Raw genomic sequence first — 288,358 nt, 5'->3', positions numbered from 1 at the left:
TGCCAAAAGTGCCAAATGGATGATCCATCTCAGCCTCCTCCTCACATTCCCACCATCACAGAAGCCAGTTTTCAGTCAATTTGATTCACTCCACAGGATAGCAAGGTGCAGCTTGGCATACTGGATACAGAAAAGGCAATGGGCCCTAATTACATCCTGGCTGTAGTGCTGAAGACTTATTCTCCAGAATTGGCCAAGTTTCTCAAGTTTCTAGCCATGCTGTTCCAGTATAGCTACAACACTGGCATCTAAGCAACAAAGTGAACAATTGCCCAGGTATGTCCGCCCACAAAAAGCAGGACAGATTAAGCCGGCCTATGACCACCTTATCAATCATCAGCAAAGTGATGGAAGGGGTCATCGACTATGCTTTCAAGCAGCACTTACTCATCAATAATCTGCTCACTGATGCCTGTTTGGGTTCTGTCAGTGCCACTTGCCTTCAGACCTCATTCCAGACTTGTTCCAAACATAGATCTAAGAACTGAATTCAAGAGGTGAGGTTAGAGTGACATCCTTTGACATCAAAGCAGCATTTGACCGAGTGTGGCATCAAGGAGCCCTAGCAAAACTGAAGTCAATGGAAATCAGGGGGAACACTCTCCACTGGTTGGAGTCATACCCAGCACAAAGGAAGATGCGATGGTTGTTGTAGGCCCATCATCTCAGCCACAGGACATCGCTGCAAGGGTTCGTCAGGAGAATGTCCCTGGCCCAACCATCTTCAGCTGATTCATCAATGACTTTCCCTTCTTCACAAGGTCAGAAGTGGGGTTTATTCATTGATGATTGCACAGTATTCAGTTCCATTCACAACTCTTCCCATAATACAGTAGTCCGTGCCCGCATGCAGCAAGCTTTGGACAACATTCAGGCTTCTGATGATAAGTGGTGAGTAATGGGGATCAGGTAGCATAGTGGTTTTGTGGCTGGACTAGTAATCCAGAATCCTGGATTAATGATCTGGAGCATGAGTTCAAATCCCACCACAGTAACTGGGGAATTCAAATTCAGTTAATTAGATAAATATGGAATTAAAGAAAGGCTTGTATTAGTATTGGAGTCATTAGTCAGATGATAATGACTCATCTGATTCATTAATGTTATTTAGGAAGGAAACCTGGCATCCTTACCTGGTCTGGCCTACATGTGACTCCAGACACACATAATGTGGTTGTCTGAAATGGCATAGCAAACCACTGCGTTGTATTGGAGTGGCAATAAATGGCATCCCTGCTAGCAATGCCCACATCCCTGAATGAATAATAAAAAAGTAACACTCATGCCTCACAAGTGCCAGGCATTCACCATCAGGGAATGACAAGAGAGAGTTTAATCACCTCCTCTTGACATTCACTGGCAGTAACATTGTCAAATCCCCTACTATCACTGGTTTGGGGGTCACCATTGACCAGAAACTTAACTGGACCAGCCAGATAAATATTGTGGTTACAAGAGGAGGTCAGAGACTGAGTATTCTGCAGCGAATGACTCACCTCCTGACTCCCCAAAGCCTTTCCATCATCTACAAGGGACAAGTCAGAAGTGCGATGGAATACTCTCCACTTGCCTGGAAGAGTGCAGCTGCAATGATACTCAGGAAGCTCAACACCATCCAGGACAAAGCATCCGCTTGATTGGCACTCCATCCACCACCTTCAACATTCAGTCTGTCGACCCCCAACACACCATGGCTACCGTGAGTACCATCTACAAGATGAATTGTAGCTTCGTGACAAAGCTTCTTTGGCAGCACCTCTCAAACCTGTAACCTCTACCACCTGGAAGTACAAGGGCAGCAGGTGCATGGAAACACCACCACCTGCAAGTTCCCCTCCAAGCCACACAGCATCCTAATTTAGAAATATATCACCATTCCTTCACCATCGCTACGTCAAAATCCTGGAATTCTCTACCATACAACATTATGGGAGTACTTCACCAGAAGGACTACAGCAGTTTTAGGGGGCAGCTCACCACCGCCTTCTTTTTTAATAGTGTAGTAATGTTTTTTTTAGGCAATCAAGGTTCCTAATGTAAATAATCTAATTTTGGAGTATTTTAAGGGAGTAAAAACAGAGTGAAAATAAACAAAGAGTGATATCACAGGAAAACCGTAAGTTCATTCGTTGGTAAGTAACTGCTAATTTGAATTACCTATTCTAAGTTGATTTCAGATTAAAGATGAATAGGAGAAATATTTTACAGATTAAAAACTAAAGACCAGTCGGAAATTTAAAAAACAAATTAAAATCTAATTAAATAAAATAGAGATGCAGGGCCAGGTGACGTGTTGTACCTGCATGATGTGGGAGCTGGTGGACCCCATTGTGGTTCCTGATGAACACATCTGTAGCAAGTGTTGGCTGCTTGAGGAACTCCAGCTCAGAGTTGATGAGCTGGAGTCTGAGCTTCGGACACTGTGACACATCAGGGAGGGAGAGAGTTACCTGGACGCTGTGTTTCTGGAGACAGTCACACTCCTTAGATTAACTACCTTGAATTCAGCCAGTGGTCAGGGACAGGAGGGTGTGACTATGAGTGAGGTAGGTAGAGGGATCCAGGAGATAGTGTTACAGGAGACTCAGCCCTTGTCCTCGTCCAACAGGTTTGAGATTCTTGCTCCCTGTGTGGATGAGAGCAGGGACTGTAGGGAGGATGAGCAAACTGACCATAGCACCGTGGTACAGGGAGCCATTCAAGTGGGGGGAGAAAAGAGAAATGTAGTCATAATGGGGGATAGTATAGTTAGGGGCATGGACACTGTTCTCTGTGGCCAGGATCAAGAGTCCAGAAGGCTGTGTTACCTACCTGGTGCCAGAGTTCAGGATATCACATCTGGGCTGCAGAGGAAATTGGAGTGGGAGGGGAAAAATCCAGCTGTCATGGTCCACATAGGTACCAACGATATAGGTTGAACAAGGATAAAGGTTCTGCTATGGGAATATGAGCAACTAGGGGCTAAGTTAAAAAGCAGAACCAAAAATGTAATATTCTCCAGATTACTACCTGAGCCCTGAGCTAATTGGCACAGGGTCAATAAGATTAAAGAGGTAAATGCATGGCTCAAAGATTGGTGTGGGAGCAATGGGTTCAAATTCATGGGGCATTGGCACCAGTACTGGAGAAGGTGAGAGATGTTCTGATGGGATAGGCTCCACCTGAATCATGCTGGGACCCAGAGTCCTGATGAATCGCATAACTAGGGCTGTAGATAGGGCTTTAAACTAAATAGTTGGGGGGTGGAGGTGGGGGGACGGTTCAGTTGCATGGAAAATGGGGAAGTCAAAGTTAAAGGAGAAGATAGGAGTGCAGGTTAGTGATGAGGCTGATTGTTATCAGAAATAAAAGGTAGGAACAGGACATGTGAATGTCATATTGCACCAAGGAATTGTACAAGGGTAGGGAAATTTGAAAATAGAACAAACTTAAAGGCTTTGTATTTGAATGCACAAAGCATGCAGAATAAAATTAATGAGTTAACAGCACAAATAGAGACGAATGGATATGATTTAGTGGTGATGACTGAGACGTGGTTGCAGGGAAACCAGGTTTGGGAATTGAATATCCAAGGGTACTCAGTATTTCGGAAGGATGGGCAGGAAGGAAAAGGAGGTGGTGCAGCATTATTAGTAAAGGAAGAGATCAGTGCTGCAGTAAGAAATGATATAGGCACTGGAGATCAAGACGTAGAATCAATCTAGGTGGAAATAAGAAATAGTAAGGAAAATAAGTCCCTGGTGGGAGTAATCTATAGGTCCCCAAACAGTAGTTCCGCAGTGGGGCACAGTATAAACCAGGAAATACTGGGGGCTTGTAAGAAAGGTGGCAATAAACATAGGTGATTTTAATATGCATATAGACTGGATTAATCAAATTGGCAAGGGTAGCCTCGAGGGTGATTTCATTGAATGTATAGAGATTGTCTTTTGGAGCAATATGTTGTGGAACCAACCAGGGAGCAGGCTATTCTAGATTTGGTATTCTGTAATGAGGTGGGATTAATTAATGATCTCATAGTTAAGGATACTCTAGGGAAGAGTGATCATAGCATGCTAGAATTTCAAATTCAGTTTGAGGGCGAGAAACTGGAGGCCCACACTAGCGTTCAGGAGTTTAAACAAAGGTAATACATAGGCATGAGGACAGATTTGGCCCTAATGGACTGGGCAGGAAGACTAAAAGATAGGACAGTTGATTAGCAGTGGCAGATCTTTAAGGAGATATTCAATTCCTTCCAGAGGAAGAAAGATTGTAAGAGGAAGAAAAACATCCATGGCTAAGCAAGGAAGTTAAGGATGACATAAAGACAAAAAGTAAGGCAGACAATATTGCAAAGGCTGGTGGCAGGCTGGAAGGTTGGGAAACTTTTAAAGATCAACAAAGGGTTACTAAAAAAGTAATAAAAAGAGCAAATATAAATTATGAAAGAAAACTCGCACGAAATATGAAAATGGATAGCAAAAGCTTCTGTAAGTATATAAAAGGGAAGAGAGTAGCTAAAGTGAATGTTGGTCCTTTGGAGGATGTGACTGGGGAGTTAATAGTGGGGAACAAAGATATGGTGGAGACAACTAAATCAGTATTTTGCCTCAGTTTTCACGGTGGAGGACACTAGTACCATCCCAATAGTAACAAGTACTGCAGGGTTTATAGAAAGGGAGCAACTTAGAACAATCATCATCACCAGGGAAAAAGTACTGAGCAAACTATTGGGATTGAAAGCAGACAAGGCCCCAGGGCCTGATAGCCTACAAGCTAGGGTCTTAAAGGAGATAGTGGATCCATTGGTTATAATATTCCAAAATTCCCTGGGAAAGTTTCCAGTGGATTGGAAAAATGCTAATATAATGCCCTTATTCAAAAAGGGAAGGAGGCAGAAGGTAGGAAACTATTGACCAGTTAGTTTACCATCTGTTGTTGGGAAATTGTTAGAATCCGTTATTAAGGAAGTAATAACAGGACATTTAGAAAGTCAAAATGCAATCCATCAGAGTCAGCATGGTTTTGTGAAGGGTAAATTGTGTTTGACTAATTTGCTAGAGTTCTTCGAAGATGTAACAAGCAAAGTGGATAATGGGGATCCTGTAGATGTAGTATATCTGGACTTCCAGAAGGCATTTGATAAGGTGCCGCACAAAAGGTTAATACACAAGGTAAGATCACATGGGGTTGGGGCAATTTATTATCTTGGATAGAGGATTGGCTAACCACCAGAATACAGAGAGTCGGGATAAATGGGTCCTTTTCTGGTTGACAAGATGTGACTAGTGGGGTGCCACAGGGTTCGGTCCTCGGGCCCCAACTATTTACAATCTATATTAATGACTCGGATGCAGGGATAGAAGGTACTATAGTCAAATTTGCAGATGACACTAAAATAGATGGGATAGTAAGTTGCAATAAAGAAATAGGAAATTTACAAATGGATATGGATAGGTTAGGTGAATGGGCCAAAATTTGGCAGATGGAGTTTAACGTGGATAAGTGTGAGGTTATCCATTTTGGTTGGAAGAATAGAAAGGCAAATTATTATCTAACTGGAGAGAAACTTCAGAGTGCTTCGGTGCAGAGGGATCTAGGTGTCCTCGTGCATGAATCGCAGAAAACTAGTATGCAGATGCAGCAGGTAATAAGGAAAGTAAATGGAATTTTGGCATTTATTGCTAAAGGAATAGAGTATAAAAGTAGGGAAGTGTTGCTGCAACTGTACAAGGCATTAGTGAGACCGCACCTGGAGTATTGCGTACAGTTTTGGTGTCCTTATTTGAAGAGGGATGTAGTTGCATTGGATGCAGTTCAGAGGAGGTTCACTAGATTGATTCCAGAGATGAGGGGTTTGTCTTATGAAGAGAGATTAAGCAGTTTAGGCCTTTACACTCTAGAGTTTACACGAATGAGAGGAGATCTAATTGAGGTATATAAGATGATTAAGGGGATTGACAAAGTAGACATAGAGAGGATGTTTCCTCTGGTGGGGCAATCTAGAATGAGAGGTCATAGTTTTAGGATAAGGGGTAGCAGATTTAAAACAGAGATGAGGAGAAATTACTTCTCTCAAAGGGTCGTGAGTCTGTGGAATTCACTACCCCAGAGTGCAATGGATGCCGGGACATTGAGTAAATTTAAGGAGGTGATAGACAGATTTTTAATTAGTAATGGGTTGAAGGGTTATGGAGAATGGGCAGGAAAGTGGAGTTGAGGCTGAGATGAGGCTGAGATGAGATCAGCCATGATCGTATTGAATGGCGGAGCCGGCACGAGGGGCTGAATTGCCTTTTCCTGCACCTAGTTCTTATGTTCTTAAGGGCAATTAGGGGTGGGCAACAAATACCGGCCTTCCCAATGAACCCCACATCCCTTGAATGAATTAAGAAGTAAAACATTGCAGAATTGTAAAATAATCTTAACCACTGCATACAACATCCACATATCAATGAAAAACAAAATGGAGAATGCCAATAGAATAAATAATGAAGTGCATGAAAGTATACTCTAATAATATATAATTAGATTTTTAGTGGGTTTTTATTTGCAACCATTGCATGATATCATTTTAGAATTCTCTGTATATTTTGACAGAGAATATAACCTGAAATGATGTGTTCTGTCTTTAACACTCAAAATTTTTTTAATGAAAAAGAATTAATTTGAATCATAATTTTATAGCCTATAGAAATCAGTCAAAACTTCTTTGAGATATCCATGGTTCTACCTGCTGATATTTGAAGTGCTATAAATCAGACTTTTTAATACATGAATGGAGAAATAACAATGAGAATAAAAAATGAGAATAAAAAAACTTCATTTTCAAAGATATGGTGTCATGTTGGTATAATAACATCAAAAAGCATCTGATTTTCTTATAAAACATGCAAAAGTGCTTGTTCAAAAATGATTAAGCTAAAAGTGTTACAAATAGATTAAACTCTCCGCTCGCATGATGATAAATGTCTCGCCTCATGAGGCTGACCTTGTGACTTCCTCACATTACTGGCAATAGCATTATTAATTTACTTTTTGCTTAATTTAAACTTTGAAAATAATACCTTGTACATTCTAAAAGTCTAAAGTAATGGTTACAAAAGTTAAATAATACAAACTGACTGCCGACTCCAGGCAAGCCATCATGTTGCTGATTACGTCTATTGTCACTTATCGCACATATTAGTAAAAATGGGTTATCTGTCAAATGACAGCATGACAAATTGAAATGAGGTGTGCAAAATTATTTGCTATGAAACGTAAACTGAGAACCATGCTGTATTCAACTAATAGTCGAAGATGTTTTGATATGCTCCAGTATCTCACTCGTGCTTACTTTTTATTGTTTTTGAAGACTGACAAACCTTAAGTACATAATTAAAGACCAGGGGGTATATTTTCTCTCATTGGGCAAAATAGTGGTGTTGCTGGTGGGAAATTATGCTGAGATAGCATTATTATTTGACCCAATTTTTCCTTTGTGGGTATAACATTTCTTGTATATACAAATTAGACTATTAACCTTTATAAAGAGTGTCATAGAAATATTTCCAGCTTAGTAGTGTGAAAAACTACATCTCAGAATGATGAAGCCAGGACAATAGTTGTAAGTTCCTCCCCACTAGTATTATTGCTGAGTCTCTGAATGATGCATCATCATTTACAAAGAAACAACTTATTTAGGAATGTGTCAAAAATTCTTTTTGTCATACCAAAATATTTTAAGGATTATAGGAATACGTTAATGATTAACCCTTTGTAACTAACACAATTTAATTCATTAAATGGTTCAAAATTAATGACAGACACTAATTCATTAAAAAAAACCTAATGTTAGTTCAGATACTGACAATACTGTGGGAATGATTTCCCTTAATTACTACATTTAAGGGCTTCTCAACTTAAGTTTTGCTTAAATAATTGAACTGCAGTCCTTTACCAATTATCTAAAGCTTATTGCCATACAATTATCCTTGACCAGCATTAACACCTTCACCCATAGCATGTTCTCTTTTGTCCACTCCGAGATGTTCTCAGGACTGGAGTGAGGTTTAGTGACGTTTAGTAAGAGATATGAGATAGAGACAGCATGCTGTTGAAACAACAATTGATACTTCTTTATTCCTTTTACTTTCATTTTCCAGCCACTCTTCTGGAGTGTGTAGAAGCCTCAAGTGAACAAGTGAACAAAATGCACAATGCAATTTTCAAAACACTACAGCCCTCCCTTAGTAAATGGGAGACAATGGTTTGTTTCCAAAAATGTAAACAATAAACTTAAACATAAATAGTTCACTTTGTAATATCGTCCCTTAAGTATGGTGGGCATTTTCTCTCATTAGTAAGATATTATCTGACATCAGGTGACTCATTTGACTCATGTTCTTCATCTGAGATGTCAATGTCAGAATCATATTCAATGCATGCAAGTGGTGTTTTTAGTACTTTGAAGAATGACTCGTTTCATATGATGATTTAGCAGTGATCACTGATCCTTTTGTGTTGGCCACAACAAAAGGGATTGTCATAAGGGATTGTTTGCTTTCCAACATGACCATCACGTTTCACAAGTACTTTAGCTCCTGGCTTTAGTGATGTAGCTCTAAATTTCATGTTTCACTCTGTTTCATTCGATCTTACTCTTTTCAATCGCATTCGCGTACATGTTGATCATTAGTTCCGTGGGGTAGCTCAGGCAGACGTGTACACATAGAATGTGCGGCTGGAGGTTTTCCAGTAGTCAAGTGAGGAGTCGCTCTGTAATTATGAAGAAAGTGACACAACTCTTGCTTCCATGACTTGCTCTCAGCTGTAGCTATATGTATCACATTTTTCAACGTTCAGTTAAATCTTTCGATTTACCATTAGCTCTTGAGTAACAGGGTGTGATTTTCCTATGAGTGAACCCTAGGTAGTTTGCAAATTTACTGAACTCATCGCTGTTGAATGGGAGTCCATTGTCACTTCTTACTGTTTGAGGGATTCCAAACAAGGCGAAGATCTGGTCAAGCTTTGGGATGACTACTTTCTGCTTTTTTGGCATAACTAATTCCACATTGGGAATCTGCTGTAGTCGTCAGTGACAACAAGCAGGTGTTCACCTGTGGGCAAATCTGGGAAGTCAATGCTAACTTCAATCCATGAACCTGGTGGTCGTTCTTTCATCTTGAGAGGATCATGAAGATTTGATATTGTTGTTGCTTGACATGGCAAACATTGTTTGATTTTGTGCTGTCCCATGCAGTCAATTACTGGGAACCATACCTCTTCGCTAAGGATTTGTTTGCTTTTGCCAATTCCCTGGTGTCCTTCATGTGTTATATCAACAACACATTTGCTCCATGAGTGTGGAATGACAATACAATTGCTATGCAATACAAGATCATACATGGTTGTAACAGTGAGCTCATATTGAACATTGTGAAAACCTTGTAGTGTGTGAGCGATTTCATTTGTAGATGCTTTCTCGATCGCCTCTTTTCAGCTTCGTGATTTCATAGCCTTCATACATAATTGCAAAGCCTCATCTTGTTTGTTGCTGCTTTGATGTCAGATAGTTATAGCGACTTTGGCACCGCTTATAGGTTTACATAGTTAAGATGTTGTACAGCAACTTTCTCCTCATGACTAGTAGGATCAACTGTTGGCAGCAGATGTCACAAAAGGTAGTCCGCTGGGTTTAGCCTGCCTGGCTGATACTCAACTTTGAACTCATATTCTTATAGTTTGAGTATCCAACGTTCTTTTTGAGTGGGTGGTTTGCTATTTGGATTGTTGAACAAGCTCACTTGTGATCTATGATTAATTATTACATTAAACTCGCTTCCATAGAAATGGAGATGAAAGTGTAAGGTTCCCCATGTGATTGAGAGCGTTTCTCTCTCTGTTTGTAAAGAACATTGCTCTACAGACATTAGTGATCTGCTTGCCATCGCAATGATTTATGGGTTACCTGTCCTGTCCTTCTGTGCGAGAACTGCACCTAAGCCAACCAGCCTTGCATCCACAACTAGCTGGGTGGTTTTCTCAGGGTCAAAATAGGCATTTGTGCAACTTTCTGACAAATGTCATTTGATCTCATGTACCGGCTGTTTGTGTGATTTAGTCCGTTCCCACTTGATGGTCTCTTTTGTCAGATCGCATAGGGGGCCAGATAGCATAGCGTGGTCAGGAATGAAACGACTGCAGTACGTGATGAATCCTAGCAGACTCTGGACTTTTTGCATGTTTGTAAGATCTGCAACATTTGCAATGGCTTCAACTTTCCATGGATCAGGTGATACTCCTTCACCATTGAGCTCATGACTGAAGAATTGAATTGTGCTTTCAGTGAACAAGCACTTGCCTTTGTTCAAGCTGAGGTTACATTCTCTGAGACTTTATAGGCATGTATGGAGGCGTGCTTTGAGTTCCTTTCAGTGCAGCCGTAGATGAGAATGGCATCACTAATGTTCAGTGTGCCTTCAAGTCCTTGAAGTGCAGATTGAATCAAGTGCTGAAATAACTCAACTGCTGAAATGACTCCAAAGTTAAGCATCTTTTATCAGAAACGTCTGATGTGAGTCGAGAATACAGTAAGATATCGTGATTCTTCTGCAAGCTCGATTTGATGGTAGTCTGCACTGAGGTGAAGTTTAGCAAGGTGTTTAGTACCATTCACTTTCTCTATGATATCAATGATTGTCAGTGTCAAGTGTCTCTCTTGTATGGCTTAGTTTGGTGATCGCCTATCAACGCAGGTTTTAATCTGGTTCTCATTCTTGGGTTTCTTGACAACTTGTATGGGGGATACCCAAGGAGTAGGCTTATCCCCAACTTTCTCAATAATGTTAAGGTCAAGTAGACGTTGAAGTTCCTCCTCCATCTGCTTCCTGACATGAAATGGTATTCGCCACCGTTGATGCGCAACAGGAACACATAAGGGTTGACATGCAGCTTGCATGTAACACCTCTAAGTTTTCTGATACCAGTGAAGCAATCAGTATACAGTTCAAGAATCCTGTTATGCATAGGAATCATGTATGTGACTGCAATCATGTGCAAATCTGTTGCTGTGAGGAAACTGATAAGTGTGTCACATTCTCCAGATATGACTTAGAATACAGCGTTCATTCTTGTGCCTTTGAATAAGACTGGCGTTGGAAAAATTCTGAGGATTTTCAGTGTTTGTCACTGTTGTAAGGGAATATTTTTGTATTCCCTACTTTGCAGAGAATGGGACAATCCTGAAGTTGGTTGAATGTTTTGTCTCGCATAACATTGACAGATGATCGTGTGTCTATGACAGTATCTACATTCGAGCAGCCAATAGTCACTGTCACACATGGCTGTTTATTGCGTCTGTGAGAAAGGGCAAAATTGTGTTTGGGGTCATCCACCTCTACGTTAGCTACTTTCTCTCACCCTTTTGCAGTTGTATGCACATGTGACACCCTTCTGTTGTTATTGGTCTTAGTAGTTGATTTTGCTGATGAGTGACAAACACTAGCAAAGTGGTTGGGTGTTCCACAGGCTTTACACTGTTTACCAGTAGCAGGACACTCTGTCCAGTGTGGGTTAGCACTACCACAGGGGAAACATTCTTTGGACAGGTTGCAACTCTGCTTGTGAGACAGCTGCTGTTGCTTTGCAGGTGGTTTTCTGGCATGTGAGGCATGAACAGTATTCCCAGCAGCCTCAACTGCAGTAGCTCTGGACTCTGACAGTCATAGTGATCTCGCTAACTCCAATAGCTGTCAGCTGTCTGCCTTTGTTGAGTGCTTTTTGGGGTAGTTGACAAGAGAGACAGCCTTCGATTATTGATGTTTTGTTTCCCATTCAACATGCTCAATATCACCGAAATCTCATTTGGGTTGCTTGTTGTTTCAATCATGTGCAATATTGATCAGTTGTCTCATTTGCTTCTGGCTTGGTGTGTTAGAATATAATAGTTTTGTATATGGTATTTATCTTGGGCCATTATACGAGTCAGTATTCCAATGCTGGTCAGAACTAACTTTCATCTCTGCCAGTGGCAAACTATGAAATTGCAGAGAGCAACAAAACTTCATATTCTGCAACTTGTTGAAATTTATGTGAGTCCCTTTTAAAAAGAAAGGAATCCCCATGGTAAATTTATCAAATTAGATCATAGGCTTTCAGTTGTGGTAGTCATTGTAATCATTGAGGTGGCTCCATGCAACTGATCCTATTTGCATTCAAAAACAGAGCCATAAAAATCAGAGAGGATGCCTCTTCTCAATGCAGTGAAATGAGAAATTGTTCAGCTACAATCAAGAGGAAGAAGTTAGTTATGCAGTCATATAACCTTTGATTAGCTTTGTACTTATTATTTTAGCATATTTAACCTCTTTGTTGGGTAGAAACAAACTACAAATGCATTTGACTGCCTTTGCTATATCTTGGGAGGTGGATGTCACTGGCAAAACTGACATTTATTGCTCATTCCTAGTCACCCTGAGAAGGTGTTGGTGGGCCTCCTTCTTGAACCATTGCAGGCTGTGTGGTGAAGGTAGTCCCACAATACTATTAGGTTGGGAGTTCAAGGATTTTGTTCCAGTGACAATGAAGGAACATCAATATGTGTCCAAGTCAGGATGGTGTGTGACTTGGAAGAGAACTTGGAGGTAATAGTGTTCCCATTTGCCAACAGCCCATGTCCTTCTAGGTGATGCAGATTACAGAGTTGAGAGGTGCTATCAAAGAAGATTTGGTGAGTTGCTCCAGTGAATCCTGAAGATAGTACCCATTGCAGCCATGGTAAGTCAGTGGCGGGGGGAGTGGCGGGGTGGGGGGGGGGGGGTGGTGGACATTGAGGCTGCTGGATAACATGCTGATCAAGTGGATTTCTTTGTCCTAGATGGTTTTGAGGTTCTTGAGTGCTGTTGCAGCTGCACTTATCCAGGCAAGTGGGGAGTATGCCATTTCAGTCCTGACTTGTGACTTGTAGTTGATGGAGAGGCTTTGGGGGTGAATGAGTGAGTCACTTGCCACAGAATACCCAGCCTCTTGCAGCCACTTTATATCGTCTTTGCAGCCAGAAGAAAATCTGCTAGCAGTAGCCAGTTTTATCCTTGTATGCATAGGTGACCCAAGAAAAAGGAATAAAATAATATTTCATGAGCCAGCATGTTTCATTGTTTTTGCTTAAAAGAAAGAAAAGGGGATTGAAGTTCAATCCTCCTTCAAGGTACAGCTCCTTCTGGATGATGTTCTGTATCTTAAGAGAAATAGCTTAAGGATAACACAAAATTTAATCCATAACACTACCAAGGTAAGAAAGGGATGGAATAACATGCCTTAGCTGTCAATTCAGTTTCTTATGTAAAATGAGTAAAAGAACTGAAGAAGGTACATCAATAATGTGAAAGGAAATAAAAAAATAAATTATATACAAGAGACAAACTAATCAGCAAATAGTAAGCACCAAGCATTGGTTTGTCTAAGAAGCCCTGCTAATGTGTCTCATGGATCAAGCACTAATTTAGGAATGAAAGCTTAAAACATGGCAAGCTTTTTTGCAGTCCATAGAGTATCTTACTAACATACCAGGTATCTGAAGCCCATTTGTAGCATTCAAACCAGCTTCTCAAATATTGTTCAATGTGCCTGGTTATAACCCTGCTGTGCAGGAATGCAAGAATTTAATATGAGAATCATTAGTCATGTCCTCAGCTCTTTGCCTTTAGCCATTATCCCCTGTGAACCCAAAAAGTCGGGGAGCATTTATTTTCACAAGTAAGGTTGTCAGTTGGTAAATTATTCAAAATAGTCATTAAGAACATCAGAAATATCCTGCTTGGTACTTCACCAAATATTGGATTCTCTAGTCTTTTTTAGAGTAAGATAAATAAACCATTTGTATATCAGAGAAATATGCTTGATGACAATATTTGCAGTTATTACACTGAATAACAATTCCAAAAACACAGGGACTATCTGTGATTTCATTGGAATAAATCTTTTCAATATAGAATGCAGTTCAGTATATGTAACTTCCATGTAGCTCAGTATATGTAACTTAAAGGAGCTATTGAAAAAGCACATCAGACTAGGACTAAAGGAAGAGCTGTTTCAAACAGTCGGCATAGACATGATGGGCCAAATGGCCTCCTTCTGTGCTGTATTATTATATGATTCAGTATAGGTAACTGAAATATTATTCATTATAGGTAAATTAAATGCTAGTTCAGTATATGATACTTAAAATATTCAATCAATGGGACTCGGGGGTGGAGTATTTGCAGATGAGGGGAGACGGGTTTGTGTGCTTGCAGGGAGTTAAGTCTCCTAAAAGTGACGTTAGGTTGGGATCCTGGCATCATTCTGCCCTCTTCTGGTTTCACTGGGGTTTGAAGGTGAGAGGGGAATCCCAGTGCAGCTGTCAGATAAGACATTTAACTATTTTCCTAAGCAATTAAGTTTTAACCAATGAGTCTGGATTTAACAGGTGATTTTTTGGAAAGAACTTCACCTGTCTTGCACTTCACTCACCTTGATCTGCATTTTCATGCTGCCAGCCTTCACCACAGAATGGGAGTAGCTTATGCAGTTCTGTTGAAGGACCAACAGCAGCAGCACCAGTAGCAGCAGGAGCTGGATAAATTCAGATTTTTAAATAAAATCAAGGAAAACAATATAATTCATCGCCAAGGCAGGAAAGAAGCAAGGATAAGCCAAGAAGTAATGAAAAAGTGATGACAAGCTCAGGTTTTGAAGAGGGAAGGAATACTGAAGGAGGTGAGAAGTTTGATAGCTTTAAGGTTATGAAAATGAAGCAGATTACAATTAGCCTTGATTTTAAGACAGTAAATGCAGGAAGAGGGAAAATATATTAGAATCGTAGAATATATTGTACATTATTAAGAAATGGAACCAGCACGTACAAAAAGGGAAGGATATATTTGTATTCCATTCAGTTCTCAAAAACATCCACTCAGAATTTAACTTGTTGCACCAGCTGTCTTCTCCTCAGCCACATACCACTCCACAGGGCAGACAGAATGGACACAGAGATCCAGCTGGAAGGAGGCGACACCCCCAAAACAGGGTCCACAGGCAGAGGATCAGCTTTCTTGACAGGTCCGAACATCAGTGCCAACACCAGGAGGCTCAGGTTTTCATGGCAGGGTGATGATGACATTTACAGCCTCCTGGAACAAGACCTCCTTCCCAGTGGGCCAGGTGGGCATGCATTGCCATTGGCCATCAAGGCGCCTGTTACTGGAGGGCCATCCCCTGCTCCTCCCTAGGGTCGCTGCCTCTCCCTGAGGTTGTGTGCAGTCTTCTTTTGCAATGAGAGAAAGCAAACAGTTATAAGTGTTGATAATAGCTTGTGTGGATAGTAGGTGGGGATCTCAGGAATTCATGTGAATCAGGGTCCCATTGTGTCAGGAGGACCCCAGTTGGATTTATCTGAGGCCCGAGTTGGGGGTCACTGCCATGACTTTCCCACCAGGCTGAAGCAGGTCTTCAGAAAGAATCCTCTTTCAGGCCCCACAAGGAAATTCACAACCTAGGCTGTTCAAACCTCACCTTCCCCTTTGTCCCTTCCAAAACCTGCTTTCTGAACACATCTGAACAATGGGCACTATGTCAAGGTATTTTAGAGATACCTACACTAATCAAACTGTACCCCAGTTAAGGAGTCAAGTATCTGAAGGGAAGGAAGAAACAAAAAACTCTTCGATTATTAAGATTAAATATGAAGATAAAAAAAACTGTTCTCACTTTCTAAGAATTAGGTTCAGATGTCTGTGATCCTTAAGACTCTATTGAATTCATCCCTATTTAAGCCAATTAGTTTTTTAAGTATCCAGAAAATAGTTTAAAAACAATAGGTCACTCATTTCTACATTCTTACCGTCCAACTCACAATTCCTTCCTTAAGTATGTTGAAAAAATTATGCTGGATATATTCAGATTTTTAAATAAAATTGGCAGCTTTTTTTTTTAAACTGAAAAACTTAGTTGAGGAGTCAAGGCAAACAATATAATTCATCGCTCAGGCAAGAAAGAAGCAAGGATAAGCCAAGAAGAAATGAAAAAGTGATGACAAGCTTAGGTTTTGAAGAGAGAAGGAATACTGAAGGAGATGAGAAGTTTGATAGCGAAAAGGTTATGAAAATGAAGCAGGGTACAATTAGCCTTGATTTTAACACAGTAAATGTGGGAAAATATATCAGAATTGTAGAATATGTTGTACATTATTAAGAAATGGAACCAGCAGCATACAAAAAGGGAAGGATATATTTGTATTCCATTCAGTTCTCAAAAACATCCACTCAGAATTTAACTTGCCGCTTACAATATGAACTATTTGGTATATTTAAACTGTAAATAATCCATTCATTGCTGACAATTTGGGAGAATGGTTTAAAACTCAGTTACTTGATCGATAGGGTTTATATTTTTGCAGCTAGATCCTTGAAATGCTGCCAGTAATAGATTTTTTTTTTGCCATTTGTCCTTTTTCCACAGTATGCATGCCAATGTAGATCAAATGTAATTTAAAACCATTATCCCACGCATAGTGGCATCCTCTTGATTTACATTCAACTGCTTCAGTTTAAAATTGTAATCATTCCTGATGAGGCCACGAGTAAATCTCCAAAGGTGAAAAACATTTGGCTGCTTATAAAATATTTAAAGATTAGTGCAGATAGAATATTCCACCCAAAATTAGTTTAGGATATGACTGCAATATTTGGGGGCAGGATGTAATAGCTCCTCAAGAGGCTAGCATAAGTGGCTGATATAAATCTCCTGTAAAATGAAGTACTAGGTATGTATTAGTTTGGCATGTGGCTTGACACTATTTCCCTTATTGCAAACTCTGCCGGTCCGTTTACATGTTACACCCTAAAGGAGTAATACTTACAATACAACCAGAAGGTTCTTATGATCAGCTTCCATTTTAACTGGGGCTCTCAACACACATGCAGCTCTATGTCTCTCAGCCTCTATTCATAGTTGCTAGCTTTGCAAAGTAGCTGGCGCTGATAGAATGAGTTGGAGAAGGAGACAAAAAGAATGGGATTGTGTCTACGAACAACTAAATTACTAACATACATGTAAACATATTTGCTACCACAAAGAGTGGTTGTGAAAGAGTGTTTTGCTAATAGAGTGCTAAAGTCAATAATTTGGTGCAAGTGGGAATTTGGTGCAGAGGAGAATGCGGTGCTGCTTTTCTTTTTTCTTTTACCTCTAGTAGCTGGTGCATGTTTTTCTTTTATCTCTAAGGTGGGAAACTGTAACTTGTTATTGCTATGCTTTCCAAAATCAGTAACTGAAACTAGATAATCCAATCAAATAATTAACCTAAAATAATTGATTCAACTAATTAACTAACCAAATAAATAAATATATAAGTTTAGATAGACATGGCAGGGCAGGTGGTGTGCTGTAACTGCAGCATATGGGCGTTTGTGGACAATATTTCTAACACATACAACCATATCTGTGGTAAGTGTCTGCAACACAAGGAACTTCAGTTCAGAGTGGCTGAGCTGGAGTCTGAGACTGAAGTCTGTGGGGCATCAGAGAAGGGGAGAGTTATCTTGATAGTTTGTTCCAGGAGGCAGTCATACTCCTTAGGTTAAGTAGAACTTTAGATATGGACAAAGGTCAGGGTCAGGAGGGTGTGACTGCGAGTCAGCCGAGTATGGGGATCCAGGATTCAATGATGGAGGAGCCTTAGCCCTTGCCTTTGACCAACAGGTATGAGGTACTTGCTACCTGTGTGGATGAGAACAAGGACTGCATGGTGGATGGGCAAACTGACATTAGCACCATAGTGCAGGAGGCCATTCAAGTGGAGAGAGTGAAAAAGAATGTGGTTGTGATAGGGGACAGTATAGTCAAGGGAATAGCTTCATTCTCTGCAGCTGCAACCGGGAGTTCCGTAGGTTGTGTTGCCTGCCCAGTGCCAGGGTTAAAGGCATTTGCTCACATCAGTATAAGAATGTAGAGTGGGAGGGGGAGGATCCAGTTATCATGTTCCACGTTGGAACCAGCAACATAGGTGGAGCTAGGAATGATGTTCTTCTGAGAGAGTTTGAAGTGTTAGGGTCCAAATTATAAAGCAGAACCTCAAAAGTAATAATCTCTGGATTGTCACCTGAGCCACATGCCACTGGGCATAGGGATAAACAGATTAGAAGTTTAAATGTGTGGCTGAAAGATTAGTGTGGGAGGCAGGGGTTTCACTTCATGGGGCACTGGCACCAGCACTGAGGAAAAAGGGAGCTGTTCCATTGGGTCGGAATCCACTTAAACCAGGCTGGGATCAGGTCCTGAAGAACCAAATAACTAGACAAAGCATTAAACTAATAAAATAGGAGTGGGAGGATTCAACAAGGTTCAAAGCAATGTTTTGGGTAAAATAAGCAGAGGATCTCAGGGAGGGACAGTGAGAGTAACAAAGGAAATCAGGCATTAGTGAGTAAAGTAACATCAGTGAAAATGAGAAAAAAAATCAAAGCTAAAAGTACTATATCTGAATATGTGAAGCATTCACAGCAAATTACATCAATTAATAGCATAAATAGAAATTAATAGGTTTGGTTTAATAGCTATTACGGTGATATGGTTGCAAAGTGACTAAGGTTGGGAAATAAATATCACAGGACTCTGAACCTTTCGAAGAGGTAGGCAAAATGGAAAAGGAGGAAGGGTAACCATGACAAGAATGGATGTGATAAAGACAGTAGAGAGAAAGGATCTAAGCTCCGAAAATCAAGAAGTAGAATCCGTTTGAGTGGAGCTAAGAAACAGCAAGGGGAGTTGTTCATAGATTCCCTAACAGTAATTGTAATGTCAGGCAGAGTATAAATCAGGAAATCAGAGGTGCATTTAACAAGGGTAATACTGTAATCATGGATTCTTTTATCTTCATACAGACTGTGCAAATCAAATTTGCAGTAATAGTGTGGAAGATGAGTTCATGGAATGCATAGAAGATGGTTCTCTAGACCAGTATGTTAAGGAACCAATCAGGGAACAGGCTATTTTGGATCCAGTATTGTGCAATGAGAAAAGGTTAATTAATAACCTTGTTGTAAAGGGGCTCTAGGGAAGGGTGACCATAATATGATAGTATTTTATATTGAGTTTGAAAGTGATTTAGTTAAGTCCAAACAAAAGTCTTAAATCTAAACAAAGCAAACAATGGTAGGCATGAGGGACGAGTTGGCTAAGGTAGATTGGGAAACTATATGAAAAGATATGGTGGTAGACAAGCAATAGGTGGCATTTAAAGAATGAATACATATTTTGTAACAATTATGCATTCCTTTAAGGCACAAAAACCTGACAGGAAAAGTGCTACAACCATGGCTAACAAGAGGAGTTAAAGAAAATATCAGTGAGATGGACTGCAGAAGTTCAATGAGGTGGCTCACCATAACCTTCTCAAGGACAATTAGGGATAGACATCAAATGCTGCCCTTGCCAGCGATGCCCATATCTCATGAAAGTCTAAAAAAAAATCAAAGGAATAAACTTATATTGTTACCAAAAAGAGTACTAAGCATGAGAATTAGAAGGATTTTAGAATTCAACAAAGGAGGACCAAGAAATTGCTAAGGAAAGAGCAAAGAGAATATGAGAGTAGACTAGCAAGAGATATTAAAACGGATTGTAAACCTTTTCCATAGGTGTGTGAATAGGAAGAGATTAGTGAATGAAAACATTGCCCGTTAGAGGCAGAGACAGGTAAAATTATAATGGGGAATAAAGAAACAGCAGAGACATTAAACAAATACTTTGTTTAATATTCATGGCAGAGGACACAAATAACATTCTACAAATAATGGGGCAGCAAGGGTCAATTGAGAATGAAGAACTTATAGAAATCAGTATAAGTAAAGAAATATTACTGGAGAAATTAATGGGACGAAGTGGCGACAAATCCCCTGGACCTGATAAGCTGCAGCCTAGGGTTTTAAAAAAGGTAGCTGCAGAGATATTGGATGCATTTGTTTTGATCTTCTAGAATTTCTTAGGTTCTAAAATAGTTCCCAAGGATTGGAAACTAGCAAATATAATCCCGTTATTTAAGAAAGGTGGATGAGAGAAAACCAGGAACAAACAGCCAGTTAGCCTAATATCAACAGTAGGCAAAATGATAGAATATTTTATTAGAGACATTGGGCTGGATTTTGTGTAGGAGGCAGGGCTCCTGACGCTGGCCGCCTCTGCATTTTCTCCCCCCACCCCGCCAAGTGATCCTCCGGTCTTTTTGTGTCAAAGTTTTAGAGGGGGGAATCCTGTCCCTTTAAAGGGACAGGGATTCTGCTACCAAGAACTGCCGGCCAATTAGATGGCCGGCAACTCAACAGTATCGGCAGCGTCACCGTGAGCAATGGCCACTGCTGGTACTGCAGGGGCCTCAGGCCCCAGCCCAGCAGTGGAAACGTGGACAGGATGTCGGTGAGGCGGGGTCGCCAGTGCCAGTCCGGAAGGCCCCGACGAGGGGTGAGTTAGGGGTGGTCTTGCGGTCCATGGGATGGAGGGTCCCAGGCAGTGAACTGGTTTTCAGTGGGGGTCCTCCATGGGCCACAAATTGCCCATGGAGGAGGTATACGCCCCCACCAAGCCTGCAGGGAGGGCGCCTCATTTTATAAGGCATCTTCCACGTACTGCAGAGGCCCCCCTACCCCTGCACCTCCACTGGTAAGATCCCAGTGGCGGCGGGAAGAGGCTCCTAACTGGCCGTTAATAGGCCACTTAATAGCCTCAATTGGCCTGTGGGCAGGAAGGTCGTTGTCAGCCTATCCTATCCTTGGGAAGATCGCTGGGCAACGGAGAGGCAACGGGCTTACCATCTCGCCCTCCGCCCACCACGCCCCCCCACTACCCATCACGAAGCTCCATGCCCCCCACGCCTACAATCCTGCCTTGAGGGAGCCCGTAAAATCCAGCCCATTGTAACAGGGCACTTAGAAAATCATAAAATGATTAAGTCGAGTCAACATGGATTTATGAAAGGGACATTGTGTTTGGCATATCTGTTAGAGTTTTTTCTCAAAGGACCAAATTGCCGACTCCAGCTCCTATTTCTTACATTTTAATATTTAACTGATGACATTTAAGTGAAATTGCTGCACTTTATCGATCACTAGTTATCTAGCAGCCATGTTCATACTTAGTGATTTTCTACCTTTTGCCATGAACTTCAAAAAATAAGAACATTGCCATCAGTACTTCGCTCACACTGCTGAATATTTAAAGCTTTAATAATGGGCTATGGGTGATGCCAGTTACCCCAAGAAGGTTGTGATAGACCTTCACCTTGAACCTCTGCAGGCCTTATGGAGATGTTGCACCAACAAAGGAATTGGAAAGTCATCAAACAACTAATTTGAAAGAACCAGAGCACAAGTTTCAATGATCATTGTCATGGGAGTAAGGGCGAAAAGACTTCAGTATTCATTGGTTTCACTAATCGAGGATGAAATCTTAATGTTATGCTGATGCTTTCTCAAGCTGGGTTATCAGTATATTAGGACTGAGATGTTATGACTGCCATCAGGTGAGTATTAATCTAGAGTCAATTGTAGGACATATCTTTATGATATCAGGAAAAAAACACAATAGAAATGCAAATTTTATTCATCCACAATAAATCTGTCAGGTAGCGTAATCCATTTAGTTATGATAATTATTTCTTGATTTCAAACACAAATTAATAAATGGAGAACCTTTTTAAGCCCAGAACAGATCTATAACACATGGTCTTCTTCAAGCTGCCTACCTGTTGTACTAAATCAAAGACAGAAGAATTAAGTGAAAATCCTAGTTAACTATAAATCGAATTCCCTTGTTACATGGTGGCCAACCAATTGAGAAAACAGACTGTCATTTATTTTAGTAAAATCAATGATTTGAACTTAAATTAGAAAGCTTGACTTTGAACGGAAAAGACAATGCTTCCTATCTCGGCATTGCGAGTGAGCAAACACAGCAGTGTAGTATAACTGAGATACAAAAAGGATCATTTATAAGACATACTGTCATTGCCATGATGGACAAATAGAGCTTCAATATGAAATGAAAAAATGCTGCATGATTCAGAGCTTAATTCTAAAACACTCCAGTAATAAAGGAACCATAATAAATAATAGATAATCATAATCCGGTGTGACTGAGGGAAGAGTGTGAGTTTAAAACTGAGCCCAGGGCAATCATATGCCCTTTTTCAGATAATTAATTTAAGTATTATGTTCAAGTTTAATCAACCATTGGAGCTACTAGAACACAGTGGGATTTATTTTGATGAACGGGTAAAAATAGAAGGTAAATGTGTGCAGTGCTAAAATAGCATGCCTATTTGTAAAATAAAAGCAAAATACTATGCATGCTGGAAATCTAAAATAAATACAGAAAATACTGGAAATACTCAGCAGCTCAGGTAGTATCTGTGAAAAAAAAAACAGTGAAATTTAATGCAGCCTTCAGTAGTGGTCTGGGAAGTGGGGGGCGAAAAATTGGAAGGGAGGGCAAAGGAGGTGGCGTTCCTGTTGTCTTCCAGCTGCAATGGTCTGTGGCCATTGGTGGGAAAGCTCGTGGATGGCTCTCCCACCCAGAAGCCAAATGAGGCCCTTAAGTGGGCAATTAAGGACCAATTAAGGGCCTCTTCCCACCACTGCTGGCATTTTACCAGCGGTGGGTGAGCCCTGTGTCACTTGGGAGACTGCCTGGTAACCCCTGGCAGCCTCCCTGCAGGTCCTGATCGAGCACTCTGTGGGCATGGAAGGTCCCCTGGTGGCAATGGCTGCTCCCATGGCAATATGCCCCCCTGCCCTAAGAAACCACCATCCCCACTCCGATTGGCCAGCAGCTCTTGCAAGCAAGTTCCTGTTTTTTAAAGGGACAGGTGCCTTGGTGCCAGACAGTTAATTGCAGAAAAATGCGACGGGGGTCTCCCAAATGTCCAAGGCGGTGTTGCCTCCCGCATTCTGGAGCCCCGCCGTGCCAACAAAATTCAGCCCAGAGTTAACATTTCAGGTTAATGATCCTTCAGCAGAACTGGGAAATGTTAGAAATATAAAGTGAAAAGGGCGAGGATGGGAAAAAGAACAAAAGGGAAGGTCCATGATAGGGTGGAAGACAGGAGAGATTAAGTGACAAAACAGCTGGTGGTGCAAGGCCAAGGGGAGTGGTAATGGGACCAGTAAAGAGACAATAGATATGACTGATGGAGTTCTGAACAGCAGAAAGATGAACACCTGCTGTCCAAAACCAAAAACAAGAATTAAACCAAAGCATGCAAAGAAAATGGAAAGAAAGTGGGGGCAGAGGTTATGATCTGAAATTGTAAAACTCAATGTTGAGTCCAGAAGGCTATAAAATGCCTAATTGAAAATGAGGTGCCGTTCCTCGAGCTTAAATTGAGCTTTTTTGAAACACTGCAGAAGGCCAAGGACAAAGAAGTCAGAGTGACAGCAAGGTGGAGAATTAAAATGACAGGTGACTGGAAGCTCAGGGTCATGCTTGAGGACTAAACGGAGGTATAACATTGGCTGTCTCAATTTCTCTGCTCCGCTCACTCACTCTACCTGTCTAGTACCAGAGAAATTAATAGGATTTAAAATAGATAATTCCCCTGGACCTGATGATCTACATCCCAGAGTGTTGAAAGAGGTGGCTGTAGAGATAGTAGATGCATTGGTGGTCATCTTTCAAAATTCTATAGACTCTGGAATGGTTCCTGCAGATTGGAAGGTGGCAAATGTAACCCCACTATTTAAGAAAGGAGGGAGAGAGAAAACAGGGAATTACAGACCTGTTAGCCTAACATCAGTCATAGGGAAAATGCTAGAATCTACAATAAAGGATGTGGTAACAGGACACGTAGAAAATAATGATAGGAATCGGCAGAGTCAACATGGATTTATCAAAAGGAAATCATGTTTAACAAACCTGTTGGAGTTTTTTGAGGATGTAACTAACAGAATAGATAAGGGGGAACTGGTGGATGTGATATACTTAGATTTTCAGAAAACTTTTGGTAAGATCCCACGCAAGAGGTTAGGAAACAAAATTAGAGCACATGGGGGATTGGGGGGGAATATACTGGCGTGGATTGAGATCTGCTTAACAGACAGAAAACAGAGAGTAGGACGGCACAGTGGTGAGCACCGCAGCCTCACAGCTCCAGCGACCCTGGTTCAATTCTGGGTACTGCCTGTGCGGAGTTTACAAGTACTCCCTGTGATCGCGTGGGTGCTCCGGTTTCCTCCCACAGCCAAAGACTTGCAGGTTGATAGGTAAATTGGCCATTATAAATTGCCTCTAGTATAGGTAGGTGGTAGGGGAGTATAGGGACAGGTGGGGATGTGGTAGGAATATGGGATTAGTGTAGGATTAGTATAAATGGGTGGTTGATGGTCGGCACAGACTCGGTGGGCTGAAGGGCCTGTTTCAGTGCTGTATCTCTAAATAAAAAAGTAAATTTAAAAAATGGGTCATTTTCAGATTGGCAGGCTGTGACTAATGGAGTATCGTCCGGATCAGTGCTTGGGCCACAACTATTCACAATCTATATCAATGATTTGGATGTGGGGATTAAATGTAATATTTCCAAGTTTGCAGATGACACAAAACTAGGTGGAAGTGTGAGTCGTCAGGAGGATGCAAAGACACTTCAAGGGGATTTGGAGAGGCTAAACATGGGTACCAAAATTTGGCAGATGGAATACAATGAGGAGAAATGTGAGGTTATCCACTTTAGTTAAAAAAAAACAGAAATACAGAGTATTTCTTAAATGGTGAGAGGCTGGGAAATGTTGAATTTCAAAGGGACTTGGTTGTCCTTGTTCATGAGTCACTGAAAGCTAACATGCAGGTACAGTAAGCAATTAAGAATGCAAATGGTATGTTGGCCTTAATTACAAGAGGATTTGAGTATAGGAGTAAAGATGTCTTACTGCAATTATATAGAGCCTTGGCGAGATCGTACCTGGAGTATTGTGCGCAGTGTTGGCCTCCTAACCTAAGGAAAGATATACTTGCCATAGAGTGGGTGCAGCAAAGGTTCACCAAACTAATTCCTGGGACGGAGGGATTGTCCTATGAGGAAAGATTACACAGACTGGGCCTTTATTCTCTGGAGTTTAGAAGAATGAGAGGTGATCTCATTCAAACATACAAAATTCTTACAGGGCTTGGCAGGGTTGATGCAGGAAGGATGTATCCCCTGACTGGGGAGTCCAAAATAAGGGGTAGGCCATTTGGGACTGAGATGAGGAGGAATTTCTTCACTCAGAGGGTGGTGAATCTTTGGAATTCTCTGCCCCAGAGGGCTGTGGCGGCTCAGTCATTGAGTATGTTCAAGACCGAGATCGATAGATTTCTACATATTAAAAACATCAAGAGTTATGGGGATAGTACAAGAAAATGGCAATGAAGTAGAAGATCAGCCATGATCTCATTGAATGGCAGAGTGGGCATGAAGGGCTGAATGGCCTACTCCAGCTCCTATTTCTTATGTTCTTGTGTTCTCCCTCTGAACTTGCTGCATTCTGTTCTTTTAGGTCCATTCCTAACATTGTCATCAAACCTGCTGAGAAGGGTGGTGCTGTTGTTGTCTGGCAAACAGACCTCTATCTTGCAGGGGCCGAATGCCAACCCTTCCGCACTTCCTCTTATCTGCCGTTGGACAATGACTGCATCACCGAACATCAAGTTATAATCTCCAAAACTCCTTTGGAGATCTTCCCTCCTTGTCCTCCAAACACATAGACCCCAATCCCAGATAGCCTGTTTCTACCTCCTTCCTAAGATCTACAATCAGGACTGCCCGGGTAGGCCCATCATATCAGTCTATTCCTGCCCCACGGAATTGATTTCTTCCTATCTCAACTCTCTTTTTCCCCCTTGTCCAGTTTCTTCCCACCTATATCTGTGACTCTTCCAATGCCCTATGTCATTTTAACAGTTTCCAATGTCCTGGCCCTAACTTTCTCCTCTTCACCATGAATGCCCAATCTCTCTACATCTCCAACCCCCCACCAGGGCAGTCTGCGGGCTCTCTGCTTTTTCCTTAAACAAAGGCCTAAACAGTCTTCATCCATCACTTTCCTTCTCCGCCTGGCTGAACTAGTTCTCACATTGGACAACTTCTCCTGTAACACCACTTACTTCTTTCAAATAAAAGGATTGCTGTGGGTACCCGGATGGTCGAAGCTATGCTGCCTTTTTGTGGGATATGTGGAACATTCCTTGTTTCAGTCCTACTCAGGTCCCCATCTCTTTTTCTGGCACATTGATGATTGTATCAATGCTGTTTTCCTGCTGTCGCCCTAAATTGGAAAGTTGCATCAATTTTGCTTCCAATTTCCACCCTTCTTTTACCTTCACATGGTCCATCTCTGGCTCTTCCCTTCCCTTCCTCAACTCCTCTGTCTGCATTTCTGCACTAGGCTATCAACGAACATTCACTATAAGCTTACTGGCTCCCAAAGCTACCTCGACTATACCTCCTCATACCATGCTTTCTGTAAGCACTCCCTTACAATCTCCCAGTTTCTGTGTCTCCGTCGCATCTGTTCCAATGATGCAACCTTCCATACAAGCCCTTCGGATATGTTTTCCTTTTTCCTCAACCAAGGACTCCGCCCACACACCACCCCCTCCCAACCAGCCCCCACCTGCTATGGTTGACAGAGCCCTGAACCGTGTTCATCCCATTTCCCACACTTCTGCTCTCACCCCTTCCCCTCCTTCTGGAACCATGATAGGGATCCCCGTGTCCTCACCTCCACCCCACCAGCCTTCGTATTCAACGATCATCCTTCGTCATTTCCGCTACCTCCAGGAGGTTGTGGCGTAGTGGTAATGTCACTGGACTAGTAACTAGCTCACTAGTAACACTGGACTAGCTCAGGCTAGTGCTCTGGGGACATGGGTTCGACTCCCAACATGGCAGATGGTGAAATTTGATAAATCTGGAATTAAAAAGCTATTCTAATGGTGACCATGAAAGCATTGTCGATTGTTGTAAAAACCCATCTGGTTCACTAACATCCTTTAGGGAAGGTCCTTACATGATCTGGCCTACATGTGATTCCAGACCCAGACTCTTAACTGCCCTTTGAAATGGCCTAGCAAGTCTCTCAGTTCAAGGGCAATTAGGGATGGGCAAAAAATGCTGGCCTTGCCATCGATGCCCACATCCCACAAACGAATAAAAAAAAGCATGATGCTACCACCACGCACAGCTTTCCCTCCCCTCCCCTCCCCTTTCAGCATTCTGAAGGGACCATTCCCTGCGTGACACCCCGATACACTCCTCAATAAGCCCAACACCCACTCCCCTTCCCACAGCACCTTTCCATGCAAACACAGGATATGCAACACCTGTCCTTTCACCTCCTCTCTCCTTACCGTCCAAGGCCCCAGATGCTCCTTCCAGGTGTAACGTGTACTTCTTTCAATTTAGTATACTGTACTAGCTGCTCATAATGTAGTCTGCTTTACACTGGGGAGATGAAATGCAGTGTGGGTGACCACTTTGCAGAACAACTCCATTCATTCTTCAAGCATGATCCTGAGCTTCCAGTCGCCTGCATTTTAATTCTCCACCTTGCTCCCACTCTGACCTCTCTCTCTCCTCGGTTTTCTGCAGTATTCCAAAGAAGCTCAACGTAAGCTCGGGAAACAGAACCTCATCTTTCAATCAGGCACTTCACAGCCTTCCAGACTCAAAACTGAGTTCAACAATTTCAGACCGTTAACTCTGGCCCCATTTTGTTTCCATTTTGGATTTACTCTTGTTTTTGTCCTGTTTTTGCTTTAGGATGTTAGCTGTTCCTCTTTCTGCCATTCACACCTCCTTTCAACACATCATTTGTGTCTTTACTTGTCCCATTACCACTCCCTTTGGCCTTGTACCACTAACTGTTTTGTCATTAAATCTCTCCTGCCCTCCTCCCTATCAAGGAGCTTCCCTTATGTTCTTTGTCCCACCCTCTTTCTTTCACTTGTTTAAAATTTATGACATTTCTAACTTTTCCCACTTCTGATAAAAGATCACCAACCTGAAATGTTAACTCTGTTTCTCTCGCCACAGATGCTGCCTGACTGCAGTGTATTTCCAGCATTTTCTGTCTTTATGCCTGTTTATAAGCCTGGTTTTAGTCCACTATTTTGGATTACCATGATTTAATCATGCCTAGCAGTGCCAAAAAAAAGATTCCTGCTGTTTTAGCACTCAAGCACTGCTTAGAAGCAATTTTCATGGTGCTGTATATAGCTCCCATACATTCACTTCTACTGAAGATGTGGAGCGCGCTAACTGACATACATTGGGGAGTTTCAGATGAGTCATCGACCAAGGGAAAGAGCGCACAGTACTTGGATGCAGCATTGGAAGTCCTGACGGAGGAGGACTTGTATCCATAGGAGGAGAATGGAGCCCATCTCGCCATCCTGTCCCTCTGTCTTGCAGCAACTGGTGCTGCCCTGTCTGGCCTCATGTCCTTCGCACATTCCTCCTATAGACCAATGGGGATTTCTAACAAGATGACCATGACCAAGCACTCCCTTTCTCCTGGTGACTCCTCTAAGGTGTCCAATAAATTGAGTAGCACAGCACACGCTTTTTAAGTGAAATCCACAGAAAATTTCCTGAATAAATGTTGATCAAGTATTGGTTGAAGTCTTGACAAACAGTCCCAGAAAATCTCCTGGTGTGTCTCAAAAGTTTTCTTCATACGTCCAGCAGCAAGTGAACAGTAAAAGCTGAGCATGGCTTTGAATAGCACTCAAAATCTTCATCAAAGACTTGTTTATTCCTGTTCAACTGGTCACTGTTAAGAAAGGTCAGTAATTGAAGTGTAAGCCATCAAAATGCCTTGCAGCCTCTTTGCTGAGTGTTAGCAGGCATTTTACTTGTCAATCAGACGCTTAAAGACCATCCTGCAAGCTGTTCCTAGCCCATGCTTCAACTCTTTTACCAGGATGACATTTTGCACTAAACACAGGCTAAACAAAGGCCCCATCTTGGTCAACTCAGCGGCTCTTTAGTGCTTAAAGTATTGGGGAAAATTGCCTCTAGCGACTATACAATAGTTAGGATTTTAACCTCTGTCACACAGAAAGAATAGCGAGTGGAAGAAGTTAAACTTTGAAAATTTGAAAAATTTGCTGCCATCGGAACTCCCTTTACTGCTCCTCCAGACCCTGCAATGAGTCCATGAGCCTCTGTAACCCCCCCCTCCCCCCCTCCCATTCCACTTACACTGAAACCCCCTTCCTAACCCAATCACTTTCAGAGCCCTCCTCACACCAACTGCTGAGGACTGTTGGGCATTTGATAGAGGGATGAGAAATGAAGGGCAGATTTTAATGGGATCCAGACTGAGATTGACACTTTCTGTTGTTTTGTTTGCTTCTTAACCAGCTGTCAGATGAAAAGCAGGATTGAAATAGAGAACCAGAATCTGAGGCAGATTCTTGTATATTATTTGCCCTGTGGTCATGTTAAAGCCTAGATTTCTGGCAGAGATTGGAGTGAAGCATTTGAATTATGGCGTTGCAGTTTTTAGCTCAGAAGCACAGTCATATTTAGTTTGCTTTAATTGAGGCATCTGGTGGACCTTATGAGCATTGTTTGGAGAATATTGGAGCTTGGAGCTCAAAGGGAAAACATTACTAAGGCCAGGTGTAAAGCCAGAACTGTGAGTTGGAATGGACAGCAGAATATGAAAGAGGCACGGTCTGGGATAGCGAGCAATCATAGCAAGAGCCAGATTATAGTTTGGCAGGTGAGGATCAAGGTAGAGAAGAATTTCTTGGCATGAAGGGGTCTGACTCAGCCCAAGCAGAGAAGAGGGCTGATATCTGGTGACCCTTATGTAGTCAGCCCTTTGTTGTTTGAATTTTTACTTACAGTACAGCTCAATTCTCTGGTTCAATGTGTCACTAATTCTTTTCGCTCCAAATCTCTTGCTCCCACTGCTGATCAGTAAATGAATGAGAATTGTCTGTGAATTCATCTTATCATTTTTAATGCCTCCTTAAAACAGCTGAATTCCTTTTTTATTTCAAAAGTATGATGTAACATTTGCATATCCGTCAATAAACTGGAAGGAATTTGTCTCTAGGCAAATCAATTGCAAAGTACATGACTCACAGACTTGTTGACAATAATATGACACAGGCAATGTGATAGGCAAAGAAGAAGGTGTGTGTGTATGTAGATATTACACATAGCTTATAGATGACTGCCATTTTCTGTAAGAAAAAATGTAATAATGAATGGAGCATTTGCATAATATTAGTCTGAAATACCTACATTCACAAAATTCCACAATGTGAACACCTCTATTGTTATCATGTACTCTAAGTTCTTTGTTCATCTTTTCATCAAGTGCAATATTCCGCCAAGTGTAACTGTAGGATTTTAGTAGTAGTATCAGTGGAGGAGTCCTATTCAAAGAGGAATAGGTATTTTTGGGAGAGGAGTGGTGAAGAGTTTAGCAATAAGTTGTTAAAATCAATGAGTCATTGGGGATTTTTATTATTTTCATGGGATGTGAGCATCACTGGCTAGGCCAGCATTTGTTGCCCATCCCTAATTATCCTTGAGAAAATGGTGGTGAGCCATGTTCTTGAACCACTGCAAGCCATCTGGTGTAGGTACACCCAAAGTACTGTTAGGGAGGGAGTTACAAGTTTTTGACACAGCATCAGTGAAGGAATGACAGTATAGTTCCATGTCGGGATGGTGTGTGGCTTGGAGGATACTTGCATGTGGCGGTGTTCCCGTGCCTCTGCGGACCTAATCCTTCCAGGTTGTCGAGGTCGCAGGTTTGGAAGATGCTGTCGAAGAAGCCTTGGTGAATTGCTGCAGTTCATCTTGTATATGGTACACATTGCTGTACAGATTCTCTATTGGTACTTGCTAAATTAAAACTTTCACTTTTATTTTCTGTATTTAATATTATCTATCATTGGTTTTCAAATGATCAAGGACAGAAAAAAAAGATAAATTAGTGTGATGTAACACCCTCTTCTTGGCCACCAGAGTTATTTTATCATGGCTTATTTAGAGGAATGGCAAACATTGGTGAAAATATTTTCATCACCACAACTGGTACTTCACTGTGAATGTTGCAGCTATGCAATAATTATCACATCTTAATTTGGCATTATTGGTAGCATTGTAGTTCTATGACTTGCTATCTATCAATGCTTATTTTTGCAAACTTACCAATCAACATAATGAAATTAACTTCAGACCTGATACCTCAGTAGGGACTAGTTGGAGATAGGTACACCAAGGAAACTGCAGTGTTACTTTGAATTAATTTCCTGGGTGTTATATGATACATTGACTTTGAGGATAGGTTAGAGTTTGACGATATTGATTGATCCTGCTGATCTTCACTGACGAAACTCACATGTGAATAATGGCTATCTGGACGAGGTATCGGGGGGGAAACTGGTGGTTCTGGAGTCAATACGTGAACAAGGAGGCAACATCTTCAGGCGAGGAAGGGAAGTGAAAAGTTGTGAGAAAATCATTACATCCAGCTCCTTTAAATACAGAAATTAATTGACTTAAGTAATGCAAATAGAGATCTCCAGCAGTTGACAAAAAGGGGTGCCGGTTATTTACCTCGCCAATTGATGAAGTGCAGTGCATTTTATATTAACAAGAAATAGGGACATTGCAAAATCAATTATCAATTTTATAATTTAGACATACTTACCATACCCAAAGCTGTTTGAAGGCCTATATATGTTATAAAATAGGTTTAAATGCCATAAAACTGACTTTATTCTTTGAACTATAGGAACAATTTAACCAAAATGACCATGACAAGATTTTTTTTTAAATACAACTAAGCGAGTGAAATATGCAAGTGACAAAGCATTCTGTGATTCCATATGTCCTTTTTTTATAATTGACTTTCAAAATTCATAGGATACAACTTTTGTAGATATACCATTTTAAAAGACATTTCAACAGATTAATGGAAAAAGTGTTCTGCCAACATTTAATTGGATGTAAAAAATGTAAGTATTATAATATAACATTTAAATAAGTAACATCAGCTGTCATCACTGGACACTACAATGCACTGAAAAATCTGAAAAAACCCGTTATTAAAAGCAGTTGAAGTCTTATTTAATAAAATGTGTCACAAGCAAAATGATTTCTGTTACATTGAGTCTCGAACATTTAAAAATGTGCCCCGGTTGTATTGTATGTCATTTGTCCCACGTTTACAATAATACATTATTAATCATTGATCTCATAAGTCAATTAACTTGGCACAGGAACACAACTTTAACTATTATCTAAGACTCAGCATATTGGCTATGCAATTCATTTTACTAAGTGTAATACTGGGAGTATTATTAAAAAGGTATTGACCTGTTTCCTGTATTGGCACTTCATCCACACCACGGTATTCTGAACACTACAAATCTAATAAGTTTTTAATACACACTCTTTGCTTGGTTCAGCAAATGAAAATCCCATTTGGTTTCAAAAAAGTCTTTTGTGAATGAAATGTGTATTTTAGCAAAGTGGAAAATGGAAGTTTGGACACTTGAAACTCCTGAGTGTTATAACATTTCAATTAAGGAATAATCAGAGAGGTTGTATAATATTAAAGTTTAATTTTCTTAGAGCAATTAAGAAATAAAAGGTAAAAATTAATTTTAAATGAAGTGATGAGAAATGGCTGCATATGGAAACTAGATATATGGGCCAGAATTTTACCAGTCCCGGGGTGACAGGCTGGGAGGCAGGTGAGCCGGGAAAATAGAGGGGCGCCGCTTCGGGACAGCTCCACAACTCAGTCCCGCCACCAGGGAGGTTTCTCAGCCACAGGACGGGCTGCAGCTCAGCTGCCTGCCAAACAGAGGTGGGCAGCCAATTCAAATAAATAAAGGCCAAATTAAGGGTGATTTTCCCATGCTGCCGGCATTTTGCCAATGGTAGAGCGTCTGCGCATTGCATGGGGAGGCTGCCAGCTGCATGAAGGCAGTCTCCCTGCAGCTTCCTGTGGGGGGCCATAAGAGCCGGAAGCTCCATGGCCCAGCGAGAGGGCCACCGGCAGCAAAGGCTACCTCTGTGCCGCCAACGCTGCCGCTAGATGGATTTCCTTTCCATTCGCTCGGATATGCCTGTTTGGCTCATCAAAGAAATAAAGTTGTGCTCACTCCTCAGAGGGTGCCTCCATTTTGAGGCACCCTTGTGTCCTCCAAGCTGCCTCAGCAGCGACCACCTCTCTTGGTGGCACTGCTGAGGCTCCAGAGCTGCTGGCCCTCTGATTGGATTGGGAACAGCGAAGGCGAGCCTGCCCTCCTGAATTGGCCATCTCCTCACATGCAGGTTCTTAATTACCTTTTCCTGGTAATATCACGGGCGATGTCCCACCTCACGCCCATGCGGATCTCTGACCCAGAAACCACCCTGACGACAGGACTTCCACCATTTTTGTAATATTTTGACCACGATTTCTACCCAATTTATGTGCTTTTTTTTTACAGTTCTTAGGTTACAGGGAATTTATGTAGAACACATTAGTAAACAAATAAGTATTGATAACATAATCATATTTATTCCAAGGTTAAACCATTGAAGAGAAACAAGATACCACCAACTCCTCAAATAATCTTCATACCCTTTACTTATTAAGAGTAATCATCAGCTGCCATGTAATTAGAGGAAAGACTTCATCACAAATGTCAGTGTTAATTGTACTCCTCCAAAATACAAAGGACTGAAAAACTTAAGTGAGGTCAGGCTGATTCTAAGGATAATTCAGTAAGTATACTTTAAGTGAAATGTTCATAAAAGTATATTTAAGAAAGCATGTCTCCACTTTGAAAGGTTCAAGGACCTAGCTCAGAACAAATCAAATATAGCTGTCTGTCAGCTGTTGTAGCAATATTTTGTGTGCAAGTGCATTGCCACCAAATACAAGACTTAATTCTAATGTAAGTTTCCAAACTTCATTAGCAAGCAGTTGCTGAGGTATACATCCATCACCCATTGTACGCAACCACTTATATTCTTAGAGAAAAGCAATTTTGAACTGTAGGGCATAAATGACTGTTGGAAATGTTAATTCACTCATACCAAACTCCTCTCTGCTATTTCAAAAAAAGCAGGTTAATGTCTCTGTTTAGACAGAAGAGAAAAAAAAATGACATTTGTGGATTAAGCATTTGTATGATAACATTAAAAGCTGGGGCCTCAACTTTTAACAATTTATATAAATGACTTGGATGAAGGGACCGAAGGTATGGTTGCAAAGTTTGCTGATAACACAAAGATAGGTAGGAAAGTAAGTTGTGTAGAGGACAAAAGGAGGCTACAAAGGGATATAGACATGTTAAGTGAGTGGGAAAAGACATGGCAAATGGAGTATAGTGTGAGAAAATGTGAAATAGTCCATTTTGGCAGGAATAATAAAAAAGAAGCATATTATCTGAGATGCAGAGGGATCTGGGTGTCCTAGTGCATGAATCGCAAAAGGTTAGTATGCAGGTACAGCACATAATTAGGAAAGCTAATAGAATATTATCATTTATTGCAAGGGGAATTGAATGCAAAAGTAAAGAGGTTATGCTTCAGCTATACAGGACATTGGTGAGACCACATCTGGAGTACTGTGTACATTATTGGTCTCCTTATTTAAGGAAGGATACAAATGCATTGGAAGTAGTTCAGAAAATGTTTACTAGACTAATACCTGGAATGGGGGGGGGGGGGGGGGGGGGGGGGGGTTGTCTTATGTGGAAAGTTTGGACAGTCTTGGCTTGTATCCACTGGAGTTTAGAAGAGTAAGAGGCGACTTGATTGAAACATATAAGATTCTGAGGGGTCTTGATAGGGTGGATGTGGAAAGGATGTTTCCCCTTGTGGGGGAATCTAGAACTAAGGGTCACTGTTTAAAAATAAGGGGTAACCCATTTAAGACAGAGATGAGGAGAAAATGTTTTGTGAGTCTTTGGAATTCTCTTCCTCAAAAGGCGGTGAAAGCAGAGTCTTTGAATATTTTTGAGGCAGAGGTAGATAGATTCTTGATAAGCGTGGGGGTGAAAGGTAATTGGGGGTAGGCGGGAATGTGGAGTTGAGGTTACAATCAGATCATCCATGATCTTGTTGAATGGCGGAGCAGGCTCGAGGAGCCGAGTGGCTTACTCCTGCTTCTAATTCGCATGTATGTATGTTCGTAATTTCTATCTATGCCTGTAGAAGACTGACCATTCATCAACCTGGAAACAAAATACTATTATATTGTTTAAAATAAAAAAGCAGTTATAGTCCAAAAAATTTATTGTACTAAAATACCCTCACACTATATTATGGCTTACTTTCTTTAAATATATTTTTCAAAATCTCAATACTTTGAATTTCAAGTAATAATTTAACAGTAGTGTACTTTGAAGATAAATAGAAACATATAGTGAAGCATGTGATTTCAAAACACACACACACAGTTACTCACATGTATGCATATAGTATTGCAGGAAGCATACCTTTTCTGGTAGAATATTGCAAGCCACTTTAAAAAAAAAATTGGAAATTTCCGTCATCAAAACAATTTTATTATGAGCTTAAGATGCTGAAAAGCAGCTACTCTATGTTGAATTATCATCAAAATAAACAGAGCTATATTATTGGGTCATCACGCTTAAAGCCGAGTACTTTATGTAACTCTGGGGGACTGGCTTTGAAATATTTTAATGTCATAATTATTTTCTAACACACTAGTCAATCTCCATGGGGAGTTAAGACCAAGCGTAGTCTTCAGGCCATCTAGGATTAGAGGGCAAGGGACAATTGGACCAGGGTGCACCGATGTAATTCAGTCACCATTTTAAAGTCATAAATTCAGTCCTATTTTCAATATAAATGTTTTGACTTTATGTTATTATTTATAGTTAAATGCAAAAATATGCACCATGGGAAGCAGAGGAGTTTCTGTTCAGTACAGGCTGAGGAGGTAGGATACACAAAATTGAAGTACTGCAGTGTCACCACTGGCAAAAGGATGTAATTACAACAAGACAAGTTTACATAAATAGTTTCCATTATACATATTAACATGGTAATTTATAACATGAAAATGTGTCCCAAATGTATGATAAATACATGACAACAGGAAGTAATATTTTCTGGCCTTGAATTGCACACAATTGTAAGAGTTGGAATATGACCAAAACTATCATCAACAGAGTAGCAGTGGAAGCCTAAGTAGAGGTTCACTTCACATAATGTATTGACCTTTCTATAACAAACAGTTCCATACCTTTATCGTCATCAGAATACCTATTTGTCTTCGGCATTGGCTATAATTTATCATATCGCTACCATTTCAGTAAAGCTACAAGTGAACCACAGATATGTATTTGGTGGCTAAAAATTGGCAGATTAGCTGTTTCTGATTGCCTTAAAGCTCCTTTTGCCTTAAATTATTTCTAACTACTTGGGATTAGAATGCCTTGCCTTTCAGTTACTCATCGCCCCATCGCATCACATCCTTTGCTTTACAACCTCGTTGAAAGCTATCCATTCAATCTCCTTCTAATGCTGGAAACCTAATAATGTGTGCACTATAACAAGAACTGAATTTCAGTTTGCACTCGACCATACATTCTTATTCAAGAGAAGAATTTTTATTGGCAAAGGTGTTCTACCACATAGATTGGTTTGGTATTGCTGAGGCTTATATAGCCATACTACGCTTTATTGGAAAATGCTGTGACATGATAATTCGAGAATGGATTGAATCTGCAAGAGCTAGGAATGCAATAAAACATTTGTTTAGCTGGTACAGCACCAATATGAACAAAGATGTTGGAATGCACATTGTACCTACTTGTGAGGAAGCAAGAAAGCATAGTATGGAGATGTAAAGGATATTCTGTAAACAAAATACACTATCCCAAAATACAGCTTCATACAGGCAATATTTCAGTGCTTCTATATTAATATCAGGGAGTTAAATAACTGTATCAAGGATCACAAGTTGATTTAGATTTTTTTTTCAGCAGCCACTCTGCCAGAGGTAATGAAGGTGGGATTGCATAGGTTACCTTCTGTGCACTGACATCATCCAAGTTTTCATAGAAGACAATTTCCCTTTAGTTGTCAAATTATATTAATAAGATTATGGCTGGAATTTTACGCCCCCCCCCCAAAGAGTGGGATGGTGGTGGGAGGGGGAGGGTGGCGGTTGGGGGGGTGGGGTGCATAAAATGGAATGGGAGGCTCGAGGGGCCCTTCCCGACCCACCATTTTACGTGAGACGGTGGTGGCGAAAACCGGTCCACCCATCCCAGGCGAATAAAGGCCGGTTAACAGCCACTTGAGGGCCTCCGCCCACCGCCACGGGGATTTTACCATTGGCAGGCAGGTGGCCCAGGCCTGAGAAAAGCCACCTGCTAAATGGAGGTGGCTTTCCGACTGCCTTGTGGGGGGGGGGGAATGTCCTCATGATCAGGCACCCTGTGCCCGATGGCGGGCCACTCCCGATGCCCCAGCCACCCCTAACACCCAATATGGCCCCCCTCCCCTCAATCAATCCCCTTGCCTCACCGAGGCCCAACTGATCACCCCCAGTGAGGCCCAAAACTTACCTTTTCCTGGGGCCATCTTTTCTCTTCAGTCGGGTTGCAGTCCCAACAGTGGCCACCGCTCCTGGTGGTGCTGCTGGGACTAAGAGCTGCCAGCCCATTAGGTGGGTCTTTCTGCCTTAATGAGGTGACAGTCCTGCCTCAGACCAATTAAAGGCCTGGGGACTGTAAAGTCTGGACTGGCTCCCCAGGCCAGGCAGTGGCGGGATTGCCACCGACTTTTCGGTCGGTGGATGGCTCCATCTGATGAGGGTAAAATTCCAGCCTATGGCTGAATTGTCAGAAAATCATATCACTTTAACAATTTCCTCAGATGACTGATGACTGAACAACAAGAGCAAACAAAGCATGGCTTTTATCTGATGTCTAGCTTTTCTGGGGTCTGAAGTGCTATAAATAGTCGACATGTGTTACTGAATTGGTCCACAAAGAACAGGTAGATTTGTGTTAATTTAAGGTATTGGAAATATATAATCTGTTACTTGTTTGTTAAATAGCCGAAAGCCATTGCATCTGATAATTAGTCTGCACAACCCCCGAAGTATTTGAACCATGAAGTCTGAATGGCTTACTGGAGGTTTGACATTGATTATCCTTTGAGGCATAAGTTGACGAACCTCCTAAAAAATCCCACTAACTTGATCAAAGAAAGATACAATCAGATGCTTTGATCTGCTCATAAGACAGCAAAATGATACTTAAGATATTAAAAGTGTGATTTAGGTATCTGAAGGAACTTTGCAATATGTCTCAGAATTTGTACCTATTACTCATGGCTTGTTGTGTTCTCCACAGCATTGCTATGTACAATAAGGATTCCATAGTCTTTTCTGAATCTGAAACGCATGATTTCAAAAATATATTTCTCTGCTTGCATTGTGGTATGTCAGTGGGAGTCAGGATTACACACTAGAAACTCAGGATTTGTAAGCAAGACGGTCCACGATGTGTTCACCATGCGTTTTAGTGTCAGCTGAAGAAGATGGAACAAATTAATCCAAACATTTTTAATCCATGTCTCCTCTCCAGAATTGATTGAGCTAACAGCAATCTGTCGTATTCATCATCCTACTCCTGCTGTCTGTGATTATTATTTTATGGTCCCAATCTGTCATGATTAACCTTTATCATGATCCCTATGTGCACAGATATGTGTAACCACACCACCACATACATATCACTGTCAGGGTAGCAGGGATAAATAAGACAGAAAATGTGTTATCTGTGTCAAAAATAGAACTTCAGTCAACAAGTTGTGGCTCAATTACTTTTTTTTTCTTTAGTGCTTGATTTCTTGTTGTTGAGAGGAAGCTGTTGAAAATATCCCTGGATAGGGTTCAGACTCTGAATGATTCAAGCTGGCCACCAATTGTTCTAAAAATAAAGGTTGATTAGGCTGTGAAACTGTTTCTCCAAATGAGGTGGACTGTTGATTATTTAATATTGCTTTGAATTGGCCAGATAAGTACTGTTGCATCATATAGGCTTCTCAGCAGTACTGTCAAGTTGGTGAGAATCGATGACCTCTGACATGACGTTGTTTACCTCATCGTGCAGTTCACAATCTGAAGGTTTACCTATTCTATGTGACCTGAGAATCAGTAGCTTGATGAATACCCTAAAAATCAGTCCCCAGAACATGTACCACCTGGAGCCTGATAGGATAAATAAAGTCAAAGTTGAAGCTGTTATGATTTCTTGACTTTACGCTTGAGCCCAGATTTCTTTTCTTGTGATTTTGGGCAGGCTGGCGCAGGCAATGGTGGAAAGAATGCTTACCCAATTTTCTGCCATCATTTCCATGCTAAAATTGGTAAACATTTTTAAATGAAGTGATAATGACATGGTGATTACACACATCCCATTGTACATAATTAAGAATTTATGTCTGGGGTAATCATGGGGTGGATTTTCAGCCCCTGCCAGGGCCAGGTTTGGAGCCAGGCAAGGCCAAAAATCAGCCCTGCCAGCTAGCATGCTGGTCCCCCAGCTCCATCCCACCTCCAGGTCATTTATGTGGAGGTGGGATCATGGCTGGTCAGGCTACCCAGCCATACACGGCGGGTTTTCCAGTTGGCCTCCTGCATCGATGGGGGCCAGTTTAGGTACCTGAAAGTGGACACCCTGTGGCAGACTTGGGGCAGGCCTAGAAACACCTCCCTGCCTGCCTGGGTGCAAGAGGGCGCCCTATAGAGGCATTTCCCCCTGCCCCCCCAGCCCGCCTCGCCCCACAGTGGTGGCCTGACTGCTGAATCTACATTTTAATTAAAGATGCAGAAAGTTTGGAGAGACGGCAGCTCTATGTTGGAGTATCCTCTCTGTTATTTACCTTCCATTACAGCCTGCTGTTTCTCTCAATTTGGAAGGCCTCTGATTGACCCTCCAGCTTCGAGAGCTCATCCACCACCCTTAATTGGACAGAAATCCTGTCTCCATGCCCCTGTGAAAATCCTAGTGAGTGACTGCTTCCTCTGGGGGTGCGTTTGGGACCTGGAACCAATCTTTGCTTCTGTTTCCCGCCCTGGAGGGAAAATCCTATCCCACGTCTGTATAGAACACACATTCAGAAGTCAAAACATTGGGGGAATGAGAGTAGCAAATTTTAAGATCATAACTGAGATGTTTTAAAGCTTTGCAGAAACCTTAATTTTCTTCCTTCCAATTTCTTTTAATCATTTGCCTTTCTGCTATTTGTTGTGCAACTGCTTTTGGATGGGGTGGCGCAACAGTCTCAGAACAAATGGCAGAAAGGCAGATGATTCAGACAATATACTGAATCTTTTTTCCCATTAGGATTCATTTCTACCTTTGATCCTTGTTAAAAAAGAGGGTGATGAACAGAAGGCGAGGCAGCACTGGAGACACATGGCTTCACCCCATCAGTACTCTCACACTGATAGGCTGAGGTGCTTCCATCTTCATTTGCCCAAGGAGGATATGGAGGACATCCTCGTCCGGGCTGCAAGGCACATTCGTGTCATATCCATACAAGAGAGCACCTCTTGACTTTTAGATCTGCCGATTGCAATAGTGGCATATATCAGTGCTTTCTACATTGCTCCCAGTTATTCCAACAGATAAAAAAAGCAACTTTCCAACCTTGCAATGAACAATGTTGGCATGCACAATAAATTTAAGCCAGCCATCATTTTATTGCAATTTTTTTGATGGTCAGCAGCCTACATTGTGTGGGAAACAGTAACTCACTTATGATTTTCACAAAATTGGCCCAATTAATGGCCAGAGGGAAGGCTCACCGTCCAATTAAGGAAGGCAGTGGGCTGTTGAAACAAGAGGGTCAATAGGAGGCCATCCAGCTTGAAAGCAGCAGCTGGATGCCATGGCAGGTAAGTGAGAGAGGTATGTGATATGTGGTTCAAGCGGTAGCTCACCATCAGCTTCTCAAAAGCAATTAGGGATGTGCGACAAATGCTAGCGACACTCAAATCACGCAAACAAATAAAAAAAATTAAAAATAGATTCAGCAACCTAGCCACCATCGTAGGGGGGAGCCCCTCCACAGGGCAGCCTGCAGCTGCTGCTGAACCCAGGCAGGTGGGAGCGGCTTCTAAGCCTGCCTGGTGCACTGGCCTCCAAGTCTGTTGCCTCCAGGCAGCTAAACTGTCCCCCACTGCCAGCAGGGACCTGAAGGCTGACTAGAAAATCCCAGTCGGCCTCAGAGAACTGTGCTTAAGTGTTCATTAGCTAGGTAAATTGGCTACCCATCGATTTTGGGTGGGCAACCCTGGCAGCCTCCCATCTCGCCTCTGGGAAAATGGCCTGGGGGTGAGATAGAGCTCGGGAACTGGCACACAGGCAGGTGGCACAAGATTCGACACCCACCCACCTCTGCTCACGCCCCCAGCAGGGGCTAAAAATCCAGCCCCTTGTGCGGCTGTAACTGCAGCTTGGCCATTATGTCCTTTCAGCCACTACTGCAAGCATTGAAGGAGATTGGCTGGTGGGTCTACATGTGCTCTGAGAGATAGCATGACTTTCTGTGCTCATTTCTGCCATTTCACTGCTTTTGCATGCCTCATGTTCTGCAGAAAAGCAAACCCGCTACCACTTAAATCAGTGAAGCCCTGTGTGATCTTTGTCTGTTTGTCAGCTAGGAGTTTGGATGGTCGTCTGCAATCTAACAGGTCAGATCTCTGTGACAGCAGTCTGAACATCCGTAGGAAAAATACAGACTGGTGTTATGACCTCTACTGCCACACAGATATCTTTAGGTTGTTGCTTGGGAATGAAAGAATTATTAATGACACACGATACAGAGATGGCAGAGCTGAATGCAGAGGCACCAGGTTCTTCTTTCTCTCCTTTGTGCCTTTGGCTACATCCAGAGGAAATAAGGACAAAGAGAGTGCAGAATCTTGCAAACAGTTTCTCCCTCTCTACTCTGTCCAGAACCCTCATGATTTTGAACACCTCCACCAAGTCTCCTCTTAATCTTCTCCTCTTTAAGGAGAACAGCCCCAGCTTCTCCAATCTATTCACATAACTGAAGTTCCTCATCCCTGGAACCATTTAACCAGAGGACTATGATTTAAGGTGATTGGCAGGAGAAGCAACGGCGACACGAGGAGAAACCTTTTTACACAGTAAGTGGTTAGGATCTGGAATGCACTGCCTGAGAGTGTGGTGGAGACAGTTTCACTCGAGAATTGGATAATTATCTGAAGAGAAAACAATTGCAGGACTATGGGGAAAAGTTCGGACTAGCTAAATTGTTCTGGCAGAGAGCTGGTACAGACACAATAGGCTGAATAGCCTCCTTCTGTACTGTAACTATTCTATAATTATATTATTCTATGAAATGGCTTAACAAGTGTTCAAAGTTCACTTTCAGTAGGAGTCATGTGAAGATTTCATGATGTAGTTAGCAAGGTAATGTAAGGCATTATAGAATAAGAAGAAGGTGAAACAGAATGCCATGACAAGCTGTCAGCCCGACTTACCTGCTTGCTACAGGTTCTATGATCTACCTGCCTAGGTTTTCAGGGCCTTTCTCCTCATAGGATATGAGAAGTTGAGATTTTTGGCATCCGCTGTCTATAGCATTGCTTGCTCTGTTATTATGGCCTGCTTTGTCTTTGAAAAAGAATGCCAAGTGTTAGTTCTAACTTTCAGTACCATAAGAGGCTATAGAACTCAGGTGTTAGCAAATAACCAATAATGGCTATGATGACAGGTTCATGCACCATGTAATTAAAGTTCATGCAAGCTTTCAGTTTGGAAATTGCATAAAAGACTGTGAGGAAAGGAACATTTCCAGGTGAAAGCTTGGCGTATAATGGGGCTTTTCAGCATTGATGATAAACAATTTACTCACTTTAATGCAGAGTGAAGGAGGTAACTAAGTGGCTGACATGCTTTGTACAGTGTATTCTTGTAAGATGCTGCTATTTCCTTGAACTTACCAATCCTGGTAAGGTCAATAAGTTTTTTGGCCTTATGTTGGGATGGAATTCACAAGATTACAAGATGCTTACAGATGGGGAAAGATATTTGATCCAACTTAATACATGCATCTTAGAATAAAGCACTGTCTGAGCACTCTGTGCTCCTGAAATTCTGGTCTCTTGCACATATCCAATTTTCATCACTCCACCATTGACAGCTGTAATTTCAGTTGCCTAGGTCCTAAGCTCTGGAATTCCCTCTTTAATCTTTTCCCCATCCCTGCCTCTCTTTCCTGATTTAAGATGCCCCTTAAAGCCTGCCTTTTGACCAAGCTGTCCTAATATCTCCTTCTATGGCTCAGTGTCAATTTTTTTTGACAGCACTCTTGTGAAGTGTCTTGGGACATTTTACTACATTAAAAGGTCTATTTAAATGCAAGGTTACTTTTTACCAGTTTGAACTGTGTCCTACTTTTGCTGTTCAATTTAAAGGAGTATTCCAGATTAACCTTTTCCATTGCATTTACTACTTTATATACCCATATAAAATCAACCCTCCAATATCTTCTTTCCCGAATCACTGCGGCACAGTGGCGCAGTGGTTAGCACCGCAGCCTCACAGCTCCAGGGACCCGGGTTCGATTCCGGGTACTGCCTGTGTGGAGTTTGCAAGTTCTCCCTGTGTCTGCGTGGGTTTTCTTCGGGTGCTCCGGTTTCCTCCCACACGCCAAAAGACTTGCAGGTTGATAGGTAAATTGGCCATTATAAATTGTCACTAGTATAGGTAGGTGGTAGGGAAATATAGGGACAGGTGGGGATGTTTGGTAGGAATATGGGATTAGTGTAGGATTAGTATAAATGGGTGGTTGATGTTCGGCACAGACTCGGTGGGCCGAAGGGCCTGTTTCAGTGCTGTATCTCTATTCTATTCTAAAAGTCCCAGTCTCTCCAATCTTTTCTCACAAATCAGACTGTTAACACTAGGGATCAGCCTTCATTGTTCTTCACACTGCCTCCAGCACTTGAATGTCTCCTTTATTTCAGAACTGGACATCATACTCAGAATGTGGTCTGACAAAAGCATTGTACAGTTTGATCACAACTTCCTCTGTCTTGTATTCTCCTGTTTGTTTTTGTGATATCATTCAAAGATCCATTGGCTTTGTTGCTTGCTGCTCTGTAGTAGCGAGACATGTTGAGCATTGGGACTTTAAGATTACTAGGTCTCTTTCAATTTCATCCTCAACTATCTCAACACCATTCACAAAATATACAAGTTGCTATTTCTCCTTCGTGCGTACAATACTTTACACTTGTCTGAATTAAATTTAATTTGTAATTCTCTTTCTCTCATTGGGCATTCTGGGCTTCGTCCTTTGATTCCACTGTCCAACCTAGTTTTCATTGAGTTTCATAATCCAGTTCATCAATGCAAATTATAAACAGTAATGGTCCCAACACTGAGCCATGGCAACCCAGTCAGTTCTTCCTCCTATACCCTGACAATAACACTATAACCTGGACCTATTTTTTGTTATTATTCTTCAGCCAGTTTCTGATTATTATCCAAATTTTTCCCTGAATCCCCATAGCTTTCAGTTTAACGTGAAACTTTAACAAATACCTTTTTAGAAGTCTGAGTCCACAGTGCCACAGGGTTTACTACACTTAACTTGGGTTGTAAAATAAAAAGAAAAATACTTGTGTTTATATAACGCTTTTCATGACTCCTGGATTCTCAAAGCATTTTACAGCCAATGAAGTACTTTTTGAACTGCATTCACTATTGTAATATAGGAAACACACCAGTTAATTTGCGCAGATCAAACTCCCACAAACAGCAATGTGATAATGACCAGAAAATCTGTTTTTGTGATGTTGATTGGCCAGGATACAGGGGATAACTCCCTGCTCTTCTTCAAAATAGTGCCATGGGATCTTTTACATCCACCTGAGCAGGCAGATGGGCCTTTGCTTTAACAGCTCATCTGATGTGCGACACCTCTGACAGTGCAGCACTCCCTCAATACTGCACTGAAGTGTCAACCTTGACTTTTGTGTTCAAGCCCTGGGACTGAATTTTTGTTTTGGGGTCAGAACCCCAACATTGGATGAAGTTCCAAGTCCTAATAGGAGGCCCTCCAACAATGATACAGCGGCAGCCCCACCGTCTGAGGTGGGAGCTGCCAATGCCTAGAAGAGAGAAGGAGGGCACCTCAAGATCAAGGAGCTCTCTGAAGAGAAGGTAAAACATTTTAATTTAAAAAGGCCACAGCTGCCAGGCCATTATCATGGAGCGGCAACCCCTCCACTGGATGGCATGTTACTACAGCTGTGGCCTGATAGCCACTGCGGGTCCCTAGCAGGGTGGACTTTTAGCCCCCTCTACCCTGGTTTGCCGGCTCCAGCCCCTGGCTCCAGGGGCCCGCAAGCTGACTGGAAAATTAATTTAATTGGCCAACTGCTTATGGGTGGGTATTCATCACCGCCCCCCCCCCCCATCCCACCCGACCCCACTCCACCCCACAGTGGGGATGAAGGCAGGAACATGCTGGCAACCTGCTCTCCAAAGCCGATTTTCAGCTCTCCCTGCCTTTGACAAAAAGTAGGATTTGAACCCACCACCCTATGAGTCAGGGTGAGAGTACTACCAACTGAGCCACGGCTGATACTTAACTAACTATTGAGGTTAATCTGGCAGCATCTTTTCTGTCTAAAGCCATGAGTACTTGTTCTCGCCTGCCCAGGCCACCTCATGTCATTGCTGAAGTGCTGCTCTTTTGTAGGGCCTGCTAATCTTTGGTCCAAACAATGTTGTCTTTGTCTAACTTTAGGAAAACAATTTCTCCATCTCTTCCTTGCCCTTCTGGAGCTGTCAATGAAATTTTTTGGTGTCAACAGTTGGCGTTTTGCTGTACAACAATTTTTCTGTGCTGGCACTTAAAGCTGCTGCAGGTCTTTTAATCTTGCTCCAAATCAGAGGTAGTACCACTGCCAGGAGTTTGTGAGAATTATTAGAATTAGGCTGAGCCCAAAAACCTCACTTCAGACAGGATCCATTACTCCACTTGGGATTTTGCCTGAGTGAAATTTCTAAGCCATAGTGTATTTGTTGGAATGCTCAGTCTTTTATCATGCTTCCTGTGTTGTTAAAGATGGGAACGGCTTTCTACAATCCCCAGTTTCTCTTCCTTAGCATCTGACCTCTATTCCAGTCATCTTCTGCATCCACATTAAATCGTTCTCAGCAAGATGAGAGGGGAGGGGATGGTATCCCCTGAAGAGTTGAAGCAGACAGTTATACTTCAACCATCCTACCTCAGCATTTTCATTGAGGACTCACTATTATTGAAACTATGTTTGTCTCTATAATTAAATTATTGGAGACTGTGTGAGCTACTGTCTTTGTTGTATGAAAATAGTATTGTAGAACACCAAGAATCATATTCATATTGTGGCTTTTAACTTGCATGAAGAATGAATTAGGTTGGGATTATGCTGGTGGCCCTGTAGAAGTTAAACAATTGAAGTCAAATTCTGAATATTTGACCTATTCAGGCATAATGCTATCTTGCTTCATGGCCCCGACTTTTTATCAGTTGGGCATTACGTGGAATAGCATTAATTGCATAAAGGTTTGATATAATGTTAGCATAAAACTTTGGGCTAAAAATTGGTTTGCATTCAGGCACGGGAATTATGCTTCATAACCTGCCCACGCCAGTTCCGGTGGAGGTAGGCAGCATGCAAATTTGATGCTGCCAACTCATTTACCGGATAGTAGTGTAAGGCTGAGTATCATCCGCGCTGCTGGTTGCCGCTATGCTCAGTAGGGAGCTGATCAGTGTTCACTGATAGCACGTGGTGTAGCCTGCCTTCTGTTCTTAAAGGGAGTCTGTCCATCTTAAATGGAAGTTGCATATGAATTACAGGAGGCTTCTGCTGAATAATATTGCTTCAATTCTAAACAAGGAAATTGGAACAACAGGGCAGACAGAAGGTCACGGATGCAGCTTTGGTGGTGGAATTGGGAAAGTAGGTGAGATGCCATGATCCCATGGGGGCCAGCAGACCCTCAAGGACTCAAAAGAATTTGGAGTAGGTGGCCAGGGTGGTCAATTTTTGGCATCTGGACCTGAGGACCTGACAGAAATGCCACAAGAAGTTTAATGACCTGAAAAGAATGGCCAAGGTCAGTGAATGCATCTTCACATGACATCTCCAACTATAAGCCTCTTGCACTGCTCAGTGCAACCCACACTGCTCAATGCAATGCACCCCCATCACTCATCCATCAGCAGCCCTGGCACTCAGAGCTCATACATAACATCCAGATACTCCAGCTCAGCCTCACACACCTACCAAATCTGCCAGCCTTACACTAATCTCTTGATACCTTCACAAATCTCCAGTTATTCAGCTTTGGCAAGCACATCACTCAGTGCAATACATTGACATTCTTCCCTTTCTCTTGTAGGACAAGGTGGCACACAATAGAAAGCAGCAGAGCAGAACTGGCAAGGGTCAAGGATGTCTCCATCTCCTGAGCCCTATGGAGGAGATGGTTTTCTACATCATGAAGCCAGCTGCGACAGAGCCTGTGGCATCCAGCATCGCTAAGAACATTGAGGATGACGGTATGTTCCTGCCTTATTCCCCTACTCAAGAACCGCGCTAGGGAACTGGAGCTGGAGCTGGATGAACTTCGGATCATTCAGGAGGCGGAGGGGGTTATTGAGAGGAGTTATAGGGAGGTAGTCACACCTCAGGTAAAAGAAGTAGGTAGATGGGTTACCGTCAGGGGAAGGAGAGGGAACCAGCAGGCAGTGCAGGGATCCCCTGTGGCCGTTTCCCTCAACAACAGGTATACCGTTTTGGATATTGTAGCGGGGGACGACTTACCAAGGGTAAGCAATGGGGTACAGGTATCTGGCACAGAGTCTGTCCCTGTTGCTCAGAAGGGAAAGGGGAAGAGGAGCAGAGCATTAGTCATTGGGGACTCCATAGTTAGGGGAACAGATAGGAGGTTCTGTGGGAACGAGAGAGACTCACGGTTGGTGTGTTGCCTCCCAGGTGCCAGGGTTCGTGATGTCTCGGATCGTGTTTTTGGGATCCTTAAGGGGGAGGGGGAGCAGCCCCAAGTCGTGGTCCACATAGGCACCAACGACATAGGTAGGAAGAGAGATGGGGATTTAAGGCAGAAATTCAGGGAGCTAGGGTGGAAGCTTAGAGCGAGAACAAACAGAGTTGTTATCTCTGGGTTGTTGCCCGTGCCACGTGCCAGCGAAGCGAGGAATAGGGAGAGAGAGGAGTTGAACACGTGGCTGCAGGGATGGTGCAGGAGGGAGGGTTTTGGTTTCCTGGATAATTGGGGCTCTTTCTGGGGTAGGTGGGACCTCTACAAACAGGATGGTCTTCACCTGAACCATGGGGGTACCAATATCCTGGGGGGGAGATTTGCTAGTGCTCTTCGGGGGGGGGGTTTAAACTAATTCAGCAGGGGAATGGGAACCTAAATTGTAGTTCCAGTGTACAGGATGTTGAGAGTAGTGAGGTCAGGGATAAGGTGACAAGGACGCAAGAGGGCACTGGCAAGCGAGAACTTGGTTTAAAGTGTGTCTACTTCAATGCCAGGAGCATCCGGAATAAGGTGGGTGAGCTTGCAGCATGGGTTGGTACCTGGGATCTCGATGTTGTGGCCATTTCGGAGACATGGGTAGAGCAGGGGCAGGAATGGATGTTGCAGGTTCCGGGATTTAGATGTTTCAGTAAGAACAGAGAAGATGGTAAAAGAGGGGGGGGGTGTGGCTTTGTTAATCAAGGAGGGTATTACAGCGGCAGAAAGGACGTTTGAGGACTCGTCTACTGAGGTAGTATGGGCCGAGGTTAGAAACAGGAGAGGAGAGGTCACCCTGTTGGGAGTTTTCTATAGACCTCCGAATAGTTCCAGAGATGTAGAGGAAAGGATAGCGAAGATGATTCTCGACAGGAGCGAGAGTAACAGGGTAGTTGTTATGGGGGACTTTAACTTTCCAAATATTGACTGGAAATACTATAGTTCGAGTACTTTAGATGGGTCAGTTTTTGTCCAGTGTGTGCAGGAGGGTTTTCTGACATAGTAAGTAGACAGGCCAACCAGGGGCGATGCCACATTGGATTTGGTACTGGGTAATGAACCCAGCCAGATGTTAGATTTAGATGTAGGTGAGCACTTTGGTGATAGTGATCACAATTCGGTTAGGTTTACCTTAGCGATGGGCAGGGACAGGTATATACCGCAGGGCAAGAATTATAGCTGGGGGAAAGGAAATTATGATGCGATTAGGCAAGATTTAGGATGTGTAGGATGGGGAAGGAAACTGCAGGGGATGGGCACAATAGAAATGTGGAGCTTATTCAAGGAGCAGCTACTGCGTGTCCTTCATAAGTATGTACCTGTCAGGCAGGGAGGAAGTTGTCGAGCGAGGGAGCCGTGGTTTACTAAAGAAGTTGAAGCGCTTGTCAAGAGGAAGAAGAAGGCTTATGTTAGGATGAGACGTGAAGGCTCAGTTAGGGCGCTTGAGAGTTACAAGCTAGCCAGGAAAGATCTAAAGGGAGAGCTAAGAAGAGCGAGGAAAGGACACGAGAAGTCATTGGCGGATAGGATCAAGGAAAACCCTAAGGCTTTCTATAGGTATATCAGGAATAAAAGAATGACTAGAGTTAGATTAGGGCCAATCAAGGATAGTAGTGGGAAGTTGTGTGTGGAATCAGAGGAGATAGGGGAAGCGTTAAATGAATATTTTTCGTCAGTATTTACAGTAGAGAAAGAAAATGTTGTCGAGGAGAATACTGAGATTCAGACTACTAGGCTAGATGGGATTGAGGTTCACAAGGAGGAGGTGTTAGCAATTTTGGAAAGTGTGAAAATAGATAAGTCCCCTGGGCCAGATGGGATTTATCCTCGGATTCTCTGGGCAGCCAGGGAGGAGATTGCAGAGCCTTTGTCCTTGATCTTTATGTCGTCATTGTCGACAAGAATAGTGCCGGAAGACTGGAGGATAGCAAATGTTGTCCCCTTGTTCAAGAAGGGGAGTAGAGACAGCCCTGGTAATTAGAGACCTGTGAGCCTTACTTCGGTTGTGGGTAAAATGTTGGAAAAGGTTATAAGAGACAGGATTTATAATCATCTTGAAAAGAATAAGTTCATTAGCGATAGTCAGCACGGTTTTGTGAAGGGTAGGTCGTGCCTCACAAACCTTATTGAGTTTTTCGAGAAGGTGACCAAACAGGTGGATGAGGGTAAAGCCGTGGATGTGGTGTATATGGATTTCAGTAAGGCGTTTGATAAGGTTCCCCACGGTAGGCTATTGCAGATAATGCAGAAGTATGGGATTGAAGGTGATTTAGAGCTTTGGATCAGAAATTGGCTAGCTGAAAGAAGACAGAGGGTGGTGGTTGACGGCAAATGTTCATCCTGGAGTTTAGTTACTAGTGGTGTACCGCAAGGATCTGTTTTGGGGCCACTGCTGTTTGTCATTTTTATAAATGACCTGGATGAGGGTGTAGAAGGGTGGGTTAGTAAATTTGCGGATGACACGAAGGTCGGTGGAGTTGTGGATAGTGCCGAAGGATGTTGTAGGTTACAGAGGGACATAGATAGGCTGCAGAGCTGGGCTGAGAGATGGCAAATGGAGTTTAATGCGGAAAAGTATGAGGTGATTCACTTTGGAAGGAGTAGCAGGAATGCAGAGTACTGGGCTAATGGGAAGATTCTTGGTATTGTAGATGAACAGAGAGATCTTGGTGTCCAGGTACATAAATCCCTGAAAGTTGCTACCCAGATTAATAGGGCTGTTAAGAAGGCATATGGTGTGTTAGTTTTTATTAGTAGGGGGATCGAGTTTCGGAGCCACGAGGTCATGCTGCAGCTGTACAAAACTCTGGTGCGGCCGCACCTGGAGTATTGCGTGCAGTTCTGGTCACCACATTATAGGAAGGATGTGGAAGCTTTGGAAAGGGTGCAGAGGAGATTTACTAGGATGTTGCCTGGTATGGAGGGAAGGTCTTACAAGGAAAGGCTGAGGGACTTGAGGTTGTTTTCATTAGAGAGAAGGAGGAGGAGAGGTGACTTAATAGAGACATATAAGATAATCAGAGGGTTAGATAGGGTGGATAGTGAGAGTCTATTTCCCCGGATGGTGATGGCAAACACGAGGGGACATAGCTTTAAGTTGAGGGGTGATAGATATAGGACAGATGTGAGAGGTAGTTTCTTTACTCAGAGAGTAGTAGGGACGTGGAACGCCCTGCCTGCAACAGTAGTGGACTCGCCAACTTTAAGGGCATTTAAGTGGTCATTGGATAGACGTATGGATGAAAATGGAATAGTGTAGGTCAGATGGTTTCACAGGTCGGCGCAACATCGAGGGCCGAAGGGCCTGTACTGCGCTGTAATGTTCTATGTTCTATGTTCAATTTCCAGCTCACCCTCCCCCTGCTATCTAGCATGATGAGCAAGCTGCTGATGGTGTGACCATGGACATCCTGCTTTCCACCACCCCCCACTTCCCTCATCCCAACCTTCTTTTTCTGATTTCCTGTTTTCAGACAGCCAAAAACTGCCACCTGCACAGTCACAGCAGCCCCAAGAGAAGCAGAGAGAGCAGCAGCACAGCAACGAAGATGCCTCGTCATTTGATCTGACTATCAAAGCCGTCAGCTCATACATTGGCACTGCGCATACCTTAAAGACTATTACTGAGTTGGGATCAGCACGTGGTAATCACCAGGCAAGAGTAGACTGCAACCAGGCCAAGGGGGGAGGGCAGTTTCTTTGCCAGATCACTGGAGGGTGAGGTCACGGATTAATTCTGATGCAGAGGACTCAGTTGAGTGCTTTGATGGGGCAGCATACAGGAGAGCACTGATTGGCTTGCACAGCGAGATGCTGGGTGCATTGGCTATCCTGCCAGACACCCTCCTGACACTGTCAAGGAGCATGGAGAAGTCCTGCTTCAAGTTGGCAGACAGCATCATGCAGATCTTGCCTCCTCTATAGCCTCTGCTCCACCTACCTGTTGTGCTGCAGTCCCAGAGACACTGCAACTGCAGCCCCCATACCTGTGCAGCCTTTGTGTAGACAGATCACCTACTTCTCTGCACCTCCCTCTCTCTCGGTGAGGATGTATGAGCATTCCTTTCCTCATCCAGCAACAAACCCAAAAACAGAGACTTTGCAATTGCAGAAGTGCTTCAAAATCAACTTATATGCAAGTTAGATGCCTGGCTCTTTATGTAACGTTAGTGCAGGCCCCCTCTTGCCACTGCACACTTGATCTTTTGTTCATGATGTGCAAATTCGTTGAATGAACCAGGGTGGTTAAAATTTGGAGAATTGTCATCACATCATCCGGTTGGACTGCGTGGTATCATCATAGGAGGAATTCAGTTGCTTCCGGTGCTCACAGAGGAATTCTCAAGATGGTATGCCATGTGGGCCAAGTGATGGATCCAAATTTTATACCCATTGTATGTAGGATGCATTGTAATATTTGCTTCCTGCTCCTAGGCCTATTATCTCATTTTCTTAAGATATTTGGGCAAGGCTAAAAAAATGTTGCTATATGGCTCAGGACCTCACTATAATAACCTTCGCTCTGATTCTCATTCCCACTGACTATGGCTCCACTCAACAAATTCAGCCTTCATGAATTTGTCTTATTGGGGTAGAGTTTCCACTTTGACTGCAATAGTCGACTCTGGTACAAATTGAGCCCGTTTAAAAATTGTTCTTTTCCCCAAGTTTCCACTCAAACTCATTGTATATCTTTGAATGCAAACACTGCATTGATACAGTGCAATCAAAATGTAAATTGAAAAAAAAAATATTTTGGTTTAAAAAATATTCTTTGATATATATTTAAGGGTGATAACCTGGTGCAATTTTATTAATACAGCTAAAAATGAGTTTAGCATAAAAAATATTCATTTTGAATTACACTGTCAATTCACCACCTGTGAGTAACCCAAAGTTAAATTACTGAAAATAACATACATAAAAAAGCAAAACTATATATAAAAATACACATAAATATACATTTTTTAAAAGTTAGATTGGGGATATTAGTCAATTCCTTTCTAATTAAAAAAATCAATCAAAACCTTTTGAAACATACCTATAAGTGTCCTTGAGCCCAAATGTTCTAGCTTAATTTTTGGAAACTTCTTGAAAGCCTGCAAATGGGCACAATTACTGGAAACTCCCAATATTGATTGATTCATTGTGGGGGTGTGGCTAGTTTTGTGGGTGGGGCCTACCTCTAAGGCAATGTTTTTAAAACTACTGGAAAAGATCGCGGAAACTCAAGTTGCACTGAATGCAAGTTGTACTTAAAATTTCATAATCCTTTGCACGGGTTACATATGAACATACAAATTAGGAGCAGGAGCAGGCCGCGCCCCTTGAGCCTGCTCCACCATTCAATAAGATCCTGGCTGGTCTGATTGTAACCTCAACTCCATATTCTTGCATGCTCCCGATAACCTTTCACCCCCTTGCTTATCAAGAATCTATCTGCTTCTGCCTTAAAAATATTTCAACACTCTGCTTCCACTGCCTTTTGAGGAAAAGAGTTCCAAACACACACGACCCTCTGACGGATAAAAAATTCTCTTCATCTCTGTCTTAATGGGTGACCCCTAATTTTTAAATAGTGAGCCCGAGTTCTAGATTCTCCCACAAAAGGAAACATTGGCCAGAATTTTACGCCGCCCCAGTGAGCCGGATGGTGGCGGTGTGAGGGGGGGGGGGGGGGGCGGGGGAGGGGTGGAGTAAAATGGAGCGGGAGACTGCGGGTGGCTTTCCCGACCCGCTCCTGCCTCTGCCCCACTTTAGGTGGGGCGGGGACGCAGAAAACAGGCTGCCGCTGCAGGCCAGTCAAGGCCCTTAAGTAGTCAATTAACAGCCACTTAAGGGCCTTCACCCGGCTCTATGGGGATTTTACTCATGGCAAGCAGGCATCCTGGAACCGGGAAAGGTCACCCGGTGAAAGTTAGTGGCCTCTCAGAGCCCCGGGTGGGGATCCTGACAATCGGGCATAGGGTGCAGTCCCCACTTCCTCAACCACTCCCAGGACTGAAGATGCCCCCCTTCCCTCCAAATGACCACCCTTGCCTTGCTGGGGCATGACTGATTGCACCCCGCAAGGCAACCCCCAAACTTACTTGCAGTCCTGGCTCCATGTCCTCGGCTGGGCTGCAGCCCCAGCAGTGGCCACCGCTCCTGGTGGCATTAATGAGACGGGTCTTCCTCCCTCAAGTGGGTGAAGTCCCGCCTCAGAACATTTAAAGCCTGAGGACCCGTAAAATACGGGATAGATCCCCAAGCTAGGCAGAAGCGGGTTTGCCACTGAATTTTACGTCGATGGCCAGCTCCCGCCTGCCTGATGTAAAATCCAGCCCATCCTTTCCACATCCACCCTGTCAAGACCCCTCAGGATCTTATATGTTTCAATCAAGTCGCCTTTTACTCTTCTAAACTTCAGCGGATACAAACCTAGCCTGTCCGACCTTTCCTTATAAGACAACCCATCCATTCCAGGTATTAGTCTAGTAAACCGTCTCTGATCTGCTTCCAACGCCTTTACATCCTTCCTTAAATAAGAAGACCAATTTTGTGCACAGTACTCCAGATATGGTATCACCAATGCCCTGTACAGCTGAAGCATAACCTCCCTACTTTTGTATTCAATTCTCCTCGCAATACAAATACCATTATCGAACGAACTGCGCCAATAAATACAGCACAATTGAGTGCCCATTATATCCTATACATGTCTTTAAGAGGAATTGTTTTAAAATTGAGAAGCAAAATAATGCAGATGCTGGAATTCTGAAATAAAAGCACAAGTTGCTGGAAATATTCAGCAGGGCTGGTAGGTAGCATCTGTGGAGTGAGAAGTAGAATTAATGGGTTGGCAGCAGGGGTGCCGCCACTGGGGCCGAAAGCAGGGGTGGGGGGGAGGGTTGACCCTGCTTTGTTGGGCAATGGGTTCTGAGGTCACATTTTGCTGGCGGCAGCCAATTAAGTGGCTGCCGCTGGGGCTACCTTCCATATTAAGGATGGTGACCTGTCCCCAAGAGCCGTCAGTCCATAGCTGCCAAACCTGTTGATATTTCCAGCATTTTCTGTTTTAAAATGGACTTCAGTTAGCCGTATTTATTTTTAAAAGAGGTCTTTTGTCTTGGCACTTGAGGATAGGTAATGCATTAAACTGTCTGAAGACATTTACATCTCCAGCGGGAGCAATTTAGCTCAGCCAATTTCACAGTTATGTGTCTTGCCTGCATCCATAAAGTAAAATGCACCAGAAATTATCCCCTGTCTTTGAATTATTAAATGCACATGAACTTGCAGATGCCTGAGAGACATATAATCAAGTTAAAATTGATAAAGGGGATTGATATTAAAGTGCCCCAAATATAATATTCATGGTTGAAGTCGTATAAGGTGAAAGAAGAGTTGCCAGTAAGATCAGGTGGCAACAGAGCTGTTCTGTGCATAATAGCCATTTTACCTCCAACTGTAGCTGTCGTCTAAAATGCTGAAAAAGAGTTTCTTCCCACATGCGTCCACTTATCATTTAACAGCGAACTCTTTTTAATTTTAGTCCACATCCTTTTGATGCTGGATAGATATTCCATGGCACATATATATGTTGTTTGCTAAAGATTTACTTATTTGAACTAACGTTCTTATGTAAACTAATATTTTTACAGTTACTGTGAGTTAGTTACAACACGATCATATATTCAGACGGGAAAAAAATATTTTCATCCTTTTGGCATTGATTGATCAGTGTAGCTATCTTGGGGAGAAGGTTCATTTATTGAATCTACATGTTTGTGTTAAGAGTAAACTTTTCATAAACATTCTATTAACCACTTTAATCAGTTTGGATTTTTTATGTGCATCCTTGTGGTTGTGTGACAAAACCATGTTTTGCAGTAGTAGGATATTGAATTCATTGTCTATTAACATGACCCAATTCTTCCATTGTCTACTTGGTAACATATTTTTTATGTAAGTGGAAATGAATAAACTAATTGAATTGCTTATTTATAACAGTGAATAAAATGTGTTTATTCCACTGAGAGCAAGATCGAGCTTTCTTCATGAATAAAGAACAAAATGGATTGTTACTAAATTTTTAGCAATCCCTGATGAATTTGTAGTTTTAATAACATTCTCTAAAGTTTATTTATCCTAATCCCATTCAAACAGTGAGATATAAGCTATGTGTCACCTTACCTTAGAATATTCCCTGCAGATTCTTACTGCACTTAAAGTAAACTTTCACTTAGCTAATCAACAAGCCACTTGGCACTGTTTAGTTTTACAATTACAACAGTAAATGCATTTAGAACTGTGTGTGCTTATGGAAAAGACAATAAACTCAACAATTTGAAGATCATTAGAATTTTTTCTATTATATAAAACATAAAATAGAAATAAACTGTTACAAATATTATTTATAAAGAATTCTTGTTTCTGCGGAAAATCAACTTATTTTAGAATAAAAAGAACAAACTTTTATCCCTTATCACATTTTACAGAAATATTCCAAAATATATTTATGCAATGAATTACTATTACTGTTTTTTACATTGATGACACACAGCAGCTATTTTGTACACATCAAGGTCCCACAAATAGTAATGAATGACTGGTTAATATGGATAGTTCCAGCATCCATAGTATTTTGCTGTTGAATTGAAATGACACTTATTAAAGTCACCAATGACATCCTATGTGACTGTGGCAAAGGTAAACTATCCCTTACATTCTCTTTCAACTGGTCTGCAGCTGACCACATCATCCCTCTCCAGCACCTCTCCACTGTTGTCCAGCTGGGTGAGACTGCATTCAGTTTGTTCCATTCTTATGTATCGAGTCGTACAAGGGAATCAGCTGCAATGGCTTCTTTTCTTGCTCCTCCCGCAAGGTTCTATCCTTCTCTCCCTTGTATTGCTCATCTACATGCTTCCCCGGCAACATCTTTATGCATAGAATATATTTTGGAATATTTTTGTAAAAATACAGCGTCAGTTTCCATATGTACGTTGGCGACACCCAGCTCTTCCTTAGCACCATTTCTCTTGACCCCTCCATTGTCTCTAAATTGTCACACTCATCATCCAACATCCAGTACTGGATGAGCAGAAGCTTCCTCAAACTAAAGCCTTGTCTTTTGGACCCCATTCCCTAGCCACTGACTCCATTCCCCTCCCTAGCAACTATCTGAGGTTCAAACAGACTGTTCATAACTTTGGTATCATATTTAACCGAGAGATGATATTCTGACCTTATATCCACTGCATCATTAAGCCCACCTGTTTCTATCTTTGTATCCTCACCTGCCTCTGGCCCTGCCCCAGCTTATTTGCTGCTGAACCCTCAAGTGGGCCTTTGTTAGCTACAGACTTGACTATTCCAATGTACTCCTGGCTGGTCTCCCACATTCTGCTCTCATAGGATGTGGTCATCACTGGCAAGGCCAATATTTATTGCCCATCCCTGTTTGCCTTTGAGCAGATAGTGGTGAGCTGCCTTCTTGAACTGCTGCAGTCCATTTGGTGTAGGTACACCCACAGTGCTGTTAGGGAGGGTGTTCCAGGATTTTGACCTAGTGACAGTGAAAAATGGCGATATAGTTCCAAATCAGGATGGTGTGTGGCTTGGGGGGGAGCTTGCAGGAGATGGTGTTCCCATGCATCTGCTGCTCTTGTTCTTCTAGGTGGTAGAGGTCACGGGTTAGGAAGGTGCTGTTGAAGGTGCCTAGGTGAGTTACTGCAGGGCTTCTTGTAGATTGTACACACTGCAGCAAATATGCGCAGGTGATGGATGGAGTGTCCGTTTAAGATGGTGGATGGGATGCCAATCAAGTGGCTGCTTTATCTTGGATGGTATCAAGCTTCTAAGGTGGTGTTGGAGCTGCATTCATCCAGGCAAGCGAAGAGTATTCCATCACACTCCTGACTGGTGCCTTGTAGATGGTGGACAGGCTTTGGGGAATCTGGAGGTGAGTTACTCACTGCAGAATTCCCAGCCTCTGACCTGCTGTTCTCATCACAGTATTTATATGGCTGGTTCAGTTAAGTTTCTGGTCAACGGTAACCTCCAGGAGGTTGATGGTGGGGGTTTCAGCAAAGGTAAAGCCATTGAATATCAAGGGGAGATGGTTAGATTCTCTCTTGTCAGAGATGGTCATTCCCTGGCACTTTGTGGTGTGATTGTTACTTGCCACTTATCAGCTCAAGCCTGAATGTTGTCCAGGTCTTGCTGCATGAAGGCATAGACCGCTTTAATATCTGAGAAGTTGCAAATGGGACTGAATACTGTGCAACTGTGCCCACTTCTGACCTTATAATGGAGGGAAGGGCATTAATGAAGCAACTGAAGATTTCCGGGCTGAGGACACTACCCTGAGGAACTCCTGCAGAGATGTCCTGGGGCTGAGATGATTGGTTGGCCTCCAACAACCATTACCATCTTCCTTTTTGTGAGGTATGACTCAAACCTGTGAAGAGTTTTCCTCTTCAAAACTATTAAGTTCAGTTTTGCTCGAGCTCCTTGATGCCACACTCGGTCAAAAGCTGCCTTGCTGGAATTCAGCTCTTTTGTCCATGTTTGGAGCAAGGTTATAATGAGGTCAGGACTTGAGTGACCATGGCGGAACCCAAACTGAACATTGATGAGTAGGGTAAGTCCTGAGTAAGTGCTGCTTGAAAGCACTATCAATGACACCTTCCATCACTTTGCTGATAATCGAGAGTAGGCTGATGGGGCAGTAATTGGTGGGATTGGATTTGTCCCTTTTGTGGATAGGACATACCTGGGCAATTTTCCGCATTGTCAGGTAGATGTCAATGTTGTAGCTGCACTGGAGCAGCTTGGCTAAGGGCATGGCTAGTTCTGGCACACAAGTCTTCAGTACTACAGCCGGGATGTTGTCAAGGCTCATAGCCTTTGCTGTATCCAGTGCTTTCAGCCGTTTCTTAATATCATGTGGAGTGAATTGAATTGGCTGAAGACTGGCATCTGTGATGCTGGGGACCTCAGGAGGAGGCTGAGATGGATCATCCACTCAGCACTTCTGGCTGAAGTTTGTTGCAAATGTTTCAACCTTGTCTTGTGCACTGATGTGCTGGGCTCCCCCATCATTGAGGATGGGGATGCTTTTGAAGCCTCCTTTTCAGTTAGTTGTTTCATTATCCACCACCATTCACCAGTGGATGTGACAGGACTGCAGAGCTTTGATCTGATCTGTTGGTTGTGGGGTCACTTAGCTCTGTCTATCGCATGCTGCTTCTGCTCTTTCGCATACATGTAGTCCTGTGTTGCAGCTTTACCAGTTTGGCAGCTTATTTTTAGATATGCCTGGTGCTGCTCCTCACCTGCTCTCTTACACTTCTCATTGAACCAGGATTGATCCCCTGGCTTGATGGTAATGATCGAGTGAGGCATATTCCAGGCCATGAGGTTACAGATTGTGGTTGAATACAATTCTGTTGCTGATGATGACCAAGAGCACCTCATGGATGCCCCATTTTAAGCTGCTAGATCTGTTCTGAGCCTATCCCATTTAGCCTGGTGGCAGGGCCACACAATACAATGGCAGGCATCCTCGGTGTGAAGATGGGACTTTGTCTCCATAAGGACAAGACAGTGGTCACTAATACCAATACTGTCATGGACAGATGCATATGCGAACAGGTGGATTGGTGAGGATGAGTTCAAGTAGGTTTTTCCCTCTTGTTGGTTGCCTCACTACCTGCCACAAGCCCAGTCTGGCAGCTATGTCCTTCATTACTCGGCCAGCTCAGTCATTAGTGGTGCTGTCAAGCCACTCTTTGTGAAGGACATTGAAGTTGCCCACCCAGTATACATTCTGTGCCCTTGCTACCATCAGCACTTCTTCCAAGTGGTCTCCAACATGCAGGAGCCCTGATTCATCAGCTGAGGGAGGGCGATAGGTAGCAATCAGCAGGAGGTTTCCTTGTCCACGTTTGACCTGATGCCATGAGACTTCACGGAGTCCAGAATCAATGTTGAGGACTCCCAGGGTAAATTCTTCCCAACTATACACCACTGTACCGCCACCTCTAGTGAGTCTGTCCTGCCGGTGGAACAAGACACCCAAGGATGGTGATGGAAGAGTCTAGGCCATGGGCTGTAAGGTATGATTCAGTGAATATGATGATGTCAAGCTGTTGCTTGCCTAGTCTGTGGGACAGCTCTCCCAATTTTGGTACAGGTTCCCAGATGTTAGTGAGGAGGACTTTGCAGGGTCGACAGTGCTGGGTGTTCTATTGTCATTTCCGGTGCCTAGTTCAATGGTGGGTGCTCTGTCCAGTTTCATTCATATTCAACTTTTCTGTAGTGGGTTGATATAACTGAGTGGCTTGCTAGTCCATTTCGGAGGGCAGTTAAGAGTTAACCATATTGCTGTTTGTCTGGAGTTGCATGTGAGGCAGACCAGGTAAGGACAACAGATTTCCTTCCCTGAAGGATATTAATGAACCAGATGGGTTTTTACAACAGTCCAGTAGCTTTGTGATCTTTATTACTGAGACAAACATTTTATTCCAGCTTTATTAATTAGTTGAATTTAAATGCCAACAGCTGCCGTGGTGGGATTTGAACTAATGGGTGAGAATTTACCCGCCCCTGGGTGGCAGACTAGGAGGCAGAAGGGGTCCAGTAAAATGCCAAGGGGCTGCATCAGGAGGGCTCCTTGATGCAGTGCTGCACTGGGCCATTTTAGCAGCGACAGAAATGGCAGCAGCTCAGCTGCTCACCAACTGGAAGTGGGCAGCCAATTTAGGCAATTGATGGCCCAATTAAGGGCCATTTTCATGTGCTGCTGGCATTTTGCAGGTGGCGGAGAGCCCCTCTGCCATGTGAGGAGGCTACCAGCTGTATGGAGGCAACTTTCCAATGGCTTCCCAGGCGGCGGAGTGCTATCGTATTCGGATTCTCCACGGCCCAAGGAGTGGGCCTTGGCAGCAAAGTCCACCCCTGGGACCTCAATACCATTGCTGGAGGAGTATCCCTTTGACCGCCAGGGCCTGCCTACCTGGCAATCAGAGAAAGAAATGTCTGACTCCCCTGCGAGGGCACCTCCTTGCACTCTCAGCAGTGGCCATCTCTCTTGATGATGCTGTCGAATCTACAGAGCTGTTGGCCCTCTGATTAGGCCAGCAGCATGGAGAGCCAGCCTGCCATTGTTAATTGGACAGTGGGCCTTTTGGTGTCCATTGATGAGATTGACAGCAGAAAGATTGCTACCATGGTCCTGCTGCCCGCCCACATGGGATTGGGACTTACCCCCTGCGGGTAAAACTCCGACCCATGTCTCTACAGCATTAGTCCAGGCCTCTGGATTACTAATCCAGTAACATTAACACTATTCTACTGTCCCCCTGTTAAATTTTGTTTAATGACGTTCCTGTGAAGTGCCTTAGGACGTTTTACTATATAAGGCACTATATAAATACAAGTTGTTGTTATTGTTGCTTTCGGACCAGTTAATTTATTTTGGTGGCATTGGTTGAGGGAAGATTGTTGGCTAAAACACTGGGATTATTCTCTATGCTTCTTTGACTAGGGCTACAGCAATTTATGTCCAATTAAGGGCCTCATCCCACTGCCACAATTAGCTCAGCAGTGGGCGAGACTGTCGCTGCACAAGGAGCAGTACAAAAAAAACGAGCAGGCTGCTTGCCGGCTCTGGGGCTGTGCGGGTGAGGTCCCCCCATTTAAAGGCGTTTAGTCCCTGAATGAGGGACCTGGCATTGGGAAGGGGGTGGCCCGCTGAGAGCCACACCCCTGCGCTTGATGCCAGCACCCCTACACCTCCCTCCCCATGACCCCAACCCTGTGAGACCCCTCCCGCCCTCACCTACCTGTGGTCTGGGTCCAGCGCTGCGCCTAGGCCTCGGGTGAGTGCTCCTCCAGCAGCAACCACTGCTTCCATGGTGGTGTTGCTCAGTTAAAGAGCTGCCGGCCTCTGATTGAGTGACAGCTCTTAGAGGGCGCGACTTCCGTCACTGGGGTCCTTGATCCCATGGAAGGCCTGCTGCTGTTCAGTTAAGAGGCTAATTGGTACTTGATTTGGCAGGTCTCCCACAGAAGGGGTGACTTGGGGTTCTCGCTGGCACTTTTGCCGGCAATCGAGACCCCCCCACCCCTCCCCCCTGTCGCCAGGATAAAATCCCGGCAAATGGCTCATCTGTAGGACAGCACCTGCGGAAGTACAGCAACTTCTTGTACTGGACTGAACTCCCATCTTAGATTGTGTGCTCATGTGCTGGAGTGGGACTTGAACTTACAAACTTCTGAATCAGGCAGGTGAGTGGTCAATTTATTTTATTTATTTAGAGATACAACACTGAAACAGGCCCTTCGGCCCACCGAGTCTGTGCCGACCAACAACCACCCATTTATACTAACCCTACAGTAATCCCATATTCCCTACCTACATGAGGGGCAATTTACAACGGCCAAGTTACCTATCACCTGCAAGTCTTTGGCTGTGGGAGGAAACCGGAGCACCCAGGGAAAACCCACGCGGTCACAGGGAGAACTTGCAAACTCCACACAGGCAGTACCCAGAATTGAACCCGGGTCCCTGGAGCTGTGAGGCTGCGGTGCTAACCACTGCACCACTGTGCCAAGTTGGAACATACAGTCTACTAGGTTATCAATGATGGGGTTTTCAATCAGCAGTTTCTTGAATCAGAATGGTCACTTTCAGGTTTCCAATGTCATCTACCCTCTCAATATTGTTTAAAATACTATTAATATAACTGCAAATCATGAATGCCAGTAATGTCGAATAAAAGCCAGGATATAACAACGTATTTTACATAAAAATGAAAACTACATTTCAATAAGTGAATAATAATTGAAAATATATTTGTATTTTACAACTTTCCCTGCTTGCCACCAGAAAATGCATCATCACCTATTATGATGCTTCACTCCTACATGCTAAGCTTCTGTGGGACATGTACAAGCTGGAATAAGCAATGCTTTGACTTCACATGGCGTTGAAAATTGCAAGGTGCTTTATGCCTCGGGGTATAAACTTCAACACCTTCCTCACCAGCTACACAGCACATGGCCGTTACAGGGGAGAAGGTACGAATACACTGCCTCCTGATCCTGGTGCAAAACAGAATAATTAACCAACCTGAGGTAACCTCAGATAAGGAAGTGTCGCCTCTGCTTATCAATGCCCAGTTACATTGCCTCATCTTATTGAGGTCTGTTTTACTGTGTTTAGGATGAATAACACTAGGGAAGTCTTGCTACCCTTTTGAGTTCTTAAAATAAAAGTTTTGCTATTATAGCAAATTGATGATAAAGTATATTTTAAAAATGATGTATCATATTTGAATAGTGAGGTAGCAGACAACTGTAAATTTAAACCAGATGTCGTCTGCCTATCTTTCTTGGAGTACATGATAAATATTAATGTATCTCATTTCATTTTTAAGTGAATAATCTCTTTGCCAAGACACTTTGAATTATCGGAGTAATCTTCTGAGTTCATGTTGCTGGTGAACAGCCTTGCCTCCTCACTATATTGGAAATTGTGAATGTAGCCCTCGATTTTCTATCTAAATGTGGGGTGGGATTTATTGCTAATTATCAATAAGCTGCTTTTATCCTTAATTAGACTCCATCACCTTGGAAAAAGTGTTTGCCAATTATGTTCTCATATAGGGAAGGAGAAGAGCCATGTATCATCTTCATCCTCAGGTTCTAAAATGGCATGGTAATGCATTGCAATATGATTTACATCATTATCTTGCGCCCAAATAATTACTTTTCATTCCAGGTTGGAAACAGGAAAAGCTTATAGAGTACCTTTAACAAAGTCAAATTTTCTGAAGCATGCTATTTACTTCTCAAAGGCCATATAATTTTTCTCTAGGGTTAGTAGAAATGTTAATTTTTCCGATTGTTTATTTCCTGTCTTTATTCTGTTCTGGCATTTTCCCTCTCAAATTTTGGGAAAAGCTTCAAAAAGCACTTGAAAACAAAACTAAGTGTAAAGTTCATTAATTGCAACTTGGACAATTTCAATAGCACATCAAAACATTATGCAGTCAATGCTTTGATAATTTTAAGCACCTGTAACGTCCAGGTGAGAAAGAGGTCTAGGGTTCCCTTTCAGCCTTCACCTCGTCTTACTGTAACAGGATTGTATTTTTAAACACTGAGTTTTAGCTCCCGCACCCCCACCCCCCCCCCCCCACCCCCACCTTGGTGAATCCTTATTCACTGCTTTCCAATTATAAGGCAAAGAAATGAGCACAAACAGGTTTTCTTAGGTTTAAAGAAGAAAGATTGAAATTTATTAAAACTTAAACTTAAAACTCTAATTCGGTTAACGCCTTCGGATGCACGCTGCACCCCATGCTAGTACGCTTACGCGATATGCACATGCAAATGGAGACAGAAAAGAGCAGAAGAAAAATAAAGTGGAAAGGTTTGAGGCAATATCTGAAGAGTTTTTTTGTTAAAGGTCTTCAAGCTCACTGTAGAGTCCTTGTTTGTAGTGGATCTTGCTTTTTGTTGGGGCCCAGTATTCTTCTTAAACCTTGTTCACTGTGGGAGACTTTTCTCTCTTGGGGTTCATGTGTCTTCAGTCGCTTTGTCGTGTTCCATGAGAAAGAGATGGGAGCAGACAGGAGAGGAGGTCTGCCTCAGTCCAGGAGCAAATATCTTTCTCCCAATTCAAACACTGTCGCTACAATTTAAAACTCCCCAAGTTGGCCATCAGGGTAATCACGTGACCAACTGGTATAACGACGTCTGGTTTTGTGTATTTTATTGGAGCAGGGGATATCTCCTTTGTTCCAAGCAGCGTCTGTTAATACGCAAATATTTCATTCCAGGAAGGGGCCTGGCAATGCTTTGTATCAGGCCTTCTCTTCTACCGAGTCTTCCGAAATTAATGTGCCTTATTCTTGGTAGATGGGGGCCTGCATGACACCTCCACACCCAGAGGAATGAAATGCAATTTGAAAAAAGACTCATTTCATTAAAAGGGTTGAGTGAATATATATAAGATATAGGAAAAGACCATGCATTTCTCGCATGCATTTCCATTCATTCATGAATCCTAAAACTTACTACAATTGCCTGTCTTTTCTTGGTGCAGTGCTGCTTTAATTGTCCCCTTTTTTGCACCCCAGTAAACATATGGTTCTTTGGGGAAGTTTTTCTTTAGTTCACCCATTTCCACCTCGGGCCTTTGTTCCTGCTGAGATAATTTTTTTTTCCAGGACAGTGAGTAGTGGGCGGGTCTATCCTGAACTCTCTTTCAGTGCTTTGTTGATTCTTGCAAAGGCTTTTGACTTCAGGGGATGGGTGGTTCCCTTTTTCTCTGACTGTGGGGGAGAATTCTTTGTTAATCTATCCTTTGTTCTCTGGGACACTCCTACCTGCAGGTATTTGTGCAGACTCTGCTGCACTCCCCTGCGGCACTTCGACTAGGTGAGGCATCACCCTCATAGTTTCTCTGCCCCCTAGGTGTCTCTCTTTGTCTCTGCAGGTTCATGTAAATGCTGTTAACAACTCTGGTGGAGTGCTTCTAGAGTTTGCATTTATGTAGGAGGATGTGGGGTCGAACCTTTCACTATTTTCGGGGTTGGCTAACCGGATAGTAGGGGTTTTCATCTGGGATTCCTCCCGGACTTCCTTCAACCTGCTCTTTCCCCTTCATAAGAACATATGAACTAGGAACAGGAGTAGGCCATTAGGCCCCTCCAGCCTGCCCTGCCATTTAATAAGGTCATGGCGGATCTGCCCCAGACCTCAACTCCTCTATTGTGCCAGCTACTCATAGCCCTCAACTCCCCGATATTTCAAAAATCGATCTACCTTCTCTTTAAATACTTTCAGTGATCTAGCCTCCACAACTCTCTGAGTTAGAGAATTCCAGACATTCACTACCCTCTGAGAGAAGAAATTCCTTCGCATCTCAGTTTTAGATGAGTGTCCCCTTATTCTGTAACTATGTTCCCTAGTTCAAGATTCCCCCACTAGTGGAAACATCTTCTCAACATCTACCCTGTCAAGCCCCCTCAGAATCCTGTACATTTTAACAAGATCACCCCTCATTCTTCTAAACTCTAATGAATAAAGGCCTAACCTGTTTAGTCGTTCCTGATAAGACAGCCCCTTCATCCCAGGAACCAGCCGAGTGAATCTCCTTTGAACTGCCTCCAATGCCAGTATATGTTTTCTTAAATGCCACGCGTTTACCTCTCTAATCTTATTTACCCGATGCCAATTTGTAGGTGGCTCAGGTAGTAATCCGGAGATTATTACCTTTGTGGTTCTGCTTTTTAATTTAGCCCCGAGCTGCTCATAGTCCCTCATCAGAATGTCTTTCCTAGTTCTATCTATGTCGTTGGTATCTACGTGGACCACGACAACTGGATCCTTCCCCTCCCACTCCAAGTTCCTCTCCAGCCCAGAACAGATGTCCTTAACCTTGGCACCAGGTAGGCAACACAGCCTTCAGGACTCCCTGTCTTTGCTGCAAAGAACAGTATGTATTCCCCTAACTATGCTATCCCCTGTTACTACTACATTTCTCTTTTCTCCCTCCACTTGAATGGCACTCTGAACCACGGTGCTGTGGTCAGTGCGCTCATCCTCCTTGCAGTCTGTGCCCTCGTCCACACTGGGAGCAGGACCCTCGTACCTATTGGATAAGGGCACTGGCTGGCCTGTCTAACCTTTTGCCAGCATTGTGCCTGTCTGTCCCCTTTTGTTCTTGGTGGGGGTCCCTTACAGTTCACCAGTCCCCCCACAACCCCACCTCCTCCAAGGACCACACCACAGTTGAATATCTGAAGTGCAGTTGCAAAGTCGGGAAAATAGCATCAAAAACCTCAACAATTCCAGGTTTAATTATTGAGAAATTTTATTAAGTGCGTTAAACATTTGAAGCACTGCTGTAACACCACTAACTGGTGAACTACTGTCCACTCCTTGCTCTCAGATCTGTGAGGAGAACTCCATTTCCACATCAGTACCTCATTCTTTAAATAGTAGCAATCAGGGACTCCCTCTGCTTCACTTTCAGACTGGGCAGCCTATGCTAACTCTCGCAATGCTGGGTTGGCTCACTGAGCCTCAGCTAGGGAAAATCCATTTAATTCATTCCCTGGGTCTCCTAACTTTCCAAAGAAAGTCTCGGACAGGCAGACCTCATGGTCATCTGCCTGCAGTGCCAATACAATCTCCTCTGTGGGAGCTGGTTTGATCATGGCCTGATGCATTACACATTCAGGGAAACTGCAGGGGTCTGTCTCCTGCCACTGTCCTGTCTCTCTGACCTCCTGTGGCCTTTCTTTCACTACTGGGGAAGCTATCACCTTCGCTCCCGCCAGATCATTACTTAGGAGCAGGTCAACCCCGTCCACAGGCAAACTAGGGACAAACCCTATGGTCACCGGTCCCAAACTGATCGCATTCCAGGTGATTCTGGTGAACAGGTACAGGGATACATTGCGTTCCAATATGATTCACCACCATTTTGGTGTTCACTGCACTCTCTGGGGGAAAGGTGAGGCCTTTTTCCAATAAAAGGGACCTGGTGGCCCCTGTGTCTCTGAGAATTATGAAGGGCTTTTTGCCCCACTCGAGTTGTATGGGGTTACTTTCCCTGCAGACACAAAACCTTGATAACCCTCAGGAATCCTATTAAATTTTCCTGCACTTGTAGCCTTGATGCACTCTTACTGCAGTTGCACTCTTACTGCAGTTAAAGCCACAGCTTGTTCTGCTATGCTTTCCATCAGGTTCCTGTCTTCACTGAGTGGGTGTGTCCTGATTAACCCCACAGGTTTTCCCTTTATTTTCCAGTAGTCAGCTTTTAAATGCCCTGCTTTATTACAAAAGAAGCACACAGGTCTCCGGGTCTCACTCTTGCTCACAGCACCTTTCTTTTTGGCTGGAGGAGGGCCCCCTGTTTCTCCTGCTTTCCTTTCTCTCCCAGGACTGGATTTGTGGGGGTGATTAGGAAACGTTCTCCCCGGGAAACCGACTTATAAATTAAAGCAAACTCATTGGCCAGGACGTTTACTTGCCGGGCTTTCTGAACCCGCTGCTCCTCTACATGGGTCTTTATGGAGAGTTGGAGAGAGTTTTTAAATACCTCTAACAGAATTGCTTCTCTGAGATTCTTATATTGAGCAGTACTTTAAGAGCCCTCAGCCAGTGGTCAAAAGCCAGCTGCTTACTTCTTTCAAACTCCAGATAAGCTTGCTTCTTGAGGGTTCTAAACTTTTATCGATAGGCTTCGGGCACTAATTCATATGCCCCAAGGATAACATTTTTGGTCAGTTCATAATTTGATGAACTTTCATCTGCCAACAGGGAATAAATATCATGGGCTTTTCCAGTTAGCTTGCTTTGCAGTAAAAGAGACCAAGTCTCAGCTGGCCATTTTAGCTGCCTTTCCAGTTTCTCAAAAGACACAAAAAATTCCTCCACATCTACCCAGCCCTGAATTATGCTCCTCCATATTGGCCATGCTTTCATTGGGTTTATTGTGTCGCCCCCTAATTAACTCAAGCCACTTCAACTCTCTTTCTTCACATTCTTTCTGGAATATTCCTTCTCTTTCTCTCTCTCCTCTCTCTCTCATTCCTTCTCCTGTCTTTCTTTCTCTCTCTCCTCTCTCGTTTCTTTTCCTGTCTTTCATTTTCTTCACATTCCTTCTGGAAGGCTCTTTCTTTCTCCATCTGCTGCCTCTCTCTCTCTTTCCCTGCCTTCTAATTCAAGTTTCCTCTGTTCCAATTGTATCTTTGCTAATAATACCCTGTTGGAATCTGCTTCTAACCCTGTTTCTGCTTCTTCAGATTCAAGGGAAAAATGGTTGGCCACTAGTCTTAGGAATTCAGACTTCCTAGCCTTGCTACATACAGTGATCCCACACTGCTCAGCCATGTTCCTCAACTCCTCCACAGACAGTGCTTTTAACTTATCCCAAGTTACTTCACCTTGGCTTGGAGAGCTACTCTCTTCAGTTGCAGACATGCTAGTATTCAAGCACACACAACCACAAGAAAACCTGTACTGAAAACTTACTTAAATAAAAGCAAAATACTGCGGATGCTGGAAATCTGAAACAAAAACAAGAAATGCTGGATTCACTCAGCAGGTCTGGCAGCATCTGTGGAAAGAGAAGCAGAGTTAACGTTTCGGGTCAGTGACCCTTCTTCGGAACTGAAAACTTACTCTTTGCTTTCAAACAATTTGGCTTCCCACTTCCAATTTCTCTCATAATGGTATAATATAAGTCCTGATGAAGGGTCACTGACCTGAAACATCAACTCTGCTTCTCTCTCCACAGATGCTGCCAGACCTGCTGAGTATTTCCAGCATTTCTTGTTTTTATTTCAGATTTCCAGCATCTGCAGTATTTTCCTTTTATTTTATCCTGCAGTTATGTTTCTCGATTTAAAAATATAAGAAGGCTCTCTTTCCTATTGATGCCCTGACGACAGTTCTGAATTTAGCATAACAACTAATGGATTTTGGCTCTGATGAACTGCATGGGATTTGCACACAGAAACAGGAAAATTGAGATGATGACTTTAACCAATTTACTCACAGGAATTATTGTCTCCTTTTTGACGCACATTTTAGCTGCACTCTTTAACAGAAGCTCCTCTCGAAATGGATTCTGACATTGTTGTGGGACGACCTTATGAGGGCCAGCTTAAGAAACTGTAAGTGAAGATCACCAGAGGAAGTGATGTCTCGTCACACATGATCAGGGGGTCATGGGTCTAGCCTGACAGAGTGAGACATGGATTGGTGTGGATCCTGTAGTTACTATTTATGTTCTAGTTAAGTTATAATAAAAACCAACATTTTCTTTGGATATTGCTTGGACTCCTGTGAATCTTACAGTAGTTCATATACCAAAGGAACAAGTAATATTACTGATGTTATTTCCTCTCCTGACAGGAAGGCAACCTTTGGAAATTCCCTAATGAAATACTTGTATCCACATTGCATGAAATTAGTTTCAGTATCAGGTAGAAATGTATGAGAATGTGTTATAAATGGCAAAGTGGCATTGATTATTGGCATATACTGGTCCCTGCTGGATGTTTACCATACTCTGGGTATTTGTATGCTGAACTTGTGTCTCTGTTTGATGGGCCTTAACTTGTTTACTATTCTCAGTCTACTTGCAACACATTTTGATAATGCTGTACTTTAGGGTTTCAACAGCACTGTATATGCATGCACTTGAACATATGTAAGAAATAAATTCTAACTAGCAATTTGCATTAACCTTCTTTAACTCAAACAAGTATTCATATCTTTGTAAAAATGACCTCCTTTTTCAGGCTGTAACAATTATACCAATAAATCTGCCATGGTTTTCATGAATATCATAATTATGAAATACATCCTATAACTTACTGAAAATGTATAGAATTACATTATTGTCATAGAAAAAACAAGGTGATGCTAATCTATTATTTTCCACCGGTACTTTGAAAACCGCCTTATTTCTTGAGTTTTGTATGCAATTGTATGGAATTTGTATATAAACTGAAACACTGCTCTCTGTCTTCTTCCTTTTCTTTCCTGTTGCTTTTCATATAGATCCAACCACAGGACGCACTGCTCATTTACCTTCTCAGAATATTCAACTGGAGAAGATAGATTTCTTGTTTGGACACAAGGGCACAAACTGCAATATCTCCTGTCCACAATAGAATGATTGATCTAGTGATTGACTGTCTCCTTAGAACATATCACGAGGCAGTGTCCTGGCCTTAGCTACATTTCTTGCTAATCCAATTCAGCTATTGATTACCATTGATGCAAAGATCATCTTCTGCTGTCTTGCCCTTTACAGCTCTGAATCTGTGCCTCCTTGACCTTCCACTTTAGCTTCTAAGTTTTGTTCCAAGAATATTTTGTCCCATTAATTAAACCCTTCTGAGATCTTGGAGATATGTCTTTTTGAGGCTGAAGAGTTCCAGCTTATCTAATCATGGGATGATTTTGAAGGAAGGCAAAAAAAAACCCTCAGTTAATGCATTTAAAATTAACTTACAGAAGTAGTTTGCACCGGTTTCTGGAGTTAGATTGGCCTGCTTATCAAGCTGAACAGAGTCAGAAATAACTGAACAACCTAAAGGCGATGAGTTCAGTTAGGCAAAAACAACTAATCTGACCAAAATGAGACACATGCAGAAACAAGCCCAATATTTTAGCAATGTTGAAGTATTTAATGCTGTGACCACTTTAGGATTTTTGACATTTTTTTGTATTTACAAAGTAAAGGCAGTGTCAAAATTAAAAGCTTAGTTGTAGTTTTATCACTGCAGTATTAGGTTATGAGTAGTAATGTGCTGCATAATGTGTTACATTTCAGAGTTAGAAGGCAAAGAGATAGAAAAAAGCAAGCTAAATAAATCGCTGAATCATCCACCTGGGGTTAATGTTATCACACAGGTACTGCTGATGCCAGTATTTTGCTATTGGCAGTAACCCAGCTCTACATCATTACTCTATGTTCTCTTTTATCATTAAATAAATCATTCTAGGATATAAGAAATATAATGGAGTGAATCTTTGGCTCAACTGTTAGCATTCCTGCCTCTCTAATCATGATATGCCCTCCAAAAATAGAAAATATAACATTGTGTAAAATACTAAATCAGATCATTATTGAGGACACATTTCACTTGAATGAGCCAAGCTGGTAATTTTCTATTGTTTTGATGTGGCAGACGTGGAAGATTGAATGTAAGATATAATCTATCTAAATTTTATTTGATAGAGGGTTTATACCTCTGATTATCCAACACCATTGCTGCATGTGGTGCCTTCCCTACTTAAAGGCACATTTCCTACAGAAGCAAAGATGCAGATACCACATTTTGTAATCGAAATATTAATCTGCTGTGTGCTATGCAACTTTAGTGCTTCCCATTACAGGAAAACTTGCAATAAATCTGACAAGACCGGTTGGGATAAGTTCTCCGTTTTGTTTGATATTTGGTATTTTTTAAAAATTTAATTTTCCGTCATTAAAATGCTAAAATCCAGATGAAAAAACTTAGAAGGACTACAGCTATTAAAAGACCAAATGGCTTAGTTGCCCTGTGTTTATAATGGGTTTATGACATTTGAGCGGCCAAGCTTGAAAACAGGACCTAAGAAAACAATTTGACAACAGATTGTCAAAGCATAGCCCAGCTTAAGGGAGTCTTCTCGGAGGTAACTTTCTGATATATGTCCCTTGCAAGGAACCTAGTGTACCAGGTATGCATGGCAAACAATTGGGTGCACATTGCATAATGTACAGCCCATGATTGAATTCCTAACTGAGACTCCCCACTGGAGATGCTAAGTTCTTTCTGACTCCAAAGGCTGTGAAACTGATTAATTTACAGATGGAGTTCTCTTAGTACAGTTGAGATGTGTCAACTTGTGTGTAAACAAGTACAGTTCCCCTTTTTCACCTCATGCCTGATCTTTGCAGAGTGACACACAAATTGGTTGTCATGACCAGTATTCCCCAAATTTAAGATCCTGGTGTCCCATCAGCTGATTAAGCTGTGTGATGTCAGAATGGCACTGTTTCACAGGTTTGAGTGGGTGGGGGTGGGGGGGGGTGGTGGTGACGGGGTGCTGGAGGGTGCTCACACAAGACAAATTGCTGGTGACCCTGTGTGTCCCTGGAAAATGGCACATTGCCTCCATGACAATTCTAAGGGCAGGTTCAGACAGGCAGCCTGTGTTGGTGGGGGGTGGGGGATGTGGGGGGGAGGTGGTGAGGAGGGGAAGCAAAGAATACTCTGTTAGCCAAAAATAAAAAAGACTGGGGAAAAAGGCAGTGATTGTAACAGACTATTTTAGAAACAGAAATAAGTTTGTGCAGAAGGAGATGTTAAAATGTCAAAAGGACTCAGTTCAGTTCAGGGAAAGGTCGAACACTATTATGACCAGTGAATTCCATAACTGCTAAAAAGAATCAAAGATGCTTCCTGTGTCAATCACTGTAGCTAAAAGCATTCCGACTGCAGAAAGAGGAAGTGAAAGACAGAATCAGATTGTTGCAGAAAAAGATTAACTTTGACCCAAGTGTCTGACCATTTCCAAGGCAAAAGATCATAAGCTTTTTTACTAACACCATACTGTAATGCTCAGAACTGGGCAATGTTATGTTATATTAAGTATAACTCTAGCTAATGTTATGCTGCTGACATTCTGAAAGCAGTTATTGTAACTGTTGTGATCATTGTGGTGACAGCATTATCTTTGCATGCTCCGAGTTGGGAATATAGGGGCTGATTTTATAAGTGTGCATTACAAGCAGGAGCTGCACACATTGGGAAATCATGATAATTATGGGCAACACATCTGTAATTTTCCAAAATGCATGGTCGGCTGGTGAGGCTCTCTGCTGGTAGTGCACATTTATAATATCGACTTGATAAAATAGTATAGGATGAACAGTTTTGTGTCACCAGTAATTTCTTGATCTTTGGTAAGCCATGAACTGAATTGTTTCTAACCAATGTTGCACTGTACTTAGGTTGTTGGCAGAACATGTTTCAATTCATGTTATTTGGTAGGTTTTATATAGGACAACTCAAATGAGTCAAATACAACATCATATTAAACTCTATACACACAAAGGTAACCTTCAGTATATCTACTAGATAGTAATGTTGAGATTCTCCAGCTATTTGTCCCTACATTAAACAGTACCTGAGTATAAGATCTGGATTTCAATTTTAATGGGGCGTGGGTCCATGACGCAGATTAATTATTCCTACATGATCCTTCACATTGATGCATTGGCGAAGTATCTTATGTTCTTTAATTCATTCCTGAGCTATTAAAAATTTCAATTTTGATTACATTATACAATGCACTTGATTGAAAGGGGCAAGTTAATATAATATGACATTTCAGGAATATTCAGCATTAAAATTTAAGCAGTACCAGAAAAGCCATCATCTGCATATACCTATAAAGGAAATAAAAGATAAAAGAATGTCTGAACAGTCCAGAAAACAAAAGAACTGCACGTAGCATCACTGCATAAGCTGAGTTGTATACTTTTGACAATGTGGCGCAGTGGTTAGCACTGCAGCCTCACAGCTCCAGGGACCCGGGTTCGATTCTGGGTACTGCCTGTGTGGAGTTTGCAAGTTCTCCCTGTGTCTGCGTGGGTTTTCTCCGGGTGCTCCGGTTTCCTCCCACAAGCCAAAAGACTTGCAGGTTGGTAGGTAAATTGGCCATTATAAAAAAATTGTCACTAGTATAGGTAGGTGGTAGGGAAATATAGGGACAGATGGGGATGTTTGGTAGGAATATGGGATTAGTGTAGGATTAGTATAAATGGGTGGTTGATGGTCGGCACAGACTCGGTGGGCCGAAGGGCCTGTTTCAGTGCTGTATCTCTAATCTAATCTAATCTAACTGACTTGGTTTAATAAATGAAAAGGGGACTGAATACACAGTGCTGTCAAACAATGCTTTATCTAACAAATCTTCAATCAAAAGAAGCTAAGTAGTGTTAACCCTTTTATATTGTGAGATAAAGATGCATTGGTTGACTTCATTTCTGAATTATAGCCTGGAAATTATTGTGTAAAATGTTCAAGCCCTCCCTTTGTCATATTAAAGGAAGCATTAACCATTCATTTAAAATAGGTAAAGTCTTTGTTAAAAAGTTGAGAGAAATTTTTATTTGAATGCTTCAAGAGAGAGAAAAATATGGAAAAACAGAACGATATTGTGAGGCCTTCCACCAAACTGCCCACATCAGATGTTGTCTTCACTCACTATATGTTGAGGAAGATGGTTCTCTACTAGCTGGATCCTCTGATTCACGCATAGTTAAAATACTGCAGGTAGACTGAAGAAGAGAAAATGCTAAGCAGCACATCGGGACTTTTACACAGTTTACGGTTCAGATGTTTAACTTGCCAGTCAGCACTGCTTACTGTCACTTGTATACATACATACTTCAAATCGATACTCCTGATATGAAAGTGTAATGGACTAAACTTTAGGTAGGACAATGATCAGAGCTATCTAAAAATTAATTGAACAAAGGTGGTGAAGGACTGTTAGTTTTAAAACTGAAAACATGAAATCCTATAGGCAATAAATTGATGAAACAGAGGTGCAAATATGTAATTTTTTTGAGATAATGAAGATGTTCCTGCTGTGCAAAACCACATAATATAATGTACTTTCTTTTTCTCTTATCTTCCACTCTTTCATCCTGCAAAATGATTTGCTTGCACCTTGGTCAATGAGGAGTTTACTATTAAAATACAGGGGCTAGATTCAAAAGCACCTGACAAAAACGGGCACGAGGATTGAAATTAGCCCATGCCTGTTGATTGCGATGCAGGCAGCAAACCAACTTTGTGCTGCCTGCTCATTTCAATGATTTCAGCGTTCATCCAGCGCTTATCGTGCTGTTGTTTGGCTGGATATGTTGGCAAGGGACCTATATTGTGAGTGACTACCACAACTTAAAATTAGCCTGTACTGCTAAAGCCAGCCTGCACCTCTTATAGGGGAGGTCCATTGTGGCTGGCGCAGGTGCTGACAGTCATACAGGACGTGACTCTGATCTAGAAAACTTTGAAGAATGGCAAAACAAGGGAGACAGTGGGCTCCAAGGTTTCTTAGCTCAGCACTGGAGGTCTTTGTGGAGGAGGTGGAAAGAAAAGAGAGGTTCTGTAACCGCAGGGGGTGAGAATGCCCTCCAGATACATACTCAGAAGACAGTGGGAGTAGATAGCTGTGGAGGCCAGTGCTATGAGACAAGCCCTGAAGACCTGGATGCAGTGGTGCAAGTTAGTCAATGACTTCAAGTGAGTGATGAAGGTCAGTCAATACATCTTCAAATGCCATATCCTACCAACTGCACCACTAGCCTCAGACACTGTTTAAATCAACATACCCCTATCACTCTCCTACAAACAATCTTGATCAATTAGGACTTATACCTGACATTCATATTGTAATGCAGGCCCCCACCTGCCAAGAATGAGGCACATTAATTTTGTCATATGAATATTGATTTTAAACTTGCTGAGAAGAGAAGGCCTGTCAGGGCTGCCAGACACTTAGCTGAAAAACATTCGCATACTAACAGACAGTGCTTGCACCTGGCACATTCAACCCACAATGGATTTTGATCAGCAGACATTAAAGGTGTAAGGAGCAGCATTCCAGAGACTGCTAAGGTGATAAAATCCACAAAAGCCAGGACTGGTTAAACCAACTGGTCACATGACTAACTGGCTGGTCCAGGATTTTTTAAACTAGCCACAGAGTTTGAACTCAGAAGAAAGACTGTTTGCTCCTGAAGTGAGAAGACCTCTCCTGTCTGCTCCCATATCTTTCTAACAAGCCTCTGGAACCACTAAGGCCACATGAACTTCAAGAGAGAAAAGTCTCCTACATCAAACAAGGTTTAAGAAGAATACTGGGCCCCAACGAAAAGCAAGACCTACCTACAATCAAGGACTTTACAGCAAGCTCGAAGAACAGTAACAAAAACCATCTTCAGATATTGCCTTAAACTTTTCCACTTTATGTCTTCTGTTCTTTTCTGTCTCTATCTATATGTGTGTATCGCGTATGCATGCTAGTGTGGGCACGCCGCGTATCTGTAGGCGGTAACCGAATTAGAGTTAAATGAAGTTCAACCTTTTTTCTTTAAACCTAAGAAAACCTATATGGCTAGTTTCTTTTCCTTACAATTGGAAGTTAGTGAGCAAGGATTCACTATGGGGGGGGGAGCTAAAAAAAAAGGTGTGTTTAAAATTAAACCCTGTTACAGTAAGACCAGGTGAAGGCTGAGAGTGAACCCTAGACCCCTTCCTCACCTGGCCGTAATAATATGCTTCACCTCACGATCACAGACTTAGCACTACTGCAAGTCTCACATCCACATCTTCCAGCTCGCACACACTGCTAGCTATTCAACCATGACAGCCACATCACTTAAACAGATTGCATGATAATCACTGGCATGACGTTCTCTCCTGCAGGACCAGAGGCAGCAGGATCTAACTAGAGATGGCCAAGAGCATCTGCATGTCCTCACCCCAATGGTCATTTTGAGGGTTTGTCAGGTGGCAGGACTGAAACCACTGACAATGACGGTATCCTTATACCAAATCTTCCTTCTTAAATTCCACTTCCCTTCATCCCACATAATTCTGAATTATAAACTGCAGATGGTGTAAACATGCACCTCTTACTTTTCACCACTGTCCTTTCCCTGCACCACAATCTTAACCTTGTACCTTTCTCTTTTTAGATACCCAAGAAGTGCAACCTGGCTAGGCAGTGCAGGGACAACAAGAAGACAGTAATGATGAAGGCACAGCACCATTACTTGACTTCACAGTCACAACCATCAACTCAGATACTGACACTGTGCATAATTTGGAGGATAATATAGAGGCAGGATCCACACATGGTGCGACACCGGGCATGAGTGGTTGTAGCCAGGACAAGGGGCAAAGGTAATGCAAACGCCAGCTTACCAGAGGGTGAGGTAGGACATGGGTTCCGCTGCAAGGACTCAAATGAAGTCTTCAATAGGACAGCCTACAGAAGAACACTGATGGGTAACTGCAATAAAATGTTTGGTGCATTGGGAAGCCTGCCAGAAAGCCTGTGATCAATGTCAAGGAGCATGAAGGAGTCCAGCACTAACTTGACACAGGACTTTGTGCAGAGTTTGGAACCTATCCTTTCCAGTATGGAAGTGATGGCCAACGTTATTCATACACTTGCATGCCTAACTATGGTGCAGCGTCTGATGGCTAATATTGCAGCTTCCATTGCAGCAAAATCAACAGCCACCCAACATCTAGTGCTTCAGAGGAAGCTCAGACTACGTCCATCATAGCTGTGGATTACAATGCTCAAAACAACTTGTAAAGTGTCACAACAGTCCAGCAAACTGCACTCCGAAGTTTATTAGGTTTATTGAGGCACCACCCAAGTGAAGTGCCAGTGACTCTATGGAGAATGAACTTGCTCTCTCAGGAAGACAGCTTTCATCCTTCCACTCCTTGCCACTTCACCAATGCCCATGCTGTTGCCTGTCAGCCATCTAGCCAGCCCTGACTGAGATGGCACAGTCCGCAGCCAGGCCTTCTAGTTCCAGAGCTGCTTGAGGTCATCTGCAAGTCCATCTTCAGTTTCCTCCACTGAAAGTCAGCAACCTTCCACCAACCATGCTGCAGTCACTGGGGCATCACTGTGTGGGAGCACGAGGACAGGCAAAGGCACCCACAACACAGGCTCTGAGAGAATACACAAGGGGAATTAGTTGACTTTTGTATTCAAAATAGTATGATTTCAATTAGAAATTTGGTTTGGAATGTTTCTTTTGCGCTGGCTGTTATTTTTACATTGTGTCCAAGTGATGGTCGGTGACAGAGGGAAGGTAAGGTGTGGGACTGTTAGTGAGTGGGGAATTCAGGTTGTGGTTGCTGCTATTGCACTTGGATGAGTTCTTCACATCAGCCCAGCCAGAAAGGGGCTGTTGAGGTTGCCTCCTGCATTCCTCTTCCTCCCCTTCCACTTCCTCTTCCTCCTGTTCCTCTCCCTGCTCCTCCTCTTGCTCCTCAGCTGCTCACCATTTAGCTGCTGGCAAGATGACAAAGTTGTGTAGCATGCAGCAGAGTAACTTGAATCTCGAAACCTGTTCTGCTGAGTATTACAGGGCTCCTCCAGAGCAGTTCAGGCAGGAGAAGCATTGTTTCAGCACTCGAATAGTATGCTCTACCACATTTTTGGCTGAATTTTTTTCTCCCGCTGCGAGGAGCAGAGACAGGTGAAAAAAATGTGCGGGCCATGCGCGGCCATGCCACCGCGAGGTGGAGCAAGATAACACACTGGTCGGGCTGCCTCCCCCATAACGTGTTGGGGGCAAGCTCTGCGACACCGACAACGATGTTAGGTGCCTGTACGCAGGCGCTGGTGCCATTTCCTCCCCCAATAACACTTACAGATAATAGTTGCCCTCTCCCCACCCTAAAAGACTTACATGCAAGGCTTGACCTTTCCCCCGCCCCAAAACTCCTCAAAGTGCAGAGGTCATACTTTCACCCCCTCCCCTACACTATTAATGCACATTTGACCCCAAACCCCCATCCCCTCAACTACACAGAAAGTCCGAAGATCCCCCCTTCCCCATCTCAGTGGCGCCAGCTTTCCCTGGATGGGAAAGTGAAGGCGCGTGAGTTGCAGGTGCCACTTGGATGATCCCGGACAGCAGGTAAGATCGCTGACAATTTTATTTAAATGTATTCATTTTCTTAATTTACATATTCCAAGTCGGGGCCCGTCGCCCAGCAACGAGGAGGCCGCCACAGAGCCTCACCACTGACAGGAAGATCGGGCCCGGCACTCCCGGCATTGGGCTCCGTGGCAGTTCACTGCAGTACATCTTTCCCCACCCCCCTGACTACGGATCCCGATATCGGGACCTCAACAAAATCCATCCCTTTGTGTGGCAGCATGGGTTTCATTGTGTGCGTGCTGGCCACCTGTGCATAGGTTGTGCACCTACGCCATCAGCCATGTCATCAGTGGAAAAAACCTGTCCAGTAGCCACCCTTCAGTTTGCCATGAAGGCTCAAATGAAGCTGGTATTGATGAGTGCCACAGAATAAAGGCATCATGACTGCTGTCAGGATACCAGGCATTGAGCTGCATAATTCGCTGCCTATGGTTACACAGCAGCTGGACATTGAGGGAGTGGAATCCCTTTTAGTTCCAGTATAGGACAGTGTTGGTATGTAGCACCCACAAAGCGATGTGCATACAGTCAATGGCACCCTGCACCATGGGGAAGTCTGAAATCCTAGTGAAGGCATGTGTTCATTCTGCCTGCTTTTCATTATGGTAAGAGAGAATGAAATGTTGTTAGCTCTTATTGAGTAGAGAGCCTCAGTGACCTCCTTTACGCAATAGTGGATGGCAAACTGTGACACATTGCAAATATCTCCAGCTCCAGCCTGGAAAGAACCAGACATATAAAAGTTCATCACCATGGTCACTGGCAATACAGTTCTTGCCCTGCTCTGAGGTTGCAGTTGTGGTTGCGAGCAGCAGTAGTTAGCAGATTTTAGTGAGGATGTCCTTACTGAAGTGCAGACATCTCATACATTGTTCCTCATTGAGATTCAGGTGAACGAATTGCTCCCTAAACACCCTGGGCGGATCTGGCCTCCTGCAAATATTCCTTCTCCCCCTCCCCTCCTTCCTCTTTCAGCAGCTTGCCTTGCTGTGCCTGACCTGTTTCTTTTCCAAGTCATGCTCGATTCCAAGCAGAATGAATACTAGTGCACCCGTGTCTCGGAGTAACTAGTTTGTGCAAAAGTCTTGAAATCAGCAAAAAGTCCTTCAAGATTTATCACAACACTCCCTGTAAACTTTTGCAACTTGAAACAACTATACAAATCAAAAATATTTGCAGAATTGCAGCAGCATCCAGAGGAAATAAATGAAATGATCCCTTTAAATAGCACTGGTGGGGGGTCCTTACTGCTGCTGAACGGTGCTCAGCTGTGTGAGGTTAAGACAGCATGCTAGCTGGACTCTGGTTCCAAAATAGTATCACTGGCATCAAATCAGCATTGCACACTGACTGATGTCATGACCTACCTGATCTGTATATTTCCAGCGGCCATTCACTGTGCACCCTCACTAATATGGTGCCTGGCATGATATACCCCAAAAGTGTGCACACACTCCGCAGACTCTATTTTACAACTCAAAGGGAATTATAGCATCCTAAAAATGGAAACAAATGATCCCACAGAGATTTCTGTGACTTTTAAATTACTTATGGTCATGAAGATATGGTCCTATAATGAGAGGCTGGGTAAATTGGGTCTGTGCTCTCTGAATCTACATCACTGGCATTTACACGGCAATGTGGAAAATTGCCCAGGTATGTCCTGTACACAAAAAGCAGGAGAAGTCCAATCCGGCCAATTACCGCCCCATCAGTCTTCTCTCAAGCATCAGTGAAGTAATGGAAGGTGTCATCGACAGTACTATCAAGCAGCACTTGCTTAGCAATAACCTGCTCAGTGACGCTTAGTTTGGGTTCCACTAGGGCCACTCAGCTCCTGACTTCATTACAGTCTTGGTTCAAACAAGGACAAAAGAGCTGAACTCAAGAGTTGAGGTGAGAGTGACTGGCCTTGACATCAAGGCAGCATTTGACAAGTACGGCATCAAGGAACCCCAGCAAAACTGGAGTCAATGGGAATCAGAGAAAACTCTCTGCTGGTTGGAGTCATACCTAGCGCAAAGGAAGATGGTTGTGGTTGTTGGAGGTCAATCATCTCAGCTCCAGGATATCACTGCAGGAGTTCCTCAGGGTAGTGTCCGAGGCCCAACCATCTTCAGCTGCTTCATCAATGACCTTCCTTCAATCATTAGGTCAGAAGTGGGGATGTTCACTGATGATTGCACAATGTTTAGTACCATTCGCAACTCCTCAGATGCTGAAGTAGTCCATGTAGAAATGCAGCAAGACCTGGAAAATATCCAGGCTTGGGCTGATAAGTGGCAAGTAACATTCGTGCCACACAGGTGCCAGGCAATGACCATCTCCAACAAGAGAGAATCTAACCATCTCTCCTTGACATTCAATGGCATTATGATCGCTGAATCTCCCACTATCAACATCCTGGGGGTTACCATTGACCAGAAACTGAACTGGAGTAGCCATATAAATACCATGGCTTCAAGAGCAGGTCAGAGGCTAAGAATCCTGCAGTGAGTAACTCACCTCCTGACTCCCCAAAGCCTGTCCACCATCTACAAGGCACAAGTCAGGAGTGTGATGGAATATTCCCCACTTGCCTGGATTACTAACTGTCATTTGCCATTATAATCAGTTAGCTGCAACATGAAAGTGCAGAATAGACCCAGCCAACTGAACAGCTGTAATAATTTGGGGGAGAGGTTTTTTCCCCCTCTGGGTGATATATTAAGTGTAAATCTCAATGTGTTCCTTGTGATTTCATTGTACATAAACAGCATGCTCAGAAAAGTAAAAGCTACAAAATTGAATATGTGTATCATGATTGAGGAAAACTTCAATGGAAAATCAGTGGTGTAAATTAGGAACTGTTATAGTACTGTAACTATACTGCACAGTACTGTTCCAGTCCCATGCAAAGCTCCATTGCAAAAGTGCCTAAATGCTCTGCTGTAATTTGTAAAACCTCCGCTGAAATTACATTAGCCTAGAGTGGATCTACTTGCTATACTTAAAGAATGGAATGCTGTCTAAGTGCAAAACATGTATTGCATTTGAGTCAAACTGCAGTATAACTCCTGTCAGAACATGACAATGAGCAAATACTAGTCTCAAATCAGTAGCTATTGTATAACTGCAACATAAAATTCCACAATGTTTTTGTTGATTAACTGTTCATTTCTTCTTATTCTTCTAATGCTAAAGAAAGAGTAATTTTCTTTCACAAAAATTAAAATCTACACGCACACAGTAAACTGAGCTTGAAGAAATTTTATTTTGATTGTTTTTGTTTTTCCAACAATTATATTTAATCTGTTTTAGGATTTTAATTGGGAGCTTTCTTACCTTAACCAATGCATGTGGGAGACTACACCAATCTTGTCATTGTAGTTCAAGATTTGTAGTTCTCCTATAATGGCTGGATGAATCTTATTACTGATCATTTATTGTACTTGTACTGGACAGGATGTTAATTTTTATATAGATAAAGAGTTTCATCTTTGTGAAGATTATATTAGATCCCCAATATAGAGATTACTCCGTCTATGTAATGTTCATTAGATTTATTCTAGAATTGATATGAAGATTTAGAATCATAGAATAAAACCATAGAATAGTATCATAGAATGGTTACAGCAGAGAAGGAGATCATTCAGTCCATCATGTCTGTACCAGCTCTCTGGAAGAGCAACTTACCTGGTCCCACTACACCACCCTTTCCTGTAAGCCTGCATTTTTTTTTCTCTTCAGATGTTTATCCAATTCCCTTTTGAAAGGCCCAATTTTATCTACCTCCACCACACTCTCAGGCAGTGCATTCCAGATCCTCACCATTCGCTGCATAAAAACGTTTTTCACCATTGATTATTTTGCCAATCACCTTAAATCGGCGTCCTCTAGTTCTTGACTCTTCCACTAATAGGAACAGTTTCTTCCTAGCTACTCTGTCTGGACCCTTCATGATTTTGAACACATCTATAAAATCTCCTCTCAACATTCTCTTCTCGAAGGAGAACAGCACCAGCTTCTCCAATTTATCCTCATAACTGAAGTTCCTCAGTCCTGGAACCATTCTTGCAAATCTTTTCTGCACCCTCTCTAAAACCTTCACATCCTTCATAAAATACAGTGCCCAGAACTGGACACAATACTCCAGTTGAGGTCCAACCAGTGTTTTATAAAGGTTCATCATAAATTCCTTGCTTTTGTACTCTCTGCCTCTATTTATAAAGCCTAGGTTCCTGTATGCTTTATTAACCACTTTCTCAACCTGCCCTGCCACCTTCAATGACTTCTGCACATATACTTCCAGGCCTCTCTGTTCCTCTCCCCACTTTAGAATTGTAGGGCTGAATTTGATTAGCGTGCTGCACATCGCGGCGTTGCACTTTGAAGTCGGTGGCCTGCCCACACTGAGCGGCCACCGCAGATCCCTGCAATATTACACGCTGAGGCTTATTTAAATGGAGGGGGCGGAGTGGCTACCCCTGATGATGTAGATGGGGGGGCCGCCGCATCCCTGGCAACGGTGTCCAGCGCCACTGCGATGGCGTCAACGCCATTTTTAAAGAGCTTCAAGCCCTCAGGTAAATTTAAATGTTTAAAGTGCTATCACTTTTCATTCAAATAAAACATTAAAACATGGAGGCCCTTTGCCAACCCCCACAATTATGTTTTTATTGCCTGATGTGATTGAAATGTATTTTAGACCCAGCACAAACTTTCCCCCTCAACCTTAACACATTTGCCGTTCAACCCCTTTCCACCATCCCCACAGCCAATGATTATTGTTTTTCCCACTTCATCTCCCCCGCCCTGATAATATGGCTCCTCCTCTCTCCCCGTACAGAGTTCCGAAGACACATGAGTTGTGACCGGTGGCCGTAAAATTGGCGTGGGACGGCCGGCAGTGGCAAGTAAGTTCACTTGCATGCCCTCATCTGAATATTTTAATTAAGGTCCCACCGCTTGGCGGCAGAGGGCTGCAACGGAGCCTCACCACCACTGCTAATATCTGGCGGCGACTTCCCGGCGTCGTGGTTCATGGCGGGCTGCTCCCACTAGCATTTGACGGGCCTCCCTGCCATGACCCAAGGCGTTGAGGGGCTGGTAAATTCCAGCCTGTACACTTTAGGTTATATTACCTCTGCTCGCTCTTCCTACTGAAATGTAACTCCTCACACTGCATCAAATGTCATCTGCCATGTGTCCACCCATTCCACCAGCCTATTTCTTCTTGAAATGTATTACTATCCTCCTCACAATTCACAATACTTTGATGTCATCTGCAAATTTTGAAATTGTGCCCTGTACACCTGATTCTAGGTCTTCAATATATATCAAGAAAAACAGTGGTCCTAGTACTGGGGAAACCCAACTGTATGGGCTGCATTTTATTCAGGCGCTACGCAGCACGGCAATGCCCTTTAAACTTGGCGGGGTGCCTGCATTCAGTGGCCGCTGCAGAGCCCCCACGATATTTCGCGCGTGAGCTCATTAGCATCACTGCGCCAAGTTGCCTGCCAACCCCCCCACCATATTATGTGGGGAGAGGCGGGGCAATCGGTGCAGTGAGATACCTTTTGACAGCTGTGCTGCAGGTGCTGGGGCCCTATTTTAAGCGCCCCAGCACCTGCTTCCTTAAAGCTGTCAAAGAAATACTTACCTCACTGTTGAAGAGTGGGGCTGCTGTCAATCTGGCAGCAAAGCGGAAAGTGCTGGAGAAACTCAGCGGGTCAGGCAACATCTGTGGAGAGAGAAGCAGAGTTAACTTTCAGGTCTCTGACCAAGTTCACAGACCTGAAAGTTAACACTGCTTCTCGCTCCACAGATGCTACCTGACCTGTTGAGTTTGCCCAACACTTTCTGCTTTGCTGCCCCATACTTACCCTGCTGTGTCCCAGTGTCCTGTGAAGTTGCAATCCTCTTCTTCCACTCAAGTGTAACATTCCTTCTTGTAGGCATGCTGCACCTGGGTGAATAATCTTAATTTTGGACATTCCAGGATGTGAGACTTAAATATGCCATAAAAGGCAAACACACAACAGAAATAAAACCATAATTAAGGAATATTTACATACTATGAGCTTCTAATCATCTGACTGTGAAAAGCTGCAGACTAATATGCAGTTGGAATCTGTATTCATTTCTCTGCTAACTGTTATGTGAAAATACATGTAACTGGAATTAAACAATCTTTGTCAAAAAACAGGAAAATATGTTCATATTCTAGCTGCATTGCAAACTAGAAATATTACACTAATAAATATGATCAGCTGCTGCAGAAGCAAAGTGTTCGTGAACATGTGTCAATGTGTAATAGTTGAAAAACCATGACATCAGCACAGATTTCCTCACTAGTCCTGCATTGGTTTTCAAACATGTGCAAGACAAACCTTGCAGCAAGAAGTTAGAGCAGTTACATGGTGGAGTCACCTTTGCATTTAAAGGACCACACCAAAAGCTGAGGATGGCAGAGGGGTGCTCCAGGGTGGCCCCACAGTGCAGCGAAGCCTCCCTGCTAACTCTTCTCCAGACTGTGCGGACAAGGTGGGAGGTCCTTTCACCAGCGACGGTAAGAAGAGGCCCTCCCACCTGAACAAGGCCGTCTTGCTGGAGACGGCAGAGGAGGTGAATAGCCGTGGGGCCATCCGCCATCAAAGCGTCCAATGTGGAAGGGGATGAACGAGCACTCATCCAGACAGCCAGGGCCCGCTAGGCCTCGCGTGCATAGGGTATGAGCGCCAAAGTCATCCACAGCCAAAGGGTAATCAGATCAGCAGCCTTCCTCCAGTCAGGCTGCTAGCATAGAGGTTGCAATAAGAAGGGGCAAGCTCTCAGTTTACAGGGAACACATTGACACAAATGGGGATGCACGGGTGTCACAGCAATGTAAATACGTTTTTCACTGAATGTTCCTCACTAACATGTGTGTTCTTTTCTCTGTGTGAATGATGTGTGCCAGCATGTAGTGCCAATGACACTTCCCTTTGCAATGTTGGCCCTTCAGGAGAGCCAATGTATGCAATATCATCATTAACATGCCACCATTACTCATGAGCGTCTCCATAGATGCACTGACATGAACATTGGCTCAGCCAGCTGCTGTCTTTAATGGTTTACATAGGGATGCTGCAGATAGGAACATAGAAAAATAGGAACAGCAGTAGGCCATTCAGCCCATCGAGCCTGCCCCACCATTCAATATGATCATGGCGTATCAACCACTTCAATGCCTTTTTCCCTTACTATCCCCATATCCCCTTATGTCATTTGTATTTAGAAATCTGTCAATCTCTGCTTAAAACATACTCAATGACGGAGCTTCCAAAACCGGTAGAGAATTCCAAAGATTCACAACTGTCGGAGTAAAGAAATTTCTCCTCATCTCTGTCCTAAGTGGCTTCCCCCTTATTTTGAAATTGTGTCCCCTGGTTCTAGACTCTCCAACCAGGGGAAACATCTTACTTGCATCTACCCTGTCTATCCCTTTATGTATTTTATAGGTTTCAATGAGATCAGCCCTCATTCTTTGAAACTCGAGAGAATACAGGCCCAGTTTCCCCAATCTCTCTTCATAGGACAGTCCCGCCATCCTGGGAACAAGTCTGGTGAATCTTCATTGCACTCCCTCTAAGGCAATAATATCCTTCCTAAAGTAAGGGGACCGAAACTGCACACACTACTCTAAGTGAAGTCTAACCAAGGTTCTATACAATTGAAGCAAGACTTCACTACTCCTGTACGCAAATCCTCTTGCGATAAAGGTTAACATACCATTAGCCTTCCTAATTGCTTGCTGTACCTGCATGTTTGCTTTCAGTAATTTATTGACAAGGACACCCAGGTCCCTTTGTACATCTACACTTTCTAATCTCTTACCATTTAAGAAATACTCTGCACATCTATTCCTCCCACCTCACATTTTTCCACATTATATTCCATCTGCCACATTATTGCCTACTCACTAAGTCTGTCCAATCACTTTGAAGCCACCTTGCATCTTCCTCACAACACACATTCCCAACTAGTTTTGTGTCATCTGCAACCTTTGAAATATTACACTTAGTCCCCATATCCAAATCATTGATGTATATTGTGAACAGCTGGGACCCAAGTACTGATCCCTGCGGTACCCCATTAGTCACAGCCTGCCCAAGTGAGAATGACCCGTTTATTCCTACTCTATGCTTTCTGCCTGTTAACCAATCCTTAATCCATGCCAGTATATTACCTCCTATCCCATGTGCTTTAATTTTGCGAACCAATCTCCTGTGGGAGGCTTTATCAAAAGCCTTCTGAAAATCCAAGTATACCACATCAACCGACTCCCCTTTATCAATACTGTTAGTAATATCCTCAAAATACTCCAACAGGTTCGTTAAACATGATTTCCCATTCGTAAATCCATGTTGACTATGCCCAATCAGATCATTATTATTCAAGTGTCCATTTATCATATCCTTTAGAATAGATTTGAGCATTTTCCCTACGACTGATATAAGGCTAACAGATTTGTAATTCCCTGTTTTCTCTCTCCCTTCCTTCTCAAATAGTGGGGTGATATTTGCGACCTTCCAATCTGCAGGAACCACTCCAGAATCTATAGAATTTTGTAAGATGATCATCAATGCATCCACTATCTCCATAGCTACCTCTTTCAACACTCTTGGATGTAGAATATATAGGTCCTGGGGACTTATTAACCTTCAGCCCCATTAATTTCTCCAATGCAACCTTCTTACTAATACTAATTTCCTTCAATTCCTCATTCCCCCGAATCCCTTGGATCTCTAATTCTGGGAGATTTCTTGTATCTTCCTCAATGAAGACAGACACAAAGTAATCATTTCGCTTTTCTGCCATTTCTCTATTCCCTATTATAAATTCTCCTGACTCTATCTGTAATGGACCCACATTTGTCTTAGCCAAACGTTTCCTTTTTACGTACCTGTAGAAGCTTTTACAGTCAGTTTTTATATTTTTTTGCCAGCTTACATTCATATTCTATTCTCCCTTTCTTTATCAGTTTCTTATTAATGTACTGATCCTATCCCTTATTATCAGTGCAATGCCACCTACTTTTCCTTTTTGCCTGTCCTTCCTGGACTGGTGCACAGCAGCTGAGTGAGAGTGATGTGTGGTTTCTGAGCTCATGTCGGTTCATATGGAGCAGAGAGCCTTTGTCTGATAAGCCAGTGCCATACATCCCTACCTCACTGTGAGCCCTGTAAGAGCCTGGGGTGCCATCTGCCCTCCCATGCGTCTTTCATGTTGTCGGTCTTCAGCATCCTTATAGTCTGAGGAGGAATCCTGTCGACATCTCTCCTCATCATGCTAGGCCTGGCCCCTATTGGTGCGTAGTTGTGCAGAACAGCAAAGGAAGGAGCTGGCCTTTTCAGCCCGTAGTACAGGGCATCACCCTATCCATCCAGGCACTGGAAGCACACTTTCAGCATGCCAATCTCCTGCTCAATGGTGGCTCTTGTAGCTCAGTGGCTGGCATTGTATCTCTCCTCTGCAGCAATGATGTGGTTTCTCACTCATGTCGGGAGCCATGTCTGCAAAGGATAGCCCTTATCTCCAAGAACTCACCCCTCCATCTGAGCCAGTTCAGTGAACAGCAATGGCAGCTGGGACTGGCGCAGATCCCAGGTGTCATGGCAGCTGCCTGAGAAGCGGGCACAGATTTACATGAAGCATCTCCTGTGATCACATACCAGCTTCACCTAGATTGAGAGGATTCCTTTAATGGTGACGTCTGCAGGTGGTAGCCTGGCGGGAGGCCTGATGGCCACATGAGGACAGTCTATGAACATTAAAACCGATGGATCTCTGGCAATACTGCCGAAATCAATGGCCCTCTGGGCCTGGCTGTGAGAGTCCGTCCTGAAGTGGATATACTCACTGACCCTCTGGTACAGGGCATCGATGACCTCCCGGATGCAGCGATGCATTGCTGACTGTGTGACCCCACAAACGTCTCCAGTGGGCCCCTGAAAAGCTGCATCGGCATCAAGCTTGAGAAACACTGCCACTATGAGGACCAAAGGCATAGGATGTCCACCAAAGCCCATGGGTTGCAGGTCATCTTTGAGCAGGGCCCAGAGATGTGTCACCACCCTCTCTAGATGCGCAATCTCCTCTGACACTGGTGCTCTGACATCCAATGGCATGTCATGTGGGGCCTGTAGATGCACGGTAGTCGTAATGGCGAGCTCCCCTTGGGGGCTGCTTCTCACAACCAGAGGCCTCTACGTGGATCACACCTGCCTGTTGATATTGCCTCTGGTGCATACCGATCATCAGGAGTAGAGGATCACACAATATAGGATGAGCCATACCTATTTCCATGTGATAAATAAAGTTGAACCCTTCATTTATTCGAGGTTCCGAACAGGGCAGGGATTGGTGTTGATGGGTACATCAGGTTCTTTCATGGATCAGCAATGTGGTGTGCCATGGCATTGCTCATCTTGGCCAACACTTAGAGTGGCACAGCATGACCACATCAAGATCCTACCAGCTGAATCGATTGCCCCCACCATCCATATAACCTTAACGCTCCAACCCTTTCTGGCACCCTCCCCACATACAGCATGACTGGAGTGCCATTGCTCCTTCACAAACACAAACAAACGCAGAGTGTACACTGTTTACGGAGGGAGGGTACACACTACCTCCCTTCATGCCTGCAGAGCATTCCCTCCAGTAATCCCAGACCTCCCCCACTCCCTTTAAGAATGCAGAGCTGAGACCCCTGTAATCCCCCCCACCCTTCCAGAATGCAGAGTGAGACCCCTGTAACCCCCCCCCTTCCCTTCCAGTATGCAAAGTGAGACCCCTGTAATCCCCTCTCCCTCCTCCATTCTAGTATGTAGAGTGACCCCTGTAACCCCCCCTCCCTCCTCCCTTCCAGTACGCAGAGTGAGGCCCCTGTATTCCTCCCTCCCTCCTCCCTTTAAGAATGCAGAGTGAGACCCCTGAAAGTGGAACTAACCTTCCATCACGAAACCTTCTGCCTTTGAGGACCTGTCTGGTTTTCTGTTCATGAACGGGATGGTACATGACTGCCGCCCATTCAAAGTAAAATCCGGATGTGAACAGGAGAGGCGGCGGACTGCATAATCTGCAGAGGTAAGTACCATTTTACATATGTTAATTGGGGTGTCACCGCCGAGCGACGGGGGGGCCACACCGAGCTCCCCTCACCGCCGTCCCTTCTGGACGTTGTGGGTCGAGTCGGGCCTCTCCCCGCAGTATTTTACCAGCCCCCGCGCCGTGACCCGCAGCATCGAGGGGACGGTAAAATTCAGCCCTTTCCCTTCCACCAGTTTGAAAAACAACTGTTCACTACTACTTTCTGTTTGCATTCTATCAGCCATATTCATATCCGTGCTGTCACTATCCTTTTTATTTCATGGGCTTCAATTTTGCTGGCAAGTCTATTATGTGGCACTTTGTCAAACACCTTTTGAAAGTTAATATACACCACATCAACCTCATTACCCTCATCAACCCTCTCTGATACCCCATCAAAAAACTCAATCAAGTTAGTTAAACACAATTTTCCTTTAACAAATCCATACTGGCTTTCCCGAATTAATATACACTTATCCAAGTGACTGTTAGTTTTGTCCTGGATTATCGTTTCTAAAAGTTTTCCCATCACCAAGGTTAAATTGACTGTCTGGTATTATCTGGGTTTATCCTTAGACTCTTTTTAAACAAGGGTGTAGCATTTGCAAGTTTCCAGTCCTCTGACTCTTCTCCGTTCCAAGGAGGATTGAAAGATTATGGCCCGAACATCTGCAATTTCCACCCTTACTTGCTACAGCATTCTCAGATTCACCCCATCCAATCCTGGTGACTTATCAACTTCAAGTATAGCCAACTTTTGTAGCACCTTCACTTTATCAATTTCTAGCCCATCGCAACTACTTCTTTCACCATGACTTTGGTAGCATCTTCTCTCTTGGTAAAGACAGATGCAAAGTGCTCATTTAGTACCTCAATTATGCCCTCTGCCTCCTTGCATAAAAGCCCCTTTTTGGTCTGTAATCAGCTCCACCCCTCCTCTTACTAACATTTTACTATTATATGCTTATAAAAGACTTTTGGATTCCCTTTTATGTTAGCTGCCAGTTTCTTCTCATACTCTCTCTTTGCCTCTCTAATTCCTTTTTCACTTCCTTTCTGAACTTCCGATATTCAGCCTGGTTCTCACTTGTATTATGGACTTGACATCAATCATATGCCCCATTTTTCTGCTTCATCTTACTCCCTATCTCTCTTGTCACTCAGGGAGTTCTGGTTTTGCTTGCCCTACCTTTCCTCCTCATGGGAATGTACCTCGATTGTACCCGAACCATCTCCTTTTTAAAGGTAGACAATTGTACTGTTGCAGTTTGAGTGACAATCTCTGATTCCAGTTTACCAGGAACAGATCTGTTCTCACCCCACTGAAATTTACCCTCCTCCAATTTTGCATTTTTACTTTAGGTTGCTCCTTGTCCTTTTCCATCACTAACCTAAACCTTATGATTCTATGATCATTGCTCCCTAAACGTTCCCTGACTGACAATTGATCCACTTGACCCTGCTCATTCCCAGAACCAGATCCAGCAATGCCTCCGCCTCCTTCCTCATTGAGCCAGAAACCATGAGAACGACTTGTGTTGAAGTAACTTTATAATTGATTGCAACATGCCACAGGACTCTACTGTTATTTCTGGAATTATCTGATATAATATGTCAAAATATAGTATAGCAAGTGAATAATTGCATCCTACAGAATAATGGTTTTTGCAAATTTATTTATGAAGACCTGGATGAATTTCTTAATATAAATACAGGAATATAGGATTTGTTGATTACTTTAAGATTAGCTGAGAAATGCTGAAGGAATGGATCAAAGGAAAAATAATTTGCTTATCCTGTATCAGAGCAAACAAAAATTAACAATTCTAGTCAGTGGATACAATTAAAGAATTGATGTGAAAATATCCAATTATCTTTGAGAAGTTTACATTTTTTGATAAACAAATAAACTAGATGACATTAAATATTGAATTAAACAGATCAAAAACAAAGGATGTTGGTGACTATATATATAAACTACAGACTTACATGATGAGGACATGCAACTTACAGATTGAATCTACAATTCTAAGCAGTCATATTAACTAAGCAATAGCTTACACCAAAGAAAATGGTATGACTGACAAAAAAAATAGAGTAAGGAAAGTGATAGCAGCTGCAAGCATGACAAAATATTATCTATTATGTTTGGAAGGTCAATTCTTCAATCATGAAGGGTCAAAGTGCATAATGCACAATATTACCAAGGTTAAAAGTATTAGGAAAGGATAAACCAGCTAAATTAAGAAGTCATGATTAGGTTTTGCTTGATTGGAGGAGGAAGGGAAGATTGAAGCAGGGAAGGACATAGCATCTTGCAGTTCTGAGGAAATGAGTCTTGAGATGAAAGAAGTATTCCCTTGTAATTCATAGGCCATAGAAAGGGAGATAGTCATTTAAATGCCATGTGGAAGCCTATAAAATATAAAAATAGATAGCAAAAGCTTCTATAAGTATATAAAAGGGATGAGAGTAGCTAAAGTGAATGTTGGTCCCTTGGAGGATGTGACTGGGGAGTTAATAGTGGGGAACACAGAAATGGCGGAGACACTAAATCAGTATTTTGCCTCAGTTTTCACAGTGGAGGATACTAGTACCATCCCAATAGTACCAGGTAATGCAGAGGTAATAGAAAGGGAGCAACTTAGAACAATCATCATCACTAGGGAAAAAGTACTGAGCAAACTATTGGGATTGAAGGCAGACAAGTCCCCAGGGTCTGATGGCCTACATCCTAGCGTCTTAAAGCAGAGATAGTGGATCCATTGCTTATAATATTCCAAAATTCCCTGGATGCGGGGAAGGTTCCAGTGGATTGGAAAAATATAACGCCCTTATTCAAAAAGGGAGGGAGGCATAAAATAGGAAACTATAGACCAGTTAGTTTAACACCTGTCATTGGGAAATTATTAGAATCCATTATTAAGGAAATAATAACAGGACATTTAGAAAGTCAAAACATAATCCATCAGAGTCAGCATGATTTTATGAAGGGTAAATCGTGTTTGACTAATTTGCTAGAGTTCTTCGAAGATGTAACAAGTAAGGTGGATAATGGGGATCCTGTAGATGCAGTAAATCTGGACTTCCAGAAGGCATTTGATAAGGTGCCACACAAAAGGTTAATACAGAAGGTAAGATCAGATGGGCAATTTATTAGCTTGGATAGAGGATTGGCTAACCAACAGAAAACAGAGAGTTGGGATAAGTGGGTCCTTTTCTGGTTGACAAGATGTAACTAGTGGGGTGCCACAGGGTTCGGTCCTCGGGCCCCAACTATTTACAATCAATATTAATGACTTTGATGCAGGGATAGAAGGTACTATAGCCAAATTTGCAGATGACACTAAAATAGGTGGGATAGTAAGTTGCAATAAAGAAATAAGAAATTTACAAATGGATATGGATAGGTTAGGTAAATGGGCCAAAATTTGGCAGATGGAGTTTAACGTGGATAAGTGTGAGGTTATCCATTTTGGTTGGAAGAATAGAAAGGTAAATTATTATCTAAATGGAGAAAAACTTCAGAGTGCTTCAGTGCAGAGGGATTTGGGTGTCCTTGTGCATGAATCGCAGAAAACGAGTATGCAGGTGCAGCAGGTAATAAGGAAGGCAAATGGAATTTTGGCATTTATTGCTAAAGGAATAGAGTATAAAAGTAGGGAAGTGTTGCTGCAACTGTACAAGGCATTAGTGAGACCGTGCCTGGAGTATTGTGTACAGTTTTGGTCCCCTTACTTGAGGAGGGATGTAGTTGCATTGGAGGCAGTTCAGAGGAGGTTCATTAGATTGATTCCAGAGATGAGGGGTTTGTTTTATGAAGAGCGATTGAGCAGTTTAGGGCTTTACGCTCCAGAGTTTAGAAGAATGAGAGGAGATCTAATTGAGGTACATGAGATGATTTAGGGGATTGACAAAGTAGACGCAGAGAGGATGTTTCCTCTTGTGGGACAATCTAGAACGAGATGCCATAGATTTAGGCTAAGGGGTAGCAGATTTAAAACAGAGATGAGGAGAAATTACTTCTTTCAAAGGGTCGTGAGTCTGTGGAATTCACTACCCCAGAGTGCAGTGGATGCCAGGACATTAAGTAAATTTAGGGAGGAGATAGACAGATTTTTAGTTCATAATGGGTTGAAGGGTTATGGAGAATGGGCAGGAAAGTAGAGTTGAGGCCGAAATGAGATCAGCCATGATCGTATTGAATGGCGGAGCAGGCTCGAGGGGCTGAATTGCCTGCTCCTGTTCCTAGTTCTTATGTTCTTATAGCTCCATCACACAAAGTAGCCGAGAAATAGACGTGACACATTAGTAAAGATTAAATGTAATAGTTCAGCCACTGCTCGTAAGAAGATGATTTACAGAAATTCTAATTTTCCTGGTTGCATTATACAGTCATAAATAGCAATGTATTAATCAGCACTTTCTGCAAATATCAAAAATTTATTTGGCTGGAGATTGAAAACTCAATCCCATGTGCAAGATTCAATAGAGATCAAATAATACTTTCCGGTATGAACCCTAAACCATTCAAACAGAAACAAGGCTGAAGCATAGATTTTACATGATTGGTGTATACTGGCCCTAGAAAGTCAAGTTGCAGGTAGGTGTTTTATTTATCTTGAGGGGAATATATGAATACAAATTTAAATTGAAAAATATCGGAGTTCAAATGATCTAGTTCCATCCTACTTCATGCAAACAGGAAGATTATTCTTCCAACTAACTTTTTAAAAACTCACAATTATCTGGAATCACATTAATATAAGTAAGAATGGTTGGATTAAAATAGAGAACTACCTAAAGAAGCAGACCAGTCTCAACTAATTTGAATTACATTGGCTGCTGCAATAATAAATATTTATTATGGGTTTTATGGCCAATTTTCCATTTCTGCCTGAACTGTTGGAAGGATCTATTATCACACCAATGAAAAGATCAATGAAATTGCTTGTCGCCAAACTCTACCAGCTGAGAAAACTGGAATTGATTGCATGTGCAGTTGAAAGAACTCATCTAAACCATGGTCAAAATACACAACTGGAACAATTAAAAATACAACTTAAGGCAACTCGGCAGGCCTCACACAGGAACACTGACACTAACAATCATTATTCCAAGTTCTTCATTTAAACCTGTGCTGCTGGGAGGAGGAGCTAAGTGGAGTACAGACAACTCTCTGGGAGAGTATAGGGAAACAAATGGAGGGATTGTCATTTGCTCATCATTTCATCACTTCCTGTGGCCATGATAGCAGCTTGCCTCCTCCCATCTCAGTTGCAGGATGTGAGTCATCACTAGAATCTACAGGGCCAGTGAAAAAAATAAACTTTAAGTGCAAGAAAGTCATGTTTAGTCATGGAGATGGACAGGCAGGCAATCGAGCCACTAATTTGCAGGTTGTTCTTCTTTTTAAAAAAACATAATGTACAGCTTCATAACTGTGAGCCTCTGTAGACAGCATGGAGCCTCACAATGTCACAAATACTTGTTTAAAAAGTAATTTTTTAAAATCCATTTTACCATTATTTTTCCTGCTCCTATTTAGATCTTCCCACTCTATATAGCATTCCCTAATCAACAGGTGACCTCCTTGCTATTACTGCCAAGTAACCCTCTGCCAGAAGCTACTCCAGGATAGATCTGGATACATAATTTTCATATTTTCTCTGCCTCTGGTCTGCTTTGGACTGAAAATTTGATGGGTGGAATGTCAAAGAACTGAAGTCCAAAGTGTACTGCTGTCAGAAAATGCTTAGGAACTTGACAGCAACACTCTTAAGGATACTGTATGATTAAGTTTTCCAATGCAATTAAAATAGAAATGTGAAACATGAAAGCAGAAAATTAAAAAAGAGACTAGAAGGACCTAAACCAAGAAGAACAATCTGTCAGCTGGCTCCATATGGCTGTAACAATCATGATGGACTCAGAAACAAGATGACTAGCCGTTCTTCTTGATCACGTTTGTACGTAGCTCTTACTATATCTTCCTATATGGTCAGATTAGGCCCTGGTCAACTCAGGGTTGCTGCCTGTACTGTACTTTAGGTTCCTGAGTGCTGAGGGAGTACTGATCTGTCAGAGCCCGTATTTCAGATGAAATGTTAGATCAGGGCCTGTTCTCTTGAGTGGATGGAAAAAATTCCATGGCACAATTTGAGGAAGAACCAGAGATTACTTGCAGTCACCTCCACCATTCTACCACCTCTAAAACAGATAATCTGGTCATTTATCTCATTGCTGTTTACAGAACCTGGCTGTGTGCAAATTGGCTGCTATGTTTCTCGACACTAAAACAGTGCACTTCTTAATTACCTCTTTGATTGTGAAACACTTTGGGATGTCCTGAAGACATGTAAGGCACTATATAAATGTTGCTGCTTCTTTCTCTTCTACATGATGTCAAATAAGTGGCTCAGAGAGGAAATGTCAGTATTTGTTGATCCTCAGGCTTTGATCATTATTGTAGCTGTTTCCATTTTGAAGTGTTAGCAAAAAATATCTGGTTAAGCAGCAACACTGGACTGTGTCCAATGGCAGGTCTAAAGAACCTCAAAGACCAGTTGGCCAGCATTGCAGGTAACAGTTAAATTGTATTCTATAAACCATAGTAGAAATAAATACACATACACACACACTCACACACACAATTATAGAGAGGCACAAACAATTTTCTGAATTTGCAAACTGGCACTGCATATTGAAAACTTGGATGAAAATTATGGGCAGTGTACCTGTGATTTTTCCAAAGCACACCAGTGATAGGATAGGTTTCCCACTGGTGGTCCAAGCTCAGATATTGTCCTCATTGAGTGTTCAATAAGTCCTAAACAAAATTTGCATTACAGGACAATCAAAAGTCAAGAAATGCACATGTTTAATAATAATAGAAGTGTGGTCTCTTTAAAAATGTCATCGTAACAATCAGAATATGTACAGGACAGACAGCTGTTCACTTAATCAACCCAACATAAAATTAGAATTGGAGTTAAGGTAATGATCACCATTCTTCTATAAAAAGTTGGCCTAAATTGCTTAGATATTTCAATGTCTCTTTCCTTTTAATTAAATTTTATTCTAAGTGGGAACAGATATCTTCAAACTGATTCCACTACAGTTTTAATGCATAGTTCAATATTCTAAATAATTCTTAGCTACATTCCAAATGCAAGAACAATTAGATATTTCCAATTAGTTAGAAATGGTACTCTAGCTGTGAGTAATAGATAACTATTCAGCTTCAATATCTGTCAAATAGCAGAGCTGGAAGTTCTTGATTAAACATCATGCTTAATATTTTCATACATATTTTATCATTATCTTACATGGTTTGGATCAAACCTTGAAAATGTAAATAGCAGAGGTATTCTGGATTATATTCTCTTTTATACAATATTAAATGTTTGTTTTTATGGTTCCTGAAGTCATCGTGTTAAGTTTAAACCATGTAAACACTCTAAAATTGCATAGATTCCACTTTGCAATGCTGGAAATATTTAAAGACGTATATGCTGCATAAGGCTCTGGACTGACCTTATTCTTCAGTGTATTCCTTAAGTGTAGAATTCAATTACAAAAATATAATTGTCCTAGCAGTACAGATCGGTGTCTTTTCCTTCTCTATAGGGTATAATGTCTCACTGGTAATCACTGGGTTAAGGAAAGGCAAAATCAGCCACAATGCTATTCAGAAAAATGCGCACATCTGAATATTGGCCGACTGCAGGATTGGACTTGAATATGACCTCCCTCATCCCGCACCACCAAACCTCCCCCCACCACACCCCTTGCTGCATCCCATGGGTAAATAGGCCATTGACACAGACTTTCTTAATTCTCATGTGAAAACTTTCTGGTCAGGCAAAATACTAGCGGGTGATTGGCATCCAAGAACCTGACTCCAAAGTATTTTCATGGAAAAAAAGGGAGAAGTGGGAGAGATGGGAAAAGCAAGCAGAAAATAATAAAAGTAAACAAGTAAGATTATTTTATCTATGGCTGAGCTCCTGATTGCAGACACATTTTCCTGTTTAAGAGAGAGGATGACATATCTTTGCAATGTTTAAATATTATTTGTTTAATTAGATTTATTTTTAGCTGTTTTGTGAGCTCTGGATTAATGGCCCAGAATTTGCTAGAGCAGGGCATTCAGGCAAACCCCGCTAGTTGCATTCTTTTTCCTCATGCTACAACCTAACAAACTTTTGTGCTTTTTGTGAATGACGGGACCAACAGTCTATTTCCTTAACCAATGAGGTTTAAGGATAGAGCAAGAAGCAGAGGAATGGCCAAAAAGAAAATTGGGTGAATGTGTCTCAAGTTAGGTACAGAAAGACAAATAGATAGGGAAGGAAAGATTGTACTGAGAGAGAGTACAGAAAGAGACAGAAATGAAAAGTCAGAAAAATTCAAAAGAAATATAAAATTTTACATTTTAAAAACCTCTAACAACTATTTACTACCTGCCGGAATGAGACTCTACAGTTTCACTTGTTCCCTTTCTGGGTTGAAGAGGCAGAGTGTTGTTGCAGGAATGTAAATCTCATCATTAAAAGTGCCCTTATGCTATTAAGTACCATCCCTAACTTTCTCCAGCAAGTTTAATTTGTATTTACTATGCAAATGTAGCAATTTCTTGATACCCATGGTGAGTTTGACAGTGAGCTGGTGTTTTTGCCAGACTAACGGCAGAGCAGCACAAAGTATTCTGGAGTTGGTGGTGATTCACAACTCACTGGGCTGAAATTTATACTTCCATCGCCATAATCGGCAGCGGACGTAAACCATGGCGGACCATACGCACAGGTCACACTTCTCGGAGCCACCGCCATATTAAACGCGGCAGCTAATTTAAATGGCTAGGCGGACCGCCCACTCCAATGACGTGGAGGGGTGGGCGGTCCGCCCCAGCAATGGCGTCAGTCGCCTTTGTACAGCTGCTGACGCCATTTTTAAAGGGCCTCAAGCCCTACATTTAAATATTTAAAGAAATACTGACTTTAGAACATTAAATAAAGTGATACTGACCCTCTCCCACCCCCACAATAACCATAGAATTAATGATCTGCCCTCATTCCCCCACACCCAAAAAACACTTACCTTGTGCTCCTGACCTTCCCCCCACAAAGTTCATCAACTTTAAACTTTACCCCTTCCCACCATCCCCTACACCAAGGAAATCACTCTGACGCCACTCCTCCCACCTCCTACACCGAAAAACTTACCCGCTCCCACCACCCCACCAGTCTTCCGCCTGGAATCCCTGGATGGGGATCCAAAGGCATGGGAGTGTCGCCCACCGGCAACAATATCACAGCGGGACAGAAGGCAGAGGTGAGCAGGTAATTAATTGCTTTATTTACATTTACTTAAATATTTAAATTTGGTTCCTCTCACCGAGCGGTGGGGGGCCACCACAAGACCTTGCCGCCACCGGCAATATTGGGGCAGGCTTTCCCCGCATCGAGGTCTGTGGCGGGCCTCTGCCGGAGGCAATTTCTGGTCCCCCCACCATGACCCCTGACGTCGGGGGTGGGGGGAAAGGGGGTGGTCTGTAAAATCTCTTCTTCGTCATAAATTGCTGGCTGAGTTTCACACAATAATGGCGAGCACATTAAATTTGACAGGGTTTTCCCAGCAAGTTGTGGGCCAAACTTTTGTGTTTTCAGATAAATGTTAAAGTACAAGAAACAAACTCCTGGATTAGTTTATTTTAGAGTCTCCTCCTATAATTAGAAGAATCCAGATCATATGTACTGGTCCTCACTCTAGCTGTTGCAGGCATCACTCTGCACTGCATTATCCTGTTTGAAGCTGTACCATTGGTAAGTTAACATGCAACTAAGGAATCAGAACTGGTACAGCTAATCCAGATACTTGAAAAGTATATAATACCTTTAAACAGGAAAGATTGAAGCTCAACTAATATGAACTAATATGATAAATCCACGCCACAGATCTTGTGCTAAAATATTGGGTTGAATTTTACTGACCCCCCCCCACCACCCCAATGTTGGGGGTTGTGGCAGAGGGGCCCGGAAATTCCTTCCGGGAGAGACCCGCCACAGGCCCTGCAGCAGAAAGGCCCCGCCCCGTTTTACCAGCGGCAGCAAGGCCTTGGGGCAGCCCCCGTCACTTGGGCAAAAGAAACTTCATTAACATATTTAAATAAATTATGATTGAAAAATAATTACTTACCTCGTCGCGACGGCCATCCCATGCTTATAATCCAGCCACTGATCGGAACTCCGAGGCATGACATGGGTGGGGAGGGGGAAGGAGTGAAATTTTCAGGCGGGGGCAAGGAGCGGGGAAAACTGTTTCCATTGGCTGAGCGGATGGCGGGAAGGGGGTGAAGGGCAAAGCTTCTAAAGTTTGGGGGTGAAAGGTCGATACCGCCAAAAATGGATTTTCGGGGGGCGGGGGGAGAGGGAAATAAATACCTTGTTTGATCATTGGGGGGGCGGGGTGGAAGAGGGGCTTTGAAGTTTAATTGACATTTTTATTCAAAGTAAAGGTGCTGCTCTCTTTAAATATTTAAATTTCCAGTAAGGGCTTGAAGCCCTTTAAAAACTGCGCCAGTGCCTGCGCAGTGACGCCAGACACCGTTGCCAGGGATGGAGCGGCTGCCCCCACTACGTCATCGGGGACGGCCGTTCTACCCCCTCCATTTAAATAAGCCCTTGCACGTAATATCGCGGGGGGGTCAGTGACGGCCTATCCGCGCAGGCGGACTGACAACTTCAAACGCGCCGCCACGATTTGTGGCACGCTCATAAAATTCAGGCCACAATCTTATTTGGACAGCGAGCCCAGAAGCAGCCAATTCGGAGGCCTACTCCAGGAAAATTGCTGAGCTGGTTCCTTTGCGAGCGTGTAGGCTTGAGATCCCCATTTTGTCTCGATGTCAGGGTCCCAAAGCCCACTGGAAAATCCCGTCCTTGTTTTAGAATAGTCTTTTATTGTTGGCATGCAAAGCAAGTTGACCCTTTACTGTATTAATACGTAATAGCTGAGCAGATATCGAAGACTGATAACACATTGGGCTGCATTTTATTGGCTAGCTGCCGTTCTTGCCGGCGAGGTTGAAAAAGTGCACGGTGCACGCATGAGATGTGCGGCGTGGAGCTGCCGCGATATTACGTGCGACAGCTCATTCGCATGGAGGGAGCGGAGCGGCCATGCCCAATGATCTAAATGGGGGGCTACACCATCCCCAGCAATGGTGTCCGGCACCAACGCGCAGGCGCCATTTTTAAAAGGCTTCAGGCCTTTACCAGTGCTTTTAATTTTTAAAGCGACCACAGTAATAACAACTGAAATTAAATTGTGATCTAACTTTGAGACCCCTCTCCCACCCTTACTACCCCCCACCCCCTGACCCCACTGAGTGAACAATAAATAGAATTACCTATCTCCTCAAAAAAACAGTTTTGAATATGCCAGGCTTTCACTCCCCAACTTCAGAATCTTTGACCCTCAACCCCTTCCCACCATCCCCACAACCAATTAGAGCAGTTTTTCCTGCTCCCCTCCCACACCTGATTGAACATTTTATCCTTCCCCCCATCCCTACCAGTGTCTCACTTCGAATCTCTGAACGGAGATCCGAAGGCGAAGGGGTTCTGGCCACTGGTCAGAAAATCGTCCTGGGATGGCCATCGGGTCCAGGTGAGTTAATTAAAATTTATTTAAATTTATTTAATTATGCCAATGAAGGATCTGCCACCAAGCAGCAGGAGCCGCACCAAGGCCTCGCCGTCGCTGGTTTCCAACGTCGGGGTCATAGTGGGCCTCTTCCAGAAGAATTTTCCGGCCCCTTCACCGTGACCCCCTCCATCAAAGGGCTGTTAAAATTCAGCCCATTATATATGACATAGAACTAGCCATTTATTTATATCTAAATTACTTTGATTGAATTTCCTGAATTACTATTAGAAGGTCATTTTTCAGGAAAAACCTTATGTATCATGTTAATCTTTAACTTAATTTATGCTTAGGTTTTATGTTCTATGATTTCATTCCTTCTTTATAATAATTGTAAATGCTGTCAAGTTTATTTTTCTGTGTTTAAAATTAAAAAATACTATCTGCTTTTCTTGTGTATGTGCTACTTTGTAACTGTACACTCAGCTGACAAAGTGCACAGTAAGCAAGTCTACTAATGACAGACCGGCAACTTTAGAGGGTGCTTAGCAGCTAGCTTCAATAGTATGAAAGAAAGAAATGGACACATATCAAGTTTCTCACTGTTGTGTTCTTAAAGGTTTTTGATTAATTATTCCCTTTTTTGCTAAGGCTGAGCTGTCATATTTTCTTTTTCCCTGGAAAGACCTGATGCTGACCATTGTGTATAGTGAAAGTATGGACAAACCTGGATGAAAAGCTTGCTCACAGCCAATACAGGCAAATAATCACCTATTCAACACAAGCAAAATGGATTGGGAATGTTTGGAAACAGCAGGGAAAATAAGCACGCAAACAGTGATGTTTTAAATTATTCAGAAAATCTCTCTATTACAGAAATGCTACATAATTTGTTGCAGTATTCAATATTTAAAATGGCACTCTTACAATTTGTCATTAAAAAACAGACAAAATAATCGAAGAGAAACAACTATATATAAAATGTAGAGGTGAAATTGGCAACATTTGAAGGTGAGTGAATTAAATAGTTTCTATACAATTAACATAACATCAAAAAAACAAGAATATTTCTCAGACGTAGTGAAATACATTAATTTGGAAAAAAACAACATTGCTTGTTCCTTTCATAGTCTACCGTCTGGAAAATACAATCTAAAATAAAGTTTGCTAAGACACCATCTGATATTGATTTCCTCCAGTTACTACGTGAGCTGGGGAATATGCTGTCAAATGTTTGCATTTATGAACTGTCAGCATTATTTTGCTGTAGTCACATAAACAATTTGAAAAATATCAACTTCCTGTATAAAGGATGAAAGGATGCTGTAAGCTTTGACGTGAAGACTGCCACGTGCCAAGAATGAGGCATATTAATTTTGTCATATGAATATCAATTTTAAATTGTTGCTGGAGTGAAGAAATTACTTGTTTAAAGAGAGCACCAGACATTTGGCTGGAGGAATAAAAACAAGAAATGCTGGAACCACTCAGCAGGTCTGGCAGCATCTGTGGAAAGAGAAGCAGGGTTAACGTTTCGGGTCAGTGACCCTTCATCGGAACTGACAAATATTAGAAAAGTCACAGGTTATAAGCAAGTGAGGTGGGGGTGGGGCAAGAGGTAACAAAGAAGGTCTAGATTGGACCAGGCCGCATAGCTGACCAAAAGGTCACGGAGCAAAGGCAAACAATATGTTAATGGTGTGTTGAAAGACAAAGCATTAGTACAAATTAGGTGTTAATACACTGAATATTGAACAGCAGCAAGTGCAAACCTGAAAAAAAGTGAGTAAGCAAACTGAACAAACTAAGATGAAATGAAATAAATGCAAAAAAAAGGATTGTAAAAAATGTAAAAAACAGAATGTAAAAAGAAAGAAAAAAAATCACTAAAAATGAAAGTAAAATGGGGGGCTGTCATGCTCTGAAATTATTGAACTCAATGTTCAGTCCGGCAGGCTGTAGTGTGCCTAATCGGTAGATGTGATGCTGTTCCTCGAGCTTGCATTGATGTTCACTGGAACACTGCAGCAATCCCAGGACAGAGATGTGAGCATGAGAGCAGGGGGGAGTGTTGAAATGGCAAGCAACCGGAAGCTCAGGGTCCTGCTTGCGAACTGAGCGGAGATGTTCCGCAAAGCGGTCACCCAGTCTGCGCTTGGTCTCCCCAATGTAGAGGAGACCACACTGTGAGCAGCAAATACAGTATACTACATTGAAAGAAGTACAAGTAAATCGCTGCTTCACCTGAAAGGAGTGTTTGGGGCCTGGGATAGTGAGGAGAGAGGAGGTAAATGGGCAGGTATTACACCTCCTGCGATTGCAGGGGAAGGTGCCATGGGAAGGGGATGAGGTGGTGGGGGTAATGGAGGAGTGGACCAGGGTGTCGCGGAGGGAACGATCCCTTCGGAATGCTGACAGGGGAAGGGAGGGGAAGATGCGACTGGTAGTGGCATCACGCTGGAGGTGGCGGAAATGGCGGAGGATGATCCTTTGGATATGGAGGCTGGTGGGGTGAAAAGTGAGGACAAGGGGAACCCTGTCACGGTTCTGGGAGGGAGGGAAGGGGTGAGGGTAGAGGTGCGGGGAATGGGTCAGACACGGTTGAGGGCCCTGTCAACCACAGTGGGGGGAAATCCTCGGTTGAGGAAAAAGGAGGTCATATCAGGAGCACCGTCATGGAAGGTAGCATCATCAGAGCAGATGCGTCGGAGACGGAGAAACTGGGAGAATGGAATGGAGTCCTTACAGGAGGTAGGGTGGGAAGAGGTGTAGTCGAGGTAGCTGTGGGAGTCGGTGGGCTTATAATGGATATTAGTAGACAACCTATCCCCAGAGACGGAGACAGAGAAGTCGAGGAAGGGAAGGGAAGTGTCAGAGATAGACCATGTAAAGGTGAGAGAAGGGTGGAAATTGGAAGCAAAGTTAATAAAATTTTCCAGTTCAGGGCGGGAGCAGGAAACGGCACCGATACAGTCATCAATGTACCGGAAAAAGAGTTTAGGGAGGGGGCCTGAGTAGGACTGGAACAAAGAATGCTCGACATATCCCACAAAAAGACAGGCATAACTAGGACCCATTTGTTTGTAACACTGCTTTATGGTTGTAAAAAATACATTATACTATCAGAAGACCCAGACCTTCCCTCAGGTCATCTGCTACTGAAACCCTCATCTTTGCCTTTGTTACCTGTAGCCTTGACTGTTCCAATATTTTCTTGGCCAGTCTCCCATCTTCCACCCGACATAAACTTGTGCTTAACAAAACTCTGCTACCTGTATCTTAATTTACTCCAAGGGCTGAATTTTATAGGAGCCTCAACGTCGGAATCCATGGCCGGGAACGCATGAAGATTTCCCCGGATGAGACCCGCCATGGACCTCGATGTCGCAAGGGCCTGTCCCGATTTTGCCAGCAGCAATGAGGCCCTGTGGTGGCCTCCCTGCTGCTCGGCGACGGGACCGTAATTTAAATATTCAAATCAATGTACTTACCTGAGTTAAAGACGTTTCCGTCGCCTCCTGACGTGCTGCTGCAATCTTCATCCCGGAGGCCAGCACTAACGCACCTTTGGACTCCCATCCAGGGAAACGAGGCGCAACACCTGTGGGGAGGGGGAAGGAGGGAAGTTTCTTACTGCGGGATGTGGGGAGTGGAGTCAAACTATTTTGATTGGTTGAGGGGATGGTGGGAAGGGGTAAAGTTAAAAGTTCGTGAACTTTGGAGGAGGAAGGTCAGATACACAAGGTAAATATTTTTTGTGGGGGAGAGTGCAAGGAATGAGTGTATTGTTAATGGAGGGGGTTGGGAGGGGGGCTTTGAATCATTTAATAAGTTTTGACTTTAATTATGCCTTGTATGTAACTTTAAATTAAATGTTAGGGCTGGAAGCCATTTAAAAATGGCACCGCGCCTCTGCAGTGCCGCTGGACACCGTTGCCGGGGACGGCTCAACTGCCCCCTCCACGCCATCGGAGGAGGAGGTTTGCCCAGCCATTTCAATGAGCTACCGCGTATAATATCACAGCGAGTCCGCAGAGTAAAACCTGTGCGTGCAGGCCGCCATCTTTTACGGCCGCCGCCATACTCAGTGGCAGTAACATCAAACTAGCCCCAAATCTCATTCACTCATCACCCCTATGCTCGCTCACCTTCCTGTCCATCCGTGCTTCAATTTTTAAATCCTCATCTTGTTTTCGGGGGTCTCACCCCTCCCTATATCTGTAGTCTCCTCCAACCTTTGAGATCTCTGCCGTCCCCAGTTCTGGTCTCCTAAGCATTCCTGATTTTAATCACACCATGTTTGATGGCCGTGCATTCAGCTGCCAAGACCCTAAGCTCTGAAATTCCCTCCCTAAACCTCTCCACCTATCCACCTTACTCTTCTTTTTTAAGATGCTCCTAAAAACCTACCTCTTTGAGATCAAGATTTTGTTCATCTTTTCTGATCTCTCCTTTTATGGTTGGGATTTGACTGACCTCCTAACGTCGGACTCCATGGCGGCGGTGGGGGGGACTGAAGGTCGTTCTGACATCTACCCGCCACGGAGCCCAGAGCCGTGAGTGCTGCACCCGATCTTCCAAGCAGCGGCGAGACTCCGTGACGGGCCACCCCCCACCCCCTTCCACTGCTGGGCAACATATTTAAATTAATGAAATGAATGCATTTAAATAAAATCAAGAGCGATCTTACCTTCAGGCCGCAATCCTCTGAACGGCGGCTGGCACTCACGTGCCTTCACTTTCCCATCCAGGGAAAGCAGGCGCCACCATGTTGGGGAAGGGGGGATCTTTTGATTTTTAGTGCAGTGGTGGGGAGGGGGCGAAACATGGGATGGCAGCTGGGTTCAGGTAGGTTAATTTGCATGTGTTTTAATTGATTTGAATATTGAAATGAAGGCCCCACAACAAAGTGGCTGGTTGAAAATTGATGTGTTGAGATGCCATCAGAGAGGTTAGTTTTAAATTAAAAATCAGAAGGGCCAAGCAGGCAGGCCCCTCTGGAGGGCCCACTGGGGCCACGGAGGCCACCTTCCTGCCCCTGGCCCCTACTTGGTAGGAATAAGAAAAATATGAAATGCACAGCTCTAATGGCCCCCTGGGCTGCTACAGTGAGCCTGCCTTCATGAAGCTGGCGGCTTCACCAGATGGCAGGGGCTGCTCCACCACTGGTAAAATGCCAACCATCCCAAAGAATTGACTCCAATAGGATTGTTAAATGTGTAAATTGGCTGCCCACTTCCATTTAGCAGGCAGCTGCTGTGCATCCAGTCCTGCTGGGAAATTGTCCTGGCGGCGGGACTGTCAGGGTGCTGTCCCAACACGGGCTCCCCGCTATTTTCCTGGTCCCTCACCTCCCAGCCTCCCACCCCGCAGCTGGGAAAATCCTGCCTTTGGATGCTACATGCAAAAGTTATGCATCAATTCATGTTGTACATTTCATGTTTTTTCATATTCCTACAAAAAGCAGCTGTCAAGAATGCTGTGTACATGTAGGTTACAGGATACTTAGCAAATAGCAATGGGAAATTTGAAATTGCATTAAAGAAGGAAAACAATAGTTGCACGCCTTGTAGTTATAATGCTAGAATACTGAATCCTGAATTAGGAGACCTAATTTTCAAGGTGTTATAATTTATAAACAACATTTAAATACTTAACTACAATATAGCCCTCTTGCTGTTGCTCAGCTGAAACATAATTGATTATCACATCATTATATTTCCATATTCCCTTCTTAATTACTGTTAAAGAGTTGGTCGCTGATGATACAAAGCTGGTTGGAGTTTGTTGACGATACTAAGCTAGTGGGAATGTAACTTGTGAGGCGGACACAAAGAGACGGCAAAGAGATATAGGCAGGTTAAGTGAGTAGGCAACAGATGGCAGATGGAGTATAAGGTGAGGAAGTGTGAGGTTATTTACTTTGTAATTAAGAATAGAAAAGCAGGATATGTTTAAAAGGCATAAAACTTTTAAATGTGTATGTTCTGCGAGACTTGAGTGTACTCGTACAAAAAATACAGAAAGTTAGCATGCAGTGACAGCAAACAATTAGAAAGGCAAATGCCATGTTTGCTTTTATGGCAAGGGATTGAAGTACAAGAATAAGGAAATCTTGTTACAGTTGTATACTGATTTTGTGAGACCACACCTGGTGTCCTTTGTGCAGTTTTGGTCTCCACATCGAAGGAAGGATATACATGCCTTGGAGGTGGTACAGTGAAGATTCACTAGATTGGTTCCTGGAATGAAAGAATTGTCCTTCGATGAGAGGTTGGGTAAATTGGGTCTAGATTCTCTGAAGTTTAGAAGGATGAGAGATGATCTCATTCTGAAGGGGCTTGACGGGTGAACACCAGTTGGGGAATCTAGAACACTGGGGCACAGTCTCAGCATAGGGGGTCAATCATATCGGACTGAGATGAGGAAAAAATTCTTCACTCAAAAGGTTGTGAGTCTTTGGAATTCTCCATCTAAGATGGTTCTGGATGCTCCATCACTGAATATATTCAAGGCTTGGATGGATAGATTTTTGATATCTCAGGGAATCAAAGGATATGGAGAGCAGACGGGAAAGTGGAGTTGAGGCCATAATTGTATTGAATGGGAAAGCAGGCTTGAGAGGCCATATGGTCTACTCCTGCAGCTATTTCTTATTTCTTTCTTATGACCTTGCCACTTGTCCGCTTGAGGATTAAGTATCAAGTAGTTCTATTTTCAGGATCTCAAAGATTATAAATTCATGGCAGCATATTATCCAACTAAGAATGTCTTAACTGGAGTTTTGGACAAGTTGGTATTTACAGAGGGAGGAGGCTAGGACAGCATTCAACATAGTCTGCTGTGCAGGTTACAAAGGTATATATTAGGGTTCAGCAGTAAAGTGGCTGAAGAGGGGCACATGTCAACAATGCTGTGAAGGTAGAAGTAAGTAGTCTTGATGATGGCTAGCATGCGGGTTTTAAAGTTCAATTCAGGGTCCAACAGGACCCCAAAATTTATAATGGTCTTCTTCAAGCTGAAAGAGTGGCTCGGATGGAGGATGGGGCATGGAGGATGGAGTCAGTGGTGGGCTGTAAAGATGATGACTTTGTATTTTACTGTTCATTCTGGTGATTTGAGCATTGCTAGCAAGGCCAGCAGTTATTCCCCATCCCTATTTGCCCTTAAGAAGGTGGCAATTAACTTTTTTCTTAAACCTGTGAAAATAGGTAGGGAATTCCAGGATTTTGGCCCATTGTACTGGAGTAATTTGTGACTCATCCAGGACTTGAATGCATCCAAACAGTGTGACAGCACAGAGATAGCCAAGTTAGGTCATGGAGATGGAGAGCCATGTAACATCAAAATTTTACCCAAATTGCTAGGCCCAGGAAATAGATAAATTGCTTTGTGGATCACATGCATGGAGTTAACATCAGGATGACCTTAACAGACTTACAGAATGGATGTGCAATTGGGAAATAAAATTCAATATAAATAAGTGTATAGATAAGTAATATAGTTCTAAATTTTGATAGGAAGTATAAGAAGGTCACATAATCCTTGGAAAATATGTATCTAAAGGGGGTAGAGGAACAGGGGATTTTGTGGGTACAGATACACAAATCACTAAAAGGAGCAGTGAAAGTTAATAAAGCCATAAAAAAGCAAACAGTTCAATAGAGTTTACTTTTAAAGGGAAACTCTGAAAAGCAGAGAAGTTATGTTGAACTTATGTAGAATCTTGGTTAGACCACACATGAAGTACTGGTTTCCATAGTATAAAAAGGATATAGAGGCCCTGGCACAGGTGCAAAAAAGATTTACTAGAATTGTACCAGAACTGAGAGGTTATACCTATCAGGAAAGAGTGAACAGGCTGCGGGTCTTTTCTCTAGAAAAGAGGAGACAGAGTGGTGACCAGAATGAGGTCTTTGAGATTATGAAAGGATTTGCTAGGGTAGACGTGGAGAAGACGTTTCCACTTGCAAACCAGTCCTGAACTATGGGCCATAAATACAAGGTAATTACTAATAAATCCAATAGGGAATTCAGAAGAAACTTCTTTACCTAGAGAGTGGTTAGAATGAAGAGTTTGTTAAAACAAAAAGTAGTTGAAGTAACTGGCATAGATGCTTTTAAGGGAACGGTAGATAAACACATGAAAGAGAAAGGAATAGAAAGATATGTTGATGAGTTCGATGAAGAAGGGTGGGAGGAGCCTTGTGTGGAACATAAACATTGATGTAGACCTATTGGATCAAATGGCCTGTTTCCCTTCTGTAAATACTTTGTAACGAGTGTGCATGGTACTGTAACTCGTCTGATTACTTTTTTAAGTAGGTATACAGATGGTGAGCTATACAATAAATCCTAATGTTGCAGTTGGAATTCCATCCTAATGTTGTCACACTGTAAGAATATCAAGTGGACATCTCCAGCAATCATTCATCATCCAGAACAAATGCTATGTCTAAGATGCCTGTGTGATTAGTCTTAATTAGTCTTTGAATACTTTGGCTGATATCTTTTCTAAAATTAGAAAGTGTTCCTTCAATTTTCTTCTGTGTGTAAAAACAGCACGGCTTGAATTTAGTTTTGAAAAGTTCATTCTTCCTGTATCGTTACATTTTGTGAATTTTCTCTTCCAAGAAAAATATATTGAAGCTGCATGAATCACAATTAAAGAGCTATGACAAATTGTTCTTCTAAACTGTCATGATTACAATCCTCAGTGAAAATGAGAGGAATCAAACAAATAGCATATCACCTCCCTGCCATGGCTGCTTTTGTTAATTCATGTGTATGAGATAATAACTTAAACATAAAGCTTCTGCTCCAGTGACTGTTGAAATTCCATTGGAACTTCAGATGTTGTGTACAATCAAAAGGTAGGCTGCAAAACGTCGAAACATTTTAATGGAATCAGCTCAATCATTTGTACTTGTCATTTATCCTTTTACCCTCAGCTGTTGCTATTTGCATGCTAGTCCCAAAGTAAATTTTCATTAGTGAAATGTCAGAGAATACGGGAGAGATTTGAACAAAAATTTAAAATTCAAAATGAGCCACATTGAGACATCCAGATGTATTGAAAACTTCCTAAATTATGTCCAGAATCATTTAAAAATTGAAATTGATCTTCACCTTTAAAAAATACAGCACACATTCACATGAACATAAATATCTTCTGCACATTGTGGTCTGCCTATTTCCTAATCCCAGGACGCAATATCTTGTCATTATAACCAGTCACAGAAAAACAAATGTCTGCAACTGGATATATTTTAAAAGAAAATAATTTGTAAAATAATTAATTCACTGGTGATCCATTGGTGAGATATATCTCATTCGTGTTAATGTAATGAATGGATTTCCTTTATTGGTGTGGAAAATGGGTCTTAGGATTTTGTTGATCTTGAAGTGTGCTGGTCGGCATATGTTGAATTGGTTCTGATTCTATCCTATACTGGACAGATATTATATCCCTTCTGAAAGCATACAGAATTACATTCATTTCCTGCAATTTGTGTCTCCTACAACCCAGGGGTTGTTGTGGATAAAGCACTCGCTAATATGTGATACTCTGCACAAATAGACAAACAGTATGGTTCAGTCACCATCCTTTCCTCTAGAGTGATGGAATTTCTAACCCTGTGCTACAAAGGGCCTCTGCCAAGGCTTGCCAAATCAATCAAATAGAAGTAAAGTATTCCATCAGAGATGAAATGCCTTAATCCATTTTTCAGGAAAAATTTCAGCCCTAAGAGCTGCCGTTCACCGTTGGTGCGTTACCATCACTTCCATAATTACTTTGGATGACTCAAGGTCAGGGACACATTAGCAATGCCTCAAGTGATGCATGATGCAGAAAAAAAACAATTAAGGTTAAAATAACAATTCGCAGCCTCTTCTGTCTTTGTCTTCTTCAATGTGTAGGCAACAACTCCCTGGGTATGACCTGCTCAAATAACAAGCAACAACAAGCAAGCAGTCAGCCTTCAGGTAAACAACTACAAAGGTCAAATTGGTTAAATACAGAGCAAAATACATGCTGAAAATCAAAAAAATCCTCTCACATTACTTACAGACCGCAATAGGGGAATAGTTTTTTTTACAATGGTTCTATACTGAGGAAATAGTTTTATTTGTATAATATTTGCAGGAGCAGACAATGATGCAGTGAGTCTGTAGACAGAGTTACTTATTCTTGAGTAATGTTAATTGCTTAAGAACAGAGTCTAGAAAGTCCGTGGGTGTTTCCTAATCTCCTGTCTCAACTTTGGTTGGAGAGTTGCTGAATGCCCAGCAAAATGGTGCAAATGGCTGTAAACACCCCTTGACCCCATTTCCTAAGGGATGCTGCTGACAGGAGTTTGGAAGAACCACTGTCATAGGCACAGAAGAAAGAGAACTAAGTAAGTGGTTGAAGCAAATAACTTAGATGCATTTAATGGAAAGCTAGGTAAGCACACGAGGGAGAAAGGAACAGATAAAGCAAGGTGGAAGGAGGCTCGTGTGCAGTGCAGAGCAGTTGGGCTGAATGGCCTGTTTCTGTGCTGTAAATTCTATGTAAATCTACCTATATGTCGTACTCCTATCTTTTATCTCCTTTTAGTATCCCTTCCCTTGATAGTGTTATTCTGAGGTGTGTGTGTATAGTTTTGTTTTAGAGTGCCCTGAGAAGAGGCCCTCGATGGGTTAGTACTTAAATATAGCTGAATATCACCAGTTCTCCATGGCATGTCTTGAATATCCTCTTCCTACCAAAATTTAGTCCTATATTACTTAGAAGCTGTTAATTAAGCAAAGTTGGTATTCAGTAAGTTTTTTAAATTAAGATTCTTTTTGTATGTGTATCATTGAGAAAGAGAAGCAGCCTATTTCAATATTATTCAGTGCTGATTATTATCTGTTGTTATTTTTTATATAAATATTTGATTACTTTTCGTTCGAGTAAACTTTTAAAGGGAAAAAAATTAGGAAGTTCATCTATCTGGGAAAAAGTGCGTCTTCATTTAATTATTTTTTTAAAGTGAGTTATTTACTGAAAGCTACTCAGACAAAAAGGCTTGTTGACATTGCTTGTGCTCTGTTGATAGTTCAGAAGTTTAAACAGTCTGTCTTATAGATGTCACTAATTAAATACAAACATGTAGAGCAAAGATGCACATGGAGACGTGCAGGAACTAAATACAAAGCAATGGATTCAGTGTTTCCAGTGATCACTTACGAAGTTACCAATCATTTTTGCCTTGTACCTAACCCTGATCCCTCATTGCTGATGGAAACCTGGAATCCACCAGTGAGCTAAGCCAAAATTCCATCACCAGTTCTGATGAACCTTACTTTCCCCTCCACATTTCTGCCAAACTTTAGGATCCCATTCTAGTGTTGCCAAATTCCAGACCATTTCCCCAAAGTCCAGGGATGTCCATGTGCCACCAAAGCATAAGACCACCCCTAAAATCAGCTAAACTTTGCAATTCCTCCTCAGTCCTGCTAAATACCAGATATTTGGCTTCCAGTGACACACCTTATACAAAATTACGCTGTGTTTACTTCACTTTAAAAATGTTAAGGGACATAAAGTAAATAGAAGCAAAGGGCTATATATATATAAATATATATATATATATATATATATATACACACACAAGACAAGGACCACTCATAGAGTTTGATCCCCAAAGCATTGGGAAAAGATCCAGTCGAATTTCTGCAATGGCATTACTTTTCCTGTCTCTCTCACGCTTTCTTTGAAGTTTTTAAGATTTTTTCGAGAGTGAGAGAGACAGATGGGGACAGTTATGCCACTGACCTTTTGTGACACAGTATCTAATATGCTTGTCATCTCAACTGGGCTTCACATGATACATGTTCAATTTTTGTTACTTGCATGCAGTCAGTTCCTCTCTGTATCTTAAAATAGGAGAAGAATGACTTTCTGTATAAAATATATGTTTGAATGCTTGAAACAGGAATTCTATGGACTAGAAAGAATCAGAAGTGATTAGGTATATTGGAATTCCTTGCTTGGAACAAAATTAATTGAGTAGAGTTAACTATAATTGGGGATTCCTAGTTGCTATTTGTTCTCTTTGCTATCTTATTTTTAAATTTTCTATAGTTGTTTTGAAGATAACACATTGGATGAAATATGCTACTAGCCTGAATATTTAATATATTGCAGCAATAGTAATAGCAGTGATGTCTCCATTGCAACGTCTGGTATTATTTATTAATTTAACTTGTTGCTTTGCATAAATGCTGAGAATAGCACGTGCAAAGTTATACGGATTGCTAAAATACTGAATTTAACGTACGAAAACATTGGCAGACCACCTGTGCGGGCTGCACGTCGTGGAACTACCGCGACATTAAGCGCAGCAGCTCATTTAAATAGCCGGGGTGGACCACCCACCCCAATAACGTAGAGGGGGCGAGCTGTCCGTCCCCAACAATGGCATCAGTTGCCTGTCTGCAGGCACTGATGCCATTTTTAAAGGGCTTCGAGCCCTACCGATCAATATAAAATTTTTAAGGAAACAGGTTAAAAAAAACATTTAATTTGCTCTTCTTCCAGCCCCCCAATAACCATAGAACTAATTACTTGCCCTTTCCCCCGCGAAACACTTACCTTGTCCACCTGACCTTCGCCCCCCCCAAATACATAAACTTTACACTATTACCATTCCCAGCATCCACTATACCAATGATAATAGTTTGACCCCGATACCCACCTCCCGCACTAAGAAACTTACCTGCTCTTAGATGGGGATCCGAAGGCGGGGGAGTGCCGGGCAGCGGCACAAAGATTGGACTGGGACAGACGGTGGGAACGTAAAGGTAATTAATTCAGTGATTTAAATTTATTTACATATGTTAATGGCGGTCCCGTCGCCGAGTGATGGATAAGCCGCCACGAGGTGTCGCCGCCGCTAGCAATATTTGGCCGGGCCCTCACATGTCGGAGTGCGTGGCTGCTCTCTCCCGGAGGCATTTTCCAGCCATCCCCACCATGGCCCCCGATGTCAGGGGTCTGTAAAATTCAGCCCAGTGTTTATTCCAAATTGAAACAAATGCATGATTTTTATTTCTACAACTACCAATCTCAGGAGAAAACTGTTAAGTATTACAAGGTTTTCCATAAACAGTAGCATCATTAAATTAAAAATGATTTGAATGATGTCACTGCAAGAATTTTATTAATATTAGCCACAAACTTATATAAAGTTTGAATGGCTATCTTTTACTTAAAATTCTGGGAATCCTGGGGATCTAAGTTTAAATCATTTTAAAATGATTTTCAATTTGCTGCCTCTGTAATACAAGCTGCACTTTATAACATGTTTGTAATAAATATCTATGTTAGTGATGATGTCAGTGTTTAAGCCATTTCTGAACTTAATGGCCAAAATTTTACAGCCCCCCCCCCACAGGACTGGGGCGGCGGCGAGAAATGGCCCGCCTGCCCCAGGCCAATCAAGGCTATCAAGTGGCCAATTAATTGATATTTAAGGGCATCCTCCTGCCGCTGTTAGGGGGGGACCCTCCTGATCAGCACCCTGAGCCCCACGGAGGGCCCCCTTGAAGTCCCAGCCACCCCCATTGAAATACATTCCCCACCCTCCCAACTGACCCCCCTTGCCTCGCCGGAGCCTGACCAATTGTCCTCAGCGAGGTCCCATAAACCTAGCTTTGTTTCGGGGGCTGTCGTCCCTCTTCCTGCTGGGCTGGGTGCAGTCCCAGCAGTGCACACCGCTCCTGATGGCGCTGCTGGGACTGAACACTGCCTGCCTGCTAATTGGCTGGCAGCTCCATTAGGTGGGACTTCCTGCCTCAGAAAGATGGAAGTCCCACTCAAAGCCAATTAAGGGCCTGGGGAGTGTTAACTCCTGGTGTGGCTCCCTAGGTCCGGCAGAGCAAGGCTCTCTCCTGACTTTTTGGCCAGTGGGTGGGTCCTCCTGTCCAACATAAAATTCCAGCCAATGTTTCAGGAAAACCTAAACTTTATTTTTTTTTTAAATGCCTCATTGTCTAGTTTGAGTGTGAGGAAATATCTACTTTAAACTTTATGGGCTAGACTTCCTTTGCAGAAGGAATTATCCACCAGCATTTCTACAGTTAGGCCATGTACAATCATATGATTAGCACAGACTTGCCCAGATATAATGCACATTGATCAGAATGGCCCAGTAGCAGCTGAGGTGCTGCACTCTGCAGATAAGGTATCTCAGACCAAAACTCCTAGAATGTGCCAATCACAAGCATCTCAAGTGTTCCCACCTGAGCCAAAGCAGCCCTTCACCAGTCATGCTGAAGTTCCAATGGAGAACCTCATACAAGTGGTAGGAGAGTAAAAAAAAAATTGTGGAAAACATTATGGATGGCAAATAATGTTAAAGCTCTTATTGCATTAGCCATTTAAAAAATTCACCTTTCTTCCCTTGTCAAGTTTGACTGCAATGTAGTTTCACAGCAGGTTATGAGTACCCAGTGTCAGGATATCATGGGCAGATTTCTAACTGCCAAGGGCAGGCAGGTTTGGGTGCAGGTGGAGGGTAAAAGCCGTGAAAATTAGTGTCGCGTTGGGTACCTGACATGATCCTGCCCACTTCCAGGTTTAACCTGGGCTGGATTGGAGGAAAGTGGGGAATCCATGTGGAGCTGTCGGGTAAGTAATTAAAATATGCAAGGAGACAATTAACTGAGAGTCTAACCCAGCATTCTGGCTTTAACAGTCAGCGCGTGCATTTCCCAAGCTCTGTGGAACTCGCCAGGGTTAACCAGGCAAGTGCACAGCGGGAGAGTACTGTGTGAAACTCACATGCTGGGAAGCCCTTTAAACAGTGAAACTGACTAGCAGCAACTATGCTTAGGGTGAGACATTGGTGCTCACCTGTCTTGGACTTCACTCACCTTGATCTGTACTTTCCTGCTCTCAGCCTTCACAATGGCATTGCAGCAGCTTATTCAGCTCTACCTTGCACCTGTGATGAGGAATAAGAGGAGCAGCAACAGCAACACCACCAGTAGTGCCATCTACCTTCTCGTCAGCCATATGCCACTCCACAGGGAAAAGGGGTGGACAATGTGACTCAGAGCCAGAGTTTAACATTAGTTTAATATTCATTTGTAGAACAGGATTTTCAAATTGCTGTGCACATTTTGTTTTGCGTTATTCCCTAAGTTGCATTTTGATGCATAATATGAAATTTTGATTCATTTTCATCAAGGGAAGAGGATTTACTGCAAACTTTTATATTGAACTCAATTCCCTTCTGCGAACATAAGCGGGGGAAAAAATCAACATAGATCTTCCTGTTGAAATCAAATCCCTTCTTTTACTAACACTGAAATAATAAAGAAAAGTTAGTCATGATGTCTTCAACTGAATTTGTACTTTATCAGAAGAAAACAATGAAAAGAATCAGCAAGACCCAGAGGCTGGGAAAATTAATTCGTAGTCAAGATCAGAGATTGTGAACAGTGAGATGGCAGGATCATGACACTGATGCATTAACTCAGTAGTGTCAGGACACAGAAGTGACGAATCAGCGGATTCTGGAAATTTGGCAAGTTGACCGGGTTTAAGGCTGGGTGAATGAGTCAGCAGGCCAGAACACAGGGTCAGAGGCCTTGGAAAGGTGTACCAATGCACTAACAGGGTCAGGAGGTTGGGAGGATAAGTCAGCAGAGAGGAATGTTGGAGCAGAATAGAATTATAAAGTTAAGACATTGAATTTGAAGGCCAACCACCTGAGTTAGCAGGCTGACCTGAGATAGCAAAAAGTTTTAGAAGTTTGAGGAAGTGGAAAATCAAAAAGTTGCTTTCTTTTAAGTAGTAAATCAAGAAGGATGAACATGGAAAATGGTAGGACTAGAACACTGAAAGCATGAGGTGATGGGGCCAGAACACTGAGGAAGCAATCTGGCACATCCGCAACATGCCGCCAAATTGAAATACAGAAGGGAAGAAGCAGGAAAAGGTGAAGTTATTCATTTCACTGTATAACACATGCTTCTCTCCATTTAATTATTACAAACACTTCCCAACTCTTCTAATTCTTCTTCATGAATCAAAGATTACCTAGGTGATACTTCTCTTCTAAAAATAAATCACTCTTCCCCACAAATATAAACTTGAAAACAATGTAACAATGAATTAATTCAGGCAAAAATAAAACTGTTCTCTATCCTTCGATTGACATAAGCTAACCACAATTATGTAGGTCCTGTTTTGATTTTGTTGCTGAATATTTGTATTAACCTACCAATCTGAATTTTAAAAACTGTATAATATTTTGAAAGGTTGTAAACCACTAATATTGTAACTAGTTCCAGGTAATAATATTTGATTACAAGGTGGTAATGTGACCCAAGAGGAAATTGGCCACAATATACCCTCTTTCTGGCACTGAATAATGACTTTTAATATAAGCCTATTCTCAGGATGGAAAAATATATGATGTCAATGATTAATTTACACACAACTAAGTTATTCATTTCTTTAATTGAAAGAAATGCTTTGAAGATTTCTTTCAATGGCATGACAAAAAATGGTTGTTGCTTATGAAGAAAATTGTCCTGTTTGATTTGATAACCAGTAGTGTTTTATTTATTTCAATCAAAGTACAGCCTTAACTTACATTTCTGCAGTGCTTCTTGTGTAAACACAATGCTTCAGAGCACTTGGCAGGATGAAACAGAAAGGTGTGGTCTCATAGGCCAAAAAGAGAAAAAGAATTTGGAAGGGTAAAGGAAGAGTTATTAGTTGCTTTTGGATTGTTCTAGAAGCTGATATTTGTGTGGCTGAAAGAATGGTCAGTGAAGGTGGATGATTAATCATAGAAATATCAGCAGAGAAGTAGACCTGCCAATCCATTGAGCCTATGACTATGTTTGCTATATATTGGAGCAATTCTCTATAATCCCATTTCCCTGTTCATTCCCCATGAAATATAGTATTTTTTCTATTCAGCTGTAAAGCTACTTCTTAAATACTGCTACTGATATAGCTTCAAGGACCACTTCTATATTCTCATATTCCTTTGTGTAAACAAAGTCCTTCTAGTTTCCTACTTCTTGCTTTTTATTACTAGTTCCTTTATTACCAATTCATTCAATAGGCAATGATGAATCGGTACACGACAATTTTTAGACCATGGTTGAAGCACTGAGTATAAGTTTGGCCATCCTAATATAAAGTGGATATTGGTGACATAGATGTAGTAGGATGATACCTGTGATCAAAATTATGATGAGGATGTTACGCCCGTGCAATCTGAACTTATGAACTATAAAATGAACTTATGAAGTAAACCCGAAACAGATACTTTTCTTGTAAACAAAATTGAGTAAGAGGCCAGGTGCCCTTTCCTTTCCTGCCAATACATATAGAACTACAAGAGCCCTGAGGGAATTTTCAGGTCTGGGCAAGTCTTGGAGAAGTCATTAAAATACAAATTTTTGGACACATCCCTGAGAAGTCATTGAAATGCAAATGACCCTTTCTGTGGTAATGACTGTTTCTCTCCAACTGATTGGGTTAACAATGATGTTGCAGACTTTTTGACTCCAAACTCAAATTTCAAATAATGGGTGTGAAAAGCTGTACTTTATCAAGACAAGATGAGGATGAATGACACATGGGATTGAATCTTATGAGTGTTACGCGTTCCGGCAGTGGGACCAGAAGTTGTCGTAACTTCTGCTTCTGCCGCAAATCCTGTTTCCCACACAGTTTTGTATTTAAATTAGCGATGCGGCAACAGGCACAGCGAACATATGGGAACATGCAGCAGGAGCAGCCTTTCATTGGTGGAAACTGCCATCACTGCTCCAAGTACCATGATCCCCACAGATATAAAACATTATGTGCTTGCAGCCTCAAGGATCAGCAGCCTGCCTTTCATGTAAGTATCTTCAAAATAACGTAGAGCTTTTACTTAAATCAAAATGTTTTTTTCTCCCTTATTTTGTGAAAGTCACCACCAACTTCACATCATTTATTTTCCCTACAGCCAAAGTGAATCTCATGTCAGCCAGCAGGCAGTGTTCTGCCCCACAGTTCAGTGATACCACCTTGCTGGTTCTCCTCCAGGCTATCAGGGAAAGGTAGGAGGTCCTTTTCTCTGCAAATGGAATCAGAAGACCCTCCCACCTCACCAAGGTGGCTGGATGGCAGTGGCAGAGGAGGTGTCGAACCGTGGTGTTACATGGGTGCAGTGCCACAAGTGAATCAATGACTGGCTCAGATCAGCGAGGGGAAGTGGTCCTGGCAAAGCTGCTTCATTGTTTTCTTCCATGGCTCCATGTCTTTAAGGCAGAGGGTACACAAGGTAGTGGAATGTGTGAGTAGCGTTGGTGCCATTCACTAAATGATGTTGCACCAAGATGAAGACTGGCATTGTTCATGTGATTGGATGTGTTGTGCGAAAGCCAATGCAGAATGAGTTATGTTGATGTATGCATGCAATGGTTATGATCCATCATTTGCCATTTCATTAACTCTGCATTGTCTGCTGCAGGATTAATGAAGCCACAACCAGCATGAGCATGCCAAGTGGGAGGAGGTGTCCCTGACATCAGGCTACTAACCTCGGCTGAGGAGGAGGCCTCAGAGATCGTGAAAGAGGGGGGAGGCAGGATGAGTGAAGATGGCGAGGCAGGAGCCACAAGGCGTAAAGATGAAGTGTCATCTCTACTCTTGCAGCATATGTGGAAACTGAAGGAATTTGTGTGAACTCATGTGAAGCACATGCTTAAAGTGCCTCTGTGTCTGCACTCCAAGTGCCCGCACTCAAGTCAGAGAATGCCACATGGCCCAAGTATCCTCCTCTGTGGATGAGGAAGAAGCCAATACCCCAGAGGATGCATCATCACCTGCTTCTTCTTCCACCTCCGCCAGCACTGATACATCCACACGGTCTGAGGGGGATTTAAGATTAGAATCTGGTCACAAGCTGGCAATAATGACACAGACACATCCCAGCAGCTGAGGGAGCATGTGTCAACTGGGTCCCCTGACAATCGGGGGACTGCTGGAGGCCAGGTCCCTGCTCAGCCCCACACTCATGATGATCCTCATTTTGTTGCTACAAAAAGTTTGTTGATGTGAAGCAAAGCCATGTGGAAAATACATCGCAGATTCCTGAGGTCATGCGTGGCTTTGTGTGAGCCATGGAGGAATCCATGCAAGCCATGACATCTGTAATATGCCCGGCATTTGAGCATATGGCTTTCTCAGTCAAGAGTCTTGCAAGCTCCGTGACAAGTCTGGTTGAGCACTTGAGCCATATGCAATCTGACCTGCACTCCAATGCTGTTGCCATGGGCTCCATGCTGCAGAGTCTAAGCAGGTGGGGGATGAGGAACTTAGAGCTCCCTCAGGGAGACAGGCAGGCACCATCATGCACACAGATGAAGGTGGTGCTTATGCCAGCTGCCCCCGGGCCTTTATCTCAGGACACCCCCAGGAGAAGCGACGTCTCGTCCTGTCCCCCGACATTGACCCCCTTCCCTTCAGCAGGTAAGACACAGAGTATACTCAGGCACCATTGCTGCAGACCCCCAGTAGGATGGAGCCATCAAGGCCTCATTCCTTCAGAGATGCCCACCACGGTCATCCACAGCAACGGTACAATTCACTGAGCAGACTGCCTTCACCTCAGCTGCTAATGTCAGGGTAGCACCTAGAACTTGTAGGAAAAAAACAAAATTGAAAGAGCTTTGATCACGAAGCTGCAATGGGTGCTGTACAAATTGTCATGATTGAAAAGATTTATTAATACATTTTTATTTCATGCAAAATTTGATCCACTCTCGGTAATGTTTTGTTAGTCACAGAGGGATGCAAAGACATTTTTGGAGGCCTTTGGCAGGAACGCAATGATGCTTGCATAGCATCTCAGGAAATTTCTAGTGTCCATATCTCATTGGAATTTGATCTTCCACTCTTTCAGTGATGGCTATTTTCCTATTGATGATTAATAACTTTTTCCTATACTGTCATGCCTTATTTTTGCTTTCTATGGTCATAACTTAATGCTGCTTGCAGTGGTGTGTAGTCACATTCATTGTAGCCCATTGATGATTTCAAATGCCAATCACATGAAAGTGCATGTTAAGATTGCAGAGATGAATAAGACCTCATGCAAAAGGGAATTTCTGTGGGTACTTGTTCTGTTTCTCCTCCCAACGTTCCTTGGTGTAGCTTATTGTTGGCTGAAACGTGCATAAATGAGATTTTCTCTGATGTCCCTTGCATGTCTCTCCATGGCCCTCAAATCGATGATGGCATCGTTGTCATTGTTGTCCTCCTCCTCACCTTCTTCATAGTCATTCTCATCTGAGGAGGACTGGTGTTCCTCCTGTTCCTCCGCCTGCCACATCTAATTGCAAGATTGTACAAGGCACAGCAGACAATGATTATTCATGACACCCTCTGTGGCGTGTACTGAAGAGCCCCTCCAGACCGGTCAAGGCACATTTGCAGCATGCCAAAAGGTTGTTTTTTTGTTGGCTCTGGTGGATGCATGAGCAGATTTGTACCTCTGTTCAGCTTTGGGGATGGCGAACTGGTGTTATCAACCATGCACAAAGCGGGTAACCCTTGTCACCCAGGATCCATCTGTCCACTTCGGCTAGTTCCTCGAAAACTGCTGGCAGCTGGGAATTTCTCAAAATGTCGGAGTCATGACAGTTCCCTGGGAAGCGGGCACAAACGTGCATGTTTCTTCTCTTGTGGTTGCAAACCAGCTGTACATTTAAAGAGTGGAAACCTTTATGATTAACAAAAACAGCAGGCTGGTCCCAGGGAGCTCTAATGGCTAGAATACAGTCTTGCACTAGAGGGAAGCCAGCGATGGTGCCAAATGCTGCAGACCATGCTGCCTGGCGGTCCTCATCTACAGGTAAGTAGATGAAATCATTGGCACGTTGATGCACCTGAAGGTCACAAACTGCAAGATGCCACATGTGTCACCCGAGAATCCCTGGAAGGAGCCGCTGGAGAAAAACTTGAATGCAGCAGTCACCTTGAGGGTAACTAGCATGGGATTCCCACTGAAGCTGAACGGTTGCAGGTCATGCTGCAGGATCCTACAAATTTCTGTGACCATTTCACGTGACATCCTTAGGTGTCTCTGACATTGCCTCACTGACATTTGAAGGAAATTTATCCTTGTCCTGAGGATGCGATGACATGCCAGTGCCCGTCTTCAATAAGGCCGTTCCTCGATGTTATCATTTGGAGCATCCTCACTTTCCTGTTCTGCCTGTTGCTCGCGCTCAGGCATCAGGAGTTGAGGGAAATGAGCCCTCCTTAATATCTCTCATTGTTCTTCTTTCTAGACAAATTGAGTATACGAGACCCATGTCGCTGTGGCTTTTCTGAATTATAGTTAAGCAGAGCGTGGCAATTCAGCCCTCTGTTGCTAGTGAGCTGAAACATTGAAACAATGATCAGCTCCCTAATATCTATCTTCAAATTGCAGCCAGGTATAAGACACACCCACTGTCAATTGCCTCCTCCCACTCTCTTTGCAATTCTTGAGTGTCCATGTGGTTTCCATTATCATTGGAGAAATGGTGTGCATGAAATTCAGGGCAAGTCTCCCCACATTCCAACCTCTTCCTGCCACCTTCCAGCTTGAACCCATCACCCTTGACCCACCCAATGTTCCCGTTACCCTTTCCTCTGTAATCATTGAGCCTCCCCTCATTACCGTGCACAGTGTAATCATCAATGTATTCATGCCATCCCTCTCCCTGTGCCTACTCCCATTACTATCAACATGTTGACTCTTAACCTTGAAACTCATCACATGAACTGACCATTGTTGTCGAGTTCCTTTCCCCTCCATATGAAGCTGTCGAATACCCACTCATTGGTCTTTATCTTCCCCACTATAGAATCCATTTGCCCCCAGTGACTGTAACCATTCCCTCTGCTAGCCAGTAACCTCAATTTGCCTCAGAGTTTCCCAATGTTGACAGCACTAATCCCTCCATTTAGGCCATTGCCAAATATCTTCACAGTACTAATCCAAACCACCCACCACCTCGCAGCCGATAAAATGCAGCTTCACCATTAACACCAACCGTTGAACTACCTGGACACTCCACTCCACCCTCCCCTGCTCCTCCATGCCCCTGATCAATTCCACCCTTCCCTCCCCAGCTACCCTCCCCTGCTCATCTATTTGGTGGTGGCGTAGTGGTATTATCACTGGACTATTAACCCAGAGATCCTGGGTATTCCCCTGGGAACATAAGGGTTCAAATCCCACCATGGCAGAAGGAGGAATTTGAATTCAATTCATTAAAAAACTGAAATTATAAAGCTAGTCTAATGATGGTCACGAAACCATTGTCGATTGTTGTAAAAACCCACCTGGTTCACTAATGTTAGGGAGGGAAATCTGCTGTCGTTACCTGGTCTGGCCTACAAGTGACTCCATACCCACAGCAATGTGGTTGACTCTTAAAATGCCCTCTGAAATGGCCTAGCACGCCACTCATTTGTACCTAACTGCTAAAAAGTCAATAAGGAATGAAACCAGATGGACCACCTGACATCGACCTAGGCACCGGAAACGACAATGGCAAACCCAACCCTATCGACCCTGTAAAGTCTTCCTTACTAACATCTGGGGGCTTGTGCCAAAGTTGAAAGAGCTGTCCCACAGACTTGTCAAGCAACAGCCTGACGTATTCTTAATCACCGAATCATACCTTACAGCCAATGTCCCAAACATGACAATCACCATCCATGGATATGTCCTGTCCCACCAGCAGGACAGAGCCAGTAGAGGTGGTGGTATACAGGTGGGAGGGAGCTGCTCTGGGAGGACTCAACATCAACTCTGGACCCCGTGAAGTCTCTTGGCATCAGGTCAAACAGGGGCAAGGAAACCTCCTGCTGATTACCACCTACCATCACCCCCTGCGCAACCCTGCCCCCTCAGCTTGGAGAACTTGGAGAAGACACTGAGGGTGACAAGGGTGGAGAATGTACACTGTGTGGGGGACTTCAGTGTCCATCACCAAGAGTGGCTCGGTAGCACCACAACTGACCGAACAGGCCGAGTTCTAAAGAACAGAGCTGCTAGCCTGGGTCTGCAGAAGGTGGTGAGGGAAAAACATACTTGATCTCATCCTCACCAATCTGCCTGCTGCAGATGCATTTGTCCATGACAGTATTGGTAGGAGTGACCACCACACAGTCATTGTGGAGACAAAGTCCCATCTTCACATTGAGGATACCCTCCAGCATGCAGTGTGGCACTATCACCGTGCTAAATAGTGAACAGATCTAGGTATGCTAAACTGGGCATCCATGAGGTGCTGTGGACTATCAGCAGCAGCAGAACTGTACTCAACCACAATCTGTAACCTCATGGCCTGGCATATCCCCAACTCTACTATTACCAAAAAGCCGGAAGACCAACCCTGGTTCAATGAAGAGTGCAGGAGGGCATGCCAGGAGCAGCACCAGGCATACCTCAAAATGAGGTGTCAACCTGGTGAAGCTACAGCCCAGGACTACTTGGATGCCAAATAGCATAAGCAGCATGTGATAGACAGAGCTAAGCAATCCCACAACCAGTGGACAGATCTAAGCTCTGCAGTCCTGCCACATCCAGTCATGAATGGTGGTGGACAATTAAACAACTAACTGGAGGAGGTGGCTCCACAAATATCCCCGTCCTCAATGATGGGGGAGCCCAGCACATCAGTGCAAAAGATAAGGCTGAAGCATTTGCAGCAATCTTCAGCCAGAAGTGCCATGTTGATGATTCATCCCGGCCTCCTGCAGATGTCCCCAGCATCACAGATGCCAGTCTTCAACCAATTCGATTCACTCCACGTGATATCAAGAAACAACTGAAGGCACTGGATACTGCAAAGGCTGTGGGCCCTGACAACATTCCAGCAATAGTACTGGAGACCTGTGCTGCAGAACTTGCTGCACCCCAAGCCAAGCTGTTCCAGTACAGCTGCAACACTGGCATCTACTCAGCAATGTGGAAAATTGCCCAGGTATGTCCTGTGCACAAAAAGCAGGACAAATCCAACCCAGCCAAGTACCGCCCCATCAGTCTACTCGCAATCACCAGGTCAGTGACGCTCAGTTTGGCTTCCTCCAAGCCACTCAGCTCCTGACCTCACTACAGCCTTGGTTCAAACATGGACAAAAGAGCTGAACTCAAGAGGTGAGGTTAGAGTGACTGCCCTTGACATCAAGGCAGCATTTGACTGAGCATGGCATCAAGGAGCCCTAGCAAAACTGGAGTCAATGGGAATCAGGGAGAAAACCCTCCGCTGGTTGGAGTCATACCTAGCGCAAAGGAAGATGGTTGTGGTTCTTGGAGGTCAATCATCTCAGCTCCAGGACGTCACTGCAGGAGTTCCTCAGGGGAGTGTCCGAGGCTCAACTATCTTCAGCTGCTTCATCAATGACCTTCCTTCAATCATAAGGTCAGAAGTGGGGATGTTCGCTGATGATTGCACAATGTTCAGCACTATTCATGACTCCTCATATACTGAAGCAGTCCGTGTAGAAATGCAGCAAGACCTGGACAAATTCCTCCACTATCAACATCCTGAGGGTTGCCATTGATCAGAAACTGAATTGGGCCAGCCATATTAATACCGTGGCTACAAGAGTAGGTCAGAGGCTAGGAATCCTGCGGCGAGTAACTCACCTCCTGACTCCCCAAAGCCTGTCCACCACCTACAAGACACAAGTCAGGAGTGTGATGGAATACTCTCCACTTGCCTGGATGGGTGCAACTCCGACAACACTCAAGAAGCTCGACACCATCCAGGAAAAATCAACCGCTTGATTGGCACCCCGTCCACAAACACACACTTCCTCCATCACTGACACACAGTGGCAGCAGTGTGTACCATCTACAAGATGCACTGCAGCAACACACCAAGGCTACTCAGGCTGCACCTTCCAACCCACAATCTCTACCACCTAAAAGGACAAGAGTAGCAGATGTGTGGGAACACCACCACCTGCAAGTTCCCCTCCAAGCCACACACCATTCTGACTTGGAACTTTTTCGCTGTTCCTTCACTGTCACTTGGTCAAAATCCTGTAACGCCCTTTCTAATAGCACTATGGGTGGACCTACCCCACATGGATTGCAGCAGTCAAAGAAGGCATCTCATCACTACCTTTTCATGGGCAATTGGGGATGGGCAATAAATGCTGGCCTGGCCAGCGACACCACATCCCACGAAATGAATAAAAACAAAATTCACCCGATCAACCCCACCCTCCCCTCCCTGACTACCCTCCCCTGCTCCTCCATGTTGCCCCCAACCGTGCCGTTGCCACCATCCCCTGTGATGATCCCCCTTGCTGGTGCTGAGCCTGCAGGTAAACATCCATTCCAATGCTGGTGTTAGTTTAACGGCTGATGTAATGAGAGAAGAGCGCAATCCTGAGACTCAACTGCAAAAATCCGACTGCTGCACGCCACATTGAAACAGTCATGAACCGGGTGGCATGCGAATATTACTTGCCATTCAATTAATCTGGCAGGTAGGACTAAATTGTAACTATGCATCGTGTTACGACCAGCTGAGAAAGAGGTCTCGGGTTCCCTTTCAGCCTTCACCTGGTCTCAACATAACAGGGTTTAATATTTAAAACACTGTGTTTTTAGCTCCCCCTTGGTAAATCCTTGTTTCCCACTTTCAATTTATAAGGCGCAGTGGTTACCACCTTAGTCTCACAGCTCCAGCGACCCGGGTTCGGTTCTGGGTACTGCCTGTGCGGAGTTTGCAAGTTCTCCCTGTGACCGCGTGGGTTTCCGTCGGTTGCTCCGGTTTCCTCCTACAGCCAAAGACTTGCAGGTTGTTAGGTAAATTGGCCATTGTAAATTGCCCCCAGTGTAGTTGGTGGTAAGAGAATGGTGGGGATGTGGTAGAGAATATGGGATTAATGTAGGATTAGTATAAATGGGTGGTTGTTGGTCGGCACAGACTTGGAGGGCCGAAGGGCCTGTTTCAGTGCTGTATCTCTTTATGACTCGAAGGCAAAGAAACCAGCACAAACAGGCTTTCTTAGGTTTAAAGAAGAAAGGTTGAAATGTATTAAACTTAAACTCAAATTCGGTTAATGCCTACGGATACATGCTACGCCACATGCATATGCGATACACAAATAGAGATAGAAAAGAGCAGAAAAAATATTAACTGGAAAGGTTTGAGACAATATCTGAAGACTTGTTATGGTTTTTCGAGCTCACTGTAGAGTCCTTGATTGTAGGTAGATCCTGCTTTTCGTTGGGGCCCAGTATTCTTCTTAACCATTGTTCACTGTTGGAGACTTTTCTCTCTTGGGGTTCATGTGTCTTCAGTGGATTCAGAGGCTTGTGAGAAAGAGATGTGAGCAGACAGGAGAGAGATCTTATCAGTCCAGGAGCAAGCAGACTTTCTGCCCAAACTGTTTGTACAAATTCAAAAAGCTCAGGCTACCCAGCAGGTTAGTCATGTGACTAGCTGGTTTGACCATGTCCACTTGTGTATTCGGCCATCTTAGCAGTCAACCTGGATTGCGAGCTTCCCCACCTTCAACGTCTGGTGATCAAAAGTCCATTGTGGGTTGAATGTATCAGGGAATGGTCCTTTGTCCTTCCAAACACTGTCTGTTAATATGCAAATATCTTTTCCAGCCATGGCTGATCTGTTTAACAAGTCTTTTCTTCACTCCAGGAACAATTTAAAATCAATGTTCATGTAAAAATGAATGTGGCTCATCCACCACACATGCAGGGAAGCTGCAGGGACCCATCTCCCGCCACTGCCCTGTCTCTCTGACCTCCTGCAGTCTTTCTTTCATTACTCGGGGGGTTATCACCTTCACCCCCCACCTCCCAGATCATTACCTAGGCAACCCTGTCCACAGGTAAGCTCGGGAAAATCCCTACCATCACCAGTCCCGAAACTAGGTCGCACTCCAGGTGCACCCGGTGTACAGGTACAGGCATACGCTGTCCTCCAATACTCCAATACCATTCACCACCATTTTGGAGTTCACTGCACTCTCTGGGGGAAAGGTCAGTCCTTTTCCCAGTAAAAGGGATCTAGCGGCCCCTGTGTCCCTGACAATCACTAAGGGCTTGCTTGCTCCACTCGAGGGATATGGGGTTACTCTCCCTTCAGAGACAAAACCCTGATAACCCTCAGGAACCCTATCAAATTTTCCTGCACTTGCAGCCGTAAGCTTCCTGGGTCTCACGATTACTGCAGTTAAAGCCACAGCTAGTTGTGCTGTGCTTTCTATCAGGGTCCTGTCTTCACTGAGTGGGTGTGCCCTGATTAACCCTACAGGTTTTCCTTTTAGTTTCCAGCAGTCAGCTCTTAAATGCCCTGCTGTATTACAATGGTCTTCGGGTCTCACTCTTGCTCACAGCATCTTTCCTTTTGGCTAGAGGAGGACCCCCTGTGTCTCCTGCTTTCCTTTCTCTCCCAGGACTGCCTGGGATCCTATCACCTTCCCTCCCTTTGTCCCTTTCGGACTTGTGGGGGTGACTAGGAAAGGTTCTCCCCTGGGAAACCAACTTATAAATTTAAACAAACTCATCAGCCAGAACCGCCACTTGACGGGCTCTCTGGACCTGCTGTTCCTCTACATGGGTCTTTATGGAGAGTGGGAGAAAGTGTTTAAATTCCTCTAACAGAATTACTTCTCTGAGATTCTCATAGCTGAGCTGTACTTTAGTTTAGAGATACAGCACTTTAACAGGCCCTTCGGCCCACCGAGTCTGTGCCGACCATCAACCACCCATTTATACTAATCCTACACTAATGCCGTATTCCTATCACATCCCCACCTGTCCCTATATATTTCCCTACCACCTACCTATACTAGGGGCAATTTATGATGGCCAATTAACCTATCAACCTGCAAGTCTTTGGCATGTGGGAGGAAACCGGAGCACCCGGAGGAAACCCACGCAGACACAGGGAGAACATGCAAACTCCGCACAGGCAGTACCCAGAATCGAACCCGGGGCCCTGGAGCTGTGAGGCTGCAGTGCTAACCACTGCGCCACTGTGCCGCCCTCAGCCACTGGTCAAAAGCCAGCTGCTTACTTCTTTCAAACTCCAGATAAGTTTGATTAGCTTGCTTCTTGAGGATTATAAACTTTTAGCGATAGGCTTTGGGTACTAATTCATATGCCCCGAGGATAGCAATTTTGGTCAGTTCATAATCTGATGAACTCTCATCTGGCAACAGGAAATAAACCTCATGGGCATTTCTGTCTAGTTTGCTTTATAGTAAAAGAGACCAGGTCTCAGCTGGCCATTTTAGCTGCCTTGTCAGTTTCTGACACAAAAAAAATGTCTACATCTTCCTCATTGAATTTTGGAATTAGTTTAGCTAGTTTTAACAATTTTGTACCCAGCCTAAATTATGCTCCCCTATATTGGCCATGCTTTTACTGGGGTTACTCTGTCGCCCCCTAGTTAATTCAAGCTGCTTCAACTCTCTCTCTTCGCATTCCTTCCGGAATATTCTTTCTCTCTCCCTCTCCTCAAATTCAAGTTTCCTCTGTTCCAATTGTATCTTTGCTAGCAATACACTGTCAGAGTCTGCTTCTAACCCTGTTCCTGCTTCTTCAGATTCAAGGGAAAAATGGTTGGCCACTATCCTTAGGAGTTCAGATTTTCTAGCCTTGCCATGTACAGTGATCCCACACTGTTCAGACATTTTCCTCAACTCCTCCATAGACAGTGCTTTTAACTTATCCCAGGTTACTTCACCCTGGCTTGGGGAGCTACTCGCTTCAGTTGCAGACATGTTAGTATTCAAGCACACACAACCACAAGAAAACCTATATTGAAATCTTGCTCTTTTTTGATTGAGAACAATTTGGCTTCCCACTTCCAATTTCTCTTGTTTGTCTGTGGGTAAAATCCAGGACGGTAGCCCCCAAATTTCTGTTATGACCAGTTGAGAAAGAGGTTTAGGTTTTCCTTTCAGCCTTCACCTGGTCTTACCGTAACAGGGTTTAATTTTTAACACACTGTGTCTTTAGCTCCCCCTTGGTGAGTCCTTGTTCCCCACTTTCCAATTAGAAGACAAAGAAACCAGCAGAAACCGGCTTTCTTAGGTTTAAAGAAGAAAGGTTGAAATTTTTTAAACTTAAACTCTAACTCAGTAAATATCTACAGATACCCGCTGTGCCCCACGCTAGAATGCATATGCGATACACACGAGCAAATAGAGACAGAAAAGAGCAGAAGAAAAATAAAGTGGAAAGGTTTGAGGCAATATCTGAAGAGTTGTTATTATGGTTCTTCGAGCTCACTGTAGAGCCCTTGATTGTAGGTAGATCCTGCTTTTCATTGGGGCCCAGTATTCTTCTTAAACCTTGTTCACTGTTGGAGACTTTTCTCTCTTGGGGTTCATGTGTCTTTAGTGGATTCAGAGGCTTGTGAGAAAGAGATGGGAGCAGACAGGAGAGAGATCTTATCAGTTCAGGAGCAAACAGACGTTCTGCCCAAACTGTTTGTACAAACTCAAAAAGCTCAGGTTACCCAGCAGGTTAGTCATGTGACTAGCTGGTTTGACCTTGCCCGTTTGTGTATTCGGCCATCTTAGCAGTCAACCTGGAATGCGAGCTCCCCCACCTTCAACGTCTGGTGATCAGAAGTCCATTATGGGTTCAATATGTCAGGGAGTGGTCCATTGTCCTTCCAAAAACTGTCTATTAATATGCAAATGTCTTTTCCACCCATGGATGATCTGTTTAACAAGTCCTTTCTTCACGCCAGAAACAGTTTAAAATCAATGTTCATGACAAAATGAATGTGTCTCGTTTTTGGCAGGTGGAGGCATAGCATGACAGTCGGGTAATGTTCATTCATGTTATTTAAATAAATACAAAGCTGCAACCTGCCACTGCGCTGGGCGAACCCCAGAATGCTGCAAACCTGCCATCTACATAATTCCTCTCAAATATCCTACAGTCGGGAATCCGAGACAAACACCTCCCAACTAATTATATCACCCTGCACATCATCAAATCCGCCGTGAAGGACAGCATAAAATTCCCCCTGCGTTCCATTGTCTAACAATGGCCTAACCATTTATGAGGGTCATGGAAAGAGAAACTATGGTCACATGTTGTCTTGTTGTGTGGCACTACCACTGTGCTAAATGGGATAGATTTCAAATCTAGCAATGCAAAACAGGGCATCCATGAGGCGCTGTGGGCCATCAGGCAGCAGCAGAATTGTATTCAAACACAACCTGTACCTCATGGCCCGACATTTCCCCAACCTACCATTACCATCATGCCGGGAGACCAACCCTGGTTCAATGAAGAGTGCAGGAGGACATGCCAGGAGCAGCACCAGGCATACCTCAAAATGAGGTGTCAACCTAATGAAGCTACAAGCCATGACTACTTGCATGCCAAACTACATAAGCAGCATGTGATAGATAGAGCTAAGCAATCCCACAACCAGTGGACAGATCTAAGCTCTGCAGTCCTGCCACATCCAGTCATGAATGATTGTGGACAATTAAACAACTAACCGGAGGAGGTAGCTCCACAAATATCCCCATCCTCAATGATGGGGGAGCCCAGCACATCAGTGTAAAAGATAAGGTTGAAGCATTTGCAACAATCTGCAGCCAGAAGTGCCGTGTTGATGATCCATCTCGGCCTCCTCCTGAAGTCCCCAGCATCACAGATGCCAGTCTTCAACCAATTCGATTCACTCTGCATGATATCAAGAAACGACGGAAGGCACTGGTTACTGAAAAGGCTATGGGCCCTGACAACATTCTGGCAATAGTATTGAAGACTTGTACTCCAGAACTTGCTGCACCCCTAGTCAAGCTGTTCCAGTACAGCTACAACACTGGTATCTCCCCGGCAATGTGGAAAATTGCCCAGTCATGTCCTGTACGCAAAAAGCAGGACAAGTCCAACCCAACCAATTACCACCTCATCAGACTATTCTCAATCATCAGTAAAGTGTTGGAAGGTGTCGTCGACAGTGCTATCAAGCCGCACTTGCTTACCAATAACCTGCTCAGTGACGCTCAGTTTGCCTTCTGCCAGGGTCACTCAGCTCCTGACCTCATTACAGTCTTGGTTCAAACAAGGACAAAAGAGTTGAACTCAAGAGGTGAGGTGAGAGTGACTGCCCTTGACATCAAGGCAGCATTTGACCGAGTATGGCAATAAGGAGCCCTAGCAAAACTGAAGTCAATGGAAATCGGGGGAAAACTCTCCACTGGTTGGAGTCATACCTAGCGCAAAGGAAGATGGTTGTGGTTCTTGGAGGTCAATCATCTCAGCTCCAGGACGTCACTGCAGGAGTTACTCAGGGTAGTGTCCTAGGCTCAAACATCTTCAGCTGCATCATCAATGACCTTCCTTCAATCATAAGATCAGAAGTGGGGATGTTCACTGATGATTGCACAATGTTCAGCACCATTCGCAACTCCTCAGATACTGAAGCAGTCCGTGTAGAAGATCTGGGCAATATCCAGCTTGTGCTGATAGGTGGCAAGTAACATTCGTGCCACACAAGTGCCAGGCAATAACCATCTCCAACAAGAGAGAATCTAGCTATCTCCCCTTGACATTTCCATCACTGAATCCCCCACGATCAACATCCTGGGGGTTACCATTGACCAGAAACTGAACGGAAGTAGCCACATAAATAATGTGGCTACAAGAGCAGGTCAGAGGTTAGGAATCCTGCGGTGAGTAACTCACCTCCTGACTCCCCAAAGCCTGTCCACCATCTACAATGCACAAGTCAAGGAGTGTGATGGAATATTCTCCACTTGTCTGGATGGGTGCAGCTCCAACAGCACACAAGAAGCTCGTCACCATCTAGGACAAATCAGCCCACTTGATTGGCACCTCATCCACAAACATTGACTTCCTCCACCACTGACGCACAGTGGCAGCAGTGTGTACCATCTACAAGATGCACTGCAGCAACTTACCAAGGTGACTCGGGCAGCACCTTCCAAAACCACAACCTCTACCACCTGGAAGGACAAGGGCAGCAGATGCTTGGGAACATCACCACCTGCAAGTTTCCCTCCAAGCCACATACTATCCTGACTTGGAACTATATTGCCGTTCTTTCACTGTCGCTGGGTCAAAATCCTGGAACTCCCTTCCTAACAGCAGAGTGCGTGTCCCTACCCCACATGAACTGCAACGGTTCAAGAAGGCAGCTCATCACTACCTTCTCAAGGGCAATTGGGGAAGGGCAATAAATGCTGGCCTAGCTAATGACACCTACATCCCATGAATAAATAAAAAAAAATGCAGAAGCTATGTTTCTGATAAGGAGTGTTAATAACAGTATATTCTGCACAGACAAAGCAGAGTTCCGATGAAGGGTCACTGACCCGAAACGTTAACTCTGCTTCTCTTTCCACAGATGCTGCCAGACCTGCTGAGTGATTCCAGCATTTCTTGTTTTTATTAAAGCAGATTCTTCTCTGCCTTCGAAGAGAAAGGACCCTGCTGAAGATTTGAACTACACGTGGGCAGAGACTGGGTTTAGAACAAAAAAAACATAAGAACATAAGAACTAGGAGCAGGAATAGGCAATTCAGCCCCTTGAGCCTGCTCCACCATTCAATACGATCATGGCTGATCTCATCTTGACCACAGGTCTACTTTCCTGCCCATTCTCCATAACCCTTCAACCCATTATGAACTAAAAATCTGTCTATCTCCTCCCTAAATTTACTTAATGTCCTGGCATCCACTGCACTCTGGGGTAGTGAATTCCACAGACTCACGACCCTTTGAAAGAAGTAATTTCTCCTCATCTCTGTTTTAAATCTGCTACCCCTTAGCCTAAATCTATGGCCTCTCATTCTAGATTGTCCCACAAGAGGAAACATCCTCTCTACGTCTACTTTGTCAATCCCCTAAATCATCTCATGTACCTCAATTAGATCTCCTCTCATTCTTCTAAACTCTGGAGCGTAAAGCCCTAAACTGCTCAATCGCTCTTCATAAAACAAACCCCTCATCTCTGGAATCAATCTAATGAACCTCCTCTGAACTGCCTCCAATGCAACTACATCCCTCCTCAAGTAAGGGGACCAAAACTGTACACAATACTCCAGGTGCAGTCTCACTAATGCCTTGTACAGTTGCAGCAACACTTCCCTACTTTTATACTCTATTCCTTCAGCAATAAATACCAAAATTCCATTTACCTTCCTTATTACTGCTCTACCTGCATACTAGTTTTCTGTGATTCATGCACAAGGACACCCAGATCCCTCTGCATCGAAGCACTCTGAAGTTTCTCTACATTTAGATAATAATTTGCCTTTCTATTCTTCCAACCAAAATGGATAACCTCACACTTATCCACGTTAAACTCCATCTGCCAAATTTTGGCCCATTTACCTAACCTATCCATATCCATTTGTAAATTTCTTATTTCTTTATTGCAACTTACTATCCCACCTATTTTAGTGTCATCTGCAAATTTGGCTATAGTACCTTCTATCCCTGCATCTAAGTCATTAATATAGATTGTAAATAGTTGGGGCCCAAGGACCAAACCCTGTGGCATCCCACTAATTGCATCTTGCCAACCAGAAAAAGACCCATTTATCCCGACTCTGTTTTCTGTCAGTTAGCCAATCCTCTAGCCAAGCTAATAAATTGCCCCTAACTCCATCTGATCTTACCTTGTGTATTAACCTTTTGTGCAGCACCTTATCAAATGCCTTCTGGAAGTCCAGATATACTACATCTACAGGATCCCCATTATCAACTTAGCTTGTTACATCTTCGAAGAACTCTAGCAAATTAGTCAAACACGATTTACCCTTCAGAAAACTATGCTGACTAATGGATTGTGTTTTGACTTTCTAAATGTCCTGTTATTACTTCCTTAATAGTGGATTCTAACAACTTCTCAACGACAGATGTTAAACTAACTGGTCTATAGTTTCCTACTTTCTGCCTCCCTTCCTTTTTAAATAAGGGTGTTCTATTAGCATATTTCCAATCCACTGGAACCTTTCCCACATCCAGGGAATTTTGGATTATTATAGCCAATGGATCCCATTATCTCCGCTGCCACTTCCTTTTAGACCCTAGGATGTAGGCTATTAGGCCCTGGGACTTGTCTGCCTTCAATCCCAATAGTATGCTCATTAATTTTTCCCTAGTGATGACGATTGTTCTAAGTTCCTCTCTTTCTATAACCTCTGCATTATCTGGTACTATTGAGATGGTACTAGTGTCCTCCACTGTGAAAACTGAGGCAAAATACCGATTTAGTGTCTCCGCCATTTCTGTGTTCCCCTCTATTAATTCCCCAGTCTTATCCTCCAAGAGACCAACATTCACTTTAGCTACTCTCTTCCCTTTTATATACTTATGGATGCTTTTGCTATCCATTTTTTAATATTTTGAGCTAGTTTTCTTTCATAATTTACCTTTGCTCTTTTTATTACTTTTTTAGTAACCCTTTGTTGATCTTTGAAAGTTTCCGAATCTTCCAGCCTGCCACTGGCCTTTGCAATATGGTATGCCTTAGTTTTTGTCTTTATGTCTTTGGCTGGAATATAACAACAGCAGTCTGCAACAGTGCATCCGTCTTGCTGAACCTCTCAAGTCTTTCTTCAGTGAACAACGGAAAAGATTACAGGCCTGCACAGTTTCAAGTTATCACCCCAGGCAAAAGCAAGTTTTGCAGAGAACTCTTTAAAATTATCAGACCTAACGTATGTAACCTTTATAATCGCTGTCTCTTCTTGAGTGTGTGTGTATCTGTATGAGTGTAAGAGCGGGAGTTGTTGAGTATATTTCAAGTGTTGGAAAATAAACATTTGTCTTTCTTTTAAATTTACGAGAATACCTGTCATTTGTCCGTTCTTGACAATAAAAGCCCTCGGAGGTTAAAAAATACTTTAAAAAAAACTGTCTTTGGTCAGTCAAGAGGTGGAAAGGAGGAATCACCCGATCATCTCTCACCTGTTCATAACAGGGTTTTGAAAAAAGAATTGAATGTATTCAATATTTACCCTTTCAAAACTTCTGGGCAGTAAATGAGGCCAAAAAGGATCAATTTTGGGGTGTAATGTTTTGCAACAGATCAGTTCTTGCATTATAGCTGTGACCATGTTGGTAAACATGACTTTGCGTATATAAGGAGCCTTGCAGAAATTGGTTTGGATTGAGTGGGCCAGCTTTGCTTGGGATTCTTAAACAGTCACTGCCACCTATGCAGCGACACCATCAAAAGTTCCTGTGCAGCCAATAGGAGCAGGAATGCACCGATGATAACACTGCCCTCATGGTCACACCCACCCTACCACCGCCGCCCCCCCCCCCCCCACCCCCACAACCTATCTCCTACCCCACCATTATCATTCTAACTCCCCTTTATTTTCTTGTAAGAAATTGTAGAATCTGCTTGTGGTGGAGTTGATGCAAGAAAAAATTAATGAGGACCAATTCTAGGCCAGCTGAACTTGGGTCTCCAGTTTGGACAGATGCTGTCAACGCATTGCTTAGTATGGATAGGAAAATAGGTCTTCACACTTGGCATTGCAAGTGAATGCAGGGGACAGAAAAAAGGATTCAGAGTGTGTGGAAATTGTATAGGGTCCATGACCAGTGCCATGTTGACAGCATGCACCCCAATTGAGCAGGCCAGAAAATGGGCCTCAACCTCATTTCAATAATCTAGACAGTTCATCCAGTTGAAAGAAATTACTATTAGATTGCAGTCAGTGAGACCTGGGACAGAGGGTGGAACAGCAACTGATGTCAGAGGGGTGGTAGTCGATCGCATGCTCTGTGAAATGGGGGAACACTCCTGCCTTTTTCGGGTCCACATTAATGATCATTAATACAGCTTTAAATAAAGTTCTATTATGTTGGCTGCCAGAGAGGCCACTGAAAAATCCTAAACAGACGATGCCCAGCACCCGCTCCTCTGATCGGCAACCAGTTTGGTAAATGAGACCTAAAACAGGCATTAGACTCCCCATTTACATACATAAGGGTCCTAACGCCTGTTTTAGGTGGCCATGTGGAGCACGTGCAAAGCTGCCTACATTTACATACCTGTGCTCATAATATAGGCACTGATCAGGTGCAGACTTTGCACCCCAAAATTCATTTCTTGCTCCCAGAATGTGGACGTAACGAGGACTAAGCTCTATCCCAGACTGTGGGGTTTGTTCTTGAGATGTTGAGTTTGGGATTATCTTTGTATTCCAAGGTAGTTTTGGAGTAGAAGGAAGATTTGACAGTGGAAAGGATAACATGTTATTGATTAAGGCAGATCATCTTCATCTGAGCTTCTAAATCACTGTCATAATACATGCCAGGAGCTTCCTATGTATGGTGAATGAGTTTTGATCCCAGAAGATATGGTAGAGTCAGGCATAGGTGACTCCATTGTACATAAAGCCCGCTGTGTAAGATTCCCAAAACCAATAGACAATCATTGGAATAGTAAACTTATGGGGCAGCATTTTCCCTCTGGGGGTGGGAAATAGAGGTCCGACTGTTTCCGGGTCCCGAATCCGCCCCTGGGGGAAAACAGTCATTCACCTGCGATTTTCACTGGAGGGCAAGAGTGCAGGTTCACTGTCTAACTTAAGGATGGTGGGCAGGCTTTCGAAGCTGGAGGGACTATCAGAGGCCTTCCAGCTTGAAAGGAACAGCAGGTTGCAATGGAAGGTAAGCAAGGGAGAGGACTCTTCAAAATAGAGGTGCTTTCTCTCCATGTTTTTAATATCTTTACTTAAAAAATAGATTAAGCACCAGGCCACCAATTTGGTGGGAGAGTGGGGAGAAACCCCTTCTCAGAGTGGCATGTAGTTGCTCTTGCACCCAGGCAGACAGGAAGGGCCTCTAGGCCTGCTTGGAACGTTGGCCCCCTGGTTTGCTGCTGAATGCCTGCCACCAGGCACCTAAACCGCTGCCTGCTGCCTGCGGGAACCTGGAGGCCAACTGGAAAATTCCAGTTAGCCTCCTTTAATTGCCCTCAATTAGGCTCTTAATGAGCCTGATCGGCTACTCGACACATGTGTGTCAGAAGGCCTGCCAGCCCCAGATTCCGCCTCCACAAAACTGGCCCAGAGGCAGGATGAAGCTGCGGAACCGACACTGGCCGGCGGGGCTAATTTTTGGGTCTGCCTGCCTTCATCCCAGCCCCAGCGGTCAATTCAAAAATCACAAATGATAATCAATAACTAGAAGCTCATCACTCCAAAATCCACTCCATGGCCAAATAATGTCCTTCTTTGACAAAAAATGATTAATGCTAAAGTCATGGAAATCACGAGAATCTACCAAGATTCTCTCAGATATTGTCCCATGAGACAAAACCATGTATCTTTCTATAAATTGCCATATCTAAATGACATTATTGTGACAAATATTCAATAGGAACAATAATAAGCTTTATTCCATGAAAGTGATTAGGTTTATTCTGAGTTTCAGTGTTTGCACCATGGAAATGAATGTTTTGAATTTTAAGTTGTCAATATAGTGGTTATATAGATCAATGGTTTTCAAACTCTTTTGGTTGAAGAACTCCTTTTCAAATGGATTACTAATCACGGATCCCCCATCTAAATTATCTTACCATGTAATATTCATAATATGAAAGTGCTGCATGTAAAGAGTGTTTTCATAATGTTTTTAAGAAAGCAGGTGTTTATTTACAGGTATTAGTGAAATAGGTGGGTCTGCCTCTCACTGTAGAGTCTGTTTATCCTTGGCAGGAGCATGGAGAGGGCAAGAACACCGAGAGAGCAGGAACCCAGAGAACACAGAGCATGAAGAAAGCATTAGGGGATAATGGGGAGAGCAAGAGCACTGTGGGAGCAAAGCAGAGAGAGCAGGAGCATGGGGAGAGCAGAGTATGGTGAAAGCAAGAACTTGGAGAAAGCAGAAGCATGGTGAGCAGGAGCATGGGGTGGTGGGGGAGAGGGTGCAGCAGAGCATGGAGAGAGCATTAGAGGAGCAAGGGCAGAGCAGGAGCATGGGGGGACCAGAGCATGCCTCCGGCCACCAATCACTTGCTTACTCTTGACCATGGTGCCTTCGGCTGTCGCCCATACATAAGTCTGTTACAGCCCATCTGTAGGCCCCCAGGCATCCACAGACCCCAGTTGAGAATCAGTGATATAGATCTATACCATTAATTGAGAGAATGTAGTTGCCAAGGATTCAAAATGAGAGCTGTGTACTAGAAGTATATCGAATCATAGAAGGAAGCCATTTGGCCCATTATTCCTGTTTATTTATGTGTTCATGAGATATGAGCATCTCTGGCAAGGCCAGCATTTAGTGACCATCCCTAACTGCCCTTGAGAAGGTGGTGATGAGCTGCCTTCTTGAACAACTGCAGTCCATGTGGTGCTGTTAGGGAGTCAGTTCCACGATTTTGAGCCAGTGACAGTAAAAGAACAGTAACATAGTTCCAAGTCAGGATGGTGGATGACTTGAAGGGGAATTTGCTGCTGGGTGGTGTTCCCATGTGTCTGCTGCCCTCGTCCTAGGTGGTAGAAGTCACGGATTTGAAAGGTGCTGTTGAAGGATCCTTGGTGAGTTGCTGCAGTGCATCTTATACATGGTATACACTGCTGCCACTTTACACCACTGGTGGAGAGAATGAATATTTAAGGTGCGGATGGGCCGCTGATCAAGCAAGCTGCTTTGTCCTGGATGGTATTGAGCTTCTGGAATGTTGCTGGAGACGCACTCATCCAGGCAATTCACACTCCTGACTTGCTCCTTGTCGATGGTGCACAGCCTATGGGGTGTCCAATCGTGGAATCACATCTAGTGTTTGGTGTTGTGTTCTGAGTTTTGCAAGTTGAATATGTCAGTACTCTGCCTATTGTGAACAGCTGAAGGGACGTGCTGTTTGATACGATCTGCCAGCCATTGGGTTGTACAGCCCTGGCATCGCACCGGCACTGGAATTCATATACCACGTTATTCATTTATGTGGTAAGGAGAATTATTTTTGGCTTGACGGCAGCATCCTGTTAGTTGAAAATACCAATTCTGGGTTCTTTACTACTGTCTACTGCAAGCCTACCTTCACTGGGCAATTTATGTGTTGGGATTCCTACAACTCCACATGCTATAAGATTGGCGTTAGCGGCAATCTTGTAAATAGGGCCCGAGCCATTTGTTCACCGTGCAAGCTGGATGCCAAAATAGAGCGCCTCAAAGCTATCCGGCAGGATAATGGCTACTCCAATCAGATCATCTTTGCTCTCTGTGTATCACACATACTCATGAATGGGCCTAAGGCTGCCACTGTTGGACCTGGAAAGTGCCCAGTCTACCTCAAATTGACCTGGAAGGGTAAGGTATCTCAAACATTTGAGCAACAGGTTAAGCTTGACAATATTGAAAATGCTGGTCCCTTTAATTAAACAGGACTTATTTCAGTTTTAATAGAGAGCAGGTGATGCTCATTATGGTTTTGCATTTAAGGGCTGGATTTTTGTCCAGTGAGAAGTTACCTCTGGGCAGAGAGTTAATCCAGAAGGGAAGAGTGGGAACTGATATTTGGACTGAACTATGAATTGACAATAAAACAGTTGTGGATCACAGACTATCATCGGCTTCCTCATTTTGGTGAATGGATATCTGCCTGTTTAACAAAGCTAACCATTTCATGTTTCACAATGCAGTAGCAACACGAGTGGTATGTTCCATTAACAGGATGTTACCATCAAGCCAAAAGGACGCTCTGCCTATCACACAAATGAGTAATGTGGTATATGAGTTTCAGTGTTGGTGCACTGCCAGGTACGCAGGCTGTACATCCCAACAACTGGTGGATTGTATCAAACAGCATATCCCTTCAGCTGCTCGCAATAGACAGAGTACTGACCATACTCAACCAGCCCTTGATTGCAAAACTCAGAACATGATGTGTAATGTTGGATGTGATTCCTCAATTGGAAAGCACTTACTGATCAATCCCGAACGTGCCAAGAATTACACAAAAACCAATTTAAGGTTGTCAGTCAGGCTCCCAATGTGGCTCACTTACGCTTGCTAGAGGCTACATATATTCAACACAGGGACCTGTCCTCTGCAGGCAAAAGGAGCATGTCCAGGCATTGCATCTTTTATTGAATTGAACAAAAGCGATAGTTTCCTGGTGCATTCGCCATGGCAATGACTCAACCAACCAGAGTCGACTTGCCAACCCTTTTCTGATGAAGTATAAATTGTTGCTCCCTTTGAAATTTGGCATTCTTGCATCTGCCCTGATGAGTGCAAAATGAAAAGCTTTGATAGCATGTCTTTTTTTCAGCAATACTCAAGTTCTGTACTAGCAAGCACCTATATATAAATGTTACAACCAGGTGAGAAAGGTGTCTAGGGGTCTTTTACTGTCTTCACCTGATCTTATTGTAACAGGGTTTAATTTTGAACACACTGTGTTTTGAGCTCCCCCTTTGTGAATCCTTGTTCACAGCTTTCCAATTATAAGGCAAAGAAATGAGCACACCAGGTTTTCTTTAGGTTAAAAGAAGAAAAGTGAAATTTATTAAACCTTAAACTTAAATTCTAATTCGGTTAATGCCTACGGATACACACCGCGCCCACACCAGCATGCACGCATGATACGCACGTACAAATAGAGACAGAAAATAGAAGAAAAATAAAATGGAAAGGTTTGAAGCAATCTCTGAAAAGGGTTCTTTTTTAACTGTGCTTCGAGCTCACTGTAGGGTCCTTGATTGTAGGTAGTCTTAATTTTTGTTGGGGTTTATGTCTTCAATGGTGTCTGAAGCTGGTGAGAGTGAGATGAGAACAGACAGGAGAGAGGTTTTTCTCAGTCCAGGAGAAAACAGTCTTCTGATTTCAAATTCCCTGTTGGAAGCTCAGATTCAAAAACTCCAAGAGTCAGTCAGTCGTGTGACCGAATCGGCCCGACCACGTCTGTTTGTATATTTGGCCATCTTAATAGTTAGCCTGGAACGCTTCAATGACTGGTAATCAAAAGTAAATTGTGGATTAAATTGTAGCAGGGAATAGCTCCTTTGTCCTTTGAAGTACTTGTCTGTTGATATGCTAATATCTCTCTCCAGCCAAAGTCTCCAATTGTTTTTTAAAGAAAGTTCTTTCTTCACCAACAACAGTTTAAAATCAATGTTCATGTGGCAAAATTAATTTTCTTCATTCTTGGCAGGTGGGGGTGGTAGGGCTTGCCTGACAGTAAGTATCATTAGTTTTATCTTGATTCCAATGGAAGATATCAAAGTGCAAATATAGAATTTTATTCAGGCCTGCTCCCAGCCTTCATACAGAAATGTATTGGGCTTTTACAATGCACCATGCGGATTACAAATATGTCTGAAATTGTTCTCCTTTCCAACAATATCGGTGTCTATTCAACAGCTTTTTATTTGGTGAAAAAAATGTCAAACTTCATGCACCTCATTCTGACTCTGCCACTAAATTATTATTAGCCATATTGAAAGCTCACCTTTAATGTCCCCTTAATATTTTTAATAAGCACACAATTATCAGGAAAATGTACAGTTCTTTACAAGAACCAATGACGCTTATTACTCCTTTAGTCCTGTAAATGGCACTCCTTGCATAACTGTCATGATGGTTTTAATTTATAACTCACAGATGAGAGCGTTTTATAATTTATGATATTGAAAAGCAGACTGTGCAAAGTTGAAAAGGTTACCTATTGCATCATGCTTTCATTATATGTATTATCACAAACCATCTGCCAATCATTTCTCCCAGTGACTCACACTGTCTAGAAGCTTAGTAATTTTATATTTTATTTTAGAACAGGCATTACAGATTAACATTTTCATTTTGTTTCTCTTTGGAACAGATGTATTATATGCAAGTAAACATCCTTACAGTCATGTTTCCTGTTCCTTGAATCACAATACAAAAGATGACAGCTCAAGTGGAATTTCCCTTAAGAGGACCCAAGGCAAAATAATGCATAATATTTATAACTAGATTGTGTTTCAGGACAGCTGCCTAAAGAGATTTGTACCACCCAGTGCATTTACACATCGAAAGCATAAACATGCCAAAGCAAACAGACTGACAGACAAGCACACGGACATGTGTGTGAATATCATGATCGTCCAGCAATCTTCTTCCTCGCTGGCTAAGTCTGTTTTTTCTCCTTTCTAATTGGTTATTTTCTACATTTGGTCTTTATATTCACAACTAATGTTGACAGACGTTTCAATTTTCTTCCTCAGTCACATTCTGGGAAAAAATTCTCAGAGCTGGGACGATTCCTCACCTACCTGCAACAAAGCATTTCTATTTCCAACAAGTGCTAATAAGATAAAATTGACCTAACCCAAGGTTTGTCTCAGCTTGTAGAGTGGAAATACTGAGGCAAATTTTCTTGCTGTGAGGGTTTTAGCATCCTTGATTTCAGCTGTCCTCCATCCTGTGGACTCCCTTTGCCCTATAGAAGGAACACTATACCTCTGGCACCCTAACTCACTACTGTACTTCCCAAGGAAATGAGACCACAATTTTCAGCATGCATTATATCTATTCACGGTATGATCCTCTGTCCATTCTCGCGCCATGTTGCTGTTCTTTCAAGAAGTAGAATCAAACCTGCTGACTTATGAGAGAGGAGCCGGTCAGCCTCTGTATCACATATTTGACTCTTCCTTTTTCTCAGCACCAGCTGCCATGGTTTCTCCTAGCCTCAAATCCAGGAACCAAGGCATTGGAGTTGGGGACACTGTGAGAGTGCCACTTCGGAGAAGGAGTTCTGGAACCTTAGAGTTTAGCCACAGTAACTATTATAGGAACATAGGAAATGCTAGATTAAAAATAGGACTATGGTCCAAATAGTTTGCTTTCTATCATCCTGATAATTACATGTACAATAGTAATGGAGTTGTTGACTAATCACAGCAATTAATCTCTACCAATGAGTGTACAACAGAATCAGACATGAGACAAGGAAAACGCCAGTATTGGAAAGTCAAATAACCTCTTAACATCATCAAAGAGCATGGAGGAGTCTGGCTTCAACTTTGCACAGGACTTCACATAGAGCTTGGAGCACATTCTTTCCAGCATAGAAGAGGTGGCTAACTCCATGACAGCACTTGCAGATCCACACATGATGCACTGTCTGGTGAACAATGTATCAACTTCAGGCACAGATAGAAGCCACCCAACATCTCAGTCCTGCAGTGGAAGCTCAGACTAAAATCATGAGAACCATGCTTGTTGCCATGCACGCCCAACTTGATGCCATACAGGCTCACACTGCTGCCATCATGGCTGTGGATATCAGTGTTTAAAGGGGCATGCAGGCTCTAATAGTAGTCTAACAATCTGTCCTCCAACAGATTCCTAGGACTGTAAAGGCATTTCCCTGGAGGAGTGCCAGTGGCTCCACAGAGCACGAACCTGCTGTCCTCTCTCAGGATGACAGCATTTGTTCTCCCACCACTGTCACTCCACCAGTGAACATAAGAACATAAGAAATAGGAGCAGGAGTAGGCCATTCAGCCCCGCAAGCCTGCTCTGACATTCAATAAGATCATGGCTGATCTGATTGTGGCCTTAAATTCACTCTCCTGTTGGCCCCCAAAATGCTTTACTCCCCTGTAGATCAAAATTCTGACAAACTCAGCGTTGAATATATTCAATGACCTGGCCTCCACTGTTCTCTGGGAAAGAGAATTCCAAAGTTTAACAACCCTCTGAGAGAAGAAATACCTCCTCGTTTTTGACTTAAAGGGGAGATCCCTTGTTTTGAAACTGTGCCCCCTAGTTCTAGATTCCCCCAAAAGGGAAAACATCCTCCCAGCATCTACCCTGTCAAGCCGAATCAGAATCTTATATGTCTCAATAAGATCACCTCTCTTCTAAACGCTATTATTCTAAACTCTAATGTGTATGAGCCCAACCTGCTCAACCTTTCTTCATAAGACAACCCCTTCATCCCAGGAATCAAGCTAGTGAACCTTCTCTGAACTGCTTCAATGCAAGTATATCCCTTGTCATGCACATCACGTGCAATGGTACAAACTATGGACTAACTCTGAAGATCTATGAAAAACTGACTTGGTCTTTTAAAAAATGAACCTTTATTTTTAAAAGGTGAACAATGGTCCAAAATGGCCACTGAAGAAAAAGAGATTAGCCTTTTGTGTATTCAAACTGTCTGCCTAACACAAAGGACAATTCTTCAAAACTAAAAAGTGTTAATTGTACCCCATCCTAAAAATATTCCAGAATTGAATGTATTATTCTGAAACAAAGAAGCTGTGAAGTAGCCATGTCCTGGACCATTGTGCAATCACCATGGGCAAGAAATGAGAACGTCTTCTACCAGGAGGTGAGAAATGACATAGTTTTACCATAAAAAAGACAGCCAGAGAGAGAGAGAGGAAGAAGCAACATCCTAACAGCTTCCAGCATCTGCAGTGTTTTGCTTTTATTTTATCCTAACATCTTGTGTTCCAACCAAGCCAGAAAGCCCTGCTGCAGAATCCTACATCTAAATTATATAGCAGTGAGAATTAAAAGTAAACCATCATCCTCATCTGCACCTTCAATCAAGAGACAAATCTACAATCATCTGAGGCCTGTATCCATTGAGGACTTGATTTCCAAGGGAATCCAACAGGTTTACTGTGATCTCCCCTGACTTAATGTCACCTTCCGATTCCCCTTCTCTATCTGTCTGTTGTGTGTGTGTGTGTGTGTGTGTGTGTGTGTGTGTGTGCGCGCGCGCAAGCGAACGCGTGAGTGGATGCAGTTGCGACATTCGGGATAAAGCGTAATGATCAATAAACAATCGATTTTTTGTTTTTTAAAACCTACAAGAAAATCTGTCGCTGTCTGTTTATTTGAAAAATAAAACACCAAGGGGATAAACTCTAAATAAAAATATACTTGCTGCAGTTAAGTGGGGAGCTGAACAGTGGGAACCACCCCACATCTCACCATGTGGCCATAACACCCTCCTTAAGTAAGGAGGCCAAAACTATACACAATATCAAGGTGCAGTCTCACCAATACCCTGTACATTTATAACAAAATGTCCCTACTTTTATATTCCATTCCCCCTTGCAATAAAGGCCATATTCCATTTGCCTTCCTAATTACCAGCATGTTAACTTTTTGTGATTTATGTTTAAGGACAACCAAATCCCTCTGTACCATTGCATTCTGCAGTCTCTCTCCATTTTTGCCCATGCACTTAACCTATCTATATGCCTTTGCAGACCCTGTGACCCCCTCATAACTTTCTTTCCTACCTTTGTATCGTCCGCAAATTTGGTGACAAAACACTCAGTGTTTTCATCCAAGGCATTAATATAGATCGTAAATAGTTGAGGCCCCAGCACTGATCCCAGTGGCACCCCACTAGTTACAGTTTGCTAACCTGAAAATGCTCCATTTAGCCTCACACTCCGAAGAAGGGTCACTGACCCGAAATGTTAACTCTGCTTCTCTTTCCACAGTTGCTGCCAGACCTGCTGAGTGATTCCAGCATTTCTTGTTTTTATTTCAGATTTCCAGCATCCGCACTATTTTGCTTTTATTTTAGCCTCCCTCTCTGTTTCCTGTTAGTTAGTCAATCCTCCATACATGCTAATAAATTACCCCCAACACCATGAGCTCTTATCTTGTATAGTAACCTTTTATATGGCACCTTATCGAACGCCTTTTGGAAGCCCAAATACACTACATCTACTGGTTCCCCCTTATCCACCCTGCTTTTTATATCCTCAAAGAGCTTTAATAAATTTGTGAAACACGATTTCCCTTTTGTAAAACCATGTTGACTCTTCCTGATGATGTTATGATTTTCTAAATGTCCTGCTACTACATCCTTAATAACAGATTCCAATATTTTCCCAGTCACAGATGTTAGGCTAACTGGCCTATAGTTTCCAGCTTTCTGTTTTGCTCTTTTCTTGAATAGAGGTGTTACATTCGTAGTTTTCCAATCCGCTGGGACCTTTCCAGAATCTCGGCAATTTTATTTATTTATTTAGAGATACAGCACTGAAACAGGCCCTTCAGCCCACCGAGTCTGTGCCGACCTGCAAGCACCCATTTATACTAATACTACATTAATCCCATATTCTCTACCACATCCCCACCATTCTCCTACCACTTACCCACACTAGGGGCAATTTACAATGGCCAATTTACCTATCAACCTGCAAGTCTTTTGGAGGTGGGAGGAAACCAGAGCACCCGGCAAAAACCCACGCAGACACAGGGAGAACTTGCAAACTCCGCACAGGCAGCACCCAGAACTGAACCCGGGTCGCTGGAGCTGTGAGGCTGTGGTGCTAACCACTGCGCCACTGACTCTGCAGCCACTTCTTTTAAGACCCTAGGATACAGGCCATCAGGCCCACGGGACCTGTTAGCCTTTAGTCTTATTAGTTTTCCTAGTACTTTTTCTCTAGTGATAGTGATTGTTTTAAGTTTCTCCCTCCTTTTTGCCTCTTGATTTTCTACTATTCTTAGGGTCCATTTATGTCTTTTGCTGTGAAGACAGATACAAAATACTTGTGCCAAGTCTCTCCCATTTCCTTGTTTCCCATTACTAATTCCCAAGTCTCATCCTCTAAGGGACCAATGCTTATGTTAACTACTCTTTTCCTTTTTATAAAAGTGCCCTTGCTGTTGCCTGTAAGCCACCCAGCCCAGACTGCTGCCACCCATGCCGTGGTGGTGCAGTCTGAAGGCCGGCCCTCAAGGCTGAGAGTTGCTTGAGGTCATCCTGCAAGGCCATCTGCAGCTTCTCCCAGTGAAAGTCAGCAGCTATGCAGCAGCTACTGTGGTAACACTACATGGGAGCATTAGGACAGGCAAAAGCACCCATATGACATACACTCAGGGAATGCACTAGGATGAATAGTTCAGTTTTGTATGTCATAATGGAGTGTTGTTGGATAAAGGTGCTTGAACCTGTTTTTTTGTTGGCGGCTTTTATTTCAGGATTTTGGCCAAGAGGATTCTGCAATGGTACTTGGCAGATGGATTGAAAGGTTGGGATTTTTGCAGCAACTGTGATGTGGGGATGACATCTAAGGGGAACTGGAGTCTGAGTATCCGCTCATGGACAGCTCATCCGGAGTGAAGGAGTTCCAGATGCCTCCTCCCTTCCAACTCTTCTTCCTACTTCTCCGAAGGTGGCCTGCAAAGGCCTGGTGGCAAGGGCTGCTCCCTTATGATCGCGAGGTTATGGAGGACACAGCAGACCATCACAAACTTGAAGACACACTCTGGTAAGTACTGGAGGGCTCAGGCGATCCAGGCAGTGCAACAGTTGTTTCAGGATGTCCTGGTTTGCTCCACGACATTCCTGGGTGTGACATGGCTCTCATTATAGACACACTGACAATGCACAAGAGTAGAGGCCATAGCCAGGTGTTTATCAGGTATCCCGTGACACAGCAGCCAGCTCTGGTTCTTCATAGTGGGTCAAAGACTAGGTATGGCTGACTGGCACAGAATGAATGTGTTGTGGCTGCTGCCAGGATAGCAGGCATTCACCAAGAGAATCTCTGGTCATGGTTGCAAAACACCTGGAGGCTTCTGTAATGGTATCCCTTCCCGTTAACATATGGGGTCTGCAGAGCCACATGTGTGGGGTCGAATGCACCTTGTACCACTGGGAATCCTGCCAACCTGGCAAATCCATGTGTTCTCTCCTCCTGCTTCTCTCTTGTCAGTGAGAAGATGATGAATACCATCTCCTTTTGTAGAGGGCCTCTGTCACCTCCCTGATGCAGCAATGGACAGCAAATTGCGAGATGTTTCTGATATCGCCTGTTCCCGCCTGGAAGGATCCACTGGCATAGAAATTTAGGGCGATGGTGACTTTGACTGCCACTGGCATCACCCTGCTGTAGGGCTGCAGGTTGGGTTGCAGGAGGTAGCACAGCTCCATCACCATCAAATGTAGACACCTCACACACTGGGAATTTTATGCTCTCCCCACGGTGAGTTTGGAGGCAGGGACAGCATTTAACCAGGTGGGATGGTGGCCAGGGGAGGGGGGTTGGAACCCGCCAGCTTCCCACCTCCACCCCAATTATGTCTGTGTGGGGAAGGCCTGTGGATGACCTTTCCGCTCTGCCACCAATTGAGGCCCTTAAGTGGGCAATTAATGCCCAATTAAGGGACTCATCCCACCTCCACTGGTGTTAGCCTAGTGGCAGGCGGGCCTGTCACCACACGGGGAGCACACCAAGCAAACCCATGCAGGTTGCTTGCCGGCTCCAGGGCTGGGGGAAAGGTTCCCTCATTAAAAGGCAGTTAGTGCCTGATCGAGGGACCCAGCATCAGGAAGGGGGGTCCACTGAGAGCCACCCTACTGCCCTTGCTGCCGACTCCCCCACACCACCCCCACCCTGCGAAAACCCTTCCACCCTGACTCACCTGTGGCCTGGGTCCCTCACCTCCAGTGGGTCCATTACTGGCAGCAACCACCACCTCCATGGTGACACTGCTCAGAGAAAGAGCTGCATCGCCCACATAAAATCTGCCCCACTGTTCCTGGCTGAGGTGGAGGTAGGAGAAGTGCTCCCTAAAGACCATTGGTGGGTACAGCTTTCTATTGCGAGCTCTCCTCCTCCTCCCTCTGTGCACTGCTTCCCCTCTCTGCTGCCTGTGCTCTATTTCCAAGTCATGCTGCATCCCAAGAGGAATTGCAACTGTTCCTTCACCCAGTACTGAAGCAGGATTTTTCCTGACAGGCCAACCAAGTCTTCTGACCTCCTTGTCAGAATGCAGCACCACTCCCTTGAATATCCAAAACGTTTGCAAAATTCCTTCAATAATGCCAACACAGTACTTTCCCTAAATCTGCACAAGCAAAAGTAAGTCAAAGGCACCTCACCTGGAAACTGGATAGTTAGCCCTTTAAGTGACGGGAGTGGGGGGAGGGGGAGGTCCCTTGTTCAGCTGAGAGTAATTAAGAGAGGACGTTAACTAGGCCTGCGGGGTCCGAAATGGCAGATCATGCACCAAATTAGCATTAGAAGCTGTTTGACATCACAATCCTCCCACTCTGCATGCTTTGGCACACGCACAGCATGCCCATGCTACTGCAAGGCATACCATGGCTGGATGCATTCCGTCCACCATTTTTTAAGGTTGGAGATTTTGTAGCACTGGCACCAGCAGTGCTTCGGAGTTGAATTTCATAGCCAAATATTTGTCAAACTAAAACCAATGCCAATAGCATCAACCTATCATGTAAGTCTTCCTAAGGTGCATTTTAAGGTGTAGCACTGGTACAAAGTGGCTCTGGCTCACAGATGCTACAGATATAGTGAAAATGAAGCTAAGTCCAATGTTCAGATCCTACCCAACAGCAGAACCAAATGCCGATCTATACCACAAAAGTTTAGTGTCACTCTAAAACAAAATTGACTTGCACTGACATTAAACATGTAATGTACTTTAAATGCATCTTTAGACAAAAGGAAGTCTTAGAGTCATAGAGTCATAAAGAGATACAGCACTGAAACAGGCCCTTTGGCCCACTGAGTCTGTGCTGTCCATCAACCACCCATTTATACTAATACTACATTAATCCCATATTCTCTACCACATCCCCACCATTCTCCTACCACTTACCCACCCACACTAGGGGCAATTTACAATGGCCAATTTACTTACCTTGCATTTATATTGTGTCTTTCATGACCTCAGGACATTGCAAAGTGCTTTACAGCCAAAAAAGTACTTTTGAAGTGTAGTAACAGTTGTTATGTAAGGAAAAGCACGGGCAATTTGTGCACAACAGGGTCCCACAAGCAGCAAAATGATAATGAGCAGATGATCTGTTTTATTGATGTTGGTTCAAGGATAAATATGGGTCAGGACACGGAGGGAGAGCTCCCCTTCTTTTCTTGAAATGGTGCCATGATAGCTTTTAAGTCCATCTGAAAGGGCAGATGGGGCCTTGGTTTAACATCTCATCTGGAAGACAACACCTCTGACATTGCAGCGGACCCTAGAATTACTGCCTAATTCGTTGGAGCCTCAAAACCAAAACATTTTGACTTAGAGGCAAGAGTGCTACCAACTGACAGCAAACAGCAGGGAATCATATATTCATCAATCTTACATGGCAGTACCAGGAGATACAGTTGCAAACTCAATGGTAGACCAGCAGAAATCTGGCATAGATCTCCCACATTAATCTCAACTATCAGAGATAAAGGATAAATTCCTACCATTAAATAATCATTGAACAGCAAATTGGGTACCTTGAAACAGAAGAGACCGGCAATCAGAAGGATAAGCAAGAGCACTAAGGATCAGACATCTCTGAAGACTACCGCTAATAAAGATAAGTAAATTAAAAATATTTTCAAAGCTACCTTTTCTTCCTCCGGGCAGTCACCAGAAATAAAGTAATCGCAGGATGCAGAAAACGGTAATTTGCATGAAGGAAGGTGCCTTTGTCATTTTGCATATTTGTACCATCAATTATTGTAAAAGCACTTATGTATTTGAACCCAAAAGGATAAATTTTACAATCTGCTTTGCCAGTCGTGCAGGCGTAGATTGGGTGAGCACAAAATGTGTGAAAGCCTCATTATGGGATACAAAATTATGTAAAAATATTTAAATATACTGAAGGTGTGATTTCCTGCTTTTCTTGCCAGGTTGCTTTCAGTTTGCTTTCTGAGCACATCTGGCCTGGCCCAAAGAAGAGCTGTATGTGTGATAAAGCTCTTAAAGGGGAAGAGTCTTTTTATCCAGTATTTCATGTATAGTATGTTTTTAATATTAGATTTTAATTTTCTTTGGTTATTTTCTTCTTTAATTATGTTTTTTGATTTTTTGTTTTCCTGGTATGGCTTTTATGTTGTTGCCGTTCACTCAACTGTTATTGAAGACTTCAATAGTATAGGGATAGATTTTTTAAAAATGCAGATGTAAAATTATTGATGGGGGTAGTTTTGTCGTATTTCCTGGTTAAAGATGGTAACAGATGAGAGACGGCATCCCGGGGAAATGAGTAGGCACCAGAACTAGACTGCTCACACCTAATATGATGCCACAAATGATATCTGCAGGCTTTGACTCATCTCCTGGCAATATGAAGGGGAATTGGCTGGGCATACTTTAGCAAGTGGTAGAACTGTGCCATCTGTAGGACAACCTGTGCCATAGGGGACACATTGCCAGTGGCAGTCACATTCATCCAAGTCCTCAACTCTTTTGCCACTATCTGTGTATCTTTTAAGGGAAACTTGGTTAAGTGTTTAAAGGAAAAGAAGATACAGGACTATGGGGATAAAGCAGGGTAGTGGGATTGTGAAGGTCACAGACCTGAACTGTTAACTCTGCTTCTCTCTCCACAGATGCTGCCTGACCTGCTGACTATTTCCAGTACTTTCTGTTTTTATTTCAGATTTCCAGCATCTGCAGTATTTTGCTTTTATTTCAGGTAGAAATTGAAGTCTGCATTTGACAACCTACACCTAACATGCACAGTAGAGCTACCTGTGGTAACAATAAGTAGCTAAGCCCTCAAGTTCTCTGGCAGCAGATCCTTTCATCCATGCTGCAATACTGTCCTGTGGGGAAGATGTATTGGAAAGCTACCTTTCTTGCTATCATTTTATGCGGCATCATCTCTTTTTTCCAGCTATCAAACATGGGGCTTGATGTTGTGCTGCTCCATTCCTTGGCAAAATAGTCTGTTTTTGGGATTTTCTTCTCCCTGCTGCTTTCACATGTGTTCAAGTCCTCTGAAGAAGGAATTTTCCTCCACACAAGATCAGGGGGCAGGTTGTTGCCCATCTAAGAGCGAAGTCCAAAGTACGGAAAGTCCTCATCAGGGAACTCCTCTTTGCTGATGATGCTGCTTTAACATCTCACACTGAGGAGTGCCTGCAGAGTCTCATCGACAGGTTTGCGGCTGCCTGCAATGAATTTGGCCTAAACATCAGCCTCAAGAAAACGAACATCATGGGGCAGGACGTCAGAAATGCTCCATCCATCAATATTGGCGACCACGCTCTGGAAGTGGTTCAAGAGTTCACCTACCTAGGCTCAACTATCACCAGTAACCTGTCTCTAGATGCAGAAATCAACAAGCGCATGGGAAAGGCTTCCACTGCTACGTCCAGACTGGCCAAGAGAGTGTGGGAAAATGGCGCACTGACACGGAACACAAAAGTCCGAGTGTATCAGGCCTGTGTCCTCAGTACCTTGCTCTATGGCAGCGAGGCCTGGACAACGTATGTCAGCCAAGAGCGACGTCTCAATTTATTCCATCTTCGCTGCCTCCGGAGAATACTTGGCATCAGGTGGCAGGACCGTATCTCCAACACAGAAGTCCTCGAGGCGGCCAACATCCCCAGCTTATACACACTACTGAGTCAGCGGCGCTTGAGATGGCTTGGCCATGTGAGCCGCATGGAAGATGGCAGGATCCCCAAAGACACATTGTACAGCGAGCTCGCCACTGGTATCAGACCCACCGGCCGTCCATGTCTCCGCTTTAAAGACGTCTGCAAACGCGACATGAAATCCTGTGACATTGATCACAAATCGTGGGAGTCAGTTGCCAGCGTCCGCCAGAGCTGGCGGGCAGCCATAAAGGCGGGGCTAAAGTGTGGCGAGTCGAAGAGACTTAGTAGTTGGCAGGAAAAAAGACAGAAGCGCAAGGGGAGAGCCAACTGTGTAACAGCCCCGACAAACAAATTTCTCTGCAGCACCTGTGGAAGAGCGTGTCACTCTAGAATTGGCCCTTATAGCCACTCCAGGCGCTGTTTCACAGCCACTGACCACCTCCAGGCGCTTATCCATTGTCTCTCGAGATAAGGAGGCCAAAGAAGATCTCTTTTTTCCAGCTATCAAACATGGGGCTTGATGTTGTGCTGCTCCATTCCTTGGCAAAATAGTCTGTTTTCTCCTTCCACATTTATTAAGAGAGTTGCTAAGTTGTGCCAGCTATTTTTGCTACCCAAGCACCCTTTGCAAAGGCTAAAGCAATATGAAAAGTATTGCAAACCATTACAAAATATTTTTATCCCAATATGTAGCCACTTAACCTTTTAATTTTTCACATCACTATTAGGATTTCCCACCATCTCATCTGTGGCAGGCCCCTAACACCAAGTCCTGGGCTGGTTGTTCACCCACATTATGTAAATGAAGCTGACCCCACAAAATCAAATGGAGCTTGCAGTCAGGTGAGTACAAATAATGCACCACCTGAGTAACACATGAGACCCAATCGAAAAATCTATCCTATTTTCATAAAATAAGAAATAATATAATTGGTGCTAACTATTATTGTATCAGAGGAAAGGAAGGCAAGAATAGCAATTTGGAACTAACTGATTAATGCAATGTGCGAGGCCTAAATTAATAGTAGGCCCCACGCTAATGAGTTGTTTTCGATGCCACTAGCCTTTGCTAAGGACCATGTATGTCCAGAGTTTGATTTGATTTGATTTAGAGATACAGCACTTAAACAGGCCCTTCGGCCCACCGAGTCTGTGCCGACCATTAACCACCCATTTATACTAACCTTATATTCCTACCACATCCTCACCTGTCTCTATATTCCCCTACCACCTACCTATACTAGGGGCAATTTATAATGGCCAATTTACCTATCAACCTGCAAGTCTTTTGGCTGTGGGAGGAAACCGGAGCACCCAGAGGAAACCCACGCAGACACAGGGAGAACTTGCAAACTCCACACAGGCAGTACCCAGAATTGAACCCGGGTCGCTGGAGCTGTGAGGCTGTGGTGCTAACCACTGCACCACTGTTGCATATGCTGATGAAAGTTGTGTGTAACAGTACCGTTCCTTAACCAAAGGTCTTAATCAGCAGTAACCCTGCTTTACAAAAGGGTCAGTAACAGTACAAGTTCTGACCAGAGAAGTGTCATTGGCTAAGCTATCAAAAATTGACAACTAACTACTTCTGTGAATTCTTGGGAGCAATGAAAAATCTTCCTTTTGAAATTTGAACAAACCAATGTCCCCACTTCTCCAAGTGAGAAAAACTATAATATAACTGAGCAGTTGAAATCGCACTGTGGCATAACACTGCTCGACCAATATTTCAACAAAGATATTATCTTGTTCATTTTCATGCCTTCATTAGATTAACGGAGAGAGGAATCTCATACAAGTATGAACACATTTGATACTAATATCGTAGAGTGTGATTTCAATCTGTAGGAGTTCATATTATTGAAGAAAATGGGAAATCAATTAAAACTAACATACAATAGATTAATTAATGAAGTGCCCTGCTTAAGGATTTTTGGAACCCAATTCATGTTTTTTTTTTAAAAAGACATCATATTTTGAAATTATATTAAAATAAATTCTTGCAGTCAAAGAATATTACAGAGCCATACTCACTGCAAAAATCAAAACCTTTCATATAGAAACTGTTTTCCAGATAAGTTTAAAACAAAACGTTGCTACGGATGAAACTCCCCTTGGACGAAAAATGGGTGAGAGCGAATCGACAGCCTGTTTTATCCTCAATTGGACACAGTGTAAAACAGGCTTCCAATTTCCAGTGGCCCATTTTGCATTACTGCTTAAGCCGACTTTCACCTCCATATGTTTACACATTAGGTTCTGTGCTGCAGAAAGTCTCTTGGCTGTGTCTGGTGAAATTGTAATACTTTCTATATAATTAGGTATCTGATTCGGTTACACATAGCATAGAGAGGAAATCTTCCACCTATATCTGTTACAAGACAAACTTTCATATATCTAACATTTACAACTTTGTCACCGAAGATGTGACTTATGACGTAATGACACTATGACATGAGCAATAATGCTATTACAACTGATCGCTCTCTGAACAATCATACTCAATACCAGGTAATTTTGTAATGGAAATACACAGCATTATCATCAAATTATCTTTTGTATATAATATGTATTCATACTCCAAATTTAGCATAGCTGCCGAACCTGTAGAGTGCAAATCCTCCAAAGAATCTTGATTTGCTTTCCTCTGATAGCAGGTCAAGCCTTCACTCGGAATTGAGGCTGCATTTCCAGTATAACTGCAACATTGCGCTAAAGTGAAACCTCTCCATGTTGATGCTACTATTATAATATGAGTGCAATCTCAGTGAGGTATTTGGATTCCTTTTAAATAAAGCTTGTCTAATTATTTGAATTTTCATCTCCCACTGCTTTCCATTTTTTATGAAGTGTCCAATATGATGTTTGATTTATTCATTGTTGTCCTTCATGAAAAAATAAAATATTTCACTGAAATGCTCTGAAGTAGCTTTACTTCATGTAAAGCATAGCATTCATTTTAGAGCACAGAGATCAAATGACTCAGTGGTAGCGCTCTGAAACAGAAGGTGGTGGGTTCAATCACCACTCCAGAGACTTGAGCACAAAATTTAGGCTGATAATTCAGTTCAGTAAGGGTGTAGTGCTGCACTTTCAGAGATGGCATATTTTGGATGAGACATACAACCTATGCCCCATCTGCTCTCTTAGGTGGATGTAAGAGATCCATGGCACTATTTTGAAGAGGAACAAGGGAGTTCTCCACAGTATCCCGGCCAATATCTATCCTTCAACCAACATCACTAAAGGAGATTATCTGGTCATTATCACATTGCTGTTCATATGCAAATTAGCTGCCATGTATCCTACACTACAACAATAGACCATGGAGTGTTTTTGATGCCCTCAGATCATGAAAAGCTCTAGATAAATACAAGTCTTTCTTTTCTTTCTTAAAAACATCTGAGTTAAACAAAGCAGATAACATACTATTCCAGTGAATGCAAAATATCCCTTTGTAAAATAAAATAAGATGAAGACATAGATATAAGAATGATTAAATATACTCTTCCAGCTACTCCATACTTTATATTTCCTTTTAATGTCTAACTGTAATCGTCCAAATGTGGTGGTTTTGGTATTTATATAAATGTATATATTTGTGTGATATACGTGTGTTTCAATACTAACCTACTTTAAAAGACCCTTGAGTGTGAAACCTGTTTCAAATTAAGAGGATAATCAGAAATAATGTGAACTGAAGACCTGTAGTTCAGAGTAAATCCCAATGAACTCTAGCCTTTTAGTGCGCTTGCACTCAGTGCAGTTATAGTGGCTGTTCCATTAGACATTCAGAAGTCAGATAAATGAAGCATTGGGCTGGATTTTATACATATGAACATAAAAATTAGGAGCAGGAGTAGGCCACTTGGCCCGTCGAGCCTGCTCCGCCATTCAACAAGATCATGGCCGATCTGATTGTAACCTCGACTCCACATTCCCGCCTACCCCAGAAAACCTTACTTATCAAGAATCTAGCTACCTCGGCCTTAAAAATATTTAAAGACTCTGCTTACACTGCCCTTTGAGGAAGAGAGTTCCAAAGACTCACAACCTTCTGAGAGAAAAAAAATTCTCTTCATCTCTGTCTTAAATGGGCAACCTCTTATTTTTAAATAGTGACTCCTAGTTCTAGATTCTCCCACAAGGATAAACAGCCTTTCCACATCCACCCTATCAAGACCCCTGAGAGTCTTATATGTTTCAATCAAGTCATCTCTTACTCTTCTAAACTCCAGTAGATACAAGTCTAGCCTTTCCAACCTTTCCTTATAAGACAACCCCACCCATTCCAGGTATTAGTCCAGTAAACCTTCTCTGAACTGCTTCCAACACATTTACATCCTTCCTTAAATAAGGAGACCAATACTGTACACAGTACTCCAGATGTGGTCTCACCAATGCCCTTTATAGCTGAAGCATAACCTCCCTACTTGTGAATTCAACTCCTCTTGCAATAAAGGATAACATTCTATTAGCTTTCCTAATTACTTGCTGAACCTGTATACTAACCTCTTGCAATTCATGTACTAGGATACCCAGATCTCTCTGCATCTCTGAGCTCTGCAATCTCTCACCATTTAGATAATATGCTTCTTTTTTATTCTTCCTGTCAACATAGACAATTTCACATTTTCCCACATTATACTCCATTTGCCAGATCTTTACCCATTCACTTAACCTATCTATATCCCTTTATAGCCTCCTTATGTCCCTTTCAGAACTTACTTTCCTACCTATATTTGTGTCATCAGCAAATTTTGCAACCATACCTTCGGTCCCTTCATCTAAGTCATTTATATAAATTGTAAAAAATTGAGGCCCCAGCACAGATCCCTGTGGCACACCACACATTACATCTTGCCAATCAGAAAATGATCCATTTATGCCTACTCTCTGTTTCCTATAAGTGAGCCAATGTTCTATCCATGCCAATATGTAACCCCCTATACCATGAGCTTTTATTTTCCGCAATATCCTTTGATGTTGCACCTTATCAAATGCCTTCTGGCAATCTAAGTACAGTAGATGCAACAATCCCCCTTTATCCACATCACATGTTACTTCTTCAAAGAACGCCAATAAGTTGGTTAAACATGATTTCCTTTTCACAAAACCATGTTGACTCTGCCTGATTACCTTGAATTTTTCAAGTGCCTAGCTATAACATCTTTAATAATACCTTCTAACATTTTTCATAAGGCAGATGTTAAGCTAACGGTCCTGTAATTTCCCACTTTCTGTCTCCCTCCCTTTTTGAATACAGGAGTTACATCACTATTTTCCAATCTAATGCAACCTTCCCCGAATCTAGGGAATTTTGGAAAATTAAAACCAACGCATCAATTATCTTACCAGCCACTTCTTTTAGGACCCTCGGATGAAGTCCATCACGACCCGGGGACTTATCAGCCTGCGGCTTCGACAATTTGCTCAGTACCACTTCCCTGGTAATTGTAATTTTCCTGCATTCCCTGATCTACAGCTATTTCTGGGATGTTACATGTATCCTATTTAATGAAGACCAATGAAGTTCAATTCATCTGCCATCTCCTTATTTTCCCTTATTAATTCCCCAGACTCACTTTCAATAAGACCAATGCTCACTTTGTTAACTCATTTTAAAAAAATATATCTATCGTGTTATGACTGAGTTTGGAGGAATGCACTGTCTTTCTCTAGTTCCACTACTCCACTGGTCATAACATATATTTAAATGTTTTACCCAGTTACTGATACGGCCAATTCTATACTTTATCTATATTAGTTTCAGAATAAAAACCCGTCAAACAGGTTTCTTCAATAAACAACACAATTGTTGATTTATTATACAACAAGACTTTTCAGTAAAGATGCAAAGCTTATTAACACACAGTTTGAAATATGAAAGTATAAATATTTACCCTTCTAATATAATCTAACACAAACACACATGCACCAGCTAAAGAAAAAATAAAGAAAAATGAAAAAACTGGCTCTGCAGAGATCAAGGCCGGAATTTTACGTCACCCCAGTGGGTCGAATGGTGGTGTGGAGGTGGCATAAAATTGAGCGGCAGGCTTCGGGAGGCCTCACCGCCCCGATTCCGCCTCTGACTAACTTTACATTGGTCCGGCGGGGGTGGGGGCGGGGGCCGGGGGTGAGAGATGGCCCACCTGCTCAATGCCAATCAAGACCATTAAGTGGCCACTTAACGGCTACCTTAGGGCCCTCACCCGCCTCCACGGGTATTTTACCCATTGCAAGCGGGTGTGCCGGGGACGTGAAAGGCCGCCCAGCTACAGCTGCCAGCCTTTCCGCACCTTGGGGGTGGGGGGAGGGCCGCCCCCACCTCCCACCCCAACCCCGGGAACCAGGATGCCCCTCTCCCCACAAACGACCACCCTAACCTCACCAGGGCATGACTGATTCCCCTGGTGAGGCTGCCCGAACTTACCTTCTGTCCCGGTTCCATTGCGTCCTTCTCGGTCGGCTGGGCTGCAGTCTCAGCAGTGGCCACCGCTCCCGGTGGCACTGCTGAGACTAAGAGCTGCCAGCCCGCTGATTGGCCGGCAGCACATTGAGGTGGGACCTCCTCCCTCAAGTGGGTGGAAGTGCTGCCTCGGGCCAATTAAAGCCTGGGGATCCGTAAAATACGGGACGGATCCCCAGGCTGAGCGGGAGCAGGATCGGCACTGACATTTACGTCAGAGTCCGGCTCCCGTCTGCCCAGCGTAAAATTCTGGCCCAACTTTTAAAAAAATGCTTTATCCAAGTTATTGTCATTTCTTGAAGAAAAAGGATAAGATATGAAATGTTCCAGATGGCCTTTGGTTTGGCATCCAGTTACACGTTGAAGGCTGTCACTAAGATCTTTCTGGAGCAGTTCTGTTCAGGAAATGTCGAGGAATAGTCGCAGGCTTTTCAGGAGAATTACTGCATCAGTGGTTTCACCTATCACACTGGATTATCTGAAGATTTTTCAAAGCAGGTGGAAAAGGATGAGTTGGGTGGCTTCTCTCTCAGCAGGATACACACCAACTGTTCAAACAGTCCCAGCTCAAATCATAAAGCCAAAAAAACTCCTGACAACCATAAACCTAGACATGTGACGTCTCTATAAACAACTCCAATTGCCAGCAAGGATCCTTATGTTTATTTAGCCCTTCATTGTCTCTTCCAGTAAGTGTTTTTTTTTCATCCAAAGTGTCCTTCCAGTAACCTTTAAAAAGAATCAAATCTCGGCATCTGCTCTGTCTTTCAAATGAGCTAATTTTCACAATCTTTTAAACACGAGGTCTCAAGAAAATATTAATAATGGAAGCACCTTCATGACAAGAGAAACTCTTTATATTTCTAGCTAGCTTTCTCTTATACTCTAATTTCCCCTCCTTATCAATCTTTTAGTCATTCTTTGCTGTTTTTCATATTCTGTCCAATCTTCTGACCTATCACCCATCTTTGCACAATCATATGCTTCTTCTGTAATTTTGGTGCTGTCTTCAACTTTTTTTAGTAAACCATGGATAGTGGGTCCTCCCCTTGGAATTTTTCTTTCTCATTGAAATATATTCAGTGGATTCTGAAATATCCCCTTAAATGTCTGCCACTGCATCTCTATTGACCTATCTCTTAACTTAATTTACCAGTTCACTGTAGCTAGCTCTGCTTTCATGCCCTCATAATTGTGCTTATTTAAGTTTAGAATACTAGTCTTGGACCCATTTTTCTCTCCCTCAAACTGAATGTAAAATTCATTCATATTATGATCGCTGCTACCTAGAGGTGCCTTCGCTATGAAGTCATCAATTAATCTTACCTTATTGCACAATGCCAGGTCTAATATAGCCTGCTCTCTGCTTGGCTCCAGAAAGTACTGTTCTAAGAATCTATCCCGAAAATATTCTGCAAACTCTCATCTAGGTTAGCTTTGCCCATTTGACTTTTCCAGTCTATATGTAGATTAAAATCCCCATGATTATTGCCATACCTTTCTGACAAGCTCCCATTATTGCTTCCTTTATACTTTGTCTTACTGTGTGGTTACTGTTAGGGGGCCTGTACACCACTCCCACGAGTGACTTCTTGCCTTTATCATTTCTCATCTCTGCACAAACCACTTCTACATCTTGGTTTCCTGAATTTAGGGCATCCCTCTCTAATGTGCTAATACCATCATTAATTAACAGAGCCACCCCTCCACCTTTTCCAGCTTCCTGTCCTTCTTAAATGTCATGTATCCTTCAATATTTAGGTCCTACTCTATGTCATCCTGCAGCCATGTCTCTTTAATGGCTATCAGATCGTACTTATTTATTTGTATTTGCACTATCAGTTCATCTGTTTTATTTTGAATGCTAGGCAGATTCAGATACAGAGCCTTTAGATTTTTCCTTTTATTATTTTTGTAATGTCTAGCCTTGAACGCTGGTTTACTCTTAAATATGTACTCTGAGTAAAGCTCATTGCCGCCCCAACACTGCCACATCGCCAAACGATTTTGCTGGGGATGGGATAGGCCGACAACAGCCTTCCCACCCCAGATGCCAATTGAGGCCTTAAGTGGCCTACTGATGGCCATTTAGGGACCTCTACCCGCCACTGCTGGGGGTGCCTCATCCACCCTGTAAATTAATGGCAGGGCTTCATTTAAATAAATCACCGCAGACTCCCACCTGACATCTGGCCAGATTGGCTGCCTGGCTGGTGGGAAGATTGGAGCAGGAGTTAGTAACAGAAGGCCGTAGCGGACATCCATGGGAACGGTCCCTGAAGATCAGTGGTGGTAATAGGGGGAGGCTATGGGCTGTGTTCGGGAAGAGAGAGGAGCTTGAGAGATCAGGGCTATGATTGGGAATGTAAAGGCTGAAGGATTCCTTGTGAGCCCTGGGGCAACATTTCTGCTCCGGGATCATCCTTCCTGCTTCCAGCCAATAAGTGACCAGATTTATTCAATTCAATTCTCACAAGTTACCATGGTGCAATTTCAATATATGTGCCTAGAATTTTGACCACGTCATAGAATGCATCTCTTATCCCTTTCTCACCTCACTCCACAGCACCAACTGCCTTCATTGTGCCAAAAAATATTGACAGAGGGAGGATGGAAAATTCAGCCAATATGCCAGTGTGGTATTATCTGTGATATGTATCTGTGCTCCATACGCCTCCTGATAATATGATGTTATATTGCTGCACTTTGCTATCTTCAGTGATGTTGATTTGCTTGTCCCCATGCTCTCCACGATGGCAAAGAAAGGCAATACTACATCCATAAAATATATATAGTTATACATAACATTACGGCACAGTGGCGCAGTGGTTAGCACCGCAGCCTCACAGCTCCAGCGACCTGGGTTCAATTCTGGGTACTGCCTGTGTGGAGTTTGCAAGTTCTCCCTGTGTCTGCGTGGGTTTCCTCCGGGTGCTCCGGTTTCCTCCCACATGCCAAAGACTTGCAGGTGGATAGGTTAATTGGCCATTATAAATTGCCCCTAGTATAGGTAGGTGGTAGGGAAATACATAGGGACAGGTGGGGATGTGGTAGGAATATGGAATTAGTGTAGGATTAGTATAAATGGGTGGTTGATGGTCGGCACGGACTCGGTGGGCCGAAGGGCCTGTTTCAGTGCTGTATCTCTAAAACTAAAAACTAAAACATTACGAAAGTCCTTTTAAAAAATTTTTTTTGAGGATTGTGTTAAAACTGAAAAGATTCCATGGATGTGTTTTTTTTTTAACCAAGTTCACCAAAAGGACACTTGAGATGTTGTTTGAAAACCAACTGTGCTGGAAAACATGTGCTTTGGGCTCAGTAAACAACAGAACGCTCCATGACCTGGGGAAAAATGGTGACAAAGAAGCCACATGTCAAGAAGGCCGACTCTCTGTTTGGGGTTCTGACATCGTTTTCAGTGCAGTTGGGGTGTGAACTGCATGAAGACAGTTGGTGTTTTCCTGCCAAGGAGAAAAAAAAAAACCACCCAGACCACCTCCATCTCTACCTCTTAGAAGAAATTCTGCCAAGTTGATGTAGTTTACATGGATTTCAGCAAAGCCTTTGACAAGGCCCCACATGAGAGACTTATCAAGAAAGCAAATGCACATGGGATACAAGGTAACTTGATAAGGTGGATTCAAAATTGGCTTAGCTGTAGGAGACAGAGAGTGATGACAGAGGGCTGTTTTAGTGACTGGAAGCCAGTGTCCAGTGGCGTACCACAGGGATCTGTGCTGGGTCCCCTATTGTTTGTCATTTATATAAACGACTTAGATGATTATGTGGGGGGTAGGATCAGTAAGTTCGCGGATGACACAAAGATTGGCCGAGTGGTTAACAGTGAGGTGGAGTGTCTTAGGTTACAGGAAGATATAGATGGGATGGTCTAATGGGCAGAAAAGTGGCAGATGGAATTTAACGCTGAAAAGTGAGAGGTGATACACTTTGGAAGGAGTAATGTGACACGGAAGTATTCAATGAATGGCCTGACACTGGGAAGTTCAGAGGAACAAAGGGACCTTGGTGTGTTTGTCCATAGATCTCTGAAGGCAGAAGGGCAGGTTAATAGGGTGGTGAAAAAGGCATATGGGACACTTGCCTTTATCAATCGAGGCATAGATTACAAAAGCAGGGAGGTCATGTTGGAGTTGTATAGAAATTTGCAAGGTCACAGCTGGAGTACTGTGTGCAATTCTGGTCATCACATTATAGGAAGGATGTGATTGCATTGGAGGGTGTGCAGAGGCGATTCACCAGGATGTTGCCTGGGATGGAACATTTAAGCTATGAAGAGAGGTTGGATAGGCTTGGGTTGTTTTCACTGGAGCAGAGAAGACTGAGGGGTGACCTGATCGAGGTGTACAAGATTATGAGGGGCATGGACAGGGTGGATAGGGAGCAGCTGTTCCTCTTAGTTGAAGGGTCAGTTACGAGGGGTCACAAGTTTAAGGTGAGGGGCGGGAGGTTTAAGGGGGATTTGAGGAAGAACTTTTTTACCCAGAGGTTGCTGACTGTCTGGAATGCCCTGCCTGGGAGGGTGATAGCGGCAGGTTGCCTCACATCCTTTAAAAAGTACCTGGATGAGCACTTGGCACGTCATAACATTCAAGGCTATGGGCCAAGTGCTGGCAAATGGGATTAGGTAGACAGGTCAGGTGTCTTTAATGCATCGGTGCAGACTCGATGGGCCGAAGGGCCTCTTCTGCACTGTATTATTCTGTGATTCTGTGATCCAGTGTGGGAGAGCTAAAATTCCTGGTGCTGCATAGCTCCTGAGAAGCTGGAAATAATTCCTGCGATTCAAGTGTATGCTGGGGGAAAACCCTAATGACACATTTTTCCTGGAAAGCCTACTGGAACAATTCTCGACATCTCCGGAACGAACTGCTTCTGAAATGATCCCAGTGACCCGTCTCCATACACCTGATGCCAAACCAAAAAAGGTACAACTGACTTCCTTCCACATCTTTTTTTTCATCAAGAATTAGCAAGTATTTGGCCAAGGTAGTCTTTTTTGTCTTTTTTTGTAACAGACCTCTGCAGAGAGAATTTCTATATTTTTTCCAGTGTGTGTGAATATAATTGGGGAATTTTAAAAAGGGAAATTTCATATTTCAATCTGTGTGTTAATGCTTTGCTTCATTACTGGTTAAGTTTGTTTTATAATAAACTGATAATTTTGTTGTTTATTAAAGAAACCTGGCTGGTGTATTTTATTCTGGGATAAAAAATAGAGTATCCAATTGATAACTGGATAAATATTTAAATATATGTTCTGACCTGTGCAGAAGTGGAACTAGAAAAGAAAGTGTACTCTTTCCGCCTCAGTCATAACGTATAAGCAAATAAATTCCATCCTTATATCCTCATATCGTCCTCTATCTGTGCTGATCAAACAGAATACTGAAAGAAGTTATCTCATCGGCTATGTGCCATGTGTAGGTGTTTATGGATTGTGTTTGTTTTCCATTAATCTGGAACAGTCAACAGATATCAATCAGTCATTGGAAGAAAGCTTTATTGTTAGTAGTATTTACACATAGTTTGCATAATAAATGACTTCACTTCCCATGCCATGTTCTACAGATGATCACAGGTTGCTCCCAACTGGCGTTTCAGTGTGATAAACATCTCGGAGGATGATGAATTTTTATGATGGCACATGCTGATAGTCTTGTCTTTCAACCTTGACCATTCTTTGCCATCTGTACAAGAAGATCACTTGTTTATCAACTAATGTTTTTGCAAATCTACAAAGCTTACTGTCTCCTCAATCTCAATGGGCTGAATTTTGTTCTTCCCCAGGCGCCAGGTTCCGTGGCGGGTGGGCGGGCGAGGCGGGGGGGAGGGAGGATGGTGGCCTGAAGATGGCTCCAGATGAGGTCCACCATGGATCTTGACACTGTGAGAGCCTGGCCTGATCCTCCCGGCAGCAGCGAGGCTTCGTGGCAGCCTCCCGCCGCTGGGCTATGTGATCTCAATTAAAACATTCAAATCAACAAAATGAATACATTTCAATCGACTCGAAATGCGATCTTGAGGGCCCACTACGAACTTGGGCGCGGCAACCTTCAAACCTCCGTCTGGGGAAACGAGGCACCACACTGGTCAGGAAGGGGGCGAAGTAGATTTGTCAGTGTGGGGTGGAGGGAGGGAAATGGAGTCAAATAAACGTAATGGATGTAGGGATGGTGGGAAAGGTTGACCTTTAAACTTTGTGCAGTTTGTGGTGGGGGGGAGGTCAGATGTTGAAGGTAAATATTTTTGGGGGAAAGGGCAAATAGTTACTGTAATTGTTATTGGAGGGTGGGAAAGGGGCGTTATAAATTTATTTATTTAATTTTGGGGGTTACAGCTTTAAAACTTTAAATGGGCTGGCAGGGTTGGCTGTCTTTTAAAAATGGTGGCAACGCCTGAGCACAGGCAGCTGACGCCATTACCAGCAATGGACAGCTCGCCCCTTCCTCGTAAACGTCTATTTCAATGAGTCGCCGTGCGGGAGGTTGCAGCGGCTCTTTGACGAGTGGCCTGCCCAACTAGCCGCTGAGATTGGCGGCGAGCTCTCAAAATCTAGCCCAATCCATGTACCCGTGGAGTTAAATTTCAGGCAAATGATGCAACTTCCTTTGTGAACGATTTAAAAGTTCTCAATTGAGCAACAGGGTTCATTCTTCAGCCAATCTATGTTCACTTAATGACTGCTGGAACCATGCTGAGCAGGCAGATCATGAAATATGCAACACTGATTTAATGCCAATGCTGCCATTTATAAGCACCAAGCTTCAGCTTTCATCCTCTCTTGATGTCACACAGCTGAACATGGCATAAAACTGTATGAAGGACACTGTTGTATGTTTTGTTAGTCTAGCTAGGAGAGATTACTGAGTCTTCAGTAATTTTAACATTAACTAATTTATTACATCTTACCTATATACAGTTTTACATTAGTCTGTATGATTTCTCTGAAGCTATGCTGCTTCTCCTTCAAGTCTCTCTCACATGTGATCTCTGACATCATCATGGTGGGAGGTATTCCTCACACTGTCTCAAACATTAACCCTTTCAAACCCTTGTACTGCATCTCCCCTCAAGTTTTTATTCATATATATTTATACATTCATTTTTTATTTTTACATACTACCCCATCTCTCCCCATGTCTCTGACATCACAGATTCAACCTGTCAGGAGGCTTCACAACTCTCCCTGATCTCATTGTCGTCAGACGTGGAAGATTAGTCGTCTTTCTCTGAACTCTGGTTTCTTGATATGGATGGCCTTCATTGAGGTTTGTAGTATCTGGTGTTTTTGGAATTTCAGGTTCAGCATCTGGTTCATCCAAATGTATGACTGTTAGACGTCTTTGATGAATAGAAATAAGATTTCTTCTGTGTCTTCTTATAGTACTTTCTGAAGTATGTACTAAAGAAGATCTATGTTGATTATCTTCTTTGGATAATTACTCCTTCTCTGTCCTGGTCTCGTCCCCATACCTTTTCTCCTTTCATCAACTTGGCTTAGTTACTGGTACAATATTTCCTATTATAATTATAAGCTTGTTTTTTTCAGTAAGTCTTTTTTCAGTCCTGAACTCTCTGATAATCCTGATGTCTCGCTGTGGAAATTATATTTTGGGTAGGAGGGGAAGTTGTTTTAAAAGCCTCCTTCCCATCAACAGTTCTGATGGTGCTAGTTCACATAGCAGTGGAACTACAGCATGTCTGTAGTTCAAGAATGCTGTTTGAACATCTTTGTTTTTCTTTAATAGTGCTTTGATAGTTCTGACTCCATTTTCAGCTTCACCATTAGATTGGGGATATCTAGGGGAATTTGAGAGATGTACAAATCCACAGTTTTCCGCAAAGTGCTTAAAGTAGTCACTTTCAAATTGTGGTCCATTATCAGAAACTATCTGATCAGATATACCATGTGTTGCAAAGATCTATGATAAAGCTCGAATGACTATCTCACTATCTCAGTAGCCGTTCTGTACAAATGTTTGACTTCGATCCACCTTGAAAAATAGTCGATGACAATCAGGTAGAATTTTCCATTAAACATGAATAGATCCATCCCCAGATGTTCCCACTGTCTGGTTGGAAATTGGGTTGAGTTAAGAGGTTCCCTCTGATCCTATCTGTGCATTGTACATACCTGACAATTAGAAATCATTTTTCTATATCTCTCGATATCTCGGCCACCGTACGGATAACTGAGCCCGTGCTCTGTAGTTCGTTATATCCATGTAGCCCTGGTATATTTTCTCCAAGATGTCTACCCGGAGTGAGTCCGGATCTCCAGCCTCTTGTCATATACCAGCAAATCATCCACAATAGTAAAATGCCTTCTGTGTTAGAAGATTTTCATCAACTTATCACTGGGACACTGCTGCGGTCAACCTTGCATGCAATATTGGCAGATACAGATGCATTTCTCATCTTACACCCAAGCATGATGAATTTCTTGGAGCTTTTTTGAGCTTGCTGGCCATTGTGATGCAGTGGACTGAGAATATGACTCAATCTTATTCAGAAAGTTAACATCCTGTTGTGTAGGATGGTCAACAGTAGCTCTGGACAATGCACCTGCTGTCATTTGTTGCTTGCCCTGTATGTATATCGTTTTGAACGTGTATTTCATTAGCCTTGACCAGAATCTCTGCATTCTCAGAGGCATCAGGGGTTTGTGGTCTGTCTCTATGATGACCTTTAAGCCAATAATATAATCTGAGAACTTCTCTCAAGCCCATGTGACCGTGAGAGCTTCTTTCTCTATGACAACGTACCTCGTCTCAGTCTCAGACAATGCTTGTGATGCATAATAAACCAGTCTTCGAAATCCATCTGATTGTTCTTGAAAAAGGACTGTTCCTATCCCTGTAGATGAGGTGTCTGCTGCAATTGTGGTTAGTAGTAAAGGGTTATAATGCACTAAGATATCTGGCGAAATCTGCATTTCCTTGATTCTTTGAAATGCTTGCTCCTGATCTGTATCCCAACAATATGTTTGAACTTTCCTTAATACTTGTCTTAAGGATTCAGTAAGGGTTCAATAAGTTGCGCTAAGTTGGGTAAAAATGTTGCCAACTGATTAACGATTCTAAGGAATCGTTGAAGATCTCAGACAGAAGTAGGAATTAGGAATTCACTAATAGCTGTCATCGTTTGCAGGTCTGCTGTTGCTACTGACAATGTGTCCTAAGAAACAAATTGATGTTTTTGAGAATTCACACTTTTCATTAATTGTCAGGCCTTCTTCTTGTAGACGATTAAAAACCGCTGTAACCCTCAGGTCATGTTCTTTGATGAATTCACCATGGACTAAGATGCCATCCATATGGCATATGACTCCTTTAAGGCCCTGTAGAATGTTCGACATAGTTCTTTGAAATACGTCCGGTGCTGATGTTATACCGAATGATAAATGATTAAAACAAAATCTTCTTCTGAACGGAGTAATGAAGGTTTCAATAACCTTGATTTCTTATCCAATGGAACTTGCCAAAAGCCACTATTCACGTCAAGCTTTGTGAACATGGTACTTTTGGAAAACTTTGTCGAGTTTTCGTCTACTGAGGACATCAGATGAACTTTTCTTGCCACAGCCGTATTATGTTGAGTTAAGTCTACACAAATGCGAAGAGTACTGTTAGGTTTAGGAACTGTAATCATTCAAGAGCACTACTCTGTAGGTTCAGTGACAGGAGAAATGACTCCCATCCTGGTCATCTATTCCAGCTGATGTTGGATTTGCTTCATTTGTGGGTGTGGTATCTTCCTATGCATGAAAAGACATACAGATTTAGCATCTTTCCACAACGTAATACTATATTCAGCCTTAAGTCCTCCTAGACCAATAAATAATTTTGGAAAGTCTCTTTGGAAGTGACTCCTGGATTCTTGTTGTTTACCTTCTTCTACTTTCCTTATAAGATGAAGGTCAATGCAAACTCTTCTACTTAAGAGAAAATTTTTGATTCCATAGAATACACAGGGCTGCATTTTACCACCTCGCCGCTGATCTCAGCGGTGAGCTTCAAAAATGGCAGGGCACATGTGTAAGATTTACTCCGTGGAGCCACCACGATATTTAGCATGGTGGCTCATTTACATGGTTGCGGAGGACCACCCCCACCCCCCCCCCGCCCCCCCCCACCCTCACCCAATGACGTGGAGGGGACAGGAACTTCATTAACAGCTCTATGCTTGAAGATTTTTCCTTTGGAACCTGTGGGAGCAGAGATTTTACTTTGCACATCTTCCCAAAATGACCTACTTTCTCTCAGTGGATGCATTCTGCTTTATTTGCAGGACACTGTTTGCGCCTATGGGTCATTTTGGTGCCACAGCGCTGGCAGGGATTCATGGCGTTTTGCACATTCCACACACCCCCACCCAATATACCTTTTTTTCTGATGCTTCTTTTACAGTCCAGTGCTTAAGGAACTGTACGGTCGTTGGAGGTTTCCTGAACCAAGCTCTTTCTTTTCTCCGACGGGATTTTCGTTTGCCTCTTTTACCTTGTTCACCTTCATTGAAAAAAGTTCCGAAGAAGGGTCACTGACCCGAAACGTTAACTCTACTTCTCTTTCCACAGATGCTGCCAGACCTGCTGAGTGATTCCAGCATTTCTTGTTTTTGTTTCAGATTTCCAGCATCCGCAGTATTTTGCTTTTATTTTAGTGTTTAATTCACTGCCACTTCTCTTCCAGGAATGCCTACCTTGAAGAGGTTCTGCTCTTTTCTCCGATGGGATTTTCGTTTGTCTCTTTTACCTTGTTCACCTTCATTGAAAAAAGTTCCGAAGAAGGGTCACTGACCCGAAACGTTAACTCTGCTTCTCTTTCCACAGATGCTGCCAGACCTGCTGAGTGATTCCAGCATTTCTTGTTTTTGTTTCTTTCTTTACCTGTCAGGATTGCTCTGTTCTTCTTCCAGACCTCCGTTTGTCTCACCGGCTGTATTGCTTTGTCTAGGGTGAGGTCTTCCTTAGATTGCAATAAATTTGATAGGGATTCATCAGCAATACCTACTACAATGTGGTCTCTTGTTAATTCTTCTTTTAGGTCTCCATATTAGCATCCTTCAGCTAGTCCATAAAGGTCATTAATAAAAGCATCAACTGTTTCACCTGGTTTCTGGACCCTTCTGTTAAATTTGACCCTTTCTAGAATCTTATTGCTTCTCAGGTTAAAAGAAACTATCAAAGACTTTTAAAACTTCATCACATTTATCCAAGGTCTCATAATGCCTTGTCTCTCAATAACATTGTCAGCGATTACTCCGATGGAATAATTACGGATTAGCTTTTTTCCATTTTTAAAAATGGGTACTATATTGGCCACTATGCAGTCCACTGGAACACATCCATACGAGTAGAGACCAGAAATATAAGCCTCAAAATTTGGATGCCTAACTCTATATTTTCAGTGCTGCATGTGCTCTTTCAGGTCCAAAATGGAATCTGAGCTGCCCTGCACCCTTCTGGCGCAGGCCGCATTGGATGCCATTTTTATGAGGTCGTTCGCATGGGCACTGGGAATGTGTGCTAGAAGTATGCATAGTAGGCAGGTTGTAACATCAGTCAGTACATAACATTGATTTGACTATAGTAGTGTCATTTTTTACCACAGTTCTCAAGCTAATGCCCTTTCTTAACCTCACACAGTTAAACATACATTCAGCAGCAGAAAGGGCCATTGGTGCTATTTAAGGGATCATCAACTACTTAATGTTTAGTTGCTGATTGATTTCTACCAGCTGTTGTTGAGTTAATTGAAGTGTTTGGTGGTTTGTACTGTTATTTAAAGTAGTTGAAGTTAATAGGGAGTAGTGCTGCATGTGGTGAATGTCTTGGATTTCACTTCAAGTGTTCTGCTCAGAACACTTGCTCCCAATGATGGGTGCTGTGGCCTTTATCTCCCTTGGCCTAGAGCCTGACAGATAGAATGAACAGAGGTGACAGAGGAAGACAATCTGCTCAAAGAGGGAGGAAGAGGGGGAGAAGGACTCTCAGCAGGAGGCCTTATGCACCCAGGGGCTTCAAGAAACAATTCTGTTGGAATTTGGGGTAAATAAGAGTTAATTAACCCTTTATCCTCTTTTACAAATTCTGAAATTATTCAAAGTGATAATCCTTACTGATGATAGTGGTTACATTTTATTCAGTATAAGTAAGAATTGACACATGCTAGTGTTTCAACAATAATATTAAACAGCAGTAGCATTACCATTACGCTCTGGGTAGAAACCTGATCTCCACATAGTCGCCCCCTATTTGTGCCAGTTAATGTGGCACGTACACATGTGGTCCCTCTGCCAATCCCGTCCTCCTGTGAGGGTTTGTAGGTGGGATAGTCCTGAACCTCCTCTGGCCGGATACCTTCCCTAGTCAGATGCCTCCTCTCCTGGCCAGAAACCCTCTTCTCCCTGCTTTACTCAGAGGTATCCCTTTTTTATACTTTTTGCTTACACAGCAAAGTCTATGGAGACCGAGTTAATCCAACCAATACTCAATACTTCCCACACTCCAACACAGTGGCGGCGCAGTGGTTAGCACCGCAGCCTCACAGCTCCAGCGACCCAGGTTCAATTCTGGGTACTGCCTGTGTGGAGTTTGCAAATTCTCCCTGTGTCTGCGTGGGTTTTCTCCGGGTGCTCCGGTTTCCTCCCACATGCCAAAGACTTGCTGGTTGATAGGTTAATTGGCCATTATAGATTGCTACTAATATAGGTAGGTGGTAGGGAAATATCGGGACAGGTGGGGATGTGGTAGGAATATGGAATTAGTGTAGCATTAGTATAAATGGGTGGTTGATGGTCGGCACAGACTCGGTGGGCCGAAGGGCCTGTTTCAGTGCTGTATCACTAAACTAAACCTATCAGCTTGCAAACATTCCAATGCTAACACTAGGCCAAATGGTGGCCTTGGCATCCAGTTATTCTGTCTCTCTCTAACTACATCTGGGACTCTGAGAGGTGTTTTATCTTCCTGTTCCCACTCAGCAAGCTGTCTCTTTTCATACTCTGTAAGATTTATGCTAAATTGTTTTTTGTCTTCACTTTCTCACCATTTGACTACTTTTACCCCTTCTGGGCCAATAAAACATTTGGCCAGTGAAGGCCCCAACCACAATTTCCCATCTGATCATCTTTAAACCTTTACCCAGAGCATGTCACAAACAGAAGTCAAATATTTCAGAATGAGGTTGGAGTAAAAATAAAATTAAAGACGTGTACAGTCAGTCATGGTATTTAAGTTAGTGTTCGCTAATTAGCAAGAAAGCCTGAAGTAGTGATTTCCCTGGATTCTTACAATTCTCCTATCTCAGCCTAAGCAAGGAACAGTGGGCTGAATTTTGTGGCAGCAACGGGGCTCCTGACAACAGGCCGAAAAGGTGTGGGGAACCCACTCCGGCCATTTGGAGCCCCCCAGCGCGATTGTATGGCACCCAGGCAATTAACAGACCTTTAAAGACAGGGATCCGCCTCCAAGAGCTGCCTGCCAATCAGAGGGCTGGCAACTCAGTAGTATCAGCAGCTCCACTGGGAGCGGTGGCCACTGGCAGTACTGCAGAGGCCTTGGACCCAGGCCCAGCGCTGGAAACATGGACCTCAGGTAAATGAGGCGGGATCACTGGGCCAGTCCGGCAGGTCCTGACGAGGGGTTGTGGGGGGGGAAGGGTAGACATTGAGTAGAGTGGGAGAGGGGTCCAATTGCTGGCTGGGGCCCTCCATTGACCATAGATTACCCACGGAGCAAGGGTCCCCCCCCCCCCCCCCCCCCCCAAACCAGCAGGGAAGTTGCCTTGTTTTATTGGGTGACCTCCCTGCGTGGCACAGGCCTCCTCCCCAAAGCTGGATTAATGCCAGCAACAGGTGGAAGAGGCCATAAAATGGATGCTAATAGGCCTCTTAAGGGCCTCAAGCGGCCTCTGGGCGAGAATGCCGTATTCGGCCTATTCCGCCCCCAACAAGATTGCGGTGCAATGGGAAGGCGACAAGCCCTCTGCCCCTGCCTCTCGTTACAATTCTATGGCCCACCCCCTCCTAGCCTGTCTCTAGGGTGACCATAAAATTGAAACCAGTGTGTAAAATGCCTCCACTTCACTAAGGAGGTGCTGATTGAAATCTGCCATGTGCTGCAGCCTCAGAGTAAGCCGAGAACAGCAGTGCCAGTGGCTGTAATGGTGACCATGGCCATGAACACCTTCAAGTCTGGCTCCTTCCAGACATCTCCAACATCTCGTAGTTGTATAAGGGAGATAATTGATGTACTGTACACAAAGAGGGGCAATACAAAAGCTTTCTCTCTTTTGAGAGGGAAGCAGGCAGAGCATACATGTAGCTTCACCAGGATAGAGGGCTTCCCATGCTATAGGGTACCATTCACTGCACACACTTTGGTTTGCAGGTGTCGCATCTAAATTCAGAGATGTACCACAGCCGTTAAGAGTTCCATTCCCTTAGTGTCCAGCTGGTGTATGACCATACTCAGCACATCTTGCAGGTCAATGCCCACTATACTGGAGGAGTAATGATGCCTATATTTTACGCATTCTGCCGTACCATCAGCATATGAGCCACCACAAGAGACCACAGGGTGGCTACTGGGTGACAAGTAATATCCGCTGACCACTTCATTCATGACTCTGGTGCACAACCCAACCACACATGGACAGCATGCATAGAACGAGAGTCATGCTGCCACACTAAAATGTCACTGAGCAGACAATTGGGGTGCTTAAGCAATACGGCCACTGCCTGGACAGCTGGAGAGCATGTGTGCATCCTCCACAACTTCACCATCCTCAGGGTACAGTCCTTGCCACCAAGTAGGTGACAAACAGCTGAGGCAGAGAAGGTGGAAAAGGAGGAAGAAGGAGGAAACAAATAGATCCTTTGTCTGGATGGGTGGTCTGTGCTCAGCTCATCCAACTGTGGTACCAATCCCAATTCCCCAGTCAACAACTGTCAAGCACCTTACCATCTCACTGGTATGAACGATTAGAACGTCCACTTGGCAAAAATGTTGAAATGAAAGCCACCAAAAAACAACCACTGCAAACCAAATTTTATAAAGCAAACCATCCAATATTCCATCCAAAAGTCAACCTATCATTGTGCGTACCCTTAGTGCCAGTCTTACGGGTGCCTTTGCCTGTCCTAGTGGCTGCAGCATGGCTAGATGGAAGGCAGCTGACATTCAGTAGGGGAGACTGCAGATGGTGTTGCAGGATGATTTTGTGCAGCTCTGGCACTAAAAAGCCCAATTTTGGACTGCGCTATTTTGGTAGTGAGCTGGTTGACTGACAGACAATAGCAAGTACACTGGCGGAGTGGCAGTGGTGAGAGGATCAATCCTGTCATCATGAAAGAGAGAACAGCGTTCGTGCACCATGAAGCCACTGCTGTTCCCCCAGGATGACACCACAACCATCCTAGTAATCAGCAGTAGCACACATTGCTGGACTGCTTTGACACCCTGCAAACCCCTTTGATCACTGGTGCCCTGATGATGGCAGCAGTCTGAGCTTGCATGACAGCTTGCTGTGATTTTATGGCACCAAGCTGAGATTTCATGATTGCATTCTGAACTTTCACTGCAGAACTCGCCCTCCAGTGAGCTGGTACCTGCGCTATCCCTCCCCACTGTCCTGGCTGCAGGCCACAAGTGCCCAATATCTCACCATGTACATGTGTGCCTCTCTGCTCCCCTTTAAAGCGCACACAGTGTCACAAGCTGAGCTGCTGGCGGTGAGTGTCAAAGCAAGTGCCCATGCTTCTTCATCATCCATCCCTTCTTCCTCTACCATTTTTTGCTCCTGCACCAGTGCCTGGCCAGGTTGCAGAAGAGATCAGAAGAGAGTGAAGGGAAACATGGGATGTAGAATGTGAGTAGGAGAAGTAGGTATTAGCACATTGTCATCTTCAATGATTTCAGCCCCACCACTGGCCCCAGCCTCAGGCATGACCACTCCAATGATGGCCAGCACAATCTCCCCCAAACCTGTCATGTAGCCATGCCTGTGCCCCACTGGTTCAGTGCTGCTGCATCCAGTTGTGTGCCACTTTGTCCTGCAAGAGAGACAGAAGAATGTCAGTGAGTGTGATGCAAAGTTTTTGCCTGATGGGCTGCCATGATTGAATAGCTGGTCGTGTGTGCAAGCTGTGAGATGTGGTTGTGAGACTTGTAGCAGTGCTTAATGTGTGAGTGTGAGGTATAAGGCATAGTGGACAGAGATTGGTGATAGGTGAGTGAAGTGGGTGGTAGTAATTTGAGCAGTTAGTGAGACTACTGAGTTGTACGGATATGGCATTTGAGGATGAATTCACTGCACTTTACCACTCACATGAGATCATTAAACTTCTTGCTGCACTGTATCCAGGTCCTCATGTCTACACTGCTTACACTGGCACTGTTGGCTATCTGCTCCCACTGCCTTGACAAAGTTTGTCTGTAGGGCCTCCTGGCCCCTGTAGTTAGAAGACCTCTCTCCTACTGTCTACTCCTCCAACAATGCCTCCAGTGCTGCATCAGAGAATCTTGTAGCATAACACTGCCCTTTTGTGCTATGTTCACTATTCCTGCAGGTCAGACATTCTTGCCCAGCTACTTCCAGCACTTGCTGCAGCTAGAGGCTTCATCCCTTTAAGATGAGCAAGCTGGATTTAAGTGATGCTAGTCTCGCACGAACGTAGACCCCCTGCTGAGCTGTGCATCCATTCAACAGGGCGCTTAGCACTGGGCTACACACAGATATAATTTAAATGAGCAGACAACTTGAAGTTTGCATGCTGCCTGAATGGGAAGGAACAGACAGGGGGAGGCGGTGGCATACTGGTATTGTCACCAGACTAGTAACCCAGAGACCCAGGTATTGCTCTGGGGACATGGGTTCAAATCCCACCACAGCAGAAGGTGGAATTTGAATTCAAATAATAAATCTGGAATTTAAAGCTAGTCTAATGATGGCCATGAAATCATTGTCGATTGTTGTAAAAACCCATCTGGTTCACTAATGTCCAAATCTGCTGTCCTTACCTGGTCTGGCCGACATGTGACTCCAGATCCACAGCAATGTGGTTGACTCTTACATGCCCTCGAAATGGCCTAGCTCAAGGGCAATTAGGGATGGGCAATAAATGCTGGCCTGGCCTGCGACGCCCACATCCCATGAAAGAATAAAAAAAAAATCCTTCATCGCGATACCCGGGTCCATTTTTGGGAGTTATTGTATTTTGTCCCAATAATTTCTAGGGATTGCAGTATTCTCTCTCATCTGTCAGCATTTTAGAATATATCCTGTCAGACTCTGGTACTCTGTCTTCCTTTAGCTTAAATAACGTGTCTAAAATTTTCCTTTAATCTATCATAATAATATCCATCTTGCTCTCAACACTTTACGATTCACCTGCTCTGTGATATATTTCTCTTTAGTAAAGACTGATGGAAAGTACTTATTACATACTTCTGTCAATTTTTTGATTATAATCTACAAATTGACAATCCTCTTCTCCCTGGAGTCCCAACTTGCTTTTAACAATTCTCTTTTTACTGACATACTTGTAGAATATTTTACTGTTCCTCTTGATGTTTTTGATTTTTTTCCCCTCATAGTCTCTTTAGTTTTTCTTAGCCCTTTCTTACATCATTTCTTATTTTCTCATATTCATCTTTCATTTATTTTTCATTTTTTGATCTTATAGTCCTCCTCTCCGATTTTAATTGGCGTCTAAACTCTTTACTTATCCATTTGCTCCCAAAACTACTAGTAGTTTCCTACTTTTTGAATTGAACATATTCTGTAGCTTTGTAATCTTTAAAAAAAAAAAAAAATCTCACTATTGCCCTCTAATCCTGTGTGCCAACTTGCCCTTCTGCCTTGGCTAGCTTGCTCCTCATCGATCTTCAGTGTGTGCTAATCAAATCTGGTGTTCTAGTTTTTGTGCTCACTTGTTCCCTTTCCAGTTAGATCTTCAAACTTATCACATTGTACTCAAGACTCGCAAGGTGCTCACCCATGTTTAGCTCATCTACTTGATTTATTTCATTATGCTTAACCAGATCGAACAACCACTCCATCTTTGTAGACCTACTGACATATTGCTTGAGGAAGTAGCCCTGTACACATTTTAGGAAATTCAGTCACTTTTCTCCATCACTACCTCTCAGTTCTAATCAATAAGTGGAAAATTAAAATCTCCCAGATAATAATTTGATAATTCTTACTCATCTGTCTAACCTGACTGCAGATTTCCTCCTCCATTTCTTTTTCGCAAGGTTTGTAATGTACCCCTACTCATATAACAAGCCCATATTATATCCTTACGATATAAAGATATTTTCACAGTCTGCGCCCATTCCTTGTCCACATCCACACCCACCCTCTCTGCAGCATGTATTTTTTTTTTAACCAGTATTACAACTCTGCTTCCTTTCTTAGCTTTTCCATCCCAATATGTTTATTTTCCATTCTTGTCCAGTTTGGAGTCAGGTTTCTGTTCACACTATGAACTCAAGAATTTCCCATAGAATAATTCCACCTATTTATTTCTAACATTCTGACCATTGCAACACATGCACTTTAACCTTTTTTAATGCTGCTCATTTCCCATGTTTTCTTGTCGAAGCTACTCCTTACCTTTACTTCAATCTTTTCCCATTTGTTATTAGTCCACTTCATCCGCTGATCCATATCCCTCTTCCTGCACTATTTTCTGCATTGATATTACCCTCATTTGTTTCCCTTTCACTATTGGCTGATCCCGGATGGTTTTATTTTTCCAGCTCAACCCTTTCCATGTTTGAATACCTCATTACAACCCTGTTTAGCTGTTTTACCTGGACATTTGCACCCAACCTGTTCAGCTGTGACACATCCATGTGGAATAGAATCTTATTGGTCCCAAAACTGATGCCAATGCCCAAAACAGTGGAATGCCTCTACTTGGCACCACACCTTTAGCCAATCCTTGATATCCAAAGTCTTCTGGTTCGTAAATTTATTTTCTAAAGTTCTAAATTCATATTGAAGGATTTTTCATGCATTTCTTTACTTACAATATTGGCTTTCATATGCATCCCAATGAGTGGTTGCTCTCTGTTCACTTGCAATCTTTCCAGTCCAGGCAATTGTCCCTTACTCCTGTATCTGGGAGGCAATAAAGCATCCAAGACTAACTGTCTGTACATGTCAGCCCCTATTGAATCTACAATCACTACTGCATTTTGAACTGTGTTGTTAACTCACTCCCGACATTGTTTTTATTCATTTGTGGTGTGTGGGCATCGCTGGCAAGGCCAGTGTTTACTACACATCCCTTATCGCCCTTGAGAAGATGATGGTGAGCTGGCTTCTTGATCCGCTGCAATCCTTGGGGTGCAGGTACACCTACAGTGCTGTTTGAAGGGAATTCCAGGATTTTGACCCAGTGACAGAGAAGGAACGGCGATATAGTTCTAAGTTAAGATGGTGTGTGGCTTGGAGGGGAACTTACAGTTGGTGATGTTCCCACGCATTTGCTGCTCTTGTCCTTCTAGGTGGTAGAGATCGTGGGTTTGGAAGGTGCTGTCGAAGGGATCTTGGTGAGTTGCTGCAGTGCATCTTGAGGATAGTACACTGTGCTGCCACAGTGCGTCAGTGGTGAATGGAGTGAATGTGGAAGGTGGTGGATGGGGTACCAATCAAGCGGGCTGCTTTGTTCCATATGGTGTCAAGCGTCTTGAGTGTTGTTGGGGCTGCACTCATCCAGGAAAGTGGACAGTATTCCATCACACTCCTGACTTGTGCCTTATAGATGGTGGACAAGCATTTGGGAGTCAGGAGGTGAGTTACTTGCCACAGAATTCCTAGCCTCTGACCTGTTCTTGTAGCCCCGGTATTTACGTGGCTGGCCCAATTCAGTTTCTGGTCAATGGTAATCCCCAGGATGTTGATAGTGGGGGATTCACAGAATAATACAGCGCAGAAGATGCCCTTCGGCCCATCGAGTCTGCACCTATGCATTAAAGACACCTGACCTGTCTACCTAATCCCATTTGCCAGCACTTGGCCCAAAGCCTTGAATGTTATGTCATGCCAAGTGCTCATCCAGGCACTTTTTAAAGGATGTGAGGCAACCCGCCTCTGCCACCCTCCCAGGCAGTACATTCCAGACAGTCATCAGCCTCTGGGTAAAAAAGTTCTTCCTCAAATCCCCCTGAAACCTCCTGCCCCTCACCTTAAACTTGTGTCCCCTAGTAACTGACCTTTCAACTAAGGGGAACAGCTGCTCCCTATCCACCCTGTCCAGGCCCCTCATAATCTTGTACACCTCGATCAGGTCACCCCTCAGTCTTCTCTGCTCTAGCGAAAACAACCCAAGCCTATCCAACCTCTCTTCATAGCTTAAATGTTCCATCCCAGGCAACATCCTGGTGAATTGCCTCTGCACCCCCTCCAGTGCATTCACATCCTTCCTATAATGTGATGACCAGAATTGCACACAGTACTCCAGCTGTGGCCTTACCAAATTTCTATACAACTCCAACATGACCTTCCCGCTTTTGTAATCTATGCCTCGATTGATAAAGGCAAGTGTCCCATATGCCTTTTTCACCATCCTATTAACCTGCCTTTCTGCCTTCAGGGATCTATAGACAAATACGCCAAGGTCCCTTTGTTCCTCGGAACTTCCCAGTGTCAGGCCATTCATTGAATACTTTCATGTCACATTACTCCTTCCAAAGTGTATCACCTCACACTTTTCAGCGTTAAATTCCATCTGCCACTTTTCTGCCCATTTGACCATCCCATCTATATCTTCCTCTAACCCAAAACACTCAACCTCACTGTTAACCACTCGGCCAATCTTTGTGTCATCCGCGAACTTACTGATCCTACCCCCCTACATAATCATCTATGTCGTTTATATCAATGACAAACAATAGGGGACCCAGCACAGATCCCTGTGGTACGCCACTGGACACTGGCTTCCAGTTACTAAAAAAGCCGTCTGTCATTATTCTCTGTCTCCTACAGCTAAGCCAATTTTGAATCCACCTTATCAAGTTACCCTGTATCCCATGTGCATTTGCTTTCTTGATAAGTCTCCCATGTGGGACCGTGTCAAAGGCTTTGCTGAAATCCATGTAAACTATATCAACTGCACTACCCTCATCTAAACACCTGGTCACATGCTCAAAAAAGTCAATCAAATTTGTTAGGCATGACCTCCCTCTGACAAAGCCATGCTGACTATTCCTAATCAAATTTTGCCTCTCCTAGTGGAGATAGATTCTCTCCTTGAGAATTTTCTCCAATAGTTTCCCTATTGACGTGAGACTCACTGGTCTATAGTTCCCTGGCATATCTCGACAACCTTTCTGAAATAGTGGGACCACATTAGCTGTTCTCCAGTCCTCTGGCACCTCCCCAGTGGCCAGAGATGGATTAAAAATTTGGATCAGAGCCCCTGCAATCTCCACCCTCACCTCCTACAACATCCTGGGACACAAATCGTCCGGACCTGGAGATTTGTCCACTTTTAAGCCTGCCAAAAGCTCCAATACCTTGTCACTCCCTATGACAATTTGCTCAAGAACCTCACAGTCTCTGTCTCTAACTTCCATATCTACTTCCTCATTCTCTTGGGTGAAGACAGATGTGAAGTATTCATTCAACACCCTACCAATGTCCTCTGGCTCCACCAACAGATTTCCCCCTTGGTCCCTAATGGGTCCTACTCTTTCCCTGGATATCCTCTTCCCATTGATCTACTTATAGAATATCTTGGGATTTTCCCTACTTTTACCAGCCAGAGCTTTCTCATATCCCCTCTTTGCTCTCCTAATTGCTTTCTTAAGCTCCATCCTACACTTTCTGTACTCCATTAATGCTTCCATTGATTTGATCTCTTTGTATTTGCTAAAAGCCTCTCTTTTCCTACTCATCGTACCCTGAATATTTCTGGTCATCCATGGTTCTCTGGGCTTGTTGCTCCTACCTATTACCCTGGAGGGAACATGTTGGGCCTGTACCCCTGATTCCCATTGTCTCCAGTATTGCTTGGTCTCCCTGATGCCATACTCGGTCAAATACTGCCTTGATGTCAAGGACAGTCACTCTCACCTCACCTCTGGAGATCAGCTCTTTTGTCCATGATTGGACCAAGGCTGTAATGAGGTCAGGAGCTGAGTGGTCCTGGCAGAACTCAAACTGAACATCAGTGAGCAGGTTATTGCTGAGCAAGTACCGTTTGATAGTGTCGTTGACAACCTCTTCCATCACTTTACTGATAATTGAGAGTAGACTGATAGGGCGGTAATTGGATGGCTTGGATTTGTCCTGCTTTTTGTGGACAGGACATACCTGGGCAATTTCCCACATTGTCGGGCAGTTGCTAGTGTTATAGCTCTACTGGAGCAGCTTGGCAAGGGGCATGGCAGGTTCTGGAGCACAAGTTTTCAGTACTATTGCCAGAATGTTGTCAGGGCCCATAGCCTTTGCAGTATCCAGTGCCTTCAGTCGTTTCTTGATATCACATGGAGTGAATCAGTTTGGCTGAAGACTGGCAATTGTGATGCTGGGGACCTCAGGTGGAGGCCGAGATGGATCATCCACTTAGCACTTCTGGCTGAAGATTTTTGCAAATGCTTCAGCCTTATCTTTTGCACTGATGTGATGGGTTCCCCCATCGTTGAGGATAGGGATATTTATGAAGCCTCCCCTTCCTGTTAGTTGTTTAATTGTCCACCACCATTTATGACTGGATGTCGCAGGACTGCAGAGCTTCGATCTGATTGGTTGTGGGATCGCTTAGCTCTGTCTATCGCATGCTGTTTTCTGTGTTTGTCATGCAAGTAGTTCTGTGTTGTAACTTCACCAGTCTGGCACCTCATTTTGAGGTATGCCTGGAGCTGCTCCTGGCATGCCCTCCTGCACTCTTCATAGAACCAGGGTTGGTCCCCCAGCTTGATGGTAATGGCAGAGTGGGGAATATGCTGGGCCATGGGGTTACAGATTGTGGTTGAATACAATTCTGCTGTTGCTGATGGTCCACAGCTCCTCATGGATGCCCAGTTTTGAGATGCTGGATCTGTTCGAAATCTATCCCATTTAGTACGGTGGTGGTGCCACAAAACACGATGGTGGGTAACCTCAATGCGAAGATAGGACTTTGTCTCCACAAGGACTGTGCAGTGGTCACGCCTACAAATGCTGTCATGGACAGATGCATCTGTAGCACGTAGATTGGTTAGGATGAGTTCAAATAGGTTTTTCCCTCTTGTTGGTTCCCTTGCCACCTGTCGCAGACCCAGTCTAGTAGCTATGTCTTTTAGGACTCGGCCAGCTCGGTTAGTAGTGGTGCTACCGAGCCACTCTTGGTGATGGACATTGAAGTCCCCCACGCAGAGTACATTTTGTGCCCTTGCTACCCTCAGTGCTTCTTCCAATTGGTGTTCAACATGCAGAAGCACTGATTAATCAGCTGAGGGGGGCGGTAGGTGGTAATCAGCAGAAGGTTTCCATGTCTGTGTTTGACCTGATGCCAGGAGACTTCATGGGGTCTGGAGACAATGCTGAGGACTCCCAGGGCAACTCCCTCCCAACTGTATACCACTGTGCCACCATCTCTGGTGGGTCTGTCCTGCTGCTGGGACAGGACATACCCAGGAATGGTGATGGTGGTGTCAGGGACACTTTCTGTAAGGTTTGATCCTGTGAGTACAACTATGTCAGAATGTTACTTGACTAGTCTGTGGGACAGCTCTCCCAATTTTGGCACAAGCCCCCAGATGCTAGTAAAGAGGTCTTTGCAGGGTCAACAGGGCTGGGTTTGCTGTTGTCGTTTCCAGTGCCTAGATAGATACCTGTTTGTTGGTGCCATTGATAGATATTTGGTGGCTCCACCCAAAGAAATTTTGCTCCCAGAAAGCTAGAGTTTAAAATTGGTTTTGGAGTATAAACTTTACACACCCCTATTCTAACCATTTCTTCCTGCATTTCACCACCTCTTGGGTAATCGGCACTGTCTCATCCATGCTTTTGTTACCTCTAGATGTGACAATAAATAACAAGTTGTTGTTGTTTCCTCCTCCACTCTCCTTCCTGTCTCTCATTGGTCTGATTACCCTCTGAAACACTTGCTGCAAAAACTTGTCTTCCTCCCTGATATGTTAGATTGTCTCCATCTCCTTTCAAAGTTCTGAGATTTTAAACTTGAGCAATGTGAGTTAGTGATACTTCACAGAACCATGCTTGCCTGAGTCAACATCTGGTGCGCAAAACGCTCAACATTTTGCAGGAATGACGCATCACTGTTCCTTCCTGTGCTGTCATTTTTAGGTTTACTTAGTTTGCTCTATTTGAAAGTCTATATTACTTGCAGATAATATCAGCTAATCTACTTAGCGCCTCCTAATCCCTTTGAGTCTAATTACCACTCTCATCAAATTCCCAATTTAGAAGTTTGTACTTTCACTCTGTGATGTGCTCACAGCTACTTCACTTTCTATACCTTTCAGGCACAAACCAGTTTTACACTTATCATCAGCTCCCAACTATACAGCATCTAATTAACACCTAGCCAATGCCCTAGTACAGTTAACTGCCAACTGACTTGCAGAGGAGCAAGTTAAAATTTAAGCTTAACTTTCACATAAGTTTTGTACTACTCACACACAGCTTATCTCCTACCATTGAATCCCTATACTCATTAAAGTCCCATTTTACTAGTTCTTACTCGCATTCTTTTCTGATCTCACTCCATTAGTAACTCATCCCTAAGGTGCTTCAAAATAAGGCTGACGAGTTGCTGGAGTGAATCTTGAATTCTGGCCTCCTGTGTGCACCCCACTTCCTGCACCACACAAAAGCGGCCGTGCTTTTAGCTGTCTAGGCTCTAAGTTCTGGAATTCCCTTTCAAAGCCTCTCCAACTCTCTCTCTCCTCTTTTAAGATGCTCCTTAAAACCTATCACTTTATCCAAGCTGTTCTAATGTCTCCTTCTTCACTTTGGTGTAAACTTTTGTCTGATAACACTCCTGTGAAATAACTTGGGACATTTTGCTATCTTAAGGGTGCTATATAAATGCAAGATATTGGTGCTCTTGTTATGGATAATACATTCTTCAATCATTGTGCACTGGTAATGCAAGGTATTTGTAAAACAGCTGAAGATAATTGGGCCAAGAATGTTAACATTAACAACCAGGACTGCAATAATGGTCATTCAATTACTGCAACATTTTCCTTTGTCTCAGTATGATTCCAGTCATTGTTGGGATTTGGCCTTGACTCCCGTTTTGCTAAGGTTGCTTGGTTCCAGACTCAGTAAAAAGCTGATATGACCTTTTTCCTCAACCGAGGATTTCCCCCCACTGTGGTTGACAGGGCCCTCAACCGTGCCCGACCCATTCCCCGCACCTCTACCCTCACCCCTCCCTCCCAGAACCGTGACAGGGTTCCCCTTGTCCTCACTTTTCACCCCACCAGCCTCCATATCCAAAGGATCATCCTCTGCCAGTTCCGCCACCTCCAGCGTGATGCCACTACCAGTCGCATCTTCCCCTCCCTTCCCCGTCAGCATTCCGAAGGGACCATTCCCTCCGTGACACCCTGGTCCACTCCTCCATTACCCCCACTACCTCGTCCCCATCCCAGGGCACCTTCCCCTGCAATCGCAGGAGGTGTAATACCTGCCCATTTACCTCCTCTCTCCTCACTATCCCAGGCCCCAAACACTCCTTACAGGTGAAACAGCGATTTACTTGTACTTCTTTCAATGTAGTAGCCTGTATTTGCTGCTCACAGTGTGGTCTCCTCTACATTGGGGAGACCAAGCGCAGACAGGGTGACCGCTTTGCGGAACATCTCCGCTCAGTCCGCAAGCAGGACCCTGAGCTTCCGGTTGCTTGCCATTTCAACACTCCCCCCTGCTCTCATGCTCACATCTCTGTCCTGGGATTGCTGCAGTGTTCCAGTGAACATCAACGCAAGCTCGAGGAACAGCATCTCATTTACCGATTAGGCACACTACAGCCTGCCGGACTGAACATTGAGTTCTATAATTTCAGAGCATGACAGCCCCCCATTTTACTTTCATTTTTAGTTATTTTTTCTTCCCTTTTTTTTACATTCTTTTTTACATTTTTTACAATCTTTTTTTTGCATTTATTTCATTTCATCTTAGTTTGTTCAGTTTGCTTACCCACTGTTTTTTTTCAGGTTTGCACTTGCTGCTGTTCAATATTCAGTGTATTTACACCTAATCTGTACTAATGCTTTGTCTTCCAACACACCATTAACATATTGTTTGCCTTTGCTCCATGACCTTTTGGTCAGCGATGTGGCCTGGTCCAATCTACACCTCCTTTGTTATCTCTTGCCCCACCCCCACCTCACTTGCTTATAACCTGTGACTTTTCTAATATTTGTCAGTTCCGATGAAGGGTCACTGACCCGAAACGTTAACTCTGCTTCTCTTTCCACAGATGCTGCCAGACCTGCTGAGTGGTTCCAGCATTTCTTGTTTTTATTTCAGTAAAAAGCTGTCTCATTTCAAGGGCTGGTGCTCTAACCTCTCCTCTTGATGATTCCTATTGACAACTTTGATAATTGGGAAGAGGCTGATAGGGCAGTAAATGGTCAGGTTACATTTCCTCTGCATTTTGTAGATAGGACACACTTGGCCATTTTTCCATATTACTAGATAGATGTCATTGGAATATCTTGTGAAGGAGGATGACTACTTCTGGTGTGCAGGTCTTTAGTATTACAGCTGGGATATTGTCAGAGCCTTAAATCTTTGATTTCAATGCCAGAGTGGAAAGCCTGGCATGGAAGTGACTGCTAGGAAACCATGGAGTTGGAAACTGTAATGTAAACGGACGTTTACTGTTGGAACTCTGTGCAAAAGAGCAACTGTCCATAACCAACACCTTCTTTCAACAAAAAGATTATTTCAAGACCACATGGATGCATTCCCGCTCTAAACACTGGTGCCTGATAGGTTACATCTTGGTGCACCAGTGTGACTGAAAGGACGTCCTGCATACTAGAGTCATGCCCAGTGATGACTATCATTCAGATCACTGGCTCATTTGCTTACAGCTGAACTTCCATTTCAAGCCAAAATCCAAGAACAGGCCTACAGACAATCCATCAAAGAAATTTCGAGTCAGCAACCTGCAAACCTCATCTTGCAGAGATGGATATCAAGCAACCTTACAGACTAGACTGGAACACACTGATCTCACTGCTGATTTCACTCCAGAAGAACTCTGGGAGCACAGCAAAGCTGCAGTACTGGATACTTCCAATGAGGTCACCGGACCCAGCACCAAGAAGAATAGCAACTAGTTTGATGAAAATGACAAGCAAATTCAAGATCTGCTAACAATAAAAAGGTCAGCTCATCAGGCTCATCTGGCTCAACCGGCCAGCTAAGACAAAAAGACAGCCTACCGTCAAGTATGCAGTACCCTTCAATGTAAACTAAGGAACATCCAAAATGACTGGTGGATCGCACTTGTGGAAAAAACTTAACTGTACGCTGATACTGGTGACATAAGAAGTTTCTATGAAGCACTAAAATCTGTCAATGGGCCAGCACATCAAACCCAAAGCCCCCTGAGGAGCGCCAATGGCAAGAACCTGCACACTGACAAGGAATCAGTCCTGGAGCACTTTGAAACACTCTTCAGCACCAAGTGCACAGTGCATCATACTGGCATCAATTTCATCCAGCGACAGGCTGTCAAAGAAGTACTGGATGAGAGCCCAACTCTGGAGGAAACTGCGACCGCCATCAATCAGATGAAGAGTTACAAAGCCTCCAGGGTCAATGGAATTCCACCCAAAGCCATGAAGCATCGTGGCCCTGCCCTATACACCAACCTCCAGGAGTCTTTCACAGCCTGCTGGGAACAGGGCAGAATTCCACAGGATCATCATGATGCCATTATCATCACCTTGTACAAACATAAAGGAAATAAGTCAGACTGCTCCAACTACCATGGGATCACATTCCTTTCTATTGCTGGAAAGATTCTGGCTAGAATACTTCTGAACAGGCTTGTGCCTATGATTGCAGAAGAAAACCTCCCAGAGAGCCAGTGTGGTTTCAAAGCAAACAGAGGCACCACAGACATTGTATTTGCACTCAGACAATTACAAGAAAAGTGTTGTGAGCAAAACAAAGGCCTGTACGCCACTTTCGTAGACCTCACCAAGGCATTCGACACTGTGAGCAGAGATGGACTTTGGAAAATCCTTGATAACCCTAGATGTCCACCCAGGCTGCTGGCCATGGTGAAGTAGTTTCATGGAAATCAGTATGGACATGTCAAGCAAAACAGTGACCTCTCGAGTCCCTTCCAAATCTCCAATGGTGTGAATCAGAGATGTGTACTGGCCCTGACCTTATTCACCATCTTTTTCTTTTTCAGCATGATGCTGCAGCAGGCAACAGAAGGCCTTAAGAAGGGAGTTTACTTATGCTATTGGACTGATGGAGGGCTTTTCAACCTCGGGCGTCTTCACGCTCACACAAAGACACAAAAAAAATTCATCCATGAACTTCTTTTCGCTGATGACTGCGCTCTCCTGGCCCACAGTCAGTCAGACCTATAATGTAGAACAACACAATTTTCTGAGGTGGTACAAGTCTTTGGACAAAAAATTAGTTTAAAGTAAACTGAAGTCCTGCATCTGCCTGCACCCCAAGAAGAATATAGATCACCAAGCATTGTCATCGAGGGAACCGAGCTGAATGCTATCAAGCAATTTACCTATTTGGGGAATGTCATCTTGTTTGATGCCACTATAGATACGGAAGTGAACAATAGGCTTTCAAAAGCAAACAGTGCATTTGTCAGACTATACAAACAAGTGTGGGGCAATCATAGCCTCAAAACACAGACCAAACTCAAAGTGTATAAATCCGTAGTCCTCACCAGCCTTCTGTATGGTACCGAGTCATGAGTCTTATACCACTGTCATGTATGCCTTCTGGAGCGCTTCCATCAGCGCTGTGTCTGGAGCATCCTCAAGATCTATTGGCAGGACCGCATCACAATCATTGAAGTCTTGGAAACAGTCAATATCACCAGCATCAAGGCCATCCTCCTGTGAAGCCAACTGCGCTGGGTGGGTCATGTTGCCCGGATGGACAGGGGTTGCCTTCCCAAAATCATGTTGGACGGAGAGCTGACCACTGGTAAACAGAACAGAGGGGCCCCATGCAAATGGTTCAAGGACTCCCTGAAGAAGTCCCTCTCTGTGTGTCACATTGACCATCACCAGTGGGAAGCGTAGGCCACTGGTCGTGATGTCTGGAGATGCTACACTGGGAGTGCTACAGACCCCTTTGAAACTGAGCGACAAACCAGCATGAAAGAGAAAAGGAGAAGGATAGATCTTCACTTGCATCCACTGTGGGAGAATCTGTCGATCACAGATAGGCCTGACTAGCCACCAGTGGCCCTACAACCGATGAGTACAACCTTCCCAAAATCTTTGCCCACAAATAAAAGCCAAGAGATGTCTTTGATGTGTCCAGTGCCAAGAGCCACTACTTAATGATGCATGTAAAATGTAAGGTGGAGTGAATTAAATTGGCAGGACACTAGTCTCTATGATGGCAGGGACTACTGAGAGACTGAGGAGGATTATCAACTTGATACTTTGGCAGAAGATGTTTGCAAACACTTCAGCCTTGCTTCTTATTCTTGTATGTTAGGCTATACCAGTCAGTCAATATTGAGGGGATAAACAAAGGATAAGAATTAAATAAAGCATGAGTTTTAAGTCATTTTGTATTTTAATCTTTTAAAAAGACATTTACGTTAAAGGAGACGTCATACATTTGGTAGGGGGAACATAAGCCTGTATAATTTAATATGAATTCGATGTTGGCAGAAGAATATCATATTGTTCATTTCTTGCTTTCAGTGATAAGTGTAAAGGAAATGATTTATTCAGTCTTGGTAGCAGTAAAAAGCAACTTTGCCTCTTGTACCTTTTTGGAATCAAAGTTGAACAGACAATTTGCAAACATTCAAGCAGTCAGACTAGGAGAGTAAAACCTTTTGTTAAACTGTCCTAGTATTTTTAACAAGTGGTGATTCAAAAAGAATAAAGGTCATTGGTGGGTCAAATATTTTACACAGTGATTAAAAACTTTCATTATCGCTAAACACTTGAAAAATGATGTGATTTCTTCATAATCAACTTTGAAAGAGGGCAGATAGACCATCTGGTGATGTGTGCACCTGCATGGCATCTGAATAATAACTGTAGCTCATCTCCCAAAATCTGCAGCAGCAACACTTAAATAAGAATCATTGGCAGAGAGTTTGACAAGGTGCTATATTACCACAGTATGATGGATATTCATAGTTGTGGCACAATAGGCCACACAGCACTGTAAATGTCTTCTGATAAGTGAAAAATAGCTGAAACTGGAACACTGCCAGAATTCCATCAGCTTTTATCCTTATTGACATCTCTTAACTTCTGACATAAAATTGTTAGATAATTTATTAAAAAGAAATGCTTATGCAAATCCACTCCTTGTTACTTATATGACCCCTCAGCAACTGTCTCTTAGTGGTTTGTTATAGAACTCATATCTTGTCATGAAGCAACAAGAGATGCCAAGAGATTTAAAACAATTTTGTGTTACTAGGTGTTTCTCAATTGACAGCAAATTGCATCCTTGAAACATAACTTGAAAATTCTGAAGTTTTTTTTAATATTTTGACATACCCATCATCCTGTACATCTGTTGGTGTAAAGTACTTAACTTCAATATGATTGACAAATTGCGGAAATACAATGCAATTCTAACACTATATAATGTATTATGCTGTGCGACAGAAAATGAGCTGAGGAAAATTGCTGGCATCACTTTACAAACTGAGATAATGCAATGCAAAGACAATCTGCCTTCATAGCATTTCCTGCTACAAAACCTTTCTTATTTTTTAAGATCTGCAGAAAGCCACAAATTTTATTTAACTATTTACTTGATGCTCTTTTTAACATATGATATTAAAGGGAACTGTGGTAAAATGAGAATGTTTGGCATTCTCTTGTCCAAGGAGAATGCTTTACGTTCATTTTTCAATGCAACCATTACTTACAAGTGATCAAACAAAGGATCTCAATGAGAATCACTTTGTACCTTTGCCAATAGGGGGAAAGGTTTGACAGTCTTTACAATAAACCAGACTTCACTATAGATAGAAATGGTCCAGCAGTCCTGCATTCAGAAAGTATTTGCCTACAAAGTTGCTGAAAGGTCAAGCTGATAACAATGCAATAAAGACAACAGGTTTTCTGGGACCTGAGTGAACAGGGCAAACAGTGTCCCCTCAACCAGTGAGATTTAAAGATTGGGAAGTATGCATAGGAAGGACTGAGAAGGAGGGTGAATTAAAGCAGGTGAATTCAATGTTAAATCAGGTAGAGAAAGAGAAAAAAAAGAGGTGAAAAAAGATTAGGTTAAGCGAGAGAGAGAGAAGAAACAGAAAGAAAAAGAAAAAAAAATGACGTTTTTAAAATTGCTCCTAAAATTTTAAAACCTGAGGGAATGAAATGCCAAACCTTTAATAGTTAATTTTCAGTACCAGAGAGGTAACACTTATCAAGTCATTAAAAGGGATCTTGTACTTGTAATGACAAGACTTAACTTTATGTGGTGAATTTAATGGGCAATACAGAAAGTTCCTAACAAGGGGGCAGCTAAGGAAGAGATGCCATTTTCGTGAAGCTAACGGCAGAGACGCACAACTAGAAGAAAACTTTGGATATTCACATTTACCCATACATCTGCTCCTCACCTCAAGTTGCTGTACCATTTACCCAGAAATAAAGATGACCGCTATAAGCCAAGCTGTTATTTTGACAGTGTATTTTGCTCCAATGTTCCTTTAAAGTAGTATGTTGCAGCATATTTAATACAATATAATAGTATACTAATAATGAAGCATGATAGCTAAACCTTCATCCAAGGAATCAATTCTACTTAAAATCAGGATGAATTTACCAAAACCAATATGTAATTAGTTTCTCATGCACAATGCACAGTAGTTATTTTGTGATAAGAATCATTAGCCACACAATTTGGATTGGTAGCTCCTACCATTTGGACACTACTGGTGTACTTTAAAGGTCCAAAATGGTGTAACCAGTACACGTGCACACGCCTGTTGTTAACCACATCATGTGTAATGCTGATTTGACACCAGCAAGGCCATTTTGGACCTCAAAATTCCAGCTAGCAACATCGTTTAATCACGCATGTCTGAGACCTGTTCAGCAGCAGGAACGATCCCCCACCAGCTCTATTTAAAGGGATCATCAACTACTTTTAGGTTGGTTGCTGATTCATTTCTACTGGCTATTGCTGCAATTGTAGAACTATTTGGTTATTTCTATTGTTCTTTAAAGTTGCAAAAGACTGGAGGAAGTGCTGTGGCACATGTTCACAGAATCACAGAATAACACAGTGCAGAAGAGGCCCTTCGGCCCATCGAGTCTGCACCGATGCATTAAAGACACCTGACCTGTCTGCCTAATCCCATTTGCCAGCACTTGGCCCATAGCCTTAAATGTTATGTCATGCCAAGTGCTCATCCAGGCACTTTTTAAAGGATGTGAGGCAACCCGCCTCTACCACCCTCCCAGGCAGTGCATTCCAGACTGTCACCACCCTCTGGGTAAAACAGTTCTTCCTCAAATCGCCCTTAAACCTCCTGCCTCTCACCTTAAACTTGTGTCCCCTCGTAACTGACCCTTCAACTAAGGGGAACAGCTGCTCCCTATCCACCCTGTCCATGCCCCTCATAATCTTGTACACCTCGATCAGGTCACCCCTCAGTCTTCTCTGCTCTAGCGAAAACAACCCAAGCCTATCCAACCTCTCTTCATAGCTTAAATGTTCCATCCCAGGCAACATCCTGGTGAATTGCCTCTGCACCCCCTCCAGTGCAATCACATCCTTCCTATAATGTGGCGACCAGAATTGCACACAGTACTCCAGCTGTGGCCTTAACAAAGTTCTGTACAACTCCAACATGACCTCCCTGCTTTTGTAATTTATGCCTCGATTGATGAAGGCAAGTGTCCCATATGCCTTTTTTACCACCCGATTAACCTGCCCTTCTGCTTTCAGAGATTTATGGACAAACACGCCAAGGTCCCTTTGTTCCTCGGAACTTCCCAGTGTCAGGCCATTCATTGAATACTTCCGTGTCACATTACTCCTTCCAAAGTGTATCACCTCACACTTTTCAGGGTTAAATTCCATCTGCCACTTTTCTGCCCATTTGGACATCCCGTCTCTATCTTCCTGTAACCCAAGACACTCAACCTCACTGTTAACCACTCGGCCAATCTTTGAGTCATCTGCGAACTTACTGATCCTACCCCTCACATAGTCATCTATGTCGTTTATATAAATGACAAACAATAGGGGACCCAGCACAGATCCCTGTGGTACGCCACTGGACACTGGCTTCCAGTCACTAAAACAGTCGTCTGTCATCACTCTCTGTCTCCTATATCTAAGCCAATTTTGAATCCACCTTATCAAGTTACCCTGTATCCCATGTGCATTTGCTTTCTCCAGATTTCAAGGATTCTTTTTTCATTCATTCATCGGATGTAGGTGTTGCTGGCTAGGCCAGCATTTATAGCCCATCCCTAATTGCCCTTGAGAAGGTGATGATGATCTGCCTTCTTGAACCGCTGCAGTCCACAGAGTCATAGAGAGAAACAGCACCAAAACAGGCCCTTTAGCCCACCGAGTCCATGCCAACCATCAACCACCCATTTATACTAATCCTACATTAATCCCATTTTTCCCTCTCACATCCCCACCTTCTCTCAATTTTCCTACCACCTACCCACACTCGGGGCAATTTTTTTTTAAACAATGGCCAATTTGCCTGTCAACCCACAAGTCTTTGGCATGTGGAAGGAAAGTGGGGCAGCTGGAGGAAACCCACACGGTCACAGGGAGAACTTGCAAACTCCACACAGGTAGTATACCCAGAACAGAACCCAGGTCACTGGAGCTGTCAGTCTGCAGTAGATACATCTGCAGCATTGTTAGGAAAGGAGTTCCAGGATTTTGACCCAGCAACAGTGAAGGAAAGGCGATATAGTTTCAATTCAGGATGGTGTGTGCATGGAAAGGAACTTGCAGGTGGTGGTGTTCCCATGCATCTGCTGTCCTTGTTCTTCTAGGTGGTAGAGGTCATGGGTTTAAAAGGTGTTGTCTAAGGAACCATGGTGCGTTGCTGCAGTGCATCTTGTAGATGGAACACACTGCTGCCAGTGTGCAATTCTGCATAAATCATTTCTCTCAGACATGGGTGCAGTAGTCTGCATTTCCCTTGGGTTACAGCATGACATGGAGAATAAACAGCAGTGACACAGAGCAGGACAAGTTGCTGGAGAAGGGAGAAAAAGGAGGGAAGAGCTCTCAGTAGGAGGCTATATATGTCCAGGGCGATCAGGCATCTATCTGAACATCAGGAGGAAACAGTATGTCAGATGTCTCCACTTCAGTAAGGACGCCCTTATTGAAATCTGCCATTTGCTGCAGCCACAACTACTACCTCAGAGCAGGGCAAGTACAGCATTGCCTTTGGCTGTGAAAGTTACCTTAGCCGTGAATCCTAGTGTGTCTGGCTCCTTCCAGGCTGAAGCAGGGGATACTTGCAACATTTCCTAGTTTGCCTTCGACTGTTCCACAGGGAGGTCACTGAGGCTCTGTATTCTGAGGGGAGAAGGCATTTTATTCTCTCTTGCCAGAGAACAGCAGGCAGAGAAAGCACATGGCCTCATGAGGATTACAGGCTTCCCCACAGTGCAGGGTACCATTGGCTGCATATGCATCGCTTTGTGGGTACTTCATATCAACTCTGAGATGTACTGTACCAGAAAGGGGTTCCACTCCCTCAATGTCCAGCTGGTGTACGATCATATACAATGAGTCATGCAGGTCAATGCTGTGTGTGCTAGTAGCAGTCATGATGACTTCATTCTGTGGCAGTCCGTTGCACCAGCTTTGGTTGAACAACCATGACGAAACAGAGGGTGGCTACTGGGTGACCAGTGCTATCCATTGACGGCATGGCTGATGACTGGTGTGCAAGCTATGCACACATGGGAAGCATGTATACAACGATAGCCATGCTGCCAACAAAATATCATAGGTGGGCTGAAATAATGCTTCCACTCCTTGGACTGGTCTGGCGGAGCCCTGTAATTAGCAGAGCATCTGTCAAGAATAACTGTGATCTGCTGCATGAAACACAACCTCACCATCATGAGGGCACAGGCCTTGCCATGAGCTACATGAGGAAGGGGATAAGGAAAGGAGGAAGCAAACAACACAGCCCTTTGCTTGCTGGGCTGTCCATGACTGACTCATCGGACTGTGATAGAAGTTAACACAATCCCAATTCCCCATTCACCAACAGTTCCATACCTTACCCTCCCTCTGTTACTGAGCATCAAAGCATCCTCGGCCACAATGCTGAAATAAAAGCCACCACAAAGTAAACCTTCCAAAGCAATTTTATCAACAAACCATCTAATATTCCATTAAAAAAAGTCAACTAATCACCCTTATGCATTGTCTTCGTGCCCATTTTCTGGGTGCCGTTGTCTGGCTTTGTGCTCCGACACAGTGCTACACCAGTGGATGTAGCATGGTTAGTGGAATGCTGTGTAGCGTGCGGGAGACTGCAGATGGCCTTGCAGGATGCTCTTGGGCAAATCTCGTCCTAGAAGGCCAATCTTCAGGCTGCACCATGTTAGCTTGGTTGTCAGCAGTCTCAGCGGCTGGCTGACAGGCAACAGCAGGGCACTGGCAGATTGTCAGGGGTGGAAGGATGAATGCTGTCATCCTGAGGGAGGACAGCAGTTTGGTGCTCCACAGAGCCACTGATACTCCCCTGTGCCATACCTCAGCAATCCTAGTAATCTGTTGGAAGACAGATTGCTGGAATGCTGTGAAATCCTGCAAGTGCCTTTGAACACTGGTATTCGCAGCCATGATGGCAGCAATCTGAGCTTGCATGAATGCAGTCTGAGCTTGCATGGCAGAACACTAAGCTTTCACTGCAGCACCCAGGCATTGGGTGGCTTCAGCTTGTGCTGCAATGGAAGTTGAGACACGTCCATCACACGTTGCATCATGGTTGAAACCGCAAGTGTGCTAATGGAGTTGGTCACCACTTCCACAATGGAAAGTATGGGCTTTGAGCTCTGCTCAAAGCACTGAGCAATATTGGTGTCAGATTCCACCATGCTCCTTGGCATTGCAGTCAGTCTTCCTGGGCAGGCCTGCCAATGCACAAACCATTTCATTGTGCATGCGCATTGGCCTTCTTTTGTAGCATGCCCCTTTGAAGTCCTCACCTGAGTCCCCTGCAGCAGAATTCATGTGCGTCCTCTCCCTTCAGCGAGCTGGCACTCTTGTCACCTCCCCTGGCTTCAGGCCATTCATGCCTGGTGTCCCACTACGTGCAGATCCCACCTCTATGCTATCCTCTAAATTATATGGAGTGTCAGTATCTGAACTGGTGGCTGCAGGTGTGAAATCGAATGACGGTCTTTGTTCTTTACTATTGTCTTCTTGATCTCCCAGCTGTTACTCTTCCACCGCTGCCTGGCCAGGTTGAAATTATTGGGTTCTGAAAGGAAAAATGCACAAGGGAAGGGTTATGGTGAGGGGAGAGAACAAGAGATGCAGCCTTACACCATATGTAGTTTGTAAATCAGAAGAGATTGTGGGATGAGAAGGAAGTGGAATGTGAGAACAAGGGTTAGGTATGAGCATACAGTCATTTTTTATAATTTCAGCCCCACCATTGACCACAGCCTCAGTCATGGCTGCTTCCTCTCCTCCATCAGAGCGAGGACGTACAGCAGCACATGTCTCCCAGCGGTTAGGTCCTGCTGCCTCCAGTTGTGTGCCACCTTGTCCTTCAAGAGAGAGGGAAGCGTGCCAGTGAGTGTAATGTGGCTGCCCTGGTAGTATGTGCAAGTTGTGAGATGTGGGTATGAAGCTTGCAGCAGTGCTAAATGTGAGAGTCTGAGGTGAGGCTATGAATGATGGGTATGAGCTGTGATTGATGGAGAGTGTTTGTAGGTCAATGATGGGGTTGTGATACATTGAGCAGTGTATGACACTACTGGTTCAGTTAGTGGGATATGACGTTTGAAGATACATTCACTGATCTTGGCCACTCATATGAGGTCATTGAGCATTCTGTGCACTGCATCCAGATCCTCAGGGCTCCTGGCCTTTAACACCATGACTATCTACTGCTTTTGCAAATTTTTCTGGAGAGCCTTCTGGTCCCCTGTGCATAGATCACATCGCTCCTCCTCTCATATAGAATGAATACAGGGCAGTGATTTGATTGACAAATTAGGTTCACACAATGAGCTTCTCACGCTGACCTCTCAGTGCTTGGCCTCGTGCAGTGTTCTGATGAAGCTCAAATTAAGCTTGAGTAACAGTATTTCATCTTTTGACTAGGCACTTAACAGCCTTTTGGACTCAACATTGCATTTAACAATTTCAGACCATAATCTCTCCCACCATTTTGTTTCCTTTTCTTTGCATGTTTCAGGCTTACCCTTGTTTTTGCTCTCGGCTGGCAGCAGTTCATCATTCTGCCGTTCACATCTGCCCTAGATGCATCTTTTGTTTCTTTGTCTCTTTACTTGTCCAATTACCACTCACTTTGGCTCTGCATAGATAACTCTTTTGTCATTTAATCTCTCCTGTTTTCCACCCGATCACAGACCTTCCCTTTTGTTCTTTTTCCCACCATACCCCATTTCAAGTGTTTAAAACCTATTACTTTTCTAACTGTTCCCAATACTGGTGAAAGGTCATTGAACTATAGGGGTAGGCGGTGGGGTAGTGGTATTATCACTGTACTAGTAACCCAGAGACCTAGGGCATTCCTCTGGGGACGTGGGTTTGAATCCCACCACAGCTGAAGGTGGAATTTGAATGTAATTAATAAATCTGGAATTAAAACCAGTCTCTGATGGTCATGAAATCATTGTCGATTGTTGTAAAAACCCATCTGGTTCACTAATGTCCTTTAGGGAAGGAAATCTGCTGTCCTTACCTGGCCTGGCCTACATGTGACTACAGACCCACAGCAATGTGGTTAATTCTTACATGCCCTCTGAAATGGCCTAGCAAGCCACTCAGTTGTACCTAACTGCTACAAAGTCTATAAAAAGGAATGAAACCGGACGGACCACCCGGCATCGACCTCGGCACCGGAAACGACAAAGGCAATCCCAGCCCTGTCGACCCTGCAAAGTCCTCCTTACTAACATCTGGGGGCTTGTGCCAAAGTTGGGAGAGCTGTCCCACAGACTAGTCAAGGAACAGTCTGACATAGTCATACTCACGGAATCATACCTTACAGACAATGTCCCAGACACTGCCATCACAAACCCCGGGTACGTCCTGTCCCACCGGCAGGACAGACCCAGCAGAGGTGGTGGCACAGTGGAATACAGTAGGGAGGGAGTTGCCCTGGGAGTCCTCAACATCGGCTCCGGACCCCATGAAGTCTCATGGCATCAGGTCAAACATGGGCAAGGTAACCTCCTACTGATTACCACCTACCACCCTCCCTCAGCTGATGACTCAGTACTCCTCCATGTTGAACACCACTTGGAGGAAGCACTGAGGGTGGCAAGGGCACAAAATGTACTCTGGGTGGGGGACTTCAATGTCCATCACTAAGAGTGGCTCGGTAGCACCACGACTGACCGAGCTGGCCGAGTCCGAAAGGACATGGCTGCTAGACTGGGTCTGCGGCAGGTGGTGGGGGAACCAACACGAGGGAAGAACATACTCGACCTCATCCTCACCAATCTGCCTGCCGCAGATGCATCTGTCCATGGCAATATTGGTAGGAGTGACCACCGCACAGTCCTTGTGGAGACGAAGTCCCGCCTTCAAATTGAGGATACCATCGATCGTGTTATGTGGAACTATCACCGTGCTGAATGGGATAGATTTCGAACAGATCGAGCAATGCAAAACTGGGCATCCAGGAGGCGCTGTGGGCCATCAGCAGCAGCAGAATTGTACTCAACCACAATCTGTAACCTCATGGGCCGGCATATCCCCCACTCTACCATTACCATCAAGCCAGAAGACCAACCCTGGTTCAATGAAGAGTGCAGGAGGGAATGCCAGGAGCAGCACCAGGCATACCTCAAAATGAAGTGTCAACCTGGTGAAGCTACAACCCAGGACTACATGCATGCCAAACTGCGTAAGCAGCATGCGATAGACAGAGCTAAGCGATCCCATAACCAACAGATCAGATCTAAGCTCTGCAGTCCTGCCACATACAGCCGAGAATGGTGGTGGACAATTAAACAACTAACTGGAGGAGGTGGCTCCACAAATATCCCCGTCCTCAATGATGGGGGGGTGTGGGGGGGCCAGCACATCAGTGCGAAAGGTAAGGCTGAAACATTTGCAACAATCTTCAGCCAAAAGTGCCGAGTTGATGATCCATCTTGGCCTCCTCCTCACAGATGCCAGACTTCAGCCAATTCGATTCACTCCACGTGATATCAAGAAACGACTGAAGGCACTGGATACTGCAAAAGCTATGGGCCTTGACAATATTCCAGCAATAGTCATGAAGACCTGTGCTCCAGAACTTGCCGTGCTCCTAGCCAAGCTGTTCCAGTACAGCTACAACACTGGCATCTACCCTGCAATCTGGAAAATTGCCCAGGTATGTCCTGTACACAAAAAGCAGGACAAATCCAACCCGACCAACTACCGCCCCATTAGCCTACTCTCAATCATCAGTAAAGCGATGGAAGGTGTCATCAACAGTGCCATCAAGTGGCACTTGCTTAGCAATAACCTGCTCAGTGACGCTCAGTTTGGGTTCCGCCAGGGCCACTCAGCTCCTGACCTCATTACAGCCTTGGTTCAAACATGGACGAAAGAGCTGAACTCAAGAGGTGAGGTGAGAGTGGCTGCCCTTGACATCAAGGCAGCATTTGACCGAGTATGGCATCAAGGAGCCCTAGCAAAACTAAGGTCAATGGGAATCAGGGGGAAAACCCTCTGCTGGCTGGAGTCATACCTAGTACAAAGGAAGATGGTTGTGGTTGTTGGAGGTCAATCATCTGAGCTCCAGGACATCACTGCAGGAGTTCCTCAGGGTAGTATCCTAGCCATCTTCAGCTGCTTCATCAATGACCTTCCTTCAATCATAAGGTCAGAAGTGGGGATGTTCGCGGATGATTGCACAATGTTCAGCACCATTCATGACTCCTCAGATACTGAAGCAGTCCGTGTAGAAATGCAGCAAGACCTGGACAATATCCAGGCTTGGGCTGATAAGTGGCAAGTAACAGTCGCACCACACAAGTGCCAGGCAATGACCATCTCCAACAAGAGAGAATCTAACCATCTTCCCTTGACATTCAACGGTATTACCATCGCTAAATCCCCCACTATCAACATCCTAGGGGCTACCATTGCTCAGAAACTGAACTGGAGTAGCCATATAAATACCATGGCTACAAGAGCAGGTTAGATGCTTGGAATCCTGAGGCGAGTAACTCATCTCCTGACTCCCCAAAGCCTGTCCACCATCTACAAGGCACAAGTCAGGAGTGTGATGGAATACTGTCCACTTGCCTGGATGGGTGCAGCTCCAACAACACTCAAGAAGCTCGACAACATCCAGGACAAAGCAGCATGCTTGATTGGCGAACTATCCACAAACATTCACTCCCTCCACCACCGACGCACAGTGGCAATAGTGTGTACCATCTGCAAGATGCACTGCAGCAATGCACCAAGGCTCCTTAGACAGCACCTTCCAAACCCACGACCTCTACCAACTAGAAGGACAAGGGGAGCACATACATGGGAAGCCTACCACCTGCAAGTTCCCCTGCAAGTCACACACCATCCTGACTTAGAATTATATCGCCGTTCCTTCACTGTCGCTGGGTCAAAATCCTGGAACTCCCTTCCTAACAGCACTGTGTGTGTATCTACCCCACATGGACTGCAGCGGTTCAAGAAGGCAGTTCACCACCACCTTCTCAAGGGCAATTAGGGGATGGGCAATAAAAATGCTGGCCTGGCCAGTGACGCCCACATCCCATGAATGAATAAACATAACAAAACTAAAGTGAACTGGCAAACTAGGTTAATAGGTAGGACAGTAGAGATTCAGTGGCAGACTTTTAAGGAGATGTTTAGTAACTCTTAACAAAGATTTATCCTGGTGAGAAAGACTCTGAAAAGGATGCGTCATCCCTGGTTAAATAAGGAAGTTAAGGATAGTATCAAATTGAAATAAACACTGTACAAATCTGCAAAAATAAGTGGTAGGTCAGAAGATTGAACAGATTTTAAGAACCAGCAAAAAATGACTAAAAAAATAAAGAGGGCGAAAGTAGAGTATGAGAGAAAGCTAGCTAGTAATATAAAAAGATAGTAAGAATTTCTACAAGTATTTAAATCAGAAAAGAGTAGCTAAAGCTAGTGTTGGTCCTCCATTGAGTGAGTCTGGGGAATTGATAATGGAAAACAAATAAATGGCAGAGGCGTTCAACAGACCTTTTGTGCCTGTCTTTACAGTAGAAGACTTAGAAAACCTCCCAAAGATACTTGAAAAGCAAGATGTGAAAGGGAAGGAGGAACTTAAAACAGTCACCATCACCAGGGAAAATGTGCTGACAAGTCCCCAGGACCAGATGGCCTACATCATAGGGTCTTTAAAGAAGTGGCGTTAGAGATAGTAGAGGCATTGATTGTAATATTCCAAAGTTCCTTAGATTCTGGAAGGTCCCCAGCCGATTGGAAAATAGCAAATGTAACATCTTTATTCAAGAAAGGAGGGAGACATAAAGCTGGAAACTATAGCCCAGTTAGCCTAACATCTGTCATAGGGAAAATGCGAGAATCTATTATTAAGGAGGTTATGGCAGGATACTTAGAAAATCGTAATGGGATCAGACAGAGTCAACATGGTTTTGTGAAAAGGAAATCGTGTTTAACTAATTTATTAGAGTTCTTTGATGAAGTAACAAGCAAGGTGGATAAAGGGGAACCTGTAGGTCTTTTGTACTTGGATTTCCAAAAGGCATTTGATCTGGTGCCACATCAAAAGTTACTACATGACATAAGAGCACATGGTGTAGGGGGTAACATATTAGAATGGATAAAGGATCAGTTAACTACAGGAAGCAGAGAGTAGGGATACATGGGACTTTTTCAGATTGGCAAGCTGTAACTAGTGGAATGCCACAGGGATCAATGCTGGGGCCTCAACATTTTGCAATCTATATCAATGACTTTGATGAATAGACTGAATGTATGGTAGCTAACTTTACCGATGACACCAAGATAGGAAGGAAAGTAAGTTGTCAAGAGGAGGTAAAGATACTGAAAAGGAATATAGATAGGCTACGTGAGTGGGCAAAGATTTGGCAGATGGAGTATCATGTGGGAAAATGTGAATTTGTCCACTTTGGCAGGAAGAATAGAAAAGCAGTATACTATTTAAATGGAGAGAGATTGCAGAACACAATGTTACAGAGGGATCTGGGTGTTCTAGTACATAAATCACAAAAAGTTAGTATGCAGGTACAGCATGTGGTTAGGAGGGCAAATCGAATGTTGCCCTTTATTGCAAGGGGAATCGAATATAAAAGTAATGAAGTTTTACTGCAGCAGTACAGAGCCTCAGTGAGACCACATCTGGGGTACTGTGTACAATTTTGGTCTCCTTATTTGGAAAAGGATACAATCGCATTTAGAAGCAGTTCAAAGGAGGTTCACTCGAGTAATTCTGGGAATGAAGGGCTTATCTTATGAAGAAAGGTTGAATAGGATGGGCCATGGAGTTCAGAAGAAGGAGAGGTGATCTTATTTAAACATATCAGATCCTGAGGAAACTTGATAGAGTGGATACCAGGAGAATATTTCCTCTTGTGGGGAAGACTAGAACTACAGGACAGTTTAAGAAAAAGAGGTGTCCCTTTTAGATTAGATTTTTTAAGACAGAGATGACGAGAATCTTTTTCCCTCAGGGGGTTGTTAGTCTGTGGAATTCTCTTCCCCAGAAAGCAGTAGAGGCCGGGTCATTGAATTTATTCAAGGCTGAGCTAGATAGATTTTTGATTGACAAGGGAGTCAAGGATTATTGGGGGGCAGACAGGGAAGTGGAATTGAGACCACAACCAGAGCAGCCATGATCTTATCGAATGGCGGAGCAGGCTCGAAGGGCTGCATGGCCTATTCCTGTTCCTAAGTCCTATGTTCCTTTGTTCCTAACTTCAGCATCAACTCTGTTTCTCTCTCCATGGATGCTGCCTGACCTGCTGAGTATTTCCAGCATTTTTTGTCTTTATTTCAGATTTCCAGCATCCACAGTATTTTGTTCCTGTGTTCACACAATGAGGTGTTGGCTGTTCTTTGTTGTTTATAGTGGTCATTTTATATCATTTTAGGTTTGTTTCTCTTTCCATTTTTGACAATCAACAAAGGTGCTATCTTGTGAATCTGTGACGCATCATCCATCATGATCTTTTATTTTAAACTTGCTATTATCAGTCACAATGGAAGAATAGGGCTGACAGAACCAAAAGGATTTTCTTAGCATTATAATAGATTTTAACCCTCAATAGTTTATAAGTTCATACCTTATGGTGCTCACAAAAACAGATTAAAGGTGGTTGTAGCATCATGGCACCAGATTTATGGAAAAAATCTGGATTGGTTATTATATTCACATATATTTTAACACTCTTCATTGTATACCACTACAAGTTTCTGCTTATTCTATTGAAGTTGGTGAAGTTGAGTTTGTATTCGATACAAAATGCTTCTCATTATATAGGGCATGAAGCAATAATCCTGGCATTAATAGTATGTGTAGTTTAGCTACTGTAATTATCATCATTTTTTAAAAAATAAATTAAAGAAAATTGTACATGGTCCATTGGAAGGAATGGCTTGATTGTCTGAATAGCCTTTTCAGTTTCACACTTTTTTATGTCCTTACAAGGAAAATGGAGTTGGGGTGGAAGATCAGCCATGATCTTATTGAATGGTGCAGTAGGCTCCAGAGGCCCTATGCCTCATTTGCTATTTTGTCTGCTCTTCTAAGCGGAAATGCAGATTGGATTTTGGATTGGAGCTAGGTTTTCACATTTTAAGATTTGTGTAAAGGTATGTGGGTGGGGGTGATGATGAAGGACAACCCTTGAGATTTCCTATTATAATTTATCTGCTCAATTATGATTAGGAATATTGTGGCAATTAACTCTACCTGTGTTTAAAAAAAAGGCCAAGCTAATTAAAGTCCAAAGCCAGTGACAATAAAGGCAGATTTTCATGAACTGTTCTGGAAAGGTGAGTTGACAATGGGTCTCATGGAAGTTGGGCTAATTTAACTTGAAACTATGATGGATAACCAAAGAAAAGAAACTGCTAAATTTTGAGGAAATTAAATTAGAACTCTGGAGATTTTCTCTTGTGTACAAGTGCAGTTGTTTGCCAATGAGTCCGAGGCTGTAAATTAACATGACAACCTGTCACTACAGCATATTCATTGCTATGATCATCACTTCCAAATCAAGCAAGAAAAACAGCAGCCGCCCTTTTGAGAAGGTCAATGCATTTTGATGATGCAGTGTGTATTTTGTATCAATAGCCCTGACATGCCATTTAGAAAACCAAAGTGAATATCAGACACAGGAATACTGCCTCATAGAATATAAAATTATTATATGTGTCAGTAAAGTATGCTCAAATGAAAGAGCAGATCTGTGATCTGCTGCTTGGGTCTGGAATGAACCTGTTATGACAGCTGGTAAAGCCATTACAAATAAATAGAATAGCTCAGGCCTGTACAGATTTCAAAAATGGGTTGTCAATTTTAAAACATTATTTTCAATTTTGCTCCTTTCATGCATTAGCAAAATGTTGGCTTGCCACATGAAGAATTGCATTTTCTCTTCATTTCAGCCAAAGTTTGCGTTCCTCTGCTGGTTCCTTGTACAATATTTTTCAAACTATTACCTACTTAATGTGACATCTTACAATGTTCACAAACCTTTATATATAAAAAGGTAGGTAGCATTAACAAAAGCAACAATGTACATTTATATAGCATCTTTAATGTAGCAAAACTTTCCAAGGCTGGAACAAAATCAAATAAACCTGACACCAAACCACCTAAAGATGGTACAGGTGACAAAAAGTTTTGTCAAAGAGGCATCTTTCAAGGTGTATCTTAAAGGAGGACTGAGAGAGAGGCAAAGAGGTATAGGAAAGGCTTAGGGCCTAGTAGCTAAAGGCGGGGTTGCCAATGCTAGGACGATGGAAATCGAGGATGCAGAAGAGGCCATAATTGGAGGAGCATGAAGATCTCAGAGGGTTGTGGAGATGGAGGAGGTTACAGAGATAAAGAGAGGCAAGGTCATGCAGGGTTATGAAAACAAGAGTGAGAATCTTATTTTCCAAGCATTACCGGACCCAACAAAGGTCAACAAACACAGGGGTGCCGGCTGAATGGGATTTAGTGGTCCAAAGGCAGCTGAAGTTTGGATGAACTGAAGTTTGCAGAGGGTGGAAGGTGGGAGGCAGGCCAATACAGGATTGGATTTGTCAAGTCTAGAGGTACCAAAAGCATAGGTGAGGGTTCAAACAACCAATGGTACAGGCAGTGGCAGAGATGGGCAATATTACAGTGGTGGAAGTAGGCAGTCATGGTGATGGAGAGGATACGGGGTCAGAAGCTTAGCTCAGGTCAAATAGGATACAAAGATTGCAGCATTCTACTTCAGCCTCAGGCAGTAGCTGGGGAGAGGGATGGAATTGATGTCTAGGGAATGAAGCTTGCAGTAGGACCATAGGCTTTTCCAATATTTAATTTTAGGAAATTTCTGTTCATCCCAATACTGGATGCCGGACAAGTTTATCTTTTCACTTCAATTAGTGAACAGAGAAATTTATAGGTCCTAAAGCATTCAAAAAAATTTTCATCCATGCTTTTTTAACCTCCAGTCTTGACTGTTCCAATGTTATCCTTGCTGGTCTCGCACCTTCCACCCTCCATAAACTTGAGCTCATCCAAAACTGTGCTGCACATATCATAGACCGCACCTCTTCCCGCTCACCCAGAACCCCTGTGCTCACTGACTTACATTGGCTTCTGGTCCACTAATGTCTCAATTTTAAAATACACATTGTTGTATTCAAATCCCTCCATGTCCTCGCCCTTCCAGTCCTACAACCCTCCGAAAACTCTGTGTTCCTCAAACTCTGGCTTTTTACACATTTCCCACCCCTTTAACCTTACCATTGGTGACTGTGCCTTCGGCTATCTAGGCTCAATGCTCTAGCATTCCCTTCCTTAACCTCGCTGCTTCTCCACTTCTGTTTTAAAATCCTCCTTAAAACCTATGTCTTTGACTATATTTTTAGTCACCACTCCTAATGTCGCCACCTTTAGCTTGGTGTACATATTACTCTGATTATGCTCCTTTGAAGTACATAAAGATATTTCTCTTGGTTAAAGGTGCTGTATAAATGCAAGCTGTAATTGTTGTATAATCTGTTCAAATTTGTAATTTTTGAGTTTCCATGCCTTTGGAGTCACCATTACAAATCCTGGGCTGAATTTAGTGAGCCCATCGTGGGTCCTGGTGGCGGACTCGGAAATTTGCGCCATTCCCACTGGCCATGTAGGCGGTCAGCCCACCGCAATCACATGGCAAGTGGCCAGTTTACATAATGGAGGTGTGGGGCCCAGCCAATCATGTGGTGGCGGCGGTATGCGAGACACCAAATATGGCATCTGTGACTCCAAAGCAGATGCTGGCACAATAGTTAAAGCCCTGCCAGCCCTACTTTCATTGCTGCCTTGGTCTGATTTGCTGCTTGCTGTTCACTACTGAGACCGGTGTTGAAGTGGCTCCTGGACCCCCCCACTCCCCCAGCCCTGGAGATGGACCCCACAGGATGGCAGAGGTAAGACACAGTGTGGGCCCAGAGTTTAGTGATGTTTCACTTGAGATTCTCCCCAGGCTGCAAGGGAAAAGTGGGAGGTTCTTTTCCACAGCAATGGCAAGAAGAGGTCTTCCCGCCTGACCAAAGAAGACTGGATGGAGTGAACTGAAGAGCTTAGAGGCCATGGGGTCACCCCCCACCCCTCCCCGGCCATGGAAACAATGCTGGAAGAGGGTCAATGACCTCTTTTGTTCTGCCAAGGTGACTGCTGCATACTCTCTCCTGTTTAGGAGTTGCAAATGGCTACACAGGAGGAAATGGGACAGGGGAGGGAGGCACTACAATTGTGCTAGCAAGAGGGGGGTTAGACATCATCGCATCCTGACAGATGCACCCTTTCACAGCTCACCCCCATTAACTCCCCTTAGAGCGGACGGGAGAATGAGCTATATGAGATACACCAGTAGGGACGAGTAGCTGCCACTAGCAGAAATGTCATGTTGATCTCTCTCTGAAGTACGACTATCTACCTCTTTCAACATGCAGCACAAGAGGCTCCATAAGAGAAGCGAGACATCCAGCACTGCCGCAGGCATCCCAGATCTTCGGCCTCTCCCGACAGCTGAGGAGGAGGCACTTGAATTGTTGGGGACCCAGGGTGGCTGCTCCACATTTTAATGAAGAGACTGCGGTCTCCACGCAAGAGAATGAGGATTGTCTTACATCAACATACAGTTCACTTATGGAGATCCACATCATGCATGATTGGCATGATGAGATCTTCACAGCCTAACCCATAAGTTTGTGTTCTCTTATGCAGGTCAGCGTTCACCGGAATCTCATACAGAAGGGGAACAACCGTCACCCTCTGAGGAGGAGGAGTCAGAGGATGCACTGTCCCATGACTCTCCTACACCTTCCACCAGCACATATACTTTCACATTGTTGGGTTTCCACTCGGCTGTAGAATCAGGGTCACAAGCTGGTGAGAGCACTGCACACAAAGCCAAGAAGCTGACTGAGACTAAGACAGCCGATGCCTCTGACAGTCTTGGCTGTCTCCCTCCTGTTATGGGCCCTCTTGTCCTGCAAGTGGAAAGAGGGAGATAGTTATACTTCACAGAGAGATCAACATGACATTTCTGCTAGTGGCAGCTACTCATCCCTACTGGTGATCAGCAGCACAACTGCTAGCGATGCGTTCATACCTCATAGAAACTTTTGGAAAGATATAAAGAAAACCACACAAAGAAACTTGGGATTTCACAGCTGTTTGAAATTTGACATCTACTGCATCATGTAAAGTTCTTTTGTTCTTGCAATTAAGCTTCATTGTGTAAAAGTGATTATTCTATCATGCCTTAAGTGTGAGCTGCTGACTTCACCCTTCCCCCTTAGTGGAATGCCATTGTCGGTACAGTCCTCATTTGTATAGGGTCTCCCATGGGCCACAGTGCGTGACTCAGCTGGGCACTAGGTACGGATACAAATGAAAAGGAGGCATCAGACTGCAAGCATTGAGGTGAGTCTTTATTGATTTTACTATGAGAAGCCATCATGGTGGCTGGAAGTGGGTAAGTTTGAAATTGTCTCTTGCCTCCTTAGCCTGTTGCTCAGTCTGCCTGGCCTCCAGTGCAAGGGCTTCAACATCCAGTGCTGCTTGCTCATCTTCCTCCGCGTCCTCCTTGTTGGTGGAGGACTGTCAATCAGTCATATCATCGTCATGCAAGGCCTCCCCTCTCTGCAGTGCGAGATTGTGCAGAGCACAGCAGACCACAACAATACACAGAACCCTCTCTGGGGCATACTGCAGGGTTCCACTAGATCACTCGAGGCAACGGAATTTCATCTTCAGCCATGGATTGCTCGATGGTCACTCGAGTGGAGTAGGGGTAAGTGTTGTACCTCTCCTCCGCTGTATTACGAGGGTTCCTCAAGGGATCAGTAGCTAGGTCTTCAATGGGTAGCCTTTATCGCTAAGAATGCATCCCTGAAGGCAAGTGGGGGGCCTGAAATGCTGTGGCACCTGGGACTTCGAAGTACACAGGCATCGTGGTTGCTTCCTGGGAAGTGGGCAAACACTTGCAGGAAATGCTTTCTGTGGTCACAGACCTGGTGCACGTTGATGGAATGAAAGCCCTTCCTGTTGATGAAGGCAGCTGGCTGGTCTGTTGGAGCCGTGATGATCACATGAGTGCAATCTATCACACCTTGCACTGGGGAAATCTAGCGATGGCCCCGAATCTGATGGCCCTCTTGGCCTGACTGTCAGGGTTGGTCCGGTAGCGCACTTACACACTCTTGAGCAGGGCATCGATCACCTCCTTGATACAGTGATGGACTGCTGTTACACATGTCTCCTGTGGATCCTGGGAATGATCCAGATGCGTAAAAGTTTGGTGCCACTGTGATTTCCAGGGCCACTGGCATAGACTGACCACCAACTCCCACAGATCACAGCTCGTCCTGCAGCAGGGCACTTAAATTGGTGACGGCCTCCCTGGAGAGATATATTCTTCACTGACAATGCCGCTCCAACATTTGGAGGGAGTTCAGAATCACAGAATTGTTACAGTACAGAAGGAGGCCATTTGGTCCATCGTGCCCGCACCTGCTCTCCAAAAGAACAATTCACTTACTGCCATTCCCTCACCTTCTCCCCACAACACTGCACATTCTTCCTTCTCATATAACAATCGAATTCACTTTTGAATGCTTCAGTTGTACCTGCCTCCACCACACTCTCAGGCAATGCATTCCAGACCTTAACCACTCGCTGCGTGTAAAGGTTTTTCCTCATGTCACTTTTGCTTCTCTTACCAATTACTTTAAATCTGTGCCCTCTCATTCGTGAACCTTTCACGAGTAAGAACAGTTTCTCTCTACCTACTCTGTCCCGATCCCTCATGATTTTGAAAAACCTCTATCAAATCTCCTCTCTGCCTTCTCTTCTCCAAGGAAAACAGTCCTAACTTCTTGAATCTATCTTCATAACTGAAGTTCTTCATCCCTGGAACTTGGTGAATCTTTTCTGTACTCTCTCCAATGCCCTCACATCTTCCCTAAAGTCTGACTCCGGTACACTCTCTGGTGCAGGTGGGCCCTTCTTGGTATGGCCGGCTGCTGCAGCTCTCGATGTGGAGCTTCATAGGCAGGTACAACTGCCTCCTGGCCCTCCCTCCGTCGGAGGCGTTACATCACGCCACGGGGGTCCAAAAAGACAGGGTGTTTGGGACCCATGCGAGGTGACCAGTGGGCCTGCAAAGTGCTGTCAATTCAGGGATGACCCTGCCTTGCCAGCTGTGCCTTTGCTACTTCTCCAGGCAGACTCCCTGATGGTCTTCAGTGCCCACCTGTACTGATAGTCGACCCTCTCACCCAGCAACAAGGGCAGCCAACCCTCTCAGCCAACAGTTTGGACAGCCGATACAGTCACCCAAAACCAAGCCACCACCCCAACCCCCCCCCCCTCCCCTTTGCAGACCACGCAAAACTCTACTCAACCAACACTCCCACTCGAGACTCTGCTCAGCCGGCACTCCCATCCAAGACTACACCCTTGCACAGTGCACAGCACTGTAGGCCAATCATGGCCTCCACTTCCCGCTATTTCCTTATCCAGTGCTGGCCAGGGCTGCTTACCTGTGGTGGCACTGAGGCCTCGCCTAGGTGCTGCCAGCTTTCAATGTTCAGGCAACTGAAGTCACATGAGGGCTGCCCACTGTCCACTTAATTCCAAGCCCAGATTGAATCATGATGAATTAGATGCTAATGTATTATAACTAAATGTTCAGCAGTTTGGAATGAAACCGGACGGACCACCCAGCATCGAAGTAGGCACCAGAAATGATAACGGCAAACCCAGTCCTGTTGACCCTGCAAAGTTCTCCTGACTAACATCTGGGGCTTATGCCAAAGTTGGGAGAGCTGTCCCACAGATTAGTCAAGCAACAGCCTGACATAGTCATACTCACTGAATCATACCTGACAGACAATGTCCCAGACACCACCATTAATCTCCGGGTATGTTCTGTCCCACCAGCAGGACAGACCCAGCAGAGGTGGTGGCACAGTGGTCCACAGTTGGGAGGGAGTTTCCCTGGGAGGTCTCAACATCGAATCCAGACCCCATGAAGTCTCATCAGGTCAAACATGGGCAGGGAAACCTCCTGCTGATTACCACCTACCGCCCTCCCTCAGCTGATGAGTCAATACTCCTCCATGTTGAAAAGCACTTGGAGGAAACACTGAGGATGGCAAGGGTGCAGAATGTTCTCTGGATGGGGGACTGCAATATCCATCACCAAGAGTGGCTCAGTAGCACCACTACTGACCGAGCTGGCCGAGTCCCAAAGGACGTATCTGCTAGACTGGGTCTGCGGCAGGTGGTGACGGAGCCAACAAGAGGGAAAATGTACTTGACCTCGTTCTCGCCAATCTGCCTGCCGCATGTACACCTGTCCATGACAGTATTGGTAAGAGTGACCACTGCACAGTCCTTGTGGAGACAACGTCCCGCCTTCACATTGAGGATACCCTCCATCGTGTTGTGTGGCATGAGCACTGTGCTAAATGGGATAGAGTTCGAACAGATCTAGCAATGCAAAATTGGGCATCCAAAAGGCGCTGTGGGCTATCAGCAGCAGCAGAATTGTACTCAACCACAATCTGTAACCTCATGGACCGACATATCCCCCACTCTATCATTACCATCAAGTCGGGGGACCAACCCTGGGTCAATGAAGAGTGCAGGAGGGCATGCCAGGAGCAGCACCAGGCATACCTCAAAATGAGGTGTCAACCTGGTGAAGCTACAACACAGGACTACTTGCATGCAAAACAGCATAAGCAGAATGCAATAGACAGATCTAAGCGATCCCACCACCAATGGATCAGATCTAAGCTCTGCAGACCTGCCACATCTAGTTGTGAATGGTGGTGGACAATTAAACAACTAACTGGAAGAGGGGGCTCCACAAATATCCCCATCCTCAATGATGGGAGAGCCCAGCACATCAGTGCAAAAGATAAGGCTGAAGCATTTGCAACAATCTTCAGCCAGAAGAGCCGAGTGAATGATCCATCTCCGCCTCCTCCTGAAGTCTCCAGCATCACAGATGCCAGTCTTCAGCCAGTTCGATTCACTCCGCATGATATCAAGAAATGACTCGAGGTGCCAGATACTGCAAAGGCTATGGGCCCTGACCAAAATCCGGCAATAGTACTGGAGACCTGTGCTCTAGAACTTGCCGTGCCCCTAGCCAAGCTGTTCCAGTACAACTACAACACTGGCATCTACCCAGCAATGTGGAAAATTGCCCAGGTATATCCTGAACACAATAAACAGGCCAAATCCAACCCGGCCAATTACTGCCCCATCAGTCTACTCTCAATCATCAGTAAAGTTATGGAAGGTGTCATTGACAGTGCGATCAGGCGGCACTTGCTTAGCAATAAGCTGCTCAGTGACACTCAGTTTGGGTTCTGCCAGGGCCACTCAGCTCATGGCCTCATTACAGCCTTGGTTCAAACCTGGACCAAGGAGCTGAACTCAGGAGGTGAGGTGAGAGTCACTACCCTTGACATCAAGACAGCATTTGACCGACCAACGAACCCTAGCAAAACTGGAGTCAATGGGAATCAGGGGGAAAACTCTCCACTGGTTGGAGTCATACCTAGCGCAAAGGAAGATGGTTGCGGTTGTTGGAGGTCAATCATCTCAGCTCCAGGACATCATTGCAGTAGTTCCTCAGGGTAGTGTCCTAGGCCCAATCATCTTCAGCTGCTTCATCAATGACTTTCCTTCAATCCATAAGGTTAGAGGTGGGGATATTTGCTGATGATTGCATAATATTCAGCACCATTCGCAACTCCTCAGATACTGAAGCAGTCCGTGTAGAAATGCAGCAAGACCGGGACAATATCCAGGCTTAGGCTGATAAATGGCAAGTACCATTCGCGCTACACAAGTAGCGGGCAATGACCATCTCCAACAAGAGAGAATCTAACCGTCTCCCCTTGACATTCAATGGCATTACCATCGCTGTGTTCCCCACTGTCAATATCCTGGGGGTTACCATTGACCAGAAACTGCATTGGACTAGCCATATAAATACTGTGGCTACAAGAGCAGGTGAGGGGCTAGGAATCCTGCGGCGAGTAACTCACTTCCTGACTCCCCAAAGCCTGTCCACCATCGACAAGGCACAAGTCAGGAGTGTGATTAAATACTCTCCACTTGCCTGGATGGGTGCAGCTCCAATAACGCTCAAGAAGCTCAACACCATCCAGGACAAAGCAGCCCACTTGATTGGCACCCCATCCAAAAACATTCACTTCCTCCACCGCAGACAGAGTGGCAGCAGTGTGCACCATCTACAAGATGCACTGCAGTAATGCACCTAGGTTCCTTGGACAGCACCTTCCAAACCCATGACCTCTACCACCTGGAAGGACAAGGGCAGCAGATGCGTGGGAACACCACCACCTGCAATTTCTCCTCCAAGCTACATACCATCCTGACTTGGAACAATACCACCATTCATTCACTTCACTAGGTCAAAATCCTGGAACTCCCTTCCTAACAGCACTGTGGGTGTATCTACCCTACATGGACTGCAGCGGTTCAAGAAGGCAGCTCACCACCACCTTCTCAAGGGCAATTAGGGATGGGCTATAAATGCTGGCCTAGCCAGTGTTGCCCACATCCCATGAACAAATTTTTAAAAAGTATAAATTGCATTCCTGTCGCATCAGGGTGGCGATGCCGCCATGTTGCTTTCCTGATGCTGACTAAATCCGGAACCGATGTCACAACTTCGGATTTCCGGGTGGACACTTCCAATACGATTCTCCGGTCACCCACGACACCATTCCATCTCCAAACGGCCACACTAAATTCAACCTCCTATTTTTCTTGCAATGTATGTCACTGGGAGGGATAATCTTATGATCAATCCTATTAAAGAAGCAATGCTACTTAATTAAATTGCTGCTAGTAGAGTTGAAATTATGATTATTAAATGTTTGATTATTTTTATCATTCGAAGCAAACTTGAGGTAGCTCATTCCTCTCACTACCCTGCATTGATAAGCTTTCTGCTTCTAGACAGGCTGAGTCAAGGTCAGCTGTATGTTCTCACTCTGCTGCAGTAACCCAGGCAGCATGTCATGGAAGAATTAAATGTGTTTGACTCACCACTATTTCTATATTCCAATTTAGCAGAGAGGAGAAAGGACAGAGTGGATCTGCAGCTTCTAGTGCAAGTGTTCTTTTATATTAGAATATTATTTTTAAAATGTACACTGTTTTTAACTAAATACATAAGCCATTTACTTACACATACAAATACACTCCTCCAACCATCAGAGTCTTAATTACTACAGTAAATAAGTAACTAAGAATATTCAAATATTATTACATTTATTTCAACACCATAACATAAATGTGCTGCAGTTCAACCATCACCCGTTGAGTAAAAAAACCACTGATGTAATTTATGCATAAATTAATGCCTCTAACACAAGAACGATAATGGGTGGAATTTTAAAGGCGGGACCGGGAGGAATTTCAGAGATATGCGGATTGGGTCAGTGGTCCGACATGTTCCCGCCTCCGGCAATCTTCCAGAGATGGGTCAGCTCCTGCAGAGGCTACCCACCCCACCAGCAGTGGGTAGCCAATCTGCATAATTAAATGCCCATTCGTGGACTGATTGGGCTTGCCACTGGGATCTTCCTGGCGGTAGCAGCTGGGCCCTCCACTGAAGGCCAAGCCCGGCAGGTGACTGGAGGCAACACTCCCGCGACTGGCCTGGGAGGCCTCTGAGGCTTCCTATTTTAACACTCCCGCGCCCCCACCCCCCACCCCCACCCACCTCACCAGAGCCACGGCTGTGAACGGGCCACAGCTGCTATGACCACATTTTATTTAATTAAATTCCGTACCTCTTTAGAAGGCACGTCAAAATCTCCCAGGCGGGCGTCCTGACAGCCAGAGAGGGATCGGGACCAACTCATGCTCATAGCCAAAGAGCAGAAGATTCCACCCAATACCTCCTCACAAATAATCTATTCCCGCCATTTTTGGGAGTTAAACCTCCCCCCTGAAATGTTGTAGTGTTTTGAAATTGCATTGTGCATTGTGTACTCTACAGGCTGCTGTAGAACACACATGCAAGCAAAGAGAAAGTGAAACTGAAACAGAATAAAAGAAGCCTTTGTGTACAGCTGCTGCAGCCTTTATCTCTCTGTCTTTGCTTCATATTCTATACCAAATATGGCTAAACTAATTCAAGTCCTGCAGGCATCACAATGACGATGGAGTAAAAAGCAAAGGATGAAAAAAACCAGAAACATTGCTTTCAGTTATGAAAATTTTGGAAGTTTTTATCTATTTCTGTCTCCTTTCCCAGAAAGCATCTTAACTTGGAGACAATGTTAGTGACACACAGGAAGCTTGTATAGTGTTTACTCACATGCTGATCTCTCCAAAATAACCATTCAATCAAAAAATATATATAACCTCGAATCAGCACAAAGAAGTTTCCTCTGAAAGGAGTGTGATCCCAGACCCTTTATCACTCCATTGCTGACCATTACGGCGTTGTCTATGCCCAACCTACTACCACTGTTTGATGTGCATTCACAGCCACCATCTGTATCCCCATGTTGGCATAAATGGCTGCGACGTTTCGAAGGCACAAAGGCAGGTTTTGCAATCACAGACGACAAAAGGAAAAAGCCTTACTTCAGCACTCCAGATGTGAAGAATTAGAAGATATCTTTCAAACACTTACACCTGAGCAAAATGACTACAAATCAGCAAAAAATGCATTGAGATGTACTTCACACTTAAGAAAAACACCATATATGAAACCATTGTCTTCCGACATACTAAGCAAGAAGAAAATGAGGAAATTGACCAGTATTGCCCATGACTGAGGCAAAGAGCAACCAGATGTGACTTTAGTGATGTTGAACAGGTCGAACGGGAAATCAAAACACAAATACTCAAAAGTTGTCTCTCCAGTCAACTATGCTGACACGTACTTGAGAAAGTCAGAAAGCTGTCAGAGCTGCTGGAATTAGCAAGATCACTGTCACTCTCAGAGTCCAGAGCTACTGAAGCTGAGACTAACAGCAACTAACATACTCCAAGTTCAACTCCTGTGAACACTATTCATCATCACATGCCAGGAAACCACCTGCAAAGTGACAACTGTCAACTCATAAACAGAGCTGCGACTTATCCAAAGAATGTTTCCATTGTGGTGGTGCTTACTCACATCGGACAGAGGGTCCTGCTACTGGTAAGCAGTGTAATGCTGGAAAACCCAACCACTTTGTTCATGTTGGTCGCTCATCAGCAAAATCAACTACTAAGACCAATACCAACAGAAGGGTGTCACGTCTGCATACCACAGCTAAAAGGTGACAGAATGTAGCTAATGTCGAGGCAGATGACCTCAACATACTTTTGAGCTCTCTGTCAGACACAACAAACAGCCACGTGTAACAGTGACCATTGGCTGCTCGAACGTAAATGGTCTCAGATGGCTATCAATGTCATGGGAGACAAAACACTCAACCAACTTCAGGACTGCCTCATTCTCTGCAAACCAGTGAATATGAAAATTTTCCCTTACAACAATGACAAACCGCTGAAAATCCTAGTGACTTTTGAACTGCCATCCTCATTCAAAGGCTCTAGAATGAAAGCTGTAGTCTATGTCATATCTGGAGAGTGTGACACACTTATCAGTTTCCACACAGCAACCGATCTGCACATGATTGTAGTCACATACATAATTCCTTCACATAACAATATCATTCTCGAACTATATGCTGATTGCTTTATTGGTATTGGAAAACTGAAAGATGTTACATGCAAGCTGCATGCAGATCCTAATGTGCCCCCAGTTGTGCATCAATGGTGATGAATAATATTTCATGTCAGGAAACAGACAGAGAAGGAACTTCACCCCTACTTGACCTTGACATTACTGAGAAAGTTGGGGATGAGCCTACCCCTTGGGTCTCACCCATACAAGTTGTCACGAAACCCAAGAGCAAGAACTATATTAGAATCTGCATTGATAAGCAATCGCCAAGCCAAGCCATATAACAAGAAAGATATTTAGCATGGACAATCGATGATATCATGGTGAAAGTGAATGGTGTGAAACACTTCAGTAAACTTGACCTTAATGCAGGATACCATCAAATCGAGCTTGCAGAAGAATCAAGATATCTTACTGTATTCTCTACTGACATCGGTCTTTTCCGATACAAGAGGCTCAACTTTGGAGTCAGCTCAGCAGCTGAGCTATTTCAGCACTTGATTCAATCTGCATTTCAAGGACTTGAAGGCATGCTGAACATCAATGATGACATTCTCATCGGTGGCCGCACTAAAAGGGAACCCACGACATGTCTGCATGCACGCCTACAACACAGACAAGTGCTTGTTCAAAGAAAGCAAAATGTAATTCTTTGGTCTTGTGTTCAGTGGTGAAGGAGTATCACCAGATCCAGGGAAAGTTGAAGCCATTGCAAACGCTGCAGATCCTACAAATGTGCAAGACGTCCAGAGTCTGCTAGGATTTGCCACATATTGCAGTTTTATTTCTGACCTCGCTACACTATCTGCCCCCTTACGTGATCTGACAAAAGAGACCACCAATTGGGAATGGACTAAATAACACAAACAGGCAGCACATGAGATCAAACGACATTTGTCAGCAAGTTGCACAATGCCTATTTCAACCCTGAGAAACCACCCTGCTAGTTGTGGATGCAAGCTGGTTGGCTTAGGTGCAGTTCCCCTACAGAAAGACAAGACAGATAATCCATCAATCACTGCAATGGAAAGCAGATCATTAATGCCTGAAGAGCAATGTTATTCAGTCGCATAGGGTATCTTACACATTCACCTCTACGGCACAGTGGCGCAGTGGTTAGCACCGCAGCCTCACAGCTCCAGTGACCCGGGTTCAATTCTGGGTACTGCCTATGTGGAGTTTGCAAGTTCTCCCTGTGTCTGCGTGGGTTTTCTCCGGGTGCTCCGGTTTCCTCCCACATGCCAAAGACTTGCAGGTTGATAGGTAAATTGGCCATTATAAATTGTCCCTAGTATAGGTAGGTGGTAGGGAAATATAGGGACAGGTGGAGATGTGGTAGCAATATGGAATTAGTGTAGGATTAGTATAAATAGGTGGTTGATGGTTGGCACAGACTCGGTGGGCCGAAGGGCCTGTTTCAGTGCTGTATCTCTAAATACTAAATATATGGAAGCTAGTTCAAAGTAATAACTGATCCGAGACGACCAGTGAGCTTGTTCACCAATCCACATAGCAAACCACTCACTCAAATAGAACGTTGCATACTCAAACTACAAAAGTACGAATTCCATATTAAATATCAGCCAGTCAAACACAACCCAGTGGACTATCATTTATGGCATTTGCTGCCATCAGTCGTTCTTACTAGTTGTGAGGAAAAGGTTGCTGAACAACCTCTTAATTAAGCAAATATAAATGTGGTGCCAAAGTCACTAAAACTAGCTGATATCAAAGAATGAACAAAACAAGATGAGGCTTTGCAACTATGTATGAAGGCTATGCAATCTTGAAACTAGAAAGAAATGCTAGAGAAACGTCGACAAACGAAATTGCTCACACACTACTAGATCTTCACAATGTTCAAAATGACCTAACCATTACAGCCACATCTGATCTCATATTACGCAATAACTATATTGTCAATTCCACACTCATTGGCCAGAATCTTGTTCAGCCACCACCGAAGTCGGCAACGGGCGAAGGAAGCAGCGCCCGGCCCGCGCTGTCCGCATGTCGGTGAGCTGCCGCAATCTTCAGTGTAGTGGCTCATTTGAATGGTTGGGGCAGCCCGCCACCCTCCCCCACCCCGATCATGTGGAGGGGGCGACCTGGCAATGGCATCAGCTGCCTGCACGCAAGCAGTGACACCATTTTTAAAGGGCTTAGGAAAATAAGAGCAGGAGTAGGCTATTCTGCCCATCAAGCCTGCCCCGCCATTCAATATGATCATGGCTGATTTTCCACTTCAATGCCTTTTTCCCACACTATCCTCATATCCCCTTATGTCATTTGTATTTAGAAATCTGTCAATCTCTGCTTTAAACATACTCAATGATTGAGCTTCCACAGCCCTATGGGGTAGAGAATTCCAAAGATTCACAGCCCTCTGAGTAAAGAAATTTCTCCTCATCTTGGTCCTAAGTGGCTTCCTCCTTATTTTGAAATTGTGTCCACTGGTTCTAGACTCCCCAAGCAGGTGAAACATCTTAGCTGCATCTACTCTGTTTTTCCCTTTAAGTATTTTGTAGGTTTCAATAAGATCATCTCTCATTCTTCAAAACTCTAGAGAATACAGGCCCAGTTTCCCCAATTTCTCTTCATTGGACAATCCCGCCAACCCGGGAACAAGTCTGGTGAATCTTCGTTGCACTCCCTCTATGGCAACAATATCCTTCCTAAGGTAAGGGGACCAAAACTGCACACAGTACTCCAAGTGCAATCTAACCAAGGTTCTATACAATTGAAGCAAGACGTCACTACTCCTGTACTCAAATCCTCTTGCGATAAAGGCTAACATTCCATTAGCCTTCCCAATTGCTTGCTTGGAGCCCTTCCGGGATTTTTAAAGAAACCACTATACATTTTTGAAAACAATTGCAACCTGTATGTTTGGACCTCTCCCCCCGCCCCCAATACCCATAATATTAAATACGTTCCCTCTCCACCCCAAAACACTTGCACTTTCCAAATTACCTTTCCCCCCTCAAAGTGCACAAGCTATCAACTTTAAGCCTTCCCACCATCCCCTCCACCAATGAGAGCCCTTTATCACTGCTCCCTCCACCTCCCACACAGGAAAAAGTACCTGCTCCCCCCTCCCAATCAGTGTGATGCCTCAATTCCCTGGATGGGGATTGGAAGGCACAGGAGTGCCGGCCAGTGGCACTAAGAATGCATTGGGACCGGAAATGGCAGCGGGCTTGCAATTAAGGTGGGTATTTAAATTTATTCAAATATTTAAATGCCGGGCCCATCGGCAAACGGCGGGGTTGGGGCTGCCACGAGGCCTCTCCACCTCGGTGAAGATCGGGCCAGGCCCTCCGGAGCGATCTTCAAGTCTTCCCCGACAGAGACCCCGACGCCTGGGGGGAAACTAAATTCAGCCCATTGAGGGAGGTGTTATTGATATAGCACATAAAGGACAGAGCTGGCGGGCAGCCATAAAGACAGGGCTAAATTGTGGCGAGTCGAAGAGACTTAGTAGTTGGCAGGAAAAAAGACAGAGGCGCAAGGGGAGAGCCAACTGTGCAACAGCCCCGACAAACAAATTTCTCTGCAGCACCTGTGGAAGAGCCTGTCACTCCAGAATTGGCCTTTATAGCCACTCCAGGCGCTGCTTCACAAACCACTGACCACCTCCAGGCGCGTATCCATTGTCTCTCGAGATAAGGAGGCCCAAAAGAGAACATAAAGGACACCAGGAAATAGTCAAGACCAAACAACTCTTTAGGGAAAAGGTATGGTTCCCAGGAATTGACCGCATGGTAGAGCACTTGTGGTCACTGATGACTGCAGATGATTCCCAAATCATGGAATTAGTTATGTCAACTTCAACTAAAGCAGTCATTCCAAAGCTTGGCCAGATCTTCGCTTTGTTTGGAATCCCTCAAATGGAAAGAATTGACAATGGACCCCGATTCAACAGTGATGAGTTCAGTAAATTCACAAATTACCTCGGGTTCACTCATAGAAAAATTGTTGGCCAAGAGCTAATGGTGAAGTTGAGAGATTTATGCAAACTTTGAAAAATGTGATACGTACAGCTACAGCTGAGAACAAGTCATGGAAGCAAGAGCTACATCATTTTCTTCGTAATTACAGAGAAACACCTCACTGAACTACTGGAAAACCTTCAGCTACACTCACCTTTGCACATCCTGTGTGCACAGTATACCTGAGCTATCTTACAGTGGTAATGATCAACATATCCACGAACGTGATTGAGAACAGAAGGATCAAATGAAAGGAAATGCGGAGCGAAACATGAAATTTAGAGCTTCACTACTTTAACCAGGAGATAAAGTAATTGTGAAATGTAATGGTCATGTTGGAAAACAAACAACCCTTATGACATCCAACCATTTGTTGTGACCAACACAAAAGGATCAATGATCACTGCTAAGTGCAGTTCACAAATCATCACAAGAAACAAGTGGTTCTTCAAAGCATTGAAAACACCACTTGCAAGCATTGATTCCGATTCCAACATCAACACCTCAGTCAAACACCTCACCAACACATGACTCAAATGATGTCGGACGATATCCTATTCAAGACAGAAAATGCCCACCATATTTAACTGATTATGTTACGAAGTGAACTATTTATGTTAAAGTTTATCATTTATATTTTTTAGAAACAAATCATTGAAACATGCTATGTCTCCCATTACTAAGAAGGGGAGGGATGTCATGTTGCAGTGTTTTGAAATTGTAACTGCATTTAGCATTGTGTGCACTAGAGGCTGCTGTCGAACACACATACTTGCAAAGAGAACATGAAACTAAGACAGAATAAAAGAGAAGCCTTTATGTTCAGCTGCTGCAGTCTTCGTCTCGCTGTCTTTTCTTCATATCCTATACCAAGCTTGGCTAAAACTCACTGAAGTCCCAAGGACATCATACCCCCCCTCCCCCATCCCCACCCCGGCCTTCTTCCACACTGATTGTCACTATAATAATCTCCCAACTGTGGAAAGGACACTATATCAGATAATTAAGACAATGGGAAATGCAGATGGAAAATGTAAGGCTGTAGATGAGGCTCAAACTTCAAAGAGAGAATGATTCCCCCTCGATTGCACAACAAAAGGATTAGCTGGTATTTTTTCCCTTTGTCAAAAAGTTGAAATGTGAATCGCTGAATGTGCTAATGCCTTTGGAACAAATATGCTTCTGAAAATGAACAAAACAATATTGCTGTTGCCATTTTTAAAAGATGGAAACATTTAAAGGGTCTACAATATAAACATTTGATTTTTAATTTTTTTTTTGCAGGAGACCAGACTGGACACAATCGTCAGTCCTACTGCTCATATTAATACGGCCCAGAATTTGTGGGATCTGAACAAAGCACATCATTATTAATGTATGAATTGGCCAGCAACTTGGTGACGAGTAAGACATAGCCCGTGAAATTTGGCATGGATAGAAGATTGGCTAGCTAACAGGAATCAAAGAGTAGGCATAAATGGGTCATTTTCTGGTTGGCAAGATGTAATGAGTGGTGTGCTACAGGGATCAGTGCTGGGGCCTCAACGTTTTACAATTTAAATAAATGACTTGGATGAAAGGACTAAAGGTAGGGTTGCTAAATTTGCTGATGACATAAATATAGGTAGGAAAGTAAGTTGTGAAGAGGACAGAAGGAGGCTATAAAGGGATATATATAGGTTAAGTGAGTGGGTAAAGATCTGTCAAATGGAGTATAATGTAGGAAAATGTGAAACTGTCCATTTTGGAAGGAAGAGTAAAAAACAAATATATTATCTAAATGGTGAGAGATTGCAGAGTTCTGAGATGCAGAGGGATCTGGGTGTCCTAGTGCATGAATCGCATAAGGTTAGTATGCAGGTACAGCAAGTAATTAGGAAAGCTAATAGAATGATATAATTTATTGCGAGGGGAATTGAATTTAAAAGTAGGGAGATTATGCTTAAGTTATAGAGGCATTGGTGACAACACATCTAAAGTACTGTGTACTATAATGGTCTCCTTATTTAAGGAAGGATGTAAATGCATTGGAAGCAGTTCAGGGAAGGTTTACTAGACTAATACCTGGAATGGGCAGGTTGTTGTATGAAGAAAGGTTGGGTAGGCTAGGCTTGTATCCACTGAAGTTTAGAACAGTAAGAAATGAGGTGATTGAAACATAAGATTCTGAGGGGTCTTTGACAGGGTGGATGTGGAAAGGCTGTTTCCTCTTGTGGGAGAATATAGAACTCGAGGTCACTGTTTAAAAATAAGGGGTCATCCATTTAAGACAGAGATGAGGAGAAATTTTTTCTCTCCGACGATCATGAGTCTTTGGAACTCTCTTCCTATAAAGGTGGGGGAAGCAGAGTCTTTGAATACTTTTAAGGCAGAGGTAGATAGATTCTTGATAAGCAAGGGGGTGAAAGGTTATCAGGAGTAGGCGAGAATGTGGAGTTGAGGTTACAATCAGATCAGCCATGATCTTATTGAATGACGGAGCAGGCTCGAGGGGCCGAGTGGCCTACTCCTGCTCCTAATTTGTGTGTTCGTATGTTTGTATGAATTGTGAATTGCTAAAAGTTGCTGGACAATTTGTGCTGCTCCCCCGTGCTTTATCCTCCCATGATTTTCATGAAGTTGCAGCATTTGCACATTAATTGTCCATTAAACTCACCACAGAAAGTTAAGTCTAGTAATTAAACATGAAAGTACCCTTTTAATTATGTAATAATTGTTGATGACCCAACCATACCCTCTTGCCTGGACGTGAAAGTGGAGTCTCATTCCTTCAAGTTACTAATTGCTTTTGGAGATTTTAACAACAATTTTAAAATTTGTACATTTTTTCTTACTTTTCCTTTCTGTTTCTTTTTTCTCTTATTCCAATCTCTCTATTTCTCTTTCTTTACTTGATTTGACATTGAATTCGCGCACTCTAATTCACCCTCCTTCACAGTGCTTCCTCTGTTTCTTTCTCAATCCCTAAATCACATTGATTAAGGAGCTAGACTGTTGGTCCTGTCATTCACCTAGATCCGAGATGTCCTGTTGCATTGTAATCAGCTTGTATTTCCAACAACATTGTGGGCAAAATTTTTTGAAACTTAAACATGCACGAACAAGTCTAATTGGCAGGACATGCTGCGAGATGCCCCACTCCAACAAAATATAGGCCTATAATTTTAATTCAAAGGCTTCCATTTTAGAAATGTGTCAGATCTTCCTTCCTAGCAAGCCAGAATACCTTGCTGTCAGCTTCCATGATGCATTTTAATCCTGTGTCCCTGAAGATGAAAGTCAAAGTGAAGACATATTTGGCTTAATTATGAAGACACTCTCACTCTGTTGTTGCACCACCTAAAATAAGACATGAAATAACCCCTCGACAGATAATGAAGTTTGATGCTCAACTTCCACCTCCTGCTGACATGTACAAGAATGAACAAGTCCCACTAATCAAATAGAAACTGTGTACCCATTACCCATCAATGACTTTATACTTACATTTCATATCCTTTTCATGCCAGTGAAAAGAATAGTTTACTTGATGGCAGCAATGGTACAGATTAGATTCACATTGGAGGACCCCATAAATCTTAATTTTGTCCTTAAAATGAGCACATTAGTCAGTACCCGAGGGATATTGAAGCTGTTCAATTGCATCGGATCTGCTTTTCTGACATTCATTGAGAGACAGTAGCACAAGCACCTTATTAATTGTGACCTTTACTGCTCTGTGAAACTGCTATTACTCTTGTCAAGCACTAGCATATGGTTCAAGCCAGTTTATTGAGACAGAATGATCAGTGGTCATTCAATGAATGGCATTGGCCTCTTATTGAAATGTATCATGCAGCAACTTGGCATAATTGAACAGCATCCTGCAGGAATACACATGCTTTTGTTTGTGAAATGTTCAATAAAGATCGGAGCAAGGGGAAAATAAATCTAATTGTATGATAGTTATCAAATGCCAATTAGATTGCACAAAACAATCCCCTGGTATTCACTTTTTGGCTCCAGCTTCCACGGTGATTACTAGACCATGTAACTGGTTAACCTGACAAGGCTGACAATAAACTTGCCACTTTCTTTTTACATAAAGCCTTCCCTTGGGCTCCAGCTGTGGATTCTATCTTCAACCACCAGCAGATTGATCTGGAACCATTAAGGGAGACTGCACAACTAATGTTAACTGCATAGATTTAAAATTTAAACTGCAAAGTCAAACTGTCAAACCATCAGACATTCTGCCAAGGCCCACACTTTATATTTACTTTTACATTAATGCACCCAGAATTTACAAACAAAATCATTACAGAAAATATCAGAGGAGCAAACAGCGCAGATAAGAGAAATATGCAACATGTTAAATAAAGTGTCAGCCGTGGCTCAGTTGGTAGCACTCTCACCTCTGACTCAGAAGGTTGTTTACTCCTGAGACTTGAACACAAAGTTCTATGCAGACACCCCAGTGCCAGTACTGAGGGAGTGTTGTACTGTCGGTGTGCTGTCTTTAGGATGAAATGTTAAACCGAGGCCCTGTCTGTGCTCTCAGGTGGATGTAAAAGATCCCATGGCGCTATTTCAAAGAACAGCAGGGGATCCCTGGTGACCAGGCCAATATTTATCTCTCAATCAACATCAGTAAAATAGATCATCTGGTCATTATCCACATTGCTAATTGTAGGAGCTAGCTGTGTGCAAATTGGCTGCTGCATTTCCTACAATACAACAGTGACTACACTTCTAAAGTATTTCGTTGGCTGTAAAATGCTTTGAGGTGTCATGAGATTGTAAAAGGCAAGTTTTTCTTTTAAAATTGTCATGGTCCTGTCGTTTTTTTTTGGAATATGCGGTTTGCCTTTAGGGCTTGCAAGGGATCAGTATTGCTTTAAGAACTAGCAAGCCTCAGGAGTTATAGGAAGGTACATTTTCGTTGACTTACAAACAGCCATTTGGAGACTGCGATTCAAAGGGAACATTCTGAATACCAAAGAAACAGACACTGGGAGTGAGTCTCATGTGTTATATTTGTTACAATTCAGTTTTGAACTGGCTTTTAGTGGAAGACAGTTTGTTCTAACGGAACACACAGAAACAGAGGACACAGCTGTGATGAGCACACCTGAAAAAGAGCTCTCAACCATTTAAACTGAAGAAAGAGGATTTTAGTCTGTTTAATTATTATCTCGCAAAATTCTAAAAAGGTCAAGCCTTAACAGAGATCTCTAGTAATTTAAATTGAAGAAATGGAAGTTAGACTGTGACAATCTTTTCTCCCTCAAAAACTCTAAAGTCAGCTTGATTCCATTCAAAGAGTTTGCAAGTTGTTAATGTTGAAATTCGCTGGAGAAGGAAAGCAACATTCTGTGAGGACTTCAAGCAACATTGGACTGTAAATTTGCTGCAAAATTCTGTGAGGACTTCAAGCAACATTGGACTGTAAATTTGCAAGGACTCTAATTTTTTCTATTTTAAATGTTGTTCATATCTTCATAGTGTTTAAGAATGTAGTTCTTCTCATTAAAGAGTTAATTTGTTGATTTAAAGATACCTGGTTTGGTTAGCCTCATTCGGGGGTTAATAGATGGTACAATTTGGCTGGGTCTTTCCTTGATTTGGAAAGTTTTAAATGATATGTTAGCCAATCTGTGGAGTGATGGGATTGAATTAATTGTGCGTTGGTCCCACCACAATCAGAATCGTATATTTTGATTGGGGCTTTGACAGGAGCAGTTGTTCATAACAAAATACTTAAACATATAACAAATTCAACTGATGTTACTGTTCTATTGGGAAGCTTTAAGATAGACAAGACCTACATGAGGAAACAATGTTCAAAACATGCAGATTTGAAATTTTTAATTTAGTTTTCAATTAAAGCAAAATAGTAATTAACATTAGACATGCATGATGAAACAATGGCAATTTTGTGTTGCAGTTCCATTCATCACGTACTGCCCAAAGCTGAAATGTCATATATCAAAAACAAGGTCGCCCTTATCAGAGTCATGAGCAGAGGTTGGGAACTCCAAAGCTGAAAGTTTCTTCATCTCTGGCCTGCTAAGACAGCAATAGCCAGTATGCTGAGTGTAAGGAAATGTATTGGCAGCTGCAGGTGCAGAAGCGGGCTACACATGGAGATTCAGGAATTTGTGTTTAGCCATTTTGTTTAAAATGCTTTTTTTTTAAAAAAAGGATACATTTTGAAAAGGATTTTTTCGTCCTCAAACCTTCAAAAACCTGCTGCCCCAGCCTCCTGACAGACACCCTCCCCTGTTTGGCAGATACTCGAGATGCACCCCTAGTGACCTAGTCTTGCATTAGGACTGTGATGGGAAGTTCCTGGTCCCAGAAGGTCAGGCAGGTTCACTGATGGAAGTCCAGCTAAGATTAAAGGCCTATGCATTTTTAGCCCCTATGTTCTAAATTCTTGAAATCCATGACTTTAATGTCTAAGAATACAGATAAATGTACTGTATCAAATACTAATTACTGTAACTAATGTACATGTATATTTTATTCATTTTAAACAAAAACAGAATGGTACAAATCGAGACCTAACCTACATCTTTTTATTTATAGTGAGGCACTTGTGATGTACAACCCACGTTTAAGAATGATATTTTTTGGTATTCTATTCCCTCAGTCAGTGTGCATTAAATCAATATACTAAGGACTACAACTATAACACAAAATGGCTGAGTAAATAATTCCGGTAGCGGAGTCGGTGGGTTTGCTTTTACAATGAGAACAAATCGATTCAGGTAGCTGAGGTGATGTAAAAATAATAACAAACTGATTGCAACACCATGTGACAGAAAAAAAATCATAGTAAGGGAGTGATGTGATGTATTTATACATTGGATGGGCCATGCAACAGGTTCAGGAATATCTTGCCCATTTAGTAATATCAATCAGTGGTCAGTCTTTTCAAGTAACACCAGCCATAACCTAAAATGGAATCTCTGTGCTGCAACCAACAAACAAGGTGTTGGGGTCTGAAGAGAAAACTGATATAACATTTTATGCAGTAAAAGCGACATGATAAACATTTTAATTTGATTTCCATGTTGATATGAATGAACTTGTCTACAGGGTCTACTTATGCATGAACTGGAGGAGGGGAAGGGAGAGAAAAGTGCAACAGATATATTTAATTAGAATTGTGTTGTTCCTGTTTAGTAATAAAACATGTTAGTTATTCATCAAATGACTACTTCCAGCATAAGGGATGGGATTTCTTGTCCAGATGGGGGGGACGTTAGACCCACCATTAGCTTGGAGCAGGAATAGGGCGGGTGGGATTACAAAGCAAATGGCAAACAGCATGGCCTCTGGGCCTCATCTGCAAGATACCCCTGCACATCACCCCCCCACTCCCCAAACCTCCAACCCGGACAGTTGCTGAAACCAGCAAAAGGCGTTAATTGGCTGGAGGATAGCATTGAAATGTCACATGCTAGGAGGCCTCAAGTGGGAAGAGAGGAACAGTCGCTGGCACTCAGTCAAGTGTGGGCAAAGAAGCGCCTCGCAATCAGGAGGAGGAGTCCAGGGCAGGGATGGCCTAAAGTTTCCATGTGGCGTCTGGGGCAGTATTCCTGCTCTTGTAGCCAACAAGGAAGGTAGAATAAACTTGCCCGTTCTGGCCCCGATTGTTCTTCGTAACTTCACTGCTTAACAGGTGATTTCTAATTTCTTGGAAGTCAGTCCATCATTCGTGGACTTCACTCACTTTGATCTGCACTTCCCTGCTGTCAGCCTTTACCACAGCAGAATGCAGCTTGTGCAACTCTACGTTGATGAGGAACAAGAGGAGCAGCACCACCAACATAACCAGAAGCAGCAGGAGCAACAACACCAGCACCGGCTGCCGTCTCTTCAGTCATCTGGTGCTCCACAAGACAGAGGGGACAGGCACAGAGATCCAGCTCCAAGGAGGCAAGGACCCCAACACTGGGACTACATGCGGAAGATCAGCTCTCTCGACATATGTGAGCACCAGCGCATCAAGAGGCTTTCATGACAGGTTCTGCTAACAGCTGCAGCCTCCTGGAACAAGATCTCTGTCCTAGTTGACCAGGTGGGAGCACATTGCTAGTGGCCATCAAGGTGGCCGTCACTGAAACACCCCCCACTCTGGGTTTCCGCCCTTCCCTGGAGTTTTGTGCTCTCCTCTCCTGCAAACAGAGAAAAAAGAATTTCGTGTGTGAGAGATTATTTTTTATTTTATTCATTCATGGGATGTGGGTGTCGGCCAGGCCAGCATTTATTGCCCATCCCTAATTGCCCTTGAGAAGGTGGTGGTGAGCTGCCTTCTTGAACTGCTGCAGTCCATGTGGGGTAAGTACACCCACAGTGCCGTTAGGAAGGGAGTTCCAGGATTTTGACCCAGCGACAGTGAAGGAACGGCGATATAGTTCCAAGTCAGGATGGTGTGTGACTTGGAGGGGAACTTGCAGGTGGTGGTGTTCCCATGCATTTGCTGCCCTTGTCCTTCTAGTTGGTAGAGGTCACGGGTTTGGAATGTGCTGTCTAAGGAGCCTTGGTGCATTGCTGCAGTGCATCTTGTAGATGGTGCACACTGCTGCCACTGTGCATAGGTGGTGGAGGGAGTGAATGTTTGTAGATGGGGTGCCAATCAAGCGGGCTGCTTTGTCCTGAATGGTGTCGAGCTTTTTGAGTGTTGTTGGAGCTGCACCCATCCAGCCAAGTGGAGAGAATTCCATCACACTCCTGACTTGTGCCTTGTAGATGGTGGACAGGCTTTGGGGAGTCAGGAAGTGATTTACTCGCTGCAGGATTCCTAGCCTCTGACCTGCTCTTGTAGCCACAGTATTTATATGGCTACTCCAGTTCAGCCTAGGATGTTGGTAGTGGGGGATTCAGCAATGGTAATGCCATTGAATGTCAAGGGGAGATGGTTAGACTCTCTCTTGTTGGAGATGGTCATTGCCTGGCACTTGTGTGGCGCGAATGTTACTTGCCACTTAACAACCCAAGCCTGGATATTGTCCAGGTCTTGTTGCATTTCTACACGGACTGCTTCAGCATCTGAGGAGTCACGAATGGTGCTGAACATTGTGCAATCATCAGACAACATCCCCACTTCTGACCTTATGATTGAAGGAAGGTAATTGATGAAGCAGCTGAAGATGGTTGGGCCTAGGACACTACCCTGAGGAACTCCTGCAGTGATGTCCTGGAGCTGAGATGATTGACCTCCAACAACCACAACCATCTTCCTTTGCGCGAAGTATGACTCCAGCCAGCGGAGGGTTTTCCCCCTGATTCTCATTGACCTCAGTTTTGCTAGGGCTCCTTGATGCCAGACTCAGTCAAATGCTGCCTTGACGTCAAGGGCAGTCACTCTCACCTCACCTCTTGAATTCAACTCTTTTGTCCAGAGATGGATTGTGTGCAGAAGAGGGAAGGACAAGATATGCGAAAAGTGACTGTGAGGCATGGGTGTGAGATGGAACAAAAATGAGGGTGCGTGTGAGCGTGGTTGTTCAGATGGGGATGTGAGGAGATGCCTAGAAAGAAAGGAATGAGTGGAGCTGCAAAGTGTGTTGTTCTGAGGAATGCTGTACAGGAGAGTGCTGAGAACATCAGAGTGTGGGACTTGGCACCTGAAAGTGTTATGCCATTCACCCTGATGTCCCTTTAACTCGAAATCCTTCCTTTGACAGATTTGACATGCCATCCCACCCACCCTCTCTGATTTTTCAGGAAATCTGGAAGTGGGATGCTAATGTTGTGGCCACGTTAAAGAGCCATAGCAAAGCTCACTTCAATTATAAATGGGTTCCCGACTCGCTACTGGCCTCACCGCTGTGTGTAGGTCTGTTTTGTTAAGCTTCTGTCCAACATTTCAGGCCAGTGATCCTTTGTCAGAACTGGGAGTGCTTAGAGATGTAATGGTTTTTAAGCCGGGTAGGGAAAGTGGGAAGCAGAGGAGAGAAATGTAAACTCTATTGACTTGTACTTTGTCCATCTGCTTTATTTGCCTTTTTGTATTGCAACCAAACTCTGGGATGACTTGAATTTAATCAAAATAACTGCTAGAAGTTGTTCTACAAAACCAAGACGAATGTTAAATCTAAATGATAATTATTTCTGCTCTGGTGAATGCATTTATTTTGAAAATTTTCTTTGTCAGAGTCATTTTATTAATTGAAAGAAGAATGTGCTTTACCTCTTTTTGTCAAATAACATTCTTCAATTGTGTAATTGTTATGCATCTTTCTAGTTGCCATCATTGTTTTGGTTTCAGTGTAACCTTAAAGATTACAGCCTGGAGTTTCTACTTAATTTCTCTTTTTTTTTAAATTACATTTTATAGTGCTGCCCCATTGCACTGGTTAATGGCAGATTTTGTATTTGGAAATATGCATTGAGTTTGAGCAAAAACCCAGGTGAAAAATACTTTTCAAAACATGCACAATTTTGGAGCAGTTTATGCCAGAATTGTCAATTGTGCCCAATAAACAAAAACTCTTCCTTCACATTCTCTTCACCCTTTTTGGTTTTTGAGTTCACATACCCACTACCAGCACTTTTCTCTTCAAGATATACAGAATAATTGAAGACTTGTACCAATGGTCCTTTTTTGTTATAGTAAGATGTGGCTGTGGTACCAATTTCACTGACAAAAATGATCATGGTGAACAGTACAAAATTTGCCTCCTTGCTTTCAACATATATAAGCAATAATCTGAAAACTACACTAAACGGAAGATTAGTTCGCTTATCAAAGATATTGATAAGAAATAGTAGGGGTACCAACAACAGCTGCACAAAAGTTTCGTACCTCAAAGGCTAACTATGAGCTCAAGACCCAACCATTTGTAAGCAATGAACCAACATAACAAAACAAATCCTCCAGACCTCAAACTGAAATTGGAAAAAGTTTGTTTTATTTATGGTGTTTATACATACCACCTTTTCATAAAGAAGGTGCTATAGTGACAATTCACAAAAGTATAAACTGTTACAAAAGTGCCTCTGTGTTTTGTTAAATCTATTTTATGGGGATTCATTTTTGAAAGATTGAAGAAATGTTAAACTTCGGGGTTTTCAAAGTGGGTCATGTAAAGGCCACTTGTCTTTGAAAAACAGTCCCTGGAAATGTTTTTTAAAAGAGGCACTGAGAGGTCTAGTGAGGAAACAAGCCTTTCCGGGAAACTACCTGACTTCCAGCTCAATAAACAACAGAGAACTTTGGACACCTGGAGAAGTTGTTTACAAAGAAGTGATAGGTCAAGATTGATGGAGGTCAAAAGGTTGACATCCTGTTGTTGGTTTCGCTTTTGAATTGTTTAGAGTTGGGGTTGAACTGTATAAAAAGTGAGAGAACTTCCAAGGAAAGAGAACTTCCAAGGAGAGAAGAGAATTCCCAAGGAGAGAAGAGAATTCCCAAGGAAGGAGAGAAGACCACAACCCAGCTCAGCTTTCCAGCATCTCTCTAAAAGACCCTGAAAGTCCACAGTATCAACTCATCTCGTCTCCTGTCTTTGAAGAAATTCCTGCTAAATTAATTCTCAATGCCACCTGAGAAGAACTGTTCCAAAAGGTCCCAGTGACCCGTCTACGTGTGCCCAAAGGCCAGACTGTATGCCAGTGTTGGAACACAACAGGCCGAATTTTACACACCTCCCGACATCGGGGTTTGTTGTGGGGATGGCTGGAAAATGCCTCCAGGAGAGGGCCGCCACGCACCCCTAAGTCGGGAGGGCCTGGCCCGATATTGCCAGTGGCGGCGAGGCCTCGTGGTGCCCCTCCACCCCCCCCCCCCCCACCACCACTCAGCGACTGGACCGCCATTTAAATATTTAAATAAATTAAAATTAATAAATTAATTATACTTACACAGCCGCCTTCTGTCCTACTGTGGTTTTCCTGCCGCTGGCCGGAACTCCTGTGCCTTCGAATCCTTTCCAGGGAAACGAGGCAGAACACTTGTGGGGAGGGGGGGAGGAAGTAAGTTTCTCAGTGTGGGGGTGGGGGGAATGGGGTCAAAGTGACATCATTGGTGTAGGGGATGGTGGGTAGGGTTTTAGGTTATGGTTTATGCACTTTGGGGGGGCAAAGTCAGGTGGACAAAATAAGTGTTTTGGTGGGAGAGGGCAAGTAATTAATTTTATGATTATTGGGGAGGCGGGAGTGGGGCAAAATAAATGTATGCAAATTTTTTTTATCAACTGTACCTTTAAATCTTTAAATTTAACAATAGGGCTCAAAATCCTTTAAAAATGGCATCAGCGCCTGCGCACAGGCAGCTGACGTCATTGCCAGGGATGGACAGCCCACCCCTCCACATCATTGGGAGGGCAGTGTGCCCCAGCTATTTAAATAAGCCGCTGCGCTTAGGATCGCAGCGGCTCCACGAAGTGCGGCCTGCATGGGCGGGCCTGGAATGTAAAATTCAGCCCAACATATCTCGTCTGCCGTTTCTTCAAGAATGAGCAAGTATTCAGTCCAAGTGTTTTTTTGTCTATAATAGAGCTCTAAAAAAAAAATCCTTTTATTTTTCCGGTTAATCGGGGTATGTGAGTGCTTGTGAGAGGCTAAGGTAAAAAGGGAACTTTAATATTTCAATCTCTCTGTTTATGCTTTACTTCATTACTGGTTAAGGCTTGCTTTATAATAAACTGATAATTTTGTTGTTTATTGAAGAAACCTTGTTGGTGTGTTTTATTCTGGGATAAAAATAGAGTCTATGAATGACCATATTGGTAAGTGGGAAAAAATTTAAATATATGTTGTGACCCATGGAGAAATGGAACAAGAACAAACAGAGCACTCCTCCTGCCTCACTCGCAACAAAACATGTCAAAAGAAGCAAATACACAGAAGTGGAATCTTATCTAAGTGATTTTACTGTTTCACAACAGATATCAAATATTGTTAAAATACTAGATACATTTTTGTTACACTTAGCTAAAACACTGGCTAAGGATGCAATCTGTAATTTGCACAAATCAGTGAGAGCCATTTTAACGATCAATATACTTGCATTGTTGTACGTGAAAGTAAGGCGAAGTCAGATTTTTTTTTTGGTTTGATAAAGCAACAATCATTTGTAACTGGATTACTGAAGTAACAGCATAAATGTTGATTAAATTGTAAGAAGATGGCTAGGCCTCATTCACCCTCCATTGTCGGCATTTACATACAGGGGTCGGGAAGGGTTTCTTATGGGATGGGAAGATTTAGTTGGGGGTGGAAGCATAGCAGTACTCTTACCATTTCTCTTGCCCTTTTTCCTTTGCTATTCCACCCAAAATTCGGCATGATACTGGAGAATCATCCAGCCCGTTGTGTCTGTTGTTGCAAGCATTTGTTATATTACAGAATTTGTTTCAAGATCAACCACGCTTCCAAAGAAAACTAAATGCAATATAAAAAATGATTTAACTCATATATGGCCTTTGCGAATCTTTTTCATTCTTCAATGAAGAGTGAGGTATATCCATTTGAGGTTTATAATTAGAGAAGGTTAAGGATCCATTTTACTCAACTTCTTAATGTTGTGTGGAGTGGGGGGAAACTATCTTGCACTCAAACTAACTGACTTGGTAGTGTTAGTGAACAGAGAAAAAGATGGTCCTGGATTCTTTCATTTTTGGCAAACAGCTTTTTGCTGTGTTTTGTGCAGCTTTCATGACAGAGATTTCAAATTGCAACTTTTCGTATGTTTAACACTCTCAGGAGACTGCGAGTAGAAGTGGAGCCCTTCAAAGAAGGTACATGTTGCTCCTGGGGATTAGATCCAATGTACTCCAAGATATTTTGAAGGAGAATATTTTAAATGTCAGATCTAGTGGCAGTGTCCTGAAAAATGTTGGAGTATTCTATAAGCCGCATTGGCATTGGGAACTACTTATTTCTGTCATTTCCTCAAGGTGTGTACAACATTTCCTTGAAGTGGATGTGCCCCTGGCTGCCCTCTTATAAACTGGGACAACTCTTGGTGATCACCTTTTGAAAAATACCTCGCACAGTTAAGACAAGAAATTATTAGATTTTAGGTTGGTTTTTATTTAGTTTAGTTTTCTCCACTCCTCTTGTGAGGACAGTCACTTCTGCTGGAAGGCAGCACCAAGCTGTTGATGTGAAGGTAAATGAGATGCAACAGACATAGAGGGCTATAGAGATGGTACTTGTAAGCAGCATTGTGGCATTTAAATAACAAGGTGCAAAGCTTTTGCTATCAACATTGTTGGTCTAAAGGGTGAAGGTGACCTCAAGCAAAGGAGAATTAAGGATCACTTCTCATGCCACTGATATTTATGCCTCAGCAAGCAGAAAGCATATTTAGTGCCAGGAAAGATTGATGGATGGTTGGATTTACTATAAAGCAGGATGCCTCACCTACTGACTCACACCCCCTGAGAATTGCAGAAATACATCCCACGCATAGCTGGTGGGAATAAAATGAGTATCTGTACTGCCAGAATTCAAAACCATGAAATTGAGGAGTTAACTATTAGTGTTTAATTGCTCAGTATTAATAGTGTTCATTCATTTATACTGATATAGATTTTGAGTTTTGATGCTGATCTGTCATTAAAAAACCAGTGATTTTCGGTACTCTGTATCGCCATTAAGATTTTTGGACAAAAATTGAACTGCTATAAATCATGAATTTAAACATTGAAGCAGTTAGATGCAAAATATACTCAGTCAGTGCAATGCAGTTTGCGATTAATGTGCCAGAGTGACAAAGTGTAGTAGCACTTTTTCTCACTGTGCACTGATGCTTTAGGGGAGAGATTGGGCTCTGTAGCACTAAAGTTCGAAAATGGCATCTGCAATGCGTGCGCACACTTCTGACGGGAAGCGTGCCAGATGTCCGATTTGTACATGTGTTTGCGCGAATGCACCTAACATGCAGATTAGGCAGATCATGACGTCAATCAGCGTACAATGCTTATTTGATACCAGTGCTGTGATTTTCAAGCTCCACGCTGCAGCCTACGTGGCACAGCTAAACACGACATTAAACGGCATGACCCACTCCTATAACCAATGCTATTTAAAGGGATTTATGAAATATTTACAGGTTTGTTGCTGAATTATTTTTTCTGGCTGCAGTTACAATTCTATGCATTTTTGGAGCTTTCCTATGCTTGGTTAACATTGTAATAGTATACAGTGATCTGGCTGGTGCTGTTGTACCTTTTGTTGATCTAAAAGCTTGTGCTGAAACCAATTGCTTCCACACATGGGCAGCCTAGTAGGCCTCCTCTGGGAATTGAACATGAATGGGAGAATGATGGAGAGGCTACGCAGAGCAGGATAAGCTGCAAAAAGAGGGAGGAGAAGTGGTCTCAGTAGAAAGGCATATCTGCAGAGGGTCTTTAGGGAGCAATCCTCTTATATCAACTTCAGTCAGAACCAATGCTTGAGATATCTTTGCTTCATTAAACAGGTCATGACTGAAATCAGCCAACAGCTTCAGTCACAATTCCAACCTCAAAGCAGGGTAAGGACCACATTGCCTGTGGCTGTCAAAGTGCCTGTGGCTCTTAACCGTTATGTATGTGGCTCCTTCCAGGCTACTCCTGAAGATATAAGCAACATTGCATAGTTTGCAATTGGCTGCTGCAAAAAGGAAGTCACAGAAGCTCTCAATAGAAAGAGAAACAGCTTCATTACAGTCCCCCTTGCCAGAGACAAGCTGGCAGAGCGAGAATGTGGGTTTGCTCAGATTGCAAGTTTCCCATAGTACAGGGTGCCATTGACTACATGCACATTGCTTTGTGCGCACTTCATGTGAACTCAGCCAGTTTCTTGAACCAGTAGGGATTCCAGTCCCTAATGTGCAGCTGGTGTGCAACCACAGGCAAGCTCAACATGCAGGTGAATGCCTGTTATCCTAGTAGGAGTCATAGTTCGTTCATTCTCCAAGAGTCCTTTGTGCCAGCTGCATTTGACCCACCATGACAAGTTAAAAGCTGGCTACTGGGCAACAAGGGTTATCCACTTATGACATGGTTCATGACTCCATTCCGGAACCCATACACAGATTCACAGCACGTGAGAGCATATAAAATGAGAGCCATGCTGCCACAAGCAACATTATACTGCGCACCATTAGCATTGTCAGGCAATGTTTCCATTGCCTGGACCACTCTGGACAAGCCATGCAGTACTCAGTTGAGCAAGTATCAAGATTTGTGGTAGTATGCTGCATGATGCACAACCTGGCCGTATGAGGTTGCAGTCTTTGTGGTCACCTATCAAGCGAGAAGCTGAGGAGCAGAAACATGAGGAAGAGGAGTAGGAAGAAGAGGGAGGAGGAAGAAATAGAGGAGGACCCAAAGTGGAGGAACAGAAAGAGGAAGGGAGGCTGCAATGTAAACAGCCCCTTTCTGTTTGGGCTGCACATGATCAAATAATTAATGAGCGATACCAGTAACCCCAACTACACCTCCCCATTCACCACCACTCCCACACTCCTTACCTTTCCTTAATCGCTAACCATCACATCATCCTCTTTCTGACAACACAAATTTTGCATGTTACAAAGCAAACTTGGAAACTAATTCATGCCATAATGCATACAAAACTAATCACTCTTGTGCATTCTCTTAGTGCCTCTTCCATATACCTTTGCCTCTCTTAGTGCTGCTGCAGGTTTCTTCTTCTGTGTCTGCCGCATGGCTGGTAAAAAGCTGCTGACCTTCAGTTGAGAAGATTGCAAACAACCTCAAAGGGTGACTTCAAGCATCTCTGCATCTAGAAGGCCTGGCTTCAGACTCGACCATCATGGCCTGGGCAGCAGCAGGCTGGGCTAGCTAGTTGACAAACAACAGCAAGGACACTGGTGGAGTGGCAGGGGTGGGATCAGAAATTCTGTCCTCTTGATAGAGGATGGCAGCAGTCTGAGTTTCCACTGTAGCATTCAGACTTTGGTGGAAGCTGCTTATGATGCATCATGCTAGGTTCCACAGATGTGATGACGGAGGTGACCCATTCCATGTTGTAAAGGATGGGCTCCAAGCTCTACACAAAACCCTTTGCTATGTTGGTGCTGGTCTCCTCCATTGTCCTTGATATTGAGTGCAGGCTTTCCAATGCACCAAGCATTTTTTTGTGTATTCCTATTAGCCTTTTTCAGTAACCTGGACAATTGAAGTGCTCGAATGAGTCCTCTGCAGTAGAACTAGTATGTGACCTTGACCTTTATCCCTGCCCTGGCTCCTGTACACTTCTGCCAAAGTCTCACCACATGCATATCCTGCCTCTATCCTATCCTCTAAAATACATGCAGTGTTAGTGTCTGAGCTTGTGGCTGTGACTGTCAGATCAAAGGATGATGTCTCTTCACCTTCACTGTCTTCTTACTCTTCCTCCACTGACTGGGCAGTTTGTACCCAATTCCTAGGTATCTGAATTGAAAAATGCACAAGTATTGGGTTGTGGTGCGGGAAGAGATGATAGTAAGAGTGCAAGCTTACAGCATCCGCAGAACCTCAGTCAGGAGAGATTGAGGGACAAGGGAGAAGTGGGATGAGAGAAGGTATGCAGACCACCTCATCACTGATTGCGTCAGCCCCATCAGTCGACATGACCTCAGCGATGCCCCTTCTAAGGATGGCCAATACTGTCTCTTCATAAGGGTTAAAACATCCAGGCATGCTTGTCTCCTGTTGTCTGCAGTTAATTCCTGATATCTGCTGTTATGCACCACCTTCTCCTGCAGAAAATAAAGAAGTGTGTCAGTGAGTGTTGTGCAGCCTGTTTGGGTCATTTGGCTGTCATAGTTGAATAGTTGCCAGTGTATGTGAACTATAAAATGAGGTTTGCTACATTGCTATATGTGTGAGGATGAGGTAAAGTATATGAATACAAGAATTGAGTAGATTTGGTAGATTGGTAGAAATTATTGCGAGGTGGGTGATGGGGGGGTATAGTGCATTCAGCTGTGGATGAGGCTAGTGCTGCAATTGATAGGATATGGTATTTCAAAATGACCTTGGCAAGTTGTGTGAGATCATTGAACTTTTCCTGCACTGAACCAAGCATTGACCTCCACCATTGTTTCTTCCTACTGCCTCCTGAGCAGTGTCTGGAGGGCCTCATGCCCACTTGAGGATACAGGACATCTCGCTTCCATTCAACCTCTTCCAACAAAACCTCTGGAAACCCTGGTGCATGCTGTGTCACAAGTTCAGCCATTGCTCAAAGTATCAGAGCGCAGACTCAGCTTTCAAATGACTCCCAGCATTGCTTGTAGCTACTATGCACCAGCCCTTTAAGAAGTGCAGGCTGCCTTTAAGAAGCACTGGGCACTCGCGATATCAGGCCCCTTCTGAATTCTGCAGCCAGTGAACAGTGCGAGCAGTGCTGGCTGCATGCTGTGATCATGAATTCGACATGCTGCCGCAATCACAATGAATGGGCATGGGTTAATCATTGCCGTGTGTCAGTTTTTGGGAGTTATCCAACTTAACCCCCTAACTTAACCCCAAGTGATTGCCTAATATACTTGCTTGTATAAATGAGTCTAATATTTCAGTTACTTGATGCCCATTATTACCCAAGCGAGTATGCACCAAAAAACCATGAAAAGCTTAAGTGTTTGTGATAGATTATTAGTTCACATTAGAGATAACGGCAATATAGCTATCAGACTGACAAAGTTAAATAATACTGAAAGTACTTTCGTACAATGAACTACCTTGAAAATGTAACGGTTGTTATTATGTAGCCAAACATGACAGTCATGCTGAGTTCTGATGAAAGTTCATCAACCTGAAACATTTGACAGAATTTTAACAGTCAAGAGGTGGGGGTGCGAGTTCAGGTGTGGGCAGGTGGGGTTAAGCCCCTGAAAAAGTGGTGTTGGGTTGGAACCCGGAATAATCCCACCCACTTCCATATTTGACCCAGACAGTTTGCAGGCGAGCGGGGAATCCCTGTGCAGCTGTCGGCTAAGACATTGCGATATGCAAACAAACAATCAGCTTTGACTTTAACAGCCAGCACACCTATTTCCTGAGCTGTCTACCACTCGCCAGGGTCAATCAGAGAAGTGCTATATCAGTGAAACTGACAGGTTGGGAAGGCTTCAAACAGTAAAACTGAATAGCTGTAATCATGCCAAAGTGAGAGGCTGGTGTTCACAGCACTCTTCTGGGAGTATGCTTTCACTGCTTGGCAGGTGATGCCCAACTTCTTGGAAGTCAGTTTACCCATCTTGGACTTCATTCACCTTGATCTGCATTTCCTTGCTAATAGACTTGACAGCAGCATGGGAGCAGCTTATGCAGCTCTACCTTTCACCTCTGATGAGGAATAAGAGGAACAGCAACAGCATCAGGAGCAGCAGAGACAACACCAGCACCAGCTGCCTTCTTCTCAGGACAGAGGGGATAGACACAGAGATCTAGCTCGAAGGAGACAAGATCCTCAACGTAGGCAGAGAAGATCAGCTTTCTTGACATGTCTGAGCACCAGTTTCTCAGGAGCTTCAGGTTTTCACTGCAAGATGTGGCTGACATCTGCAGCCTCCTGGAACAAGACTTCCTTCCCAGTGGAACAGGTAGGCATGCATTGCCAATGGCCATCAAGGTGCTTGTCACTGGAGGACTCAGCACCGCCTCCCCCCCCCCCCCCCCCCCACCCCCATCATCGGTTCTCTGACTCTCCCGCAACTTCTGTGCTTTCTTCTCCCGCAAGGAGAGGAAGCAGAGTTGTGAGTGTGAGAAATTGGTTGTGTGGAGAGGAGTGAAGGACACCCCTTGTGAAATGTGACAGTGAGACATTGGTATGAGATGGCACAAAAATGAGGGTGAATGTGAGTGTTGACTGTCCAGATGGGGATATGAGGAGGTGCTCGGAGAGAAGAATGAGTGCAGCTACAAGGTGTGCTGCCCTGAACAGTGCTGTTCAGGAAAATGTTGGGAAAGTCAAAGGGCCAGATCTTGTGCTCAGCCCGATATCGGGTTGTGTGGCTAGGGAACAAATTTTCACGACCACTGGACATCTCAAAGTGCTTCACAGCCAGTGAAGTACTTCTGAAATATAGGAAACACAGGAGCTAATTTGAGCACAGCAAACTCCTACAGACAGCTTTGTGATAATGACGAGATAAACTGTTTTTGTAATGGCGATTGAGGGATAAATATTGGCCAGGACACTGGGGATAACTATCCTGCTCTTCTTTGAAATAGTGCCATAGAATCATTTACATCTACCCAAGCAGACATTTCATCCAAAAGACAGCACCTCCAACAATGCAGCGCTCCCTCAGTACTGCACTGGAGTGTCATCCTTGATTTTTGCACTCAAGCCCTGGAATAGAACTTGAACCCAGAACCTTGTGAGTGAGAGGTGAGCGTGCTACCAACTGAGCCACAACTGACGTCAAAATACATGAAAAACAATCATCAGTGGTTGGGCGACTTCTTCAAGAGATTGCAATGTATTTCAAAAGACACTATGCAAATTTGTTTATTTCCTATGTATACTAAATTTTCTCGATAATTTTCCAAAGGCAGGACTATCTAAATATTATAATTGCTGCCCAGTAGATTTCCAGCACTTTCTGTTTTTATTTAGGAATTGCTAATGGCTCAGTTGGTAGATCTTTTGCTGCTGAGTTAGAAAGTTGTGGATTCAAGTCCCCCTCCTGAACATGAGTACAAAAATCTAGGCTGACACTCCAGTGCGTTATTGAGGGTAGGTGTTGTGTTTTTTGGATTAAATGTTAAACCGAAGCCCCATTGGCTCTCTCAAGTGGAGCTCCAAAGGCCACGCCAGTGAAATGCTCTGTGCCACATTTAAAACTGTGCATTTAGGGGAGACAGTGACGTAGTAGTAATGTCACTGAACTAGTAATCTAGAGGCCCAGGCTACTGCCCTGAAGGCATGGGTTCAAATCCTATCATGGCAGCTGGTGGAATTTAAATTCAATTAATTAATAAAAATGTAATTAATTAATAAAAACCTGGAATTGAAAGCTAGACTCAGTAATGGTGCCATGAAATTATCATTGATCCTCATAAAAACCCACCTGCTGTCCTTACTTGGTCTGGCCGACATGTGACTCCAGACCCACAGCAATATAGTTGGCTCTTAACTGCTGCCCTCTTGAATGATCTACCAAGCCACTCGGTTGTCAAGGGCAATTAGGGATGGGCTACAAATGCTGGCCTTGTCAGCAATGCCTACAACCCAAGAAAGAATAAAAAAATTGCTGTTTGTGGTAGCTTGCTGTGCATAAATTGACTGCTGCATTTCCTACATTGCAACTGCGACTACACTTCACAAGTACTTAATTGGCCGTAAAGTGCTTTGAGACATCCTGAGGTTGTGAAAGGCACTATATAAATGCAAGTTTTTTTTTTCTTTTTGCAGTCCACAGGGTTGCACATAGAGTGACTGATACATACTGTCTGCATTTCACATGGGCAATCTACTTTCCCAGGATGTATTCACACAGAGACCTACCTCAATAGGTTTTGTCTGGCTGATATTATCTATCTCAACTTCAAAATGATGTTTGGTCTCTGATTCTCTTGCAAACTCTCCAGGTGCACCCCAGCAGTTAAATTACGAAGTTGTAACAAGTGTAGGCAGTTTGCTGACTGGACAAAAACATAAAGACCACAAAGTAATGACTTCCTTGAATGGTCACTATCTTTGCCCCTGTCTCCACCCTCACCTCCAACAGCTAGTGCAAGGAGCTCATGGACTTCTTTGTCACTAAAATTGAGACCATTCAATCAGCTGCTGCTGTCGCTTCCCTCCCTTCCCCCGAGCCCACTGGGCCAAACTTCCACAAAGGTTCCCTTTGCCTTATATCTGAATTTCTATCTTCCTCTCTTCCCTCATGTTCATTCCACGTTCATCTTACCCATAAGACCCACCTCCTGCTCCCTCTACCCTATTCTCACTAAACTGCTGATCATCTAACTTCCCTTCCAGGCTCCCATGTTAGCTGACTTTGTTGAAGGTTCACTCTCCTCAGGTACTGTCCCACTCTCCTTCAAATCTGCCATCATCACCCCACTCGTCAAAAAACTACAACCCTTGACCTCCTCATCCTTGCAAATTACTGTCTCATCTGCCTCTTCAAAGTTCTAGAAAGTGTTGTCACCTCCCAAATCAATACCCATCTTTCGCAGAACTCCGTGTGTGAATACCTCCAAGCAGGCTTCCGCCCTTGCCACAATACCGAAACAGCTCTTATTAAAGTCATAAATGAAATTCTATGTGACTGTAACAAAGGTAAACTATCTCTTCTCATCCAACTCAACCTGTCTGCAGCCTTTGACACAGTTGACCACAACATCCTCCACAAAAACCTGTCTACCATCATTCAGCCGGGATTGCTGTCACCTGCTTCCATTCTTATCCATCCAGTCGAAACCAAGGAATCACCTACAGCAGTTTCTCTTCTCTCTCCCATACTGTTATCCCTAATGACCCCAAGGATCTATTCTTGGCCCCCTCTTGTTTCTCATCTACATGCTGTCCCTCAGCAACATCATCTGAAAACACTATGTCAGTTTCCACATATATGCTGACAATACCCAGCTCTACCTCACCACCACTTCTCACTGCCCCTCCAACTGTCTCTAAATTGTGAGACTGTGGGCTGAATTCTACTCGTAGTCCACAGGCCCTGACTTATGACCTGAAATGGGTGCGGCTTCTGTTGGGGCAACAAGCAGCCAGTTGAACGTGATTAAGCGGAGGCCAGCCAATTAAGAGTCAGGCGGCAAGGGGGCCTTCCAGTGAGAGGACAAAGGGGTAGTGGAGACGGCAAAGGCAGCATCAGGTGATGCTACAGAAGCTCCTGTCGCCATATGTAAAGAGCTGACAGCACTGCACTCAGCACTGTCTGCTGTTACAGCGGCCTGCCTGTCTGCTACCTGCTGTTCTAATGCCTCAGCCTGTCTACCGCCTGCTTTTACAGTGCCCCTGCAGGCCTGCAGCCTGCTGTTCCAGTGCTTCTGTCTGTCTGCTGCCTGCTGTACCAATGTCCCTGCCTGTCTGCTGCCTGCTGTTTTAGTGCCCCGGTCAGTCTACTGCCTGCTGTTACAGAGCTCCTGCCTGTCTACTGCCTGCTGTAACAGAGGCCCTGCCTGTCTGCTGCCTGCTGTTACAGTGCCCCTGCCTGACTGCTGCCTGCTGTACCAATACCCCTGCATTCAGTACTGCCAAGGATCTGATCAGAAGTCAGCAGGCAGAATGGCAGAAGGAAGACGCTGCGTGGCCTCACAGTTCAGCGAGGCCTCCCTCCAGACTGTTCTGCAGACTGCAAGGGAAGGGCAGGAGGTCCTCTTTCCCCTAGAATAGGAGGAAGAGACCAGCATGCCTGACCAAGCAAGCCTGGACAGAGACAGCAAAGTATTCCAGCAGCCTTGGGGTCACCCCTAGGACCTGGATCCAGTGCCAGAAAAGCGTCAATGACCTGATCTGGTCTGCCTAGGTCAGTGCTCCATACACTTCCCACCTTTTGGGCCCAGCTTGTGGTGGAGCGAGATGGTGTGTTTGGTGGAGAGGGAGTGACCACCAAGCCATGAGCAAGCCAGGGCGGCACAGTGGCGCAAAGAACAAAGAACAAAGAAAATTACAGCACAGGAACAGGCCCTTCGGCCCTCCAAGCCTACGCCGATCCAAATCCTCTATCTAAACCTGTCGCAGTGGTTAGCACCGCAGCCTCACAGCTCCAGCGACCCGGGTTCAATTCTGGGTACTGCCTGTGCGGAGTTTGCAAGTTCTCCCTGTGATCGCGTGGGTTTTCACTGGGTGCTCCGGTTTCCTCCCATAGCCAAACACTTGCAGGTTGATAGGTAAATTGGCCATTATAAATTGCCCCTAGTATAGGTAGGTGGTAGGGGAGTATAGGGACAGGTGGGGATGTGGTAGGAATATGGGATTAGTGTAGGATTAGTATAAATGGGTGGTTGATGGTCAGCACAGACTCGGTGGGCTGAAGGGCCTGTTTCAGTGCTGTATCTATAAATAAATAAATAAGGTTAGGGAGTTGGAAATGCTTTTTGAGGCATGGTTACATCTTAGTGAGAGGTGCTCATCCATCAGTGCATTTCCCCGCATAGTCCTTGTGATTGGCCGCATACAGGAGGCATTCGCATGCCCCCATCATAGACCGCTGAACTTGGAGGAAGCACTGAGGGTGACAAGGGTGCAGAATGTACTCTGGGTGTGGGATATCAAAGTCCATCACCAAGAGTGGCTCGGTTGCACCACTACTGACCGAGCTGGCCAAGTCCTAAAGGACATAGCTGCTAGACTGGGTCTGTGGCAGGTGATGAGGGAGCCAACAAAAGGGAAAAACATACTGGACCTCATCCTCACCAATCTGCCTGTCGCAGATGCATCTGTCCATGACAGTTTTGGTAGGAGTGACCACTGCACAGTTCTTTTCGAAATGAAGTCCCGTCTTCACATTGAGGATACCCTCCATCGGGTTGTGTGGCACTACCACTGTGCTAAATGGGATAGCTTTTGAACAGATAAAGCAACTCAAAACTGGAGATTCATGATGCGCTGTGGTCCAGCACCAGCAGCAGAATTGTACTCAACCACAATCTATAACCTCATGGCCAGGCATATCCCCCACTCTACCATTACCGTCAAGTTGGGGACCAACCCTGGTTCAATTAAGAGTGCAGGAGGGCATGCCAGGAGCAGCAGCAGGCATACATCAAAATTAGGTGTCAACCTGGTGAAGCTACAACACGGGACTACTTGTGTGCCAAACAGAATAAGCAGCATGAGATAGACAGAGCTAAGCAATCCCACAACCAGTGCAAGGGTCAAGGATGTCTCGGAGTGGCTGCAGGACATTCTGAAAGGGGAGGGTGAGCAACCAGAGGTCGTGGTCCACATTGGTACTAACGACATAGGCAGGAAGAGAGATGAGGTCCTGCAAAGTGAATATAGGGAGTTAGGCTGAAGGTTAAAAAGCAGGAACTCTAGGGTTGTAATCTCAGGATTACTCCCCGTGCTACATACTAGTGAGGGTAGGAATAGGAGGATAAGGCAAATGAATGCGTGGCTTAAGAGCTGGTGTAGGCGGGAGGGCTTCAGCTACTTGGATCATTGGGATCTCTTCTGGTGCAGAGGTGACCTGTACAAGAGGGACGGGTTGCATCTGAACTGGAAGGGGACCAATATCCTTGCGGGGAAGTTTGCTAGTACTACTCGGGAGGGTTTAAGCTAGTCTGGCAGTGGGGTGGGAGCCAAAGTAGTAGTCTCTCAGATGAGATAGTTGAGGCAAATTTAGAGGTTAAAGCAAGCAAGTCCAGTGGGCAGGTCGGGCAGGGGCAGGACAGGGAGCGTGGAAGATCTGGTAGGCTAAACTGCATTTACTTTAATGCAAGAAGCCTTGCAGGTAAGGCAGATGAACTCAGAGCATGGATCGGTACATGGGATTGTGATATTATAGCTATTACGGAAACGTGGTTGAGGGATGGGCAGGACTGGCAGCTCAATGTTCCAGGGTACCGATGCTTCCGGCGTGACAGAGGTGGAGGTAAGAGAGGAGGGGAGTTGCACTATTGATTAGGGAGGACATTACGGCAGTACTTAGAGAGGATATCCCGGAGGGAATGTCCAGTGTAGCCATATGGGTAGAACTTAGAAATAAGAAAGGGATGATCACTTTGACGGGATTATACTATAGGCCCCCCAATAGTCAGAGGGAAATGGAGGAGCATATATGTAGGGAAATCACAGATAGGTGTAGGAATTATAGGGTTGTAATAGTAGGTGATTTTAACTTCCCTAATATTGACTGGGACTGCCTTATTGCTAAGGGATCAAATGGGGAAGAATTTGTTAAGTGTGTCCAGGATAGTTTTCTGAAGCAGTATGTGGATGGCCCTACTAGAGAAGGGACTAGACTCGACCTCCTCTTAGGAAATGAGGCTGGGCAGATGGTTGATGTGTCAGTGGGGGAGCACTTTGGGACCAGTGACCATAACTCTATTAGCTTCACGATAGTTATGGAAAAGGATAGGATTGGTCCTCAGGTTGAAGTCCTAAATTGGGGGAAGGCTAATTTCGATGGCATCAGACAGGAACTCTCAAAAGTTGAATGAGAGAGGCTGTTTACAGGTAAAGGGACGTCTGGCAAGTGGGAGGCTTTTAAAAATGAGATAGGAAGAGTTCAGGGCCGACATGTTCCTGTTAGATTGAAGGGCAAGGCTGGCAAGTTCAGGGAACCTTGGTTGACGAGGGATATTGAGGGTCTGGTCAGGACAAAGAAGGAGGCATATGTCAGGTATAGGCAGCTGTGATCAAGCGAGTTTCTCGAGGAGTATAAGGGATGTTGGAGTACACTTAAGAAGGAAATTAGGAGGGTGAAAAGGGGCCATGAGATTTCCCTGGCAGATAAGATAAAGGAGAATCCTAAAAGATTCTATAAGTATATTAAGAGTAAAAGGGTAGCTAGGGAGAGAGTAGGTCCCCTTAAGGATCAATGTGGTAATCTATGTGTGGAGCTACGGGAAATGGGCAAGGTCTTAAATGAATACTTGTCTGTATTTACCGTGGAGAAGGTGATGGAAGCTAGTGAGTTCAAGGGAGGGAACAGCGATATCCTGGAGCATATCAACATTACAAAGGAGGAGGTGTTGGAGGTTTTGAAGCGCATTAAGGTGGATAAATCCCCAGGGCCTGACCATGTGTATCCCAGGATGCTATGGGAAGAAAAGGAGGAGATTGCTGGGGCCCTGGCAGAGATTTTTGTATCATCGTTAGCCATGGGTGAGGCACCGGAAGACTGGAGGATAGCTAATGTTGTGCCTTTATTTAAGAAGGGCAGCAGGGATAAGCCAGGGAACTACAGGCCGGTGAGCCTTACATCAGTGGTGGGAAAGTTATTGAAAGGTATGCTGAGAGGCAGGATTTATATGCATTTGGAAAGGCAAGGTCTGATTAGGGATAGTCAGCATGGCTTTGTGCGTGGGAAATCATGTCTCACGAATTTGATTGAGTTTTTTGAGGAGGTGACCAAGAGGATTGACGAGGGCAGGGCGATGGACGTTGTCTACGTGGACTTTAGCAAGGCCTTTGACAAGGTCCCGCATGGTAGGCTGGTCCAGAAGGTTCGAACACATGGGATCCAGGGTGAGCTAGCCAATTGGATACAACATTGGCTTGGTGATAGAAGGCAGAGGGTGGTAGTGGAGGATTGTTTTTCAGATTGGAGGCCGGTGACTAGTGGTGTGCCGCAGGGATCGGTGCTGGGCCCTCTGTTGTTTGTCATATATATTAATGACTTGGATGTGAATGTAGGGGGCATGATTAGTAAGTTTGCAGATGACATCAAAATTGGCAGTATAGTGGACAGTGAAGAAGGTTGTCTAAAGTTACAACAGGATATTGATAAACTGGGAAAGTGGGCAAGAGATTGGCAAATGGAATTTAATGCAGACAAGTGCGAAGTGATGCATTTTGGGAAGTTAAACCAGGGAAGGACATATACAGTGAATGGCAGGGCCCTGGGGAGTGTTCTTGAGCAGAGAGACCTTGGGGTGCAAGTACATAGTTCCCTGAAAGTGGCAACACAGGGAGACAGGGTGGTGAAGAAGGCGTATGGCATGCTTGCCTCCATCGTCCGAGGCATTGAGTACAAGATTTGGGACGTCATGTTACAGTTGTACTTAATGTTGGTTAGGCCGCATTGGAGTACTGTGTGCAGTTCTGGTCGCCGCACTACAGGAAAGATGTGATAAAGCTAGAGAGGGTGCAGAAAAGATTCACAAGGATGTGGCCTGGTTTGGAGGGCTTGAGTTATAAAGAGAGATTGGATAGGCTGGGTCTGTTTTCCCTGGAGCGAAAGAGGCTGAGAGGGGACATGATAGAGGTATATAAAATTATGAGAGGCATAGATAAGATAGATAGCCAGAGTCTGTTTCCCATGGTAGGGGTGACTAAAACTAAAGGGCATAGATTTAAGGTGAGAGGGAGGAGGTTTAAAGGGGATCAAAGGGGTAAATTTTTCACACAAAGAATAGTGGGCATCTGGAATGAGCTGCCAGAGGAGGTGGTGGAGGCAGGAACAGTAGCAACATTTAAAAGGCATCTAGATAGGTACTTGAATGAGCAAAGCATAGAGGGATATGGAATTAAAGCAGGCAGGTGGGAATAGTATAGATAGGCGTTATGGTCGGCATGGACACGGTGGGCCGAAGGGCCTGTTTCTACACTGTACGACTCTATGACTCTATAGCCAGTGGATCAGATCTAACCTCTGCAGTCCTGCCACATCCAGCCGTGAATGGTGGGGGACAATTAAACAACTAACAGGAGGAGGTGGCTCCACTAATATCCCCATCCTCAATGATGGGAGCACCCAGCACATCAGTGCAAAAGATAAGGCTGAAGCATTTGCAACAATCTTCAGCCAGAAGTGCCAAGTGGATGATCCATCTTGGCCTCCTCCTGAAGTCCCCAGCATCACAGATGCCAGTCCTCAGCCAATTCGATTCACTCCACATGATATCAAGAAATGACTGAAGGCACTGGATACTGCAAAGGCTATGGGCCCTGACAACATTCCGGCGATAGTACTGAAGACGTGCTCCAGAACTTGCCACGCCCCTAGCCAAGCTGTTCTAGTACAGCTACAACAGTGGCATCTACTTACCTGGGCAATTTTCCACATTGCTATGTCCTGTACACAAAAAGCAGGACAAATCCAACCCGGCCAATCAGTCTACTCTCAACTGTCAGTAAATGATGGAAGGTGTCGTCGACAGTGCTATCAAGTGGCACTTGCTTCGCAATAAGATGCTCAGTAATGCTCAGTTTGGGTTCTGCCAGAGCCACTCAGCTCCTGACCTCATTCAAGCCTTGGTTCAAACATGGACAAAAGAGCTGAACTCAAGAAGTGAGGTGAGAGTGACTGCCCTTGACATCAAGACAGCTTTTGACTGAGTATGGCATCAAGGTGTAGGATCGGAATTCCTTCCCCGCTACCACCCCCACTCCTCCACACCTCAACTGGACTTTAAAACTGGATGTTGTGGAGTATGTGCAAGGAACCCCAACCCTCACGGACAATAGTACTGTGAATGAGAGCCAAACCACAACACAAAGCACACAGAGGCAGGCTGCATTTGATGGGTCAATTTCAAACATTCCAACATCACAACAAAACTGATACTGTTAAAGGACTGGAATTTGGGACATTATCATAACAGTGACACAGGATAACTGCCATCATGTTAAGTAATTGGGGAGGCCATTGTTACAACTAACCAGCCCCAGATCCCAGCATTCACTCCTGTCAAGACAAGAGAGAAACCTTTGTCGTGTATATCAACTCTGGAGCCTGGGCTACCTCACTTTTTTTTGTCACATTCAGAAACATTTTACTGATGTTTGTAGGAGATAAACTGGCAAAATGAACGGACTGAAAGTTTTCATTGTCAGTATACAAATGAGATATGGACAACTGGTAGTTACAAATGAGAAATTACATTTTTTGTCTAGCTGAAATTTGTCAGATCATACCAATACAATGGTTTACATTGCTTTAATACTACATTTCAAATACAAGATGGGCTACCTCACCTTGGTGGAGTTCATTGTTGTCAGTCATGGAAATAACATCAGCACTAAATGGATCTGACTGGACCAGGCAGGTAACAGAGGAAAGAGATTAAAAGGTGCTAAGTGCTGACCATCCAGCAGGATGGCTTCAGGAGATGTGTTCATGATATTTCAATAAGGATAATTATAAAAAGGACAAGATCGAAGGGTTTGGCGCTGCAATTATGTGAAGAAGGATGGGGACTGGTCGTCTCAGGTCCAGGCCTACAATCAACATTGGTAATGACCAGACGTGTGGGTGATTGTAAGTTTTTCAGTCAAACCTTGAAGGGGTTTGTACTGTGGGGGCTGTAGTCGGAAGAAGGGTCAAGATTGGTCATGTTGACTCAGGACCTACAATCAACACCAGGACCAACCGGCCATGTGGGTGATTGTAAGTGTTTTCAGCCAAATCGTAGTGATCTTGGTCTGAAGGATTGGGACAAAGCGTAGTGTTTTGCATGTATTTGTGATTCAGCCAAATCATAGTGATATTGGTCTGAGGAACTGGGGCAAAAACGTAGTGTTTTTGCCTGAAATTTGTAAGTTTGAGCCAAGACGTAGTGACTTTGTTTTGGGTAACTGGGAACAGTGGTCAAATCACTGAAGGGCTCAGCTGGGAATTGTGGTGTCAATTTTAAGTTACTGCAGGAGGCTTTGTACTGAGGACAGTTTTGTTTTATTTCTGTTTCAACTAACCATAGAGGTGTCTGTACTCAATAAAACAACAATTCATAGTTCAGCCAAACCCTGTGTCGTGTACAATTTTGTTCTTGTAATTCCTAAAGTCCAAGAACTGTAGTAAGGGGGTACGGGAATGGAACCTCTTACAGAATTGGCAACCGCGGCAGAATTTTAGGTTACGGACAAAATTATAATTATGGACAGGGTCATAGGCAAGAAACCCTCAATGGAGGATAGCGTATCTCAGTATGTGTGCGGCAAGTTAAACCTTTCTGAGCCATGGGTGCTGGAAATGATGCATTCTGACAGTCCCCAGGAGAGGGCAGCAGAGTGGACGGGTAGTAGCATGTACAAGAAATCAAAAGGAAAAGCAATTTGGTTACTGTGTATGTAGAAACAAATTCAGGTTCTCACAGAAAGGGTTAAACAGTTAGAACAGGAGAAAAGGGAATCAGAGAAGAGGGCGAGTGACAGAGAGGCTGTAGTGAATCGGCTAATGGAAGATCTAAGTAAGGAAAGGCAGGAGTGGAAGGCGAAGGAAGAAACGTCCAGGAATACGATAGAGAACCTACAATGCTAGGTCACAGAGAGTAAAAGGGGGTGTCAGGCTCAGTGTGAGGAAAGTACCAGGAACTTGGAGAAAGCTGACAAGGCTGAAGGGCAATGAAGGATATCAAGGTGGCATACAGGGTAGCTCAGAATCGGATACATGAAGAGGCTGATCACGGGCCATGTAACAAGAAAATTTGTAAGCTGACCCTAGCATTATCCGGCGCCAGGGGCATGGCTTGTCTTATGGCACCAGGGGAAGTTGGCGCAGACTGGGATGTGGAGAGAAAGGTGTCTGATGACGAGACTCAGTATCGAGAGTGTCAGCCAGCTCCCGAGGCTCCAGGAACACCGATACCGATGTGCCCCCGCGACAGCAAATGTTCGGTCCACGCCTGGCAGGCGGTGGTCCGGCGCCATTGCAGAGCATTTATGTGGTCCCCTATTCGACCCTTCAGTTGCGGGAAATGCTGGCCAGTGTGCTGAAACTGAAGCATGGAGGGGATGCCTCCGTCCATTTCGCTAGCATAGAGCAGATAGGGGGAATTAATAACTGTGATGAGGAGGAAATGAAGAGACTGATCCTGTTCTCTCTAGATGGGAAGCTGTATCAGAGTCTGTCAACAGCTATTAAGTTGGGAGGGAGAACCACGGACGGTTTGAAGGATGAATTCTTAGTGGCGCTGGGACATAAAAAGGTCAGTCCAATCTGGCAGGTTGAGCAGACCAGACAGCTCGCAGGTGAGGCACCGGAGGTGTTTGCAGTTAAGTTATGGCCCATATATATGAAAGCTACTGGGGGAAATCTAGCCCAACCGCAGCTGGTAGGGGCTCCCAGAAATCATTAGTTGAGGACCCTAGTAGCTAAGAGTTGCCACAGATCAGGGCAAGGGCAGAATCATGGTTTGACCCCGAGGATGAGACAAATACAGAGGCAAGTGCGTTGAGGAAACTGACTCTGGCTTTTAAATCTGACCAGAGGGAGAAGAATAAACAAAAGGGAAGTGTGAGTGGTAGAAAGGAGTGGAAACAAGAAGAGGGTAATGCGGACAGACCTCAGGCAAGTTTCAATTGTGGGGAAATGGGACACTGGAGTAGGGAGTGTAAGTCTCCGAAAGGGGGGAAACCAGGAAGCAGGAGTCCCTCAGGGTCGAAATCACGGGCACTAGAGGCAGATAAAGAGCGAGTAGAAGACCCAATGAAACTTCTGGTGGCTGCATTACAGCAGGTTATGGGCAAGGAACAGGGAAATGTGCTCGGATTGAAAGATAATGGTTGAAGGAAGTTAATCGGAAGATTCACATGGTGGGTTTTGAAACACTGTGTGAACAGTAAAAGAAAACCTAGTGTGTATATGAGTTGGTTCAGTTTTCTGTTTGTATGTTTTATTCGAGTGTCCTGTTTGATTTTGTGTGTCTGTGCTCCAGTGTTCAGTGTCTGTCAGTAAGTGGATGCTGGAAGTGTTAAAATCTAATTGTGCTGTGCTCTTGTGTTGAGAGAGACAGAGTGTGACTCGTGTCTCTGATTTCTCTGAGTTTGCAAGCCAGTGTCTGTGCCACTTAAAAGTTGTTTAATCCCTTGTGGTCTGTTTTTGTATGTGATTTTAAAACAGTTTGGTTGTTTAATGTGTTTCAAGTGATTTTTTTAAATGGATGTAAGTGAGAATGAAGTTGTGATAACATGGATATTGAACGGTAAAAAAAAAACAATTGTTTCATTGTTCTGAGAGAGATGTCGGGGGTTCATTCCCATGCTGTGTGAGACTGCTTTTAGGTTTAAATTTTGTCTGAAGTATTTATTTATTTAAGAGATACAGCACTGAAACAGGCCCTTCAGCCCACCAAGTCTGTGCTGACCAACAACCACCCATTTATACTAACCCTACAGCAATCCCATATTCCCTACCACCTACCTACACAAGGGGCAATTACGACAATGGCCAATTTACCTATCACTTGCAAGTCTTTGGCTGTGGGAGGAAACCGGAGCACCCGGCGAAAACCCACACGGTCACAGGGAGAACTTGCAAACTCCACACAGGCAGTACCCAGAATTGAACCCAGGTCCCTGGAGCTGTGAGGCTGCGGTGCTAACCACTGCGCCACTGTGCCACCCCTAGTAGTACTGTGAAAATTCACCATTTTCTTGAGTTCTCAAGTTAGAGATTGGGGGAAAAAACATGCTCAAACTGTGTGTTTTAAGCTTAGACTGCAGGAAGAACAAAGGATCATTTTCCAAAAAGAATTTAAAGGATGAAATAAGACAATTTGGGGGGGAAAAATTTACATAAAAGGGTTTTAATTTTGGAAAAGGGAGTTTTCTTTATTTAAAAGCAACACCAAGAGAGCAGGGTGGTAAGGAGTAGTCGGACACCCCAATCCAAAATGCCCTGGACACCTCCTCGCATACCGATCCCGAACTGCAAAAAGTCTCAACCTGTGAAAAACAAAAAGGGGAAGCGGTGATTGTGGCACACAGTGTAAAGGAACATAAAAGGTGTCTGACCTGTGGAGAGAAGATCTCTCAGGTAGTGTAATTTGTACATAAACTAAGTCTGACCTTTGGAGGGAAGACCCCTCACAGAGAGCAGTGTTATTTTCTTTTCTTTTCCTTTTCTGCAGAAGCAAAGTCGAGCCAGGAACACAAGACGGGACGTACCCTGTGGCTAAGTGTGATGATAATCCTGATTGGAGCAGGACAGACGGATGGAGGGCGCATGGAGATGTCTTTCACTTAAGGATGTATGGGAGGAGCCAGGCCCACTGTAACACAGGGGGTAAGACATGGGCCGCTGATGCGATAGCTACATACTTCCATGAGGGAAGGTGGCCAGGTTGGTTGGGGTCAAATTCACCCAAGTATTCCAATCACACTGGGTACACATTCGTTGAAGAATCAGTGCCCTGCCCAAAATTATATATCACAACCAGCAAGGTACAGGTGACAGAGGGAAGGCGGGTGGCCTAGAATGTCAGGGAAGCATCCCCATGGGATGGTGGTGGTGGTTACATAAGACAGACAAGATGAAGGGTGATGAATTCGGGGATTGGGAAAGATTGGGGAACAGCACACACTGATGGATTACGGGGATAAAGCGGGGTGTGAAATTGTGTTGGAACAAGTGGTGGAAGGAAAAGCAAGGGGTTTTTGTGGCTAAGTGGGGGAACTCGATGATTGGCATTGATCAGAAGGGGTGTTGGGGAAGGGGCACACATGAAGTACTGTATCCATATCACCTAAATGAGTTTTACTGACCAGTATGCGGATTTGAGTCTGAAAGTACACAGCCCATCAACTGTACTATGGAGGTGATGACTCAGAACCCTATCCCTCCCCAGGCTGCATATGAGGATAACAGAACCTACTGTGCCACTACCAGTATAGGATACACAATGACACATGGTGCCCAGTTTACGACTCGACCTTTTGTTTTAAACCCCAGATTTCACAGGAAAGGATTATCCCCATCTCAGTGCTTCCGTACCTCAGTAAATCTAACAGTGAACGATGCTTTACCAAACCTTGACAAATACATAGCTCATTTTGAGTATGATATCCCATCATTACCCGAGCATTTGGCAAAACTGGTAATGGAAGTGGAGCTCTCCCAAAAGCATTATTATACTCTCGAACAGAAAAACAGGGTTACAAGAAATGGGATGGGGCGGCACAGTGGCGCAGTGGTTAGCACTGCAGCCTCACAGCTGCAGCGACCCGGGTTCAATTCTGGGTACTGCCTGTGTGGAGTTTGCAAGTTCTCCCTGTGTCTGCGTGGGTTTCCTCCGGGTGCTCCGGTTTCCTCCCACATGCCAAAGACTTGCAGGTTGGTAGGTAAATTGGCCATTAGCAATTGCCCCTAGTATAGGTAGGTGGTAGGGGAATATAGGGACAGGTAGAGATGTGGTAGGAATACAGAATTAGTGTAGGATTAGTATAAAATGGGTGGTTGATGGTCGGCACAGACTCGGTGGGCCGAAGGGCCTGTTTCAGTGCTGTATCTCTAAACTAAACTAAACTGAGATCAGCAGAATAACTACCCCACCTTGGGTTTAATATTGAAATCCCTTCCTGGATTTGAATTGCTTCACATGTACTAGTAATTGCATAATTGATTGTAATATTGTACGTGTTAAAATTATCATGTAAGTTAAAAAGAAAAGTAAAAAGAGAAAAATTGGAAAGATTGTGCAAGAAGGGATTTGGGATGCAAATGTATAGACTATTTTAAAGAAATACTTTAAAGAAATGTAAGATTTGGCTGGAACCTACAATATACATCATGGCAGAAGATACATCGGAAGTAATATCTCAAGTATAAAAGAGATAATAAAGGAGGGAGATGTAGGATAGGAATTCCTCCCCCCCCAACTGGACTTTAAAACTGGACTTTGTGGAGTATGGGGAAGGAACCCCAACCCCCACGGACAATAGTACTGTGAATGAGAGCCAAACCATAACACAAAGCACACAGAGGCAGGCTGCATTCGATGGGTCAATTTCAAACATTCCTACATCACAACAGAACTGATACTGTTAAAGGACTGGAATTTGGAACATTATCATAACAGTGACACAGGATAACTACCACCATAAGTAATTGGGGAGGCCATTGTTACAACTAATCAGCCCCAGATCCCAGCATTCACTCCTGTCAAGACTGGAGAGAAACCTTTGTCGTGTATATCAACTCTGGAGCCTGGGCTACCTCACCTTGGTGGAGTTCATTGTTGTCAGTCATGGAAATAACATCAGCACTAAATGGATCTGCCTGGACCAGGCAAGTCAAGGAAAGAGATTAAAAAGTGCTGACCATCTAACAGGATGGCTTCGGGAGATGGGTTCATGATATTTCGATAAGAATCATCATAAAAAGGACAATATCGAAGGGTTTGGCGCTGCAGTTATGTGAAGAAGGACGGGGACTGGTCATCTCAAGCACAGGCCTACAATCAACATTGGTTCTGATGAAGGGTCACTGGCCTGAAATGTTAACTCTGCTCCTGTTTCCACAAATGCTGCCAGACCTGATGAGTATTTCCAGCATTTCTTGTTTTTATTTCAGATTTCCAGCATGTGCAGTATTTTGCTTTTATTTATTTATTATTGGTAATGACCAGCCTTGTGGGTGATTGTAAGTTTTTCAGTCAAATCTTGAAGAGGTTTGTACTGTGGGGCCAGAGTCAGAAGAAGGTTCAAGATTAGTCATGTTTATTCAGGACCTACCATCAACACCAGGACCGACCGGCCGTGTGGGTGATTGTAACTGTTTTCAGCCAAATCGTAGTGATTTTGGTCTGAGGGATTGGGACAAAAGCGTAGTGTTTTTGCCTGAAATTCGTAAGTTTGAGCCAAGACGTAGTGACTTTGTTTTGGGTAACTGGGAACAGTGGTCAAATCACTGAAGGGTGCAGCTGGGAATTGGCGTATCAATTTTAAGTTACTGCAGGAGGCTTTGTACTGAGGACAGTTTTGTTTTATTTCTGTCCCAACTAACCATAGAGGTATAACCATTAGGGATATTCTTGGATTCAATAAAACAACAATTCATTGTTAAGCCAAACCCTGTGTCGTGTGCAATTTTGTTCTTGTAATTCCTAAAGTCCAAGAACTGTAGTAAGTGGGTACAGGAATGGAACCTCTTACAAAGGAGCCCTAGCAAAAGTGGAGTCAATGGGAATCTCCGCTGGTTGGAGTCATATCTAGCGCAAAGGAAAATGGTTGTGGTTGTTGTAGGTCAATCATCTCAGCTCCAGGATATCACTGCAGGAGTTCCTCAGGGTAGTGTCCTAGGCCCAACCATCTTCAGCTGCTTCATCAATGACCTTCCTTCAATCATAAGGTCAGAAGTGGGGATGTTCACTGATAATTGCACAATGTTCAGCAGCATTCACGACTCCTCAGATACTGAAGCAGTCCATGCAGAAATGCAGCAAGACCTGGACAATATCCAGGCTTGGGCTGATAAGTGGCTACACAAGTGCCGGGCAATGACTATCTCAAACAAGAGAGAATCTAACCATCTCCCCTTAACATTCAATGGCATTATGATTGCAGAATCCCCCACTATCAACATCCTGGGGGTTACCATTGACCAGAAACTGAACTGGAGTAGCCATATAAATACCGTGGCTACAAAAGCAGGTCAGAGGCTAGGAATCCTATGGCGAGTCACTCACCTCCTGGCTCTCCAAAGCCTGTCCACCATCTAAAAGGCACAAGTCAGGAGTGTGGTGCAAAACTCTCCACTTGCCTGAATGGGTGCAGCTCCAACAACATTCAAGAAACTTAACATCATCCAGGACAAAGAAGACCATTTGATCGGCACCCCATCCACCACCTTCAAAATTCCCTTCCTTCACCACCGACGCACAGTGGCAGCAGTGTATACCATCTACAAGATGCACTGTAGCAACACACCAAGTCTCCTTGGACAGCACCTTCCAAACCCGTGACCTCTACCACCTAGAAGGACAAGGGCAGCAGATGCATGGGAACACCACCACCTGCAAGTTCCCCTCCAAGCCTGACTTTAAACTTTATTGCCGTTCCTTCACTGTTGCTGGGTCAAAATCCTGAGCTCCCTTTCAAACAACACAGTAGGTGTACCTACCATACACAGACTGCAGTGGTTCAAGTAGGCTGCTCACCACCACCTTCTCAAGGGAATTAGGGATGGGCAATAAATGCTGTGCTAACCAGCATCGCCCACTTCCGATGAAAGAATAAAAAAAACAATTCTGACAATTACCTTTGGATGAAGAATCTAAACTATTGATGACTTTTATAACACCATTTGGAAGATTCTGTTTTAACAGATTACAATTTGGAATTACGTCAGCACTGGGAATTTTTCAAAGAACAATGTCGTGAATCCTGGAAGGTTTAGATGGGATCATCTGCTACATGGCGACATGCTGATCCACAGTGCCAATCAGCAGGAACACAATGCGGGAGTGCAAGCAGTGTTGTAGAGATTGGAGGAAGCAGGTCTCATGTTGACTAAGAACTGTGTCTGTTCACAACAAATGGTGAGATTTCTCGGACATATTATTGATGGATCAGGCGTCACAGCAGATCCTCAAAAGACGAAAGTCATAAAGAACTTCCAGCGTCTAAAAACATCAGAGTTACGAAGATTTATGGGCATGGTCAATCAGGTGGGGAAGTTCCTAACGAATCTAGCTACGTATGATAAATGAACCATTACGACAGTTGTTAAAAAATGACAAGGCCTGATGTTGGAGTGAAGTCGAACCAAAAAAATCAAGAAGCTCCTAGTTTCTTCTCAAAGTATTAGCACATATTTCATCAGCAGGACGTGAAGAAGGCGACATTTTATTCCTTGATGAAGTAGAAGTGTTTGCTCTGACCACGACAGCGACTTTACCCGTTACAGCTCAGAGGTTGAGTGAAATCAGGAATGCTCAAAAAGAAGATGAAGTATGTGCAGCAATCAGAGAATATGGATCGCTAACGTACATGCCACACAGCCCAATGTTAAGGCAATATTATAAACAAAGGGTTCATCTGAGCATTGTCGATGATTCATTGACTTACGATGAGAGATTAGTTATCCCTAGGATACTAAGATTAGAGATCTTGGAAAGACTACACAAAGGACATTTGGGAATAACAAAGTGCAGAGCCAGGGCAAGACAGTCAGTATGGTGGCCTGGTATATAGAAAGAAATTGAAGAGATGATATTGTGATGTATCACGTGTGTTATTAATCGTCATCAGATGAAGGAACCACTAATGTCATCATCTTTTCCGTCTAGACTATGGGTGTGTCTAGGTATGGATCTTTTCGAGCATAAGAATAAAATATTCTTAATTGTTGATTGCTATTCGAGGTGGATTGAAGTAAAAGTAACTACAAAGTTAGAGTCCAGAAGCTGTAATCACATCCTTGAGCGAAATCTTGACAGACATACAATCTGGAGAATCAGTTCGTGTTAAAGAGCAGAGAAGGTATGGAGAAGTGATCGAACAATCACTATATCCACCATCATACGTTGTCCAAACTGACCAAGGGATGATACGAAGAAACAAAAGTTAATTGGTGGTGATACCAAAGAAGCAGTTAATACAAGAGGATCAAACATCTCAAGAAGTTGATGAACCAATTATGCTGCAATCAGCCATCAACCTAGAGGGCAACCGTGTGAAGAACTTGAGTCATCCAATAGTTCTACTGAAGGACAAAAGAATAAGAAGGAGGAACTAAAAAACTCAAAACCTCGAACCCCTTTGAAAGAAAGAACACGTTCTGGCAGACTTACAAAAACATCACAGTGGTTAACAATCAAAGAAGAGAAGTGAGACTTTGGGGGGAGATGTAGTATCATGTAATATAGGGTTTTTACCGGACAGAATATCTAAATAGTCTGTGAGTGTCATCATAGCAAGTGATGCAACAGAACTTGGACGGAAACTCTTGTACAGTGTAAGTGGAAGCCATAAATGCCAGACATCTGTAAATAAACTCCTGTTCCTGTAACCATCAGTCTCTTAGATATTCTGTTCTAAGCCCTAATAGTATCAGAATATTACACCATCAACTGAAACACAGTTGAGTCTCTCTACTGCAGTATAATAGCAGCGGTGACATAAGTGAAAAGAGTTTAAATGCATGTGCACATATACCGCATTGATTTCATGATGAGAGCACGTTTGGCTGCTTGGGGAGGGGTGGGGGGGTTCATGTTTTATAGTGACATGAGTAGCACAATAAATACTGTGGATGTGACGTGCTCAGTGTACTTTTGTATACACCTGGGTGGCCTACTTCTTTTGTATTCCACAAAGGGCCTAAACTGGGCTGTTATGAGCAGTCCTTACTGATCAATCGAGAGACATCCATATCAAACCCTTCTGATCTGTCTTTAGAAACTTTAACATTCCCATTAACAGCTAAGTCCTATGTAAGGGTTTCAGTTTTACCGGACTAAACAAACTGAATTGACAGAATGCGATCCCTAAAGATTAAAAACATCCTGAAATCCAAAGGATTTTAACTTTTTCAGTCACCAAGAAACAATGGCCTCAGACACAGTTCTTTTAATCAGGGCTATTTATCAGTTGTATGGTTTTTTTAAAATGTTAGATGTTTCAAAACTCTCCATCAGCTTTTCCAAGTTATTTTCGGTCGGCATGTCTGAAACACCTTTCTTGACTGGGAGGCTGTTCATTCAAATATTTCTTCACCATCAATGATAATCTTTTGCCAACATTTAATGTGACATTCTTGATCAGAGTTCCCTGAGACCTTGACATGGGCAAACCTTCTTTGAGCAGCCATTTTCAATGCTAAAACCAGTGTCTGAAGCCACCTGGGTTGCCAGCACTTTTAAAAGCTATATATGTAAGATATATATGCCTAGTAAATGAAAATGTTATTTTTAGCACTGACATTAGTCAGAAAGGTCTCCTGGATGGTTGGTGCATATAGTCAATCAATTTCTGCTAGGGAGGAAGCAAGCTTCTGGTTAAGGAATAGGTTAAGAAAAGATAGATCTTCCTCTGCATCTAATCTGTGTTATTGTTGGATTAATGGTTATGACCTCCTACTAGCTAAAGATGGATCCTATACCTTTACTTCCAATTTACACAGTTTTTATTTACAGTTGATTATGCAACTGTTACAACCGAGGTGGGAGGAGTGCTCTGTTAATTCAGTCCTATTTCTCCATGGGTCACAGCATATCAATAAATTTTCCCACCTACCGAAAAACAGCCAATTACATACTCTATTTGTCCTCAAAATTAAGCATATCGACCAGGTTTCTTTAATCAACGAAAACATTAGCTATTTATTTTTTAAAAAGTCTTAGCCAATAATGAGATAGCTTTATATACAAAAAGCTTCTTATTTCCCTAGCTCTCATGCACACACACATACATTCAAACAAAACGGTTAACCGGGAAAAAGGATTTTTTGATTTACATCTGTTTCATTGGAATGAAAGGAATAATAAAATAACTTAGGTTGTCACGTTCTGGTAGGAAGTTCTTTGGTTTGGTGATGTGTCCCAGAGTCAAATATTCGGATGCCACTCAAAGTCTCTCCAGGCGAGGTTGATAAACAGTCAGTGATGTGTAGGCATTCAAGGTAATTCCACAGCAGCAGGCTTCACATAGGTCTTTCATTGGGGGTGTAACAACAGGTATTCTTAGGTTTTACAGCAGCAATCTAGTAGTAGAAGATTCCTTCAGTTTTCAGGATTTCTTAAAACACATGAGGCAACAGGAACCACACATGATGCAGGGATTCTTCAGAGACAGGGGGCAATAGGAATCTGCTACCTTTGAAATCCAGAGTTTCTTCTCAAGAGATGCAGGATTCCTTTACAGAGAGAAGTAACACTTTTTCTGGGTCTTCCTCTCTGATCTCCAGGTCAAAAATGAAATTTCAAATCCCTGTTCTTTGTCCAACTCACTGGCTTTTTAAAGAGTCCAAAGTGAAAGCAAAATCTTCCTAAATAGGTCACATGTCCAGACATAGAGTCTCCCTTGTCATTCAAAGAGTTGTTCTGAGGAGGTCAAACCCCTTGCTGGTTTCCTTGAAATTGCCTGCTTTCCTGTCCTTGTATACAAGTTCAGCTTCCTTTCAAAACATCCAAACATTTCAGGGATTTGCAGGTATCAAAGACCACTGAAAAATCCTTTTTCAGTTTTATAAACACATAGCATTCTAAGTTTTTAACACAAAAACCTTATAACACAACTTAGATTTTTTACCAAAACAAGAAAGCCGGATATGAACTTGCCTTTAGATTAGTGCAGGTTTTTTAACTCTGGGCCATCTATAGTCACAATAGTGACCAGTTTATTTAAGGATAGAGGGTGAAACAGAGGAGGCAGATGATAATACCATATAGTTTCAGGCAGGCAGTAGCCTGACTTAACAAATCAGTTGTCTTCTGCCTCCAATCTACTTTAACCAAAGTACAATGCTGATTGTTCCTCACTGCTTCTAACTTTCTTAACACACCTACACCAAATAACCCCACTCCCTTGCCCTTCCTAAAGGTAACAGTTCCCATCCAACTTCCTGGCAAAAACTCTGAACTCTTTCCAATTCAAAGGCAATGTTGCATGTTCCTGAACTCTGCTCCTCTGAATAGGCTTCTTGCTGAGGTCAAATGTCTTATTTGCTGTCTAATGTGGGAAAATGATTGATATTGAATACCAACAGTGGAAATATGTTCTATTCCCTGCTACCTGCATCTTGACGAACACAAATTGCATAAAAACTTTAAGAGGAAAAGTTCAAATTTTGAGGCTTTCCAAAAACTTTTCTGAAGAATTGCTGTGCTGTGAAAATTTGCAAATTGGATATTTCCATTGAAGTTGTCAAAATCATAGAATTTCACATCTGTGAAAATGTTCCATGTAAAGGAAAGGGTAATTGTGTAATAGCCACAAATGTGCACCATTTATGTCATTCAAAATGCAAGCAAGGATGGCTAAAACAGCTCAACACTGCAGATGTCAGCATTCTAAATTATAAAGGTCACCGGCAAGATAGCACAGTGTATATAGTACCAGAGGGTTACTGCTTGGTGATTGCAGTGAAAAATATTGCAGGTTCAGCTTCCACTCCATTCAATTCCTGATTAGAGTCATACACTGCAACAAGAGAGGAGTGAAGACTGGGGACTAGATAATGCCTAGGCAGTCCATGCTCACTCCCCACCCCCGGCATTTTGGTGCAGGGTAATGGCACAAGTCTCAGATCAGTCTATTTATGCCAAATATCCAAAGGGGAAGCTTAGCCGAATTGAAAATAGCAAATAATAGCTATTTTGGTTTTAAATGATTTGCTTCTGAAATTCCTGACAGTATTATCAGGGCTGGTGTCATTCCTTATAACTTACAATGATTAAATCATCATTGCACCTATGATGCTGTCATGCTGACGTGAAGTGCAGTGATGAAAATACAGAACCCAAATATCCTTTTAAGAAGTGGACAATGTGCTGCAAAATGTCCACTAAAGATCAAATGATCTGGCCTTGTGTATTCAAACTGTCTTACTGTCTGTTAAGGTCACCGCAGGGAGGGGGCTCTTCATCTTCTAACAGAGGCAACATGTGAGAGATTTTGACCTCAAAAAAGTAGCTGTCTGGAGAGAGAGGGAGGAATCAGACCAACATCACAAAAGCCTGTCCAGCCGAGAGCTGTGAGAGATCCACCAAAAGCCAAAGAAGGAGCCCTGCTGTGAATTCTACACTTCAACTTGTTGCAGCAGAAACCTGAAAGTGATCACTGCCTCTAGAATGAAGTCTCAACGACCAGCAAAATCTACAAACAACTCAGGCCTGCAATTTGAAAAGAGAAATTGTCCTCAGTAAAGATTTCGCAGGTTTACCATGAACCCCGAAAACCTACCTCACTTCAAACAACTTTCCCTTTTCCTCTCTATCTATCTATTCTTGTGTGTGTGTGTGTGCGTGCGTGCAAGTGAATGCCTGTGGGTGATGTTGCAACTATCTTGGGAATAAATATTGCTCAATAAATAGTTAATCTTCTGTCATAAACTTACAAGAAAACCTGTCGCTGTCTGTTTATTTGACAAATAAAACACAAGGGGTTAAAACCTTAGCAACAAAAACGCTTGCTGTGGTCAGTTTAGAAGAGTGGGAACCACCCCCACCTCTTACCACCTGGCCATAACAATGCCCGTTATACACTCTGCCCAATTTTTCTTTCTGTTGGAACAAAAACATTTAAAAATGAAAGCAGCTGCAATTTGCTATTTTAAATTGTTCTCAGGGTATTGAGGCAAATATAATTTGTGCAAATTGTTTTATACAAATTGCCACTCAATTCAACACATTGCTACTTCTGCCCCTATGTAATTTTTCTGGGAGCCAAAGGCCTGGATGGAGGCTGAAGCAATGCCAAACCTCGCCCTGACTTCAGAAGCCCAGGGGAGTTGAACTCCTCTGCTTCACCTGCACACCTCCAGTCAGTTATCAACCTGAATACAGCAAGAAGCAGCAGCTGGCCCACATGTAAGCAGAAACAGAATGTTGAGTGGTCGGAGGCTTCCGACTGAGACTGAAGGAACAGTCTTGATACTCACGTAAATCACAGAGATGGGGGCTTTGTGAGGGCTGACAGCCCAGGACAGAAGTGGCTTAAACACCTCTGCTCCTCTTTGTCCATAAGGAATAGAGAAAAATTAAACCTCATTGGGCCTCTTCTGGTCTCGGCTCCTCTTCTTATTAGCTTCACTTGTGGGTAAAGCTGCAAGGGCTTCCTAGCTTGGGGCATTCGTTAAAATATCTCTTGTATACTTTCTCCTTGTTTATCTCCAACTCTTTTTCCTTGTTTTTGTCTATCCATCTGTCTGTTTCCCTTTTCTGAATGTTTTCCACCTTCCATGCATCCCACAAGTTCTTTTCTTGATTTACTGAATTTCTATCTTTTTTTTAAGGTGAAATAACAAAGATAGACAAAGGCTAACATTTACTCTGTTGAAGGTAGGCATCTGGGCGAGACATGAAGAAACCATCCAGAAGGTACTAGGCATGGAGGGAGTAGGGGGCTGAAGTATCAACTGGAAAGGAAGCGAGGCACTAAATTCTGGAACACTACAGGTACAGTGGATCTGAAGCTGAGGCCTTGTGCCCCAGGCAATGTGATTTGTTGTAATCATGGTTGTTTTGGAGTATCAACCCTGACCTGTGCTGATGAGTCTAGATACTATTGCAACACACAGATGTGTGAAAGAAACCATGAGTAGAAGTGTAGGACCAGAAGCACTGAGATTCAAAAGGAGCATGGGGGAGCATATCCACAGTTTGAAGTTGGATTGGCGGGTAGAGGGGTGGTGCTAAGACACGAAAGGGACAGCTTTTGTAATGCTGGCCTCCTGGTTTTGAGCCGAAAGGAACTTTGACAAACTCTGAATCAGGAATAATACCACAGCGCTACAAAAGACTTCCAATGGATGCTTTCTTTAAGAGGGGTGTATGGCTTCAATCAGTGTTGGGACCAACAGGTCCCAAACAGTGTTTGTGTGAGCACTGATCCAGTTGCTTCTTAACTTTAATTTTTATATTTTTTTTGTTTCTTTAGTCTGGGTATTCCCATCTACAAAATCTTCAGGGTTCCTATGGATGGGAAATAATCTACAGCTGCCAGCATCCACACTTTTCCAGTGAGATTACCACTCCATTAGTGGCGGGAGAATCAATTCTGGAACCATTAAGCACTTTAAATGTACCAAAGCAGTGGTGATATTATTCATTATAGCTAGGCTATATGATATGCCAAAAGAGGTAATTTGTGCCACATCTGTAGCAGTTTATTTGCTGCCAGGTGATGACAAAACGATAATAGCTAAGTAGTTAAGCCAAGTGAATGAGTTACTGCTCTATTAAAATGACATGGCTGTATTAATGTGGGCAGATGTTAATGGATGTTATACAAATTCAAACTTCTCTCAGCACTACAAGCTTCTGAAGTATTCCACTAGGAAATGGAGAATAATGAATAAATGCTAGACTAATACTCAGCCATTTCAAAAATTTAGTCACTTTATCCCTGGAGAAATCCAGTTACAATATTCCCCATCTGGTGCCAATTTATGGACATTACATGCAGGTGATAAAACCGAAAGGAAGTCTCAATTTAGACTAATGAGGTAACACAGGAGATCAGAGGATGTTTTAGTACATTGCCAGGAAGTCTTCTTAATGATTGTAATGATTGGAATAAAGTTTTAATGCAAGATGAATAGGATGCGGGATACACTTTACACTGCATGGACTGAACTTTCAATGTAACACATATCCTCTGCATGCACTGTATGATATCATTAGCATACGTATTAATATATATTTTTGCATTTTACTGTTTGGACATTAAGCATCACCTGGGAAATGTGCAGAGAGGAAAATCTTGTGGAGAAGATCCCTAGCATCTTGATTTAAACTGATTTCTTGTTACACATGCAACAATTCATATTTGTCATCAAACCAAAATATATACTCACATCAAAAATAGGCTGTTGGTTTAAGTAGCAGAAGATAGATTGACATCTCGCCTTGGCCACTGTCACATTTTGCCACCACAGGAAGCTTATGATGATTATAGAAACATAGAAACATAGAAAAATAGGAGCAGGAGTAGGCCATTCGGCCCTTCAAGCCTGCTCCGCCATTCAATACGATCATGGCTGATCATCCAAACTCAGTAACCTGTTCCCGCTTTCTCCCCATATCCCTTGATCCCATTAGCCCTAAGAACTACATCTAACTCTTTCTTGAATATATTTAATGATTTGGCCTCAACTGCTTTCCGTGGTAGAGAATTCCACAGGTTCACCACTCTCTGGGTGAAGAAATCTCTCCTCATCTCAGTCCTAAATGGCTTACCCCTTATCCTTAGACTGTGACCGCTGGTCCTGGACTCCCCTGCCTTCGGGAACATCCTTCCTGCATCTAGTCTGTCCAGTCCTGTTAGAATTTTGTAGGTAATCCCTGCAGTACCCCACTAGTCAGTGCCTGCCACACTTTGTTTCCTGTCTGCCAAATAGTTCTCTATCCATGTCAGTATTTTACCCCCAATCCCATGTGCTTTAATTTTGCATGCTAATCTCTTATGTGTGACCTTATTGAAAGCCTTCTGAAAGTCCAAATATACCACGTCCACTGGTTCTCCCTTATCTATTCTACTTGTTACATACTCAAAAAATTCCAGTAGATCTGTCAAGCATGATTTCCCTTTTGTAAATCCATGTTGACTTTGTCCGATCCTGTCATTGTTTTCCAAGTGCTCTGCTATTACATCTTTCATAATGGACTCTAGCATTTTCCCCACTACTGATATCAGGCTAACAGGTCTATAATTCCCTGTTTTCCCTCTACCTCCTTTTTTAAATAGTGGGGTTACATTAGCTACCCTCCAATCCATTGGCACTGTTCCAGAATCTATAGAATTTTGAAAAATGACCAGCAATGCATCCATTATTTCTAGGGCCACTTCCTTAGGTACTCTGGGATGTAGATTATCAGGCCCTGGGGATTTATTGGCGTTTAATCCCAACAATTTCCCTAATACCATTTCCCTACTAATACTGATTTCATACAGTTCCTCCTTCTCACTAGACCCTATCCTCCCCAACATTTCTGGGAGGTAATTTGCGTCTTCCTTTGTGAAGACAGAACCAAAGTATGTATTTAATTGGTCTGCCATTTCTTTCTTCCCCATTATAAATTCCCCGTTTCTGACTGTAAGGGACCCACATTTGTCTTCACTAATCTTTTTCTCTTCACATATCTATAGAAGCTTTTACAGTCAGTTTTTATGTTCTCTGCAAGCTTACTCTCATACTCTATTTTCCCCTTCTTAATCAATCCCTTTGTCCTCCTTTGCTGAATTCTAAACTGCTCCCAATCCTCAGGTTTGCTGCTTGTTCTGGCCATTTTATATTCCTCCTCCTTGGAGCTAATACTATCTAATACTAATTTATTTTGTAAGCCACGGTTGAGCCACCCTTCCTATTTTATTTTTGTGCTAGATAGTAATTCATCCATGCGCTCTTTAAATGCTAGCCATTGCCTATCCACTGTCAACTCTTTAAGTAATGTTCCCCAATCTATCATAGCCAACACGCGCCTCATACCTTCATAGTTTCCTTTATTTAGATTCAGGACCCTAGTCTCGGAATCAACTGTCTCACTCTCCATCTTAATGAAGAATTCTATCATGTTATGGTTGCTCTTCCCCAAGGGACCCCGCACAACAAGATTTTTAACTAATCCTTTCTCATTATGCAATACCCATCTAGGATGGCCTGTTCTCTAGTTGGTTGCTGAACGTATTGGTCCAAAAAACCATCACATACACACTCCAGGAATTCCTCCTCTACAGTATTATTGCTAATTTGGTTTTCCCATTCTATATGTGGATTAAAATCACCCATAATTACAGTTGTACCCTTATTGCATGCGTCTCTAATTTCCTGTTTAATGTCATCCTCTACATCGCCACTGCTGTTTGGGGGTCTATATACAACCCACAACAACAATTTCTGCCCTTTGGTATTTCTTAGCAACACCCATACAGATTCCACAGCAGGATTCTTTGAGCTAATATCTTTCCACACGATTGTATTGATTTCCTCTTTTACTAACAACGCTACTCCACCTCCTTTCCCTTTTTGCCTGTCCTTCTGAAATATTGAATACCCTTGGATGTTCAGTTCTCATCCTTGGTGACCCTGCAGCCAGGTCTCCAGAATCGCAACTATATCGCATCCATTTACATCTATTTGCGTGGTTAATTCGCCTACCTTATTGCAAATACTCCGTGCATTGAGACACAATGCCTTTGGGCTTGTCTTTTTAGCATTCTTAGTCATCTTAGCATTATTTTGCACTATGGCCCTATTTGTTTCTTGCCCTTGATTTCTATGCCTTCCACTTTTGTCTTTTTGTTTCCTGTCTTTTATTTCTATCCTTGTTTCCGCCTCCTCAGTCTTCCCACTCAGGTTCCCATCCCCCTGCCATTCTAGTTTAAATCCTCCCCAGCAGCACTGGCAAATACCTCTGCGAGGACATTGGTTCCGGTCCTGCCTGGGTGTAACCCATCCCGCTTGTACAGGTCCCACCTTCCCCAGAACCGGTCCCGATGTTCCAGGAATCTAAATCCCTCCTTCCTGCCCCATTTCTCCATCCACGCATTCATCTGGCCTATTCTCCTGTTCCGATACTCACTAACACGTGGCACAGGAAGTAATCTTGAGATTACTACCTTTGAGGTCCTGCTTTAAAATTTAGCTCCTAACTCCTTAAATTCATCTTGCAGGACCTCATCCCTTTTTCTACCTCTGTCTTTGGTACTGACATGTACCACGACCACTGGCTGTTCACCCTCCCCCTTCAGAATGTCCTGCAGCCGCTCCGAAACATCCTTGACCCTAGCACCAGGTAGGCAACATACCATCCTGGAGTCTCGTTTGCAGCCACTGAAATGCCTATCTGCACCCCTTACAATTCAATTTCCGATCACTATGGCTCTCCCAGTCTTTTTCTTCCACTGCTGTGCAGCAGAGCCATCCGTGATGCCACGAACTTGGCTGTTGCTGCTTTCCCCTGGGAGGCCATCCCCCCCAACAGTATCCAAAGCAGTATATCTGTTTGAGAGGGGCATGGCTACAGGGGACTCATGCACTATCTGCCTGCGCCTACTACTCCGTCTTGTGGTCACCCATCCCTTTTCTGCCTGTGCAGCCATTACCTGTGGTGTGACCACCTCACTAAACGTGCTATCCACGACGTCCTCAGCATCGCGAATGCTCCACAGTGAATCCACCTGCAGCTCCACCTCCCTAATGCGGGTAGCCAGTAGCTGTAGATGGATACACTTCCTGCACACGTGGTCATCAGGGACACTGGAAGCTGGCTAGGACAGCATTTATTGCCCATCCCGAATTACCATTGAGAAGGTGGTGGTGAGCTGCCTTCTTGAACTACAGTCCATGTGGGTATGCACACCCACAGTGCTGTTAGGAAAGATTTTGATCCAGCGACAGTGAAGGAACATCGATATAGTTCCAAGTCAGAATGGTGTGTGGCTTGGAGGGCAACCTGCGGGTGGGGGTGTTCCCATGCATCTGCTGTCCTTGTCCTTCCAGGTGGTACAGGTCACGGGTTTGGAAGGTGCTGTCTAAGGAGTCTTGGTGTGTTGCTGCAGTGCATCTTGTAGATGGTAAACACAGCTGCCACTGTGTGTCAGTGGTGGAGGAAGTGAATGTTTGTCTGTGGAGTGCCAATCAAGCGGCTGCTTTGTCCTGGATGGTGTCGAGTTTCCTGTGTGTTGTTGGAGATGCACCCATCCAGGCACGTGGAGAGTATTCCATCACACACCTGACTTGTGTCTTGTAGATGGTGGACAGGCTTTGCAGAGCCAGGAGGTAAGTTACTCACCACAGGTTTCCTAGCCTCTGACCTGCCCTTGTTGCCATGGTATTTATGTGGCTACTCCAGTTCAGTTTCTGGTCAATGGTAACCCCTAAGATGTTGATAGTGGGGGATTCAGTGATTATAAGCCATTAAATGTCAAGGCGATATGGTTAGATTTTCTCTTGTTTGAAATAGTCATTGCTTGGCACTTGTGTACATGAATGTTACTTGCCACTTATCAGCCCAAGCCTGGATATTGTCCAGGTCTTGCTGCATTTCTACACGCATTATCTGAGAATTCGCAAATGCTGCTGCACATTGTGCAATTATCAGTGAACATCCCCACTTCTGACCTTTTGATTGAAGAAAGGTCATTGATGAAGCAGCTGAAGATGGTTGGGCCTAGGACACAACCCTGAGTAACACCTGCAGTGATGTCCTGGAGCTCAAATGATTGATCTCCAACAACCACAACCAGCTTCCTTTGCACAGGGCATGATTCCAACCAGCAGAGAGTTTTCCCTCTGATTCCCTTTGACTCCAGTTTTGCTAGGGCTCCTTGATGCCATACTCGTTCAAATGCTGCCTTGATGTCAAGGGCAGTCACTCTCACCTCACCTATTGAGTTCAGCTCTCCTGTCCATGTTTGAACCAAGGCTGTAATGAGGTCAGGAGTTGAGTGACCCTGGCAGAACCCAAACCGAGCGTCACTGAGCAGGTTATTGCTCAGCAAGTACTGCTTGATAGCACTGTCGACGACACCTTCCATCACTTTACTGATGATTGAGAGTAGACTAATGGGGCAGTAATTGGTCGGGTTGGACTTGTCCAGCTTCTGTGTATAGGACATACCTGGGCAATTTTCCACATTGCCGGGTAAATACCAGTGCTGTAACTGTACTGGAACAGCTTGGCGAGGGGTGCAGCAAGTTCTGAAGCACAGGTCTTCAGTACTATTGCCAGAATATTGTCAGGGTTCATAGCCTTTGCAGTATTCAGTGCCTTCAGTTGTTTCTTGATATCACGTTGAGTGAATCGAATTGGCTGAAGACTGGCATCTGTGATGCTGGGGACTTCAACAGGATGCTGGGGAGCTGCATTGGAACAGCTGCCCGATGCTGGGTAGCCACTGGGATAGATTCCTTGTGACAGGGATTACAACTGCTCAGCTGTCTGCCGAATGGAAGCGGCCAGTCAATTTGAATGATAAGTGGCCCAATTAAGGGCGATTTTCCTGGCTGTTGGTATTTTGCCAGTGGCAGAGCGGCCTCCCGCCTCATGGGGAGGCCACCAGCTGCATGGGGCAGCCTCCCAGCAGTTTCCTGGGGGAGGCCATCGGGGCTGAACAATCCATGGTGCAGGGAGGGGGCTACTGACAGCAAATTACACCCCCGTGGCCCCAACGCTGCCACTGGAGGGATTTTCTCTCGGTTCTCTAGGTCCTGCCTGCTTAGCCCATGTATTAAGTTATTTGATGAGCACCCTCTGAGGGCATCTCAAAACGGAAGTGCCCTCGTGTTCTCCTTGCAGCAGAGCAGCAGTCACCTTTCTCAGTGGTGCTGCCGAGGTTCTAGAGCTGCCGGTCCTCTGATTGGACCAGCAGCATGGAAGGCCCACCTGCCATCCTTAATCGGCCACCTCTCTTGCCTGCCAGCACTTAATTGCCTCCCCTGGCAATATTACAGTGGATGTCTCACCTCCGTTCTGAGCATGCCGACCACCTGAAAACCACCCCAATGGAGGGTCCTCCACTGCTGCGGCAAAGCCTCGCCCAAAGTTTCCACTTCTTGAAGTAGTTCAGGGAGTATAGGTTTTGCATTGAAAAAAATAAAGCTTCTCTACTCAATGACAATTGGAAGTTCTGAATGATGGCCTAGTTGCATGGTTCTGGGAAATTGAGTGAAGAAAAAGGCAGCATGAAGTTATTTGATTGAGAGCTAAGTGTATCTAACCCCCACACAGTTTAAGATTGGCACAAAGCAAACCAGACCAATGATGAAGGAGCTTCATTTCATGAGCAACTTACAGGAGCTACTGACCTCAAGTAATTTCTTTTGCGCTCTTACCCTGAGTCCTTCTAGGTGCTGTCAACATTTGTGATAAACAGCAGCATCCTTTCGAACATCTACGATTCCAGAGTGTAGGATGTAGGATAAGGCAAGGTTATTTTACATGTTTCAAATTAGGTAAGACTGATTATAGTATTGAATCAGGGTTAACACCTGTTCTAAAATAAACATAGAAAATGCTGAAAACACTCAGCGGGTCAAGCAGCCCTATAGAGAGAGAAGCAGAGTTAACCTTGCAGGTTGCCAACCTGTTGTTGAAACATTTATTCTATTTGTTTAGCATTTCTCCTGCAGCTAAAATTACTGCTACTCATATTTGTGGGTAAATGCTTAACATGTTCATATTACACTTTTATGCGCTCAACAGTAATTCCTGGTATTATATTGATATAATTGCTTGTTTTATATAGGAGCCAGAGGCCATTCAGTCCCTTGTGCCTGTTCCACCAACCAATTAGATCATGACAGATAAGCAAACTGTCCATCTTAGTCCTTCTCAATCTGTCTGTAGCCTTTGACACAGTTGACCACACCATCTTCCTCAAACTGTTGTCCAGCTGGGTAGGACTGCCTACACCTGGTTCCATTCTTATCTATCTAATCGTAGTCAGAGAATCACCATCAATGGCTTCTCTTCCCACTCCCACAGTTACCTTTGGAGTACCCCAAGGATCAATCCTTGGCCCTCTCCTACTTTTCATCTACTTGCTGTCCCTTGGTGGCATCATCTGAAAACACATCAGTTTCTACAGGTACACTGATGACATCCAGCTCTACCTCATCACCATCTCTCTTGACCCCTTCACCTTCTCTAAATTGTAAGACTGCTTGTCCGACATCCAGTACTGGATGAGCTGAAATTTCCTCCAATCAAATATTGTGAAGACTGAAGTCATTGTTTTCCATCCCTGTCACAAACTCCATCCCCTCTCTGCAACTGTCTGAGACTGAACCAGACTGTTCACAGCCTCAGTGTCATATTTGACCCCAAGATGAGATTTCAACCACATATCCGTGTCGTCACTAAGACTGACTATTTCCATCTCCATAACATCGCTTGTCTCCATCCCGCCTCAGCTCTTCCACTGCTGAAACCCTCATCTATGCCTTTGTTACCTCAAGACTTGACTATTCTAACACACTTCTGGCCAGCCTCCCACATTCTACCCTCCGTAAACCTGAGGTCATCCAAAACTCTGCTGCCCATGTCCTAAATCACACCAAATTCCGTTCACCAATTACACCAGTGTTCACTGACCTACACTGCTCCTTTAATATTTCCACTTTAAAATTTGAATCCTCAAAAAATTTTCAAATCCTTCCTTGTCCTGGCCCCTCCCTATCTCTGTAATCTCTAGCCCTACAACTATCTGAGATAACGGTGCTCCTCTAATTCTGGCCTCTTGTGCATCACCAATTTTAATTGCTCCACCATTGGAAGCCATGCCTTCAACTACCTAGGCCCTAGCCTCTGAAATTCCCTTCCTAATTCTCTCCGCCTCGCTACCTTGCTTTCCTCCTTTAAGACACTCCTTCAAACTTACCTTTTTGACCAAGCTTTTGGTCATCTGTCCTAACATCTCCTTATGTGACTCAGTGTCATATTTTGATCTGTAAAGCACCTGTGAAGCACATGGGATGTTTTATTATGTTAAAGGCGCTAGATAATACAAGTTGTTATTGCTTTTCTTTTGAACATATCCTGCATTTGAATAATCTTCACTTTTCAAATTCAGCCGCAATTCAAACATAAAAACGTTAGCTTTCATGTAATTTCCAGAAAGTTAAAGATTGTCGTGTTCTTGCATGAGGCCTTTCTACCTTGAGTTACTTTTGAAATACTATTGCTGATTAAATGCAAATTACATGATTATTACGCAAATCACATATCAGCATGCAATTTATGTCCTTCCAGCTGCCACCAAAGGGTATGAAAATATTCTGTCAGCTGCATATGTGAACAAGCTCGACAGTTTGTAGACAATCAGGCATGGAGAATCGTCTCTGTGGAGATATAATGAGAGGTTCAAATTGTTTTACTTTTTTCTTTTGCTTAACACTGAGTGAGTGGAATAGTTGAGGCCACAAATTTTTCTATGATTGTCAAGTACGTGTGTGATCAGCCAGTGATTGATATCCTTCTGGGAGGCTGCTTGCTAGTAGAATATATACTGCATAGTTAGCCAAAAAGTTGGTGTGAAAATAAAATAGCTTTACCTCAGGTTTACCTTTCCTGAGGAGCATCTTCCATTGCCCAAGCTAATGGCTGAACCCAGTGCTGATTAAAAAACCTGATGCAACTAAGATATATCTAGGATACAGTTGTACCCCTTTATTTGCAACTTACAGCAAGTCTCATTGACTCATTAGCACTATGCTCATTCACAAACATTGGTTTCTGGTCTTGCAATGCCTCAATTTTAAAATTTTCATCCAAGTTTAAAACCCCTCCATGTCCTCTCCCCTCCCTACCTCTGCAACCTTCTCCAACCCTACAGCCCTCTGTGATCTCCGCAATCCTCCAATTCTGGCCTATTTTGCATCCCCATTTTAATTACTCCACCATTGACCATGCTTGCAGCTGCCTGGGGCCTAAGCTCTGGATTTCCGTCCAGATACCTCTCTGCTTCTTGAATCTCTGCTCCTCCAAGATGTTCCTTTAAACCTACCCCTTTGACCAAGCTTTTGGTCATCTGTCCTCATATCTCTTTGTGTGGCTCAGTGTCAAATTTTGTTTGATAACAATCCTGTGAAGCACATAGGGATGCTTACTACATTAAAGATGTTATGTAAATGCAAGTTTTTATTGTTGTTAACGGCAATTCCAGTTTTAGCACAACTATCTCCAAAGTTCCATTTTCCCCCTGTATTTCCATTTTTGAAAAGTTTCTTCCATTGCTATTCTGTTTATTGTCGTTTCCACTTATATGCAAATGTGGTACGTAAAAGAGCCAACTTTAATGAGACTTGTCACCTTTGAACCTAAGGCTTTCACCTCTGTTTCTGTTGGGGTTTGGTGGTCATGTTAAAAGGTGTTGTAATAATTCATCAGTGCCGAAAAAGAAAAAGGATAAAGACAATTTCTCTTTACTTTTTTAGATGTTGTACTATATTCACTCTTATTCTAAAATGTTGTATGACATTTAGGCAAATAAAGATTGTTATGCACCAAACCGGCCTTGATTTTTGTTGCCTTTATTGCTTCCCACTTTATAGAAATTCATGTTTGATTGCCATTTGCTCAGTTGTCTGGAGTGATTACAATTAAGTAGGTTCTACTGTCATAGGGGGGTTTGGATGGGAGGTCTGAACCCTCTAGTTTAAAGTTCAGCGCTTTACTGCAATTATCGGGCTGCCAGTTTCGGTTTAAATCTTTAGCCACAGATGAATTGTTTTGCTGGGTCTGTAACTTTCCATCTTTCATCCTGTGAGCTGCTTTCAGTCCCTCCTTATAGCAGCTGAGAGGGTGGAGTCAGAAGCTGTCAACTGCTTCACAGCTGTTCTTTGTTTCAACTGACAAGAAGGACAGTTGTTTTTGGACAAGACAGATTGAATGTCAAATCACAACCAAACCATCACAAATTCAAACCACATTCACCGTTACATTAAGCCACACATTCTGCTAATTAAATCTTACAGCTTATATGAGAATTTTATTACATTCACAGTACCCATTGCTTCAAACATCCTAAGTGGTGTTAATAATTCAATAATTTCAGAGCATGACAGCACCCCCATTTTTATTTTCAGTTTTTTTTCTTTTTTCTTTTTTTGTTTTATTTTAGTTTGTTTCATCGTTCATTTTTCTTACCATGTGCCTGCCCACTGTTTTTTTCATGTTTGTGCTTTGGGCCAGGGCTGTTCATTTTTCTGTTCATTAACACACTCTCTGCTCTAATGTGTCTTTCAACACACCATTAACATACCGTTTGGCTTTGCTCCATGACCTTCTGGTCAGATATTATCTGTGACCATGTCCTATCAACACCTTGGCTTTTGTTATCTCTTGCCCCACCCCCACTTTATTTGCTGAAAACCTATTACATTTCTAACCTTTGCCAGTTCTGATGAAGGGTCACTGACCTGAAACGTTAACTCTGCTTCTCTCTTCACAGATGCTGCCAGACCTGCTGAGTATTTCCAGAATTTCTTGTTTTTATTTCAGATTTCCAGCATCTGCAGTATTTTGCTTTTATCCTAAGTCGTGTGTACTTTCAAAACAAATTTAAGACGTCATCTGCAGAGCGATGCTGATCAAAGAACAAAAATAAGTTTGAAAAAGATTAATTGCCAAGTAACATCCAATTTAAAAATATTGAGAGCGCCAATGGCAAATCTAAGTTTCTATTGTTTTCATTGGTGACTGAGTAAATCTTCATTCAATAGGGTTATGTCGGGTTAGTTGCAAAAAAGCAGATTCCGGGTTACTATAAGCATCATTTTTACTGTGCAGAAATTCTGAAAACTCTTTCAGTTATTGCTCATTTTTTATGTCATTTATTTTTATGTTGTATGTAATAAGAATATTTGACATTATGAATATAACATTGATGCTAGAAATGTTTTTCTCCAAAGGAACATAGTTGCACAATGTATCAGTGCTTCCACACACTGTGCTTGAGGTTGATACTGGCTCACTCATACATTTTATTGAGCAAGGTTCCGATCATACAACAATAACAATTCACATTAATCCACCCCTGTTAATGTTGATAAACATTCCCGAGGGCTTCGCAGAAACATAATCAAAAATGATCAGAAGCCATTGTAGGTCAACGAAGACAGGGATAAGTGCGGGATAAGATACAAGCAGCATAATTTTGGAAGAGCTGCAGTTTATGGAGGTTGAAAGATGGAAAGCAGATAAGGGAGTAAGTCAAGTCTGGAGATGACAAAGGCATGGATGGGGATTTTAGAAGTAGCTAAACTGAGTTAAGGGCAGGCAATGTTATGGAAGTGGAAATTAGCAGTCTATGTGATGGCACTATCATGCAGTTGAAAGCTCAACTCAGGGTTGAATAGAAAGCTGAGACTACAAATAGCTAATTCAGCTTGAGACAGTGACCAGGAAGGGGAAAGAAATCGGTGGCAAAGGCTTGGGGTTTGAGGCAGGGTCTGAAGACAATAGCTTTGGCCTTTCCTGTGTTTAACTGGAGGAAATCAACGTTCATCCAAGAAAGGATGTCAAATCAGCAGACTGGTAGCATAAAAGCAATGAAGGGGTTGGGGAAAAAGTGTTGGATAGGCAGAGCTATGTGTTTTCCACATATACATGGAAGCTGACCCCATGTCTGTGGATGATGTCGCCAAGTGGCAGCATGTAGATAAGTAAGGGGAAAGAGCTAAGGATGGAAGCTTTGGAGAAATCCTAAAGTGACAATGACAGTGTGGGGACAGGAGGTGAAGCCATTGCTGGAAATGTTCTGTCTCTAATCGAATAGAACCAAGCATGGGCAGTCCCACTCAGCCTGATGATGGAGGAGAGATGTTATTGAGAATGGTGTGCTTGATTTTGATAAAGAATGCAGAGATGTTGAGGAGATGAGAAAGATAACGCACCATGATCACAATAATGAAGAATACCATTAGGCGACTTTGGTGCTGTAGGAGGGGTGGAAACCTGATTTGAAAAATTCAGATACAGAGCTGCTGGAGAAATGAACATGAGTTTGGAAGGTGCAATGCATTGAAGAACTTTGGACAGGAAAGAGTGGTTGTAGATTAGGATGATAGTTTTCAAGGACAGAGGAGTGAAGGGCGGGATTTTGGAGTAAACAGATTGACGTTGACAGTTTTCATGTCCATGGTAATGCCCACTAGCTGCAGGCCATCTGGCTGCTGTTCAAAGACAGCCAAGAAAGCCTCCAGCCCTGATCTTGTTCTTTTTCAGCATCTGCCTGGCTCCAACAAGTAAGCACCAAAATCGTCCTCAGATCTTCTCATCTGAGTGAGGTGAATGCAAAGTGTAAAGCCTGCAGTTTCTGAGTGTTCATTCTGGAAGCCACCAAGCTTTGGAAGAGGAAAATGAGGCAAGAGGCACAACTGCTTCATTCCAGTCTTATTACAATGCAATTTAAATGTTTGTGCCTGTTGAAAACCCCGAGAAACTCCAGAAATTGCATGGCAGCATAGAAGTCTCCGTCACTTTGTTCCCTGCTTTGAGCCTGAGAATGGAATCCTTTTACCATTTATCTCTGATTCAGAAAATAGCTTTCTTTCTTTCTTTCTTTTTCACTTTTAGCATCACGAATTAAAAAGGGCTAAATAACTATTTTGTTTTTCTGCCACTAAAACCATGCCAGAGGCTGGAAGGCAATGTTTCAGGCATGTGTCTGAGTATGCAGACATACAGCTCCACGGCTTCACAATAATACAAGCAGACTGTGAAAACATAACTTATTGCTTACATCACTATGAAAATAGAAACTGCACTGCACCATATGTTGGAAATAACAAATGCAATTATTTGGAGTTTCAAGACTTAAGGGGTAATTTTAACTCCCCTGCCGAGCAGAAATGCAGAAATAGCAGAGTTAAACTTCCATGGGAGGACATACCACCCCATCCCTGCTCGATCCCCACACGCCTCCATATTGATGGTGCTGTGCTTTTAGGCAGCTGAGGCATCTATCAGAAGCAGGCAGATGCCTCATGAATACATATTGCTTGGGGTAGTATGATGTCATGATTACCCCAATGCAATTCTATTGTGCCAAAATTGAAAGTCCTGCCCAATGCTGAACTTGCAAGTAAAGTCCAGCGAGATTGGTTTCTAATGGCCCACTGGGAGCATTGGAAAGAGAGCATTTCCATCCCCTTACCTCTTCTCCTATAATTTCTATGTAGGTACCAGAAAACCTGGACACTGGCTCCTGACTCATTCCTCTCAATAAGCTTCTTGAAACAGTATGACACAGCAATCTCAAAGAAGTGAATGCAACTTCCCTTTAAGAGGTGCATGTACACCTTAAATAGACCTCTAGAGGCGCACTAGATATCCTTCCCTGCAAGTGTGCAGGCTGTCCATTCCTTACATTGTTGGCAGCCTACCAATGAACTGTGAATGAGGTCCAGCAGCTAAAATCAACTGGGACTTAAACTGATAACGTTGGATGGCAATGCTGCACACCACACCTCGGCCCCACCTCCCAACACCACCGCCTGCCTGAATCCCACTGAAAGTTAAAATCCCTCCTTTAGTTTCACAAGACACGTTATAATTCCAGGTTTAATGATGCATACCTTTGTCACAAGTAAAATAGCTGCCAGGAAACTAAGATGTGACTGGCATGAAAAAGGTTTTGGGTGCGCCATTTCTTAAAATCGACCTATCTTTTCCCTGTACAGATGCTGACTGTCTCTGTGTATTTCTATCACTTTCTGTTGTTTAAGATTTCCAGCATGTTCAGTTTTTTGCTTATTATTTAGGAATTATTTGAGGTAGGGTGGAGGCTTGCTGAAACAAATCCAGTTATGTATACTGCCAAGTTAGCCATGTAACTTGTTGCACTGACAGATGGACCATTTTACCGTATCTGAATAAATTTATAGTTGTATCTAACTTAAGGCACTGTGCAAACCTGGAATAAAAAAGGTGATCAATATATACAATCTAACTAAGATAGTTGGCATAAAAGCAAGAAATGCTGGAACCACTCAGCAGGTCTGGCAGCATCTGTGGAAAGAGAAGCAGAGTTAACGTTTCGGGTCACTGACCCGAAACGTTAACTCTGCTTCTCTTTCCACAGATGCTGCCAGACCTGCTGAGTGGTTCCAGCATTTCTTGCTTTTATTTCAGATTTCCAGCATCCGCAGTATTTTGCTTTTAGTTTAGTTTAGTTCAGAGATACAGCACTGAAACAGGCCCTTCGGCCCACCGAGTCTGTGCCGACCATCAACCACTCATTTATACTCATGCTACACTAATCCCATATTCCTACCACATCCCCACCTGTCCCTATATTTCCCTACTACCTACCTATACTAGGGGCAATTGCTAATGGCCAATTTACCTATCAACCTGCAAGTCTTTGGCATGTGGGAGGAAACCGGAGCACCCGGAGGAAACCCACGCAAACACAGGGAGAACTTGCAAACTCCACACAGGCAGTACCCAGAATTGAACCCGGGTCACTGGAGTTGTGAGGCTGCAGTGCTAACCACTGCACCACTGTGCTGCCCATTTTAAGATAGTTGGCAGACTGAAAGGACCTGCATTATAAACGATTTTGGCTTTTTGGCTTCAGAAAATAGATAATGTGCACAAACATTTCTTGCCATTTGCTGCTCAAACCAAAATGTACATAGCTTCAGATTTGGATGGCAACTTAGAGATGAACCAAAACTAAATCAAAACATGACAATGTACTTTCTTCTGTCAGCGAGAGCAGGGAACAAAATCTCCTCTATTCCTTCATTTCATAAGAGCGCATGTTTGCATTCAAGATGATTAATCAATCTGTCCCACAAATCTCCTAGTGATATACACATATTCAAACAATGTCTCAGCTGATCGTTAGTGAGTTGATTTGTTCAAATTTTAAAGAAATGAATAGGGATCATCTGGCTCCATCAGACAGCTACACTCTTACCTAAATCTGCCTGCACTAAGCCTGAATACTTGGAATTATAGAACTCTGTCTGCTCTGTACTTCTAAGTATGTTTCAAAGCATTTTAAAACTTGAACATTACATGACAAATAAGATCCCAGGTTTCAGTCACTTTTACCTGATCAATAGTGACTAAAGTTTCAGTCAGTTTTCCTAAATCATATTTGATGGCCCTAATCAAGTGTATTTCCCTTTTTGTAACAGCATACAGCTTTTCTCATGCTGTTTCATTCTATTCCATAATAAATCCCACTCACTTAAAAATATCAGGTAGTTGAAAATCCCAAATTACTTAAATTCTAGATTAGATAACTGCCTGCCTCTCGATCATTGCGTAATATAAGTCCAACTGTAATCTCAGCCCTGTTCTCTCTTCCTTGTTTACCTCACTTCTCCCAGATTGATGTCCTCTGTCTGGTCTCTGACTGATGCAGTTCACCACTTCAGAGTTACAAAAGCAAAATACTGCAGATGCTGAAAATGTGAAATTAAAGAAAAAAGTGCCAGAAATACTCAGGTGGTCAGGCAGCATCCGTGGAGAGAGGAACAGAGTTAACGTTTCAGGTCAGTGACCTTTCACCAGAACTGGAAAAATTTGGAGATGTAACAGGTTTTAAGTAAACACAGAGGCAAGGACAGGGGACAGGTAGGGGGGGGGGAGTGGGGAAAAAACAGAAGGGAAGGTCTGTGATGGGGTGGAAGAGAAGACAGATTAAATAACAAAGAGGTAAAAATAAAAGGCAAGGTAAAAGGCAATGGGACAAGTGAAGAAACGAAAAACAGGTGTAGAGAAGATGCAAATGGAAATTGTCGAATCATCACCAACAACTGCCATCCAAAAGAAAAATGGTGACAGAGGTTATGATCTGAAATTGTTGCACTCAGTGCTAATGCCCTGGGGACACTGGTTCAAAACTCACCACAGCAACTGGTGGAATTTAAATGAATAAAAAATCTGGAATTGAAAGCTAGTCTCAGTAATGGTGCCATGAAGCCATCATTGATCGTCATAAAAACCCATCTGGTTCACTAAGGTCCTTCAGAGAAGGAAATCTGCCATCCTTACCTGGTCTGGCCTACATGTGACTCCAGACCCACAGCAATGTGATTGACTCTTAACTGTTCTCTGAAATGGCCTAGCAAATAGGGATGGGCAACAAATGCTGGCCTTGTCAGCAAGGCCCAAATTCCATTAATTAATTTTTTTTTAATCCAGAAGGCTGTAAAGTGCCCAATCGAAAGATGAGGTGCTGTTCCTCAAGCTAATGTTGAGCTTCATTGGATCAGTGTAGGAGGCTGAGTACAGCAAGGTAAGAGTGGTAGTGAGATTGGAAAATAAAATGACAGGTAACCGGATGCTCAGGGTCACACTTGCAGACTGAATGGAGGTGTTGTGTAAAGTGGTCACCCTATCAGTGCTTGGTCTCTCCAATGTAGTAAAGACCACATAGTGAGCAGCAAGCACAGGATACTCAATTAAAAGAAGTGCAAGTAAAGCATGTTTCACCTGGAAGGAATTTTGGTGCCTTGAATGCTGGTGAGAGAGAATGTAAAAGAGCAAGTATTGCCTATCCTGTGTTTGCATAGAAAGATGCTGTGGCAAGGGGAGGGGGTGTTGGGTGCAACTGAGGGGTGGACCATGGTGTTGCAGAAGGACAGTCCTTTTCGAATGCCGAAAAGGGAGGGGAAGATGTATTTGGTGGTGGCATCACTCTGAAGGTGACGAAAATAACAGAAGATGATCCATTGAATATGGAGGCTGGCGGGGTGGAAGGTGAGGACAAGCAGATCCCTATCACGGTTCTGGGAGCAAGGGGCAGGTTGAGAGCAGAAGTGTGGAAATGTAATGGACTCAGTCATCAACTCTGTCAACCACTGTGGGTGGGTTTCCTCAGTTGAGGAAAAAGAAAGCCATATCAGAAGTATTGATATGGAATGCGGCATTGTCAGAATAGATGCAACAGAGAAATTGGGAGACTAGAATAGAGTCTTACAGGATGTTTTCAAGGTTAATCAGTGAATTTGGATTCATGCCTGGTCCTGCTCAGATTTGGATCCTAGCACAAGTCTGCTTACCACGTACCTGCTGAAAATGGTTAGTACTTTTCTCTTTTACTTTACTTTTCTCATCGATCCCTAGAGTCTTCCTCTTCCCTGTCAGTTTTGTATGACACCTCTGTCAAAGGATGAGGGGTATTTGGGCTATCATATTACTAACCCCATCTCTGCTTTGGTCATATTTTTCTTCCCAAATTATACAGTTTTTGTGAGCATTGCTGGTACTTTCCTCCTCTGCATAATCACAGGTGACATTTTAAATATGTAAATTACAATATTAGCATGTGGTTTTAATTGATTAGCCCTTACAATTTAGCCGGTGGTTAGACAAATGCCCATGTGTATCCTATGTACAATGTAATGGGAAATACTTTATACTAAGAGCATAGACCCAGATTTTACAAGAGTTTCTGACAGCAAACTGTTAGTGCTCGCCATCATTATCCCTCTGAATCTGACTGCAATTTCAGGATTTTGTTCAAGTGCAGATTAACACAGAAATTCTAAAGTTGCGGCCTGTCGCTCACTGCTCCTCCACAGGTTGTGAAATTTTTAAAGAAAACTTTTCATGATATTTCAACTTTGACCTTCACCCCATCTGCATTTCCCAATCTTTAAATTTTTATATGCAAAATGTTTTTAACATGAATTCATTTTAGTACTTTTCATTTCCGGTTGGCTCTTTGTGAAAATTATTTAATGCGATTGACTGCTTGGACCGTTTGATGACATAAATGCAGCTCCGTACTGGGAATCTCTATTAAAGAATGTGACAATTAAGTGCATGATGAGGAAGTTAAAGTTTTCACCACAGAGATTGCTGGAACTCTCAATGAGGCTTCCTTCGAGATCAATAGAGAGCACCCTTGCTTCACCGCTGACTGCATGCTTCAGACCACACTGCCTGTGCTTTTTCATTCAAACATGTGTGTTTGTAATGGATTCGGATAAGGCTATGTATGCAGCAGGGAAAAATTGTAGCCAATACCTTCAAATTGTTTTAATTAAATTGCTTACATTTTCTGCCATAATTGATTTAATCAAATTACTTGACTGGATTACATTTTGGAGTTTTGTACTGGATGGAACAGTTCAGTGTGTGTGATTTGATTCAACTGTTAACCTCTCACAAGGCTACAGAGCTACTGCCAGGAAAGTGATGACATTGTAGCTTTGCCAAAAGACAAAGTGCATCAAACTGTTCCATAGGAAAGAATTAGTTACACTGATTACAAAACAAAGCATGCCATTTTATTAGATAGCTTTTGGAAAGTCCTGCTGGAGTGCAGGACCCTTTGAACTCTAGTTCTGCAGGCTCAAGAAAGTCCAACATGGCTGTGTTCCTTCCTCTAATGCACTGTGTAATCCATCTGAACAAGAAGATCTCAAATTGGTGCTTATGTAAACCAGATCCACCAGAGACTGTTTTCATGAATCAGATATTTGTTGTAATAGCCTGTCAGTGAACTCTGTGCTGAATATTTTTTGAAAAACTTATTCAGTAAAATGAAATTTAAAAGCTGATATCGGTAGAAGTGGTTATTTACTGAATTAAAATTTTCAGACTGGCATGGTGGGATTTGAAGTAACATTATCTGGATTATTAAATCAGACCTCTGGTCTACAATTCGCACTCCAGTAACAAGACCACAACAGCACCACACCCAGTCTAATGTCATTCTGAATTCCTTTATCATGCCACATATAACCTCCAGTATTTTCCACACATCATATGGTGTTGTCCAACTATATGTTTAAAAAAATGGTCAATGGGAATATATGCAAAATGTAAGAAGCAAAAGTATCATGTCTGAATAAGGTTAGCCAGCTTAACTAAGACTGCTGTATTGATCTGGCCTTGCTTACTCTTATACTGAGCTGGGTCTCATTATAAATGAAGTACAGGGCTTATTGAAATGTGGTGAGGATTTTTAACTCCTAAGGACAAGTGGGTTGGAGGCAGGTGGAAAGGTAAAAATGTTTAAATTCTTAAACCCATTCTCCACCTGCCTCCAATCGGCCCAATTCCAGTTTTAATGGAAGCAGGTCGGGGTGGGGGAGTGACTAAAATCTTTTAAGAAGGCTGCATGCCTCTAAATTAACTGTTTTCAAAATTATTTTTAACACATGGAGGCCAGGATTTTCAGGCCTTGGGAAATTTAGCAGGTAAAAGGCAGTGAAAAGTACCAGATCCATGAGCCTTTATTGCACCACTTGGGGGGCCAGGAGGAGCAGGAGTATTTCCTCCACTGGGAATAACATTATCAGGCAGTTGCCATGGGTTTCTCAAATAATAGTTGAAGTTGTTATATCTGAAAGTCCCATATCTTTAAACAGGATGGTGTGTTCTCACATAATGTTAATAGTGTTAATTTAAAACTTACAAAGCAGAATAATAAATTATGATACTGTTTATAATTGGATTTAATGACAAGAATATTGAACTAATTCGTGCTCAGTGTCTATGCATATCCTATCTGCAGCAACACATTATGGAATAAAATTAGTCAGTAACAAGAAAATAAAACTCAAGAGGCTGAATTTTACCAGCCCCTTGATGCCGTGGGTCACGGCGGGAGGGGGGGGGGGGGGCTGTAAAATTCTGCGGGGACAGACCCGCCTCGACCCCCGACATTGAGAAGAGCTCGCCACATATTACCAGCGGCGGGGGGACCTCAGTGTAGCCCAAACCCCCCTCCGCCGCTTGGTGGCAGGGCCTTCATCAAAATATGTAAGTGAACATAAATAAGATGCAAATTACCCTACCTGCTGGCAGCGGCCATCCCGCACCGATTTTACGGCCGTCGATCACAACTCGCGTGCCCTCGGAACTCCATACGAGGCGAGACAATGGTGGGGAGGAGGGAGGAGGGAGGAGTAAAATTTTCAGGGTGGAAGGGGTGGGGGAGTGGGAAAATCTATACCTATTGGTTGTGGGGAGGGTGGGAAAGGGTTGAATGGTAAAAGTGGGGGGGAAGATTCACGCTGGGAGTAAAATACATTACAAACACAACAGACAGTAAACACACATTGTGAGGGTTGGGAAAGGGCCTGCATGTTTTAATTTTTTATTTGAAATAAAAATTTTGCTAAACGGCTTTAAATATTTAAATTTCTTCTCAGGCTTGTAGTCCTTTAAAAATGGCACTGGCGCCTGCACTGTGGTGTCGGCGCCGTTGCCGGGGATGCGGTGGCCAGGGCCGGGTCTGATCACAGAATGGGGGGGGGGGGGGTGATCGCAGGGTCGGGGTGATCATAGGGTGGGGCGTGATTGCAGGGTTAGGGATGATCACAGGGTCGGGTGTCATCACAGGGTCAGGGGTGATAAGGGGGTCGGGGTGATAACAGAGGGGGTCAATGGCAATAATCCCTCTAAATTTTCTTTTGTCGACCTGTTTATTTCATTGCCCGGGTCCTTTAAACTTTTTTGTGCAGACGCGCACGGGTATGTTAAATGGGATAGCTTGTGAATGGCCTACGTGATCCCTTCACATTGCTGCACAACTGCACATGCACACAGCTTAGAGGAACATTGGTTCTTGATGATTCACGGGGAAGCTTGGAAGTGATCACAGGAGGCCAGGGTAATATTAGGGGTTTGATGATCATGAAGAGATTGGGGGGATTCTGTTATTTTGGGCTTCACGAGTGAGACTGGGGGTTTGGTGAGGGGGAGTTTAGGGATAGATTATGGAGGTGTAGTGTTGGGTGTAGGGGGCTGTTTACAGGGTTAGCTTGTAGGGTCTGGAGGCAACATTCTTGCTATTTCTGACCAACAAGCAGTTCTGTTTTCCTTGCCTCCTTTCATCTGGCGGGTTTCCCAAGGCCTACAGGCAGCAGACTTCCTCTTTAAAAGATTTCAATGACTGACCCACCTCCTGAGAGCTGGTTGCTTGTCTGCCCCTCATCCCGCATTCATTTAAAACCAGAAGCTGTTCTGGTTCAAGGCGTGTTGAAATGTTTAACATTTTA

This window comes from Heterodontus francisci, chromosome 15 (genome assembly GCF_036365525.1).
Source record: "Heterodontus francisci isolate sHetFra1 chromosome 15, sHetFra1.hap1, whole genome shotgun sequence".
In the NCBI taxonomy this organism is placed as follows: Eukaryota; Metazoa; Chordata; class Chondrichthyes; order Heterodontiformes; family Heterodontidae; genus Heterodontus; species Heterodontus francisci.
This window is presented reverse-complemented; position numbering follows the sequence as displayed.